Source organism: Camellia sinensis, chromosome 1 (genome assembly GCF_055761805.1).
Source record: "Camellia sinensis isolate YWXY chromosome 1, ASM5576180v1, whole genome shotgun sequence".
NCBI classification, from domain to species: domain Eukaryota; kingdom Viridiplantae; phylum Streptophyta; class Magnoliopsida; order Ericales; family Theaceae; genus Camellia; species Camellia sinensis.
In genome coordinates, this window is record NC_138961.1 from 24,845,327 (window position 1) to 25,130,048 (window position 284,722).

At 36.0% G+C, this 284,722-nt stretch overlaps 9 protein-coding genes, 1 long non-coding RNA gene and 1 pseudogene across 10 annotated transcripts; 6 read left to right on the top strand and 5 right to left on the bottom strand.

Annotated features, from left to right (window-relative positions):
* The first annotated feature begins 18,014 nt into the window (after positions 1-18,014).
* LOC145792781 (uncharacterized) lies at positions 18,015-138,306 on the top strand. The gene is made up of 2 exons (XR_014332677.1): positions 18,015-18,868; positions 137,851-138,306. It is a non-coding gene; the product is annotated as an uncharacterized LOC145792781 (long non-coding RNA).
* LOC145792779 (ubiquitin receptor RAD23b pseudogene) lies at positions 19,946-21,060 on the bottom strand (annotated as a pseudogene).
* LOC114322605 (zinc finger CCCH domain-containing protein 11-like) lies at positions 59,391-86,702 on the bottom strand. Its single transcript, XM_082869506.1, has 6 exons — positions 86,613-86,702; positions 83,658-83,846; positions 83,240-83,370; positions 83,077-83,161; positions 74,164-74,203; positions 59,391-59,703 (listed from the first exon to the last, which is right to left on the bottom strand). The coding sequence occupies exons 1-6, from the start codon at positions 86,700-86,702 to the stop codon at positions 59,525-59,527; spliced, it is 714 nt and encodes a 237-aa protein (XP_082725632.1). The 3' UTR covers positions 59,391-59,524.
* On the bottom strand, positions 135,136-145,495 carry LOC114322587 (zinc finger CCCH domain-containing protein 11). Its single transcript, XM_028269927.2, has 8 exons — positions 145,084-145,495; positions 144,907-144,991; positions 143,811-143,951; positions 143,623-143,711; positions 140,942-141,130; positions 140,524-140,654; positions 140,348-140,447; positions 135,136-135,682 (listed from the first exon to the last, which is right to left on the bottom strand). The coding sequence occupies exons 1-8, from the start codon at positions 145,252-145,254 to the stop codon at positions 135,488-135,490; spliced, it is 1,101 nt and encodes a 366-aa protein (XP_028125728.2). The 5' UTR covers positions 145,255-145,495; the 3' UTR covers positions 135,136-135,487.
* A 14,681-nt stretch (positions 145,496-160,176) lies between these two features.
* LOC114322588 (mitochondrial hydrolase YKR070W) lies at positions 160,177-177,260 on the top strand. The gene is made up of 12 exons (XM_028269928.2): positions 160,177-160,400; positions 160,527-160,630; positions 167,304-167,339; positions 167,996-168,069; positions 168,196-168,236; positions 168,769-168,840; positions 168,958-169,159; positions 170,399-170,494; positions 174,994-175,061; positions 175,482-175,686; positions 175,813-175,896; positions 177,019-177,260. Exons 1-12 carry the CDS (start codon positions 160,300-160,302, stop codon positions 177,076-177,078), a joined length of 1,143 nt encoding a protein of 380 aa, XP_028125729.2. The 5' UTR covers positions 160,177-160,299; the 3' UTR covers positions 177,079-177,260.
* LOC114323078 (nudix hydrolase 15, mitochondrial) lies at positions 163,708-164,522 on the bottom strand. Its single transcript, XM_028270548.2, has one exon. It carries the CDS (start codon positions 164,370-164,372, stop codon positions 163,788-163,790), a length of 585 nt encoding a protein of 194 aa, XP_028126349.2. The 5' UTR covers positions 164,373-164,522; the 3' UTR covers positions 163,708-163,787.
* Positions 177,261-184,897: 7,637 nt separating the features above from the next.
* Positions 184,898-194,920, top strand: LOC114322590 (leucine aminopeptidase). The gene is made up of 5 exons (XM_028269931.2): positions 184,898-185,536; positions 186,013-186,430; positions 192,711-192,944; positions 193,047-193,373; positions 194,407-194,920. Exons 1-5 carry the CDS (start codon positions 184,974-184,976, stop codon positions 194,701-194,703), a joined length of 1,839 nt encoding a protein of 612 aa, XP_028125732.2. The 5' UTR covers positions 184,898-184,973; the 3' UTR covers positions 194,704-194,920.
* Positions 194,921-213,244: 18,324 nt separating this feature from the next.
* LOC114322591 (uncharacterized) lies at positions 213,245-225,787 on the top strand. The gene is made up of 8 exons (XM_082874274.1): positions 213,245-213,517; positions 215,817-215,940; positions 222,855-222,977; positions 223,106-223,159; positions 223,725-223,771; positions 223,924-224,037; positions 225,065-225,119; positions 225,377-225,787. The coding sequence occupies exons 1-8, from the start codon at positions 213,425-213,427 to the stop codon at positions 225,391-225,393; spliced, it is 627 nt and encodes a 208-aa protein (XP_082730400.1). The 5' UTR covers positions 213,245-213,424; the 3' UTR covers positions 225,394-225,787.
* An 8,608-nt stretch (positions 225,788-234,395) lies between these two features.
* LOC114323259 (peptidase M1 family protein) lies at positions 234,396-243,168 on the top strand. Its single transcript, XM_028270809.2, has 4 exons — positions 234,396-235,696; positions 241,120-241,353; positions 241,436-241,762; positions 242,699-243,168. Exons 1-4 carry the CDS (start codon positions 234,716-234,718, stop codon positions 242,993-242,995), a joined length of 1,839 nt encoding a protein of 612 aa, XP_028126610.2. The 5' UTR covers positions 234,396-234,715; the 3' UTR covers positions 242,996-243,168.
* Positions 243,169-250,147: 6,979 nt separating this feature from the next.
* Positions 250,148-257,274, top strand: LOC114323260 (protein TONNEAU 1a). The gene is made up of 8 exons (XM_028270810.2): positions 250,148-250,404; positions 251,522-251,654; positions 252,716-252,804; positions 252,924-253,046; positions 256,187-256,320; positions 256,409-256,434; positions 256,518-256,674; positions 257,061-257,274. The coding sequence occupies exons 1-8, from the start codon at positions 250,318-250,320 to the stop codon at positions 257,110-257,112; spliced, it is 801 nt and encodes a 266-aa protein (XP_028126611.2). The 5' UTR covers positions 250,148-250,317; the 3' UTR covers positions 257,113-257,274.
* Positions 257,275-259,582: 2,308 nt separating this feature from the next.
* ELP6 (elongator protein 6) lies at positions 259,583-264,066 on the bottom strand. Its single transcript, XM_028270812.2, has 5 exons — positions 263,728-264,066; positions 261,892-261,964; positions 261,251-261,459; positions 260,989-261,135; positions 259,583-259,993 (listed from the first exon to the last, which is right to left on the bottom strand). Exons 1-5 carry the CDS (start codon positions 263,956-263,958, stop codon positions 259,871-259,873), a joined length of 783 nt encoding a protein of 260 aa, XP_028126613.1. The 5' UTR covers positions 263,959-264,066; the 3' UTR covers positions 259,583-259,870.
* Positions 264,067-284,722: the final 20,656 nt, after the last annotated feature.

A 284,722-nucleotide genomic window follows, 5' to 3' on the forward strand; every position in this document is an offset into this window, starting at 1 on the left:
CGTTGGGCAACTGCCCCAAGCAACTGGACAAAGGAAGTACCTACTGGTAACGACAGACTACTTCACCAAGTGGATAAAAGCTGAGCCCTTAGCCAAGATCCGAGATGTAGATGTAAAGAACTTCTTATGGAAGAACATCATCACCAGATTTGGGATTCTGAGAGCAATAGTTGCTGACAATGGAACACAATTTGACAGTAAACTAATCAAGAACTTCTGTGCAAAGTTCAACATCAAGAACTACTTTTCAACCCCAAGCTTTCCTCAAAGCAATGGTCAAGCAGAAGCATCCAACAAAATTATCCTAGATGGGATAAAGAAGAGGCTGCAGGCAACAAAAGGAAAGTGGGTGGATGAACTACCAAATGTGCTCTGGGTATATCGGACTACGCCGAGAAGATCAACAGGGAAATCCCTCTTTGCCATGACTTATGACACAGAAGCTGTCATTCCGCTTGAAGTCGGCATCCCTGGGATCAGAACCCAGAGAGTAGAGAGTGGGACTAATGACATACTCTAAACCCGAGATCTGAACCTACTAGAAGAAAGAAGAGAGAAAGCTGTAATTCAGCTCGCAGCCTACTAGCAGCAGCTTGCCAGAGCTTATAATAAAAGAGTTAACCCAAGAGAGTTCCAAGTCGGCGACCTAGTCTTGAGAAAAGTCGTCGGCAACAAGAAGGATCCCAGGGAGGGCAAGCTTGGCCCAAATTGGGAAGGACCCTACGGAATCACTTCGGTATTAGGCAACAGGGCATATCGGTTTGAAGATAGTGAGGGCAAAAAGTTGCCAAGACCCTGGAATACTTGTAATCTGAAGTTTTTCTATCATTAGAATGTCCTTGTTATTTGCCGACGTAATAAATAAAATTTTAGCCGAGTTCTTCTATATTTGTGACTGATGAAGATACATAACGTTGCTTCGGAATACATGCATAATGAGACCCCAAGTGGAACTTAGGTTCACATTAGGGGGCAGAGAGAAGAAATGATGTTTAACACTTATTAAAACTTGAGAAAAGTTTACAAGTTGAAATTAAACCGAAATAATGTTTAACACTTGTTGAAACTTAAAAAAAGTTTACAAGTTGAAGTTAAACCGAAATGATGTTTAACACTTGTTGAAACTTAAGAAAAGTTTACAAGTTGAAGTTAAACCAAGATGATGTTTAAACACTTGTTGAAACTTGAGAAAGTTTACAAGTTGAAGTTAAACCGAGAAGATGTTTAACACTTGTTGAAACTTAAGAAAAGTTTACAAGTTAAAGACTAAGGTTAAACACTTGGTGAAATTTTATGAAAAAAATTTACAAGGTGAAACCAAGGTTATGTCAAGAAAGGTACTTTTGTACTTGCCGAGGTAAATCATCAGTTTGTATAACCGAGGTGTGTCACCCTGAGAAGGTTGTACAAGGATTGGAGTGTATACTAAAGATATATTCTGAGTATGGAATCATACAAGAGTAATACAGAGAAGGCACACATATAAGCATTCAGAAAAGAGAGTTGTATTAAAAAGTTGACATATCGGCCAAAGCCTACAATTGTTCCAAAAAGAAAAGTACAAAGCACAAAAGAAAGAGAAAAACATGAAATCAAGAGTCTTCAGCAGCAAGTTGGGTTTGGACCTCGGAGGACTGCTGAGACGACATCTCGACAACCTTCTCGACCGCAAGTTCAGCATCAATTTCTTGAAGGGTTTCATCTATGCTCTTGTCGGCAGGAGGCACGTCCGATGACGCCTTCTCTGGAGTGGAATCCTTGGAGACTTCCTCATCCTCCTCATCTTGAGTCAAGTCCAGGACTTGCTCATTTTGAGTAGGTGACTTGGCCTCAGTAGCTTCCTTGGGCTTCCTCACCAAAACCTCTTCCTCTGACTCAGAGTCGTCGTCAGCGATTTGGCTTGGAGTTGGGGGGAATGGCAGAGGAAGGACATCGGCATTCCTGAGGAGGGAGTCCTCGGGGACATCAAGCCTTTTCAGCAAGGTCATCCAGCCAAGGGTGAAACCCTTGTTGCATGCCAACTTCACATGCTTTTCATAATCCGCCGTGACGTCGGCCACCCCTTCGTTGTAGCCCTTTTCATCGGCTGCATTGACTTCGGCCTCTTTGGTGGCCAGAGAGTCTTGCAGTTTATCTGGGCCTGGGCCATCTTTTCTTTGGCCTCTCTCTTTTGGGCCTCAAGAACCTACTTGATGGCCTCAACAGACTCTGTCTTTTCTTCGGCATCATTTTGTGCCTTGATGACAGCCTCGACCTGGTCTTCCAGTTTTTTCATTTTTGATTGAAAATTTTTATTGGCCTTTTGAAGACTGGAGACCTCCTTCTTCATCTCGGCCAGCCTCTCCCGATTCTCAAAAGATTGTACTGAGAACGAATGGGCATGTTGAATGGCCTGAAAGTAAACAGAACAGAAGTTATTAGAAAAAATTACAAAGTGTGGAATGAACAGAAAGAAAGAAAAAGTTGCCAAATAAAGACACTTACCTGAACGGAGCGTTGAAGCATCAGAGCGTAGTTTTTATACTCGCTTAACTCGGCATTTTGGTCGAGATCGCCAGGGAGAAGTAGAGCAGTAATGAGGGCTACGCCGACGTTGATGTCATCAGCGCTATCATTTGCCATAACTGGCTTATCTTCCAGAGTAATTTTAGAGGCCCAGGGGGCATCATGTTTTTTGGACCCCGAGGTGGTTGCAGAGGATGACCTCGGCCTCTTTGATTTCAGAGAATCAGATGGTTGGGCCTCGGCACGCCTCTTCTCCGCGGTAGGCTGGGACTTGTCACTCTCAGCCAGCTTGAAAATCGGCAAAGTGTCCTCAGTGTCAACCTGAGTCACCTTGGCCTTTGGTTGAGCCTTTTTAATTCTTTTTTGTTTTGGTGGAGGCTGGGATTGCATTGGCTGAGCGTCAACGGTTGATGGGATACTGGCCCAGAGATCTTTTGCAATAGCTTTTTGACGGCCCATCTCAGCAGAAAAAATGTTTCGTCGTCGGCGTTGTCGTTGGGATATCGGGGATCAGGTATGGAGCCGAGGTTGACGGCTGCTTAGCAGGATCAGAGGTTGATCCTTGGTCTGTTCGAGATGTGGATGCGACTTGTGGAGTTGTGGCAGAAGGTGGAGAAAGGCTTTTCTTCTTTTTTTTTGGGACGTCGGGAAGAGCCGACTTATACGTCGGAATGAAATTAAGAAGCAGAGGGGCCTTCTGCTTGTGGACAGGCAAATTTAGAAGTTTCTTCAAGTCTTTACTGGGAAAGAAAGACTGACGGAAGCCCTTTGGTGGCTGAGGGAGAGCTGCAAGAAAAAAAACATAGACATTAGAGCAGAATGTTGAAAACTTTATGCAAGAAAGCAAGAAAATTTGTGAAGGGTGGCCCTTACCAGCTTCTTTCCCGAAAACTGTTCGACTTAGGGGATAAAGATGGAGGTCATCGTTTGGCTGAAACTCCCAATTACCCGAAACGATTAAGTAATCATCCCCTGCTCCCTTATTGGAGTCAAGGAGGTCGGCAACAATTTTGTATTCCGTAGACCTCGGCTTGAGGTAATAGATGTGGCCTTTTTCTGATTTCAGACGACACATGGTATAACAGAATTGGAAGTCGGCAAGAGTAATCCTAGCATTCTCTTGTTTTGCTAAGGCTATGGTACCATTAATAACTCGGTACGAATTGATTGCAAGTTGCATTGGGTTCAACCTATAGAAGTAGAGGATTTCACAGAATAAAGGGTCAAGTGGAAACCTAAGTCCACACTCAATAAACGCTACTACTGGGAAAGGCATGAGGTTTACATCGGGCATGATAGAGTCGTCATCCCCAGCCAACCTCAGATGGACGTCGGCAGGAATGGAAAAATCTCGCCTGAAGTATTCTAATTTTGTCAGGGTCTAATTTTGTCGGGGTGTCTACCCTATGCTTCCACATACCCATGATATTGGCTTAACTCAAGGGGTTGAATTTCAGAAAGGTGTTTTAAAAGGGTTATTGGGACCTCGGCAAAAATCAAAATTGTGTGCTGGGTAAGAATTTGAGGAAATAGTTCTAGTTTTGCCTAAAAATCAAGGGTTCTACAAACAAATTCCAAACCTAAATAAATGGAGCAAGATTGGAGGTAGAAATCTGGAAAAGACACAGAAAACAGAAAAAAAAAGAACGTGTTTCAGCATCAAGAACAAGGGTGAACTACCAAGAACACTGTGACAGAGTGTGTGAAAGGGTACAAGGTCAAGAACAGTTGCAAAATTGCAGAAAAATTGTGAGCAGTGCAAGTATTCAAGACATGGGCAAAGGGCAAAATCGTGAAATAAACACATTCAGATGCATGATTCATAAATCAAACGTTTGAGTAAAACAACAATGACGACTAATGATAAAGTAAAATTTCTTGAAGCGTAACAAGAACTAAAAACCAGAAGGAACGATGACTTACCAAAGGAAAAAGCCGATGTTGAGTTCACCGAAGTCAGACAAACGGCGGTAGCGGAAAAAGAGCCTCGCCGGAAAAGGTGAAACAGCGATGGCGACAGAGCTTCAGAGCTTGAAACAATGGAAGATTAGAGAAGGCAAGAGAGAGAAAGAGTTTGAATAGAGACGATGTAAAGTGAAAAGACGAAAGGGGGAAAAGTTTTGTTAAAAACCTAAAACGGCGGCAACACAGAATTGATGAGCCTAGAAAAACAGATTTGTCAGACGGCGCACGCAGGCGTGAGATGACTTACAAGCGCATAACAAGTATGATCCAGTGAGGGGAAGGCACGTGGCTTAAACGGTTGAGTTGTTATGTATAACAGCTCATACGCGTGAAAAATCCCTTGGGATTCTTAATCTTTAAAAATACTAGAGCACTTGCTTTGATACCAATTGTTACCCAAAAAGTAACCCAAGAAAGGGATGAATTGAGTTTCTAAATGAATTGCTAAATTAAAAAAAAAAATTAACTCAAATAATAAATAAATAAGAGTATGGAGCAATAAAGATGAGTAATAATTTAAAATTTAATCCAAATGAGAAATAAATATGAAGCAACATATATGAGACTAATAAAAATAAATTAAACGAAGGAAAGGAAAGAGAGAGCAAAAACAGGATTTATAGTGGTTCGGTTCAAACCAAGCCTACGTCCACTCCTCAATATCCTCTTTGAGATTTCTTCACTATTCATCAAATAGAGATCACACTCATAGTTTTACAGGCAATGGCAGAGCCACATGTTGACCGAGGGGGTCACGTGTCCCCCTGGATTTTTTTTATTTTTTTATTTATTTTTACATATGTATATAAATAAAATTTTAAACAAAAATAATATTTAGAATAAAATGTCAAGGGCATTTTTAAATTTATGAAAACAATAGTGATTGTTTTATTGAAAACGAAGTGACTACAACAAATTATATTTTTATGTATAAAAATTTTGTGAAAAAATCTCAATATAAAGGTAATATCTATTATTATTAATATGTAAATATAATTAATCTCACTATATATATAAAAATTACTAGAGTATTAATTATATTTGCATATGGAGTTCACCCTTCATATGTTGCTTTACTATTGGTTGGTAATATCATATTATATCACTATTATATGAAGTTTTTACTCAAATTTTGTAAAAATTTGATTTATCTTACCATAATATAATTTATTTTACGACTTAAATATATGACTTTTTTACATTGTCCATGATATGTTAATTACACGTTGTAGACACCCCATTTTTGACGACCCTTACGACTTGGACGTCATCGCTTGCACACTTAATGATGAGTGCATATGCTTGTCAAGTGCTCGAAGTCCTCTGTAGAATGCCATAACTTTGAGCATTTCAAACCCTACACTCCTGTTGCCTTTGTTTTGGGCCCAAACTGTTAGATTGTCAAGCCTACAACCTCTGGTGGCCTGCCAGCCACTTGTTTGGGCTGTTGGCCATCACTCTTGGTTGCCGGCCACTAATGTGGCCTACCGGCCACCAATGTCTTTTGCAGATATTTTGTGACAGCTATGCCAGTTGTTTGCATAGATGCATGCATCTGCTCCCACGTGTATGGCTGGATGTTTATAAGAGAGATTCATGTTTTCTTAACCCTTGCTTACATATCCTTCATCTTTGCCTATACACTCTTAACCAAATCTGTCCATCTTTGAGATGAGATATCTTTGAGCATTGTTTGAGCTCTTTAGGGTATATTTGCCTTGTTTTATTACCTAGAATTGGTTCTACTCTTCAAAGGTATAAGGCTTTGTCTCTTTACTTGCTTTATCTACTCTTTTTCTTACTATTTTCCAACTATTTTAGGGCTGTAAAAAGTCTGTATTTTTGGGTTGAAAGTTAGGTTTTAAGGTCAATAAAGGTTGAGGGGTGGTTCACCCTTCTTTACACCTTGTTCTCAAGGCCTTTCCCACCTTTGCATTATTTTTTTTTTGAGCTTTTAAACACTGATTTTTAGAGTTATTTCAGTGGCTAAAATCATATTTTGAAGTCCAAATTTGGAGGGGTTAGCTTCCCCTCCTTGTGTTTTGCTTACTAGCCTAGCATGATCCATGTTTTAGCTTATTGTTTTAGCCATTTTTGTCTTAATTCCAGCATATTTTAGGACTATTTTTAGACTATTTTAGGACTGTTTCTAAGTGTTTTTTTCATTTAAACTTTGTTTTGTATGCTTATAGTGTAATTGTCCTCATGAGTTTTGTGTTTTAAGCCTTAGACACCATCTCATTTGAGTTAATTGTATTTATTTATGGCTTTCCATACTTGTGATCACTCTTAATCACCTCTGCAACCTCCTTCCTTTCTTAGCTTTTTGTTTTGCTTTGAAAGTAGTTTCAAACTACTAGTTTGTTTAAGCATGAGATTGAGATGTCATGCTTAATGGTTTAATCCTTTTTGGGGGTTCATTACCAACGGTATGATGTCTCTTTCATGCCTAAAACAACTCTTGGTTTGAGTCCTCTTTCCATTAGAGGACTTAAATTTACCCTTTGGACTCAATTAACTAAAGAATGGATGGTAATCTAAAATGAAGTAATAAAATTGAGGCTAAAAAAGGTGCAAGATAAGAACTTATTTTGGGTTCAATCGGACATTAATTGAACCCTTGAGTCTTGAGTCGTTTCATACTCATTAGTGATGAAAACGGTTCAAGATTCATTGTCAACTACTTCCCTTGATCCTTCATGATAGGGAGGTGGTTTCGAAAGTTTTGTTTTGTTGCATTCGTTGAACTTGTACACTTGATTCATAACCCATCATGCAATGAAATTGCGTCCATTGGTGATTTGTGAATCAAAATTACTACTCCTTTGAGCTATTCAAATGATAAAGAGGGGTAAATTGTGCAAACAAACCCTTGAGAATACACTGTCTCTGTTCTATTCACTCTCTGTTGCAGCAAGGAAATTCAGTCAGCAGTGGCCAGCAGGCCATCATCAGTGGACGACAGGCCCCCAGCCGGCCACCAGTGCAAAATCCAACAGTGTACTCCCCTAGCAGAATAGAGTTAGTCTGGAGGTGGAAATGAGTGCAAGAGTTTTACTGTGCAACAGAGGCATTCAATAGTAGAAACAATGACTTTTCGGATGGAAACTGTACATGTATGATCATTCCCCATTTCTCGAGGTGGGATAATTAGAATAGCTAGCTTAGCGCTTATTTCGTGTTGTATTCATCAGTTCGTTTTGATCTGTAATTGTAATTAATTAATTAGCTAGCTAGATTAGTTAATTAATTAGTTCATTCGGTTTGTAATAATTAGTTAAAGTAGTTTAGCTATTTATTTATTTGGGTTTGTAATAGTTGCTTAATTAGCTTAATTAGCTAGTTAGTTCATTCAGACTCTCCTTCGTAAGAGCGCAAATGTTGTAATAATGTGCATGTCTTCCAACCCCACGTCTTTCTCCTTTTTATTTTAACTGCTTATAATGGTTAGTTTAGGAACATCACATTTTGTTTAGCATATTTCATGTTTGCATCCACTTGTTTTGTATGCACCGAGTCTCGGTTCATCATTCTAACCTGCATTATTAGTTTAGTGCTTCTTTGAAAACGTACTTAGACCGCATGCTATCAAATTGCTTCATATGCCATGTTAAGTAGCCGAGCCTATTTAGATTGTATATTACATGTGTTGTATTAGTTATATCGCATAGTTAGGAATCATGCATTTTTCTAACTCATTTTTCTTTTGGCATGGTGTATTTGGTGAGCCTTTACTCGTTTTAGCATATCGCATGCATGTGATTGTTGCCATATCTAGCATGCTTGCCATGAGGCTAATTACTTAACTGATAAACTGTTTGAATGCCCGTGGATGAAGACTAATTGCTTGAATTGGAATAATTTGAATAATATTTTTATGCGATCACTTTTTCAAGTGATACATATTCGAAACAATTTTCAAAAATAAGCATAAAATCAAATGTTCCAACTTTGGCAAGTTAATCTATACTTGTGTGTGCATCACATAGTAAATTAGCCTAATAAACCGAAACAAGAGCATGTAGTGTAGATAAGATTCATATCATGATTAGTAGAGGCCGATCTTTAATCGGGCGAGTGGGGGTGCTCAATTCATGACCTTTCCCTCTCGTACCTAAGTTCCCGAGCCGAGACAATCTTGGTGATGACGGACACATGGCCTTTGGTACGAGTCATGGGTTTCCTAAAATTTTCCAAAAACATTTAGGTGGCAACTCTATATTTGGCAAAGCAGTCCATTTTTGGCAATTTGATTCAAAATCAATTTTCCAAAAGATTTGCCGGACTGGGACTCTTTGGTGTTTATCTATTTCACATTGTACTTGTGAAATCAGATTCAGAACCGCGGGAGTCCGACACTATAGGGCTTATTCGTCTTCCGAAAGGGGGCACGAAAAGTCGAGCTATACATGCAATACTTTCTTTTTGATTTTACTCAAAGTTAATTGTAAAATTTTATGTGAAATACTTTTGTAATAATTTATTCAAGTTTTTGTACTTAATATTAATTCAAAAATTATTATTATCTTCTTATTGTTGGTTATGAAAAAAAAGAAATTAAAGTTGTAATTAATAAATGCCCCTTCTGATTTAGTTTTCTCGCTCTGCCACTGTTTACAGGCAATTGATCAACCCTGATTACTCCAATCAACTAGTTGTAAATCTAGTGCTAGTCACACCTAACCCAAGTGATTTTATCTAAAAAAATCGCTCACAAAAATATGACCCTCTTTTACAAGGAAAATGAAGGGATTGAAAATTCTTTTACAATAACAGCTCAAATTCTCAATATACTTTCTCTCAAAAGAAATAATAACTCAATAAAAATGCACAGAACTCTTAAATATCACTCAAAATTTTCACCACTTCTATATCTTTTCTTTTTCTCCACGAAGCTTCTTTTATAGCTATAGAAAAAACCACCGTTGCAAAGGAATTCTAGGTAAGCTTATCTTTCCTTCTATTTTTCTTCCATTTGAATTCATTAGCCTTTTGGACTTGCCGCATTATTGCCAATGAACACTTCAATCAATCAAAGGAATGAAATGAATAGGAAAAGATATGGAAAGAATTTGAATGAATCTTTTTTTATTATTATTAAATTAAAATATTCAAAAGATGTGCAATAAATTTAATTAAATTTTAAATCCGTACGACATATGATAAAATTCATTTTCATATTTTGTGTCAAATGGTTGTAAAAATATGTATATTAAAAAATTACAATTTATCTCATAATATTTTAAATCTCATCAAAATCAAACCATAGGATTAACATTGTTACACTATGTTTTTTTTTTTTTTTAAGAATAAAACTTACATGGATATGGTTTCTCAGTTAATAAATGTTTGCTGTCGTTGCCATAAAATTAATAATTTATGCGAAAAAAAAAGTTTGCGGACTAATAGAATTTCCCTACTATGTAATCCCATAAAGAACAGTATCCATTACAAAAAAATTAACTTTTTGCGACGGTAAAATACCGTCGCTAATACTCCTAATGCCGTCGCTAATACTTTTTGCGATGGCAAAATGACTTTTTGCGACGGCAAGAGGGGGTCGCAAATGGAGGGGTTGCAAAAGACTTTTTGCGACGGCACAGTGCCGTCGCTAATGTTTTGTGACGACATTTTTGCCTTTTTGCGACGACACTGTGCAGTCGCTAATAACGTTTGAAATTTCTTGACTTTTTTGCGACGGCACGATTTTACCGTCGGTAAAAATGTTATTTGAGACGGCAAAAAATACCGTCGCTAATAGTCTTTTTTGCAACGGCAGAAACACTTTTTGCAACGGTGTGGTGCCGTCGCAAAAAGTATTAAAAATATGAAATTTTCCATTTTTGCGACAGTGTAATGCCGTCGCAAAAAGTATTAAAAAATAATAAAATTTATATTTTAAATAATAAAATTTCTATTTTTGGCGACAGTATAATGCTGTCGCAAAATGTAAAACCTGTAACAAAATTAATAAAAATATTAAAATTTTCTATTTTTTGCGACGGTGTAATGCCGTCGCAAAAAAGAAAAAATCCTACGATAAAAATATTAAAAATATTAAAAATTTTCCATAATAATATAAAAATAACAATTTCTTCACGATAATTACAAGTATGTCCCTGATTGAATTCTATAGGATATTAGATTGAATTCTTACTTTCATCCCTGATTGCAAGTATGTCCCTAAAAATTACAGTTCACCCATGCCATGACTAGGTAACCATCTTTTTTGCTTCTCATGTTTTAGAGGAATTTTCCACGAAAAAAGTGCTCTCTAAACCGGAGATGAAAGTAGTTTTCCATCAGACCCACAACAATGGAAACAATAAATGACACATTAGCAACACACATTACCCTCAGAAATTGAAGCTGTTCGATGACATGAAAATCTGTCAAAAGGAAATGAGTTCATTGATTAAGCGGGCAACTGACTTAACCAGAACGTTGTCCTTGCAGAAACTACCATCATCATCCCACATGAGATGGCAATATATCTCATAGCGAAATATTCAACAGTATAGAAGCACAGAAATGGGAGTCTAAAAGCAAGCAAAACAAATGCCTATATGCATAGAGAATAGAGTATTTTCACATATAGAGTCCTTCTGGCACCCCCTCTTTCTTCTTGAACATGACCTTATCTTTAGCCTTCTTGAAGTCTGAATACGTAACCTGAGGCACACATAGAACAATTTCTATTAGATGAAGTCTAAACAACATGCAATTGTATAAAGCATCCAATAATTTCTATAGATTTTGAATTCACAAGGACAAAGTTAAGGACCTCAAGACTGACGTGGACATATATATTTAATGGACAGGCAAACTCAGAGAAATAACTAACACAGTGGTTCATTTATTTACTCTTGTAATAATTAATTATCATTGAGGTTTTTGTTCTTGGTTAGTCTAATTATCATTAGTAGTATTTCACTTTGTTCTGCTCTTTCCCTAGTTGAAAAGGCAAAAAAAGGCAAAACTTAGACATCATGAGTTCACTAACATATACGAGGCCAATGTCACCTATGCATATTGTGTGCCTAAAAATTGAATACGAAGTCAAAAAAATCTATACTTTGTGAAATTTACTAACCAAATAGATTCCAGTCTAATATTGTTGATTTTAGCTGCGTTTGGTTCAAGGATTTGGGGATTAACATTTCACCTACATTTTCTCTTTCCTTTTCCAAATCCCTCCCCAAATCCATGAACCAAACACTGCCTTAAGGATTCCAAACAACCAGCAAAATAAATATTGGACTGGGGGATTTGCAACAGAATATGTCCACAAAACAGGCCATAATCTTTTTGATCAACAAAAACAAACAGGCCATAATCTGCCTCTTCATTTTTGTTTCTTCCTTTGTTTTGCTTCTCGATATTTTCCCTTCACAAACTCCCATCTTTTTTCTTTCTACAAAGTTGAAAATTAGATCTATAGGAGGGGACCCAATATAGTATAACTAAGGGTCTGAAAACACTAATCCTTACTTAAAGTTCATCTGTGTCTAATACTCTCATATCTCCACTTTACAAGCCAAAATTCAGAGCAACCAAAAAGCATCATGTTTTAAGAATTAGTTGTAACACAAAATTGCAACAAACACAAATGATACACATATAATTCAACAATGAAGTTGTCTCACCTTCATACAACGCTCTCTTAGAGCAAGTAAACCAGCTTCAGTACATATTGCCTTTATATCGGCTCCAGAAAACTCATCCTTGGTCATAACAAATTCTTCTAAGTTGACATCATCAGCCAACATCATCCTAGATTTGTGTATCTGCATTTCTGACATAAAAGGTTTGCTTGGCACATAAGTTATCATAAAGATAGGGTTAATGGAAATCTATATTAATAATTAATCTTATATTTGCATAATCATGTCATGCATTTACCTGGAAGATGCGCCTCCGAGTCTTAATATCAGGAAGTGGGAACCTAAGTTTTCCTTCTATGATGCGGTTTAGCCCCATTATCAGATAGAAGTCAGATGGCATGGAAGGTTCCAATAGTGGATTTAACCATATTATAGCATTTTGTAACTAGAACCAAGGCAAGTACTAAACTGTTGTTCATAATGTCGACAGAGACTTAGTGTACAGATATTTGTACTCCATTAAAAAAGTCGAAGTGGGGATAAAGACTAAACTAAAGGGTAATGCATATTTGTAATCCATTAAAAAAGACGAATTGGGATAAAGACTAAACTAAAGGGCAGTTAAAAAAAATTAAATAAAAATAAAATTACTACAAAAGTTATCCAAATTGCTTACAAAATAATGAGAAATGTTATGTGCCACAAATTTTTTGTTACTGTTTTGTATCACCGCCTACGTGAATAATCATGATTGGTCATTAAGAAAATAATGAAAACAAATACTATCTTGCCATGTGCATGGAGATATCAAAGGTGCAAAAAAATGGGTCACATATATCAGTTCTCAAAAACAATAATTTAGCTCATGCAAAAATGAAATAAGTATACATGAATCTAGAATAATTAAAGGGTTAATAGACACCATAAAAAAAAATACTAGAAACCAAATATAAGGAATGAAAATCAAAATGGAATTTAAACAAGGCCTACACTAATGAATTATGAACAAACATTTTGGAATGAACTCCAACACTAATGAATTACGAACATACATTGTGGAATGACCTATATATTCCTACAAGGAAAAATGCTAATGCTCCATTAGGCTGCCTAATTACAGCCGGCCAATTATTTCGTCTCAGAGAATCATGTGGTATTGTCCACGTGGCACTCCAGCCAATGAAGCAACAGAAAATTTTATGGATGGTATAATGCTTACCCATGTTTGTTGGGTAGTTGAAAGACAAATGATGACCCACCTAATATGTTTTGTGGTTCTTAATTTGTTGACAGCACACCACATAGGCTAATGGCACATGGTAGTCTGGACAACCTAATAATTTTCCTTCCACGACACAAGAAATAAATAAAACTTGGTATCTCGTAAAAAGTGGGCAGGCAAGTTTGTCTTCTTATCTTCTGTGATTTGTTGGCTTCAAATTAAAAAGAAAAAAAAAAAGGATAGAGGGGTAGGGGTAATCATGAAGAACTTCTGGTTACGGCTAAGATTATGAAATTTATCCAATATAGTGATCGTTTCCCAAAATATGACTGTATCGTGCTAAAGATCATTTTAAAGCTATACAGAAACAACCACTTCTCTGCATTTATTTCTCAAAGAAATCTAACAGTTGCCCACTTAGCTTACCGTCCATTTCTATCTTTCAGTCTCAACTTCATTGAAAATGCTTAAGATTAATATTTTGTTTGGGAAAGAAAAAAACAAAGTTTGTTCTCGCGTTTGATCAAACACGTGATGCCACAAACAAAGTTCATTCATATTTACATAAATCTTTGATACATGGATGACCAATTTGAACCAAAATGAACACAGAATGGTCTGATAATAATCCGATCAAATAATCTAATATAAAAAATTACGAGAACTTACAGCCACACAAGGAGCAAAAGTAAACTGAGCGCCACGAGCCCTAACTTCATGAGTAGTTGCAACTCCAATCCTCCTAACCAACTCTGCATCTCTGTCACACAAACTAACACTCTCTCAAGCAACAACAATAGTTACATATAATACCTAGTAGCTCCAAGGCCAATGTTGTGAGGAAATACAGTGGCACCGTAGACGTTGTTGTTGCCATGAACAGCGTCAGTACCGTAGAGAAGTGGAATCCCGAGGCGAGACTCAAGCGCAGCGTTCTGAAATCTGTTAATCATATCGATCCAATCGGACGACGTTGCTTTCTCGAACGGTCCACCACCGCCGGCGCTGAGAATACTCCCTGAGAAATCAATGAATCAAAGATCAAAGGGAAAAAATGCATAAAAACAGAGAGAGAGAGAGAGAGAGAGAAAGAGAGACCGATGGAGAGGTCTCGAATGGATTGAGAGGTTGGGTGTGAAGTTGCTTCACTGCACTGGTTGATCGATTTGAGTGATTTGGCCGATCTTCTCGGACAAGGTCATTCGAGAGAGTAAGTCTTTGATTCTGGATTCGATTGGGGAGTTAGGGTTTTTGTAAATGGGATTGTTGTTCATGTTCTTGGCTTTTCTACTACTACTGCTCATTTTGTTCAGCTTGAAGAACCAGGCGCGATGGATTGAGAGGTTGGGTGTGAAGTTGCTTCACTGCACTGGTTGAAGAGATTGGGAATTTTGGGTTTGGGGTGGGGGAAAACCCGGGCGGGAATGGGGGGGAAAGAGATTAGGGATTTTTGAGATTGGGGATTTTGGGTTTGGGGTGGGGGAACCGAGCGGGAATGGAAAAGGCAGGAGGGAGAATGAAATTTTTTTTGGATTTTTTTTTAAATTTTCATTATAAATAAATATTTAAATAATAAAATGACTTCTTTTTTTTTTTTTGTAATAGAGGATGTCATTGCTAAAAAAATAATTTTTTATTAAAATAATTTTTTTTATAGTTAATGAATTTTTATTTTTATTTTTTCATTTAGTAAGGTTGAAAATTTATTTGTTTCATATTTATTTTAATGAATAAAAAATTATTATTATTTTTTTATTTGGTAGAAGTAGGGATAATATTTTTCATTAAAATAAAGTTAATTTTTTGTGGTCAATGTGGCATTTGCAGTGGTAGTAGTGGTAATAATGGAATGGCATTTGCAGTAGTGGTGAATGTGGTAGAGAAGATGGGTGGTGAGAAAGAGATGAGTGAGAGACAGATAGAGAAGAGAGATAGAGAGAGAGAATAGTGATAAGTGAGAGAGAGACAAAGAGACAAAGAGATATAGAGAGAGACAGGGAGACAGAGAGAGAAACAGATAGAGAGATATATAGAAAAATAGAGAGAAACAAGAAATGAGTGAGAGATAGACAAAGAAAGAGAGAAAGAGAGCGAAAAGAGATGATCGAGAGAAAGACATAGAAAAAAAGAGAGACGAAGAGAGAAGAAAGATGAGCGAGAGAGACGAAGAGAGAAGAAAGATGAGCGAGAGAGACGGAGAGAGAGATAGAGAGAAGATAAATGAGCAAGAGAGAAGAGAGATAGAGAGAAGAGAGATGAGCGAGAGACAAAGAGAGAAAGAGAAAGAGAAAGAGACAAAGACAAAGACTGACAGACAGAGAAGAGTGATGAGTGAGAGAGAGAAGAGATGTAATATTTTGTGGTAGAGAAGAGGAACCGACAGTAGTGGTGAAGGTGGTGGTGGTGGTGGTGGTGATGGTGAAGGAGATTAGTGGTGAAGTTATGGTAGTAGTAGAGTAGATGGAGTAGCAGGGGTGAAAGAGAGGTAATTGTAGTAGTAGTAGTAATGGCAATAGTGGTAGTGGTGGTAGTGGAGTGGTGGCGATGGTAGTAGTAATGGTAGTCGTAGAGGTGAAATGGCGACTGTGGTAGTAGTGGTGGTAGTGAAATGGCATTTGCAGTAGTAGTGAAGGTGGTAGAGGAGATGAGTGGTGAGAGAGAGAGAGAGATGAGTGAGAGACACAGAGAGAGAGAAAAAAAAAGAGATGAGAGAAGAGATAGATGAATGAGAGACACAGAGAGAGAGAGACGAATAGACAGACAGAGAGAGAAGAGTGATGAATGAGAGAGAGAAAGAAAAGAGAGAGAAAAAGATGAAAAAATGGGTGAAAAGATATAGACAAAGAGAGAGACAGAGAAAGAGAAAAAAAAGAGCGAAAAGAGATAAACGAGAGAGAGACAGAAAAAGATGAGCGAGAAAGCGAGAGGGAAAAAAAGAAGAGACAGAGAAGAAAGACAGAGAGAGAAGATAGATGAAAGAGATAGAAAGAATAGAGATAGACGAGAGACACAGAGAAAAAGAGAGAGAGAGAGATAGACAGACGGACAGAGAAGAGTGATGAATGAGAAAGAGAAAGAGAAAGAGAAGAGAGACAGAGACATAGAGAGAAAGAGAGAGACGGACTGACAGAGAAGAGTGATGAGTGAGAGAGAGACAAAGACATATAGAGAAAGGGAGAGACAGACAGACAAAGAAGAGTGATGAGTAAGAGAGAGAAAGAGAAGATAGACAAAGACAGAGAGATAGGAAGCTGAAAAAATGGGTGAAAAGAGAAATGTTCAAAAGAGTAAGACGACGTCGTTTATAGTGGATCGATAAATCGAGAAGGAGCTCGATAAATAGAGAAGATGGGAGTAAGAGAGTGAGCAAGGCGAACATAGTGAGGGAGAAATAGACAAATAAACAAGTAGAGAGAGAGAGAGAATGGTGGTGAGTGAGAGAGAGACAGGGAGAGAGAGAGAGAGAGAGATAGAGAGAAAGATAGAAAAAGAGAGAGAAACAAGAGATGAGCGAGAGATAGACAAAAAGAGATGAGTGAGAGAGAGAGACACAGAAAAAGAGAGAGACAGAGAGAGAAGAGAAATGAGCGAGAGAGATAGAGAGAGATAGAAAGATAAGAGAGAGAGAGAGAGAAAAGAAATGAGAGAGATAGAGAGAAGAGAGATGAGCGAGAGAAAACAGATGAGAAAGATAGAGAGAAGAGAGATAGGCGAGAGACACAGAGAGAAAATGAGAGAGAGAAACAGACAGATAGAGAAAGAAGAGTGATGAGTAAAAGAGATAAAGAGAAGATAGAGAGATAGAGACAGAGAGACATGAAGATGAAAAAATGAATGAAAAGAGAAATGTTATATTAAAAGAGTAAGAAGACATTTTTTTTAAAAAAAATTTTGCGATAGAATTTTGTGACTGTATATATATGAAGCTGTCTCAAAACCACAATCACTATGCTAGGTTAGAGTTTTCCAAAAACTCTTTTGAGAAAATTATACTTTCTTGTTTTCCGTGTTATATTGTTTTTACTGAATTTTTTAAATATTTTAAGTATTTTTTTAAATTTTTAGACACACTTAACATAAATACATCTAAAAATTTTAAAAAATTGTAAAAAAAATCTTTTAAAAATTCACTAAATACCAAAAATACAATAATTCAATACATTTTTTTTGTATTTTTATGTATTTATTAATTTTTAAAAATATTTTTTCATAATTTATTTTTTTAGATACATCTAGGTAAGGTGTATCTAAAAAAAATATTTAAAATTTTAAAAGTATTCACTAAAAATTAAAAAAAAAAACACGAAAGTCACTTTTTGCGACGGCAGAAAATACCGTCTCAAAAAGCAGAGTATTTGCGACGGCACCATTTGCCGTCTCAAAAAAGCAGAGTATTTGCGACGGCAGAAAATACCGTCGCAAATGCTCTCATTTTTTGAGACGGCAAATTGTGCCGTCGCAAGTGCTCTGTTTTTTTGAGACGACAAATGGTGTCGTCGCAAATACTCTGCTTTTTTGAGACGGCATTTTCTGCCGTGGCAAAAAGTGACTTTTTGAGACGGCAAGTGTGCCGTCGCAAATAATTCCGTCTCATATACCCACTTTTCTTGTAGTGATCCCATGTGTAATCTCCTCCTTAATTATGGTAATTTGATATTTGTTGAAGGAAAAAATAAAATGAGTGTCTATTTGATCAAACTCAAAATTTTCTATGTAGAAATTTAATGTATAAAGAGAAATGATTGTATTATTGATTGTTGTATATTGATGTTGTAGTTGATATCTATTACAATGATTCATGATTCCTATATATAGAAGAGGGTGAGTGTGTAGTAGGTAAGGAGTAGGTGAAGTGGAGGTGGTAGTGGTGTAGTGGGTTAGTTTTAGTGGAGTAGGTGAGGTGGTAGTGGTGTAGTGGGTTAGGTTTAGTGGAGTAGGTTTAAGTGGGTGAAGTAGGTGGAGAGTAGGTGGATTTTAACAGCCCCCCGCAAACTCAAGGCGGATAGGAACTAACCAACTTGAGTTTGGAGAGAGTAACAAAACAAGAAAATACATAAAAATAAAAGAGGATAAGAGACACTGTATGGTCGTGTCAGACCATTGGTGAAGACACTGGATGGTGGTGTCATAACGTTGTAGAGGACACTGTATGGGGGTGTCATAACCATGTAGAGGACACTGTATGGTGGTGTCATAACGGTGTAGAGGACACTGGATGGCGGTGTCAGACCGATGTAGAAGACAGTTTATGGGGTCATGTCGGACCGTTGTAGCAGACAATGTTGTGACAGTTGTGGTGACAGTTTACGGAGTCTTGCTGGACCCTTGTAGAAACTAAGCGGAATTACTGTCGGGACAGTTTACAGAGTCTTGTCGGACCCATAAAGGAGCTAACCGGAATCAATGTCGGGACAGTTTACAGAGTCTTGTCGGACCCATAAAGGAGCTAACCGGAATCAATGTCGGGACAGTTTACAGAGTCTTGTCGGACCCATGAAGGAGCTAACCGGAATCAATGTCGGGACAGTTTACAGAGTCTTGTCGGACCCTTAAAGAGTCGCACCCTCAAAAGGTGTGCCCAATCCATAAAAAGGCGTGCCATCAAAAGGCGTGCCCAATTCATAAAAAGATGTGCCATCAAAAGACGCGCCCACTTCATCAAAAGACGTGCCCGACAGAAAGCGTCGAGCCATCAAAAGGGGCGCCTGACACGCGGCGATGCACGTGATTGACAGAGCGCGTGTCGGCCTCGTCGTCTCTGTCTTTATAAACCAAAGCGAAGTCTGAGGCTTGGAAGCATAACAAACCAGTTGAAACCTCTTCGTTCTCTGTAACATTCTGTAACCAACCCTTCTCTGAAACACTCAGCAACCATAACATGGCCTCTTCTTCCCGTCCAGCTACCCAGAACATGGCCTCCTCTTCCCGTGGTCTGCTTACGCTCTTTCCAGAACTGAACGAGTCCAGAAGAGAAATAACTGGTACGGTGGCCAGTGAACCCCAACCAAACACTTCTGGGTTTGCTCCTTTGAACTTTCCGATGCGGTCGGTGGAGCAAAAAATGGCGGTGCAAACTGATATTGAGGCCAATCAGTATACTCTGAAGTCATGTGTGGAAACCATGACGGCGGTCACAAACTTGTCGCACCGGCTGCAGAGCAGGACAAATGAAGTGCAACAGTTAAACTCCCAGCTGGCTCTGCTCCAACGCATGTATAAGGATGCGCGAGCAGAGATAAGTGTGCTAAAGGCAGAAAACAAGGAGCTGAAGCGGAAGGCCACCGTGATGTTCCGATTTGGAGGTCCACCATATGCTGCAGTGGAGGAGCAGGGAGGAGGAAACTTGCTTGGTGGTCTAGGAAGCACGGAGGCAACACCGTCAAGGGCCGTCCAGGACGGAGGCAAGAAGAAAAGACAGGCGGCAGAGTAGAGAAGAAAAATCCCGCCTGTGTGTGTGGGTGTTTGGGTTTTTTTTTTTTTTTTTTTTTTATGTAAAATGGTGATCGGGGTGAGGCCCGACATGAATAAAATAAGGGAAGGTTTGGTGTGCAATTCTGCCCTTTTTTTTTTTTTTTTTTTTTTGAAATAATAAGAATAATAATAATATATAAAATAAAGTGTTGTGCCACGTCTTGGGCAGATCAAATACTTTGGAAAAAAAGTTGAAAAGATGAGAGGAGAATGGGACAAGCCCATGTGAGTGTGAGTGAAAGTGGGGTTTAAAGAAAGTGAGGTAGTGGGTTGATTAAAAAAAAGGATTGTGGGTTTGAAAGTGGAAAGATGAGAGAGAGAGAATGTGAATGAAAACCCAAATTGACACTTTCAGGGATCAAAGAGAGCAGAGAGAGAGAATCAAAAGGAGATGAATTAGGTGCTCCAAAGATGGGTGCAGCTGCTGCTGCACGTGTTTCAGCCCCCTCAGAAGTTGCCTGATTCACAGGCAAATGAGCCACTGGCACTGCAACTTCCGCTGCTTCTGGAATACCTGAATACAAGTAATCCACAGCTCGCTCTGGATTGTTGTAAGCAGCTCGAAGTGCACGGGTAACTATTTCTTTGTCCCAGTTGCCACCACCTATATCCATTATTTGTTGAATGGTCTGCTCAAGGTTAGAACCAGCAACCAAAATGGAAGCAGCCTGACCATACGTATCAGAAGGAGCATTAGCTGTTGCCACATTGGAACCAGACGAGGTGATTTCTGGGGCCGGTGCTTGTACAGGAGCTTCAGGTGCAGAAGTAGGATTAGAAATTGGTTGAGTTGTAGATCCAGGCTGGGTGGATGAGGTCCCACTTGAGCCCAAAGTTTTACTCTTGCTAAGCATGACAACAAGAAAACCATCTTCAGAGACCTTGTTCTCTGCCAGAGTACTTTCATCTTTCAAAACCTTTCCATTGTGAATCAATAATTGCTGTCCACATGGATAATTGTCTTTTCCTTGCACATCTTCAATATTTTTCTTAACCGCCATGATGGTGTCAGTGGGTTGAACCCTAATTTTGAAGTGGCTGCCTTTGAGAGTCTTTACAGTAAGCTTCATCTTGGCGAGAAGAGTTGGCGTCAATTCGAGCTAGCAGTGGTTTGAGTTGCTGCAGTGGTTGGAGGTTTTGGTAGGTTTTAATTGGTTGAGGTCTGGCGGGCGGTTAAGGCAAAGTTGCCGCCCGCCAGAAGGCGAAGAGCACCAAGAGCTTAACCTTGCTCTGATACCATGTAGAAATTTAATGTATAAAGAGAAATGATTGTATTATTGATTGTTGTATATTGATGTTGTAGTTGATATCTATTACAATGATTCATGATTCCTATATATAGAAGAGGGTGAGTGTGTAGTAGGTAAGGAGTAGGTGAAGTGGAGGTGGTAGTGGTGTAGTGGGTTAGGTTTAGTGGAGTAGGTGAGGTGGTAGTGGTGTAGTGGGTTAGGTTTAGTGGAGTGGGTTTAAGTGGGTGAAGTAGGTGGAGAGTAGGTGGATTTTAACATTCTATAACCATTTTATAGTATTGAAATATTTAAGTAGAAAATTTTTACGATTGAAAACTTTAAGACAATTTTTTTTGATGAGAATGAGAATAAAAACTACTTTTTCTTGAACGGATTCAATATTTAAAGATAAGCCAAGTTTCACGGAATTGGGGTGGTGACTGATGGGTCTCATTTTCAGTCTCATTTTGATGATTTGAATCATTCACATTTTAAAATATATTGAGTAGAATTTATTTGTAAAAAATAAAATTGAACGGACATCAATAGTCCTTTTATCGAATTGCATTTTGTGGGAGTCAAGAAAAATATCAACTCATTTGGATCTAGCCCAAATGAGGAGGCCCATCAAACAAATATCAAGCCCCATCTATAAAAGGAAGGCTTCCCCATGAAAGATAGGGATGTCTCATATCTCTACACCACACAACACACTGACTCTCTTCTATTCTTCATATTCTCTATTTGATTCAAGTTGTTAACTTTATTATCGGAATGTCTCCGGCCGGCAACTCCAATTGGGTGACATCGACCATGCTCATCTTTGTAGATCTAAGGGATAAAACTCATTTCTTCGTTGGATCTTTACAATCCATGTTGTGAGAGAATTTTTTGGGTCTCACACATTTGTATCTAAAAAAATAATTGGCAAATATAATTTGAAATATAAAACTAAATATAAATGCAATTCGATAAAAATGCTATCAATGTCTGATCAACTTGATTTTTTAGGTATATTCTACTCGATGTATCCTAAAAGGTAAATAGTTTGGATCATTAAAATAGGCCTGAAATGAGACCCATCAATTGCACAATTGTTTTAAGGGAGGCACAACAACCATTCCTACTCCAAGTTTCTTTGACTTAAAATTAAGGTTTATTTACGGTAAGTTTTTATATTTAAGTGTAAAGAGATTATAAATTATTAAAGGCATTTAATTGTAAAATCACTAAAATGTGTTTCTTTGTAAGTACTTTAGTTTCTTTTAAACAAGGATTGAGATTTGCCTATATTTATCAGTTTCCCTTAATAGCTCCCATCCTTTTTTTTTTTTTTTTGGATGATTAATTCCTTAGTGCAATTGTTCAATGCATGAAGGTTTTATGTTATACTTGGACTAAATTTAATGTTGAAATTTGCAAAACTTGAATAGATCAAGTTGAGAGCCCAATGTAATAAAAGTGGAAGTGAGGCCCTTTTGAGTTTTTAAAAGAACCTCATCCAAGTCAAAATGTAGTTGAGCTAGCCCATGAAGCCCAATGGCTAGGCTCTCATGTGAGGTTGGGGGTTTATTTTAACTGACAACACACACATTTCCTCCTCCCTCTTATGTAGTAGACTTAATATGAATTCCTTTAATGTACCGCAAAAAAAAAAAAAAAAAAAAAAACCAATGTGTGGTCGATGCCCCTCAACTACACTCTACAAGGTTAAGTAAAGATTGGACAAGATGCTCAATATTCAAAATTTGTTGTATTATATTTAATACACTTTTAATACAATTAAAATTATCGTATTTTGAAATTTTCATCACATCGTACAATCAAAAACACATTAATTACAAAAAAATAAGAGTTTTAAATCACAGTGATGTTTCAAAGTTTGACTATGAACTTCAATTTTTTATACTTGGTTTTTTTCACTTTAGATTTTACCATTACTAGTTATCTTTATCTGTTTTATTGTACTATTCTTAATTAAGTAATTATTTATGTATCTTTTGAATAACATATATCAATAGAAATGGATGTGAGATTAGCTTGCCACTTCATCACATCTTTTTTACAAATCTTAAGAATTTTCATATCAATGTTTCTTCCAAACATTTTTCAAACTTGTTTGGATTGGAAAATTGAGTGTGAACTTTTGCATGAAAAAGAGTCCATTCCTGTATATGCATGAACCAAGAAATCACAAGGAAAGCTAGTGGGTTTGCTTTTCATATTGTGGTTGTTGACTTTAACCATCTAGAGTTCACCTCTTCTTCCAGAAACATATAAGTGTTCCATTACCAAGCTTGGTAAAGGATTGACTTACCAAAAGTCTTGACACTATTTCTAAATTATATGAGATTATTAGTTTCTTGGTATTATTTCTTCTATCTCAATTTTTTTTAAAAAAAAAAAAAAAAAAAGTTTGATTAGAAGGAGGTTTAGTATAATCTTATTCTATCTCAGGTTTGCTCAAAAATATTAGATATGGATCACGCAGTGTAATAACCATAGTTGGAGAATATTTTGATCTTCTAACCCTCTAATCCACTCCCTTTAATTTTTCATTTGATCCAATCTAAAAAAAGAAAAGAAAATACATTTGATATCTCATCCCTCTATGAAACTCAATAATCCCCCAATCATACATGGTGAAACTGTCAATTCAAAATTTCATTTTTATATTCAAATAAGGAGACTTAAAATTAATCAAAATACAGAGTCCATTCTCATAACTTAATCCCCAGGCAAAAACAACCTTGAGGCTTTATATTGCTCTTCTTTTCCTAGCAAAATTCTTACTTTTATAAAAGATAGTAATATTGATTCTTGACACTGTGGAGTGCCCTAATCAGTCATTGTTATGCCTTTGACTTATAGTTGCAAAGCGTTAGATGACCCTTATTGAAAATTCAATGTTAGCCTTAGAAGTCATTGTTATTTTGTGCTCTACTAATACAAGTCTAATAATAAATTTAAAAAAATAAATAACTAAGAGAAAAACAGCTGTACAAGAGGGTGTTTTGATACTTGATCACCAATCAACATTTGAAAATATTGGTTTCTTTTAAGTCATGTTCACACTATGTGTGAATCATTTTGACTTGGTTTTATTCTTATCTAACAGTATATATGTCATCTCCAAGTTGCCCTTTTATAGTCATTACAACAAAAAAAAACTTTCTCTCACCTTCATTTTTTAAAGAAGCAGAGTTAAATTTCCTTCAAACTCTGTTTCTCACTCTGCTTTTGATCAAGGGAAATTGAAGACACCAAGATGGCAGATAGAAAAATTGTTGAAGTGCCTCCAAGGAGAGGGAAGATCAAAGCCAAGATGTTTGGTGTCATGGCAAGGAAGGTGGCATCAGTTGTCGGGCTAGGAAGAAAGATAGGCGGTGGCAGTGGCAGTGGCGGTGGTGGAAGTGGAAGCTCAGCCTCAACAACCCCTCTAAGCTCCTATACGTCAGAGGGAAATTCAGAATCCTGACCCACATATTATACATATCACAATCTTCTATGTATGATTAGTTGATTTATATTCTCTCTCTTTTTTTTCTTCTTTTTTTTCATGTTATGTCCTTCAACCAAATGTTTTTCCTTGGTTGATTTGGGTAATTATGGTTAGTAGTTGTTGTTTTCTCTGTATAATATATAGATATAGATATATTTTTTCATTTCTTTTAATTTATGATGGTGGTGTTCCGGTGATGAATCTGTGTTTTTGAGTGGTTAATGTTGCCATCTTTCCTATTTTTGTTTTTATTTTTCATGTTGTTAGAAACAAAAATAATAAAAATTTTATAAACATTCATCTTCTTTTTATTTTTTTATTTTTTGGTGTGAAAACAGTTGTTAAAACATTTTCACGATTCTTTACAAAATGGATGGTTTTCAAAATAAATAAATAAATAAATTTACTGAAATAATTTTTTGAAACAATTCACCAAACAAAAATAAAAATAAAAATGATATCAACCTGCCTTAACCTCCCTTGGCTCACAAACCCGTGAGAAAACAATGCTCGAGTTTTTCTTCTTTTTTTCTTGTGATGCTATATCTTGGTCCTTTTTAATATGTTTTATTTATTTATTCATGTCTTGTTCATGAATAGAGTTTTAGTACTTTAGTAACCTCTTATCTTGTTCATGAATGGAGTTTCATTATTTTGGTAACCTTTTATCTTGTTCATGAATAGAGAGTAATTAGAATTTATGAATTTGGTAGTGAGTTAGTTTTGGAGTTACTCCATTTTCTCTAGTTTAATGATCATCTTTATTTTTGATGTAATTTGTAAGGTCCTAGTGCCCTATAAATAGTTTCTCTCATCTACTCTTTTCTACACCAACACACACCAACTATTTTCTATATAAAAGAGATTACTAGTAAAGAAGGGTGTTTTTCTTGGTGGAGCTTTGGGTTAACCAGCTTGCGCAGAGTTGGCCTGAACCATATGACAAGTGGTCGGGTTGTTGTATCCTGGAGGGGACAAGTCATAGTTTTGTGACTGCTGCATCGGTATTTGGGTTCTTCCTACCGCAGTGGGCTTGATCTCCTTAAAGAAAACGAGATATCCGTGCCTTAACTTGATCTATTTGTATCTCATTTTCTTTGCATCGTTTATCAATAAAGTATAATTTTTTCTGGTATTTTCACCAACACTATATATATAATCAAGTAAAACACATGGATGGTTTGATTTTTTTGAAACTATTTTTTGAATTTTTTAAAAATAAAAATAATAACTAGTTTGATAAAAATAAATATCAAAAAGATATTGCTGAATTTTAAAAAATTATTTATATCTTTCAAAAAAAAATAAAACTATACAAAATGATGAGTATTTTTAAATTTTTTATTTTTTTACCAAATTAATATTTAAATTTTTAGAAAAAAATTATAAAAATAAATTCTAAAATTCAAACCATACATGGTGTGTTCCCAAGAATTTGAGTCTTGTCTGTTGATTAATTCGACATTGATGAGTGCATGGACATAGCAAGTGATGTTCAGTTAGAATTCCATTTTACATGAGGGAATCAAGATTCTTATAATATCCCCTCCTAATTTTATATAATAATTATTATATACTGGTTTTTGTTTTGATTAATGCTTGGGAGCACTAAAAAAGGAGCACTAGAGGAGCACTAATGAGGTGGCTCTCTCTTTGATGTGATGGTTATCTCTTGTGTTTTTTCTTTTTTCTTTTATTTTTTACATTTTCCAACTCATTAGAGCTATTAGTGATGAAATTTTTTAGTGGTCTCTACCATTGCTGTTTTGTTTTAAGTACTAATGATGACAAAGATTCTAAGCCCTTTATTTGATTAGACATTGGTTATTTTGAGAAAGATAGAGAGGGAAGAGGATCTTACTTGGTTTGATTCACATCTAATTTTTCAAATAATATTTATAAGAAGATCGATAATTTTTTTTGAATTTTAACTAATTTTTTAATAATTTTATTTTTTGTTATTTATAATTTATTGTTTGGTTATTTATTTAATCCTTTAAAATTTTGTTATTTTTATTTTCTTCGATATGTTAAAGAAAAAACTTCATTTTACACGAGGGAATATATAATCTTTGAGAAGAGAATAACATGTGTTAGATGATGATATTATTCAACGATTTTATGTTTTGTTATTTATAATTTGTTGTTTGGTTTTTTATTTAACCCTTTAAAATTTTGTTATTTTTATTATCATCGATATGTTAAAGAAAAAACTTTATTTTACATGAGGGGATATATAACCTTTGAGAAGAGAATAACATGTGTTAGATTGTGATATTATTCTCTGAAATAATACTTTGTTTGGCTCTATTTTTTCAAAAATACTTTTTAAAAAATTTTATTTTCTTATTTTTTGTATTTTTTTTTTGTTTTTATTGAATTTTTTTAATATTTTAAGCATTTTTTTTTTTACTTTTTAGACATATTTAACATAAATATACCAAAAAAGTAAAAAATTTATGAAAAAAACTTTTTAAAATTTACTAAATATCAAAAATACGAGAATTTAGTACCTTTTTTTGTATTTTTATGTATTTATTAATTTTTTAAAATATTTTTTTACAAATTTTTTACTTTTTAGATACATCTAAATAAGGTGCATCTAAAAAAGTAAAAAAGAATGTTTAAAATTTTAAAAATATTCACTAAAAATAAAAAAATACGAAAATAAAAACACTCAAATCAAACAATTATTATAATTGTAATACTGTTGAATCCTTATTTCCATGTCTCACTTTCTCATGACACTATCTCACTACGATTTTTGGTAAATTAAAAAATCATTATATAAACACAAAAGTTAAAAATATTTTTTCTTTAATTAATTTATAATTAGTTTTTTTACTCAAATTATTTTTGTTTCATAAATTATAAATAAAAGTTACATTAAATATTCATACTCTAAACAAATATCTTAAATTTCCTTCAATGGAATTGTTATTAGCAATTTAATGTACGACAAACTATAGTGTAACGCTGTGTTTGGTTGACGGATTTGGAAAGAAAAATGGAAAAAGAATGTGAAATGTGAATAAAATATACCTATATTTCACTATTCGAGAAGGTTAGTCAACCTCAGTAAAAATTCTCAAAAACTATTTTGCAAATGGCCACTGCTGAACGAGCATGGAACCTACCCTTGAGATGCGCAACCTCGGATCCATGGCAATGGAAAATTGCCCATTGTCTGAAGGACACTGCATGGCAACGGAAAGTTGCCCCTTGTTTGAAATGACACTGCGGCGTTTTGAATGGCAACGGAAAGTTGTCCCTTGTTTGGATGGCACCGCAGCGCATTGTAGGCAGTCCTCAGAGTGACGAACACAACCAAATCCTCAGATATAGAGAAGACAAAGATGACCAGAACCATCGCATGGACACAATCGAATTGGAAGTGTTTATGGTTGGACTTCAGAATGAAGTTGCCTACGTATCCCAAAAATGGGAATCAAGCCTCACGTAGTTCGGGGTTAAGGTACACTCGGGTATTAACCTCTCCTTTTTAGGCTCTAACTTTTGCCAAGGCGCCCGTTGCGGGTTTTCGACCTTGCAAGCTTTGTTCTTCTTTCTTTCTCTTTTCAATTCTTTTCTTCTTTTTTTTTTTGATATTCTTTTCTTTTCTTTTCTTTTCTTTTTTTTTTTTTTTGCATTTTTTTCTTTCTTTTTTTTTTCTTTTCTTTTCTTTTTCTTCTTTTTTCTTTTTTGTTCTTTTTCTTTTTTTTCTTTCTCTAACTTTTGCCTGGGTCGCCCTTCCGGGTTTTCGGCCCAGCGAGCCTCTCAAGGGTAAAAGTGTAGCTTGGTCCATGCCAAATGGTTATAGGGTTTCGAAGCCATCCGTATCCAGGAGAGTGGCTGTTGATTTGCAAGAGGACTCATCTTCAGCTCTTCGAGCATGTCTGATATCTTTGCCCCTAGTTCGAGGGGTACTTTTGTTCTAGCTTTGCAAGCTTCTGCTGATCTTCTGATCTTTTTGATCTGACTTTCCTGGCCTCTTCTTCGAGGACTGCTTCAAATCCGGCCACACAGGCCTCACATCGTAGTTGACCGTTGAACCTTCTGAATTCAAGTTCAAGGTTTGGAAGCGAAGGGGTTGAGTCTCGAGGCTGAGAGCGATCCTAGGCTGCACAATCTCAAGAGCGATTCTACACAGGTCTTCGCAAGACCGCGCAAAACATTTTTTTGAAATCTTTTAAGAAAGCGACCAGTCGCTCGCGCTGAAGATAGTGTAGAACCAATCTGGATCAAGCCAGGATCCTTCTCAGTACTCACGCGAACAAGCATGATTTCATTCATTAAGGGCTTAGCACGCCTCTCTTTCTCTCAAATGATCAAAGTTTTGCAAATCCCAAGGAATTTCTTCCTCTTCGTTTTCACCGCAGTGCTCAAAAAAGTTTTGAAAAACTTAGGTCAATACAATGATTTCGAGGCACAGAAAAGACAGAGTTCTTTAGTCAAATACTGCCATCTCATTTAGAATTTCTGGCACAACTGGCACACGACAGAAGCGAACACGAGAGTGTGAAAATCACTGTTGTTTCATTCAAAAAAACTGTTGGCACAGCTGGCTCCCTGGCAGAAACAGACTCAAAACAAAACGAAAAGACAAACATAAAACAAAATGGTGACGCCCGAGGTAACACCCCCCGGAATCACCCAACTCCTATACAACAGGACTGACTCGATACAACAAGACAGACCCAAAACAAAAGAGACTGACTCAAAACAAAAAGACAGACTCAAAACAAAACAACAAAACTGACCCAATACCCAAGTCAGAAAGCACAAAAACTTAGGGGTGAGCATGGTCCGGATTGGATCGGATTGGGGGTAAAACCAGGACCAATCCGTTATTTATGGTTCCTGAAAAATTGAAACCAATCCAATCCGTTTAAATCATGGAACCAATCCGAACCAATCCATTTAAACACGGATTGGATCGGTTTAGAACCACGGATTCACATAATTAAATAACAAAAATATATATATATATAACACTTTAATTTCATAAAAACATAAACAAAGCGCTATATTAGTTCCACAATACTGTTCTAGAATTTAAACAACCATAAGAAAATTGATTTCACCATAAGTATTTAAGCCATTACAAATTAAAACTAAAAACTAACAAACAAAAGTAATAAAAGAAGATATTATGCAGGTTTAGGTTTGAGTTTAGGTTTTATATGGAATAAGAGAAGATACTATGGGGAGGATGTATAATAAAAATATAGACTATTTGTATACGGTCCGGATCGGTTCCAATCTGGAACCATGGGGTTCAATCCGGAACCAATCCGTGGACTACGGATTTTTAATTGTTCAATCCGGAACCGAACCACGGATTCAAAAAATCAATCCAAACCTATCGGATTGGACTGGACTGGATCGGATTACGGATTTCACGGATTCCTTGCTCAGCCCTACAAAAACTGGTATTTGTACATTGCTCAGAACAGTGCGTGCTATTCCCACGTCTGGAGTTAATCGAGCGCCGCCCGCAGGTGGTTCATCCCCCGATCACATGGTCATATTATCCCCTAAGTTCACCGATCCAGTGCCGATAGACTTTGCAGAGCTTGGCGCAGCAATGACCCCGTTGTCAATCAGATCTTGCACTTCGTGGTGAAGACGAGAGCAATTGTCAGTACCATGACCGGTTTGTTGATGGAAGGCACAGTATTGGGCAGCATCGTGCGTAGCCGGAAGAGGATTCGGGAGAGGCCAAGGCTCAAGGGATTTGAGATGGCCTTGTCTTATAAGGATTTGGAAAACTTTGGACAAAGGCATGTGGAGGGCATGGAAGACCCTTTGACCTCGGGGTTGGTACTTCAAAGTTTGTGGATTTTTACTGGACGCACCAGCAAAGGGCTTGGCAGGAGCTGGCCTGGTTTGTTGATCTCTTCTGAGTGCAAGATTATAGCTGAAAGGAACGTTTCTGATACAACGACCCTTCTCCCGGCTTGCCCTTTGATTCAAACTGCCCCAAACTTGAGTGGCAAAAATATCATCCACAGTTTTTGTAACCATTGCAAGCACTTGTTGTTTGTTTAGCCCTTCGGCTTTCAAAGCCTCAACAGCCAACAGAAGATGTTCATGGGGACCAATGCCTGTCCCTACCTTGTTCTTACCGTCTGCCTCTACTTTGCCAAGGGATTGGCATTCCTCAAATACAGCCCGTTCCAAGACCGGGGAGCCTTTTGACATGAACTCCCTGGTATGTGATGTGGTTGATGACGGAGCCGATGTCCCGGAGGCCAAATCTGTCACAGTTCTCTGAAGATCTTCGATCATTCTCTTCAGCTCAGAAGTAGTGGGTTCACGGGTTTGAGATGATTGGGGTCCAGGTGCATCCATCATGCATAAGTCCATGCTTTCTGGAATGAACACCTTAGGCTTAGATAGATGGGCTAGGGTGATGTATATGCTGGGGTCGAAGGTGGATGGTAGTGTATGGATGAGGTTGAGATGGGGAGGTGATGAATCAGTACTAACCTGAGGTCCTTTTGGTGGAGCTAGGGTCTCTTCGTCAATAAGATCCTGGATCTTATGACGGAGGCGGATGCAACGGTTTGTATCATGACCGTGTTGTTGATGATAGGCACAGTATTTAGCTAGGTCATATCTTGGTGGAAGAGGATTTGGAAGGGGTTGGGGTTCTAGGAGTTCTAGGTGCCCTTCTTCTTGCAGCTTTTTCAAAGCTTGGGAGAGACTCATGTAAAGAGGATGGAATTTTCGGGCTTGGGGCTGAGTTAAAGTGGTTGGTTCTTGGTCATTGAGGGAAGTGATGATAGTGTCTACTTCTGAGCATTTCGCAGCTATGCTACCATCAGTAGTAGCATTGGAACTGCGAGCAACATTTCTCTTCGAAGGCTCATTATCTTCTGCAAAGATCCCTTGTCTGATGGCATCCTCGATTTGAACCCCCATTTCATGAAGGGCTGGAAAGGTAAACAGAGGTAGAACGACCATCTTTTGCAGCAACTTGCCATGCAGATTCCGAACAATCATCCTGATCTGATCTTTGTCAGAAGGCCTTGTAGCCATCATTGAGGCCTTTGCTCTCCATCTTGTCACAAACTCTGAGAAACCCTCATTTGGCTCTTGGCGGGTGACTTCGAGATCACGAGTCGTGACCTCGATCTGTGTGTTGTAGGAGTATTGAGCAATAAAGGCCTCAGCCAACCCTTCCCAGTTCTGTTTCACAGAGTTCTCCAATTTTGCATACCAGATTGCGGCTATCCCAAACAAGGTTCAGCCGAATAGTGACAATTTTTGGGCTGTGGTCAAACCCATTGGCCTCAAGATATCAGAAAACAGTTGGAGGTGTACCATTGGGTCTTCAAAGCCATCAAATCGATCGATATGCGGCATTTTGAACCGCTATAGCAAGGTCACCACTAAATCGGTATAACCATCCTCTATATCAGGAATAGAGCGGGCCCCCTGAGACTTTTTGAACAATTTCTCAAGCTTGCTCACTTTCAATGCTGTGGGGTCCGTCTCGAACTCAAAGGGGGAGTCTGGTAGGTTGGTGGGTGTTTTAGACAATTGGGGTAGCACCGGGGCCGGAGCTGGCCCACCTGGAATGTCCGTATTATCCTGGACGTGGGTTGCCTCCCCGAGTATGGGAACTCTTGGTGGAGGAGGAGCCTGGTGTGAAGTAGATACTCCAGTTTGCTGCTCTAACCTGACAATTGTCTCTGCCTGTTGGGCTATGACCACAGCCTGTTGCTTGGTGAATTCCGCTTGACGGACAGCATCTTGCTGCATGGCTTTCATACTATCCTGGAGTTGGCGCACCATCTCTTCCAGACCCGACATATTGCTCTGATCTAACTGAGCAACTGGTATACCTGTGTCTGCAGTAGGCTCAGAAATCTCAACCTGGCTGTTCAAAGACCACTGAGCTGGTAGCTGCTGTACTGGTGGTCTGTGCCTGACCGACCTTTTCACCCTGCCTCTGGTAAAGGAACACCGATTGCCCTTGAACTGAATCTCTGACCCAACAAAGTCTATCAACACAAGTTCGGTGTACCCGGGGAATATTGGGGCCTTCTGAAGCTATGGTTCCAAGACTGCCTAGCAAAAGAGAAAATAGACAGCATCTCAGCTTGATTTCACCTGAACAGACATGAGCATAGTTGAATGAGTGTGCTCTCTATTGAATTCTGCCCAAAATTCTGCCGAAAAAATGCTACCCTCAGGTAAAACTGATTCTTCTAAATACTGATGCCCGCAGGCCTGATGCCCAAACTTACAAACTGATACATGCATTCGTATAGAGACGCACTCTAAAAGCACATAACAAATAAGTGAGAGCCAAAACACCCCTATGTTAGGGTAGGGTTTCCCTGTCCTATTTTGTCAGGAGCTAGGGTTTCACTACGCACGCAGCGGCTTCAAACAACCTATATTGGGTAAGTAACCTGTCCTAGTTTGGAATGGTCACTATGGATCTGAATATGCACTAGGTCGAATGGTCAAAAAGGGTGCCCCGGTAAAACCGGGGTTTGTGTTCCCATACTGGCAGAGCCCACAACCGGTCAGCCTTATGGTCATGCCTTGACAAGACAAGCCTCCGGCAAACCGTTCAGGAACAGTAGATGGCAAACACGGTGTCCTAGGCGCACTGATGCAAATGCAATGCAAAGAAACACACAACTGTAGTCAAAAACAGATATCATGAGTTCGAGTCAAGTCCTCTAAATCCCCAGCAGAGTCGCCAGAAACTGTAGACGTCCCCGAACGCCCCGGGAGGGTGAGTCCCGTTCTGTTCATTTGGGGTCACTACAGCTCAGGACTCTAAAATTGTCACGGTTCGTAATCTGAACCAAAGAGTCCAAATCCGACAAATCGTTTTGAGAAAACAGATTTTAAAAGAAGTGCCAAACATGGACTGCTTTGCCAGATACAGAGTCGCCACCTAAATATTTTATTTTGGGAAATTTAGGAAACCCTGACTTGTTGCTTAAGGCCACGTGTCCGTCATCACCAAAGTTGCCTCGGCTCGGGAACTTGGGTACGATTGGGGAAGGTCACTTTGTGAGCACCCCCGCTCGCCCGATCAAAGATCGGCCTCTACTAACCATGATATCAAGTTTTGAAAACATTGTGTGTTCTTATTCCGGTTATTAGCCTAGATTTACTATGTGACGCGCACAGCATACAAGTATAGACTGAATCGCCTGAATTGGAACAAAACATTTCCTGTTTGTTTTTGAAAGATGGTTTGCTACTCGCAAGTAGGCTTAAAATACAGATTTTGCACCCTCAGGTGGGCTTAAGAAAAGATGGTTTTGCCACTATCTAGTGGGCTTAAAACTCACAGTTGATGATTTGTTCCAATCCAAATAACCCAACCTTCACCCACAGGCATTCAGGCAGTTATATCACATAAGCATATAGCCTCATGGTAAGCATGCTATTCATGGTAGTCACTCACACACATGCAAGGATGCTAAAGCATAAAAACTTACCGAGTACTCCCAGCCAAAACAGAAACTTATTAGAAATCCATGCATGATCCTAATTATACAGAAATGCCTAATGCAACACATGCAAAAATGCAACTATAGCAGGCTCGGCTATTCTAAACATGGCATATGAGATGCAACAGCTAACAAGTACTCAACTTGGAATTGAAATACGAATGCAGTTAGTATGATACGCCGAGCCCGGTGCATGCAAGACAGATGAATGAATGCAAACATGCTATCATACTGTATGCTAATTGAGACATGCCCTAATCTAACCATCATAAGCGGGTAAATAAAAGGGAGAAAGACGTGGGGTTGGAAGACATGCATCACACACACGCACACTTATTACAGTTGTGCCCTCGCGCAGAGAGTCCGAAAGAATAATATACAGTCCCAAATGAATAAATAATACAATCCCAATAAATACAAAAATCCTAATTAATTTACAAATTAATCTAGGAAAGCTATAAACTGGCATGCAAGCCAGGAACTGCCTTGACTCCGATGAATGATGCATGCTCGGGTTGCCTTTGCACGGAAATCCACTGCGATGCCCCAATTAGCCTCTGTTTTGCAATGATTTCTTAGAAAGCGCGCCAAGCCCCGGAAGACTGCTGATTCTTGATTTGCTGCAACAGAGAGCAGGAAAATGGCATGGCAATGTATTTTCACAAATGTATGCATGCCTCGATCCTCGTGCCACCAATCACGCATCTCGATGCATGATGGCCGAGGAGTCGATTTGCATTACTCAATGTAGAATGAATGCACATGAAAACTCAACTAAAACCTAACTCCATCATGGATAATCCGGAGTGTCGGTGACTGGGAATTGAGACACGTTCCGTCACTCGGAGTACGAAACGTACCTCGTTTCCCGTGTCTAGGCTAATTCCTATCCCAAGCACAATGCAATATGCATGACATGCATGAATGCAACTAATATACAACCTAGCATACACAATGCTATGAAATGGCATACACGATGCACGAAATAACATGGCATACACAATGCGCTAACATACAACCTAGCATACGCAATGCTATAAAATGAAATGGCATACACAATGCACAATGGACTTACACCAACATGAGTAAACCACAGCCACACTCACATAAGAGGCCATAAGATGAAAATGAGACACTCGAAATACGTGCACCCATGCACGCAAACCGAGGACCGAACCTAAGGCACAAAATGCCACTCTAACAAAGCATGGCAAAGCATGGAATATGGCATACGAGCATGCAAATTTCAGAGCTAAAATATAACCCAAAACAGTCCCGAATCATGCCAATAAAACCCCCGATGCATGAAATGGTCCCGAAATGCAAGGTTAAGAACATGAAATGGCTTGTAGCTACATCAAGCATGCATTATTTGCTTATGACATGTGAAGACAGATTCAAGGCAGTCTCAAAATAAGCATGTTCACAGTTTTAACCAAGACCAAACAGCAAACACAAATAGGAAAAAATTAGCATGCAAAAATGGCCCTAAATGTGAGATAAAGAAGCAACTCACAGCTGCTGACCCCAAAAAGATTAGGGCCCTTCAACAATATTGAAGAGGGGCCCAAAATATGACCTTTTACAGTTTATGGAAAACCACAAAAACCAGCATAGGTATGGCCAAACTCTCATGCAAGAAATGGGCCAAAAGATGGCCAAAGAAACAAGTGGTGGTTGCTGGCCTTAAACACAAAGGGGCCCTTCAACAATGTTGAAGAGGAGCCAAAAATAATGCATTTTACAGTTGATGGACGGACCCAAAACAGTATGCATGCAAGTCTAAAATACTACACAAAATAAAGCCAAAAAGAGAGATATAACACAAAGTGTATAAAGGATGCCTCAAACTATGAAAGACCCTTAATGAAACATGAATATGGGGTCAAAATAAGACTATTTTAAGTTCTGAAAAGAGCCCAAAAACAGAAGCACAATAGGCTAACAAGTCATGCAAAAATGGAGCCAAAATAGAGATATAAAGGCAAGTGGAAGATAGAAGCCTCAAACATCATTGAGCCCTTCAACAACATTGAAGAAGGGCTCAAAATAATCCCCTTTACAGTTTATGACATGCCTCAAAACAGATTATACCTAGGCCAAAAATACTACACAAGATAATGGCATACAAGAAGGATAATGAAGCAAGTGCATCAAGGGGGCCTCAAACAGTGAGGGGCCCTTAAACAAAAGTGAAAAGGAGCTCAAAAAAATGCCACTTTTTGTTAGGGCCAGAGCTCAAAACAGCAAGCATGAATGGCTAAGAAATGATACAAGAAAAAGCTCAAAAGAGTGGGAATGGTACTCACCCTTGAAGACCAAACTTTGGTAGCTTCTTGGACCAAAATGCAGCACTCCTAAGCTCTGGAGAACACTCTCAAACTGCTGGAATGGAGGATGGAAGGGTAGGGCTATGGGTTGGTGAAGAAATGGTGTAGGGCTAAGGGTGTTTTAGCTTGGAAAATATAGAGAGGGAGAGAGATATAATGCAAGGGCCTTAGAGGGAAATTTTGTAACCCTCATATCAGAGCTGGAGCCTCTAATATATAGGCAAGAATGGGGGGAAAATGGGGGAAAAAATGGAGGGAAAACCAACCAAGTTTCCCTCCAAAATGCAGCCCCCCGGATACAGAATCTGGGGGGAAAACAGATGTATATCTGCACTGTAGATGATGCAAGGAACATGGCCGGCCAGTTATCTTAGTTGCAGGTGGCCGGCTGGCTACTTCTCATGGCCGGCCGGCCAAAAGGGTCAAGTGTGATTAATGGCCGGCCACCACAAATAGAGAGCCTCTGATGTGTGCACAACACAACCCTGTGGTTGAACACTGGAAAAAGTGAACCAGGAGAGAGAACAACCCATTTTTCAAAGGGGTTCAAAAGGGTCAACAGCAATTACTGGCCGTGTGTACATCACAAATATGTGGTTAAAAGTTCAAGAAAATGGTCCAAGGGTGGTCAACATTGGCTTTGAAGTGAGGAAAATCGGGCGACGGAGGGCGATGAAGGGATAAAGTTGGCTGACACAACAATTACTGGCCTCCCACCCTCCTACGGCCTTCTTACCAATAAAACAGAGGGTCCTGCCAAAAATGAACCAAAACCAATGCAAAACGAAGGTTCAGGGGCCGAAACACGCAGTTCGAGGCCCCGAAAACCGGCTGTTAGACACCGGGAGTGGTGTTCGACCACGAAGTCGGTCTCTCGGACCACAGTGTCCCTCAAAAGGGAGCAAATAAGAAGTATGCCAAAAACCGAAGCAAATGGAGGTGGTCAAGCGGTCCCGAACCGAGGCACACGGCCAACGGCTCCGAAAAACCGGAAACCGGACTCCAAACAGGCAAAATGGCCTATGACCAAAAAACGTAGCCTACGGCCACTGAGAGATGATCTACGAGACCTCTCCCTCCCTTCGTGAAGAGGAAACAGAGAAATCGAGCCTGGTTCGCAAACCGAGGCAAAGCACAAAAGAGTCCGGAAGTCCGGAGGCAAGGCTTGCAGCCGAGACTCTGAAACTTCTGGACGAGCACAATATGCAGTATCACTGAGCGCTCAACTGGTGACGTCTGAGTCTCAAGGTCGGTCAAAAATGGGGTGTCTACAGGTGCCTCCTTTGGTTTTTGTCAAAAATCTAGCAGAACTCCTGAGTTTATTGTCTTGTTACATGACTAGGTGACTAAGAATTTGAAAGATATTCAAGGACCTGCCTTAGCTATTGTTCTTGAACGACTGAAGCACTCTGGGGCTTTTCAAGGTATGTTGTAGTTAAGTTTGTTGAGGTTTTATTATTTTTATTCGGTAGTGCTGTTTCATAGTGACATAATTTTTCTTTGTTCCCAGAAACATTTGAAGTGGCTAAAACAATATCGATGGGGCCATCATTGAAAAGTGGATCAAAAGTTGGGAAAAGTGGATCAAAAGTTCACGAACCAGACGAGCACCCTCCCCAACATATTTCTTAACAAGTTCACGAAGCTAAATTGTACAAGACTACTTGGCAGTATGAGCATTTTTGGGAGGATTAAATATTTTTGGATGGATGTGTATGGATAACAAATATTAGTAGTTTTATTTGTTGATAGCTGCGCATAGATAACAAATAGTTATGTTTCAAATTGTTATGCTAGATGGATGTGACTTGTGAATGAAAACTTAGAATAGTTGTATTGTGTCGAATGTTAATGATTCAGTTAATTTGAATGATGCTTTAAAATTATAGGTTTATTATGGATTGAATGAATTATTAGGAATTACAGGTGTATTGTTTTCCTGCTTTGGCGACCAATTTATCAGTCGCGACATCCAAAATAATTTTTTTTCGCAAAAAATGACAATTGCCGACCAAGAGTTTTGGTCGCAAAAAATACATCTATTGCCGACCAAAACAACTCTTGGTCGTGGAAACTCACTTTTGCCGACCAAAAGTTTTGGTCGCGAAAAGTAACAAATGGCGACCAAATTTTTTGGTCGTGGAATGTCACAATTGGCGACTAAACATTTTGGTCGTTGAATGTAATAATTGGCGAAAAAACTTTTTGGTCGCGAAATGTGTCAATTAGCGACTAAGATATTTGGCCGGGAAACTATCACTTTTCGCGACCAAAGTATTTTAGCGACAAAATGAATTAGTTATGGTAATTAAATATTTAGCGATCAAAAATTTAGTCGGCAAATCCAACTTTTGCCGACCAACCAAAATTTTGGTCACGAATTACTTTTGCCGACCCTCAATTGGCGACCAAAGTAGCGACCAAAAAAATTGGTCGCGGATAACTTTTGCCGACCAAAAATAGACTTTTAGCGACCAATTTTTTTGTTGCCAAAAGTGTTAATTCTTGTAGTGAGACGATTGTAAAAATTTGATTAATAATTTGGGTGTGGCTTCTCTACAAGTAAAGAAAGTACATTTTGGTGTTGTTGGGTCTATGACGCCCATTAGGGATAATTTTTGATAATTTGATAATTTGAGTCATTCAATTTGAAGGTTCTAGTATATATGGATCATCTATGAAAAAATCAAGGAAAATTTATGGGCCGATTCTATTGACCAAACTTATTTACCTTAAGTCCCGTTCATTTTTTACCTATTAATATTCTCAAAGTGCTGGGGTAAAATAAGCATTTTAGGACTTATTAATACATTAAAAAATTGTATCACATAGGATTGACCGGTAATTTACCCTAAAATTGACTCGATTTGATAATATAACTATATAATTTCATAAGATATGTCTAAAAAATTGAACTTTCCATTTCAAAATCATATTCATCGTTTAATTTTTTAATGACAAATATGATAAAATTATGTAATTACAATTAATGAACCAAATTGATCATTTTTTTTCCACAAATAATATATAGATATGGACTTAAAAATGAACAATTGAAATCATCAAAATAAAAATTTTATAATATAAACCCCACAAGCTCAATAACTTCAGACTAAGTCAAGTTTTAATAATATATAATATATTACATAGGACAGCTGTAAAAGTGCTCAATTAAGATTTGATTAAGAGATTAACATATTCTATTCTATTAAGATAAATACATCATACAAGTGATTAATTTTATACCAAATAGAAACATGGCTTTGAGGAAGCTCTCACAAAGTCATACAAAGTAAGCTTTTGGGCTTAACTAGGGCAAGCAATTACTAGGAAGGCACATAGGACTGTCTCTTTGCTACTACCTGAGCTATAAGCTGAGATTGATACAATTTTACATTCCAAAAGGGAGCCTATCTAGCCAGCTTTAATCCAACCATTTTCAGACACTTTCAAACGCAACTTGGTCAAATTAGCTTGCCAAACTTCCTATGTACTACTCTTATCCACTTCTTGATTTCTAAGAGGAAAAAAAAAAAAAAAAGAAGTCTTGGAAAACATGCCTTTGTTTTCTGTAACTTATTCTAATCGAACTTAAAACTTAGAATTAGTTTGGCAAATATATTTTAGTATTTTTTTTTAAGATGAAGTTGTTCAAAATAAATAAATAACAATAATAATAATAATAACAATAATAATACTAATAATGTGTTTGAGAAATGTTCAAAAAATTATTTTTTGTTATCCAAGAAATTCAGATGGTGCTTAAAAAAAATTTGGTCTTTATAGTTAACTTTTTTTAATTTTAATTTATTTTTTACTTTTTAGACTGGTCAACCACCTCAATTTTACCAAAGAATGCAAAAAATAATATATTTTATTTGCATTCACCACGTGGAGCTGTGTGACAGTTGGCACTCTTGATCTCCTCCACCAACACCAAGATATATATATAGAGAGCCCACTTTGTCTATCCCAAGTCTCACCTCGTCCTACCTTTCTTCTTCTTCATCTTCCTTTGAACACACCATCCAAACACTTCCTTATTCAATTCAAAGAAATGGAACACAAAATTGCTAATAAGCCAATGAAGAAAGAGAAAGCAAGCCTTGTTCCACCAAAGAGAGGTCAGATCAAAGCTAAAATGTTTGAAGAATTGGTGGAGAAAGTGATGACCATCACTACAGGGTTTCATGAAGCTAAGAGTACTGATGATGATGAAAACAGTGGCCATGACAGATCTTCTTCTTTCTCCGCCTCGCCGGCCACCGGCCCCTGCACTACTTTTGTTGCAAAAATCCATCATGTTTTTTAAGCCATTTTTCGCAGTTGATTTAGGCTATAGTAAAGTTGTAGAATGTTTTTATTTATTTATTTTTTTTTCAGAAGTTGGATATGCAGATTTGCAAAATGGGTTTTTTTCTTGTTCTGGTTTTGGAATGATCCAAACCCAGCTTTAATGTATTGGATATGCAGACTTGCGAAATGGCCTTTCTCTTTTTCTGGGTTTTGAATGATTCAAATAAAGTCTTTTAGTGTTGGATATGCATATTTGTAAAATGACCTTTTCCTTTTTTCTTGGTTTGAATGATCCAAACGCAGCCTTAGTATATCTTTCTAATACTGAATTCGCATAGAGCTTTGTTTTGTGCTTAATGCATAATCAAATTTTCATGGCATTTATTGAGCTGAAACTGCATAAAAGACAAATCTATATGTATGAACATAACATACATTGAGAATTATCTGTGACAAGAAAAGAAAATGCAGAAAATTATCTTTCAAGTAAATTGTATCTGTTGTTTTCAAACTATACCATGTGTCATTTTAATTTCTATAATTTTAATTAATTCAATTTTGATTATGAATTTTTTATTTTATGTTAATTGGGTCTAATCAATAACATCTATCAAAATCCTAACAGAATTGATTTAACCAAATTGATGCAAATGAATTAAGGTTAAAATCGAGCTAATTAGAACTGTGGGGATATATTTTCTGAGTACCAACACATGGCAAGGTGACGCCGACGTGTCAGCCAAGGTGCCACGTGTCTTGGTCGTTGTGCCGAGGTCATTTCGGCTAGGCCGAGGTTGCCTCCGAAGATATCGGAATCCGAGATAAGCGGATAAGGGACAAGAGTCCTAGAATGAAGAGGGAACTCAACTTGGATATGGACAAGAGTCCTAGATTGGGAGAAGACTTCAGTTTGGGTAAAGATAAGACTCTTAGAGAGTTTATCCTAATCCCACTGAGAGTCCCAGGTTAGCAGTAATCCTAAGTCCATTAGGGCCAGGCTCCTATTGGGACTAGGATTGTATTGGCTATAAAAGAGAGGCACCCCCATGGGTCTAAGGTATGCTTTTGATACTCAAGCTTGTGAGTTTAATACTTGATTTATCTTTGAGAGATATACTGACTTGATCGTCGGAGTACCCCCGGGTGGTCGAAACCACCGCGAGATTCTTATATTTCTGTTGCAGGTCCGTCAGGTGCCATCTATTCAGCCAGTGCTCTCCAGCTGGTTACTAAGCGGGCAGTGTGGTCGGAAAATCACCCACACAATTTGGCGCCGTCTGTGGGAAAGAAAGAAGAATAGATGGCCAATGACGAACAGAATGACTAGATTAGAGACTACGCTCCTGCTGGGAGTGGAAGACCTATTGATCTCGACGTTGAAGGGGACAATAGCAACACAGACACTCGTGACCAGAGTCACGGAGTGAAAGAAGCCGGCCAGGAAGGTGACGCACCAAAGACAACAGATCGAAGCAACGAAGACGACCTCCAGGTATGAAAGGATAGATACCTGCGGAGGAACGAAGACCCTTCTAGAAGGGATGCAAAGACAGGGGGCATGAGCGCTCCCAAGAAGATAACATTCAAGTATAGAAGAGCTCAACCTGAGTGAGCAAATCCCGGATCCCAGATCCCAGAAGACATGATCTCGGCCTAGATGAGTAGGTCCGAGAAAAGAACAGCTCAACCTGAGTGAGTAGATCCAAGATTCCAGAAGATAAGATCTCAGGACTTGAGTCCGAGAAGAGAAGAGCACAATGAGCAGATCTCAAATCCCAGAAGATAAAAAGAAAACACACAAGATCAGACTAAAGTTGGCCAGAATTGAGAAGTATGCTAGGGCCGAGGAAGACATGCCAGGAACAAAGGCATCGAAACAAGAAAAGAGAAACGGCTCGCCGATGCGAGGCCGAAAATCAAACTCAGGTTGGAGCCAAGTAAGATCAATAGAGAAACCAAGGCCGACAACCTCGGATTGAATTCAACCTCGGCGACAAGGTCGAAGCTACATGATGAGAACCCAAGTGGATTTTAAGTTCACATTGGGGGCAAAGAGAAGAAGAATGCGGTTACCACTTGTTGAAATTTGTAGCAATTTACAAGTTGGTTAAACCAATATGATGCTTAGCCGAAGTTAAGCCGATATGATACTTAACTGAAGTTAAGCCGAGATAATGCTTAACCGAAGTTAAGCCTAGATGATGTTTAACCGAAGTTAAACCGAGACGATGCTTAACCGACGTTAAACCGAGATAATGCTTAACCGAAGTTAAGCCGAAGATGATGTTTAACCGAAGTTAAACCGAGATAATGCTTAACCGAAGTTAAGCCGAGACGATGCTTAACCGAAGTTAAGCCGAGATGATGCTTAATTGAAATTAAGCCGAGATGATTCCTTGTCTCCACTTGTTGAAATTTGTAGCAATTTACAAGTTGGAGTCAAGCTGATTCCTTGTCTTCACTTGTTGAAATTTGTAGCAATTTACAAGTTGGAGTCAAGCTGATTCCTTAATTCACTTGTTGAAATTTGTAGCAATTTACAAGTTGGAATTAAGCTGAGTCCTTATCTTCACTTGTTGAAATTTGTAGCAATTTACAAGTTGGAGTTAAGCTGATTCCTTATCTTCACTTGTTGAAATTTGTAGCAATTTACAAGTTGGAGTTAAGCCGAGATTACTGTTTCTCTTCACTTGTTGAAATTTGTAGCAATTTACAAGTCGAAGTGAAGCCGAGGTTATAGTCTGCACACTTGTAGCAATCTACAGGTTGGTTAAACCAGAGAAGATGCTTAACACTTGTTGAAATTTGTAGCAATTTACAAGATAATGTTAAGCCGACATGTGATCATCTGTTGAAATTTGCAGCAATTTACAGGTTGAGGTAAAAGCTAAGTATATTGTTTAAACACTTGTTGAAATTCGTAGCAATTTACAAATAGATTATTGTTTAACACTTGTTATGTTAATCCTTGTTGAAATTTGTAGCAATTTACAAGTAGGCTAGACCGAGATCACCGTTTAAACACTTGTTGAAACTTGAGAAAAAGTTTGCAAAGTTAACATTGAGTAGTATATGTTTCACACCTGTTAGAATTTATGAAAAGTTTGCAGGTCAGTATCTTGCCGAAGTAAAAGTTTTGTAGCTATTATACCCGAGGTATGTAACCCCGAGAAGATTGCACAAAGGAGGCAAAGTATGAAAGGCATGCACAATATTCTAAGTATAGAATCTTGCAAGAGCAGTTAGAAGAAGATCAAAACAGAATTCGTCGTGATTGACACACCTTCACCTTATAACATCATCTTGGGAAGGCGATGGTTGCATGCAATGGGGGCAGTTCCCTCAACGTTGCATCAACTATTGCGGTTCTCCACAGAACATGGGATTGAAAGAGTCAGAGGGGATCAACTGCAGGCGAAGAATTGCTCCATGGCAGCAATGAAAACTACCTGCAACATTCGGGAACCAGGGAAGGCAGAGATTGAAGACGAGGACATGGAGGTCCTAGATGATGTCGGCAAGGAGCCAGCCAAAAAGAGTGAAGAGGCACTGAAGAAAATCCTCGTCCGGGAGGGCGACGAAGAGCGCTTCATTCAGAGAAGGAAAGTTGAATTAGACATTCAAGAACAAAGAGGCACATCGGCTATATGCAGAGCTTACATTATCTAAAGAACAAAAAAGTACAAGAGTACAAGCGACAAAAAAAGGAAAAACTTCAAAAACTGAGATGATGCTTAACCGAAGTTAAGCCGAGATGATGTCTAACCGAAGTTAAACTGAGGTGATATTTAACTGAAGTTAAACTGAGATGATACTTGACCGAAGTTAAACCGAAATGATGTTTAACACTTGTGGAAATTCTGAGAGAATTTACAAGTTAAAGAGTGCACAAAGCTAAATGTCAGCAAAAGATTCGCCGGAGTCAAACGTCGTTTTGATTAGAACCACTAAGTGCACGCCAGAAGTGGTGACCAGAATTGTGAAAAGAATAAATGCTTCAAGAAACAGCGATGATAGTTTGCAAATGCCAAGAGAAAGAGGGTCTAAAGGGGGTGAATTAAATACCAGAAGTTTTAATACATCGGCGAAAGAAGAACACATCAGGTCCGTGACTACAGCACGAAGCCCACTTCCCTAATGTGATCCTAACGTTCACATTAGGGGGCAGGGAGAAGGTGCAGGGGGAAGGAATGATAATTAAGGAGTAAGGAATGTTAACACTTGTTGAAACTTTTGAGCAAAATTACAAAATGAGTTAACTGAAGATTATGAAGTCTACCATTTGTTGAAATTTGTAGCAATTTACAAATTTGGTATAGCCGAGATAAACACTGAAAGACGTTTCCGAGATATGATCAACCGAGATGACCAACTAGCTTGTTAAGAGCTGAGAAGGTTAGCAAGTACAAAAATGAAGACCTTAAAGAACTAGGGACTGAAAGCAAGAACGTCGGACTAATCTGCTTCGACGGACGACAATGGTTTAGCCTCGACAGACAGTTGGAGGAGCTTCTCTACCGCTACCTCGGCATCAATTTCAAGAAGGAAGCAAACTACTCGGCATCAGCGGTAGGTTGTGTCTCACCCCCAGAAGACAGTTGGAAAGAACTTCTCAGCAGCCTTCTCAGCCACGAGCTCAGCATCAACCTCTTGAAGAGTTTGATCAAAGCTCTTCTTGGCGATTGGCACCTCGGAGTTTGAAGGCAAAGATTGAAAGCAAGAATCTGGAAAAAGACACAGAAAACAGAAACAAGAATGTAATTCATAAACAAGAATGGTGATGAAGCTACCAAGAAATCAAGACAAAAAGATTGCACAAGTGTGTCAAGCCAAGAATAGTGGTGGAAATCAACAGATGTGTGAACAGTGTGTATTCAAAAAGATGATTTGGAAATAACAGGTAAAACAATAATGGTGATTAAACAATGAAGCAGAGCTTCTTGGAAAGCAACAAGAAATAAAACCAGGAGGAACAGTGGCTTACCAGAAAGAAGAAAGCCGAAATGAGAATTGCTGAAGTCTGACGACAATGACAGAATGACGTAAGCTTCACCGGAGGAGAGGAACAAAGACAGTTGCAGAAGCTTGAAAGCTTGGAACAAATGACGGATTTAAGCAAAAGAGCTAGAAAGAGAAGAAGCCAGAGGATTAAATGAGAAAAGAGAAATAGTCAAGAAGACAACAAAGTTCATGAATAAAGCCAAGTACACAGGCAATAAGTAAGTATGTGGAGAACAAGAAAGTAATGAACCAGACATCATGCTAGCAACAGAAATTGGATATGACAAAGAACAGTTCCAGGCATTTTAGCAATAAGAAATCAAAATAAACAGATTCAAAGTAAACAGATTCAGAAGAGTTATGAAAGATTGAGCTTAATAGCAAGTAAAGAGTTTATGAACCTACAAAGTAAAATGAACGCCGATATGAAAATCGCTGGAGTCAAATAGATGACTGGAAATCGGGAAATCACCAGAGAGTGTGAGTGGAACAGTTGCAAAACTCTTGGAATTTTCGAATTAATGGAACCAGAACCTCGGCTAGGAGGTGCGATTTCAAGCAGCTTGGAAAGCATGAAACTTGACTCTTGACACCAGTGGACTGTAAAGTCCAGGGAACTTTGAGGTCGGCGAGTTTGATCTCGGACAGAGAGGCACAGGTGAACGAACAGTGTAGGTTCCATCACCTCAGAATGCCGAGGTAATAGAACCTAGGGGGCAGTTGTGGGGATATATTTTCTGAGTACCAACACGTGGCAAGGTGACGCCGACGTGTCAGCCAAGGTGCCACGTGTCTTGGTCGTTGTGTCGAGGTCATTTCGGCTAGGCCGAGGTTGCCTCCGAAGATATCGGAATCCGAGATAAGCGAATAAGGGACAAGAGTCCTAGAATGAAGAAGGAACTCAACTTGGATATGGACAAGAGTCCTAGATTGGGAGAAGACTTCAGTTTGGGTAAAGATAAGACTCTTAGAGAGTTTATCCTAATCCCACTGAGAGTCCCAGGTTAGCAGTAATCCTAAGTCCATTAGGGTCAGGCTCCTATTGGGACTAGGATTGTATTGGCTATAAAAGAGAGGCACCCCCATGGGTCTAAGGTATGCTTTTGATACTCAAGCTTGTGAGTTTAATACTTGATTTATCTTTGAGAGATATACTGACTTGATCGTTGGAGTACCCCCGGGTGGTCGAAACCACCGCGGGATTCTTATATTTCTGTTGCAGGTCCGTCAGGTGCCATCTATTCTGCCAGTGCTCTCCAGCTGGTTACTAAGCGGGCAGTGTGGTCGGAAAATCACCCACACAAGAACTATAGAGATCAAAGTAACAAAACAAAGTTTAAGTACTTTTAATATAATTTACTCTTATATTTCCTTTGTTCTTCAGATCATAATTTTTTTATTTTTTATTTTTAAAAAAAAGCCTAGAATGCATGCCATGATATTTCCAGACCATCATCTGCATTTTCTCAACAATTTTGTTAGAGTTTTTAATTTATTAAAATGGTTAAATTGCCTATATTTAAGTGAATTTTCTAAAATCATCATCTCTAACCCTTTTTTTTGGGGGGGGGGTGGGGGTTCAAATACTTTTAGATGAAAGAGTAACCAAAAAAAAAAAAAATGAATCAGAAAAAAGAAAGAGTAACTTTTATTAATTAAATTTGTTCGGTTATGTTATTTTTGTCTCAACTATTTATGACACATACTCACTTAAAATAAAATATAATCCAAAACTCTACTTACTCAGGACCCATTTTATCAAAAAACAATAAAAATTTGTAAATATGAAATCATAATAGCCAGCCATAAACAATTGGGAAAAAAAAATGAAGTAGTTGTCGAGATCATGGAATAATGGCTCGAAACCCTTTGAATAATTCCTCTTCATGGGATGATCACTTGAATTTGGACATCACTGAAAAGCTTACTTTATTATTATTATTATTATTATAATAATTTGAATTACAAAATACTGTTTCAGTGAAATATACACACGTGCGGGCATAGGTAATTCAAAAATTTTGCATCATCATGTCCACTAGAATTTTTTTTTTCTTTTGGACGCTCATTGCGTTCACATTGCAAGAAAATATGAGCGTGAAGCCCTTTCGCTTTTCATTGTGACATGCATAGAACTTAACCATTATCCAAACAATAAAAGGGAAGCTATCTTACCAATCAAGAAAAGAAAAAGCTAGCTAGCTTTGTTGGAAAAATGAGATCAGATCAAACAACAATGCAACGCCATAGGTCCTTGTTTAAAAAAAAAAAACAAAACAAACAAACAACTTTTTTTTATTGAGGAATGATGAGATCTCAATAGAAAAGATAACCAAAGTTTAGTTGTCATGACTTTAATGATTTATAAAAAGAAAACATTGTTAGTGTCCTCATCGGTTGTTGGCTGGGCATTCTGACACTTAAGTCAATTCATTATCATCGAGAGAATATCAATAGATGCATAAAGAATATAGGCATCCCTTAGGCCTAGTTTGAAAATAGGTTTTTTAATAATTTTTTAATTTTTTAATTAAAATATGATGTTAAAAAAAATTAATATATTTAGGATAACTTTTTAATTTTTTATAAAAATGTATACAAAAAGTAAAAAGAAAATAGAATTTTTGACTTTTTGGTATAAGTTGTTGACTTTTTGATTTTTTTATTGATTTTTTGACTTTTAGGCTAAAAAGTAATATTGCCAAACGAATCCTTAACCTATGAAGGTGTAGCTTTAGTAAAAATTTTCTTGAGAACTAATAAGATCTAGATGCTTCTTTAAATACTCTTTTTAGTGCTCGTTTGGCTAAGATTTTGAGACTAAATAAGCACAAAAAAATAAAATAAGTTACATAAGTTAATAAGACAAAATATCACTTTTTATTTATAATCATTACACTTTCTCTCTCACAAAAGTTAAAAAAATTCCAAAACAAAAATCAAACAAGACTAAAAAAGTCTCAGACTAAAAAAATTAACTATGCTAACCAATATCAAATGACTCCTAATAAATTATTCTCCTTTAGTCATATTGTATCATTTCTTTCATGTCACGTGGTACAAAATAAATTTAATTAATAAAACAATACCATATATAGGCTGAGCTAAGCCCCACCTTTATTTCAACTAATTTGTGAATAATAAAAAAAAGAAACAGAAAAAGAAAACAACTTCTTGAGAAAAGGAATTGATGAAAATTTAGTTTTCAAAAATTATTTTAAAATTTTGTGTCACTTGAATCTAGACAGACATAATTCAATATCCAAAAATACAATCGTAGTGTTTGATAAAATTGAAGAACTTTGATTATCCAAAACTCATTTAAAAAGAAAACAAAAAATGCATGTGTAAAAAGAATTTGATTTTGACCAACTCCTTTGCTGCACTGGAAAGTGGACAAGTTAAGTGAAACTGATAATCTAATAAAAAGTACTTTTTATGATGAAATAAAATTGTTCTTTTATCCAATATAAGGAAACTACCGTTCAGCAGTTTTTTAAAAACTTTTAATATATGAAAAAGTTTATCATTTAACACTTTAATACTTATAAAGTTTATTATTAATTTGTAAATATATTTTTTTGAAATATACAATGATATGGAATTTTCCCTATTATAATTTGGAATCTGATTCCCTATTTGATTTTGGTCTTCACCAGCCCTAGAAGAGAAAACAAAACCATGAGAGACAAGATGTTGGCTATATACGACACATATCACAAAATCTTGTCTTTGACTCAATTTCTTACATCATGAATAACCCTTATCTCATGGGTATGTCATACATGCCAAGTGCATCTACATTACACACTATCGTATAATATAATTTTTTTTTTATTTTATAATGCATATAATCTAAATGAACTGATTAATAAGTTGTTTAAATTTTATTTAAAAATTTACCAAACTTTAAAATGTAATTAAATTTGACTTGTTTTTATAACGAATTTTTAATAAATTACACATGAGTTAAATTTGAATATCTTGGTTCATTGTACAACCCTAAATAGGGTAAAAAGTCTTGAGCAAAAATAGAAATGCAAGGTCCAATATTTTACATGACACAAATTTTAATTTATAGATCATGTGTGACATATGACATGAAATCATGGAGATATATATGTGTTTTTCAAAATATGCTAATTTTATTCCCAATATTGATATCCCATTCTTAACATATGTATTAAAAGAGACGTATTCTAAATTGGTTAATCTTTGAGCGACATATGTTAGGTTGGTCTTTTTTGGGTGGATAATGTTAGGTTGGTCTATTTGACATAAAATGAGAAGTTTCATATTGACCCAATTAAACATATTTTATTATTATTTAGGCCAAGTTCGACAAGTTAAAAAAAAAGTAAAAACTCAAAAAATTACTAAAAAAGTTAAAAAGTTATCACTATTCACTAAAAGTCAAAAATTACGGCTGCACAACTCTTAATCCTAATTTTCTCTTATATACTAATTTATACAATTTTTTTAATACACATTTTTTCATAAAAGTCAAAAAAATTAATCCAAACATCCATATTTTTTTTTCAATTTTTTAGTTCAAAAAAACAAAAAGTGCACTTATTTAGGACACTCCAAACAACCCCTTAATGTAACATTTTACATGGCATTATTAGATTATTTAATGAGTCTCATTTTATATATATTTATTGACACATTAAAAATTGTGTTATGCGAGAATTTACTCTGACATTAATTTTAACTAAAAATATACAAAAAAATTAAGGTAGTGTTTGGTTTAATTTTAAAATCATGATTTGATAATGGAATTGTATTATGAATTTGTGAGTTGTTGAATCATGATTTGAAAAGAAAAAATTTGTTTAGTTATGAGTTTTGAAAAGAGTTTTCAATTGAATTTTAAATTTTTGAAATAAGAAAAGTTGTTTAGTTATGAGTTTTGAAAAGAATTTTCAAAACTTAATTCAAAAACTTATAACTCAAAACTAAACACACAACTCAAAACTCTATTGAAAATTTTATTCAAAACTCATAATCAAACTCTTTTTAAAATTCAATTCAAAAAAATAATTAATGAAAAAATATTTTTTTTATTTAAAAATTTCAAAAAATTCAAAAAATATTTTTTTTATTTAAAAAATATATATATATATATATATATTATTTTTTGTTAAAAAAATATTCAAGTAGTGCTTTAAAATTACTTTTGATTGTATATTTGATTGGAATTTTTTTTAATGATTTTGTTTACAAAAGTTTTTTTATTTTTTTAAAAATTACTGTGACAAATTAATTTTTATTTAAAATTTTTACTTGTTAATTTTAAATAAAATGGCCAAATAATTTGTCATTTTGGTTTAAAGAAATAATTTCTATATTTAAAAAAAATATCAAAAATAAATATAATTTTTTTTTCAAATAACAGGTGGGAATTTCCAAAAACAAAAAAAATATATACTATTCCGGGCAACCTGTCGGACATCCGGAGAGATCAAAAAATTCAAAAACTCTCTGGTTACCAAAAATATTTTCAAATATGTTTTGAAATGTGATTTGAAATCATATTTCAAAAATTATAATCAAACAGAGAGTTGAAATATGAGGGTGAAATCATAATTCTAAAATGATAGAATCATGAGGGTGGAATCATATTTTATGGACTATTTATTAAAAAATTATTTTTAATGCCATAAATTCATAGTTAACAAAACCAGCTCAAAAGGAATGGATAAAAAAAAATGAGAAATGTTAGGATCAGATGCATTCACTGACTTGAAGTGTCAAATCCTATCCACTAACAAATTCTATCTTTCCTATTTTTAATGATACAATAATAAGTTCTTGTTTGGCATAGGTTAAACGGAGACTTTTTAGTTAAAATAATTATAAAAACGTAAAATAGACTTTTTAATTTAATAAGATAAGATCACCTTCAAATCATAATCATTTTATTTTTTTTCTCACAAAAGTCAAAAAAATCAAAAAGTCTATCCTAAACGAAATTTTTTAACCCTAAGCTAAAATAGCAAAAAAGTTAAAAAACCAACCCAAATCTCAGACAAAAACGTGACTCTAGATTTTGGTTTAAAACTTGGATGGTTTTAAATAATATTCTACGTTATTTTTTTTTAATATTTTTATATTTAATATAATTATATTATAAATGATATATATATTTAATAAATATAATCAATATAGAGAGGGGATAGTGAAAAAAAAAAAAAAAAAAACCAAGATAGAAAGATTGAAAAATTGCCATCCGTGGCACACAATATTGAAATGAGATTTGGTTTGGAGCATCCAGAAATAGTCAAAAAAAAAAAAAACATGTTTGTTTCATATTCCACAGCTTATCTTCTGGAAACTTAAAGACTATACAACCATGAAAGTGAAGGATACAAAAAGGTCATCTCTCCTATTTTACCACGTGGCATAACATGACTGGTCATAGGTTCTCAGCTCCCACCAACAAATGTCCTCTATCAACTTTTGTTTTTTTTACCATAACATGCACCATAGAAGGCCTCTATCAACTTCAACTTGGGTTAAGCCATACTATACTAGTCTTCTCACAATTTTTAATACTAGTCAATTAGGTCAAGCCATCCTAGTATTATTAGACAGCCTTGCAGTAGAGCATCTTGGATTGGACTCATTAATTTGTGTTTAGTGTCAACTTCTATTACTTGCTTTATAGCTATCTCATATATATATATATATATATATATATATATTTTCTTTCTCCAAATAATTGTGTTATTTGTTTGTTAATGTAGTTAGTCAACAAATCAACTTTTAACTGTGACGAGTGAATTAATCTGAAAGTATGGTCTCGTTTGGCAACAGGCCGGTTTAGTTAAAAAGTTAAAAAGTTAAAAAATTATTAAAAAAGTCAAAAAGTCAACAACCTATACCAAGAAGTTAAAAATTCTCTTTTCTCTCTATTTTTTACATATTTTTTTATAAAAAGTCAAAAAATATCCTAAACATACTATATATTTTTTTAGATCATATTTTAACCAAATAGTCAAAAAGTTATTAAATTAGCCTGTCCCCAGACGAGAGAAAATCATAAAGATAAATATATGAAGATGGTAGATACAATATATTTTGTCTTTTTTTTTTTTCCACTTGTATACTTCAAAGAGAAGACATCTCAAACCCAAAACTGAATTATCTATTTTAATTTTTTCCAACTTGTACGCTTTAAAAAGGAAGGGGCTCTTAAATGTTTCACTATACATTAATCACACTTAAAAAAGCTCCACCCTCACCAAACACACATTTTATTAAAATCGAAACTCACTTTCATCATATGTAGACTTTTAACACATTTTCAAGTTGAGAAAAGTTATCATAAAAATAATCATAAAAAATTTATAATTCTTAGATTACCTTTATTAGTGTGTAGTGCTTTATTCTAAGTGTAATCTAAGGGTTACAAAGCTTTCATGATTATTTTCATGAAATTTTTTTTATGATACCTAACATTGTTGTTTCAAGTAATACAATGAAAATATTCTTAGACGGCTAATAACAAAGTTGACAACGAAGTATTGAAATCGAATCATGCTTTCATATGGTTTGTAGGGTTAAGGCCCAATCCCCCTAGCGGGCTCTGCCATCGGGATTAGGTTAAAAAGAATCTTTCAACTAATACAAACTAACACTACGTACATTTTACCTTCCTCATACTCTATTTTAGTCGAAGATTCATGCATTGGATCATTTTTTTTTCCTTCAACGACTTAGAAATAGTAACATACCAAACACTACTCAACAAAAGCAAAAGCAGGAGAGATAAATGGGAGGATTTAAACCAGCCAACCTCGATCAAAAAAAATGGAACCATTAATAGTCTAAGGAACACAGAAGCAGTTGCAAATCTCAGTAGTAATAATTTTTCCTTTTAACAAAACATGAAAAATCTAGAAATCCCCTAGATGTTGATTTGTGATTATGTATCAATTTTAAGTAGAATATAACAATCCCAATCAAACAATCAAGACAAAGAGACACAGCGATTTAACGTGGAAAAAACCACAATTGGACACCTCCAACTGTGATCAAAAAACCACGGGCAACAGCCACAAGACAATCCACTAAGAAGAATTAAAGGAATTACACAGGTATACTCTCAATTACCTAGCGAATCCACACCGCCTAATTGAACCAACCTTTATGTGCCTCTTCCAACCCCATCTTCACCACGGAATTGTCTTTCTGATGAGCCACTCCGGATTCCACCAAAGCTTCAAGCTCGAATTCTTCAGACTCCACAACTGAAGAATAACTCTCTCTTTTGTGTATAACAAACAAACCTTTGATGTACTCTCTTTAGATCATGAGTTGAATACTCAATAAAAACATCAAAGAAAACTCCCAAAGTATCCCCAGATATAAACCCTAGAAACCAAAAAGAAGATCTGGAGCAGTTATCCTAAAATCTGACCCAACACGCGAATTTATAGAATCTGTCCCGCGATCTCCGCTCGAGCTCAACACAGCCCGCTCGAGCGGACTGACCAAAAACTGCGTGCGAACAAACTGAGATGCGCTCGAGCGTAGGATCATCCGCTCGAGCGTAAAATCACACATTCCAGTATTTTTACAGGCGACTGCAGAGATGCTGAGAGCTTCCAATCCCCGCTCGAGCGTCACTTTCCCCGCTCGAGCGGGAAGGCCAAGAATGGAAAAACTGGAAAAATATAACATGCTCGGACAGGCAACTTTGAATGCATTTTTGCATTTTTCTTCGGGGGCGCTGCCCCTCGACCCCGCCGTGGCGCTGCCCCGGACCCGCCAAGGGGCGCTGCCCCCTGGACCCCCGCGAGCTGACCGGGCAGCTCGATCCCCGTCATAATCAGCGAAGTGGCAATCTTGAAAGCTTTATCATCACAAACTTCTCTGAAATGCTTGATTCGGGTTGGATTCGCATCTAACAACTCATAGCCTCACTGAAATAAAAATGCGAATAAAATTACAACTCAAAGGAGTTTTGTCAAACGGGTTTGCCAAGAAATAAAACCTAACAATCTCCCCCTTTGGCAATGCCGTGACAAAACACACCTAACAAAGAAAATCCTAAACACCCCAACCCATTACAGCCAACTTCTTTTTCAAGATTAAGATCTGCAAAACAGTTATTAGTGCCACAATCTCCAAAACAACTATTAGTCCCACAAGAATATATGAAAAAACAATAAACATAGGACACGATTATCTTGAAACATGAGATGGAAAACATGAATAGATGAAAACTAAGACTCATGAACAACAACTCTCAAACAACAAAAGCAAGATCATAAACCACCCCAAACAATGATATGACGATGTAAATATCAGGGGCATGCAAGAAGGGCAAATAGGGCATAGCAATATGCAAAACAAATAGCCAATCTCCCTTACCAAAACATATCAAAATGAACCAAACTCCCCCTCACTAAAAGCAACCACAAACACTGAAAACAGTGAACAAGAAGAAAACGACAAAAAATAATATGGTGGAGCAAGCAAGGAATTTCAGATTAGTACCTTAAAACACATAAGATTATCCAAGAAGCACCATTACAAGAAAACACAATGTGCACAGTCTGTAGAAGATTCCTCATGCAAGAAAGTGATGCATTGTGTGAAAAGCATAGATCCCATAATAAAAAGTGTGTGTGTGACTCTTGGAGTTCGACAAACACTAGATTCAATCCTAGTAGTGATATAAAGGCTGGACCTCCGACAAGAGAATCTAAGCACAACAAAGGAAAGTCAAACCACTAGGAATCAAGGGGTATTTGGTGAGTAAAGGCGGAGGCTCCCCCTTAATCAAAGAATCTTTTCTTTTTTTTTTCTTTCTTTTGCACATTTTTTTCTTTCTTTTGGATATTTTGTCTTCTTCTCTTTCTTTTGCTTTTGCCTTTTCTTTTTCTTTTTCTTTTTCTATTGCACAATCATTGGTGGCTGACACGCTCAAGAGTATGGAAACCGAACCAGAGAAGCATGGATATAATAAGGATGGCCTGGTTGGTGACTCTGAGGTAGCCTTTTCCTCATGGCTAGACTACAAAGAATTAAGGGGAAAGCCATGGAGGTGCAAAAAAGATGGTAGGTGGTTAAGAGACTCAACATCACCCATGATATGCTAGTATAGGTCAATTCCTCTAGAAACGCAAAAGATCAATGACAGAAGTCCATAAAAAAATAATCACTAAGGCGAAAGACTCCAAAATTTGCTAATCCAAGAGTGTGTACAGAATGAGACATACTAATCAAATAACACACACTCCAAAATGAGTAATGACCACAGAAAGCACACACATATTAACATGTAATGGATTTTCTCATCAATTCCAATATGTACCAAGGACCACTCAAAAATTTCAAGCTTGCAAAACTATACTAAGAAAATCTTTTTGGAATTTTTCTTTTTTTTTTTTTTAAATTTTTTTTCTTAACCAAAGCAAGACAAAAAACACACAAGCACACATTAAAAGACCCGAAAAAAAACACACAAAAACCTATAAACTAAAACGACCAAACAAATTAACACAAGTCAACTTTTCTCACCCAAATCTTTTTGGTCTTAACAAAATCAGGTCTAGCGGTCTTGGTAAGTGTCGTGGTGTAGTGAACACCCGCATGAATCTTGGTATTCCGCCTAGACATGTAAATCGAATTTCTACCCTTTTGAGGCACTCTCCCATGCAACTTATAACAATAAGGGCGAATATGACCATGCATACCACAATGATGACAAACAAAAACAGGGTGTACCTTCTTTTCTTTTACCTTACCAACTCTAAGGAGTTTGAGAAGTCTTTCCTCTTGTTGAATCTTTTGTCCCCCCTTTCCTTGAGTTCTTGTATCATGAGATGTTGAAGCACTCTGTTTTTGCTCTTTCTTACCACCAAAGCCAATGCCACTCTTGTCACAACTCATTTGTTGAGACCCAATGATATCCTCCAAAGTCTTTGATCCTTTGTTCCAAAGACCAATGGTAGCCATAGCACACTTGAGCTCTTCCTCTTTCTTGACCATTAGTTCTTCCAAAGCAACTTGTGACATCTCGAGAGATTCAATCTTTTCTTCATACATGACATGGGTTTGCAGTAGCTCATTCCTCTCCGTCTCACAAGTCAACAGTTTTGCACAAAGAACTTGTTGATCATCAGCTGCCTTGATGGCATTAACCCTGGCCTCGGAAATCTCCTCCTTAAGTTTGACATTCTCACATTCACATGCTTTGAGTTTCTTTGTGAGTTTGTCATTCAATTTGAATAACTTAAGAGACTCCTTATACAACTTTTCATAGGCTTGCTCAAGCTCTTCATGATCGCTCTCCGAGGATTCATCATCAGTGATATTCTCAACTGACCTCTTTGGAGAATCTGTTTGTCCTTCAGCTTCGGAAGCCGCCATGAAAGCCAGAAATTGTTTATGACCCTCTTCGCCTTGACCTTCATTGTCACTTTCATCTTCATCAGATTCAGATTCATCATCCCAAGTGATGGCAAGGGCTTTCTTCTTCTTCAAACGAGTGGGGCATTCTTGAGCAAAATGGCCAAATCCTTGGCACTCATAGCATTGGAGTCTTTCAGAGTTTCCTCGTATCTTTCCTTTCTCCTTCTTGGCTATAGAATTAATTTTGAGTTTATCTTTGCCTTTAGATTTATGAGAATGAGTAGATTCCAAAAGATTGGGATTCTTTTTCAAAAAAGATTTTTTAAATTGTTTAACAAAAGCAGCCATAATCTTGGAATCTATATCACAATCCTCATCAGAATCCTCTCTAACTTTATGAGCACTACTAAAAGCAATATCTTTTTGTTTCTGTTTGAAATTCCTGTGTGCCTCATAAGTTTGGAGATTTCCAACCAACTGATCCAGCGTGAGGTTGTCAACATCTTGAGCCTCCTCAATAGCCGTAACTTTTGGTTGGAACCGATCGGGCAAGGATCTCAAAATTTTTCCCACAATTTTGGATTCTGGAATTTTTTCACCTAAATTGAAGCTGGAATTTACAATGTCACTCAACTTCGCATAAAATTCATCAAAGGTCTCACTATCTTTCATTGAAAGGTTTTCGAAACTAGATGTGAGCCTTTGAAGTTTTGAGCGTTTAACAGAAGGAGTGCCCTCATGAATAGTTTGTAAGATATCCCAAGCCTCTTTTGCGATTTCACAATTACAAATACGACTAAATTCTTCAGGTGTGACAGCGCAAAAGAGAGAATTGATAGCTTTACTATTCCAGCTACTATTTTGGTAATCAGTTGTGTCCCACTGATCAATTGGTTTGGGGATTGTAACTCCATCAACAGTAATTGTTGGTTCAATCCACCCATTCATGACGGATTGCCAAACTTTTTCATCAATAGATTTTAAAAAAGATCTCATCCGAGCTTTCCAAAAAGGATAATTGGATCCGTCAAGTAGGGGTGGTCGAACCATAGAATTTCCTTCACGAATTGTATCCATTATCACAAATCAAACAAGATCTCGTTCTAAAAGAAAATATTTTTTTAAAAAAAAGAACGACCCGCTCTGATACCAATTGAAAAATCTAGAAATCCCCTAGATGTTGATTTGTGATTATGTATCAATTTTAAGTAGAATATAACAATCCCAATCAAACAATCAAGACAAAGAGACACAGCGATTTAACGTGGAAAAAACCACAATTGGACACCTCCAACTGTGATCAAAAAACCACGGGCAACAGCCACAAGACAATCCACTAAGAAGAATTAAAGGAATTACACAGGTATACTCTCAATTACCTAGCGAATCCACACCGCCTAATTGAACCAACCTTTATGTGCCTCTTCCAACCCCATCTTCACCACGGAATTGTCTTTCTGATGAGCCACTCCGGATTCCACCAAAGCTTCAGGCTCGAATTCTTCAGACTCCACAACTGAAGAATAACTCTCTCTTTTGTGTATAACAAACAAACCTTTGATGTACTCTCTTTAGATCATGAGTTGAATACTCAATAAAAACATCAAAGAAAACTCCCAAAGTATCCCCAGATATAAACCCTAGAAACCAAAAAGAAGATCTGGAGCAGTTATCCTAAAATCTGACCCAACACGCGAATTTATAGAATCTGTCCCGCGATCTCCGCTCGAGCTCAACACAGCCCGCTCGAGCGGACTGACCAAAAACTGCGTGCGAACAAACTGAGATGCGCTCGAGCGTAGGATCATCCGCTCGAGCGTAAAATCACACATTCCAGTATTTTTACAGGCGACTGCAGAGATGCTGAGAGCTTCCAATCCCCGCTCGAGCGTCACTTTCCCCGCTCGAGCGGGAAGGCCAAGAATGGAAAAACTGGAAAAATATAACATGCTCGGACAGGCAACTTTGAATGCATTTTTGCATTTTTCTTCGGGGGCGCTGCCCCTCGACCCCGCCGTGGCGCTGCCCCGGACCCGCCAAGGGGCGCTGCCCCCTGGACCCCCGCGAGCTGACCGGGCAGCTCGATCCCCGTCATAATCAGCGAAGTGGCAATCTTGAAAGCTTTATCATCACAAACTTCTCTGAAATGCTTGATTCGGGTTGGATTCGCATCTAACAACTCATAGCCTCACTGAAATAAAAATGCGAATAAAATTACAACTCAAAGGAGTTTTGTCAAACGGGTTTGCCAAGAAATAAAACCTAACAAAACAGGTAAAACCTGAAACAAAAAATATAGACTCTGCCTCATACAAAAGCAATAAACCACATCTAATCTAAGCACTACAAAGTGCACACAAAATTAATGGATTATTTTGGCCAAACAGTGGTTCATTTACTAAACCCCCCTCTTCAACTGTACGCCGAGCTGGTCCCCGCACACTCGTGTGTGCGCACACAAAAAAGCGTATGCAATGAGGTTGCCAATAATGACAATTATACCCTCTCTCTCTCTCTCTCTCTCTCTCTCTCTCTCTCTCTCTCTCAAGATGAAGCCTTTATACCTGGCTCGCTGATTTGAATAGATGTTCTCGACAAACTTGCTTCAAGCTCATTTAACTCGTCCAAATCCAGCTCATCATCATCGTCTTCATCACCGTCAACATCGGGCATGGCTTCTTCAGAATCAACAACCACACTTGTTGAAGTGCTTGGACCTGCAGCTGGATTTTCCTGGACCTGAAATTGAACACAATCAAATTGAAACCGCCACAAAAGAGAGCCACTTGATTCCAAGTTAAATCACGCAAAACATTTTTTTATATATCTTTTTTCAGAATGAATGACGAATATGAGCTGAAATGCTGCAACAACAACAATAATACCAACCTTAAAAATTTTTAAAACACCATATAGGTGTTTTATGTAAATAACTTTCTTGAATAGTTTCATAAGCGATATTGGCACTGAATGAAGGTAGTTTTCTTTCTACTATGAAGTTTCATAAGCGATATTGCACACCCTCTCTCCTAAGTTTATACAGTCATACAGCATTCCAAAGCTACCAAAACTTGAGGACTATACGAACAACCTGCAAGAATAGTACATAGTAAAATTTCTTATGGCCAAGCTGTAAATCATAGGGTTGTTTTGGGAAGATGGTAAAAAGTGATTTTTTGACTTTTAATCAAGTTTTTGACTTTTTTAAACAAATGATTTGAGAAGTTGATAAAAAGTGACTTTTGACTTTTTTGATTAATGTTTGTTTATGATGTGAAATCATAATAAAATGACCAAACTACCCCAATTTATTTAAAATATTTACAACTTCACCTATGTAACACATTTTGACCCATGAGGGTAAAATTGTACTTTCACCGTTGGCTAAAAACCAACTTCCCAAATGAAAAAAAAGACAAAAAAGCCAACTTTTGGCTTTTGCTACAAACCAAAAAAAGTGGCTAAAAGCCAACTTCCCAAAATAGCCCATAGTATTATAACGCAGCGGGAAAAGCATTTAGATCATACCTTTAGGTGATAGAATCTCGCGGATAAATCACGTGCTTCCAGAATCTGAACAACGAACCCAGCAGTGGAGTGATACTACAAAATGAGTATTACCCACACAAGTCACAGTGCAAAATGGCTTGATCGTTGTTTAATGGGAGAGAGTCAGAGAGATAGAGTCTGGAAAAAAAAGGTTATGAGTTATGAGTAAGAACCACATAAGGTATCTGATATACGTATCTGATATATCAATATATTATCTAAAATATATAATCAGATATATAGCCACCAATATCTATCTATCCATCTATCCATGTATATTGATATGATAGATATAGATATCCTAAATGGTTATCCAAATAAATTTTGAATTAAAATTCAAACTTACATGGATAAGGTTCAAAAGGTTCAGGTTCAGGTTCAAAAAGTTCAAAGGGTCATGCCACATGGGCGCCCAATTTCTAACGCAAGCATTTGTTACTCGTTTTCATAACACTCTCTTCTCATGTTGCCTTTCATTCCCTTCGTGGTCTCCTCATGCACTCCCTTTCTATGTTGACTGGAACTAGCTGATTACCGAAGAAAATGCTACTTTTTTTACTACCACTACAATTTTAGAAGAGAGATGTGGAGAGGCAAGGTGTTGTGGAATATTGCTTCGTCACTTCGTCAGGCTAATTTAAGTGGGTGCAAGGAATATGAGTATCTTCAACATCTAAAAGTCGCTCCCTGATTTGTGATGAGCCCTAGTTCCTTGCTCTTATTTGAGCCTTTGTAATACCAAAATTTAGGAAGTTCCTTCCCTGATAACCTAAACACGACAGTCCATCTGAAACTTGTTTTCAGAAAAATGCAACTTTAAGAAAACGGTGTTTCTAGTCATTTAACCCTCCTGGAAAACAATAAACAGAAAACACATAACAGCATTCTGGGGTTTCCTAAATCTTTTTTTATTTTTGAGGGCGACTAAATGTCCCTACCTTTCTCCTTTGGACCCTCCATTTTTTATATTTTATTTTATTACAATTTTGTCCTAACATCAAATTTCAATTTTGTTCTCATCCTATCCTTCCAAGTCTAACCCTAACCCTAACCCTAATCCCACCATCACTTCCATTCCCACTGACAACCTTCGGCAACCAACCCACCTCTGTTATTTTCCTCTTTCGACGACCCTCTCGCCGCCATCTGTTGTTCACAGAACTATCAATGACGACGAAGGTTAGGGTTTTGGTGGCGATAGAAAAAGAGCGATATATTCATGAACTCTCTTTCGCGTTCTTCATCTTCATTCTCCAGAACTCACTCTCTTTTCTCTCTTTTGTGCGCGATTCTCTCTTTCCCCTTCGATTTCTCTCCCTACCTCATAGGTTGGTCGATTTCTCTTAGTTCGGTTACACAACGCCGAACATGTTGAATATGTTTAGTTCCCCATAACCGAACATATGCCTTTTGTTCAGCTACATAGTTCTGAACATCAAGCTTTTGTTCGAAACTGGTTTTCCAAATGGTGGCGAAAGCGGTCGCGAAGGCAAAAAGATGGGTTTTCAGAACTGGTTATTCATCATTCATCTTCAGCAACATCAATGTGATTCTCTACAATGGAGGAATCACCCTTCGAACTTGGGCCCATTATACTTCCAACGTTGTTACATTCCTTGAAACATAGTTCGCATCTGTCTGATACTTTAAGAAATAGACAATTGCTCTATTGTTACTATCGCTGTCTGAGCAGGTTGCTGGAAAGAGAGGGAGGGTCGTCAAAGTGGAAGAAGGACTGAAGGAGGAGGGAAGGATGAGTTGAAGGTGGAAGGTGTATGAGTGGGATTCAAAGGGTATATTTGAGATTATGGTAAGGATCTAAAAATAAAATAAAAAGGGAAGCAATTTTGGTGGTAAAGGGCTAAAGAAATGGGGTGTCCAAAGTAGAAAGGTAGGGGCATATGGCAACCCTCTTATTTTATTCAATCATCTAGAAACGGCCTTCGAGAACAAATGGAAGCAATCTTCAGCCCTAGGTTAAGTTTTCTGTTAAATATCTACTGTTTATCAAAAAGAACAATGTCTTTCCTAACAACCTAGACCCACAGTACCTTCATCCTTCCACTTTTCTCATGACCATTAATTATACAACATATAAATACAGTCCATATCAGTGGATAATCTCCGATCTTGCCTTAAAAAATGCCTCACTTCATTCATCTTATCAAGTTTATATCAACTGCAATCATTCTATGGCCAACTTTGGATTTCACAACCCAATATTTTTTACTAACGAATGGCCAGATTTAGTATTCTGAATTTGTAATGATATCTATAGACACATGTTACATAAGTATATAAAGCATAGCATGTAAATTATCCAGAAAAGAAAATATTCAATCTTCTTATCTTGTTTTCATAATCAAACATCAGATACGCATCTATATAAGATGTAATTGAATCAAACTTCCAGAGCTCTATCCCAATCTTATAGAATAAGTATCTGTTAGCTCCAGCCCACACTTCACAAGGTGAGGAGCCTACTATCCACATGGTAAGGATGGCACCATGTGCTAAAGGAAGATGGTGGGGACAGCACCACCAAGTCCACTCGTTGTTGTCCCTTAACCCACTTCTCCTCTCTTATGTATAAATTGAGATGAGTAAGGAGGGGTTGATTAATGCAGTGAGCACACTGAGAATACATAGAGACTGTGAGAGAGAAAACACATAGAGTGTAATCTGTAAGTGATAGTGCTATAGAGAGAGTAGAGAGATGTGAGTACTGTAATCTCCCTTCGGGATAATTCTATAGTGGATATCTCTCTCGTGGACGTAGGCAATTGTCGAACAACGTAAATCTCTTGTGTTATTGTGTGTGATTGATTTCTAGTGTCTCATAGTCCTAACAAGTGGTATCAGAGCCTCGTCGGTCACGTTTCGGAAAAACAAAGTGCGTTTTTTCGAAACTGCCAGAAATCAAGTTGCTCAAAATTCACTTTTGAGCATACCAAGAGCAAGGTATTGCTTAGAGGAGTCCAGAACTGCAAAAAAAAGGCCCAGAAGCATCTCTACGGACCCTTACACGCTTTCTGAACAAAGCGTGTGAAGCCCAATCTCCTACACGCGCTTCACGCGCTGTTTACCTTGTCGGCATATTATCCTAGACGCATTCATGCGTCTCACGGGCGCAGAAGGTGGAAGACGAGCTACATCAGCGCCACATCATTCCACATGGCTGACACATTCATGCCACGTCACTAACAGCGTGTCTACTACGTCTACTACCACGTCATCAGCCACGTCTACTGCCACGACAACAGCAGTCACGCCATCAGACACGTCAGCATACGAAGGATTGATCTAGTACGACGCGGCTAAGTGCAGCCTCAGATCTGAGGCGTCCAACTGTTTTAGCTTGATCTGAGCCATTCTGAGTCTATTTTTGACGATCCAATAGTGCTTTTTAACTATTTGGAGTATTCCAGACACATCCGTACAGTCAAATTTTTGAATCAAAATTTCTGTAAAAAGAAAGAAGACAATGGTGGAATCCACATCAATTTCCGGATCCATGATCAAATTGAATCCTTTCAATTATGCAATTTAGAAGTCGCAGATGGAAGACATTCTGTATTATAAGGACTTATTTGACCTTATTTTTATAAGGGGGGTTAGACCAGAGGCAGTGAAGGATGATGATTGGATAAAGATGAACCGGAAAACTGTCGGTTATATCAGACAATGGATACACCACAGTGTATTCCACCATGTTGCCGAGGAGATAGATGCTTATGTCCTTTGGACAATGTTAGAAGGAATGTACCAGTCAAAAACTGCCGGAAACAAAGCCTTGGTGATGAGAAGGCTTGTAAATCTAAAGTTGAAGAATGGAGTGTCTGTCACCGAGCACACCAGTGAATTCAAAAATTTGGTGAATCAGCTTGCAACCGTCAAGATACTCTTGGATGATGAAATGCAAGCCGTACTATACTGCTCAGTTCTTTACTGGATAGTTAGGAGACGTTGGTGGTCTCTTTCAGCAACTCTGCACCAGAAGGGAAGTTGACCATGAGCATGGTCATAGATGCCATGTACAATGAAGAGACAAGAAGGAAATACATGGGAGGTAATCAGTCCCATGCTCTTGTCACAGAAGATAGAGGCAGGGCAAGAGGTAAAGGAAGAGGCAGAGGAAGAAACAAGAGTAGAAGCAACTGGAACAGCAGGAGTAAATCCAGAGACAACAAAGGTCGAGGTAACTCCAGCTCCAATTGCTTTCACTGTGGCCAGGAGGGTCACATAAAGAGAAACTGCCCAAGTTGGAAAGAGAAATGCCAAAGCAGTAAGTCAAAAGGAGATAAGAATACAATAGCCACAACAACTGATGAAATACTTCTTGCAGTTGGTGAAGAGGAGGATTGCCTTTACGTGGCTGACCACAACTACATAGAATGGGTGATAGACATAGCTGCATCCTATCACACCACTTCCCACAGAGAACTCTTCAACTCGTATAATACTGGAGATTTTGGCACTGTTCGAATGGAGAATTCTAGGTATTTGAAGATTGTGGGTGTTGGCGATATTAGCATTCAGACTAATGTCGGGCACAAGCTGGTTCTCAAAGATGTGATGCATGTTCCAGATTTACGCCTCAATCTTATCTTCGGAAGCACCCTGGACCGACAGGCTATACAAGTCCATTCAGAAATGGCCGTTGGAAGCTGACAAGAGAAGCTTTGACAATCGCCAGAGGAGATATGTCTTCAACACTGTATAAGACTCAAACGAAGATCTGTCTAGAAAGTCTTAATGCAGCAGAAAACAAGGAGTCACCGGACTTATGAGTGAAAAGGGATTGCATCTGTTGGTGAAACAATCCAGGATACCCCTATCCAAAGGGAGTGCCTTGAAGCCGTGTGAACATTGTCTTTATCATTCAGTTCAACAAGCAAGAGGAAAACAGAAGTGTTCAGTATGGTATACTCTAATGTTTGTGGCCCAATCGAAGTGGAGTCACTTGGCGGCCGTAAGTATTTTCTGACTTTCATTGATGATGCATCAAGGAAGTTGTGGGTGTATTTCCTGAAAACAAAGGATGAGGTATTTCAGCACTTTCAGGAGTTCCATGCAATGGTGGAAAGAGAGACCAGGAAGAAGTTAAAGTGTCTTCGTACAGACAATGGAGGCGAGTACACTTCCAATGCTTTTGCAGCATATTGTGCCAGCAGAGGTATCCGGTACAAGACAACAGTTCCCGGCACCCCACAACACAATGGTGTGGCAGAGAGGATTGTAGACTGCCTGAAACTCTCTCCGTGTGCCCCCCTTTGGGAGAGGACGCGAATCGGGTTCTAACTACTACAGTTCGGACTCCTGTCACGGTTCTGAATCTAATCTCACAAAGGGCAATGTAAGACTGATAAATCACCAAAGAGTCCAAATCCGACAAATCGTTTTAGAAAATCGATTTTAATCAAAAAGTGCCAAACATGGACTGCTTTGCCAGATTTCAGAGTCACCACCTAAATATTTATTTTTGGAAAATTTAGGAAACCCTGACTCGTGCCTAAGGCCACGTGTCCGTCATCACCAAAGTTGCTTCAGCTCGGGAACTTGGGTACGAGGGGGGAAGGTCATGAAATGAGCACCCCCGCTCACCCGATCGAAGGATCGGCCTCTACTAAACATGATATGTTATTTTGAAAACACATATGTTCTTGTTTGATTATTAGCTAACTTACTACGTGATACGTACAACACACAAGTATAGACTAAATCGCTCAATTTGGAACAAAACATCTCATGTTTGTTTTTTCGAAAATGGTTTGGAAGTGCTACTCGCAAGTAGGCTAAAAAGCGGATTTGCCACCAAACAATGTGGGCTTAAAACATGATGATTTGCAACTTCAAGTGGGCTTAAAACTCATATTTTGATGAATTGTTCCAATTCAAGTAATGAAGCATTCATCCACAGGCATTCATGCAGTTAATCATTTAAGCACATAGCCTCATGGCAAGCATGCTAAACATGGCAATCACTTACACATGCAAGGATGCTAAAGCGTAAACACTTATAGTGTACTCCGAGCTAAAACAGAAGCTAGTTAGAAATCATGCATGATCCTAGCTATGTTAAGATGCCTAATGCAACACATGCAAAAATGCAATTAAAATAGGTTCGGCTATCTAGAATGGCATATGAATGCAATACTTGATAACATGCTTTGAAACACTTGTTCAAGAAAGTGTATTGAAATACAATGCAGTTTGAATGATGAGCCGAGCCCGATGTATGCAAGACAAATGAATAATGCACGCATTCAGGCATAAGGTATGCTAATCGAAATATGCCCTAATCTAACCACTGAAAGCGGAAAGACGTGGGGTTGGAAGACATTCACATACACACGCACATTTATTACAACATTTGCCCTATCGACGGAGGGTCCGAATGAAAGAGAGATAACTAGCTACGCTAATTAAGCTAACTATTACAAACCAACTAATTAACTAACTATTCTAGCTAATTAATTACAACACAATTGAATAACTAGCTAATTAGTTACAAACCGAATTAATTAATTAAACACTTAACTAATTAATTACAAAAATGACTAAGCTAACTAGCTAATTAGCTAAGCAATTTAAATGAACGGCCTCGGGAAGCGAGAGATGCATGCATGCTCGGTTGCTCCGCTTCCTCCTGAAAGTCCGTTACTTTGCCACCGGTTGCCTCTGTTTCCATTCGCCTTGATTCCTGAACACCGAACCAATCTCTAGGTTGTTTCTGCTCTAGAACCAGAACAACTTCTGACCACCTCTGAGCCTAAGAACTGTCAGCCACTTAAACTGGCCGGTAAGCCCCTTCCTCTGACCGGTTGGCCACTTGCTTCTGCATTCTACAATTTTGCTGCAAACAAGGAACAACAGAGGTAAAGCAAGGTCTTTGCAGGATATGTGTGTACAACCACCCTCTTTATCATTTCTCAAGCTCAAATGAGTGTGGTACTCGACTATCGGGCCACCAACTGAGCATCGCAATGCACGATGGCCAAGAAGCCAAGTTTGTACAAGTCAATAAATGCACGAATAGACTCGATGGACCTCTGCCCTATCATGCATGATCAAAGGCATCGGTGATCAAGAAATGAGGTAGGTTTCATCAATTTGAGTATGAAACGTCCCGCGTTTCTTGTGTTTGGATTAACATCTGATCCAAACACATGCAATGTAACAAACATGTTATCTTGGCATGTTTTACTTGATTCGTTTTATTTACACATTTTATCATTACCAATTAATCCTTTAATTGATTTGTCCAATGTGATTGTCCTCTAATGAAAAAGATAGCCTAAGCCACAAGCACCTTGAGCATGAAAGAAGCCTCATGCTTTTGGTTATTAGAAGCCCTCAAGAGAAAGCTAAAACCATTAAACATGAGAGCCTCAATTCCATGCTCAAGCCAACAAGGGGCTCAAGACCACATTCAAAACAAATGAAGGAGTGAACATTGGAGTGAAATGGCATACATTTCAGCACTGAAATGGCATGCTAAATGGCTTAAAATCATGCAAGCAAAGCATGCAAGGCATGTTAAGGGCCAAGAACATCAAAGCTAGTAAAGAGCATTACACTAGAACCATGCAACACAATGCTCAAAAGACTAAACAGACCCCAATGCAAATACAAATGCAAAAAAACACATAAGTGTAAACAAAACAACATATCATGATGTTCGAGTCAAGTTTTCTAAATCCCCAACAGAGTCGCCAGAAACTGTAGACCGCCCCGAACTCGCTTCGCGCGCCGCCCTTTCGGAGAGGGCGCAGATTTGTAGTTCTAGCTACTATAGTTCGGACTCCTATCACGGTTCTGAATCTAATCTCACAAAGTGCAATATAAGACTGATAAATCACCAAAGAGTCTGTCCAAATCCGACAAATCGTTTTAGAAAATTGATTTTAATCAAAAAGCGCCAAACATGGACTGCTTTGCCAGATTTCAGAGTCGTCACCTAAATGTTTTGTTTTGGAAAATTTAGGAAACCCTGACTCGTGCCTAAGTCCACGTGTCCGTCATCACCAAAGTTGCTTCAGCTCGGGAACTTGGGTACGAGAGGGGAAGGTCATGAAATGAGCACCCCCGCTCGCCCGATAAAATGATCGGCCTCTACTAACATGATATGTTGTTTTTGAAAACACATGTGTTCTTATTCTGATTTATTAGCTAACTTATTATGTGATGCGCACAGCATACAAGTATAGACTCAATCGCAAGAATTGGAAAAAAAACATCTCATGTTTGTTTTTTGAAAATGGTTTGAAAGTGCTACTCGCAAGTAGGCTAAGATGTGGATTTACCACCCTCAAGTGGGCTTAGAAAACAACATGACTTTGCCACTCCGCAAAGAGGGCTTAAAACGCACATTTTGATGAATTGTTCCAATTCAAGTAATGAAGCCTTCATCCACAGGCATTCATGCAGTTAAACACTTAAGCAAATAGCCTCATGACAAGCATGTTATCATGGCAGTCACTTACACACATGCAAGGATACTAAAGCGTAAACACTCACAATGTACTTCGAGCCAAAAAAGAAGCTACTTAGTAATCATGCATGAACCTAACTATACAAGATGCCTAATGCAACGCATGCAAAAATGCAACTAAAATAGGCTCGGCTATCTAAGATGGCATATGAATGCTACACTTGATACATGTATTCAAATAGGAATTGAAATACAATGCAGTTTGAATGATGCCCTGAGCCCGGTGCATGCAAGACAAATGAATGATGCACGCATGCAAAGCATAAGGTATGCTAATTGAAATATGTCATAATCTAACCATCGAAAGCTAATAAGTAAAAGGGAGAAAGACGTGGGGTTAGAAGACATTCACACACACACGCACACTTATTACAACATTTGCCCTCTCGACGGAGGGTCCGAATAAATAAGCTAACTAGCTACGCTAATTAAGCTAACTATTACAAACCAACTAATTAACTAACTATTCTAGCTAATTAATTATTACAAACCAAATTGAATAACTAGCTAATCTAAACTAATTAAATTATTACAAAGCACTAAGCTAAATTAATTACAACACAGGTAATTAACTACAAGCTAACAAAAGCAATAAATGGCCTCGCGGGCATCGGAGATATGCATGCTCGGTTGCGTCTTCTCGGAAATCCACCGCCTTGCCTCAAGACGCCTCTATTTGCACTCTTTTGATCCTTCGAAAATTACACCGATTTCCATATTGCTTCTTTCTGATCTCAAGAACACTTTGAGGGCTGAAATTCCTCATGTTACTGCAACAGAGCACAGAGAGAGGCAAGACAGTGTATTTGCAAGGAAATGTATGCACTTCCACACTCCTTATCATATCTCAAGCTCAAAGGAGTATGGCACTTGACTCTCGAGCCAACAACCAAACATTTTCAATGGATGGTGGCCAAAGGATCAAGCTTGCGCAAAACTCAATGAATGCACACATAAGACTCGAAAGACCTCCACCTTATCATGCACAATCAAGGGGGACGACAACCAAGAAATGAGGCACGTTTCATCACTTCAACTATGAAACGTCTCTCATTTCTTGCGTTTGGATTAACGTCCGATCCAAACACAATGCAATGCAAACAACATACAAACAACATACTTATCTATCAATGCTAGAGTGGCATGCCCAAGGCTCTATCATGTAAGCAATGCATGCATGGCATGTTTAGAAGCTAAGGCATCAAAGCTAGCAAAGAGCATAGCACTATAGGCATACAATACTAAGCCCAAATGACCAAACCAACCTCGGACAGAGGTTAAATATGCCAAAACAGTGGCTAAAATATACTAAGATCAAGGCATATAACACAAGGAAAATATGCACATTTGATGGCTCGCCAACAAGACATGAAGACACAACTCTCAAACACATTGAAGGAGTGAAAAATGTGAGAGTGTGGTAATGACATATGCTCTGAAATTACATACCAAGTGATGTCATATCATGCAAATAGCTCAAATAAAGCATGCCAAGAGACTTGAAATACAAAGCTAGTCAAGGGCTTTACACTATAACCATACTAAGCAATGCTCAAATGACCTTAAGCACTCAAATCAGACCTAAGGCAGGTCAAAATGGTAGCAAAAACATGCTAGACTTGCAACATTGATGGCAAAAAAGATAGGCTCCCGAATTAGCTCACAAACAAGGCAAAAGGGCACAACTCTTAAACACAATGAAAGAGTGATAAACATGAGAGTATGGCAGAAGTTTATGCTCTGAAATTACATATCAAATGAAGCCATATCATGCACACATCACAAATATAGCATGCTAAGAGTCCCAAAGTGCAAGGTTAGTGAATTCAAATACACTATAGCTATACAAAGCCAAGCATGCATGACCAAAACCACTCAAATTGGACCTAAAACATGCTAAAACATAGCAAAAAATGTGCTGGAGTAGAGCATACACATGCTAAATCAATAGGCTAAAACACCAAATACACTAGGCTAGTGAGCAAAATTGCACTACAAGTGCAAGGAGCATGCAAAAGGCAACCAAACCAACACAAATCAGAGTTATGACATGTCAAATAATGGCTAAAAATATGCTTAAACTAAGCTAATTCAAAGCACAAAGACATGCTACTTTGCAAGGCTACAGGTAGGATTACACTACAAGTATAAAAAGCATGCAAGAGGTGCCCAAGACAGCCAAAAACAGAGTTATGGCAGGTCTGAAAAGTCACAAAAATGAGCCTAAACAAAACCTCTAAGAAGTAGAAACACATGCTCCTTTGGAGAGCCATGAACACATGCAAACAAGAGAAGAGGAGGGGGGACCACCCCCACCCATTTGGGACCTCAAAACCACATTTCTACCACTGAAATTTCTCTGAGTTTCAGTGGTGAGAAGGCCAAAAAGAAATTGTCTCAAAGGCCTTAAAAGATGGCACAAAGCAAGGCAAAACAAGCCACCAAATGGAGTAAACCACCCCTAACTCAAACAAAGCCTTAAACAACCATTTTAAACACTTCAAAACAAAACTTTTTTCAGTTGAAAGCTAAGCCTAAAATAGCATGCAAAGGTTGCTAAATAAGCAATGAAAATAAAGCTTTAAAGAGGCTATTACTCACCCTTGAAGCCCAATCTTCAAAACCAGCCACTTCTGAGGCAAAATCAAGTCAAAGTCACTCAAATAAGGCTCCCAAGTATCTTAGCTCAATGATGGTAGTGTTTAATCAAGAGTTCCTTTGCAAATCCACCAAGAATTCCCACTTTCAAGCACAAAAATATATATATATATATAGAGAGAGAGTAGATTTTTGCTCTAAAAATATGAACCCCTAGAAAGGGGAGAGAGCTCCCCTTATATAGAATATGCAAGCCAAAGCTTGCTTGAATCCCTCCCTGTGTAGGGAGGATGCATTTTGTGCCCAACAGATGGCACCAAAAATATCTGCAAAAGCAGAAAAAATGGCCGTAGACCACTTAAAGTGGTCGACCGACCACCCCCACTAGTCGACCGACCATCCCAAGTGGTCGACAAGGGAAAAAACTGGCTGGCATGGGAGAGAAAGGGTCAATAAAGAGAGGAGAAGGTGGTGGCAGGCTGCAGACCACTTATGTTGGTCGACTGACCACCCACCCTAGCTGACTGACCACCAAAAGTGGTCTACAGGGGAGAAAACTGGCTGGCAGGGGAGAAAACTGGTCTATACCCTACTTCTCCCTCCAGGCAAAAGCACCAAGGCAATGGTCCAAAAACAAACCAAGAAGAAGAGAGTTAAGAGGTCCCAAGACAAAGCGCTCAGCCGAAAATCCCGAAAACTCGAAACAAGCACAAACATGCGCGATTATCGCGTGCGCAAACGATGACGTCTGAGTCTTAAGGTAGGTCAAAAATGGGGTGTCTACAGTTGTCCCTCTTTGACAGAACTCGGAAGTCATGAAATGACGGGAGTGAATGTCAAAGCCTAGAGACGACCCATTTTTGACAAGGTCGAAGACTTAGACAAACAGACAAGATAACAAAAGATGTGCCCGTAGGCAGGGGCAAAATGCAAATGAACATGAACAATGCAAGAGCATAACTTATGATTATGCAAAGAAAGCTGTAATGAAGCATCTAGATACAAATGTTATGCAAAGTAAATACAGCATTTGAAGCAAACCGATAAGGTATAGTAATCTCACACATGAGAAACACAAACACACTGCGCGCGAGACTCACAAGTCAAACCACATTTCAAGCAGAAAGGATGTAAGAAAACTATGCAATCTTCACTGCGCCTCACGCAGGAAAGGCCAAAAGCAACCATTGGGCACACCCAAGGTGTCAGACAAGATTCCGACACGTTGCACGCGAACGAAAAAGGAGTGGTATAAGCATCGGAACACGTTCCGAATGCTCCCAACCAAAGAGGGAGAAACATAGGGACACGTCCCAGTATTTCGTGGTGGTATAAGCATTGGAACACGTTCCAAATGCTCTTAACCAAAGAGGGAGAAACATAGGGACACGTCCCAGCGTTTCCAACCAAGAGAGTGGTATAAACACTAGAACACGTTCCAAATGCTCTTAACCAAAGAGGGGAAAACATAGGGACACGTTCCAGCATTTTTAACCAAAGCAGTGATATAAGCACTGGAACACGTTCCAAATGCTCTTAACCAAAGAGGGGGAAACATAGGGACACATCCTAACGTTTCCAACCAAAGTAGTGGTATAAGCATTGGAACACGTTCCAAATGCTCTTAACCAAAGATGGCCTAATGCGCTGCGCGCACGAGAAGAAAGAATAACAATGCCCAAGGCACACGAGATTAAATGCGATAGATACACAAAGTGAACATGTGTGATAGATACACAAAGATGAACATGTGCGATAGATACACAAAGATGAACATGTGCGATAGATACACAAAATGAACATGTGCGATAGATACACAAAGATGAACATATGCGATAGATACACAAAGATAAACATATGCGATAGATACACAAAGATGAAGGAAAGCGTTCTCTTACCGAGATATGAACGATCTTACCCGAAACTTCTCTGAATGAACCGTACATACAATATCGTGCCTGTATAAGAAAGAAACTTAACAAATACAGCAGGATAGGAATGTATGTTCCATGCAAGGTTGACAGCATGCACCATGCTAATGTGAGAAGTGCATATACAACGCAAAGATGACAAATGCATATTCCACGCAATATCGAGATACATATTCTATACAAGAATAATGAATGCATGTCCGATGCGGGAGTAACAAATGCATGTTCCATGCGAGATATTAAAATGCATATTCAATGCAAATGTAAGAAGTGCATATACAATGCAAGGCAACGTAGCATACATATTCTGTGCACAATAATCAATGCATATTCGATGCAATATGTTCAGTGAAGAAATACGCGTCTTAACAAGACCGATTCAAAGGCAGCCTATGATTTACCTCTCGGAGGAGTTGCAACAAATTAAAAGGATACACCTCGTACGTGCCGAGCATCACAAGCTGAAAACACATTCTGGAGCTTCCGTGCAGGCCGCTTGAGCTTAAGAAATGTACTTCCGTTGCATTTTCTTAAGGGATCTTGTGTTGTTGGGGATCTCCTGCTTCTGCATCTTGCGCTTCCAAACCACAGGTACTACTTTTCTTCCTGGCCATGTTCACAACTTTCCCTATTCTCCAACGGGGTGACAGACTAGGTTGGTTCAGTATCCAGAATTAAGGCACATATTTGCTACCTCAACCTATGGGGCTTCCATACAGATTTCAAGCCGAGGATACACCCCTGGGTATTTAAACCAGACTTTAGTCTCGGAAATCCCGAACCTTTGTGTTCTAGGCATCAGCCATTCGAACTCTAGTTTCCACCGTCTTAGTTGGTCTCCTAGGAACTCATTGCAAACACAACCAAGATGTCTCTAGCATAGAACAGTACTTGGGGAGGGCACTTTTGATCGCCATTATGGCTTGAAGTAGGCCTGAGCCTGAGCTTGAGGTAGAGGCACACTCATACTTCGGAGCATTAACCAAGCCTGAGGACCTACATGCGAAATGCAATCCCATAACTTTTTGAAGTTGAAACACACTCAAATGCCCCGCATTTTCCCTCTTTTCTTTTGCTTTGCAGTCTGGAACCTAAATAGCTTCAGATAGGTCCTTGTTTTACTGTTCTCACATGACCTGGGTTGAACCCAGCAGTTTTATAAAAGAACAAATCCTGTTTTGCACAAATGTGGAGAATGGCACAGCACTCTGAGCACAAAATGATTTATTTTTATAATTGAATTTGAGAAATGAATTCTTAACTGGGTATTGAGTCTACGACCGAACACAGTCAAAATGACTCAACAAAGGAAAAACAAAGGTAAAACAACCTAAACACATTTGTTGACACTCGAAACGACTCAAAACAAGAATCGAGACAAACAAAAACACGCACACACAACACTCAGATGTGCTCCAATGCGAGAGACCTCTCAGTTCACGGGGAGCCCACAGCTTCTCCAATTATTGTTTCTCATCCTTTCTTATTTATGATTCTCACATCACTCTGGCACTCAATCTCTAATTTTCTGAAAAAGCCCTTTTCTCACTTTTTCTCTTAACGCACATCTCTCTATTCTTCAATCTCTCTTATTTTTTAATCCCTTCCCTGGGTGGTTGATGGATAAACAGGAAGCCGCGGGCTCCTGCCCCTAGCATTCTGCCAGATTCTCTTTCTTTCACTCACAACTAGTGAGCTCTCCCACAGAGGGGTTACGCTACAACTGGATGTGCAACAGATTTGCAACTAACATCGATTGACGATGCCCTTGGCTTGGCTTGGCTTGAATGTGATCAGACCTGTCCAGATGAGGGAGTGGAATACCTTGCTCCATTCCAGTTCGTGCTTCGCACTTGGCTTGATACCTCCTTGTTTGTAGGATGAGAAAGCTTTCGGCCCTCTGCTGTTAGCTTCAGTTGTGCCCTTGTTTGGCAAGTAGAGCGCCCTTTCTAGCCAGTATGGTGCCCTTTTTGGCAAGTATGTTGACAATGGGAGAAAAGACAGAAGACCTGACTTAACTGTGCCCCTAATTCATCATTTTGACTATTTTTTATTTTTGGCTTTTTGTTAAAACAATTTTAACCAAAATGAGAGTTTGATTAACATGCTTGTTTAATTTTCTGATTTGAAATCATGCAAATCAGGTTGCGAGCACTGAAAATTTTCCTTTTTTGGGTCCAACAAATGGTCCAGTTTTGGAAAAAATGAAATAATTTTCGAGAAAATTAGTCAACCTCATTAAAAATCATCAAAACTATTTTTGCAAATGGCCACTGCTCGACCAACACAGAATTTACTCTTGAGATGCACAACCTCAGATCCAAAGCAATGGAAAATTGCCCCTTGTTTGAATGGCACCACAGCGCACTGTAATTAGTCGCCAAAGTGATGATTACAACCGAACTCTCGGATACGGAGAACACAAAGATGATCAGAACCATTACATGGACACAGTCAATTTGGAAATGTCTATGGCTGGACTTCATAATGAAGTTGCCTACGTATCCCACAAATGGGAATCAAGCCTTACGTAGTTCGGTCTTGAGTGTTGACTCTCTCCTTTTGCGCTCTAACTTTTGCCAAAGCCGCCCTTCTGGGTTTTCAACCTTGCTAGCTCTGTTTTTCTTTTCTTTTCATCTCATTTCTTTTCTTTTTCTTTTCATTTCTTCTTCTCATCTACTATTTTTTTCATTTTTGACATTTTCTTTTCATTTTTTTTATTTTCTCATTCTTGTTCTTTTTTCTTCTTTTTTTCTTTTTCATTTGCTCTAACTTTTGCTTGGGTCGCCCTTCCGGGTTTTCGGCCCAGCGAGCCTCTCAAGGGTAGAAAAGTGTAACTTTGTCCCTGTTGATCAGTTTTGAGATCTCGAAGCCATCTAAATCCAAGAGAGTGGCTGTTGTTCGTTGATGATGTAGGAGCCCATCCAACCAGGTCTGAATTTGCCCCTAGTGTTGTAGATAGGAGCTCGATTGTCCTCCAGCAAAATTTGTCTTCTTTCAACTGCTCGAATTTGTCTTCTTTCAGCTACTCGAATTTGGCTTTCTTGCCAGTCTTCATTAGCTTGAGAAATGACTCATCTTTGACTCTTCGAGCACATCTGACATTTTTGCCCCTAGTTCAAGAGTTTCTTCTGATCTAGCTTTGCAAGCTTCCTTTGATGACATCTGATCTTCTTGATCTAGCCTGCTTGCCCCTAGTTCAAGGGATGCTTCAAATCTGGCCTGGCAGGCCTCCTTTGATGTCACACGACCTTATTGCCCCTAGTTCATGGGCTGCTTCAAATCTGGCCATACAAGCCTCTCATTGGTTGACCGTTGAACATCCTGAATTCAAGTTCAAGGTTTGAAAACAAAGGGGTCAAGTCTAGAGGCTGAGAGCGATCATATGCTGCACAATCTCAAGATCAATTCCATACATGTCTTCGCAAGACTACACAAAACATTTTTTGAAATTTTTTAAGAAAGGGACTAGTCGCTCATGCTGAAGACAATGTAGAACCAATCTGGATCAAGCCAGGATCCTTCTCAATACTCACATTAACAAATATGATCTCATTCATTAAAGGCTTAGCATGCCTCTCTTCCTCTCAATTGATCAAATTTTTACAAATCCCAAGGAATTCCTTTCTCTTTGTTTTCACCACAGTGTTCAAAAAGTTTTGAAAAACTTAGGTCAATGCAATGATTTCAAGGCACAGAAAAGTAGGCGAAAAGCACTGTCGCTTCATTCAAACTTGCTGACACAACTGGCTCAAGGCAGAAACAAACACAAAAGCGTAAAAATCACTGCTGTTTCATTTAGATCTTCTGGCTCAACTGGTTCAAAGATGCAAAAGAAAGAGTGTAAAAGACAAACACAAAACAAGCAAGTGATGCCCGAGGTAACACCCCCGAAATCACCCGACTCCAACACAAGAGGACTAACTCGATACAACAAGACAGACTCAACTGACTCAGCACAAAAAGATTGACTCAATACAACACAACAAGACTGACCCAACACCCAAGTAAGAAAGTAAAATGAACAGCATTTGTACATTGCTCAAAACAGTGCGTGCGATCTACCACATCTGGAGTAAACTGAGCGCCATCAACAGGTGGCTCATCCCCCTATCACATAGTCACATTATCCCCCAAGTTCACTGATCCAGTGCCGATAGACTTTGCAGGACCTGGTGCGACGATAACCTCGTTATCAATCAGATCTTGTATTTCATGGCGAAGGCAAAAGCAACTATCAGTGCCATGACCGGTTTGTTGATAGAAGGCACAGTACTTAGCCAGATCATGCTTAGTTGGAAGGGGATCCAGGAGAGGCCGAGGCTCAAGGGGTTTAAGATGGCCTTGCCCTATAAGGATTTGGAGAGTTTTGGACAAAGCCATGTAAAGGGGATTAAAGAACCTCTGGCCTTGGGGTTGATGGTTTGAGGTTTACGCAGTTGTGTTGGATGTACCAGCAAAAGGTTGATAGGTGCTGATTGGGTTTGATGATCTCTGACAGATATAGGATTGAAGTTGAGAGAGGTGTTTCTGGTACGACATCCATTTTCGTTGTTTGCCCATTGATTCAGGATGCACTCATCGTGTGTAGCAAGAGTGTCATCCACAGTTTTTGCAACAACTGCAAGCACTTGCTATTTGTTCAGTCCTTTGGCTTTCAAAGCCTCAATAGCCCACATAAGGTATTCATGGGGACCAATGCCTGCCCCGGCCTTTCTCTTGCCATTTGCCTCCAATTTGCCAAAAGATTGGATCGCTATATCAGAGCGGAGCCCAGTTGTTGTCGACATGCCACCATCCAGACTTGGGATGACTTTAGGTTGGCCCTTTTCAATTGCCGCTTGCCCCAAGATCAAGAAGCCTTTTGGATTGAAACTTCTGGCTTATGATGTGGTCGATGATGGAGCCAAAATCCCAGAGACTAAATCTGCCACAGTTTTTTGCAAATCTTCAATCATGTTCACTAGCTCAGAAGTAGTGGGTTCATGGGTTTGAGATAATTGAGGTTCAGGTGCACCCATCATGCATAAGTCCATGCTGACTGGAATGAACATCTCAGGCTTGGGTAAATAGGCTGGGGTGATGTATATACTGGGGTCAAATGGGTTGGCCGTTGTTTGGATGAAGTTTACCTACTTAGGTGGAGGGTTTTGATTGACATTTGGTTTTTCTGAAGGTGCTATTACCTTGTTGTCAATGAGATCTTGAATCTCATGACGTAGTCTGAAGCAAAAGTCGGTATCATGACCATGCTGCTGATGGAAAGCACAATATTTGGCCGAGTCATGTGTTGGAGGGAGAAGATCGGGTAGAGGCCACTGTTCTAACGGTTTCAGATGTCCTTTCCTGAGCAGGACCCCTAGAGCTTTAGACAAAGGCATATAAAGTGGGGTGAAAACCCTCTTGCTTCAAGGTAGATAGTTCAAAGTTTGGGGGTTTGGATTGGACGTACCAACAAAGGGGGTGGCTATTTTCGGAGTGGTGGTGACCATTCCAACTTCAGAAGATCTTGCAGCTGCATCACCACTGGTGGTCGCATTCGAACTGCGGGTAAACGCCCTCCTGGGCTGCTCCTTCTCCTAGTCAATAAGGCCCTGCTTCATGGCATCCTCAATCTGTACCCCAATCTCGTGCAAGTCGACAAAGGTGGGGAGGGGTAAGACTATCATTTTTTACATCAGCCTGGGTTGGAGGTTGAGCACAACCATCCTTATCTGATCTTTCTCGACCAGCCTGGTGGTCATCATAGAAGCTTTGGCCCTCCAACAGGTTACAAAATCAGAGAAGCCCTCTTTCGGCTCTTGCCTGGTTGTCTCGAGATCACGAGTTATGACCTCGATTTACGTGTTGTGTGAATACTGGGCAACGAAGGCCTCAGCCATCTCCTCCCAACTCCTCTTGACAGAATCTTCCAACTTTGTATACCAGATAGCCGCGACACCCGACAGAATCTTCCAACTTTGTATACCAGAATCTTCCAACAACCTACATTCGGGTAAGCAACCTGTCCTAGTTTGGAATGGTCACTATAGTTTCCGATATACAACTAGGTCGAATGGTCAAATAGGGCGTCTGGCCGACCGGCCACTTCCACTAGCCTACCGGCCACTTCAAGTGGCCTACAACAGGGAAAAGTAGCCTACAGCTGCCAAAAGTGGCCGACAGGCCCTCCCCTCCCTCCAAGCAAGGGGTAACAAGGTATAGTCCAAAAACAAACCAAAAAGAAGAGAGCTGAAAAGCCCCAAGACAAGGCACTCAGTCGAAAACTGCTGAAACTAGCCTACTGACCGCTGCAAGTGACCTACAAGAGGGAAAAGTAGCCTACAGCTACAAAAAGTGGCCTACAGGCCTCTCTCTCCCTCCAGGAAAAGGCACTCAGCCAAGAACTTCGGGCACTCGAAACAAGCACAAACATGCGCAATCATCATGTGCACAAACGATGACGTCTAAGTCTTAAGGTCGATCAAAAATGAGGTGTCTACAAGGATAAACCGCACTATTATTGAAAAAGTTAGATGCATGCTCAGAATGGCAAAGTTGCCAAAGTCATTCTACGCTGAAGCCGCCCGTACAGCTTGTTATCTCATCAACAGGTCGCCTGCAGTCCCATTGAATTTTGCTATACCTGAGGAAGTCTGGTCCAGAAGAAAGGTATCATATTCTCACTTGAGAGTCTTCAAGTGTAAGGCGTTTGCACATATCTCCAAGAAAAACAGACAGAAGCTTGATGACAAGTCCACACGATGCATATTTATTGGCTATGCAGATGCAACATTTGGGTACAAGTTGTGGGACCCAATGAACAAAAAGATGTTCAGGAGCAGAGATGTTGTGTTCCAGGAAGACTAAACAATAACAGATTTTGAGAAGCCTGCAAAGTCTAGAGATGTCATCACTCCAGACTTGTTCCCATCTCCCGAGCCATCACAAAATGCTAAATGTGATGATGCGCAACAAGAAGTGCCAAAGTTAAGAGATCCTATGCTAGAAATTAAGGATCAGAGAGAAAGAGATGAAAACACGGATGAAGAGGGTGTTGAACAGAGGGAGCAACCCCCTCAACCAGAGGTAACTTGGCCTCAGTTGCAGAGATCTGGAAGAACTGTCGTGCCATCAACCAAATATCCCGCTTCTCAGTATATTCTAATTACTGAAGAGGGGGAGCCCGGGAGTTTTTCGAAAGCAAAGAGTCATATAGAGAAAGATTGCTGAATGTAAGCCACATGAAGGAGGAAATGAGTTCTTTGCAGAAGAACCACACTTGTGAGTTTGTTTCATTTCCAAAGGGCAGGAAGGCATTGAAAAATAAATGGGTGTACAAATTGAAGAAAGATGTCAATGGTAAAATATTGCTGCATAAAGGTCGCTTGGTGGTCAAAGGTTTTGAGCAGAAGAAAGGAATTGATTTTGATGAGATCTTCTCCCCAGTTGTGAAAATAATTTCCATTCGAGTAGCTTTGGGATTAACAGCTCGCTTGAATCTAGAGGTAGAACAGATGGATGTCAAAATTGCTTTCTCCATGGTGATTTGGTGGAAGAGATCTACATGGAGCAACTAGAAGGATTTGAAGTTAAAGGGAAACAGAACCTAGTCTACAAACTGAAGAAGAGTCTCTATGGCCTGAAGCAAGCACCAAGACAATAGTACACAAAGTTTGATTCATTCATGATGGATCACGAGTACACAAGAACAGTAGCAGACCAGTATGTATATTTCCGAAGGTTTTCGGATGGAAACTTCATCATCCTACTGTTATATGTCGATGATGTGCTGATCATCGGACATGATATTATTATGATCAACAAGTTGAAAAAGGACTTGTCGCAATACTTTGACATGAAGAATTTAGGCCTAACATAGCTGATTTTGGGCATGAAGATTGTTCGTGACAGGAAAGCCAAGAAGATATGGCTGTCACAGGAGAAATATGTTAAACGGGTGATTGAAAGGTTTAACATGAAATATGCCAAGCCAGTCAGCACACCACTGGCCAACCATTTCAAGGTGACAAAGCATTCATGTCCCACAACCAGTTCTAAAAGGATAGAAATGGAGGCAATCCCTTATTCTTCCAGAGTAAGAAGTTTGATGTATGCAATGATGTGTACCCGGCCAGATATAGCTCACGCAATTGGCGTTATAAGCAGATTCCTCGCCAATCCAGGAAAGAAGCATTGGGAGGTTGTCAAATGGATTCTTCGATACTTGAAGGAAACTTCAAAGATGTGTCTATGTTTTGGAAGAGTTGAACCAATCTTGGAGGGTTTTACAGATGCCGATATGGCGGGTGATCTTGATAGTAGAAAGTCTATATTAGGATTTTTGTTCACCTTTGTAGGGGGAGTTGTTTCATGGCAGTCCAAACTACAAAAGTGTATTGTTTTATCTACAACAGAGGCAGAGTACATTGCTGCCGCAGATGCTGGAAAGGAAATGTTGTGGTTAAAGCGGTTTCTCCAAGAATTGGGTCTACAGTAGGAAGAGTACAAGGTATATTGTGATAGTTAGAGTGCAATTGATCTAAGCAAGAATTCCATGTACCATTCCCATACAAAGCACATTGATGTCCGGTATCATTGGATACGACAAGTAATGGAAAAACAACTGATGAAGCTAGTGAAAATTCACATGGATAAGAATCCTTCTGACATGATGACCAAAGTTGTCACTAGAGACAAACTGGAAGTTTGCAAGAATCTGACCAGGATGGACTTCAAATGAAAAGTTAGTTATCTATATAGGCGTGGAGGAGGAGAATTGTTAGCTCCAGCCCACACTTCATAAGGTGAGGAGCCTACTATCCACATGGTGAGGGTGGCACCATGTGCTAGAGGAAGATGATAGATGTGCTAAAAGAAGATGGTGGATAGCTAAAGAAAGATGGTGGGGACAGCACCACCAAGCCCACTCGTTGTTGTCCCTTAACCCACTCCTCCTCTCTTATGTACAAATTGAGATGAGTAAGGAGGGGTTGATTAATGCAGTAAGCACACTGAGAATACATAGAGAGTGTGAGAGAGAAAACACAGAGGGTGTAATCTGTGAGTGAGAATGCTATAGAGAGAGTTGAGACGTGTGAGTACTGTAATCTCCCTCCGAGATAATTCTATAGTGGATATCTCTCTCATGGACGTAGGCAATTGTCAAACCACGTAAATCACTTGTGTTATTGTGTGTGATTGATTTCTGGTGTCTCATAGTCCTAACAGTATCCCCAACAACACTAAAGACAATATGATATTTAGTTTTCCTCATATAAGGTGCCGATACTTCATTTGCATAAACTTATTATTTCTAAAGCAAGCGAAATTTTCTCCTGGAAATATAATTCACACACATCAGCAGTAAATTTCTTTTTTTCACAATAATAATAAAAGGAGTTGTAATAAAATTGTGAAAACATTCCAAACTAGCAGTCCAGTAAATTGAGGGATGATCATTAACTCCCTGCAATTTTCAGAGATACATAAATATATTTTGCAACCAAAAAAAAAAAAAGAATGACTACCTTATGTTCACTAACATCAGGTTTTTCTATTTGGTATTTTTCATAAGCCTCGGCATCATCCACAAACAAGCTAGAATCTGAAAGAAACAACTCACGACCACTGAAGAAAATAGAAATTGTGTCAATGGCAATCCAATAAAACATATCAAATTTAATTAGACATAAAGGACTAGAATACCTAATGCGGTCATTCTTAGCCCTCTCTGCTCGCTGGGCAGCCAAGCCAGCTTTTCTTTCATCCATATGTTTCTTCTTCCATTGTAGGAACAACTCTAGAGTCATTGGAGTTGAAGTTGTTACTTTCGCACGCTAAAATAATTAAGACACCCAAATTACAAGCACTATTCAGAGTATGACAAAATAAACATGAACCAAACTTGTTTTGTTTTGTGTTCATAATTCTTGAAAACAAAAACACAAAAGCCTGAAACAAAACACGAAGCAAATGGGCCCTAAATATTTGGGCTTGACCTTTATGAGAACTAAATATAATGAAGGGAAACAAAAAAACATATATTGAAAAAATGTGATGAATTTCCAATTGCACTACAAAAGATTGGTTAATAATCAATGAAAAGAGCAAACATGTTGATCACTTGACTTTCAATCTCTTCTTCAATAGGCATCTTGTTAGCCTTTTCCTCCAAAAGTGCCTTCATCTGAGACTTCAACACATACCCTGGAGGAAGAGCATATTTGCAGTGACACTCTTTGCCGCCATTTGGGCAAACCCAAAACCAACCATATTTTTTCTTCTCCGCTGCATCAAGAAAGTGCCTGCAAACCTGCCCATTGATCCATTAAGAGTCAATTGATACAAATAACATGTTCTACAAAAAAAAACATATATATTAAAGTAAGGACTTACTTGACACTAATGTACCTAAAACCTCATGTAAACTAAATACAATACATACATAAATATGTGTGTATCATCCCTAAAAAAACTTAATTAGACAGGAATTTTAAATTAATTTCTATAAAAATGAATTTTGGGGCACTGAAGTTAGCGGTAAACTACATTATAGGATGGCTTCAATAAAAGAGTGTCCTTAGTCCTCACACAGACACCAAATCTAAAAATGACACTTAAAATATGCCATTTTGAGGATTTAACTTATTTTATTGTCCCGAAGATAAACCTGTCCAAATTTAGAAATTTACACTCAGATTTAGGCCGACGAACTTTATCACATATTTAAAATGTTCAATCCCACTCCTATGTCACTGGACTCTCAAAACTCTTCCCTACATTTTCCACTGATCAGAATGATGATCCAAAGTTTGAAAATGAGCACAATAAAGAACTACGGTATAAAAAACTAAATATAATGATAGTAGTGTTGAGGTGCTTATTTACCCAATTAGTTTAAGGAATTATACCTAATTCAATTGTTAAGCGAAGGAATATTTAAGCATATTTTTATGAACTGTATTTGTGGCATCCTTAACATCTGTTTACTATTACTGTTATAGAGATCTCTATCAATTCCAATCCCTGGAACTTCGAAACTTTGGTTTACCGTATTGATGGCACACCTACACTACAAGAAATGACACCTTTGCCGACCAAAAAATTGGTCGCTAAAAGCCCATTTTTAGTCGATAAAAGTTATCTGCGACCAATTTTTTTGGTCACTACTTTAGTCGCCAATTGAGGGTCGACAAAAGTAATTCGCGACCAAAATTTTTGTTGGTCGGGAAAAGTTGGATTTGTCGACTAATTTTTTGGTCGCTAAATATATCATTACTGCAACTAATCCATTTTGTCGGTAAAACACTTTGGTCGCGAAAAGTGATATTTTCCCGACCAAATATCTTAGTCGCCAATTGTCATATTCCACGACCAAACAGATTAGTCGCCAAAAGTCTAGGAATCGCCGACTAACAATTTAGTCGCCAAAAGGTAAGGAATTGCCGACCAATGATTTTAGTCGCAAAAGTGTAGAGTTTGCCGACCAATTTTTTAGTAGCCAAATCTCTTCTTCTTTTTTTTTTTTTTAGAACAACCAATTTTTGTTTATAAACATTCAATCCAATATCTATCAATTTGAAGTATCACTTAAACTTACTCCAAGAGCTTTAATAATTTCTCAATTTAAATGCAATATTAAAAGATGCATAATATAGAGCTATTCAAGGCCAATTATTTTGCCCTCAAGTTGCTTTCCCCCGTATCTGAATATCTTGAAAACAAAATGCAGATCATCTAATCAAAAAGAAGAGTTTTATGTTATTAGTTTATCTCAATTCTCATCTACCAAAACAGTAATGATAAAACCATACCACAAAGTTACACACCAAATCATATCAATAGAATCAGTGAGCCCATACACATATCATTTCCAGTGCCACTTTTCCTAGGGCTCATTTACATTTCCTGCAATTTATTTGTGCACCAATTACTTTCACTTAGAAAAATAAGAAACAAAAATACCAAGAAAAATAAAAACTATCAGCCACCAAGAGACACACAACCAATCAAGCAAAGATCAAAATTGACAATTACAGCATAAAAAGGTTTCTGGTATAAATAAAATAAGCAAGTTTAACTTAAGCTAGCACAAAAACCCCAATTACCCAAGTCAGTTCCTAGGGGAAATGAACTATAAGTTCACAACATCTACAATAACCTTAAAACGACACAATCACCTTCTCAGATGTGAGGAAAAACATGGTACCTCCATATGCAGATTTGCAATTTGAGTTGCCCCGCAGCACTGACAAAATCACTTGGAACCAGAAGAAACTTCTTCAGAAGAGGATGTTTGGCCCGCTCATGTATGCACTCTGTCAAAGATTGATATCTCACAGAACTGTCCTCATTTGTTACTATGAGATCATAAGAAAACCCTCCATTAATATGTAAATTATTTTTTCTAAATTTACACTGAACACTGATTTCCCCTTTTATATAAATAGAGGGTACATTTTGTAAGCAACCAAATAGAGAAATTAGAAAATATAAAGAACAAGAAGGAAGACAATATATATATATACATTTTACTGACTTCGCTTTCCAAAATTCTCTTCACGCTCGCTACACATCCTCCACACATCATACCCTGAGATGAGAGAGACACAGAGAGATTAGATATTGAAGAATTCATTACAAATTTACAACAACCAAACACATTAAGAATTACATTTCATTTCATTTCAAAAGCAAAGAAGAAGAAGAGAACGAGAGAGAGAGAGCGATTATTTCGACATTAATAATTATCGCATCAGGCGACAAAGCTCCACCATCGGCTCTACCGTCGGCAACTGCGAAAGGGAGCGAAGCAACGCAGTGTAAGCGAGAGCGAACAGAACACAAAGTCGTGAGCGAATTTGGGGAATGAGAGATCGAATTCAATGTTTTTGATCTCTGAGACTCGCTGTTGAAAGGTCGTGTGAGTTAAGGAGACACGGATTGGCAATGAATCGGATGGTGTAGACGACAAATGAAGAGTGTTGTTGTTGTTGTTGCAGATAAAGTTGACTCCATTGGAACAGAGCTTCAATTAAAATTCAATTCACAACATCAACTCCATTGGAACAGAGCTCACAGTGCTTCGCCTCTGCTCAGCAGCAACAACCAACGCAAAGGCGATGACATCGAAGACGAAGACCGCAATCATTAAGATCTTTGATGCCATTGCAATGGAGTTCCTCTTCTTCACACACGCCACAGATCTAGATCTGTACCTTTGCTTACTCTCTCTCTGCTATGCATTTTCTTTCTCTAGATATAGATTTAGAGAGAGAGATAGATTGGAGTGTTGGTGAAGCAAAGAAGCCTGAGATATATATCTACTGAAGCTTGTAGATCTCAAACTGATCTGCAATGGAGCTCGAGATGGACAGAGCGAAGACCTATGATGGAGCTTGCGAGAGAGAAGCTTGCGAGAGATAGACTGGAGTTTTTACACCTACGATGGAGCTTACGAGATAGACAGGGCTTTTTTTAAATTTTTTTTTGTTTTCCTCGTGCAAAACAACGTCGTTTTACAATCGGCGACCAAATTTTTTTGTCACAAAAAATTTCAATTCCCGCCTCCACGTTTCAAATTTTCCTCCCAAACTTTTGGTGACCAAAAGACTAGATCAATCGCAGAAAAGGTACCTTCGCCGACAAACTTTTTTAGTCGTCAAATCTCAATCAACGATGACTAGAATATTAGTCGCTAAAAGTACTAATTTGACGACTAATTTTTTTTTGGTTTTTGAAAATAAGTTTTTGGCGACCAAATTTTTGGTCGCCAAAGAAAAAAAAAATTGTATTTTCGATTCGGCGACTAAATTGTTTTAGTAGCCAAAACTCAATATACAGCAACTAAAATATTTTTGGTCTGGGAAAAAAGTTTTTGGGAACTAAAATTTTGGTCGTCAATTCCACAACCAACTTATTTTTGATCTTCCGCGACCAACTTATTTTTTGGTCACTAAAATATGACCTTCCGCGACCAAATTTGTAGTTGGTCGCCAAAAGCATACCACTTTCTGCGACCAACTCATTTTTTGGTCGCCAAAATATGACCTTCTGTGACCAACTCATATTTGGTCGCCAAAAATAATGATCATTCGCAACTAATTAATATTTGGTCTCCAAAAGGTAACTTTTAGCTACCAATTTTTATATTGGTCGCAGAAAGTGGTCGCTAAAAGTGCAGATTCTTGTAGTGCCATCAATTCTGACTGTTCGGTCTTCATGACAGTATGTACTATTCTGCTATTGGATGTACCACGTATGACTGCTATGTTTTCTTTATGAAATATAGATCAACTATGTCATGATTCTGACTTTCCATGTACTGCTATAATTGATCGATTTGGATTATAGTAAGGATATCATTCATAACCTCTTTACGTTGTTATTATTCACTGGGCTATCACTCATGTTTTCATATATGTATGTAAGTGATCAGGCGTGTCACCAGGCCTGGAGCTTCTGCCTGGATTCTGTCTTATCATCCAACCTATGTGCCTCCCGTGGAGGTTCCAAATATGTCAAGTGCCAAGGCTATGTGATTAAAGTTAAGTTTTTGGTTATTCTGTATATTGGGCTAAGTCTGTTTTGTCTCCTCTATATATGTGATGACGCAGGACTGATGTGATAATAAATGTATATAAAAAGTTTAAATATTTTTTGTCTCATGTAAGTCTGCACAGCTCAATGGACGATGTATGTTTGTATTTTGCTTCCGCTAGCTCCTAATATTATGTATCCGTTTAAGAGGCCTTCGGTTACGATTACTAGACAGTCATGATGCTAAACCTATAGGGGCAGGTTTGGATCGTGACAATTTGTTTCTTGTGAGGTTTGTATCCGATACCCACTTTGTTGAAAACACATCTTTGATTTCTAAGTAATTGATTTAAATTTCCTTTTCCCTGTGTGAATTCAAAAATTATTTTATTTAAATCTTTTATATTTTCTTTTAAAAAATTATTTTCAATTTTCAAATCATTTAAAGAATTTTTTAAAGAATCATTTTTCTTTTTCAAACTTTCATTTTCATTAACAAACAAAGCATTTGATTTTTTAATAACATAACTTTTTGAAATTATCTTTTGAAAATCTTCATGAAATTTAGCAATTCTTCATAGGAAAGTGAGTTTTCAATTACTTCATCATCTTCAATCCCCATAAAATAAAGATTTGTCACTTTCGAATCGTTTGATTCGCTATCTGAGCTACTGTAGTCATTTTCTCCCCATGCTGCCATAACTCTTCTTTTGCTCTTCTTCTTTTCCTTCATCTTCTTTAGGTTTGGATTGTCATATTTAATGTAACCTGGTTTCTTACACTCATAACAGATTATTTAATCTTTCTTTTCTTCATATTTATTGAGTATTTTGTGTGAAATCTTTTTAAAAATTGTTTATCTCTTTTCAATAAAATTTTAAATTTTTTAGTGACCATGGCAATGTCATCATCCTCATCACTTGAGTTGTTGTCATGTTCATCTTTTTCTTGAGTTGATATTTTGAATGCAATTCCTTTCTTCTTCTTGTCACTGTCATCATCGCCGATCTTCATGCAAAGTCATTAATGACCCAAGAAGTTCATCTAAACCGAGTGTGTTGAAATCTTTGGCTTCTTGGATTGCCGTCATTTTCGGTTCCCAATTCTTTGGTAAGCACCTGAGAATTTTTCTTACCATTTCACTATTAGTATATACTTTACCAAGATTTTTCAAAGAATTTGTAATATTAGTAAATTTGGTAAACATTTCAGAAATAGATTCACCAAATTTCATTTTGAATAATTCATAATTACGATCAATCATACTAATACGTAACTCTTTAACTTGATTTGTGCCTTCATGCGTGACTTTTAATTTATCCCAAATGTCTTTAGCAGTGTCACATGTAGAAATTTTATTAAATTCATTAGGATCAAGTGCATAATATAATATATGTTTAGCTTTAGCATTTGCTTGAATACTCTTAATATCATTTTAATCTCATTTATGTTCTGTTTTAGGGATTTTTTTTGTATCTACAATTTTGAAATGAATATTTGGACTATTTTTAATAATTTTCCGTACCGTATAGTCTGTGCCTTGAATATATATCATCATTATATTTTTTCAATAACTATCATTAATTCCAGAAAAATATGGAAGCTTAGAAGGTGAGTGACCGTCAATAATTTGTGCTTCTATAATAGTTGTCGTTGATCAACTCTTAAGACTATTAAGTCAGAAAATACTAGAGCACTTGCTCTGATACCAATTGTTACGCAGAAAGCAACCCATGAGGGAGATGAATTGAGTTTCTAAATGAATTGCTAAATTAAAAAAAAAAAATTAACCCAAATAATAAACAAATGACAATATGGAGCAATAAAGATGAGTAATAAATTAAAATTTAATCCAAATGAGAAATAAATATAAAGCAATATAAATGAGACTAATAAAAATAAATTATGCGAAGGAAATGAAAGAGAGAGCAAATACATAATTTATAGTGGTTCGGTTCAAACCAAGTCTGCGTCCACTCCGCAATATCCTTTTTGAGATTTCTTCACTATTCATCAAATAGAGATCACACTCCTAGCTTTACAGGCAATTGATCAATCTTGATTACTCCAACCAACTAGTTGTGAATCCGGTGCTAGTCACACCTAACCAAAGTGATTTTATCTAAAAAAAATCAATCACAAAAATATAACTCTCTTTTACAGGGAAAATGAAGGGATTGAAAATCATTTTACAATAAAAGCTCAAATTCTCAATACACTTTCTCTCAAAAGAAATAATAACTCAATAAAAAAGCACAAAACTCTTGAATATCACTCAAAATTTTCACCACTTCCATATCTGTTCTTTTTCTCCACAACACTTCTTTTATAGCCATAGAAAAAACTACCATTACAAAGGAATTCTAGGTAGGCTCCTCTTTCCTTCTATTTTTCTTCTATTTGAATTTATTAGCCTTTTGAACTTGCATCATTCTTGCTAATGAACACTTCAAATCAATCAAATGAAGGAAGTGAACAGGAAAAGATATGGAAAGAATTTGAATTATTATTTTTATTATTTTTATATTAAATTAAAATATTCAAAGGGTGCACAATAAATTTAATTAAATTTTAAATTGGTACAACGTATGATAAAATTCATTTTCATATTTTGTGTCAAATGATTGTAAAAATATGTATATTAAAAAATTACAATTTATCTTATAATATTTTAGATCTCATCAAAATCAAACCATAGGATTAACATTGATACCCTTTTTTTTTTTTTTAAGAATAAAACTTACTTGGATATAATTTCTCAGTTAACTATTTTAGTACCATTTCGTTTTCAGTTTATATTTACAAAATTTTAAAATACTGTCATAAAAACTTGTTTGATAATTTTTTTGATTTATAAATGGTTGCCTCAGTTTATAAATTTGAAGAAAAAACATAAACTCAAAAAATGAGTTTACGTTAGTTTTTAAACAGAAATTTAAAAATTTGACTAATAAATTTTTTTTCAACTAATTGTTTTTTCAAATAATTTTTTTTAAATTATTTGTTTTCAAATATTTTTTTTCAATTTATTTTTCTTTTCAAATAATTTTTTTTTTCATTTATTGTTTTTCCAATTAATTTTTTTTTTCAATTATAACGTGTATGATCCTATTGTCATAAATAATAAAAAAATAAATATAAATATTTTAGGTCTGAACGAATATATTTTTTAGTTTATGTTTTAAAAAAATTTCAAACATTTTGTTCAAATCAAATTTTTCTAAAAATAAACCAAAATCAGTTTATAAAATTTTTGTAAACATAAACAAAAAACGTAAACGTTACCTAAATGTTGGGATATTTATCAATAAATCATATATCACAAACAAGCACTCCAATTAGTCCCAAGTTTTTTTTCTTGATCTATTAAATCCTATTAGTAGAGAGTTTCTTTCCGTGTAATCTTATGTTTTATTTTAATAGTATTTTGGTGGATAACTATATATTTTTATTAATGTGACAGATATAATGTAATACTCCAATATGACAGGTATTAATGTGACACTCCAACGATGTGACACTCCAAAAAAAATTAAAAACTCCTTAGTGTACTTTTTCCAAATGTGACAATGTGACGGATATGACGTGACACTCCAAAACTTCTACTTCAAAAAAACCAAAAACGCCTTAGTGTATTTTTTTCAAATGTGACAACGTGACATGCATGAGGTGACTTAAAAAAGAATCTAAAAACTCCATAGTGTATTTTTTTTTAAATGTGACAACATGACGGGTATGAGGTGACTAAAAAAAAAACTAAAAACTCTTTAGTGTACTTTTTTCATATGTGACAATGTGGCAGATATGTCACAAAAACTCCTTAGTGTACTTTGCTCAAATGTGACAACGTGGCAGGTATGATATAACACTCTAAAAAAAATAAAAGCTCCTTAGTGTACATTTTCTAAATATAACAACGTGGCGAGTATGATGTGACACTCTAAAAAAAAATTAGTGTACTTTTTCCAAATATGACATGGGACACTCCAACTTGGCGGGTATGATGTGACATTCTAAAAACAATTTAAAAATTTAATGTATTTTTTCTAAATGTGACACTCCAACATAGCGGGTATGATGTAATACTAAAAAATTTCTTAGTATATTTTTTCCAAATGTAACACTCTAATATGGCGAGTAAATGAATCATTACACATTCAAAAAAACTAAATTGATCACACAAAGAAATATAAAATTATATTAATTACAAGTTCAAAATATGAAATTTATTGGTCAATCTTCCATAAATGTTTACTGTCGTTGCCGTAAAATTAATAATTTATGCGGAAAAAAAAGTTTGCGGACTAATAGAATTTCGGAAAATGTTTAAGGGCCACAATTTTTGTGGCCACAATGGCTCAAAACTGTCAAAACGACGTCGTTTTGGCATGTTTTGTACCCAAAACGACGTCGTTTTGACAATTTTGAGCCATTGTGACCACAAAAATTGTGACCCTCTAGCATTGTTGTAGAATTTCCCTACTATGTAATCCCATACAGAACAGTTTGAAAATTCCATATGTAATCTCCTCCTTAATTATGGTAATTTGATGTTTGTCGAAGAAAAAAATAAAATGAGTGTCTATTTGATCAAACTCAAAATTTTCTATAACCATTTTATAGTATTGAAATATTTAAGTAGTAAATTTTTAAGGGGCTCTGTTGGGATCCCTAGTGACCCCCAATGCCACACGGGGGTTTACCATTGGCTGAAAATTAAAAAATAATAATAATAATTTTTTGGGCCAATGAGAAGAGACTCCCAACACCTCCACTAGGAGTCTCATGCATTTTCCATTTTTAAGATTGAAAACTTTAAGACAATTTTTTTTTGATGAGAATGAAAATAAAAACCACTTTCACGTGGACAGATTCAACATTTAAAGATAAGCCAAGTTTCTCGAAATCGGGGTGGTGGCTGATGGGTCTTATTTTTAGTCTCATTTTAATAATTTAAATTGTTCATATTTTAAAATATGTTGAGTAAAATTTACCTATAAAAAATTAAGTTGAACGGACATCAATAGCCCTTTTATCGAATTGTATTTGTATTTAAAAAAAATAAATGGCACATATAATTTGAAATATAAAACTATATATAAATGCAATTTGATAAAAATGCTATCAATGTCTGATCAAATTGATTTTTTAAGTGTTTCTATCCAATGTATCCTAAAAGGTGAACAGTTTGGATCATCGAAATGGATCCTTAAATAAGGCCCATCAGTTGCACAATTGTTGTACGGGATGCACAACAACCACTCCTGCTCCAAGTTTCTTTGACTTAAAATTAAGGTTTATTTACAATAAGTTTTTATATTTAAGTGAAAAGAGATTATAAATTATTAAAGGCATTTAATTATAAAATCACTAACGTGTTTCTTTGTAAGTGCTTAGTTTCTTTTAAACAAGGATTCAGATTTGCCTATATTTATCAGTTTTCCTTAATAGCTCCCATGTTTTTTTTTTTTTTTTTTTTTTTTGGGGGGGGGGGGGGGGGGGGGGGTTGGATGATTAATTCCTTAGTGCAATTGTTCAATGCATGAAGGTTTTATGTTATAATTGGACTAAATTTAATGTTGAAATTTGCAAAACTTGGAATAATCAAGTTGTGATCCCAATGTAATAAAAGTGGAAGTGAGGCCCTTCTTATGTTTTTAAAAGAACCTCATCCAAGTCAAAATGTAGTTGAGCTAGCCCATGAGCCCAATGGCTAGGGCTCTCATGTCAGGTTGGGGGTTTATTTTAACTCACAACACACATTTCCTCCTCCCTGTTATGTAGTAGACTTTATATGAAATCCTTTAATGTACCCAAAAAAAAAAAAAAAAATTTAAATAAACCAATGTGTGGTCGATGCCCCTCAACTAAACTCTACAAGGTAAGTAAAGATTGGACAAGATGCTCAATATTCAAAATTTGTTGTATTATTTAATACACTCTTAACACAATTAAAATTGTCATGTCCTGAAATTTTCATCACATCGTACAATCAAAAATACATTAATTACAAAAAAAAATAAGAATTTTAAGTCACGTGATATTTCAAAGTTTGACTATGAACTTCAATTAAGTTATTATACTTCATTTTTTTCACTTTAAATTTTACCATCACTATTTATGTCTATGTGTTTTATTACACTATTCTTAATTAAGTAATTATTTATGTATCTTTTGAATAACATATATCAATAGAAATGGATGTGAGATTAGCTTTTACAAATCTTAAGAGTTTTCATATCAATGTTTCTTCCAAACATTTTTCAAACTTGTTTGGATTGGAAAATTGAGTTTGAACTTTTGCATGAAAAGGAGTCCATTCTTGTACATGCATGAACCAAGAAATCACGAGGAAAGCTAGTGGGTTTGACTTTTTGTATATTGTGGTTGTTGACTTTAATTACCTCTTCTTCCAGAAACATGTATAATTGATATAGTGTTCCATTAACAAGCTTGGTAAAGGGTTGACTTACCAAAAGTCTTGACACTATTTCTAAACTAGATTGTATGAGATTAGTTTCTTGGAATTATTTCTTCTATCTCAATTTATAAAAAAAATTAAAAATTGATTAGAAGGAGGTTTAGTATAATCTTATTCTATCTCATGTTTGCTCAAAAATATTAGATATGGATTACGTAGCGTAATAACCATAGTTGGAGAATATTTTGATCTTTTAACCCTCTAATCCACTCCCTTTAATTTTTCATTTGATCCAATCTAAAAAAAAAAAATATTTCATTTGATATCTCATCCCTCTATGAAACTCAATAATCCCCCATATCATGCATGGTGAAACTGTCAATTCAAAATTTCATTTTTATATTCAAATAACGAGACTAAAAATAAATCAAAATACGTAGTCCAGTCTCATAACTTAATCCCTGTGCGTACCAAATACCGCACTAGATGAGTGTGGATCGGAGCTCCGCATTTGATTGAACTATCCAGGGATTGAGGCCCTGCAGCAAGGAGCAAGGTAAGAGCTGCCCGGCCAGGGTTGGCCGGATAACCCCCTTGGTGTGGGAATGAGTAATCGAAGAAGAAGTAAAGTGTTCCCTAAGTGCAGAGAGCTGAGTTTCAGTAAGTAGGGTTTTGCTTAGATTAGTTACCTTCAATGTAAAGTCAGTGTAATTTATATAGAACTCCTTACTTGTTGCCCAATATGGTTTCATGGAACTCTGGTGCGGCCAAGTTTCCTTTTAGCATTGCCCAAAGTGGGGACCATCTGGTAGTTGTCAAGGGGTGCATATACTCATTGTAGTCATGCTGATAACAAATCACATTTCTCTGGTTTAACTGTTTCCGTGATTCTAGGTGTAAGGGACTAGCTGAGGTGGTAACTTGCACATGCATATACTCACAGCTTCCACGTTTCTCTGAGAGATTCCCTCAGTTCGGTACCATTGTGCCTCGGTTCGGCCCTTTGTGAGACTATTGTAGAGATGGGCCGGTTCATTCGAATATCTTTGTATGGACTCTGCCCACTTTAGTTCTGATGATGGGTTCAACCCATCAGTTCGGCCCATCGATTAAGTCCTGCGGCTCGGCCCTGCCCCGTGTTATAGCTGGACTGGCCTTTCCGCTGCGAGTAAGGTCCAAGTGCTTGAGAACTTGAGGAGATTGTTGGCAATGGAGTTGGGCTTAGTTAGCTTGCCCACATGTTCATCTGACTCACTTGAATTTAAATTTAGAAGATTAAACTGACCCAAAATTTGAATCCGACCCATTCCATATTTAGCCCCTTCAATCGCCAAACAGAAACAACCTTGAGGCTTTATATTGCTCTTCTTTTCCTAGCAAAATTCTTACTTTTGTAAAGGATTGTAGTATTTATTCTTGACACTGTGAAGTGTCCTAATCAGTCATTAATGCTTTTGACTTATAGTTGCAAAGCGTTAGATAGTTAGCCTTTGAAGTCACTGTTATTTTGTGCTCTACTAATACTAGTCTAATAATAAATTTAAAATAAATAAGAGAAAAACAGCTGTACAAGATGGTGTTTTGATACTTGATCACCAATCAACATTTGAAAATATTGGTTTCTTTTAAGTCATGTTCACACTTTGTGTGAATCATTTTGACTTGGTTTTATTCTTCTCTAACAGTATATATGTCATCTCCAAGTTGCACTTTCATAGTCATTACAACAAACCAAAAAAAACTTTCTTTCACCTTCATTTTCTAAAGAAGCAGAGTTAAATTTCCTTCCAACTCTGTTTCTCACTCTGTTTTTGCTTAACTTTTGCTACACAACCAAGGGAAATTGAAGATACCAAGATGGCAGATAGAAAAATTGTTGAAGTGCCTCCAAGGAGAGGGAAGATCAAAGCCAAGATGTTTGGTGTCATGGCAAGGAAGGTGGCATCGGTTGTCGGACTAGGAAGAAAAAGAGGCGGTGGCGGTGGCGGTGGCGGTGGCGGTGGTGGTGGTGGAAGTGGAAGTGGAAGCTCAGCCTCAACAACCCCTCCTCTAAGCTCCTATACTTCAGAGGGAAATTCAGAATCCTGACCCACATATTATACGTATCACAATCTTCTTTGTATGATTAGTTGATTTATATTCTTTTTTTCTTTTTTCTTTTTTTGTCTGTTTTTTTTTTCATGTTTTGTCCTTCAACCAAATGTTTTTTCTTGGTTGATTTGGGTAATTATGGTTAGTAGTTGTTGTTTTCTCTATATAATATATAAATATAGATATATTTCATTCATATTTTTCTATTTCTTTTAATTTCTGATGGCGGTGTTCTAGTGATGAATCTATGTGTTGGGTGGTTAATGGTGCCATCTTTCCTATTTTTGTTTTTGTTTTTCATGTTGTTAGAAATAAAAATAATGAAAATTTTATAAACATTCATCGTTGTTCTTTTTTCTTTTCTTTTTTTTCTTTTTTTTTTTTTTTTTTTTTTTTTGTGGTATGTGTGTGTGAAAACAGTTGTTAAAACATTTTCACGATTCTTTACAAAATGGATGGTTTTCAAAACAAAAAAAAAAAATTACTAAAATAATTTTTTGAAACAATTCACCAATCAAGTGTGTTATGCATTCCAAAAAGTAGAAAATAAAAACAAAAATGATATCAATCTGCCGGCTCACAAACCCATGAGAAAACAATGCTCGAGTTTTTTCTTCTTCTTTTCTGGTGATGCTATATATATAATCAAGTAAAATATATGGATGGTTTGATTTTTTTGAAACTATTTTTTGAATTTTTAAAAAATAAAACTAATAACTAATTTGATAAAAATAAATATTGAAAAGATATTGCTGAATTTTAAAAAATTATTTATATCATTCAAAAAAAAAACTGTACAAAAATGATAAGTATTTTTAAATTTTTTATTTTTTTCACCAAATTAATATTTAAATTTTTAGAAAAAAATTGTAAAAACAAATTCTAAAATTCAAACCAAACATGGTATGTTCCCAAGAATTTGAGTCTTGTCTGTTGATTAATTCGACATTGATGAGTGTATGGACATAGATGCAAGTGATGTTTAGGCCAAGTTTGGGAAGACTAAAAAAGTGTATTTTTTGTCTTTTTGGACTAAAAAATTGAGGTTGAAAATATGTATGTTTGGGTTAACTTTTTGACTTTTTATTAAAAAATGTGTAATAAAAAATTGTAAAAATTGATTTGTAGGGAAAAATTTGAATTGGGAGTTGTGCAGCCGTAATTATTGACTTTTGATGAATATTGTTAACTTTTTGACTTTTTAATTTTTTTAAAAGTACCCAAACTTGGCCTGAGTAAGAATTCCATTTTACATGAGGGAATCAAGATTCTTATAATATCCCCTTTTAATTTTGTATAATAATTATTACATACTGCTTTTTGTTTTAAGTACTAATGAAGATAAAGATTCCGTGCCCTTTTATTTGATTAGACATTGATTATTTTGGAGTGATAGAGAAGGGGAGGAAATCTTACTTGATTTGATATAGATCTAGTTTTTCAAATTACATTTATAAGAAGATCGATAATTTTTTTTTAGTCATAACGGATTTTTAACAATTTTATTTTTTGTTATTTATAATTTGTTGTTTGGTTATTTATTTAACCCTTTAAAAAAATATATTTTTATTTTCATCGATATGTTAAAGAAAAAACTTCATTCTACATGCGGGGATGTATAACCTTTGAGAAGAGAATAACATGTGTTAGATTATGATATTATTCAACAATTTTATTTTTTTGTTATTTATAATTTGTTGTTTGGTTATTTATTTAACCTTTTAAAATTTTGTTATTTTTATTTTCATCGATATGTTAAAGAAAAAACTTCATTTTACATGAGGGAATATATAACCTTTGAGAAGAGAATAGCATGTGTTAGATTATGATATTATTCTCTGAAACAATTAGTTTTGAAACAATTATTATAATTGTAATACTGTTGAATCCTTATTTCCATGTCTCACTATCTCACGACACTGTCCCACTACGATTTTTGGTAAATTAAAAAATCATTATATAAACACAAAAGTTAAAAATATTTTTTCTTTAATTAATTTATAATTAGTTTTTGGGGTATTTTTTTTAAGGTCCCTGATATTATGATTTTATAGTAGAAAGGACATCAAATATTTTCATGATGTCTAAGGTCCCTCAACATCAATCCAGAGAAAATTGGTCCAGAGAAAATTGATCCAGAGAAAATTCAAGTCAGAGAAAATTGGTCCAGAGAAATTCTCTGGACTCTGAACTTTCCTAAACTTCCCACTGTAAATTTCTCTGCCCTTTTTTTTTTTTAAACATAAGAATTCCCCTACCTCAACTCACTTCCTTGCTTCTCAAAGGTGAAGAAGAAAGGCAACAATACAATATTATATACATACTTTCTATTATCAGAAGAATTCCCATTGAAGATGGAACTTCATTTACTGTGAACAGCCGAATCCAGACCAGGTATCTCACACCCTAGATTCCCAACATCGAAGACTTCAGGTGGAAGAGCTGAAAAACCTTCCTCCATTAAAGATGGAACTTCATTAGGAGAAGAAACTGGTAGAGATACCAATCCTTGCTCAAGCTGGTCCATGCATATGTATATATTTTTCAAATCCGACACTGCAGAGAGAGAGAGAATTGATCAGAAGCTTGCTGCCATGCTTGCGCGTGGTGTTGAGGTTGGTGTTGAACTGAATTTTCTCTAGGTTGAAACCAGAGAAATTCTCTGGATCAACCCAGAGAAATTCCTGGGAGGACTCTTTTCTTGAATCACTGACCAACAACATAACTAGACCAGTACCATGGAAATCCTTTAAAACTAATCCTTTAGAAATTGAGAGCAAAGCCCTTATTGCAGTGAAGGAAAATTCTAGAACTCAAATCCAGAGAAAATCTCCCCCAAACCCAGAGAAATTCACTCAAACTCAGAGAAAATCTCACTCTAACCCAGAGAAAATTGCCAAATCCAGAGAAAATTGCCAAATCCAGAGAAATTCAACACTGTCAGCACACAATTAATCTGGTTTGTAGGAAATATTATATTCAACACTGTTAGCACATTTATCTGGATTCAGAGAAATTTTGAACTTGAAAGTAATAAAAAAAGGTGCAAGTAATAAAAAAAAAAAAGGTGCTAAATTCAACTTGAAAGCATTATACTGACAAATGTTAGCAAGTTCCAGAAACATTGTGCCTTTGGACTTTCCTACATACTTTACCTGGGAACAATCAGATTTGGTTAATTTTATCCTTTCATTGATGTTAGCCGAAGACCAAATTGCAACCAATTCACCATGACTTCACAATGTGAAAATCCAGACTTACATATTGACAGTACAAGCTTCCTTAGAGTACAAACTTGATTAAACAAATGTATGATCCTGTTAAGTCACCCACTTCTCTCAAAACAAACATATGTTTTAAAGAATTCATTGGACAAAATCTGTTTTCAAGTGGAGTTTGTGTCAGTTTCCTCTGCTGCTATTAGAGTTCGCATCTTCTCTCTTCTTCACAACAAAATTCAAACACACCATCATCAGAAACAAAGACCGCCAAGCTCGAATGCCTCGCCGGAGTCTCAGCGAATGTTTCTAGGGTTCCGGTGTACCTCCTGTTGGCAGCAGCGGCAGAGTTGATAATCAACTCCTTTGCTCAAAGCAAGCAATTGCATGGCTTCGAAAGAGCGAGAATTGCGAACGAAGCATGTGGCTCGTAAGCCCTAGACGAAAGACAACAATGCAGGTGGGTGGGTTTATAGATCCATGAAATCAGGTTGAGAGATCTAGAAAGTACAGAGAAAAAACAAAAAAAAAAAAGGAAGAGAAAGAGATTGGAAGGTTCTGCTAGAGAGAGAAGAATCAGGCAATGAGGTTTTGAGGAAGAGGATCAAACCCAGTCAAATTTCTCTGATATATGTTTAGGGACCTTAGACATCAAAAAATAATTTTGTGGATCTCTTCCATTACGAAAAGTGGGAGAGGGACCTTAGACCAATTTTCCCTTAGTTTTTTTACTCAAATTATTTTTGTCTCATAAATTATAAATAAAAGCTACATTAGATATTCATACTCTAAACAAATATCTTAAATTTCCTTCAATTGAATTGTTATTAGCAATTAATGTATGACAAACTATAGTGTAACGCTGTATTTGGTTAAGGAATTTAGAAAATGATTTGGAAAGAAAAATAAAAAAAGAAGGTGAAACGTGAATAAAATATACTTACATTTCACCTGATTTCACACACCTTTTCTCTTTCCCTTTCCAAATCCCCCAACCAAACACAGTAAAGGGTGAAGAACTTAACCACAAGATGGTTGGCCTAGTGGGTGACGACCGGGACTTGGAGGTTTGCTTCCTCCCAAGTCTCAAGTTCAAATCTCCTAACCATCAAACGCATACCTTGAGGTCACGAACCGCAGGGCGTAAGCCCTGTTTCGAAAAGCTTATTCGGACTGTAGGGACTTAGTCTGGTGCGTGTAAACTGACCCAAAATACCCAACATAAAAATAGAAAATAAAAACACAAGACGTAAGTTCTATTTTAAAAGACTTGTTTCCAGAATACCTTACATAAAATTAAATACATAAAAAGGTAAAGAACCATGGACACCATGACCTAAAACACAACTTTCTCCTAATACTCAACTTTCTCCTTTATCATTCAAGAAAATCCATATAGTTGAAAATCCCATTTTGTATACCTCGTTTGTTAGCAATTGTAGTAAACAAACATGAGGGTAGAAGTGGATTTTTACCAAACTCCCCCCTTGAATTCTTTTCCCAACTCCAATGACGTAAATCTTCTATTTGCGTGCCCTTCAATTTTTTTCACTTTCTAGATAGGTCTCGAAGACAATTTTAGGTCAATTTTAAAAAAAGATTTAAAAAACTTCAAAAAATTATAACTTAATCTTAAAGTACTGTTTCACAACAATTACGAAAGTGACGTGTCTTTAAGTGTTAGGCCAAAAACACTAATATGAAAGTGATGAGGCTCATCGTATAAATCAATTACATTTAGATGCTAACCTTTCATTAAACTCACATTTTTGTTGGTCAATAATTTCAAAAGATGATTGTAAAAGTTTGATTAATAATTTGAGTGTGGCTTCTCTACAAGTAAAAAAAAGTACATTACGGCATTGTTGGATTTATGGGGCCATTAAGGATAATTTTTGATAATTTGATAATTTGATTCTTTCAATTTTAAGGTTCTAATATATATGGATCATCTATGAAAAAATCAAGAGAAATTTATGGTCCGATTCTATTGACCAATACATTATGGTATTGTTGGGTTTATGGGGCCATTAAGGATAATTTTTGATAATTTGATAATTTGATTCTTTCAATTTTAAGGTTCTAATATATATGGATCATCTATGAAAAAATCAAGAGAAATTTATGGGCCGATTCTATTGACCAAACTTACTTATCTATAAGTCCTGTTCATTATACATAGCTCTAATTTGAGAGTTTTAAATGGAGCTCTAATGAGGTGGAAGAGAGAGAGACTAGAGAGAGATAGAGAGAAAAGTGTGGGCCCCACCTTCACATGACTGCTCTTCATATCATTAGAGTTGTATTAGAACTCTCAAATATTATTGTACTAGTGGTAACCCGTGCTATGCACGGGACTTTATAAATTAAAAAAAAAAATCATTATAATTATCTTGAAGTAATTTAATATTTTATATTGCGGTGTACATGAAATTTATAAATTAACTTTTATGTTTATAACTTTTTAAATTATTAGTTTAAAAAAATTAAAATATATATATATATATATATATATTTAGTGCAATTTTGATAATTTGTATTTGAAAAAAGTTAAACATGATTAAATGAGATTAACTGAGTTATGACACATCTTTTCGTGTTATGAAAATATACAAATTTAAAAGTTATAATAAAACAAATATATAATTTTATTATTAAATATGAAGTGAAGTGATATTTAACAATAATTAATATGATGTTTCTATTATTAATCTAATAATTTAAATTACATTTCTTTTTATTTCAATTTCATAACTAAAAATACAATACGAATATAATACACACACGGATTTCTAGTCTTTATGAATAGGAAGGTTTCAAAATATTTTCAATTTCTTTTAATTTTTTTTTTTTATCTAATTTGATTTTAAATTTGAATAAGAATTTTGATTTGATATGAATTACTTTAACTTTTTCATTAAATTTTTATCAATTTTTAAAAGTACTTTCATTCTTATCTGTATTTTTTTTTTCTTTTCACCAATTTTGATGGAAGAAATAATAATTTTCAATGTTTCATTTTTTTAAATTATATTAAGGGTTGAAGATTCTCTTAATTGAAATTATAGTGAAATAATATGTTGAAATAGTTAAAATTTGAGTATATAATTGGTTGAAGTGTATAATTTAATTAATTCTCTTCTTATGTTTGTATAAAAATTGACACTTATAACTACATCATTATTAGTTGGATTATGAAAAAAAAAATTGGGATGTCAAACATTTTCTATTTGTAAATATCCTACATATTAAAAAATGGAAAAAGAAAAAGAAAAAGAAAAAAATATGTGTTGCTTTTTTTATATGTGTTTATCAGTTTTGTTTTATGGATATAAACAATTGATATTTCAATTTTAAAAAAAAAGTAAAAAAAAAACGATGATTGAATTTTTTAGAGATAAAATAAATCATCTAACTCTTCTATATACTATTAAGATAGACTATTTTAATCTAAAAAATTAAAAATTAAAAAATATATATATATATATATATATATATTGGATTTTTTAGAGATAAAAGAAACCATCTAACTCTTCTATATACTATTAATATGGGCTATTTTAATCACATAAAAAAATAGAAATTATATTTAGAGATTATCCCTATATATTATGCTATTATATACAACTTTAGTAGTAACAAATTAACTATAATATATATGAAAAGTTATATTAAACTTTCACTTTCAATTAATTGAATTATAATTAATAAACTAACAAATAGCAGTAATGGTCTAATGGGATAGAAAGATAATAACAATAAAAAACACAATGATATTTAAAAGTTTTAAATTTACCTAGTTATACAAAAATTTAATGTTATAGTAAAATCTTGAATTCTCAATAAGTTTTCACATTTTTTATAAAATAAAATGACAAAAAAATAAAAAATTTGATACCCATTTTTTTTACTTCAATTTTATGGTCTTAATTGAAGAAAACAAAATCCGATCAAAATTCTCGGCATGGAACAGACACAGATACTTCGATTGCAACTATAATCACCAATAATTATTCTCTACATGCAAACCTGTAAACAAACGCACAAATCTCACTAAAATCGAAACCAAAAGTAAACCAACAGTAGAGAAAGAGAATCACACAAGGAAAAAATAAATTTAAAAAATAAATAAATTTATAGGGTTGAAGAATGTTACTTCCAACAACTTAAACCTCACCTAACTCAATCCGTTAGCTCCTCTGCCAGTGCCCGCGAAGTTTAGGAGTTGTGATAACTAATCAGATTATTCTTTAAATAAGGTTTGAAAATTAATTAATTTTGTCTCATTAAGTGATTTAAAATTTTGATATGTATACATCATAAAAATAGATAATTATATTACTAAATCATAATTCAAATTTAGATATTATTATATTTTTTTCAGATCTATATCTAAATTCTTATCTTTTTTATTTTTGTGTGGTTTCCATTGAGTTTTTTTTTTTTTTTTCAATTTATTTAAGATGAGTTGTGGTTATCTATTTTTTTTAAATTTAATTTATCTATGGTTTTCTATTTGTTTTTAATTATTATTATTTAGGTAAGTTATGATGTGAGTTAGATTTGTGATAGACATGCGAGTTTTATTGATTTAAAATATAATAATTGGAGATATTTTTAAATTAAATTTGTTTAGATAAACTTTAAAGATTTTTAAAATTTAAAATTGGATGTTGAGATGCAAAAGAAAGATTTAACTGAATAAATAAAAATCAAATTTATTAATTTTATCTGTTTATATATCTGATTTTTAGTTTTTTTTTTTTTGGTTATGTTATAATATAATATATAAGATATAGATAAATATTTACAACTTTCATGAAAAATATTATCTAATTTTTTTGGGAAAAAAGAAGGATGGCTTTTTTCGGGAAATTGGTGAGAGAGATTAGGATAGAGAGATTATGAAATATTTTTGTTATTAAATAAATAAATCAGTCAATAGTTTTTTTCATCTATTTTATAAATTAAAACACAATAATTTTAGAAAATTAATTAATTTATCCCATTAAGTGATTTAAAATTTTGATAGATATACATCAAAAAAGTAGATAATTATATTACTAAATCATAATTCAAATTTAGATGTTATATCTTTTTGAGATCCATAGCTAAATTCTTATCTTTTTTATTTTTGTATGTGACCATAATGTATGGGAGTAATTGAAAAGGGTGCTGCAAAAAATATGAGAAAAGTCAAAAAAGTTTGTGGATTGGGAGAAGTCAATAAATGTTAAGTTTTTTTTTTAAAATCAAAAAATTAGAAAATTACGATTAGGATATTAGAGCTCCCACAAGACTTGTGGGTTAGAAACCCTTTTTTCCTTATATAATATATAGATTCCCAAAAGTGGTGGTGGTAAAATAAGCATTTTAGGACTTACTGATACATTAAAAAAGTGTATCACATAGGACTGACCGGTAGTATACCCTAAAATTGACTCGATTTGATAATATAACAATATAATTTCATAAGATTTGTCTAAGAAATATTGAACTTTCCATTTCAAAATCATATTCATCGTTTTATTTTTTAATGACAAATATAATGAAATTATATAATTACAATTAATGAACCAAATTGATTTCTTTTCCACAAATAATATATAAATAGGGAATTAAAAATGAACAATTGAAATCATTAAAATACGAATTTTATAATATAAACCCCACAAGCTCAATAACTCCAGACTAGGTCAAGTTTAGCTAACTTAAAAAAGTGCACTTATTTCATCTTTTTATCTTTTTTGAGTCACATCAATCAATATCTCCTCTCTATTTTTTCTACACATAATACAAAAAAAAGTCAAAAAGTACACTTATTTAGTCTTCCCAAACTTGGCCTAAGTCAAGTTCTAACAATATGTAATATATTACATAGGACCGCTGTAAAAGTGCTTAATTAAGATTTGATTAAGAGATTAATATATTCTATTCTATTAAGATAAATACAACCTACAAGTGACTGATTTTATACCAAATAGAAACATAGCTTTCAGGAAGCTCTTACAAAGTCATAAGCTTTTGGGCTTAACTAGGGCAAGCAATTACCAGGCAGGCACATAGGACTGTCTCTTTGCTACTACCTGAGCTATAAGCCGAGATTGATACAATTTTACATTCCAAAAGGGGGTCTATCTAGCCAGCTCGAATCCAACCATTTCCAGATCAAATTAGTTTGCCAAACTTCCTATATACTACTCTTATCCACTTTCTGTAACTTATTCTAAGAGAGAAAAAAATAGAAAAAAATTTCTAAGAGAGAAAAAAATAGTTTTGGAAAGCATGCCTTTGTTTTCTGTAACTTTTCTAATCGAACTTAAAACTTAGAATTAGTTTGGCAAATATATTTTAGTAACTTTTTTTAAGATAAAGTTGTTTAAAATAAATAAATAAATAAAATAATAATAATAATACTAATACTAATAATGTTTTTTGAGAAATGTTCAAAAAGTTATTTTTTGTTATCGAAGAAATTCAGGTGGGGCTCAAAAAAAAATTTGGTCTTTATAACTTTTTTAATTTTAATTTTTTTTTTTTACTTTTTAGACTCTTTTACACCAGAAGAGGCTAAAAAGTGGGGAAAAAAAATTTGCAAAATACAAAAAATTCAAAAAAATAGTGGCTTGTGTTGAAAAAAATATTTTTTTCCCTTACTAAAACAACCTAAAGCAAATAATATTTTTTTATTCTGTATTTATCTTAAATGGCTAAAAAAGTGACTTTTTTTTAAGCAATACCAAACAGGACAAAAAGTTGATAATCTATAAGAATTTGAAATCTTCATTCCCCTAATTCCATGATAATTAGTTTTTTTTTTTAATTTTTAAGACTATACAAAATAAATGGTCTAACGCAAAATCTCAAAATGAAAATAGACATAAACATCCTATTTAAACTGCCAAAAAAAAAAAAGTCATAATCTAAAACAATTGTGCAATGAGTTTCTAGATTGATGAAGCCAAGGTCACCACAAATTTACCAAATAAAAAAAAAGTATATATTATAAAATTTCCCAAAAACCATAACAAATGATTTAATACGGAATTTCAAAATTAAAAAAAAATCATAAAAATCCCCCAAAAAAACAATCATAATCCAAAACAACTGTGCAATGGGGTTCCTTACTTCTAGATTAATGTTATAGCCAAGGTCACCACCTGAATAATACCAAAGAATGCAAAAAATAATATATTTTATTTGCATCGACACCACACGGAACTTGGTGACAGTTGGCACTATTGATCTCCTCCACCAAGATTTTATATATATAGAGACCCTACTTTGTCTCTCCCAAGTCTCACCTCATCCTACCTTTCTTCTTCATCATCTTCCTTTGAACACACCATCCAAATACTTCCTTATTCAATTCAAAGAAATGGAACACAAAATTGCTAATAAGCCAATGAAGAAAGAGAAAGCAAGCCTTGTTCCACCAAAGAGAGGTCAGATCAAAGCTAAAATGTATGAAGAATTGGTGGAGAAAGTGATGAACATCACTACAGGATTTCATGATGATGAAGACAGTGGCCATGACAGATCTTCTTCTTTCTCCGCCTTGGCGGCGACTGGCCCCTATACTACTTTTGTTGCAAAAACCCATCATGTTTTTTAAGCCATTTTTGCCAGTTGATTCAGGCTATAGTAAAGTCGTAGAATGTTTTTATTTTTTTATATTTTTTTCAGAAGTTGGATATGCAGATTTGCAAAATGGGTTTTTTTCTTGTTCTGGTTTTGGAATGATCCAAACCCAACTTTAATGTATTGGATATGCAGATTTACGAAATGGCCTTTTTCTTTTTCTGGGTTTCGAATGATTCAAATAAAGTCTTTTAAGTGTTGGATATGCATATTTGTAAAATGACCTTTTTCTTTCTTCTTGGTTTGAATGATCCAAACGCAGCCTTAGTATATCTTTCTAATTCTGAATTCTCATAGAGCTTTGTTTTGTGCTTAATGCATAATCAAATTTTCATGGCATTTATTCAAACCAAACGCAGCCTTAGTATATCTTTCTAATACTGAATTCTCATAGAGCTTTGTTTTGTGCTTAATGCATAATCAAATTTTCATGGCATTTATTGAGCCGAAACTGCATAAAAGACAAATCTATATTGTTAGGTTTTTATTTTTGATAATCTCGTTTGACAAAATGTAATTTTGTTTAACTTTTATTTCAGTGAGACTGTGAGTTTTTAGATGTGAATCCAACCCGAATTGTGCCTTGTAAAGATGTTTCAGAAGTTAATTCTTTCATATTTGCCACTTCGCTGACTAAGTCGGAGATCGCGACCTTTTAAAAGTTTCACTCGCTTACAAAAATACTGGGAGTTGTTTTTTTCTGCTCGAGCAGAGATCACAGATATGTTTTCTATAAATATGTGTTTTAGTTCGATTTTAGAGTATTGCTTCCAGATCTTCTTCTTGGGTATTAAGATTTTCATCTAAGGCTTCTTTGCTTATTTCCTTTGATATCTGTGAGAGTTTAATCATGAATTGAGTGGATTATATCAAACGGTTCAATACAAAAAAGAGAGTTGTTCTTTGGTGTGAAGACCGTGGTGGAAGAAGCATATAGGGGTCGGTTCAATTCGAGCGTGGATTCGCTAGGTAATTTAGAGTACACTTATGTAATTCCTTTTGTCTTCTTAGTAGATTGTTTTATGGCTTTGGCCCGTGATTTTTTTATCACAATTGGAGGCGCTCCAGTTGTGATTTTTTCACGTAAAATCGTTATATCGATTTATCTTGGATTGTTTGATTTGTTTACTGATTAAAATTGATACATAAGCACAATTCAATATCTGGGGGATTTTTAGATTTTTCAATTGATATCAGAGCAGGTCGCTCTATTTTTTTTAAAAAAAAAAACTATTAGAGCGAGATCTTGTTTGATTTGTGATAATAGATTCAATTCGTGAGGGAAATTCTATGGTTCGACTAGCCCTACTTGACGGATCCAATTATTCTTTTTAAAAAACTCGGATGAGATCATTTTTAAAATCTATTGATGAAAAAGTTTGGCAATCTGTCATGTATGGGTGGACCAAACCGACGATTACTGTTGATGGTGTAACCTTCCTCAAACCAATTGATAAGTGGGACACAATTGATTACCAAAATAGTAGCTAGAATAGTGTACGGGGAGCAAATATTCTGGCGAGCCCGTACTCCTTTCTTCCAAGCTCCCTGTCTGTCCGATCGACCTGCGAACACAACAGCGGTGAGCTACCCGGCAGTGTGTAGCCGAAAAACCCCTCCGACGGCCAAGTTAGCACACACTCAGGGATAGAGAGAGAGAGGAGAGTTGAATGTCTAAGTGTATCTCACCAAATGATCATCTTTCAAAGCATGGGGGGCGCAGACAACCTTATATACCTTCTGCGCCCCAAATCTACTCCCATTAGTCTCTCGACACGTGGTGCTGCTATCCCATCTGTCAACACAAATTCACCAATCATCACATAACCAAACTGTCAAGATATCTTGGCAGAGCCCGGCAGACCAGCGGAATCACCTCGGCCTCACCCGGTCGTGCTGCGCTGCATACCCGAATGCTCACTAGCCGAGCTCCATACCGACCGAGATCAGCTACATTCCGGCAGAGCCGAGCTCGAAATAGGTCACGCGGGTAAAACAAAGGCCTTCCTGCCGAGCTAAAGGTGCGAACCTTCCTACCGAGCTAAAGGCGCGAGCCTTCCTGCCGAGCAACGCAAGTAGCACGGTCTCCACCTGTGCAAGTTCAAGTAGCTCGGTCTTGGGCTTTAGCCGAGCAGCCCCACCTCCAAGCAAGCCCAAAGCTATCCTGGCCCAAACGCGCTCGGCCTTCAATTTGCCTGACCCTTACCATGGCCCATTTCCAGCTCATAAAATCTCTCTCTCAATTGCCCCTTAATTCCGTCCGCAAAAGCGTGACCGGGATTACATGATCCAACCGGGGTAGACCCTTCCTCGGTCTGTTGTTTGCAAGACGTCAACCGCACTAATTCCAGTGCTCAGTTCCTCGATTTGCTCGGCCGACGTCTCATCTCGCCTTCCTGTCTCTTCAACTCTGACGCCGCCATTAATTGGGACACGTATCGCTCGTTTATTGGCCTCGAGCAGCCAACCATCACGTCCCTTCACATTCAAAATTTTTGGCGGTCTCTCATTTCTATTTATACGTCACTTCCCCTTCGCTTTTCGTTCTTACTAACTCTCCTTCATTCTTGTCGATCCAGAGCTCCAGTTCCCTCAGCAACTCCCACTCTTGCCCTCCTTCTGCGTTCGTGCCTAAAGGATCTGCATTCGCCTCTACTGGTAAGCTCTTCCACTGCAAGAAATTCAGCTTTTAGCGGCGTTTAAAAACACCGCTATAGGTATCAAAAACGCCATTAATTCTTTTTGTGACGCTTAGAACCAAGCGTCGAAGATGCGGCCGTTGCTATAACATTGAGGCGCTTTAAAAACATTGTTAAATGGTTATAGACGGCGTTTTAAAAAACGCCGCTAAATGTTTGTAATTTTTAGCGACGTTTCAAAAACGTCATCATAGCTTTTTTTGGATTTTAAAAATCGACAATGCTACGTAGCTCAAATTTTGTGGCTCAAAAGTGGCTCAAATGGCCAAAACGACGTCGTTTTGAGTACAGAACAATCGTTTTGGCCATTTGAGCCACTTTTGAGCCACAAAATTTGAGTTACGAGACATTTTCCATTTAAAAATATAGTTGTTGACTGTATAGTGGCATTTTCAAAAACGCCATTATATCTTTATTTTTTTAATTATTTTTTTGAAATTGTGCTAATTCTATGTGGTTGAACCAAAAAAATACCTGTAATAAAATTAAAAAATAGCACTAACATGAAACGATAACACTTCCATTCCCATTCAAATGAACATTTGTCAAAAGATAAACCGATTAATATAAAAAGTTGTCTAGTAGCAAATACAACATTAATTCACTTTCCCATTAAATTTAATATACAATTACCATTAACTATAAAATAACATATTCACAAATCATGTTTTAACATTCGCCAAAAAATAACAGGAAAAACATCAATTTGATTTAATTTAATGTCATGTCCTTGTTACTAAATTCACTGAATCTAGCTAATATGGCATAGAATTTGTAATCTTCACTAGTCTGGATGCCTACATCAAAACATGGAAGCCAAATTAGGTGAAGCGCATAAATCAATAATAGTAGAAGTGTTACAGCTATAAAACATAAGATCTACATTACAACTCACCGTCTATTGAAGAAGGTTTTGTACCTAGAAGAACAATTTAAATAAATCAGTCATTTCTAAGGCTTTGAAATTGCAGAAAAAGTCAGAAAAAAAATATTTTAACATGATTCTATCAGATAGTAATAAGTTTATAATAATTGTGACTTCACAAATCAGAATCTGTAATCTTCACTGGTCTTAGATACCAAGTGACTAGTAAACAAAACAAACTTAAGCTTTACTCATTAGCTGTTGGTAGCAACAATGAGAAACCTCTTTGTAATAGTCTAAAATCTGAAAGGATCTAAAAACCAAAAAGAAACTAGTATTCCTCAATTATCAAACACATTTGCTAGTAGAAAAACATGTGGGAACATGGACACGTGTTTTCCAATTCATGGTCCAAACCATATGATTTGATAGAGCTTGTAAATAATCAATTTGAATCCTAATGTTTGAATTCAGAAAATTCATTACTCAGAGACCATCAAGATGTGTTGATGAACCAAAGACATCAATACATCTTTTGTACCGAGTTACCTTTATTCAGGCTTTAGAACAAACAATTAGAGGGCTATAATTTTCAATCTAGAAAGGAAGGTTTTTCAATTGACGACCAACAATACCTGGGAAATGGCATATTATTGGGAAATTGTTGCCCCATGAATGCCCCTGAAACCATAGAATTGGACATGACAAAAATATAGAAGAAAATATCAAGTGATTGGAAACAAAAACAGAAGCTGATGGTGTGATTTTACCAGGAGATGGAGACATTCCCGAAGAAGGTATCTGTGAAGGTGGTATAGATCCATAAGATGAAGCCTGAGGCTGCATCAAATGGGAGGAGTAGGTATCTGCAGTTTGCAATAAGGCTGTAGGAGCTGACAAATTTGGCAATGCTCCTTGCACAGGCAACATAGAAGGCAACTACATCACAGGAAAACACAATTTTTTGAGATTAAAAAATGATAATAATAAATAAATAAATTTGGCAATTTATTGTCTAGCTCAGCATATCTCTCATGCTTTTCTAAAGGTTTGTGCATGTCTAGTTTTCATCATCCACCTAATTGTGCTTGTTCAACTTATTGAGGAGTTTAGAAAGCAACTGGAACAAATATACAACCTGTTCTGGATAAAATCAACTGGAATAAAAATACAACCTGTTCTGGATAAATTAAGACATGCACACTATAGGCTTTTAATATAAGTTAGTATTCTACAAACACTGAAATTATCAATAGAAATATTTCAGCTCAGCCACATGCTTGCAACTGTGCACCTAATTACTATGTAAGCCTGAAACTATGCGCTCTCATTTTTTGCTCCAAAGTTTTTGTATTTATTTTTCTTTTCTTTTTTTTTATTGTTACTTTTTTGGATATGGGAACAAAATTACAACAGAAACAGTCTGAATATGCATACCATTGGACCTTGAGCTTGATTGTTGTCATCATTGAGATCAAATGGATTCCTTGATTTTGCTGAATTGGGAAAAGCTGGCACGGACTAAATGAAAAATATAAGTTAGAAACTATTATAAGATAGTTGGAGTTGCCAACTTGGAACTGGAGCTGGAAACGATGAATGGCTTGCAGTGAAAACGTCCTGCAGAATTTAATTCACATTATTTACAAATTTTAGCCAAAACACAAAAATCCACAAAATTGCAGAATGTTTAGGAAAAATCACAATTACCGATCATAAGCAGAAAGGTTTGATTTATAGTAGAAGAGAGGAATACAAAAGAGCGGGGAAAAAAAGACGCTCTATTTTAAATGGGTCACACACCTCATTTCCCCCAGCTTGAAGAGCATTAACTTCTTCTGTATTAAATTTAGCCATTGAGACAGATTTTACTCGGTGGGAGAATTCCCGACTATAATTAATCAAGAGAATAATCAATCAAGCCACGAAAAATATACTAAACTAAAATCCGACAGTGTAACATGAAATTAAATATAGCCCAATTTATCAGGACTTCCATTGATATCATGCAAAATTTCAGCATGCATCACACACGGCTTAATATGACTGAGAAAAGTGTAGGAAATGAGTAAATGTAAGGGCACAGATTAACACTTACTGCACTCCACTACAGTTGGTGCAAACAAAGGTCCAGAAAGTAGTGCACACATATTGTGGCCCCTGATTGAAGAACACATCTCAGCCATAGTATTGAACCAAACAAAAGACTTTCAGAATTATGAACAGCCTTTGATGTGGAACTATAATTTCATTTGTTGAACCACAGAGGAACCAAAAAAAATTCCATAAATAAATAAACTAGGATAGCTCCACAAATACTTTCCCTGACAAAGAAAATGGACAGCCAGCGATGCTACAGAAAAATCATTTAAGTGTTGTGTGCAATGTTAGCAAAACTTATAGAATTAGAGCTGTAGCTGTTCATATGCAAATGGCACAGAAAGGTGAGGTGACAATTCAAGTATAGAAACAGAGAATGAGGTCTAGCATTGACTTGTACCATGCATCTCTCTTCAAGGAGAAGATGGAAACAGAGAGCCACTTGTTTAGACTGATATTATATAGAAGTTAAAAGGAGCGAAGCAACATGTTGAAAGAAAGACTACCAGAATATTCAACCGCGACTAGGATGATGATGACTACTAGTATTACTACAAAATTTGGAAAAATGTGGACCATAACTAAACCAAAACGGAGATGACAAATGGTTGTTTTGTCTTTTCGTGTGAACTGATCAACCGTTGGAGGCCACAAACAAAATCGAAACGAACATAAATTTCACTATCACCATATGCAGCTCACGTATACTTAGAAATCTACCCAACAATTTACACAACCCATGATTGCAACTCGATGGGTAGTCCTCTTGTTTTTTTGCTTGAAATTTTTTGCCAAGTAAATCCTGAGTTTTAACTCAATGTGCCCAAATTTAAAAACAAAAATTAAATTTTAGTTGTCCTAAACTAATGGCTTGGTGTGTATATATATATATCAGAAAGAAAGGATAAAAACACAAACACAACAATAAAAAATTATGAGCTGTGTACCAAAAAATTATAATTTTTATGTTTATCATATATAATTGATATATATTAGCAAAAAAAATCAGGTCACACAAATTGAGAAAAACAAAATTTAAAATTATTAGTCTCCCAAAAAGTTTTCAGATTTCTTCCTCAAAAAAATAAATAAATAAATAAATAAAATCTCAAATTGGACTCTTATTAGGCCCGCCCAAGTTGCGTCCTTGCTATCTGTCCAGACTCACAAAATCAGGAAATTATCAGGAACATGACCACCATATTTTAGGTTTTCCTAATAATGTCAAGCAAAAAAACAAAAGAAAAAAGGAGGCAATATCAAGCCACCTAGACTAATCTTCTAAACACCTCACATGATTTAGAAGGTGCCTCACCCTCTATTACAGTGTTGCCCTGGCAGAATAATATAGTTCTGTCAAAGAACAAGGCCCAAGGAGCCAATAGCACAATGACATACCCATTTGCAACATAGAAAAAGAGACACCTCGAGTCTGAGTAATTCCGGAGGGTCTTATTGCCCGGTGGTTAATTCAGTGCAACAAACAGAACATAATGTAGATGGATGTGCCCAAACTGGAAGGAGACACCATCGCTGGCCAGTGCCTCAAGTCTGGAGGAGTTCCAGGTCTTATACGAGGTAGTGGGTAAGGCATGTAATTCAGTGCAACAAACATAACATAATGTAAAAGACAGATGCACTACTTCAGCAAACCTGTAACTGATGCTTGAAGGTTGAAGCACGTTCCCATTGAAACTAGGCTTATGGCCCAAGAAGTTGGGTACCAACCAAGTATGTCCAGAGAAACACTGATATGGGCTTTTCCCAAGGTTCTGAAAAGCGGTTGCGGTCGCCGTAACGGTGGCGGTGGCGCGGTTGCGGTTGCGGGGTGTAAAGGCTGTAGTGTAACGGTTGCGGTAACCAGAACCGTGAATTTTTTTATTTTTCGCACAATTTGAAAAAAGCTTACCGATACGCATATTTTTTTTCCATGATTATATTTATTGGGTTAAAAATAAATATTAATCAATTATTATAAATTTTTAAGTATGATCCAATATATTTCATATTTTTAAATCACTATAAATTGAGTTTTTTACATTTTATTTTAATAATTAATGACTTTATATTATACAAAAAATCAATCACTAACTATTATATATAAGATAAACAATAACAAAAGTAAGAAAATAAATAAGTGCCTAAATATATATATATATATACATATTTTAACCAAGCCAAATAGATAATGACCACACTTATTATTATTATTATTATTATTATTTTCAAACAATATATAGATAGACACACACAAATAAAATGGTTGAGTAATAGCAGTTGAATAGAATAGCATAGGCAAGGTTCTGAAAAGCGGTTGCGGTCGCCGTAACGGTGGCGGTGGCGCGGTTGCGGTTGCGGGGTGTAAAGGCTGTAGTGTAACGGTTGCGGTAACCAGAACCGTGAATTTTTTTATTTTTCGCACAATTTGAAAAAAGCTTACCGATACGCATATTTTTTTTCCATGATTATATTTATTGGGTTAAAAATAAATATTAATCAATTATTATAAATTTTTAAGTATGATCCAATATATTTCATATTTTTAAATCACTATAAATTGAGTTTTTTACATTTTATTTTAATAATTAATGACTTTATATTATACAAAAAATCAATCACTAACTATTATATATAAGATAAACAATAACAAAAGTAAGAAAATAAATAAGTGCCTAAATATATATATATATATACATATTTTAACCAAGCCAAATAGATAATGACCACACTTATTATTATTATTATTATTATTATTATTTTCAAACAATATATAGATAGACACACACAAATAAAATGGTTGAGTAATAGCAGTTGAATAGAATAGCATAGGTCTTACAGCTTCAACAAATCAATAACATGTTCTTCATCTTCCCTCTTCTCTCTCTATCTCTTACTCCTCCATTTTCTCTCTTTATCTTTCCTCTTCTCTCTATCCCTCTTCTCCTATTTTCAGCTTTTTTTTGTATGTTTTTTCGAAAGAAATAGTTTGGAACCGTTACGTAACGGTGCGTAACATGCCGTTACGGCTGTTACAGCACCGTTACGACCGCTACAGCAACCGCTACGGCCAACACACCTGTGAATCTCAATCACACTGCAAAAGCGGCCGTAACGGGTGGCGGTAACCGGCAAAACCGTTACGTAACGGCGTTACGTAACGGTTGCGGCCGCTTTTTAAAACCTTGAGCATAGGTCTTACAGCTTCAACAAATCAATAACATGTTCTTCATCTTCCCTCTTCTCTCTCTATCTCTTACTCCTCCATTTTCTCTCTTTATCTTTCCTCTTCTCTCTATCCCTCTTCTCCTATTTTCAGCTTTTTTTTGTATGTTTTTTCGAAAGAAATAGTTTGGAACCGTTACGTAACGGTGCGTAACATGCCGTTACGGCTGTTACAGCACCGTTACGACCGCTACAGCAACCGCTACGGCCAACACACCTGTGAATCTCAATCACACTGCAAAAGCGGCCGTAACGGGTGGCGGTAACGGGCAAAACCGTTACGTAACGGCGTTACGTAACGGTTGCGGCCGCTTTTTAAAACCTTGGCTTTTCCACATCTTTCACTCACCGAACCTAGATCTGGTTAAGCATAACCACAAGTAGACTCATCAACAAGATATTGTGAGAGGGTACATGATTAGGCTCTTGACCCCTCGAATCCCAAAAAGACAGTGATATGGGAGCTACTTGAAGCCTGATCAGAGTAATACTGGAAATCACCAATTGGCACTAGGTTTGACCCAAAATTCTGGCAGTACATCTTCCATGGCATGGTTTATGACGACCAAAGATTATTAAAAGCTTACACAACTCATCATTCAGCTTGACAACATGTAAACACAAAGCAGATGTGAAACAGTCCTATAAGCAGCATAAGCAGAATCATAAATAATAATTGACCCATTAGCGGTTGTGCTCCTACCAAATAACCCATAGAAGTGAAAAGAAGACACCGTTCCAAATAACCCATAGAACCTAAAATGTTGTATTTACCTGCATGTAAGATACATTTCTGAAGGTAGGTATAGATGGAAATATGTAGAAGTCCATTCACCAGCATCTTTGCTTATCTTAAATCTGCCAACTGGCTTTCCCGCTTGCAAAGCACCTTTCGTAGCAGCATCCATGAGACCTAGACCAGCCCCTGTCCATGAAGTACAGCTCAAGAGAATCCAACGTGAACAACTGTACTAGAGCTTCCCAATTTACATGCTGATGATGCTAGTTTGAAATTTATGAAGGTGAGGTGGGTGCTTTCAGATTTTCTCTGATCTACCCATATCAGTATTGAGAGAACATGTAAACAAAGAAAAAGAAAGAAAAAAAGAGAAGTTCTTTATCATATTGAAAGTCGGGCACTCAAGAAAGTACAAGTTCATAAAGTGATGCAAGCATTACAGCCTGTCACACGAACCATTCAGATCAGTATGGCAACCATTGGAATCAGAGCAAAAAGCCTTGAAACATAAAGCACAATCATCACATGATGCTATAAAACCATTTGGGAGCAAGAGCACCTGCCCTGTTTCCACATTTACATCCCTCAATGAGATGAGGAACATATATTGGCTTCATTGCTTGTTTTGAATGCAATCAACAACATAGCTCAAAACAAAAACAAAAATTTGTATATAGGAACAAAAAGTCTAGGATTCAGAAGCAGAAATGGATACCAATTTTACCTTTCCAGATCCCACCAATTTTCAGAACAGATCCATCTTGAGGGAAGAAAAGCATCAGCAGGAACTTTGCGCGGCTTAAAACAGTCATCAGCAGGAACTTTGCGCGGCTTAAAACAGTCTTCACATTGAGCCCATTGGATCTTTTCACTGACACAGTTTCAAACAGCATTGGTATTTACTTGGCCCAAAAAGATGTAGACACAATAACAAGTCCATTTAAAAGTTGTAACAAGACCTTGAGATATGGTATAGTATTAAGAAATATAAATGAAATTCAGTTTCAAGACAAAAGAATGAAAGAACTAACGTTACATTCCTAAAATGGAGACCAAATATGGATGAAATGAAACCGGCAGATACTTGCAGGATGCAACATTTAATGAAACTCGGGATACCATCGCTCAATATTCAATGCAATTGAAATAGTTTAACTCCCTAAAATTCATACAAAAATTAGAAAACAAAAGAAAAATATAGAATCCAGCACCAGCATTATGCAAATAATTTTATGCTAGAATAATCTTTCAAATAGTTTATACAATCCGAATAATACAATATTAATTTGATTGTTCATTAAAAGGGGAAATATTATCTTGGGGTGAGGTCAATTCTATGCAAAGAAACACTTCCTCGCACAGATAAAAACTCCACAACTAGCGAAAGAAAATAAAATCAAACTGGAAGAATTTGAATACAAGTCTGAGCATTTAAGTGATTTACCCCTTATGATCTGCTGCAAAAATCGTAGGCCTCCCAATAATCGGTGCATCCTACTAGAGTGAATTAAGTCAGAGAACCTGTTGCCTTTGAAAATAAAGCACTATGGTAGTTGATCATCATTTAACAAAAGCATGTGTTTTCGAATGAAAATCTCATATCTAAAAGGATATTGTTTCGAATGAAAATTTTTAATGAGGAAAGACTATATATTTTCGAATGAGAAATTTCAAATCATAAACATATTTTTTGAATGAGAAATCTCAGATCTGAAACATATGTTTTTGAATAAGAAATTTCAAATCTCAAACATATTTTTGAATGAGAAATCTTAGATCTCAAACATATATTTTTGAATGAGAAAACTCAGATCTGAAATCTTAAACATTTGTAAACCCTAGGAGAAGAATCGACGGAACGAAGAGCTTGAGAGAGAGAGAGAGAATACGAAACTGAGATTGTAGACGGTGTCCTCACCTTAGTCAACGATGCAGATGGTGGTGGCGGTGGAGCTTCGAAATCGAGAGAGAGAGAGAGAACTTCGAAGTCGAAATCACTGTGAGATTGGATCTGAGATGAAACCGAGCTGAAGAAGGTTGAATCGTAATCTCTGAGACTGAAGGGTTTAGAGAGAGAGCGAGCGATCGAGTGAGTGAGTGAGTGAGAGATTTGAGGGATTGGCTTCTCTAAGACTCTGAATGTTTCCCAGATTCAAAATGAGGGCGCAGAGAGAGAGAGAAGGGTTCTGATTCTCACAGAGCTAAACAGAGGGGGAGGAATATTATTGTAACACGTGAAGGCGTTTAAAAAACGACTTCTATTCCTTAAACGGTACCGTTTTAATCAAAATAAAATGTGACGTTTATAAAACGTCGTTAAGGGTTAAAAACAGTGGTGTTTAAAAAAACGTCGCTAAATAAACGCCGCTAAATTCTATATTTCCTGTAGTGTTTGAATCTTTTTGTGACTGTTTCATTTGATATTTCTTGTTTTAGGGCACTAAAACCATAGATTTTAGGGTATAGCTCCCCAAAACCCTCCCCTGTCCTTTGTTCTCCTTGCTGTTCTTCAGCTTCACTGATGAACACCTGAAGATCTGGGGCGGACCGGGCACCAAGTCTTCTTTTGATCCCAAAAAACATTAAGACCGAGCAAATTACAAGTTTGCCAAAACCTTAGTAGAAACCGAGGTAGGCAGAGGACTTGGCCGCTCTACCGGGCTGACATCTGGTCTGCTTGAGCGACCGAGCTTCTTGGTTTGCCTTCGTGACCGAGGTGGTCTGGCACTCTTCCTGACCGAGCTAAAGTTAAGCTCATTTTGCGCGACCGCGCTTCCACTTACAATTACCATCCTTTTTTTCCTGCAGAGTCCAAGGGGACCACTGACCAATACAGAGGCTCTCAAAGACCGAGCAGCCATCAAACACCAGTCTGTGCGAAACCACCTCAGCCGAGCTAAACCAGTCGGCTACATATGGGGCGCTACCGCTTCCTTGTCGACACCCCGGTCGCTCTAGCCGCGTTCCGGGAAGAATACGGTATCCCGGACGACGTTCATTTAAAGCTCGGCGTTGAGGACACAACCCCATGGGGCAGATTAGACCAGTGTCCCTTCACCGTGCTGTCCATTATAGAAGGGGGCCTTCGCATCCCGATTAACCCGCTAATCTACGAATTCTTGCGGCGCACCGGACTAGCTCTAACCCAGGTCTCAACCAACACTTATAGAATAATCAACGGGATCCACGAACTGAACAACCGGCTAGGAACCAACCTAGGACTAGCCGAGATACTGCACTAGTATACCCTCAGGCATACAGGCGATGGCCTTGCCTACTATTTGAAAATCAGACCGGGCAAGGAGAAGATAGTGACCGGCACCCCAGACAAGGACTTATACGACAATGACTTTTTCTGGGTGTCTGGTAACTATGAAACAGCCGACGTACCGGGCTGGTTTATCAGCAAGAATTTCGACGAGATATGTAAGCCGTGCTAACTGCTTAGTCAATTTGCAATATTTCACTATTCTGTACTTAACATTTTTTCTTCTTTCCTTTGCAGCAATCGAAGCCTTGCAAGCCCACTATCATTATCCCAATGAAGTAGCCATCAGAACCATTCTCCGCTACCGCAACCGGGATTGCCACGAGCTCCTTGGTTACAAACCGACATACAGATATTCAGCTCCACGCCGGAGTAAAGTCACAGACTTTCTTCGCGCTCCATCTCCACCTCCCGATCCCATATTACCGGATGTGCCATTCATCCGGTTGACCGAGGCAGAAGAGATGGCCAAAAGAAACCACATTAAGAACCTCATCACTGCCACCTCCATCGAGATACCGAGCATCCCAACCCACTCTCCTACTGTCAGGCAATCCAGCGGGACTGTGGTTGCACTAGCGTCTCCCGCCGCCGGGCAAGCCAGCAAAGACAACCGCCAGGCTGGCAAATGGCCACGTGCAGACCCTTCCGCCGAGCTAGTTGCGGAGCTCAACACCGAGCAACCGGCCGTGATAGCTGACCCAACTCCGCCATGGAGGCCCCAACTCAAGCACCGGGGTAAAGAGATCCCAGCGACAGCTTCTGTCAAAGGTGACAAGGAGCATCTGCTCGCCTTTGACCTCACCAACGACTTGCTGCTACCAAACGACGTGGTCGGCAGCGACCATGTGCCGGACACCCGGCTAGTGAAAACCTCGGTCAAGTCTATAACCAAGGTAAGAACTTTGCACATTTTGCCAAAAAAATTTCCAAGTGTTTGCTCGGTTTTTTTTCTAATCGAACCTTCTTCTTGCAGGCTATCCAGAAACAACACTTGGTCATGGAGCGCATTCACCGACTCCGGCAGAAGGCCACCAACTCTGCCAACCAGGTGGAACACCTTCAAGCCGAGCTCGGCCGGTCCAAAGCATCACTGCAGATGGCGAATTCTGAAAATTCAAAGTTGCTTGGCTAGCTTGGTGTTGCCGAGCAAGAGAGGGATGCGCTCAAGACCGAGCTGGAGGGGTTGAAGCAATCGAGAAAGGAGGAGCTAGGGGATGCAAACAATGTCGGCTTCAAGGAGGCCGAGGAGAACTACACTAAGCAGGTCCATGCCACCCAAGACATCTTCTTCAAGGCGGGCTGGAAGATTGCCTTCCTACCGATACCGACGTGTTTGCCTCTCCTCCAGCTGTCTTCCTACCGACCTATCTCGTGCGCTATGCCAACGACGTCTTCAGCGCCTTGCTAGCTGAAGCCGAGGAAGAAGAAGCTGAAGACGCTGAGGAGAATGCGGAGGGTGACAACCGCCTAAATCAGGCCGGCCAGGAAAAGACCGGCGCCCAGGAGACCACAACCACGATTGACCTGGAGGTCACGACCGGGGATGAATTCACAGACCTGTCCCCCCTAGCTTAGTTTTCTTTGTCTTCTTTCTTTTTGTTTGAACATGTAACCGGGTTATTTGTCCCTCCTCTTGTAATTATTTTGCACATCAATGAAAAAGTTCAATTTTCATCAAGTGTTTGCACGGTCTTCAAGCTAAATAACTTCAGGCGGACAAAATACTTCAGCAAAACAAACCATCTTGTTTAACTTATTTAACCGGAAAAGACATCTTGGTTTGAATTATAAAGTTAAGAACATCATCAACTCAATCAACCGGAGTAAAGCATCTCGGTTGAAGTTTCACAAAAGTTGAATAAATCATCAACTTAGTCAACCGAAGTAAAACATCTCGGTTGAAGTTCAAAGAAGTTGAGTAAATCATCAACTTAGTCAACCGGAATAAAACATCTCGGTTGAAAACCTCAAAGTTGAGCAAATCATCAACTTAGTCAACCGGAATAAAACATCTCGATTGACATTCACAAGTTTGAGTAAATTATCAACTCAGTCAACCGGAATAAAACATCTCGGTTGACATTCACAAGTTTGAGTAAATATCAACTCAGTCAACTGGAATAAAACATCTCGGTTGAAATCTCAAAGTTGAGTAAATCATCAACTCAATTAACCGGAGTAAAACATCTCGGTTGGAATCTCAAAGTTGAGTAAATCCTCAACTCAATTAACCGACGTAAAACATCTCGGTTGGAATCTCAAAGTTGAGTAAATCCTCAACTCAATTAACCGGAGTAAAACATCTCGGCTAAAATCTCAAAATTGAGTAAATCATCAACTCAATTAACCGGAGTAAAACATCTCAGTTGGAATCTCAAAGTAAAAAACAACAATCTGAATGTTAAAGCAAAGATGAGACACTTCTATTATATTGACAAAAAGAATATTACATTCTGAAGTGTGAGGCAAAAAATTCCTTTGCACAAAAAGAACACAAAAGCTAAAAATAATACAGTTTGAGGTTGGCCGCATTCCATGGCCAGGGTATTCCTCTTCCTTCCAAGTGGTATGCCCCCTTGCCTGCCAGACTGGTTATCTTGTAGAGTCCTTCCCAGTTTGCCCCTAGTTTGCCTTCACCTAGCACCAGGGTGTTGCCCATGACCTTCCTCAAAACCCAATCACCGACTTTGAACGGTCTGGGGTGCACCGTTTTGTTGTATTTTCTTGAAAGCTCTTGTTGGTAGGTGGCCACATGGATGAGAGCCTTTTCTCGACGTTCTTCCACTAGGTCCAATTCCAGGGCAATGGCTTCGGCATTCAGCTCGGGCTCAAAACTTTCACTGCGGGGGGTGGGTATACCGACTTCCAAAGGGATGACCGCCTCCATGCCATATGCCAAGGCAAAAAGAGTTTCCCGGTTGATCGCCGCGGGGTCGTTCAGTATGCCCAAAGAACGCTTGGGAGTTCCTCGGCCCATTTTCCCTTGGTTTTCTTAAGCTTTTTCTTCAACCCATCAAGAATGGTCTTGTTTGATGCTTTGGCTTGACCATTAGACTGCGGGTAAGCCGGGGTAGAGTTGTAGAATTCAATCTTCAAGTCTTCACAAAATCCTCTGAATAGGCGGCCGTCGAATTGGGTGCCGTTATCAGAGATCAGAATTTTAGGGACGCCAAACCGCGTTACCACATTCTGCCAAACAAACCGTTTGACGTCTTTCTCCTTGATTGTTTCCAAAGGCTCAGCTTCAACCCATTTGGTAAAGTAGTCTGTAACCGCGATGAAGAACTTCTGGTTGCCTGGTGCCGTTGGGAGTGGCCCCACTATATCTAGCCCCCACATCACAAAGGGCTAAGAGCTGGTGAGGGGAAGAAGTTCCCTGGCTGGCTGGTGGATTTAGTGGACAAACTTCTGGCACTTCTCACATTTGCGAACATACTTCTGCGCGTCTGCTTGCATGCACGGCTACTAATATCCTTGCAAGATAGCCCGGTAGGCTAGAGATCTGCCCCCTATGTGACTGCCGCATATGCCTTCGTGAGTTTCGTACAAGAAAGCTTCCACGCTGCTTGGTTGTACACACTTGAGATAGAGACCGGTGAAAGACTTCTTGTATAAAGCGCTAGATGGAGAGAGCCAAAATCGCTCTGACTTCACCCGGACTTTATGTGCTTCCTTTTTGTCGGAGGAAATGGTCCGATCTTTGAGGAAGAGGATAATTAAGTCCATCCAAGAAGGACCTAGCACGGTGCAGAGTACTTCTGTCTGCTCAGCTTCCTCAATGCTAGGCCTTGGAAGGAATTTAATCAGGAGAGGGCTGGGAGATGTGCTATCGACCATGGAAGCGAGGCCGGCTAATTTATCTGCTCGGTCGTTTTCTTCACGGCCAATTTGTTGGACCCGTATTACCTGGAATCGCTTGATGTGGTCTCTTACCAGAGTTTGGTACTTCGTCATTCTATCGTCTTTAGCTTCGTAAACCCCAGAAACTTGATTAACCATAAGTTGGGAATCACTATAAACCATTAGCTCGGATGCGTGCATCTGAAGCGTGCTCTTGAGCCCCGCCAAAAGCGCCTCGTACTCAGCCTCATTGTTTGATGCAGGGAATCCAAGGGTGATAGAGTGTTCGATGGTCAGTCCGTCTAGCGAAATCAGAACTATGCCCAGCCTGGCACCGTGGCGGTTAGAAGAGTTTAGTCGTATGTGCAATTGTGAAGTCGCAAAAGAGGCTTGAGATATCTTACAAATTATTCATAAGGGCACTCATTCGGTTAAACGCTCAAAACTTCAAAGGCTCGCGTCTAGTTTCGAAAACCTTTCAATGAAAGATAGTGAGACCTTTGATGAATTTTATGCGAAGTTGAGTGACATTGTAAATTTCAGCTTCAATTTAGGTGAAAAAATACCAGAATGCAAGATTGTAGGAAAAATTTTGAGGTCCTTAGCCGATCGGTTCCAACCAAAAGTTACGGCTATTGAGGAGACTCAAGATGTTGACAACCTTAAGCTAGATCATTTGGTTGGAAATCTCTAAACTTATGAGGCACATAGGAATTTCAAAAAGAAACCAAAAAAAAATGATATTGCCTTTAGTAGTGCTCATAAAGTTGGAAATGATTCTGATGAGGATTGTGAGATAGATTCCAAGATTACGGATGCTTTTGTTAAACAATTTAAAAAATCTTTTCTGAAAAAGAATCCTAATCTTTTGGAATCAACTCATAAACCCAAAGGCAAAGATAAATTCAAAATTAATTCTATAACCAAGAAAGAAAAAGGAAAGATACAAGGGAACTCTGAAAGAGTCCAATGCTATGAATGCCAAGGATTTGGCCACTTTGCTCAAGAATGCCCTACTCATTTGAGGAAAAAGAAAGTCTTCGCTATCACATGGGATGATGAATCAGAGTCTGATAAAGATGAAAATGACAACGAGGCACAAGGTAAAGAGGGGTATGAATAATTATTTGCTTTCATAGGGGCTTCTGAAACTGAAGGACAAATAGAGTATCCGAAGAGGCTGGTTGAGAATGCCACTGATGATGAATCCTCGAGGAATGAAGATGAAAAGCTTCAGAAAGCTTATGAAAAGTTGTATAAGGAATCTCTTAACTTATCTAAATTGAATGACAAACTCACTATCAAACTCAAAGCCTATGAAAGTGAGAATGTCAAATTAAATAAGGAGATTTTCGAGGCTAGGAATGATGCCATTAAGATTTCTAGTGATCGAGAAGCTCTTTGTGTAAAACTCTTGTCTTGTGAGACAAAGAAGAATGAGCTACAACAAATCTATGCAGCGTATAAAGAAAAGATTGAAACTCTCGAGATGTCTCAAGTTGCCTTGGAAGAACTAATGATCAAGAAAGAGAAAGAGCTCAAGTGTGCTATGGCTACAATTGGTCTTTGGAACAAAGGATCAAAGACTTTGGATAATATCATTGGGTCTCAACAAATGGGTTATGACAAGAGTGGCATTGGCTTTAGTGATAACAAAAAGCAAAAACCGAGTGCATCCACATCTCATGATACAAGAACTCAAATGCAGGGGGAGCACAACATTCAACGAAAAGAAAGACTTCTCAATCTTTCTAGAGTTGGTAAGGTCACAGAAAAGAAGGTGCACCCTGTTTTTTGTGTGTCATCATTGTGATATGTATGGTCATATTCGTCCTTATTGTTATGAGTTGCATGAGAGAGTGTCTCATAGAGATGGAAGAAATTCCAACATCTCGTGGGGTAAGAGACACTTCATTGGTCGTAATAAGGTTAAGGGTCATGATAGACCTTACTATTTTGATTTGCTTAATACCAAACATGAAGCAAGTTGGCATTTGTCTAAACCTTGGAGTAAGAGGTTGGAAACCAAGTCGAAACGGGTTCCCATTGAAAGGAAAGGGAACCATAACGTCAAGACATCACCCAAGAAATGCAACTCTGACAACTTTATTCATACTAAAGCGGTTTGGGTGAGAAAACTTGACTTGTGTTAAGTTGTTTATTCGTTTTTTTTGTTTTTAGTTTCTGTGTGTTTTCTCTTTTTGGGTCATTTAACGTGTGGTATCATTTAGTGTGTGTTTGTTTATTTTATGTCTTGCTTTATTTTAGAAAGAAAAAAAAAATTCAAAAAGATTTTCTTAGTATGGTTTTGCAAGCTTGCAATTTTTGAGAAGTTCTTGGTGCATATTGGAATTGATGAGAATATCCATTACATGTTTATAAGTGTGTGTTTTCTCTGGTCATTACTCATTTCGGAGTGTGTGTTCTTTGATTAGTATGTTTTATTCTGTACACACTCTTGGATTAGCAAATATCAGAGGCTTCTACCTTAGTAATCATTTTTCTCTATGGACTTCTAGCATTGAATCTTTTGCTTTTCTAGAGGAATTAACCTATACTAGCATATCATGGGTGATGTTGAGTCTCTTAACCATCTTCCATCTTTTTGCATCTCCACGGCTTTCCCCTCGGTTCTTTGCAATTAAGGCATGAGGAAAAAGCTACCTCAGAGTCACCAACCAGGCTATCCTTATTGTATTCATGCTTCTCTGGTTCGATTTCCATACTCTTGAGCGTGTCAACCGCCAATGAGTGTGCAAAAGAAAGGAAAAAAAAAAAAGATTCATTGATTGAAGAGGATCCTCCGCTTTTACTCACCAAATACCCCTTGATTCCTAGTGGTTTGACTTTTCTTAGTTGTGCTTAGATTCTCTTGCCGGAGATCCAGCTATCAAATCATTACTAGGATTTGAATCTTGTGTTTGTCGAACTCCAAGAGTCACACACACACTTTTATCATGAGATCTATGCTTTTCACATAATGCATCACTTTCTTTTATGAGGAATCTTTTAGAGGCTATGCACATTGTGTTTGCAAGTAATTGTGTTTTTTGGATAATCTTGTGTGTTTCAAGGTACAAATCTGAAATTCCTTGCTTGCTACACCATATTATTTTTGTCGTTTTCTTCTTATTCATTGTTTTCCATGCTTGTGGTTTTTTTTAGTAAGAGGGAGTTCAAGTTATCCTTATATTGATTGGTTTGGTAAGGAAGATTGGCATTAGTTGGTTTGTATGTTTCTATCCACTGCTTGTTTATTTCTTACTTCTCGCAGGTTATTAATTTTTCCATCATCTTGTCCCTGCATGTGTGGTTTATGCTCTTGCTTTCGTTGATTGAGCTTCCTTTGACAATTCATGACAAAAAAGGGAAGAAGTTTGAGTCAAAATCAAAATGGTTTTTGAGCGTGTTTGCATGTTTCTTAGGATTGTCATCTATTCATGCTACATGTTTTTAAAATCTTCAATTTACATCTATTCATATTTCCATCTCATGCTTCAAGATAATCCCATCCCATGCTTCAAGATAATCTTGTCATATATCTGTTGCTTTTTCATATACTCTTGTGGCACTAATAGTTGTTTTGAAAATTATGGCACTAATAACTATTTTACAGATCATTACCTTGAGAAAAAAGTTTGCGTTTGTTAGCTTTAATGGGTTGGGGTGATTAGAATTTTATTTGTTAAGTGTGTTTTATCATGCCATTGCCAAAGGGGGAGATTGTTAGGTTTTTATTCTTGGCAATCTCGTTTAACAAAACTCCTTTCAGTTGAATTTTGTTCAACTTTTATTTCAATGAGACTATGAGTTTTTAGATGCGAATCCAACCCGAATTTTACCTTGCAGAGATGTTTCAAAAGTTAATTCTTTCATGTTTGCCACTTCGCTGGTTATGTCAGAGATCGCGACTTTTCAGAAGTTTCACTCGCTTGCAAAAGTACTGGGAGTTGTTTTTTTCCGCTCGAGCGGCCATTCTTGCACTCGAGCAGAGATCGTAGATCTGTTTTCTATAAATATGTGTTTTAGTCCGATGTTAGGGTATTACTTCCAGATCTTCTTATTGGGTATTAGGGTTTTCATCTAGGGCTTCTTTACTTGTTTCCTTTAATATCTGTGAGAGTTTAATCATGAATTGAGTGGATTGTATCAAAGGGTTTGTTTGTTTTATTTATTCAATACAAAAGAGAGAGTTGTTCTTTAGTGGATTCCGTGAAATTTGGGCCTGAAACTTTGGTGGATTTTGGAATGGCTCATCGTCGTGGATTCGACATCGACGTTGTGAATTCAACGTTGGACAAGACAATTCCGAGATGAAGACCATGGTGGAAGAGGCATATAGGGGTCAGTTCAATTCGGGCGTGGATTCAATAGGTAATTGAGAGTACACTTGTGTAATTCCTTTTGTCTTCTTAGTGGATTGTTTTGCGGCTTTGGCCCGTGATTTTTTTATCACAATTGGAGTCGCTCCAGTTGTGATTTTTTCACGTAAAATCAATGTGTCGATTTGTCTTTGATTGGGATTGTTATTTACTGGTTAAAATTGATACATAATCACAAATCAATATCTAGGAAATTTCTAGATTTTTCATATATGTATGAACATAATATACACTGAGAATTATCTGTGACAAGAAAAGAAAATACAAAAAATTATTTTTCAAGTAAATTATATCTGTTGTTTTCAAACTATAACATGTGTCATTTTAATTTTTATAATTTTAATTAACTCAATTTTGATTATGAATTTTTTACTTTATGTTAATTGAGTCTAATCAATAACATCTATCAAAAACCCAACAGAGCTGATTGAACCAAATTGATACAAATGAATTAAGGTCAACGTCGAGCTAATTAAAACTATGGAGACCAAAGTAACAAAACAAAATATAAGTACTTTTAATATAATTTACTCTTATTTTTCCTTTGTTCTTCTGGTCATAATTTTTTTTTTTTTTTTTCCTAGAATGCATGCCATGATATTTCCAGACCATCATCTGCACTTTCTCAACAATTTTGTTGGAGTTTCTAATTTATTAAAATGGTTAAATTACCTATATTTAAGCGAATTTTCTAAAATCATCATCTCTAACCTTGGGGGTGGGGGGGGGGGGGGTTATATACTTTTAGATGAAATCTGTTGCATTATTTTTATCTCAACTATTTATGACGCATACTCACTTAAAATAAAATATAATCCAAAACTCTACTTACTCAGGACCTATTTTGTCAAAAAACAATAAAAATTTGTAAATATGAAATCATAATAGCCAGCCATAAACAATTGGGAAAAAAAAATGAAGTAGTTGTCAAGATCATGGAATAATGGCTCGAAACCCTTTGAATAATTCCTCTTCATGGGATGATCACTTGAATTTGGACATCACTGAAAAGCTTGCTTTATTATTATTATAATAATAATAATTTGAATTACAAGATACTGTTTCAGTGAAATATACACACGTGCGGGCATCGGTAATTCAAAAAATTTGCATCATGATGTCCACTAGAATTTTTTTTTTCTTTTGGACTTCTCATTGTGTTCACATTGCAAGAAAATATGAGCGTGAAGCCCTGTCGCTTTTCAATGTGACATGCATAGAACTCAACCATTATCCAAACTATGAAAGGGAAGCTATCTTGCCAATCAAGAAAAGAAAAGGCTAGCTAGCTTTGTTGGAAAAACGAGATCAGATCAAACAACAATGCAATGCCATAGGTCCTTGTTTACACCCAAAAAAAAAAAAAAAAAAAAACACACAACTTATTTTATTGAGGAATGATGAGAGCTCAATAGAAAAGATAACCAAAGTTTAGTTGTCATGACTTTAGTGATTTAACAAAAGAAAACATTGTTAGTGTCCTCATCGGTGTTTGGCTGCGCACTCTGACACTTAAGTCAATTCATTATCATCGAGAGAATATCAATAGATGCATAAAGAATAGAAAAATGTTTGGGGGCCCTAATTCTGTGGCTCAAATGTGGCTCAAATGGCCAAAACGACGTCGTTTTGGCCATTTTGATGTTGTTTTGTACTCAAAACGACGTCGTTTTGACCATTTGAGCCACATTTGAGCCACAGAATTTGGGCCCTCTACCATTGCTCTAAAGAATATAAGCATCTCTTAGGCTTTATTTGAAAACAGACTTTTTAGTAATTTTTTGATTTTTTAATTAAAATATAATATTAAAAAAAATTAATATGTTTAGAATAATTTTTTAATTTTTTACCAAAATATGTGTAAAAAATAGAGAGAAAATAAAATTTTTGACTTTTTAATATGAGTTATTGGTTTTTTAATTTTTTTAATAATTTTTTGACTTTAAACTAAAAAGTAATATTACCAAACGAATCCTTAACCTATGAAGGTGTAGGTTTAGTAAAAATTTTCTTGAGAACTAATAAGATCTAGATGCTTCTTTAAATACCCTTTTTAGTGCTCATTTGGCTAAGATTTTGAGACTAAAAAAGCACAAAAATATAAAATAAGCTACATAAGTCAATAAAATAAAATATCACTTTTTACTAATAATTATTACACTTTTTCTCTCACAAAAGTCAAAAAAATCCCAAAAATAAAAACTAAACAAGACTAAAAAAATCTTAAATTAAAAAAATTAATTATATTAACCAATATCAAAGGTCTCCTAATCAATTATTCTCTTTTAGTCATATTGTATCATTTCTTTTCATGTCACGTGGTACAAAATAAATTTAATTAATAAAACAATACCATATAGGCTGAGCTAAGCCCCACCTTTACTTCAGCTAATTTATGAATAATAAAAATAAAATAAAATAAAAAGAAAACAACTTCTTGAGAAAAGGAATTGATATGACAATTAGTTTTCAAAAATTATTTTTAATTGTTAAATTATTTTAAAATTTTGTGTCACTTGAACCTAGACAATATCCAAAAATTCAATCATAGTGTTTGGCAAAATTGAAGAACTTTGATTATTCAAAACTCATATAAAAAGAAAACAAAAAATACATGTCTAAAAAGAATTTGATTTTGACCAACTCCTTTGCTACACTGGAAAGTGGACAAGTTAAGTGAAACTGAATAATCTAATAAAAACTACTTTTTGTGATGAAATAAAATTGTTCTTTTATCCAATATAAAGAAACTACTGTTCAGCAGTTTTTTAAAAAATTAATTACTATATGAAAAAGTTTATCACTTAACACTTTAATACTTATAAAGTTTATTATTAATTTGTAAATATATTTTTTTTTGAAATATACAATGATATGGAATTTTCCCTATTATAATTTGGAAGCTGATTCCCTATTTGATTTTGGTCTTCACCAGCCCTAGAAGAGAAAACAAAACCATAGGAGACAAGATGTACACTGGCTATATAGGACCCATATCACAAAATCTTATCTTTGACTCAATTTCTTACATCATGAATAACCCTTATCTCATGGGTATGTCATACATGACAAGTGCATCTACATTACACACAATCGTGTAACTTAATTTTTTTATTTTTTTTTTTTTATAATGCATATAATCTAGTTGAACTAATTAGTAAGTTGTTCAAATTTTACTTAAAAATTTACCAAATTTTAAAATGTGTTCAAATTGGACTTATTTTTATAACAATTTTTTAATAAATTATACACGAGTTAAGTTTGAATATCTTGGTTCGTTGTACAATCTTAAATAGAATAGAAAATCTTGAGCAGAAATATAAATGCAAGGTCCAATATTTTACATGACACAAATTTTAATTTATAGATCATGTGTGACATATGACATGAAATCATGGAGATATATATATATATATATATATAATATGTGTATTTCAAAATATGCTAATTTTATTCCCAATATTGATATCCCATTCTTAACATGTTTGTTAAAAGAGTCGTATTCTAACTTGATTAATCTTTGTGTGACATATGTTAGGTTAATCTATTTGACATAAAATGAGAAGTTTTAGATTGATCCAATTAAGCATATTTTATTATTATTTAATGTAACATTTTACATGGCATTATTAGATTATTTAATGAGTCTCATTTTATATATATTTATTGACACATTAAAAATTGTATTATGCGAGAATTTACTCCGACGTTAATTATAACTAAAAATATACAAAAAATTAAGGTAGTGTTTGGTTTAATTTTAAAATCATGATTTGATAATGGAATTGTATTTTGAATTTGTGAGTTGTTGAATCATGATTTGAAAAGAGAAAATTTGTTTGGTTATGAGTTTTGAAAAGAGTTTTGAATTGAATTTTAAATTTTTGAAATAAGAAAAGTTGTTTAGTTATGAGTTTTGAAAAGAATTTTCAAAACTTAATTAATTCAAAAACTTGTAACTCACAACCAAACACACAACTCAAAACTCTATTAAAAATTTTATTCAAAACTCATAATCAAACTCTTTTCAAAATTCAATTCAAAAAAATAATTATTGAAAAAAATAATTTTTTTATTTAAAAATTTCAAAAAATTCCGAAAATATTTTTTATTTAAAATATTAAAATATATATATTATTTTTTGTTAAAAAAATATTCAACTAGTGCTTTAAAATTACTTTTGATTATATATTTGATTGGAATTTTTTCTAATGATTTTGTTTACAAATGTTTTTTTATTTTTAAAAAATTACTGTGACAAATTAATTATTATTTAAAAATTTTATTTGTTAATTTTAAATGAAATGGCCAAATAATTTATCATTTTGATCTAAAAAAATAATTTTTATATTTAAAAAAATCAAAAATAAATATAAATTTTTTTTTTTCAAATAACAGGTGGCAATTGCCCAAAAAAAACTATTCCGAACAACCGGCCGAACGTCCGGATAGACCAAAAAATTCAAAAACTCTTTGATTACCAAAAATATTTTCAAATGTGATTTGGAATCATATTTTGAAAATTATAATCAAACAAAGAGTTGAAATATGAGGGTGGAATCATAATTCCAAAATGATGAAATCATGAGGGTGGAATCATATTTTATGGACTATTTATTAAAAAATTATTTTTAATACCATAAATTCGTAGTTAACAAAATCAGCTTAAGAGGAATGGATAAAAAAAACAACAGTGCTACAGACCACTAAATTCTTATCATTAACATCATCACTAATGATGTGGAAAGTAACAAAAATAAAACAAAACTAAGACACAAAATACATGTAGAGCAACCGCTAATTAATGGTCCGCATCATTTTTCTAAAAAAAATGAGAAATGTTAGGATCAGATGCATGCACTGACTTGAAGTGTCCAATCCTATCCACTAACAAATTCTATCTTTTCCTATTTTTAATAACAGCCGTGCTTCAGGGCCCGAAAACAGGGGGCTCGAATGCCCCGTATTTCCATTTAAGGTAAAAAAAAAAAAAAAAAAGGAAAAAGAAAGTAAAAAAAAAAAACAGTTTCTAAAAATGGAAATTAGGGGTATTAGGGGCAACTTTTTTAGGGCCACCAATCATTTTCCTTTTAATAATACAATAATAACCCCTTACCTGCCATAAGTTAAACGAGGACTTTTTAGCTAAAATAGTTATAAAAATATAAAATAAATTTTTTAATTTAATAAGATAAAATGTCACATTTAAATTATAATTATTTTATTTTTTCTTTTATAAAAGTCAAAAAAATCAAAAAAACCTATCACAAACAAAATTTTTTAACCCTAAGTTAAAATAACCAAAAAATCAACTCACATCCCAAAAAAAAAAAAGGTGACTCTAGATTTTGGTTAAAAACTTTGATGGTTTTAAATAATATTCTACCTTATTTATTTTTTTTAATATTTTTATATTTAATATAATTATAAATTATATATATATTTAATAAATAAAATCAATATAGAGAGGGGATGGTGAAAAAAAAAACAAGATAGAAAGATTGAAAAATTGCCATCCCTGGCCCACAATATTGAAATGAGATTTGGTTGTTTGTTTCATATTCCACAGCTTATCTTCTGGAAACTTAAAGACTATACAACCATGAAAGTGAAGGATACAAAAAGGTCATCTCTCCTATTTTACCACGTGGCATAAAATGGCTGGTCATAGCTTCTCAGGTCCCACCAACATATGTCCTCTATCAACTTTTTTGTTACCAGAGCATATACAATAGAAGGCCTCTATCAACTTGGGTTAAGCTTCTATTACTTGCTTAATTGCTAACTTATGTTTTTTTTTTTTTTTTTTTCTTTCTCTAAATAATTGTGTTATTTGTTTGTTAAAGTAGTTAGTCAACAAATCAATTTTTAACTGTGACGAGTGAATTAACCTGAAAGTAAGCATTAAAGAGAGAATCATAAAGATGAATATTTGAAGATGGTAGATCCAATATATTTTTTGTCTATATATATATATATATATTTTCCCACTTGTAAACTCCAAAGAGAAGACATCTCAAACCCAAAAATGATTGGTCTATTTTAATTTTTTTCCCATTTGTATGCTTTAAAGAGAAATGGGCTCTTTTTCCCATTTGTATGCTTTAAAGAGAAATGGGCTCTTACATGTTTCGCTATACATTTAGCACACTTAAAAAAGCTCCACCCTCACCAAACACACATCTTATTAAAGTCGAAACTCACTTCACAAATAAAATCGAAACTCACTTTCGTCATGTATAGACAATTAACACATTTTCAAGTAATACAACGAAAATATTCTTAGACGGTTAATAACAAAGTTGACAGAAGTATTGAAATCGAATCACGCTTTCATCTGGTTTGTAGGGTTAACGCCCAATCCCTAGCAGCCTCTGCCATCAGGATTAGGTTAAAAAGAATCTTTCAACTAATACAAACTAACACTACGTACATCTTACCTTCCTCATACTCTATTTTAGTTGAAGCTTCATGCATTGGATCATTTATTTATTTTTTCCTTCAACGACTTAGAAATAGTAACATACCAAACACTACTCAACAAAAGCAAAGGCAAGAGAGATACATGGAAGGATTTAAACCAGCCAACCTCGATCAAAAAAGATGGAACCATTAATAGTCTAAGGAACAGAGAAGTAGTTGCAAATCTCAGTAGTAATTATTTTTGCTTTAACAAAACAGGTAAAACCTGAAACAAAAACATATAGACTCTGCCTCATACAAAAGCAATAAACCACATCTACACAACATTAATGGATTATTTTGGCCAAACAGAGCTTCATTTACTAAAACCCCCCCCCCCCCCTTTTCAACTGTATGCCAAGTTGGTCCCCGCACACACGTGTGTGCGCACACAAAAAAGCGTATGCAATGAGGTTGCCAATAATGACAATTATACCCTCTCTCTCTCTCTCTCTCTCTCTCTCTCAAGATGAAGCCTTTATACCTGGCTCGCTGATTTGAATAGATGTTCTCGACAAACTTGCTTCAAGCTCATTTAACTCGTCCAAATCCAGCTCATCATCATCGTCTTCGTCATCGTCAACATCGGGCATGGCTTCTTCAGAATCAACAGCCACACTTGTTGAAGTGCTTGGACCTGCAGCTAGATTTTCCTGGACCTGAAATTGAACACAATCAAATTGAAACCGCCACAAAAGAGAGCTACTTGATTCCAAGTTAATTCACGCAAAACATTTTTTATAAATCTTTTTTCAGAATGAATGACGAATATGAACTGAAATGCTGCAACAACAACAATAATACCAACCTTAAAAACACCATAAAGGCGTTTTATGTAAATAACTTTCTTGAATAGTTTCATAAGTGATATTGGCACTGAATGAAGGAAGTTTTCTTTCTACTATGAAGTTTCAGAAGCGATATTGCACACCCTCTCTCCTAAGTTTATACAGTTATACAGCATTCCAAAGCTACCAAAACTTGAGGACTATACGAATAACAACCTGCAAGAATAGTACATAGTAAAATTTCTTATGGCCAAGCATTTGTTACTCGTCTTTATGACACTCTCTTCTCATGTTGCCTTTCATTCCCTTCGTGGTCTCCTCATGCACTCCCTTCCTATGTTGACTGGAACTAGCTGATTACCGAAGAAAATGCTACTTTTTTTTACTACCACTACAATTTTAAAAGAGAGATGTGGAGAGGCAAGGTGTTGTCGAATATTGCTTCGTCAGGCTAATTTATGGGAGCGCAAGGAATATGAATATCTTCAACATCTAAAAGTCACTCCCTGATTTGTGATGAGCCCAAGTTCCTTGCTCTTATTTGAGCCTTTATAATTCCAAAATTTAGGAAGTTGCTTCCCTGATAACCTAAAGACCACAGCCCCATCTGAAACTTGTTTTCAGAAAAATGTAACTTTAAGAAAACGGTGTTTCTGGTCATTTAACCCTCCTGGAAAACAATAAACAGAAAACACATAACAGCATTCTGGGGTTTCCTAAATCTTTTTTTATTTTATTCAATCATCTGGAAACAGCCTTCGAGGACAAATGGAAGCAATCTTCAGCCCTATGTTAAGTTTTCTGTTAAATATCTACTGTTTGTCAAAAAGAAGAATATGTCTTTCCAGACAACCTGGACCCACAGTACCTTCAGCCTTCCACTTTTCTCATGACCATTAATACAACATATACATACAGCCCATATCAGTGGACAATCTCCGATCTTGCCTTAAAAAGTGCCTCCATTATCTTATCAAGTTTATATCAACTGCAATCATTATATGGCCAACTTTGGATTTCACAACCCAACATTTTTTACTAACGAATGGCAGATTTAGTATTCTGAATTTGTAATGATATCTATAGACACATATTACATAAGTATACAAGGCATAGCATGTACATTACCCAGAAAAGAAATTATTCAATCTTCTTATCTTGTTTTCATAATCAGACATCAGATACGCATCTATTATGTAATTGAATCAAACTTCCAGAGCTCTGTCCTAATCTTATAGAATAAGTATCCCCAACAACACTAAAGACAATATGATGTCTAGTTTTCCTCATATGAGGTGTTGATGCTTCATTTGCATAAACTTATTATTTCTAAAGCAAGCGAAATTTTCTCCTGGAAATATAATTCACACACATCAGCAGTAAATTTGTAAGAATTTATGTATTATTGATTGTTGTGTTGTTGTATCTGTCTATTACAAATGGTTCCTTATATAGATGTAGGTGTAGTGGAGTAGGCGGTGGTAGGTGAGGAGTAGGTGAGTGTAGTAGGTGAGTGTGTGGTAGGTGATGGTAAGTGTGTGGTAGGTGATGGTAAATTTTAACAGCTCCCCGCAAACTCAAGGAGGATAGAAACTAATCAACTTGAGTTTGGAGAGAGTAACAAAACAAGAAAATACATAAAAATAAAAGAGGATAGGAGACACTGTATGGTCGTGTCAGACCGTTGGTGAAGACACTGAAAAGTGGTGTCATAACGGTGTAGAGGACACTGTATGGGGGTGTCAGACCGATGTAGAAGACAGTTTATGGGGTCATGTCGGACCGTTGTAGCAGACAATGTTGTGACAGTTTACGGAGTCTTGCTGGACCCTTGTAGAAACTAACCGGAATCAATGTCGGGACAGTTTACAGAGTCTTGTCGGGCCCTTGAAGGAGCTAACCGGAATCAATGTCGGGACAGTTTACAGAGTCTTGTCGGACCCTTAAAAAATACACTGTATGAGGGTGTATATAGGCTGCCCAAATATATATATATATGGATATATATAGGGAGCCCTCAAAAGTCGCGCCCTCAAAAGGTGTGCCTAATTTTTCAAAAAGGCGTGCCATCAAAAGGCGTGCCCAATCCATAAAAAAACGTGCCATCAAAAGTTGCGCCCTCAAAAGACGCGCCCACTTCATCAAAAGTCGTGCCCGACAGAAAGCGTCGAGCCATCAAAAGGTGAGCCGGAGACGCGGCGAGGCACGTGAGCGACAGAGCGGCGTGTCGGCCGCGTCGTCAGTGTCAATATAAACCAATGCGGAGGCGGAGGAAACCAAACCAGACTGAAACCTCTGAACTTGTCATTCTGAAACAATCTGTAAATACTCTGTATCCAACCCTTCTCGGAAACACTCAGCAACCCAAAAAACATGGCCTCTTCTTCCCGTTCAGCTACCCAGAACATGGCCTCATCTTCCCGTGGTCTGCTCACTCTCTTTCCCGACCTCAACGAGTCAACAAGAGAGATAACTGGTGCGGTGGCCAGTGAACCTCAACCAAGCGCCTCTAGTTTTGCTCCGTTGAACTTTCCGATGCGGTCTGTGGAGCAAAAAATGGCGGTGCAAACTGATATTGAGGCCAATCAGTATATTTTGAAGTCATACGTGGAAACCATGACTGCGGTCACAAATTTGTCGCACCGGCTGCAGAGCAGGACAAATGAGGTGCAACAGTTAAACTCCCAGCTGGCTCTGCTCCAACGCATGTATAAGGATGCGCGAGCAGAGATAAGTGTGCTAAAGGCAGAAAACAAGGAGCTGAAGCGGAAGGCCACCGTGATGTTCCGATTTGGAGGGCCGCCATATGCTGCAGTGGAGGAGCAGGGAGTAGTGATCATGCCCAGTGGAGTGGGAAACACGGAGGCAACACCGGTAAGGGCCGCCCAAGACGGAGGCAAGAAGAAAAGACTGGCGGCAGAGTAGAGAAGAAAAATCCCGCCTGTGGATGAAGTTGTTGGTTTTTTTTTTTTTTTTTTTTTTTTTTTTGTTTTGGTGTGTGATCGAGGTTGTTCCCTGAGATGAATAAAATATGATTGGTTGGTGTTTGGTATTTTTTTTTTTTTGTGGTTTTTTTTTTATTTTTATTTATTTTTTTATTTTTTTTTTATCTTTCTTTTTTTTTTGTTTTTATCTTTCTTTTTTGTTTTATCAATGTTTCATTATAATAAAATAAAATAAAATAAAATAAAAGTAGGAATAGAAAAAATATATTATAAGAAAATATATATATAGATATATATATTAAAATAAAAGAAAAGTGTGAAATAGCGTGGATAGAACCAGCACATGGTTTTGGTTTTAGGATTCATTATTTTAAGATATATATAGATATTAAAATAAAAGAAAAGATGGGTGGTCAATAATAAAATAAAAGAAAGGAAAAGAGGGGGACAAAAGTTGATGGATAGTTGGATGAAGAGAAAGTTGTCTTCTTCCTTTTTTTTTTTTTTTTTTGTTTGCCATCTTTTCTGTCTCACGAGGAACATCAGCTTTTGCAGAAAATGAAGAAGCTAATGACCCAGCAGGTCTTGTTATGAACTTCGAAAAAGATTCAAGTCCTCAAGCTGAAGACATCATCAAAGAACAAGGTAAGCTTCTCTACAAGCGCCACAAGAGCACGGCTGTCTCTTGGCTCAGAAACATCTTCCATGACTGTGCTGTTCAGTCATGTGATGCTTTACTACTGCTGGACTCAACAAGAAGGAGCTTATCTGAGAAGGAGACTGACAGGAGCTTTGGACTAAGGAACTTGAGGTACCTTGATACCATCAAAGAAGCTGTGGATAGAGAGAGCGAAGATGGTGATGTTGTGGGTGTTTACTGTGGCTTCGAGGGTTGGTAAGAGGAGGAGGGCGACCGACAATACTAGGGAATACAGCCCTTGGAGCAGCATCTCCGGCAAATCCAGCCTTAACCATTCCAGTTCCATTATTACAGATGAGTTCGACTTCGCCGCCGTTGTTGGTGGAGAGAGATAGACCCATCAAGAAGAGGACTGGCATCGCCACCAACACTACCACCTTTAACAGTGATGGCATGGCCGAAAGTTATATGGGTTGTTGGAAGAGGAGGACTACTAACGTGGGCTACAAAGCAAGACACAGAGAGAGATGAAGCTGGGTGGGTATGTAGAGGACCGGCGGGCGGCCAAGGCGAGGCTGCCGCCCGCCGGTGAAGCAGAATTACTAACTTCTTAACCTCGCTCTGATACCATGTAAGAATTTATGTATTATTGATTGTTGTGTTGTTGTATCTGTCTATTACAAATGGTTCCTTATATAGATGTAGGTGTAGTGGAGTGGTGGTAGGTGAGTGTAGGTGAGTGTGTGGTAGGTGATGGTAAGTGTGTGGTAGGTGATGGTAAATTTTAACAAAATTTCTTTTTTTCACAATAATAATAAAGGGAGTTGTAATAATATTGTGAAAACATTCCAAACTAGCAGTCCAGTAGATTGAGGGATTATCATTAACTCCCTGCAATTTTCAGAGATACAAAAATATATGTGCAACCAAAAAAAAAAAAAGAATGACTACCTTCTGTTCACTAACATCAGGTTCTTCTCTTTGGTATTTTTCATAAGCCTCAGCATCATCCACAAACAAGCTAGAATCTGAAAGAAACAACTCCCGACCACTGAAGAAAATAGAAATTGTGTCAATGACAGCCCAATAAAACATATCAAATTTAATTAGACAGAGGACCAGAATACCTCATGCGGTCATTCTTAGCCCTCTCTGCTCGCTGGGCAGCCAAGCCAGCTTCTCTTTCATCCATATGTTTCTTCTTCCATTGTAGGAACAACTCTGGAGTCATTGGAGTTGAAGTTGCTACTTTTGCACGCTGAAATAATTAAGACACGCAAATTACAAGCACTATTCAGAGTATGACAAAATAAACCTGAACCAAACCTGTTTTGTTTTGTGTTCAAAATTCTTGAAAACAAAAAACACAAAAATCTGAAACAAAACACGAAGCAAATGGGCCCTAAATGTTTGGGCTTGACCATTATGAGAACTGAAAATAATGAAGGGAAAACAAAAAATATATATGGAAAGAATGGGATGAATTTCCAATTGCACTACTGAAGAATGGTTAAGAATCAATGAAAGAGTAAACACGTTCATCACCTGACTTTCAATCTCTTCTTCAATAGGCATCTTGTTAGCCTCTTCCTCCAAAAGTGCCTTCATCTGAGATTTCAACACATATCCTGGAGGAAGAGCATGTCTGTAGTGACACTCTTTGCCACCATTTGGGCAAACCCAAAACCAACCATATTGTTTCTTCTCCACTGCATCAAGAAAGTGCTTGCAAACCTGCTCATTGGTCCATAAAGAGTCAATTGATACAAATAACATGTTCTACAAAAAAAATACATTAAATTAAGGACTTACATGACACTAATGTATCCAAAACCTCGTGTAAACTAAATACAATACATACATAAATATGTGTGTATCATCCCTAAAAATACTTAATTAGACAGGAATTTTAAATTAATTTCTAAAAAAATGAATTTTGGGGCACTGAAGTTAGCGGTAAACTACATTATAGGATGGCTGCAATAAAAAAGTGTCCTTAGTTCTCATACAGACACCAAATCTAAAAATGACACTTAAAATATGCCATTTTAGGGATTTAACTTAGTTTATTGTTCCAAAGATAAACCCATCCAAATTTAGAAATTTACAGTCAGATTTAGGCCAACGGACTTAATCATGTATTTAAAATGTTCAGCCCCACGCCTATGTCACTGGACTCTCAAAACTCTTCCCTACATTTTCCACTCATCAGAATGATGATCCAAAGTTTGAAAATGAGCACAATAAAGAACTGCAGTATAAAAATCTGAATATAATGATAGTAGTGTTGAGGTGCTTATTTACCCAACAAGTGTTGAGGTGCCAATACCATTGATAGTGCTAAGAAAGAAGAAAATAACAAAGGTAATTTGAATCCAGTTAACAAGATGGAGCTTAAGGAAAGTAACAAAGGACAGCTAGTGAAAGCAAAAATGTCTTCGCTGAATTTTCATACTTAAATCCCAAATATTTTCCCAAAGATCTTCCTTCATCTTATGATACAGACCATGCTAATGATCTGGTTTCAGATTTTGGTCCTGCCTAATTTACTAGCCCACTCATTACGTTATTAATCAAAGGCTTCATCCAGCCACCAAATTGGAATAGCTATCTTCTGGATTCCACTTCCAAATTTGAAGGATCCAGCAAGAACCAAGAATAAAATACTAATGCTGGATACAGAAGTTTTTCTGCTGATGTTTCATTCTACCACAATTGTTGAATTTGATAACCTGAGAAGTGTTTCTCTGATAATAGTGTTGATTTAGGAAATATAAAAGCCTTTCTTCTGGCTGATACAAGAGGTTAACAACCTGATTTCCAAGTTCTGGATGTGCATTTGTTCAACAAATATTGAGTGCATTTTCCAAATGTCTTTCTACATGATAGTGTAATGGAGCTGCAAGTAGAAGATCTAGAGAAAGTGTTTGTGGTACTCTCAAAACATCCTGCAGGCTATAACTTGTGCAAGCAGTTACAGTTTGTGTCACTCTTCATCCTATGATCCTATCTACGGCTGGTACCTCTCCATCCTTTCCTTGCAAGACATGACCTTGAATACTGCTAAATGCACAGTGATTATGTTGACTTGCAATCCTGAGCAAGGCTTCTCAGTTTACTGCCCATCGCTGCAATGAATAGCACTTGAACAACAGCACATTATTCTTTCTAGCATTGAACGACTCTTTTCTTTAAATAAACAATTCAAGACAATCCTTCAAGAACTAAGAGGGCCTGAGAATCTGGTAGATTTCTAAAGTAATGCAAGTTTCTTTTAGATCAAAACTAGCATTATGGAATGGAAGACTAGCTAGAGAAAATATTTAGGTCAAGCAGTCATATTCCTAGGGATGATAAAAATCGGTGAGCTGCAAGGAGAAGGTTTACGAAAATTTTTTAGTAAAACTATTAGAGCTATTGACAATCAATTCTTATGGACAAACTATTATGCTTCTATACAAGTCCATGGTAAGATGAGTAAACAAGTTCATTAATGATATTTCTCTGCAAAATTTTATTATAGTTCCGATTTTCGATGGTGAGACTCCAGTTTTTCTAGGTGAGACTAGTAGAAGACCTCGAAGAGACTACAAATCCTACCTGATTTATTGTTTGATTTCCAGCACTACTGTGCAAAACTCACACCCACAAAGCAACCTTGTTTCACCTTATTTGAGATCCTAAACCACAAACCTTTTATCCAAAGCCCTAACACAGTTTAACGTGGCATTTTAGCCCTATAGGATATAACCCTCAATTTTTTCTCAACTGCCCAGAAAATCCGACAAGCATTCTTTTTAATTTCAAACTTCAATAGCAAACGTTTGTCATTGGAACTTATATTCCATCCCTGAACTCTTTTTTAAACTTTCCAACCATTAGCTTATAATTTGAAGCCCTAGCGATATTTGAATGTAGGGGAGCCTATATTGGTCTCATTCTGCATCAACTACTTTATGTGATTTTATTAATTATAAATTGTCTAACATTTATTCTTACAAGATATATGTGTTTTCCATATATATACTTACTGTTTAACCTACTTTTATAGATGTTAAAATCTTACAATACAAGATACAAATGCAATACAAAATTTGTAAAAAGAAGTGGTACATGATTTGCATCCCAATTTGACAGCTATGCTCTGTGCACCAGATTGGTCATGACACAAATTTAAAAACTTAACAAAGCACAACATAAAGAGACAGAAGGATAAAAAGGCATACTATCTCGGTTGGTCTATTCTGGTTATACTCATTCTTCTTTGACTCCACAACCTTTTCCAATGTCTCTTGATCCCAATCCTCCATTGTTTCTTAGGGGATGACAAAAAACAAGACACCAAAGTAAAATGAGAAAATGATTTTTTTTTTTTTTAAACAAAAAAACACCAATCAACACATCACTAAGTTACCTTCATCACGCTTGTCACTATAAATGTCAATCTTCTCACCCTTCCTCTGCACATTCAAATCATGCGAGAACTTGCATTTAAAACCCTTTGCACACTGCCCCGCCTTGAAAAATTCGCATAGAATAGACTTGGGATCAACACCTAACCAAAATCCCAATTTATATTATACCAAAACCAACCAATGTATAGGAAAAAAGCTACACCAACTATGATGAAAGACATTAATCAAAACTCGAGAGCACATGCTTTGTACTGGCATGAAAACAACAAAATTTGTAGCACATATAACCAATGTTAAAACAAAAGGAAAAAAAAAAAAAAAAACTTAAATTAGGAAACCATAGCTGATGAAAGCCTTCGTTTTCAATCCAATGGCCTCCAAACTACATATATAACCAAACTAAGCCTTGTATCCTAATCAGGTGGAGTTAGCTGCATTAGCTACATGAATCATTTTTGCTCAATTAATTTAAATAAATTCATATCAAATTTTTACACTCAATTGAATTAAATAAATTAATATCATTTTTACAATCACATCTCATATTAATTTAGGTCTTCCTCTTCCCTAACATTTTCATTTATGGTGATGATATTTACATTTATATATATATATATATTTTACAAAATAAAATATGGTATTTGGACCTAGTTTTGCTGGTACTTATATATATACGTGTGTGCTCATCTATTCTATCTATTCTTCTATTCTATTATATAAAACACACAACTCATTTGGTATGAACTTTGTTGATTCCCACAAACCACAACATTATAATTTTTTTCAAATTTTTACTTTTTTTTAACAGTTACTGTAAGGACTAATATCTAACTGTTGTCCCCCACCCAATACAAACTCTCACTCTCTCTCTTCACGCTCACCCACACATGATCCATATTGACAGTTTCAATTGCACAATTAGTGTGCTCAGTCTTCTAGTGTGTACATTATTGTTCAAACACATACCTTGAGTCTTGTTTTTCACTATATTCAGAATTAAAAACCATAAATATATATACATATATATTCTAAATAACAGATTGACTACTTGGAGAAAATAGAAATTTCAAATGAGCTTAAAATATGAACACATACCTGGTGGTACTTTGGGCTGAACAACAGCAATCTTGAACAAGTCATTCAATTCCTTCTCTCTAGCCTTCTCTTCTTCCTTCTTCTTCTGTTCACACAACCATATTTTCACAAGTGAATCAAATTGCAAAAATCATCAAACCAGCAAACATTCAGTGGTGAGGAATCAAAAAAAATTACCTTGGCGGCGATTTTGGATGCGTCGGTCTTGTTTTGTACGGATGATTGAAGATTCTGCACATATTTCTGGACATTTTTGCTCTTGTTCTTGTTCTTGAGACCGAAGGTCTTGTCCTCTACAACTTTCTGCTTCTTCGCCATGTCGGCTTTGGATTGTTGCTTCGGAGGCATGTTTTGTTTTGTTTCAAATCAAAGATTGCAGTATCAGAATTTCGTTATTAGATATATATTAGGGTTATTGAATCGACGAAGGTCGTGTTGTTCAGTGATGGTTGAGTCTAGGGTTCGATGTTGCTAGGGTTTTCAGGGTGCATTTGATTGGGCGGGTCGCCCCTCTTTCTCTCTCTCTTGCCTTTTTTTTTTTTATGAAAAAAATAATCCGATTTCTTCGGGCTTTTCCCAAAATAAACCAAAATAAGTTATTTTTCAAATTAAGCCTAATTTTGATGAATTTTCTAAAATAAGCTAAAATGTGATTACAAATTATGCTTTCACCGTTTTTACCCTTAAACCATACGTATGTAAGTCATTTATCAAAAAAAATTTAAGTTATTTATGGTTTGATTTTTAGAATTTTTTTAAAAAAAATTAAAAATTAATTTCGTTAAGAAACAAAAAATAAAAAATAATTATCATTTTAACTTTTGGACAAGTTATATACATACGTATGGTTGTTTCAATTTAATTTGTAAAAAATTATTTCTAACCACACGAAAGATAAAAATTATATAAAAATGATTTATATTTACAAAAATTATAAAAATTATATAGTTGATTATTATTTGCTATTATAAATTATTATTATATATATTTAATTATTATTATATATAAAAATTATATTGTTTTAATTATATAGTTGATGTGTATAAGTGTTGTAGGTGTGTGTGGGTGTGTGTCAGAGTGTGGGTTGGTTTGTATTGAAAACGTATTTTGAAAACACGTTTTTACATTTTAATAGTGAAAGTGTGATTCGCAACCATGTTTTCTGAAGAAAAAAAAAAATTACTTAAAACCACGCTTTTACGATTTTACAAATTTTTCGCTGGAGGGCCACAAAAACGGTGAAAGCGTGGTTTGTAACCACGTTTTAGCTTATTTTAGGAAATCCGTCAAAACTATACCTAGTTTGGAAAATAACTTGGTATTTTGGCTTATTTTGGGAAAAGCCCCGATTTCTCCCTCTTGCTAAGAAATTAAGAAGACAGATAGGCTTTCCGGGGGTAAATAAGTCAACATAACTACATAATTTTTTTAACAAATTACAAAAATGACCTTGTGGTGTTTTAAGAAGTTGGTAAAAAATTGACTTTTTAACCTTTTTGTGACTTTTTTAACAAAAAAAATGAGTTATTTTGGGGAAAAAAAACTGACTTTTTTTGCCAAAAAAACTAAAAAATCAAAAAATTGGCTTTTTTGATATGTTCCCAAAAGACCCCTTAATAGAGGCTTCTTTTCAGAAGATGAGTTGAGTTGAGTTGAGTTGGGTTGGGTTGGGTTTGAAATTATTTTAGTCATAAAAAAATAAAATAAGTTTTTTAATTTAATAAAATAAAATATCACATATAACCCATAATCATTACATTTTTTCTCTTACAAAAAGTCAAAAAATTAAAAAAAAATTCTAAACGAGACTTTTTAATCCCAGACTAAAATAACAAAAAAACTAAAAAGTCAACTAACTTCTCAAATGAACCCTCCTCAGTATAAAATCCTAAATGGAGATCTATACATTTGGTAGTGTAAGGTGTTATCCCAGTTAGGCAACCCAAGAGGGGGGGTGAATTGGGTTATTAAAAATTTCACAATATTAAATATAACACAATATTCAGAATTTGAATAAATAAAAACAAACAGAATAATTATCAATATAAAAGTAGAAGAGATAGAGAGAGAAAATCAAACACTGCGATTTATAGTGGTTCGGCACGCCAGGTCTACGTCCACTCCCCAAGGAACCTCCTTGAGAATTTCTTTACTATCAATTGAATAAATACACCACCAAGCTTGTGGATTTGGCACAGGGCTTACTCTTATCTATTGAGCCTCACTCAACAATAAATGCCTTACCCTTACAAAATCTCTCACAAAAAATAAGGAATAAGAATAAGTGGTAATTGAACCCACTTTTACAATAATTCTCTCACAAAGAGTAGATATGAAAGTGTAAGAACAAAAGCTAGACTTAGATCTGAAAGTGAAAGAGAAGAATACAATTTGGAGCTCACAGAAAATTTTCTCTTCAAGTTCTTGGTTTTTCTCCACATCCAACACTTCTATTTATACACAAAAATATGCCCGTTGGACACTCCTTGCTGACGTCATGGCTTACATAAGCACGCTCCTGACGTCATGGCTTACATAAGCACGCTCCTGATGTCATCGCTTACATAAGCAGGCTCTTGATGTCATTGCTTACATAAGCACACTCCTTAAATTTAAATAGTCAGCAAATGATAAGAATTAAAAAGATAAAAATAAGATTGATTTTTTCTTCTTGTTTTTTTCAAACATGGAGCCACCGTTTTTGTAGACAATTTAATACAAAGTTCACAACTTTCAAACAAACAAATAATTTTCTCCATCTAGTTTATAATATATATATATATATATACATATATACATAACTCCATCTTGTTCTTCTTGTTTAATTATAATATGATATAATTAATGTAGTGTAAAAAAAATTTAAGAGCGCACGTGATGTATTCTGCATATAATGTTATATAAGTTCTGATCAAAATTTTGCATACAGAAAAATCTCTATAAATAATATTTATGATGGATCTGAAAATATATGTCCTCTTTAAAATATTGTATATGTTGTAAAGATTTTAAACTAAATATATTTTACCACTCCATATTAATTTTGTCAAAATAAGACAACCCATAAATATCAAATTTGTCAAAATAATACAACCAATCAATCATTTTTGTCAAAATAATATAATTAATCGATTTGTCAAAAGATGAATAGTAATTAACCCTATTTTTCAAAAAGTGAATAGTAAAGTTTTTGAAAATATTTAAAATAATCATTTTTGTCAAAATAATATAATTAATCGATTTGTCAAAAGATGAATAGTAATTAACCCTATTTTTCAAAAAGTGAATAGTAAAGTTTTTGAAAATATTTAAAATAATATTTAACATATATATTTTAAAAAGATAATATTATTTTATTTAAATAATATTTAACAAATATATATATTTTAAAAAGATAATAATTTGTGTCAAATAATATGTATATTAACTAATATATTTTAGACATCATCAAAATTAAATAATATGATTAACATAAGGGAAAACAAAAAGAACAAATCATAGTAGGAAAAAAGATAAATTACAGCATCTCCAATGTAATATGCATTTTACCTATGTAAATATTATTATAAAATATACATTTTATTTTGTCAATTAACTATTTCATATTTATACTCCAACCATACTCTTTATTTTAATTATTCATCCAAATACTATTAACTTTATGGAATGCTGTATCAACAATAAAGATTGAGAAAAATTATCATAATGATTAAATACATTTTGCTTAACCTTAAAAGCTAGCTACATGTAGTTAAGACTAGCTATATGTAGTTAGTAAATGTGAGTTGAGCTTAAATGCATAATCATATGCCTAGTGCATTGGAATTTAAAAAAGTTAGTCATACTAGACATTTTAACTAACAGACATTATATGTCTAGTGGATTGAGCTCTTTTAGAGTTCTAAAACATTTTCCTTACAAAAAAAACACCTACCAATTCTGTGAAAATATAAAATAAAATAAAAAAGTTTAATTTTCAAAATTTATAAAATTAATAGAATAAAAAATGAAATTTGATCATAATCCTCCTAGAATCAATGAGTGAGGCTAATATAGAGGGTGATTATAATAATACACATTTAATTTCTTTTCACACCTATTACATGTATTAAAAAATTAATAATTTAGGCATACATATTAATACATAAGTGTACAAAACAAATCCAAATTTTTTTTGTATAAATCATATTTTTTGAAGTTATAATTTTTGTAAGAAATTAAAGATATAAATAATTAAAAATCACATCTGTCATGATATAATGAGTTGTTTGGCAAAACCTATATAAGTACACTTATTTGGATTATATATACTATTTATCTATTTTTATGTACATCTTTTCACAAAAAATCAAAAAATATATTTATTTAGTTAGATTATCACAAATACCCTTGATAAGCTTATTTTCAATACTAAGGTCATCTCCAACACTGTACCAAATCCATCACCAAATTTAAATTTGGTGAAAAATATATATATATATTTTTTTTTTACTCCAATGGTTTCATCAAACATATATCAAATTGAGAATATAACAAATGTTTCACCAAACTGAGGATGTCTGGCACCTTTCAGCATTTTACTGTGCATAGCCGTTGAGTTATGGACCCACCAGACAACTAGCCAGACGTCCGGCTAGATGTCCACCTAGTCATCCTCTTAGTTGAAAAATTCATTGAATTTCCAAATTTATTTGAATTCAAATCAAGAAACTCAAGCTCAAACAAATTCCCAAAAGCAGGTGCGATTGATTCATGGAAGTTATTATATGAAAGGTCAAGCCATTTCAATGCTTTGAGCTCATAAATGATAGTGACATTACCTTCTAGACCTCGACGCGAAAGATTGAGCTTTTTGACCATGGAATTGCTGGAGTTACATCCAATGCCAGACCAAGAATAATAGTCTGAGTTGTTTAGAACCCAATAAGTTAGTCCAAGCTCTTTGGCTATTGTTTGTGTTAGAAATTGGGCGCCCATGTGGCATGACCCTTTGAACCTTTTGAACATTATCCATGTAAGTTTGAATTTGAATTCAAAACTTACTTGGATAACCACTCAGAATATCCATATCTATCATATCAACTGATATGGATAGATGATATAGATATCTTATATATCTGATATAACTGATATGGATAGATTTATTATTATCCAACATATCTGATATAATATGGGATATGAGTGATTAAGAGAAAAACAACGTATGTCGTATGTTTTTTCCCATATTCTGACTCTCTCCCAAAATACAACGATCAAGAGCCATTTTGCACTATGACTTGTGTAGGTGATATTCATTCTGTAATATCACTCCACTGCTGAGTTGATTGATCAGATTCAGGAAGCATGTGATTTACCCACGAGATCCTTTCAATTCAGACTCTGCAGATAAAGGTATGACCATAATTTTTCATCCGCTGCGTTTTACCTTTGATTTACATTGGCATCAGAGCATGAATGGGTATTTTCGTGTTTTCTCTAATCATGTGTATAATTTTTATATATATATATATATATATATATATATGTACACATTATATACATGAATGTTTATAAAGGAGGAAAATTTCAACTCCCATTAGATTGAGAGTGTGGTACACCTCATTTTTTTATGTTCATTAATGTCTTTTTTAATACCATAATTGGTTTTATTTTGAAAAATGGAGTCTGGCAGTACAAAAATTGGACCAAAAAACACCCTGGAAGGCGGCGCATGGTACGCACGCGCCAACTAACGCCGTGAGCTGCTGCCACGCGCCTCCACGCGCCATCACGTTCGCATCAACGGCGCTGTCCACACGCGCGCCCTCCGCGCCACACACGGGCGCCGCGTGCTGAGCCGCACGTCAAGCCGCGTTCCGAGCCTTGCACCGAGCCGCGCAGTTTTTCCTCCGCCGGCTTGGCTACTGATGCATAAGGCTCTGTTTGTTCTATTTTAAATTCTGAATCGCGTTAAATGGTCATAATTAATTCATTGTAGCTTTGTTTTAATTGTGGTTGGTACCGTTAGACTCATAATTAAATTTTTTATCTTCTGTAAAATTTTGAAAATTTTATGAAAATAAAAAATGTTTTTCCTGAAATAATAATTCATTATTTCTGGTTTAAAATGCATCTGGTGTTGCATGATTAAATTTCTGGAGCTGATTTTTTTATTGTAGACTACTGTTGTAGTTTACTATTTACTGGTATAGTTATATCTTTTTACCAAATTCTGGAATATTTATTTCTAATTTTATGTGTGTTTATTAGTTATTTAAAATTTCAGAAAATACCAGAAAATTCTAGAAGTGATATAGTTTCTATTATGGTATAATTTGAATATTAAATAAAGCATATTGTTATTTTTTCCCTAGAGTTTCTAATATGTTGTAATTAGAATAGCATGATTAATTGTTATTTGTTTAAATTCCATTATTAATTGTGACATAGCATGAGTTGGTTGTGAATCTACATTATGGTGCTATTATATGGAATTAGAATTTTTTATCATGCTTTTAGACATGCCATAGTCAGTGGGAGGTTATTCGGTTGAGAGAAATCGTTGTAGATTAACTCCCGAAAACCAATATTTTACGCATAAATTAAATTAAATTTTGGATAATTGTCACCTGTAGCGCAAGAGATGATTACGAGCATAGCGGATTTTTGATCTTGCGACTTGTGTAATATTGTCACTATTTAATTTAGATTTTTGTGGCAAAATTATATTATGCTAATCAAATTAATCCCAATGCAAATTTCTCTCTAAATTGACTTAGCTTATGGAAGTTAATTGGTTGACCTAGACTTAGTAAAGATGTTCAAATGTGAACAATGCAATCCTATTCTTTAGATGAGCAAAAGTCTTGGAGACTTTAGGTTAGACCTTAATTGAGCCAAAGTAAGAAAACATGACTCAAAGTCGTCGTAGTTTTGTTGCCTTGTTTGGCATAATAAAAACTAATGTGTGCGCTATGGTTAGCGGCACGCTACGTAGTTTTGGTTGGCGAGTTTTGGAGTTATGAAATTATTAAGCCCTCAATAGATCTGTATATGATCTTGACTATTGAGCTGCGCGGATTGACTTTGTAATTTGACTTGTAATGATGTTGCATCATTGGATGAAGTAACATTCAAGAGTCACGTCATCCAACAAATGCGAGCTTTAATAAATTAGTCATTAAGTGTAAGACGAGTAGCTAGTATGAGCAGTGTTTTGCTCTCTACCCAATTATTGGGAATGGATGGAGCAAAATTTCACGCACTATAATAGTGTGCGTTAAAATATCACGTGAAGTTAAAAGATTAGTGCTTAGAAGCTGCAAAATCTATTAACACTATGTAAAAAGATTAGCACTTAGAAACAGCAAAATCTATAAACACTAAGTGAAGAGATTAGCGCCAAGTGGCTGCAAAATCTATTAGCATTGCCAACTTGTCTTAGTCTGGACACATACTATTTCCACACTTGAGTGTAAGACATGAGGAGGTGTTTCTTTGTATAATTCCGTAGCTAGGCTAACGTTTTGAATAACATTTACCATTAAGCGCAAACGTTGCAGCATAGTAATTAAAAGGTCAAGGCTGACAAGGTTGTTATAACTCTAAGAATTTGACACATCGCTTGTGAGAGCATTGTGTTGAATTATACTCTTTAGCCTAATTCGCGCTTAAGTTACTTCAGGAGCTGTCATAGTTGATAGTTTATTCTCTCCTTCTTATGGATAGTAGAATTAATTGCAAGTAACTATGAAGCGAGAAATAGATATGGCAAGAGGAGTATCGTCATCATTCAACTAGATGCAGTAAAGTGTATGGAGAATAAAATTGACTTGAAGGTGCAGGGGATTAGCACTTACTAGTTAAATTTGCGACTTAGGCGCACTTGATATCTCCATGACATCCTTTTATGATCTAGTGAATATGAATTAGTCGTGAGTCATTACCTAGTTGGGCCTAAACCTTTAAAACTTATCTTTGAGAACTCACACATTAAGATGATTGGAATTAGTTTATGACATTGGTCATGAACCAGTGGCTTATTATACTTAATCACATTAATGAGATGATGACACGATGGTTTGAGTAGGCCTTCTCGGGCCCACTCGCTTATGACATCCTGCTCTCATGTGAATGTGTAACTTTGTTCGCAATGGGTGCGCACAAGTAAGTAGGAAAGCCGTAGAAGGTCGTTTGTTTTGGCGCATTTAGTCCACTATGATATTTGTGACTAGATATGTGTAAGGGTATAATAGCTAAGCCTCAATCTCGACACATTTATAGATTACGATACGCATCTGAGTCAAGACTATTTGATCTCCCATAAGTCAAAAGTTTTGAGATGATTTTTGACATTACACATATGAAGTTGAGATCAATTAGATAACATCTTTCGTGCTTTTAGTTTTGACCAAGGTGGCGAGTATATATTTGAGCTATTTTAGAAAAAACTCTGTGAAGAGAAATGGATACTTAGAAAATTGATTATTTCTAATACTCAATAACACAATGGTGTAGTAGAGATAAGGAATTAAGTGTTGTTAATGTTAGGTGGATAATGGCGCAAAATCTTTCCCAATTGGGAATTGCACTTTAGTTTGTTGCCTGTATCCCTAACTAAATGCCCTCCATATCAAATTTTTACACTCCATTTATGTAATGGGTTAGTGGAGAGCCATCTATGGCGATCTGTAACCATTAAGCAGCTTATCTTTATTTTTACTTCTCATAAGGTTGCGAAGTTAAGACCTAGAGTTCTATGGCACGTTATTGTATGTTGTCTTGTAAACACATGAGGTCACGAGGCGCATTATTGTATGCTGTCATGTAAACCCTCCGGGTCATGTGCATATAGGTAAACAGCTTTGTGGGAGTGTAACTAAGTCACATATAGTTTTCTTAGCAAAGGTAACGTAAATAGAGTTTTTGGAATTCTATAAGATAGAGAATTCTAAGCATAGCGCTTTATGCAGCCTAGTTGAGAATGAAAAGAAATTTCCAATATCCTAGGGACAGTGGGAGCGATGTGCCTACTAATAGATTAATCCATTAGAGAAGAATACTCTACATTCTTAGTTGCATGGTAGCGAATGTGCAAATCTTCCACGTCATCACTGGGTGATTGAGAGGGAAACATTCATGATTGCTCCGCAAGATGATAAAGAGCCTAGGATAATGCCAAAGGCTCTAGTCCCCTGTTTTTAGAAAGTGGATTAATGTTGCGCAGTTTAAGACAAAGTCTTTGAGGATTTACCATTTCTATAATTTGGTTGACTTTCCATTATGACGCAAAATTGTTATAAAGTTATGTGTAATTTGGATAGTCATTGTTGAGGCATAAGGCTCGCTAGATACCGAAAAGTCGCACCATTGAGGAAAGTATAGACCATGAGAAGACTTCCTCCTGGGGAGTGAGGTTATTTTGACTTAGGCTATGATTGACATAAGTTCGGAACATTGATTTATGGACATTGTGACCCAACTTTCTCGTTAAAGAATTAGATAAGTAGATCCGTAGGGATTTACCTTCTGCTTTTATGGTGAAAAGTTAGGAGCGCAAAAAGGTTTATAGTTTCAATAAATCTTTTATAGCCTAAAATAGTTATCCAAATAGTGGTTCTTAGATTTCGCCAAGCCATGATAGGCCAATGATGATCGATGAAGGCCACTGAGGCATAATTAATGGTCTAAAAGAAGTTTTTCTTTACTTAGTCATTATGAGCAAGGAATTTATAAGGTTGTCGCCACCTAGGGTGGGCAGTCCTCTATTTTAGATATGATGGACATGGGTGATGTAATTTATATGCTCGGATGTACGATCCTTAGGGATTGTTTTGGGAAAATTCTCGGTTTGTCTTCGATGACTTACATAAGGAATATCCTAGAATGATTCTGGATGCAAAATTGCAAACTCATTGACTTACCTATCGGTAAAAGCCATAGCCTTAGCTAGTGTATCCTCGGATTGTCTTTGGGAGAAACAGATGACCTATATTCCTTGATCTTTTCTTTGTTGTGGGACCTAAAGTACGCTTTGTGGGCATATTCGGCATGATAAGTGTTATCTTTGGTAAATGGTCAACTGACTTGTTTAGACATTGACCTTATTCATTAGATTGTGGATAGAATGTTTTACTAGTAGTATATTAATTTGCTCCTTGTAAGATTCAATGCGCTAGTTGGGCGCATTAAGAATAAACGCAAATTGGTCACCAAAATATCTTTAGAGAGGTAATTGCGCAAGAGGTAGTGATCTTAAATCACTTAATGTAAGGCGCACATGGTGGATTCCGTTGTATATACTTATCGCAAGAGGTGCTGATAAGGCTTATGTTTGAAATCTAAAATTGTGATCTTGAATCACTTCATGTGAGGCACACATGGTGGATTCCGTTGTATATACTTATTGCAAGAGGTGCTGATAAGGTTTATGTTTGGAATCTAGAATTACGCAAGCTGTGGTCAATTTTTTTTAAAAATCGATCACTTATTTTGAGGTGATGGGATGTTGACACTATTATGGTTTGTGTCATAGTGATTAGTAGATGATGATGTTAGCAGACAAGATGGGTTCACTCACACGAGCAACCGCCCTTGGCGCTTGGGAGCGAGCAAGGATGAGACTAGTGGTTTATTTTTATTTGGAGCCAAGAGAGGCTTAAATAATCCACTATGTATGTCGCTTTGGTTACAACCAAGATGAGGTCGTATTAAGGACCAAACATGGATGTTAGTACCCACTTTCCATGTTGTGCCTGTTATGATTAGCCAGATGCGAGATCTCATTTAGCGCCTGGAAAACGAGCAAATAGAGAATTAGGGTTAGGCGTTAGAAAGCGACTAGACTAATATCTGAATGGTGTATCGAGGATGATGTCACTCTTTTGGAAGAGTTACTCCACCGTAACATGTATTCATACTATATGTGTTTGGCGACTGAGTAATGAGATGAGAGAATGGATCCCTATTTCCTCACCGTGTGAGTCTTACATGTCATTATTGATATGACTTTTATTTATGTACCCTTTTGTGACTTTCGACCATGCCATAAGGTAAGGGATTGATGTTCTGCTACTTTGGTATGTTGCCTGCAGTCATGTATGATTCGGCCTTAAGGGACCCCACTGGGAAAGCGGTCAATCCTAAACTAAATGGCATGAGGGCAATGGGAAGATCATCTAGTATTACGCCACTGTTGTATATTCACTGCCGGCAACTCACATCGCTCTGTATGAGAAGCGAATTGAGTGTGAATATATTGCAAGAATTGAGAGGGTCAAACATGCTTTTTTTGAGGGATTAGAGATGTTTTTTGGACCGGTGTAATTTGATGGGTCTAGGGTATATGAGACAATATTTCTGTTCTTTTTGGGTTGATGTCTCTATGCTGGCTCATTTTGAGTTTCTAGTATAGAGCTCCCACATGCAGGTGTTCTCAGCAGTCGCACGGTGCAGTGGCTAGTATGAAATTGTTCATTTTTTGGAGAGATTGAGATAGAGATGTGGCAGTGTCATGCCAACTCATGTCTGAGTGGGAGATGTTAGAAATTGGGCGCCCATGTGACATGACCCTTTGAACCTTTTGAACCTTATCCATGTAAGTTTGAATTTGAATTCAAAACTTACTTGGATGACCACTCAGGATATCCATATCTATCATATCAACTGATATGGATAGATGATATAGATATCTTATATATCTGATATAACTGATATGGATAGATTTATTATTATCCAACATATCTGATATAATATGGGATATGGGTGATTAAGAGAAAAACAACGTATGTCGTATGTTTTTTCCCATATTCTGACTCTCTCCCAAAATACAACGATCAAGAGCCATTTTGCGCCATTTTGCACTGTGACTTGTGTGGGTGATATTCATTCTGTAATATCACTCTACTGCTGGGTTGATTGATCAGATTCAGGAAGCACGTGATTTACCCACGAAATCCTTTCAATTCAGACTCTGCAGATAAAGGTATGACCATAATTTTTCATCCGCTGCGTTTTACCTTTGATTTACAGTTTGCAATGTGGTTTGATTATGGTGTAGCTACCTTGATAGAAACTTAGATAGCAAGATAGAAAACCAGCATAGATATTCCATTATAAGGATGTGAAAACCCCCAAATAGAGATCAATAAGACAATAAGACACTCATAAAATGCAACATCAGTTTCTCTTAGGCATTTTCTCGAAAATAAACAGCTTCTGGTTTCAAAAACCTTCTTGTCTCTCAAGAGATTACTGAATCAATATTCAAAGATTTTGGTAAAAATACAATCGAGAACTCACACAAAAAAGACCTGAGCTTCAAACCTCCTTCCAAAAAAAAAAAAAAAAAAAATCACTTTTTAAAATGACCCATTTTAGAATTCTTGATTTCCAGGAGAGAGGTGTTGTACAATCAAGGCTTTATAATTGGAAACTCAAATAACCCAAAAGGGAAAAAGAAGCTTTTAGAGGCAAATAGGAGTTAAAACAAAGAAAATAACTGGAAAGAGAAAATATATAATAAGAAAAATGTAGTATGAAGAAAATAACAATCTTTACATGAGAACGAGAGAGAACATGGCTGTTGCAGAAGCAAAAACAGGAATAACTTCTGCAAAAATGAAATGGGAGTTGATGAAAGAAGAACAGTACAATGTTTAGTATTGCTGGTTTTTGGGACCAGGTGTTTTTCTGTGTCCCAGAAAGAGTGAGATTGTTGAGGTTTGGAAGAGAGTTGGGGAGTGAAAGAGAAATCCCCAACTCATCACTTTCTTTATGTTCGGCCTTGATGTGAGATAGGCTTTGATCTAGTGTGAAGCAAGTGAACCAGCGCCGATCATCGCAAGGACTTGGGAGTCTTGCGACCACGGAGTTTTTGGATTACACTTGCCGGTCGATCGGAGTTTTGCTAACAACAAAAAATATATCGTTGGAGAACTGGATATTAGATAGAGGAATTCCTCAAATTTTTACTCTGATTTAGTGAAATATTTGATACACTATTGAAAATGCTCTAACAAAGGCGATAAAGATGTTCTCCAAGACTAGCAAGTTATCAAGTTTATCAACAGTGAGTTTGTCGCTCAGTATTACACAATGTCCAATTAGTGGGCTTATTTGGCAGCTTTCAAGTTAAAAATTTAAAAGTTAATAGATTTATTATTTGAGTCATGCTACAGACCCCACTGGGGGTCGACCCCCAGTGACGTGGCGGGCTTCCATTGGCCAATTTTCTAATTTTTTTTTTCCTTCCAATCCTACAGTGCCACATGGCACTGGGGGTCGGTGGGGGTGGGGTTTACTGGGGGTCTCACGCATTTTTGTTATTATTTGGGGTTTGTCACTTTGGCCCTGCCTGACCTTTTAATTTTGACATATTTGATTTTGAATTCTAAATAAAGATAATTGAAGATATCATTACTCCATTTTAAGGGTAAAATCATCAATCGGATAAAATATAAACTAGTTTGACAAAAATAAATGTCCAAAATTATTTTTAAATGTTTAAAAAATATTTTTGAATTTTTAAAAATCATTTATACCAACCAAAGATAAAATTATATAAAAATAATAAATATTTTACATTTTTTTTTGGTATTTTTTTATCAGATTAATTTTTAGTATATGTTTGTATGATGATTATATAATAAGTGGTTGTCTTTGTTGATATTTTTGGATATTATGACCCAAACCCGCCCTTACAAGTTTAGTATTGCAACTGACCAGTAATCTTAAAATTATTGAAGCCCTCTGAACAGATTCACAGAATAAGAGACTTACAGAAGTAATTATACAAATATATAATATACATAGAACTGTGCAGACAGAAAATTTAAAACTTAATTTATATAAATATGACGTCATTCCATGTACAGATATAACAAAAAAGAGACTAGCCCCATAAATAAAGAGATAGAAGATTATCCAAATAAACAAAAGTACACAAAACATAGGACTCATTTCAAAAACTTGACCACGTGCATTTCCAGCAACTTCAATGTAAGGCACGGTGGTTGGCTTGGTTATGTTAATCCCAATTAAGCTTGATTATGATTATGCCTAGTTAATTCTAATAAATTTATTTTAATTATTTGATTCTAAATTAAATTTCAATTAAATTTATTATAAATTTTTTAAAATTTCAAATTACATGTTAATCTAATCAATTTCATGATCGGGTGCCGTTAAGACCTTCTATTTACATTTTGAAACAGAAAGTCAAACAGATATCCTACCATGAACATACATAGACACAATTAACACATAGCACATGCAATTAATTTTGAATTTTATCTTAATTACTGATTAAGCATTTTTAAGTAAGGTTCATTAGCTAACCACAGATCGGGGTTATTACATTGGATGATTACCATGTAATAGATTATTAAGCTTGTAGTCAATATTTTTAATATATGAAATGTTTTTAATTTTAGATTTTTTTGATTTAATGAATTGATTTAATAATGACATCAAAATTATTGTCATGTTTGACTTTTGAAAAAAATAAAAACTAATTTAACGAAAATAAATGTTAAATAAATTATTTCTATCATTTCAAAAGATAAAATTATGTAAAAATGGTGTGCTTTTTAAAAAAAATTCACTAATTTTTAGTTTCTTAGAATTTTTTTTTCTAAAAGTAAATTGTGAAAATCAAATCAAACCAAACCAAGCAGAATTTCATAACTAAAAAAAGTTATATACATACATATATATTCAGATACACACACACATATATATATATATATATATATACATGTATGTGTAACATTATTCATTAAAAAAAAGTTATTACATTTTAAACTATATACAAGTTAACCAACACAAAATAAGTTGTATGACAACTTGACTCTTGAAATGATCGTTTATAAATAAAACACTTTTAATTGTTCGTATTTGAAATAAGATTTAAAATTCAAAGGTAAATATATCATAATTAAAAAATTAAGAACTAAAATAATACAAGTCCTAAATTACATGAACTATTAGAGCTCGTTTGGAAAATGGGTTGGCTTTTTGATTTTTTTGACTATTTTAACTTGGGGCTAAAAAGCCTGATTTAGGAAGGACATTTGGTTTTTTGGTTTTTTTAATTTTTTTTTGTAAAAAAAAAAATATAATATTTATGAATTAGATGTAATATTTTATCTCATTAGACTAAAAAATTTATTTTATTTTATTTTATATAATTATTTTAACTTAAAAAAAACCTCAAAATTAACTTCCCATACGGAGGCTTTAGTATAACTCGTTAAATAAACCTAATTTATCGAAAATATACAAACCGTAATTAGAACGCATCCAAACAACTTAAAAAATAAATAAATTGAACATATTTCGGAGCTCAATATAACAATCGATTCGGCAGTGGGCAATTGAAACATAACTGAAAAACGGCCGCAGAGAGAGAGAGAGATGAGGTTTCGGACGGTGTTTAGGGGTTCACCGCCATTGTTGTTGTTTCAATCTCAATCTTCTTGGCGATTCTTCTCTCAGCTTCGTTCAAGACCCGAGTGGTTCGTCCATACATTTTTTATTTTTTTATTTTTATAGGTTGTTCATATACACACAACACCACGTATGTACACATCTAAACACTGACTCACACAGATATTTGTTTATTCGTGGACTGGTGTTCACAGGTCTTCTTTTGGCATCGCTTTTGATATCGATGGGGTTATTCTTCGTGGTCGTGTTCCCATTGGAGGCTCTCCTCAATCTTTGAGAAGATTGTATGGAGATTCAGGTACAATCTCCTTGTAATTTTGGCTTATTTAAATATTTACATTACGGCTTCGTTTGTTTCGACGTCAAATATATTATCTTATAAATTGATTTTGTAAGAATTTATGTATTATTGATTGATTTGTATTGATTGATGTATTACAACTCCTATATATAGAAGAGAAGATGGTAGTAGGTGTAGGTGGTAGTGGAGGTGGTAGGTGGAGTGGGTGGTAGTGGAGGTGGTAGGTGGAGTGAGTGGTAGTGGTAATTTACATTTACACAATTTACATTAACAGCCCCCCTCAAACTCAAGGAGGATAGGCACTAGCCAACTTGAGTTTGGAGAGAGTCACAAAACAGAAAAATAAACTGATAAATAAAATAAAGCAGGATAGGAGACACGGTATGGTCGTGTTAGACCGATGTAGCAGACAGTTTATGGGGTCATGTCGGACCGTTGTAGCAGACAGTTTACGGGGTCATGTCGGACCGTTGTAGCAGACACTGTGTGGTCGTGTCAGACCGATGTAGAAGACAGTTTACGGGGTCATGTCGGACCGTTGTAGAAGACAGTTTACGGGGTCATGTTGGACCGTTGTAGCAGGACAGTTTATGAGGTCATGCCGGACCGGTGTAGAAGACAGTTTACGGGGTCATGTCGGACCGTTGTAGCAGACACTGTGTGGTCGTGTCAGACCGTTGTAGAAGACAGTTTATGGGGTCATGTCGGACCGTTGTAGCAGGACAGTTTACGGGGTCATGTCGGACCGTTGTAGAAGACAGTTTACGGGGTCATGTCGGACCGATGTAGCAGGACAGTTTACGGGGTCATGTCGGACCGTTGTAGAAGACAGTTTACGGGGTCATGTCGGACCGATGTAGCAGGACAGTTTACGGGGTCATGTCGGACCGTTGTAGCAGACAGTTTACGGGGTCATGTCGGACCGTTGTAGCAGAGGTTGTGGTGATGCACAGTGCGCCATGAGCGACTTATACATGATACTGTGTATAACCCCCCCTCAAACTCAAATAGGTGTGAAGATAGAAACCTATTTGAGGTTGAAACAAAGGGATTGATAAAGCTGACCAGTGTAGAAGACACTGTATGAGTGTGTAGATAGGCTGCCCAAAAAATATACATGTAGATATATATCGAGCCCTCAAAAGTCGTGCCCTCAAAAGGCGTGCCCACTTTATCAAAAGATGTGCCATGAAAAGGCGTGCCAGTTTGTCGGGCGTCAAGAGGCGCGCGATGTGCGTGGCTGCCTCGGCTATTTAACCAAGGCGGAGCCCGAGGCCAAGGCAGAGGCAAAAAACCTGCGAAATCCTCCGAAAAATTCTGCCGTTTCTGAGAGAGAGACTCTGTAACACTCTGTTGCCCAGAAAATGGCTTCGTCGTCCCGTGGTCTGCTTACTCTCTTTCCCGACCTCAACGAGTCAACAAGAGAGATAACGGGTGCGGTGGCCCCTGAACCTCAACCAGGCGCCCCAGGGTTTGCTCCGTTGAACTTTCCGATGCGGTCTGTGGAGCAAAGAATGACAGTGCAGTCGGATGTGGAAGCCAATCAGTATACATTGAAGTCATGTGTGGAAACCATGACTGCGGTGACAAAATTGTCGAACCGGCTGCAGAGTAGGGCAAATGAGGTGCAACAGTTAAACTCCCAGCTGGCGCTGCTCCAACGCATGTATAAGGATGCGCGAGCAGAGATAAGCGTGCTAAGGGCAGAAAACAAGGAGCTGAAGCGGAAGGCCACCGTGATGTTCCGATTTGGAGGGCCGCCATATGCTGCAGTGGAGGAGCAGGGAGTAGTGATCATGCCCAGTGGAGTGGGAAACACGGAGGCAACACCGGCAAGGGCCGGCCAGGACGGAGGCAAGAAGAAAAGACCGGCGGCAGAGTAGAGAAGAAAAATCCAACCTGTGAATGTGGTTGTTTGTTTGTAATTTTTTTTTTTTTTTTTTTTTTTTGTGTGTGTGTGTAAGTGTGATCGGGGTGAATCCCTGAGATGAATAAAATATGATTTGTCGTGCAAATTTGTAAATGGTTATGGGTTGTTTTTTTTTTTTTTTTTTTTTTTTTTTTTTTTTTTAATGAAAAAAAAAGATTAAATAAAATAAAAGAAAGTGATAATGGACGATGCCAGCCATTAGAGTAATAAAATATGAAATAGTCAGGGATTTGGGTGTAGGGTGGTCCATGGAGTTGGTAAAACCAGCACATGGTTTGTGGGGTTGGTTGTTCAAAAAGATGGGTTTAACAAAAAAAAGAAAGGGAGGTGGTGGAAATAAAAAATAACATAAAGGAGGAATTGGAAAACCAGCACATGGTTTGTTGGGTTGGTTGTTCAAAAAATATTGGTTTAAAAAAAAAAGAGAGGGAGGTGGTGGAAATAAAAAATAACATAAAGGAGGAAGTCTGAGAGAGAGGTGCCGAGAGAGTGAGAGAGCTCTGTTAGAGAGAGAGAGCTGGGTTTGGTCTTTTGTTAATGTGTATCTCTGTGTGATGGGTGTGTCTCGTGAGAGACCCAGCTAGAGAGAGGTGAGAGAGAGCTGTGTGGGTATGTGCTTGGGTGTCTGTGTGTGTATCTTGTGTGTTTGCTGTGTGTGCGTGTGTGCATGGTGGGAGAGAGTGGCTACTGGGTCTCCATGTGTGTTGTTCTGCCGTGTGTCCATGCATGTGTATGTTGGCAGCCGTGTGTTGTGTGTGGAAGGAGAGAACCAGCCCCGTGTGTTGTGTGCTATGTGGTGTAGTGTTGTTGAAGAATCTGCCATTGAAGAAGAAATTAGGGAATTTTGGGTTTGTCTGGCGGGCGGCCAAGGCGAGATTGCCGCCCGCCGGTGGAACGAAAATTACTAGGTTCTTAACCTTGCTCTGATACCATGTAAGAATTTATGTATTATTGATTGATTTGTATTGATTGATGTATTACAACTCCTATATATAGAAGAGAAGATGGTAGTAGGTGTAGGTGGTAGTGGAGGTGGTAGGTGGAGTGGGTGGTAGTGGAGGTGGTAGGTGGAGTGAGTGGTAGTGGTAATTTACATTTACACAATTTACATTAACAATAATACATCATTTTTTTTACATGGTATCAGAGCAGGTTTAAAACCTAATATTTTTCGCTTCACCGGCGGGCGGCAACCTCGCCTTGGCCGCCCGCCGGACCTCAACCTCACCCTTGATCTGAGCACACCACACAACTCAGAGCTTTGCAAACCTCATCCTTCTCCAGCCGTGGTTCAAGGACAGTCACAACATTCACAAGAGAAGGGTCCAACCCTATCTCCTCATTTGCTTCCCTAGTTGCTGTTTCCGCATCATCTGCATCTCCCTCCTCTGCTTTCCCACCTGGCAATGAAACTTCACCTGAGTGAGAAGAGAGCTTGGAAGCGCGCTTAGTGAGAATGACACGAAGATCATCATCATCCCCTTCAAAGAGACAAATCAGAACAGAGGCTCTCTTGGGTCTGGATCTTTCGGGTTTTCCGGTAATTGGGGTTGCAGATTCGACAAAACCCACCTGAGAAACCACCTTCCCTGCACTCTCTTCGATTCTCTGCTCTTCGACATCGGTTGTTTCATCGATCGTCGGGGGAGGGGGTTTGTAAAGTCGGAGCTGTCGAACTAAGGTTGTGAGCTTTATCGATCCCCCGAAACAATTGTTTGAATTCATGATGAGTTTGGAAAGAGAATTTGGAGAAGATGGTCTCGTCGTCGATGCCATTGATAGTGATACCCTTCTTGCTATGGAGAGCATTGAGTCTTTGCATAGCAAATGTGCTTGGTACCCGTAATAATATCATTCAAAGGGACAGAAGGCACAACTGCACCAATGTTTTACATCGCCTGGTTACACACCAAACCCATCTCTCTCTTCTCTCTCTGCAACATACACAAACAGCCTGCAACTCTCTAGCTGGGTATCTCTCTCTACATCACCCACGTGTCTCTCTCTCTCTCTCTTTGAGGGGGCCACCCAGTCAAACGGCTTCCTCCTTTATTTTATTCATCACCATATGCTCCACTCACCACCCTTTTTTACTTTTCTTCTTTTATTTCTTTATTTTTTCTTTACATCACTTGACACCCCACTCTCGTTGTCAGACCATGCCACCAACTTAACAAAGAAATCATTCAGAGCAATCCCAGCCTTGGCATCAAAGATGCTCGACCTGCTGTAGCCCACAAAGTCAGTGGATACCACTAAAATATCTTATCCTCGCCTTCATTGATTCCACTGATTTCCCCACTTCATTTTATTTATTATTATTATTATTATTATTATTATTATTATTATTATTATTATTTTCTTTAACAAAAAAAAAAAAAAAAAAAAAAAAAACATTCATTCCAGTTTAATTTTTCTGCTCCGTCTTGTCCCTTCACGACATTCGGATTTGCACAATACACTCATTTTATTCATATCGGGATCAACCCCGATCCACATTTTACACAAAAAAAAAAAAAAAAAAAAAACAACAAAAAATATACAAAAAAAAAAAAAAAAAAAAAAAAATCACAACAACAACAGCTTTGTTTTCTTTTCTGCAGACGGCCACCCTCCGACCTACTCTGCCGCCGGTCTCTTCTTTTTGCCTCCGTCCTGGACGGCCCTTAACGGTGTTGCCTCCGTGTTTCCCACTCCACTGGGCACGATCACTACTCCCTGCTCCTCCACTGCAGCATATGGCGGCCCTCCAAATCGGAACATCACGGTGGCCTTCCGCTTCAGCTCCTTGTTTTCTGCCCTTAGCACGCTTATCTCTGCTCACGCATCCTTATACATGCGTTGGAGCAGAGCCAGCTGGGAGTTTAACTGCTGCACCTCATTTGCCCTACTCTGCAGCCGGTTCGACAAGTTTGTAACCGCAGTCATGGTTTCCACACATGACTTTAATGTATACTGATTGGCTTCCACATCCGACTGCACTGCCATTCTTTGCTCCACAGACCGCATCGGAAAGTTCAGCGGAGTAAACTCCGGGGCACTCGGTTGAGGTTCCAGTGCCACCGCTCCAGTTCTCTCTCTTGTTGACTCGTTGAGGTCGGGAAAGAGGGTGAGCAATCCACGGGAAGACGAGGCCATTTTCTGGGCAACAAAGTGTTACAGACTATCTCTCTCAGCACAAGGAACTCTCTTTCTCAGCAACACGAAGGATTTTTCAGAGGTTTCTCTCAGTTTTTCTCAGCCTCAGCCTCTGCCTTCGTCTTGGTTATATAGCCAAGGCAGCCACGCGTATCATGCGCCGCTCGGCGCCAGACGACAAACGGGCACGCCAACCAAGGCACTCACATGCCTCGCCATCATGTCCGGCACACCTTTTGATGAATTGGGCACGCCTTTTGATGGCACGCCTTTTTGAGAAAATTGGGCACACCTTTTGAGGGTGCGACTTTTTAAGGGTCCGACAAGACTCTATAAACTGTCCCGACATAGATTCCGGTTAGTTTCTACATGGGTCCGACAAGACTCTGTAAACTGTCCCGACATTGATTCCGGTTAGCTCCTTTAAGGGTCCGACAAGACTCTGTAAACTGTCCCGACATTGATTCCGGTTAGCTCCTTCATGGGTCCGACAAGACTCTGTAAACTGTCCCGACATTAATTTTGGTTAGTTCCTTTATGGGTCCGACAAGACTCTATAAATTGTCCTGACATTGATTTCGGTTAGTTTCTACAAGGGTCCAGCAAGACCCCGTAAACTGTCCTGCTACAACGGTCCGACATGACCCCATAAACTGTCTTCTACAACGGTCTGACACGACCATACAGTGTCTCCTATCCTCTTTTATTTTTATGTATTTTCTTGTTTTGTTCCTCTCTCCAAACTCAAGTTGGTTAGTTTCTATCATCCTTGAGTTTGCGGGGGGCTGTTAAAATTTACCTACACCTACCACCACCTACTACCACACCTATTACACCTACCACCAATTTACCCTCACATACTCCTCACCTACTACCCAAATCCTCTTCTATATAATAGGAATCCTTGTAATATCAATGATACAACAATCAACATCATTCAATAATACATCATTTTTTTTACAGATTTTATACCAAAAAAAAAAAAAAATGTTTTTGTTTTTATTTTTCAGCGTTTGGTTGATGCTTGAAACAAAAATATTTTATTGTCTAAAACAGAAATTTTGAATCAATAAAGTGAACTTTTTAGTGAGTTAAGATATTTGTTTGAAAATGTTATAAATGTATTAATGCGTGAGAGTCAACTTCGTAAAAATTGACTTACAGAATTTTTAGAGGTAAGTATTTTTTGAAAAATGATGAAAAATATTTTTCTTAAAAAATGTTTTACTTGTTTTTTGTTCAACCAAACAACGGAAAATGAGTAAAGTGTTTTTGACAAAAACATTTTACGCCAAAACAAACGGAGCCTACATTCTAAAATTCCGATGTGAAGCTTAATATTTGACAATATGTATTTTGATAAATTATTATTTTGTCTACCAGAGACTAAATTATTGTAGTTATTGAATGGCTTCAAATGATATTCTGTGAATTCAGTTTTATTGGTGGCATTTGGTTCATGGAACTCATGGATTTGTGGCAGCCTTGGCGGCTTTTACATGGAACTCATACTGTCATACTCTTGACTGTCCATTAGTAATGATTCAACATATTTTACTCTTATTGCTACTCATTCAAATCGGTTTTTCACTTTATTTGCAGGCACTCTGAAGATCCCCTTTTTGTTTTTGACAAATGGTGAGTAGTTTGTCCCATATCATTTGTGATTCATCATTTATTTGAAAAAAACACCGAGTACAAATGACAAGCTGCATGAATATGAAAGATTTTGTATCGTTACGGTTTAAAACATAGATTGGTTGGGATATTGTAGTTTGTACCTTTGGGGAACAATTGCAAACCTGCCTCTGGTAATACCTATCTACTAACAATCTTAATGGATCCCTCTATCCAGTTTCATGCAAACTTGGAACGAGGGTTCAGACAGATTTGCTTGTTTTCCATTTGGAGATCCAAACACGTGTTCTATTTTGCATGGTTTCCCTAACGAGGATCTACTTCTTAAAAAGTTGTATTGTTTTTTGTTTTTTTTGTTATTTTATTTTATTTTTTTTGCAGAAACAGCGCTGCACTTTAACTATACAAGGATCTAATTTATGCAAACATAGATATTGTATTAACTCAGTGCTTTGCCAATAAGTTTTGGAAGTAATGGATCTGTCAATTTCATGGTCCATTGATGACTTCAAAACTTGATTGTGTGTAATCAGGGTGTTGCATTCTATAATATAATCATAGCAATACTATATTTTTATTTATTATTGATGTTTTTTGAAGCACAATACATGCAGTAATGCACAGAAGTAAATGACATTATAATTTTGTTTTCATAGGGGGTGGCATCCCAGAATCTAGACGTGCCTCCGAGTTGAGTAATCTTTTAGGAGTAAAAATTTTACCTTCTCAGGTAGTGTTTTGAAATTTTGTTTGTCAAAAATATATATAGATGGCCTCTTTTAGTATATAATTTATGTAATTGCTGCATGACTCATGGTGCCTTTGGCATGGGGTGTATTATATCTTTCTGGAGCAGGTGGTACAAGGTCACTCACCTTTCAAGGGTTTGTTAAAGAGGTATGTTTATGTTGGTTTTGCATAAGTCTGTTCTGAGCATGTATCTTTGATCTTTCAGTATCTTATTTCCAGCAAACTTGGTTTTGTTGTGTTGGTTTTCTTAATGGGTAACATTCATCTAGTACAATTGTAAAAATCCCAAATAACAGCCCAAGAATCATGAGATTCCAGTTAAGGACTTTTCTTATAAAGAAACAGCAGTAAAACACTTGATAACTACTAAGGTTTATCTTATACCCTATTCTGCTTGGGTCCTGAGCTCAATGGCACATAAAACTGGACAAAAATGATTCACATTTGAAAGGATGCCAGTTTCTGTGTTTGCTACAGTCGCAAATTTACTTTTCATAAACTGGGTACATCCTTGTAGAACTTAGATTGCAGAATAAGATTCTAATTGATGCCAAATCCAATTCTTAAAGTGAATTTTGCAGAAGTGAGTTAACAATTTGTTTCTACCTCTGATGGAAGTATTTGTTTGAGGTTTTAAGGATTTTATTTTTCTGGTCAATGTTTTATACAACTTTTTTAGGTTTGAAAATGAACTCATTGTTGCCACTGGGAAAGGGGAACCTGCTCTGGTGATGTCTGAGTATGGTTTCAAGTAAGTTGGTCTAAATCTTGGAATAAGCATTTCAACAAATTTCATTATACAGATCTGTTTCTAGGATTCACTTATTTTGTGCAATTTTCTTATTAGCCAAATTGGTTTTATCTGCAGAAAAGTTCTCTCATTAGACGAGTATGCAGCTTACTTTGATAACATCGATCCTGTATCTCAGTATAAGAACTGGACAACTGAACAGGCATTTAATCGTTGTAACATCTCCATGGATTTGGTCCCAAGATACAATGTCTTTTCAGATAGAGTTAAAGCGGCCTTTGTTATTAGTGATCCTGTTGATTGGGGCAGGGACATTCAGGTATTTTTTCCAATTTTATATTGTATTTATGCACTAGGGTCCGGTTAAATGCATTTTGTAACCTAATGTAGTAGCTTCTGTGATTGTAGTGGTAGCCTTAAATTCACAAGAAATTAGTCAATATGTCATGGTTTACTTGCCAATATGTTTTGTGATTTGTTGTGCAATACAGCAATTTAGTTCAGTCCAACAATTGTTTTAGTTTTAGCAGGTGAGATAGAATGGAGGCTCAGAGCTTTCTAAATACAAGCATAGCGCACTTCAGAACTTGAAACTCTTTGAAAAGGGGCATTATTAAAGGAAGAGCCCTGTACCTGGATAGCCTTTCTACATTTTTTGAGGTTGTAATAATTTCCAGAGAAATGAAGGGAAATATCAAGAGTGAGTGTCATTTATCAAAATACCTTGAGAGTGAGAGCGTCTACATATACAAATATTGTATAGAAGTATATATTCCTATACATCAAAAAAAAAAAAAAAAAACAACCACTTTCAGTTTTTTATGCATCAATCCTTGTATAAGAAACTACATCTAATGTAATATAAAGATTAAGAAGATGCAATATGTTTAAAAAAATAAAAAGAACATAAAGATATTTAATGTCGATGTTGCTTGTATTATGTATAGCGGTAAGCAAGTTTTGTTAGCATCTCTGAGTGCTGATTTAAACCTCTTTCCCAATCATTTTTTATTTCTTATGGGCTGAATTGCACTGGAAGCTGTAAGAGGTGGGCTGCTGTATGTCATAATACACTATAAAAGAGTACACATGGCAGCTTACTACTAATAAAACTAAGAAAATTTTCAGAACAAAGTTGTTCTTATTTTGCTATCCTACTTGGAAAACGGAAAATTATATATATATATATATATATATATATATATTTTTGAAGACAGGTTTCAAGAACGACGGACGAAACAAAATTTCATACTTGTTTTATTTCTTTTTGGGCTTTTGTATTTTTTTTGTTTCATTGCCTCTCTCACCCCCCCCCCCCCCCCCCCTCTTCTTTCTTTATTTAGTAATTCTATTCGTCATCTTCATACTTACTCTCTCTCTGGTTTTCCTTGTAAGCTTTCCCTTGAAATATTTGGAGTATTTTGCTGCAAATTATACCTATTATTATTTTTCCATTGCCTTGAATGTTGTCGTTCTAATTGGGCTGTTCTTTATCACCATATACCAAAGGATTCATTGATTTTCTTGAAATGTTCTGTACTGACCATTGATGGTTTAGGTTCTCTGTGATATCTTAAGATCTGGAGGACTTCCTGCAGAGAATAATGGGCATCAACCAGCCTTGTACTTCGCAGCTGATGACCTTGAATACCAGGTTGGTGATTAAGCTAATTTTAGACAATGAACTATAATTTAGTTTGCATATAGAGGTGGAATAATCCTTTGGATTCCAACCTTGACATCAGAACCGTAAAATGGAGATTTGTGCGCTGGTTGTTTAAGTTAATCTCAACCAGCCAAAAATGACTGAGTGTTATTTTTCAGGAAATTTGTTGTATTATCAACTGAATATCCTCTGACCAATTTACACTTAAAGGGGAATTTACTTATTGGGTTTTACTTATTGGGAATGGCTTCTCTGCAGTCCAAGGATAAGCCGGAATGTCCAGTTGCTGTAAGATGATTTTGCCACGTCATTTATTTACTCTTTTAACGGTCAGGATCGCCTCGCAAGTGGAAATTTATAAACTAAAAACATTGTCGTTTTATGTTCCGAAGTAAACTAACAGACATATTAATGCCTAAAGTCGTTCACTAATGCCTCCAACAACCACTTCGTCTTCTCTCTCTATCAAACCCAATCCTTTCTCTCTCTAAACTTTATCTCCCAATCTTTCCCCTCTCTCTTCAATTTATGTTCAGTTATCTTCTTCTTGCAACTATTGGGTGGTGCAAGTGTTACATAGGTAAAGACAAAACCTCCAAATGAGAATCCTTAGCACAAGAACTGAAGCATGCACCAATGGATCAAGGTTGGAGGTCTGCATTAGCCATGGGACAGAAAGAAGATGGCAGAGTTGGGTCTTTGCAACATTTTCTTAAATCAACCACCGCCGCCACTGATTTTTGAGAGATACACTCGAATCCATCACAGTTGCAGAGAGTTCAGGACCAGCAATAATATAAGAATCACTGTGCTCACCCATATAGATCCATTAAAAACAAATCAAGAAATTAAATTTGAATTAGGTAATTAATTTATAAATTCCACTCCCTAATTTTGGTTCTCTTTTGAATATTTTTCCACAAAACCAGTTTATTTCTAACACTTAGCTATCTTCATTGATCATAAGAAGATTAGGCCTCAAACATGTTACAATTCAAGTATTATTGATTGATTGATTGTTACAAGATTGATTAATTACAATTCCTATACAATCTATATATAGAAGAAAATGTGGTAGTAGGTGTAGTGGAGGTGATAGTGGGTTAGGTGAAGTGGAGTGTGTGGTGAAGTGGAGGTAGGTGAAGTGGAGTGTGTAGTGGAGTAGGTGAAGGTAAAGATGGGAAATTCTAACAGCCCCCCGCAAACTCAAGGAGGAGAGAAACTAACCAACTTGAGTTTGGAGAGAGTAACAAAACAAGAAAAATACATAAAAATAAAAAAGGATAGGAGACACTGTATGGTCGTGTCAGACCGTTGGTGAAGACACTGAATGGTGGTGTCATAACGTTGTAGAGGACACTGTATGGGGGTGTCATAACGTTGTAGAGGACACTGTATGGGGGTGTCATAACGTTTGTAGAGGACACGGTATGGTGGTGTCATAATGGTGTAGAGGACACTGGATGGCGGTGTCAGACCGCTGTAGAAGACAGTTTATGGGGTCATGTCGGACCGTTGTAGAAGACAGTTTATGGGGTCATGTCGGACCGTTGTAGCAGACACTGTTGTGACAGTTTACGGAGTCTTGCTGGACCCTTGTAGAAACTAACCGAAATCAATGTCGGGACAGTTTACAGAGTCTTGTCGGACCCATGAAGGAGCTAACCGGAATCAATGTCGGGACAGTTTACAGAGTCTTGTCGGACCCTTGTAGAAACTAACCGGAATCTATGTCGGGACAGTTTACAGAGTCTTGTCGGACCCTTGTAGAAACTAACCGGAATCTATGTCGGGACAGTTTACAGAGTCTTGTCGGACCCTTAAAAAGTCGCACACTCAAAAGGTGTGCCCAATTTTGTCAAAAGGCGTGCCATAAAAAGGCGTGCCCAATTCATCAAAAGGCGTGCCGGACATGATGGCGAGGCACGTGGGCGCCTTGGTTTGCGTGCCCGTTTTGTCGTCTAGTGGCAAGAGGCGCGCGATGCGCGGATCGACCCTGGCTATTTAACCAAGGTTGAGGCAGAGGCTGTGCAAACCAGTTTGAAACCTCTGAATTTTGGCAGTCTGAAACACTCTGTAAACCCTGCACTGAAACACTTAGCAACCCAAAACATGGCCTCTTCTTCCCGTCCAGCTACCCAGAACCTGCTCACGCTCTTTCCAGAACTGAACGAGCCCACAAGAGAAATAACTGGTGCGGTGGCCAGTGAACCTCAACCAAACACCTTTGGTTTTGCTCCATTGAACTTTCCGATGCGGTCGGTGGAGCAAAAAATGGCGGTGCAAACTGATATTGAGGCCAATCAGTATACTCTGAAGGCATGTGTGGAAAGCATGACGGCGGTCACAAATTTGTCGAACCGGCTGCAGAGTAGGATAAATGAGGTGCAGCATTTAAACTCCCAGCTGGCTCTGCTCCAACGCATGTATAAGGATGCGCGAGCAGAGATAAGTGTGCTTAAGGCAGAAAATAAGGAACTGAAGCGGAAGGCCACCGTGATGTTCCGATTTGGAGGGCCGCCATACGCTGCAGTGGAGGAGTATGGGGGAGTGATCATGCCCAGTGGAGTGGGAAACACGGAGGCAACACCGGCAAGGACCGCCCAGGACGGAGGTAAGAAGAAAAGACCGGCGGCAGAGTAGAGAAGAAAAATCCCACTGTGGGTGTGGTTGTTGTGTTTGTGGTTTTTTTTTTTTTTTTTTTTTTTTTTTTTTTTTTTATGTAAAATGGTGAATGGGGTGAGCCCCGATATGAATAAAAGAAGTTTGGTGTGCAAATTTGTAAAGTTTTTTTTATTTTTTTTTTTATTTTTTATTTTTTATTTTTTTTGAACATTAGATAAAAAAAATAAAATAATGGTTTGAAAAAAAACAGTGATGGTGTGTGAATCTGTGAGTTGATATTGCGTATTGGGGTGGTGGAAACAAGAATATTGTTGAGAAAAAAAGGTTGTGGTGGAAAAGTGAGGCCACTCATATTATTAAAATATAGAATATATTAAGAAATTAAAAAAGTGGTATCATTTGGCGGAATAAATATATATATGAAAGTGGCTGTCATGAAGAAAGTGGCTGTTATTAAAAAAGTGGTATTATATATGAAAGTGGCTGTCATTAAAAAAGGGGGCTGTCTGTCATGAAGAAAGAGAGAGAGAGAGATAGTGGGTTTAGAATATATTAAGAAGTTGGGTCACATGGGTTGCCTTTTCGATCACTTTTGTTAATGTGGAATTAAATAAGCTTGAAGTGGCATCACTGGTGCTAATGGAGTTTGTTGACCAAATACCGGAACTGCAGGCATGATGGATGCCTGTACTGGGTCCTCAGCCATGCTATCCTCCATGCTCATCTGATCACCATTACCTGAGGCAGCCGTGAAGACAGGAACAGCACTACCAAACATGGGCTGTGCTTGGGAAGAGGCAGTGGCAGTAGAAGCAGCTGAAGTGAACATGAAAATGGAATTCAATGAGCCACTAGTAGGAGTGGATGATCCAAACACCATAGGGGCACTGTTGGTAGCAGCAACAGAAACCGAGGATGCTCCAAAGGAGAACCCAGTTGACGGAGACGCAGAACTAAATGTTGAGTTAAATGAAGGTATGTGTAGAAAATAAACGGAATAGATGGAGGTCCGGCGGACGGCTAAGGTGAGGTTGCCGCCCGCCGGTGAAGCGAAAAATAGTAGGTTTTAAACCTGCTCTGATACCATGTTACAATTCAAGTATTATTGATTGATTGATTGTTACAAGATTGATTAATTACAATTCCTATACAATCTATATATAGAAGAAAATGTGGTAGTAGGTGTAGTGGAGGTGATAGTGGGTTAGGTGAAGTGGAGTGTGTGGTGAAGTGGAGGTAGGTGAAGTGGAGTGTGTAGTGGAGTAGGTGAAGGTAAAGATGGGAAATTCTAACACATTTTGATATCAGTTTATCTATTCAAGAGGTTTCAGAAAGTTGTTGTTGAAAAGGAACTTCACCGGTGCGAAATTTTTTTCCCAAATCAACCAAGTATTTTGTCCTGAGTCTCTGTATAATAATTTCCCGGTTTTTCTTTCAGAAAGAAAACCAAAAAGCCCTAATGTTTGTGGAATTACCAACTCCGTTAATTTAGTTTGAACTAAAGGACAACGTTTGAAGATCATGTATGCATGGAATAATCTGAACAATTAAAAGACTAATTTGATGATGTGTCACAATCTGATCACAAGGACTGGACAGTCCAGTTCATCTTTAAACTGGAGAGAAGCCGTTCCCTTATTTAATTGTGCCCACCAATTATTGGAACATGGTTGTAGCAGTTTGAACGCTTAGGTTTTAGTCTATCTGTTTTGTTTTTGTTTTTTGCTTTCTGAGAAGCTTAGCACCTTCATTTCTGATGTTATATGATTTGCTCTAATGGCTTCTACTTTGAATTCTAGAAATATAGGATATGACTGTATCCATTGTCGAGAATTTACTGATCAGATGCCAACTTAGGACAGGCTGCATTTCCTGCTAAACGTCTTGGCATGGGTGCATTCAGAATTGCACTAGAAAGCATCTTCAATAGGTAAGGTTGGTCTCTTGTTGTCAATTAATTGGTTGTGCTTCCACTTTCCATTAAATGGGTACCCATCACTCTAAAATGCGGTTTTGGGTTCATATCTTTTTCTGCTTAACTGATGTTGTCAATGCATTAATGAGCTTTGGTTTATTCTTTCCTCAATAGTTAATATGTGCCATAAAGCATATACCATCTTTCTGAATTTGTTCAGTATGCAATATGGGTCATAAAACTTATGCCATATCTTTCAATGGATATTTATTCAAAGGCAATAAAATCGTAGGGATTATATTTGTAGGTTGTTAGTATTCTCACCCAGGTTGCATTTAACATGTGTGGCACAAACAAGCATTTGTTGATTCAATATGCTTTTCCATATATAATGTTGCCAATTCATGTAAATTCCTTGTTGGTAACAACATGCAGAATTCACCATAGTGCTTTGGAGTATACATCTTTCGGGAAACCAAATCCATTTGTATTCAAGAATGCTGAAACCATTTTGAGACAAATCCAGGCATCTTGTCATGATGATAATGCCATTGGAATTGAAGACATGGTATCTCTTGATTTTAAAACCCTGTATATGATTGGTGACAATCCTGTAGTTGACATCAAAGGTGCACAACAGGTCTGTCTGTGCCCTCCTTATGGTTTCCAATCACACCAATATTTGCATATATATATGGGTGGTTTTAAATAAATCAACCATATTCAGTTTAAAGAGGATTAAGAAATTTTCCTTTGGCACTTCCAGGCAGGACATCCGTGGTTTTCAATTTTGACAAGGACAGGTGTTTTCAGGGAAAAAGAAAATCATGCAGAGTTTCCAGCTGATCTGGTAAGTCTTAAAGATGATATCTCTTACATGTCAATGTAGTTTTATGTCCATGTCACATGGACTCGAGTATGAGTAGCAGGTGTGAACCTGAGTCCAAGTGTCAAAACCGTCATACACCTAAATCTTAATATATATATATATATCCAAAAGTTGGATGTGGGTATGGGGTGCATCATGGACACATATATTGCATGTTGTATAATATTCTTAGATAAAATATTGTAAATTATGTAGAAATGTACTAGAAATTAAATATGACTTAAGAAAAATGTAGAATTTCTATCTCTCATTCATGTGAGAGGCTAGAGTGTCTTCACTAGTAAATATGAGTTTCCCTTTCATCCAACATCATAAATTGGGTATGGGAGTTGGACACATATCTCACACCCTTACTCTTGTCATGTGGACATGTGTACTTTGAAGGAAATAGAAGAGTCCACAAAACACAGTCTAAAATGGAAAGTGTTTTAATGTTTTTTTCGCAGAGGAAGGTCTTAAAAGGCAAACAAATTCTTTACAATTTATGGTCTCTAATATTTCAATATGAAACTTAAGAATCAAGATAACCCATCCTAGAATGGTTATGTTTGAACCGTACCTTCATATAATCATATTGAACCATACCTTCATATAATCATAAAGTTTAATTCAGGTTATTTATAAAAATATATATATATATATAATTAAGTTTAATTCAGGTTGTAGTCATGATAATCCTTGTCACTTCGTTTCTTCTTCCAATAATTTAAAATGAAATCTAACTTTTGGAGATTTTGCTGACAGAAAATATCGTAATTGAATTTAGCAACTATGCTCTTAAGAAACATTTAGATTTTTGCATTTTATATCTGAAATCTGTTTTGTACTTGACAATAACAGATGTTTTGACTAAATATTCATTTTTTTGACAAGCGATCCTCAGTCCTATTATCTAATGAGCATCCTTGTTACTAAAGCTGCAATTAGTTCTTCTTCAACTCCATTTCTTTGCTTCAACTTTTACTGATAATGTGAAGTACCATGAGAACTTTTTATTCTTCTCACCCCATCTTGAAAACTAAGTCCAAGTTCAAGGGAGAATTTTAGGCACAAATGCCAACCATACATCTCTATTTTCCGCAGGTTGTTGATACTGTTGAAGAGGCAGTGGAATATATTATGAGTAGGGAGGGTAATGCATAATACTCACATCATTTTCCGCGTATATTCTCTTATCATGTTCACTTCGTATCATAACATTTTTATTCATACTTGCATTGTTTGAAATATACATGTAAAGGACATTGAACCCAAAGAAAAGGCTAATTTATTCGTTGAATGAACCCTTTTGTGGAATTTAATGAAATCATTTCCTCTTTGTTTTTCTTTTCCGTGTTCGTTTTCCTTTTACTGAGGAATGGTCTATTAACCGTGACTTCTTTTGGTGTCTTTGCATGTATTTATTTTCTTACATGGGTGAAAAACAAAGGGCACACTTTGTAATGAGTTTGAGTCAATCCATGCTCTCTTTGGCAAGAGACTGAACACTGTTGAACATTATTGATGATGTTGAAGTATGATTGTATGTTTTTGTGCACTTGAAATGGGGATGGCTTGTATTTGGCTCCAGAGAAATGAAAGGCTTCATTAGAGGTGAGTTTTCTGCTTGAAAGCAAAGAAGCTTTCTTCAACCAGTGATTTTCTGCACAATTTGGAGAAAGGGAAGCTTTGATTGGAGAAATGCAAGCTAGTAAGATAATGAAATTTATCTTCACACAACACAATTGGACATAAAGGGTCATCATTCAAAACTCGTGCATGGTCTGGCCAGTGCGAATGAGGCTTGGACTGGGCCTGGGCATGGAGTTTGAAACTCGGCCTGCCTGCCAGCCTATTGGCCCATAAGAGGTGACTCGTTGAGTTGACCTGTGAGCTGGTTTGGGTCAAGTCTTGTTGGATTGGATTTGAGTCAAGGGTCTTGCCCTGCCCGCAAAAAGATTGTTGGGCTTAGTTGCAGGCGGGCTAAGGTGCTATTTTCGTGGCCAAATTCGATGCGGATTGTATGTACATACTCGGTAGAAAATTTTGGTTGGCCTATGGACACTAGTTTGTACATATGGTCGCTCCATGGCACCTACTAAGGGCTCGTTTGAGAAGCGACCGGTTTAGTCAAAAAGTTATTAAAAAAATAAAAAAATCAACAATTTATACCAAAAAGTCAAAGATTTTATTTTCTCTTTATTTTTTTGCACATCTTTTCGTAAAAAGTCAAAAAGTCACCCCAAACATACTAGTTTTTTTTACATCATATTTTAACCAAAAAATTAAAAATTACTAAAAAAGTATGTTCCTAAACGAGGCCTAAGTAGAAAATGATGAGAGTGAAGGGTGTGCTTTTCTTCCTCAAACAAAGAAAGGGCTTCCCCTTCAAAAAATAAAAATAAAAATAAAAAATGAAGGGTGCCATAATTAGCAATATCCATATATTCAGACATAATTAGCGAAGTAACAATTATTATTTTTTTTTAAATAAAATGTTTTCCTTTTCTCTTTCTTTATAATTTTTTTTTATACAAATTGATAATCTAAACATAGATGAAAGGTTTTGTAAACTATTAGCCATTGAGATCATTCAAAGTTGGGTGCAAGGATGGTGGATTTAAAATGCTGGTAGTGCAGTGGGAGGATAAATTTAGCCTATCACAATAAAAAATTATCATATGAATTCTAGGATTTATAAAAAATTATCACAAACAAGGATAGCAGAAACCCCCCCCCCCCCCCTTTTCTCTCTCTCTCTCTCTCTCTCTCTCACCACCATGGAAGCCTTCACCTTCCCTTCCTCAAAACCACCACTCTCCTCCTCCTCTTCCTTCCAAACCCTAACCCTAAAAACCTACTTCATTACCCCGTGGAAACCCCCCCCCCTCCCCCTTCCCCACCCACCACCACCACCACCACCACCACCACCACCAAACCCACTTTCCACTTCTACACCCTCCATCAATATGTATTAATCTAACAACCAACATCTGACTATTATAAAAATAAAAAAATTATTATATCACAACCACTACCACTCCTTTTGATTCTAGGTAAAATTGATGACACAAATTCTAAGAAAAAAATATTTCAAGCAATACAAGTGCAATTAGCCAAATATAATTTTGTCATTTACTTTACATTTCAAATAATGGGCATAAGCATTCCCCAACTTTTTACCTAATCAAAACCACTCCCACCATCACTTGCTTTTTAAGGAGTTAGATTTTTAAAACTTTTTTAGTTTACTTATTTTGTCTTTATTTTATTTTATTTTATTTTATTTTTTAAATAGCTCAGTTTTTTTACTTTTTAAATTTGTGTCCACTATGCGGTGCTTGAGATGTAAGTTTGGAGCTAAAATAGCCAATAAAAATAAAAAGATTAAAATAATTAATAAGATAAAATGTTATATTCAAATTATATTCATTTTATTTTTTCTCTCACAATCATAAAATCAATTACAAAAAAAAGTCAATTATCATCTAAAACACAACTTTTTTTTAACCAGGTTAAGATAGTTAAAAAATCAAAAAATTAACTAAAAAAGCAAAGCTCCCAAACGAGATGGATCCTAATTGTATAAATATATTAGAAAAAATAAATCAAAAACAAAAAAAAAGGGGTTAATTTTTGTAAATGTTGACTTATTTTTATTTTTAATGAATGTTTTTTAAAATTGATTCAAATTTTTTAAGATTTTAGAATTATAGAGCTAAAAAAGTAACTGAGAGTTTAAAAAAAAATCAAAAAAATACAAAAATAAGTTGAATTTTATTTTTATTTTTATAAGTTTTTGCCATTAGTTAAAAAATTTGCTATAGTTTTTTTAAGTCATTTCGATAAGGAAAAATATTGAGATCCACAATTTAAGTCCTATAATTTTATTCATAATGACATAACATGTTATGTGCTAATTTTTTATTTGTCGAATATTTAATTATGTAAAGTCTAACTTTCTTGAGACATAGCAATTGGTCCATTGATAAATGTGACAATGTCTCTTGCAATAGTGAGAAGATTAGAGATTTAAAATTGAGTTGATGAAGCGAATGCGACTTTTTTATTGTTATGTAACTTATTAATCAATAACATCCTATCGTTTGTCAAGAAAGAAGAAAAAATAAAAAGTAATACTCCTTTATCATGTCATTATTTATGAAATATGAATCTCTAGTCTTTCCGTTTTGGGTAATACCCATTTGCTACCAAAATGTCAAATTTAACCATTCTAAAAAGTAATTAAAAATGGTTCACCAAAAAAATCTAAAGTTTGGTTAGTCAGTCCATTTTGCTAAAAATTTTAGGTCGTTTTTTTCATTTGGAATGGTGATTTTTTTAATTAAAATAATCAAAATAATTAAAATACTCAATAAAATCATTATTTTTTATTTTTTTACACGTCTTTTTATAAAAATTAAAAAATCAACTAAAACAATTACTTCTCAAATAAACACACTTTTAAAAAGAGTCATTAAAAAAGGTTTTAAAAAACAAACTAATTTATTTAAGCAATAATTTATTTATAATCTTAATTTAAGCCAAATATCAGTTTATGAATCAAAAGTAAGGTTGAATAGCGGATATATCGATCTGTTCAAACTGATCGAACCAAATCGATCCGTCACATTTTGGACGGATGCGTGATGGTGAGCGAACGGTTGTAGATTGATTTTTTCTAATCCGCCTAGTTTTGGACAGATGGCAGATTTGAAATTTTTTTTGCCGCAACTGACCCGCCAAACCGCAAGCACCCCTAGTAATTTGTAAGATTTTGTATTTTCAATTTATTTAGATATTCTATTTATGTTTTCAATTGAAAAAAAGTTTAAATATTCTGTTGAAAAAGAGTTTTCAACTTGAATATATTTTTTGAATTGAAAAAAATAAATGTATTATTTATCTATATTTTTTAATTTTTAAATCTAACTCTAAAAATAATAAATAAAAAAGAGATATATGCTGGTTAGTTTTTACTTTCAAAAACAAATATAAATGTAATGATACAGAGGCATACAATCTTTACTACTACTCTGTTTATGGTTTTGGTGGTTTAAATTATTTTTATATTTTAAGAACCACAGATTGTAATATTTTATGTAGGTGAAATATGCTGCTATTATGTTAGAAATGGTTATAAATTCTGGGTAAAAACTAGAATTTTTTCTTAAGTTCGGTCTATTTTTTAGGTGGGCCCCGAGTATCGATTTACTCGGGTCAAAGTGGTAACGCGTTCTATGCCGTGTTGTGATTCACGTGGTATATTTGATTGCTTAAAACCATTACCGAGTGAATGGGAAATTGAAGCCAAAGTGTGCTCCATGGAAATGGAGTTTTGGTGAAAATTACTTAAGGTGGTAAATTGGCTTGTCCCACATTGATTTGGTGGGAAGTTTTGAAAGGGTTTATAAGGCGTAGGGTGAGATACTTGGGGTGTGCCCCAAGGGGTACCCAAGTGTTTTAGAAGGAGAGGTTATGGGCAAAATAGGCTAGACCCATTGGACCCAAAAATCACCACACGCGCGCGGCCGCCACCGTCCGTCCGGTCGGGCGCGCTGGTGTGTGGTTGGGTTTCTAATCTTTTTGGGCCAAAAACATTTGAATTTAATTTTATTTTTTATTAAAATAAAATCCAGAATTCAAATTAAACTGTTTTGGATTTATTGTTCATCCAAACAGGGCCCTTCCCGTTTTCAAACAGAATTAAACTGTTTTGGATTTATTGCTCATCCAAACAGAGCCCTTCCCGTTTCTATCTGTTTGAATAAACAGATTCAAATCTGTTTAAATTTGAATCTAACAGGTTTCATACCTGTTCAATTCAAAACTAAAAGCCACCTTTACATCTATAAATAGACTAGCCTCCCATTTGGATTTAATTCCAATTTTCGTACTTCATCCTCTGTAAATTATATTATTCATCTTGCTGCATTTTATTTCCGAAAGAAAGAGTGTAAACACTTAGTGTGTTCGTAAGGCAAACAATTGGTAGTGCTGCTATTGTTTGTGGTAAGATTATTTCATCCTGGGAGATAGACGTCCAAATTCTGAAAGTACCGTGGAGAGGACGAATCTGTCTTAAGGACACAGTGTTAAACATTGGACTTGATCAGAAAAGTTATTCAAATAAATTAACCAAGTAAGTTGTTTAATTTTATTTTGTTTTTTATTATGTTTATTTAATCAGATTTTATTTTTGTTTTTGTAACAAAATAAAATCCGTGGTTTTATTTATTTATTTATTATTTCGAGTTTAATTTTTGTAATCAAACAAATTCTCTCATTTTTCTTTATTTCTTTAAATTCTTATTGTTGCTGTGTACACAATAGAATTAAATCTTTTAAATACAGTAAAGATTGTTCAACAGATTATAATATGTAGATGAGGCATACAGTGATTGTAATATTCTAAAATTTCAAACTTTCTTTATTTGAATGAGACATGCAGTGATTGTAATATTTTTTTAAGTCATTGACTGTAATACTTTTTTTTTTTTTTTAAGAAGTGCACAAGTTGAATTATGTTGAAGATTTATAAAATTTTAAACTGCCAAACCGATTCGCATCCATCTGTCAATCCGTCAATGCACATCTGCTGAATTGACAGACGGATATGGATTGATTTTCTCCAATCTACTAATTTGGCAAATGAATAATGAATTGAAGATTCTTTGACGACAACCGACCCACGCCCACTCCTACGCAAAAGGCTTTGGTCACTAGTTTGGCATCACCCTTGCAGGCGGAAGCGAGAGCATGCTTGGACGCAATTCGGTAGGCGAAGGAAAAAGGAATGCAGTTTGTTTCCATTAAAATTGATTGCTAAGTTTTGATTCGTATGCTTCAGTGGTCGATTGGAATATAATGGCTACTATTAATGATATTAGGTTTCTGTATTTTTCTTTTTTTAGTATAATTAAGATATAAAGTTCCGTTTGATATAATTATTAAAACAGATTATTGATTATAATTTAAAATATTATAAATTATGACTTTAATCAAAAGCTGTTAATTTGTTTAGTGCAACTGTTGGATTTTTGATTTAATCAGTAGAGTCGTATTTGGTTGAATAAGTTGTAAAATAGTTTTTGCTGTGTAATGTCCTTTTTGCTCTTATAAGATATAAAAATTATTATTTTTTCATTTTCTTCAGTTTTAATTTTAAAAAAAAATTATTTCATTGGTAGAAGTTCACATAATCAGTATCAATTAATATAAAAATTGATACATTTCATTACAACAATTGTTATTTCATTTAATAGAAGTTATTTCAATTTTTTTTTAAAAAAATTTACAATACCAAAGAATTTTATATTATAAAATTATTTTAATAGAAGTTATTTAATTGAAATAAATTTTTATCAATATTCATTAAAATAAAATTGTGCAATTTTTTCTTTATTTAAATTGTGCAATTTATATCAATAATTGTGAAATAAAAATTGTGATTTTTTTTCATTACAATACAAATTAATAATATAAAAATTGCTATTTTTTTTTAATTTATTAATTCATTACAATAATACCAAATCCTAGCCACCGCGGGGCTCTCTCTACAAAATCGAAGAGAATACAGAGAGAGCTAGAGTTGATCGCAGAGAGAGAGAGGTTCACAATGCCGGAAAGAGGGAGAGAGAGAGCGCTCTAATTCACAACGTTGGAAATCGCCGATTATCATGCCAGAAATCGCCTCTCTCTCTCTCTCTCTCTCTCAGAGTGAACCGCCTTTTGTGGTTTTATATAATGGCAATTTGATAATACTTCAAATTGATGAAGGACATTTAAGTAATTTTGGCCCTCAATGCTGGCCCTCCACTTAATCTGAGATTCAAAAGCACCCCTGGGGATAATTCTCAAATTCTGATTATTTACCTTCAAAAAAAGCTGTTAGAAGTTGAAGTTGGTATGATTAAACTGAAATAAACAGCTAGTTTTAACTTTTTTTAAATTAAAAGCTATAAGTTGAATGAAAAATGGCTAAACCAAACACCCCTAAAGAGATGATATAAAGAGATATAATCCAAGCAGCTCATGACTACTAAGGCCTCGTTTGGGAACAGGCTAATTTAGTAACTTTTTGGCTATTTGGCTAGAAAAGTAGGTAAAAAAAACTTATATGTTTGGGATGACTTTTTGGCTAATTACAAAAAGATGTGCAGTTGAGAGAAAAGAGAATCTTTGACTTTTTGGTATGAGTTGTTGGCTTTTTGGCTAAAAGGGTAACTTTTTAACTTTTTGGCTAAAAAGGTAAGTCCCCAAACGGGGCCTAAGTATAAACTGTTTCAATGGTTGTTTAGTTCTCCAAAAAAAATGAAAAATAAATAAAAAATTAAGCCAATAAAATATCTTAAAAGTTGAGTGCCAAAAAGAATATCTCAAATAAATTATTATTTTTTCATTTAAATATTTATTTTATAGAAAATATTAGGAATACCAAAAAAAAAAAATGTTCAAAAAATTCACCAAATCACTCCAATTTGTGGGACCAGTAAATGTTTGTTAGATTTTTTAAGAAATAATTACATTCCAGTAGAACATATTTTTTTTCATTTTAACAAAAACATGAAGGATTACATTCTCATAACATTTCGCCTCTGTTTGGAAAGAGGTTTTTTGGGCTTTTTTTGGTTAAAATAGCCACAAATAGGCTATCACATCCAACTCATAATCATTACACTCTTCTGTCACAAAAAAGGTCAAAATATCTAAAAAACCAAAAAACCCTAAAACCCTTCCCAAACCAAACTTTTTAGCCCAGATTAAAATAGTCAAAAAAGTCAAAAAATCAAAAAATCAACCCACTTCCCAAACCAAACCTTCATTTGTATCCCACCACAAAACGACTTATACTTTACATATTTTTGTAATTTTTTTACTAAATCCTACCAGGCTGTAATTCACTCATTTTTTAATAAAGAAAAATAACAGCACTCTTCCCTCCAAATTTAAAACTAAAAAAACAGTATAAAACCACTCCCAATGCTTTCCCTCGTCTTCAGAATCGCCGTCTCCGATTCGAAAACCAATCTCTCTTTCTCACTCCCACTTGTCCTTCAATGGCGCCTATCGATCCACACTCGTTCACAGAGTCATCACACCCACTGGCCACTCACATCTCCCTCTCTCTCTTCTTCGACTTCTCATCTTCCACCATCCATTCCTCCGCTCTCCTCTCTCTCCCCACCCCCCACTCCGGCCCTATCTCTCTCGACACCCGCTCTCTCTCCATCACCTCCGTCTTCGACCCCCTCACCAAAACCCCTCTCCCCTTCTCTCTCTCCTCTCCTTCCGACCCCATCAAAGGCCAATCCCTCACAATTTCTCTCTCTAACCACTCCAAATTCTCCATCATCTTCACCACCTCTCCCTCCAGCTCCGCCCTCCAATGGCTCTCTCCGCCGCAGACCTCCACCAAGTCCTTCCCCTTTGTTTACTCTCATTGCCAACCCATTCACGCTCGATCTGTGTTCCCATGCCAGGACACCCCTGCCGCCAGGATCTGTTATTCTGCTCTGCTCAATATTCCGATCCACCTCTCGGCCGTCATGGCAGCCAAGCATGTCGGGCGCCGGAGGCCGGTGCCTGGAGACCCTGCAATATTGATTGACGATTCGTTGTGGTGCGTGTTAGTAAGAGTGTTTTGGTCCTTGTATTTTGTTGCTTTAATTTTTATCATAGTGAAAAATGACAATATTCGTGGACGTAGCTTTAATTTTGGAATAAATCTTCACTTTAAACTATTGGAGTTGAGTCAAGGAATTGATTGTTTAAGTTTGATTTAAAAATTTAACGAGTTTCAAAATATATTTAAGTTTGACTTACCGACATGATCTCAAATGAGTTTTTAATGAGTCGAGCACGTGTGACTTGATTTTTTATAGGGCATATAATCTTTTGAGTAGAGTAGGAGATTATTCGAATTTAATTTGAAAATTTAACGTGCTTGAATTCGTGTTCAAATTTAGATTATTTACCTATAAGTCTAGCGAGTTTTTAACAAGTCAAACTTGAGCAACTTGGTCACAGCTCCACTTGAAAATTTTGGCTTTTTTGATTTATTGTATTTGTATTTCTTGTCTCACTGATTTTGATTAGGTGTTCGGAAGGGAGAGTGGTGGAGGAGTTTGTGATGGAGCAACCGGTGCCGCCATACTTATTTGCCTTTGCAGTTGGGGAAATTGGGCATAGAGAGGTGGGGCCGAGGACTAGGGTTTACGCGGAGGCGGTGCCAGAGTTATTGGACGGTGCAGCGAAGGAGTTTGCGGGGACGGAGGAGATGATTAAGGTTGGAGAGAAGTTGTTTGGGAAGTATGAATGGGAGAGGTTTGATTTGTTGGTGTTGCCGCCGAGCTTTCCATATGGTGGGATGGAGAATCCGAGGGTGGCGTTCTTGACTCCGGCAGTGGTTAAGGGGGATGGAAGTGGCGGACAAGTGGTGGCACACGAGCTTGCTCACGGATGGACTGGGAATTTGATCACTAACAAGACCAATGAACATGTTTGGTTGAATGAGGTATCAAAATCTATTTGCTGTTATATTTCTCTGTTTTTCCTCTCCATAATCTGTTGAGGACTGTTTTATTGGACATTTTGTTAGGAAGAGAGAGTTTCTCACTGTTCTTGAGTCTGAAGGATCTAGAGCCCACACAGTCATGATCTAAACTGTTAAGATTTTTATATCATTTTTAATTACATAATTTAATCATATTTGTCTTCAGAAGAAATAGATAATTTGTTTTCAAAAATAACATTTGTGGTGTATTTTTTTTAAATAAGGTATATGATTGAAAGGATCATACGAATACAATTATAGGATAAATTTGAAATTTTTGTGAATAATTTACCCATTGAAACCTAAAAGATCAATAAATCAAATCATCAAAAATAAGGCCCGTGATGGACCCACAGACTCAGACTATCCTGTCTAGTCCACAACTTGAACTCTATTGGAGTAATTTGTTTCTTTTCTCATATTGTTTTGATTACTTCTAAAAACTAATCACAGAAGAAAATTGTAAATTTCTTTCCAAATTTCAAAACTTTATATTCTTAGAATATATGTTGAGATAGGGCCGCGTAGAGAAGAAGGATTCATGTAGTTGATCCCATTTGATGGGACTTAAGGTTTGGTTTGGTTATATGTCGAGATTTTCATGCTTCATAAGGATATGTTGTATGGGGTTCTTGGTTTGCTTGTCATACCTATTATAGATCTTGATTGTGTCCCCTTTGGCGCTTTTCATTAAAGTCTGCTTTTCATTAAAGTGAAAAAAATATAGGCAAAATTTCAAGATATTTGTAAGAAATAAGTGAGTGATATTAAGAGAGTAAGAGAAATTCTTGTTTTCTATGTCTGAAGGAGTAAGAGGGGACTCCATTTATAGGAGTTGTGTGATACAACATTATGATGAAAGTGGAGCATAAAATAAACTAAGTGGAGCATAAAATAAACTAAAGTAGCCGAAAGCAAGCAGCCGAAAGTGAGGCTGCTCTGGCATCCTATAACTATGTATATTTAATATATGCATTACATTGGTATAATATATACATGTTAATTATGATATAATACATTTAATATTAACAGCCCCCCTCAAACTCAAGGAGGACAAACATCAACCAACTGGAGTTTGGAGACAAGGTCAACGAAGCGGCCAGGAGAATGAGCTTTGGTGAAGATATCAGCAGGTTGATCTACAGAAGAAATCGGATGGAGATGGACTGTACCACGAGCGACGTGTTGACGAATAAAATGGCAGTCAATCTCAATGTGCTTGGTGCGATCATGAAAAACATCATTGTGAGCAATTTGAAGAGCACTGTGATTGTCACAAAAGAGATCAGTAGCACTAGAGAGGGTAACACCCATGTCAGCGAGGAGCCAACGATGCCAGAGAAGTTCTTGAGTAGCATCAGCAAGAGCACGGTATTCGGCCTCGGTACTGGAACGAGCAGTAAGAGATTGTTTCTTGCTGCGCCAAGAAATAAGAGAATCACCCAGAAAAAAGCAGAACCCAGTAGTAGAGCGCCGGTCAGTAGGATCGCCAGCCCAATCAGCATCTGAGAAAGCACGAAGCTGAAGAGATGAGCGGGCGGAATAATGAAGACCATGAAACAGGGTGCCTTTGAGATACCGAAGGATACGAAGCAAGGCAGCATAATGAGGGGTACGAGGAGCCGACATAAACTGGCTGACAATATGAACGACATAGGCAATATCAGGACGAGTAACCGTGAGATAGACAAGACTGCCAACCAGCTGACGATAGAGTGTAGCATCAGAGAGAAGAGTGCCATCAAGAGGTGTAAGACGACTCTGAGGTTCCAGGGGAGTAGAGGCAGTCTTGCAATCCGTAAGACCAGCACGTGTAAGAAGATCAGAGGTATACTTAGCCTGAGAGAGAAAAGAACCCGTAGAATCATGGAAGATTTCAAGACCCAAGAAATAGCTGAGAGGACCAAGATCTTTCATTTCGAAATGATGGCTAAGAAACTGTTTAAGGCGAAGAATACCATCGATATCATCGCCGGTGATAATCATGTCATCTACATAAAGTAAAAGCAGGGTGGTCCCTTGAGCTATTTTTCGGATAAAAAGAGCAGTATCATAAGAGCTGGAGGTGAAACCACATTTCTGAATAGTGGAGCTGAACTTGGCAAACCAAGCACGGGAAGCTTGTTTGAGACCATATAAAGCACGCCGAAGTTTGCAGACTTGATGCGGGAGATAAGCAGACCCAGGGGGAGGTTGCATGTAGACCTCCTCGAGAAGAACACCATTAAGAAAAGCATTTTTCACGTCCAGTTGATAAAGATCCCATTGGCGAGCGGTAGCAACAGCAATCAAGCTGCGAACAGAGGTAAGACGAGCAACAGGAGCAAAGGTCTCCTCATAATCAATACCATATTCTTGATTGAAGCCTTTTGCAACAAGGCGGGCTTTGTAACGCTCAATAGATCCATCAGAACAAGTCTTGATTTTGTATACCCATTTGCAGCCAATGGCAGTCTTGCCAGGAGGAAGATCAACAATGTCCCAAGTATGAGTTTTGTCTAAAGCCTGCAATTCATCAGTCATGGCTTGCTGCCAAAGAGGATTAGAGTGAGCCTCACGATAGGAGGTCGGTTCATAAGTAGAAAAAGCAGTAGAACCAACAATAAAGTCACGAAGACGAGTAGAAGGTTGGATTACCCGATGTGGTCGAGCAGAGGGAGGAGGAGCCAGAGGAAGAGACTCAGCAGGAGAGGAGGATCCCGATAGAGCAAGAGCAGGACCATCAGAGGGAGCAGGTGCAGGGGACAAACCGGTAGGCAAGGCGATCTCGAGAGAGGTTGGCAGGGGCGGGGGAGCAAACGGATCAGAAAACTCGAGAGAGGGTGGCAAGGGTGGTGGAGAAAGGTCATCAGAAAAAGGATCTGTGGAAGGGTCAGTAAAAAAAAGAGAGGGTGAGGGAACGGACAAACGGAAGGGAGAGAGAGAGGAAAACATTTTGTGTTCCCAAAAGACCACATGACGAGAGATACGAAGTCGTTGGGAGAGAGGATCCCAACAACGATACCCCTTATGTTCAATACCATACCCCAAGAAGCAACAAAGGCGGGAACGAGGTTCAAGTTTGGTACGTTCATGAGGTTGGAGAAGAACAAAACAGGCAGAGCCAAAGACTTTAAGGTTGGTGTAGGGAGGACGGGTGCCATGCAGACGCTCATAAGGAGTGTGATTCTGAATGACAGGAGTAGGGATACAATTGATAGTGTAAGCAGCAGTGAGAGCTGCCTCTCCCCAAAAATGTTCCGGACAAGAGGAAGACAAAAGAAGAGCGCGAGTAGTGTCGAGAATATGTCGATGTTTCCGTTCAGCACGTCCGTTTTGTTGAGACGTGCCGGGACAGGATCGATGAGGTTGAGTACCATGACTCTGAAGAAAAGAAAGAAAGTCAAAATCTTTATATTCCATGGCATTGTCGGAACGAAAAAGTTTAATAGTTTTAGAAAATTGTGTTTTAACCATTGCAGAAAAATTGTAATAAAGCTGTTTGAGCTCAGATCGATTTTTCATAAGAAACAACCATGTAAAACGAGAAAAATCATCTACAAAAACAACAAAATAGCGGGCGCCACCCATAGTGGGAGTAGGAGAGGGTCCCCAAATATCAGAATGGATGAGATCAAATGGTGCAAGAGAAACAGAGTCACTTTTATTAAACGACAAGGCAGGTTGTTTGGCAAATTGACAGGACACACAATCTAAAGCATCAGAACTTACAGGACCTAAATGACCACGAGAAATTAAAGATTTTAAACGACTAACAGAAAGATGGCCTAAACGACAGTGCCAAAGTTGAAAATGAGATAAAGGAGGAGCAGTGGTGGCAGTGGTAGGAGCTGTGATCTGAGAGGAATCCGGAACATGAAGATGGATAAGTTCGTAGAGACGTCCTTGCTTACGGCCGATCCCAAGAGTTTGCCCTATCCGAGGGTCCTGCACCAAACAACCAGAAGGGGAAAAGGTAATAGTTAGGCCATGCTCGCATAATTGACTAATGGATATAAGATTTAAGGTGAGAGCAGGCATAAGATAGACATGAGATAAAGATAAGTGAGAGGTGGAAACAGAACCAACATGACTTACAGATAGAAGAGACCCATCAGCAGTATGGATAGAAGGAACAGGAGAAGTAGAAGAGAGAGGAGTAAAAATAGTAGGGTCAAAGGTCATGTGATTACAACAAGCGGAGTCAAAGTATCAAGAAGTGTTACCTGCGGTGACAGACAAAGCAGGAGATAGAGGAGTACCGAAATTCTGCAAATTGTGAAACATGGCTTCGACATCTGTGTGAGAGAAGACTGGAGTGGAAGGATCTATAGGGACAGAGGCAGGTACATCCTCGGAGGCAGCAGCAGCAGTGCGTGGAGCAGGCATTGGTTTAGACGGAGGCCCAGAACGGTGAGAGTTGTTGCGGGAAAAATGCCCGGGGGAGGGACCATTGCGAGAGGCACGGGCAGGGTTGCGGAAGCAATCATGCTGGAGATGACCAGGACCAGTCTTGTTGCAAAACCGACAAAGACGAACTGGACAATTAACCAGAAGATGAGTCGATGGAAGACTGCGGTTGTGACAGTAGTTGCAGATAGGTGTCTTCTGTGGGGAAGATGGTGAAGGAGAACTTCGAATCTGGGGAGTAGCAAGAACAGAGTCCACAGGGTGGAGAGTACCAATCCGGGTTGCCTCTGACAGTAGTGAACAAGGCAGCATCCTTAGTACAATCCCAGGGAGGTTTAGAGAGAGCGAGCTGATCCCAAACATAATACATTTGGGAGAGGAAATCATTAATGGTTTGAGATGTGTCTTGGCGCATACGGTGAAGTTGACTCAGAAGCTGATATTGGTGAGCAAGGCCAGTAGTCTAGTAGCGTTCTTGTAAAAAATCCCAGATGGCTTTGGCTGGAGAGGAAGCAGAGTCAAGTTGGAACCGACCAAACTGAAGGCTGATAGAAGTAATAGAAGTATTACGGAGCCAAGTGATGATTTGATAGTTTTTGCTATCCCAATCCTCCAGACGGTCAACATATTTTGCAACGGAGTCCGTGGTGGCAGCGGATTCTGTGGTGGCTGGGATGGGTTTGCACACATCCCCAGTGATGATGCGCCAAAGTTTCTTTCCTTTGAGGAACCCAGACATAGCTTGTGCCCATAAGACATAGTTAGTTCCGTCAAGAACAACGGAAATAGGGTGGTTGGAGGAGTCCAAGCGATCCATGAGGAAAAAGCAGTACTATCGAAGCCGAATCTGAAAAATCTGAGGTTACCAGTGAATTCAGAGGGTCGAAATTAGTGGGAAATGAGTGAACGAACCAAAAAAAAGATGACCAGAAGGCACTAAATTGGCTGGTCAAAGTTGGTCAACAATTCTGGTCAAAGATGACGTCACAATCTGGTCAAGATGACGTCACTGCTGTGTCACAGGCGCGGCGCACGTTAGCACAGACAGGCGCGGCGCACGATAGCAGAGGAAGCAAGCGGCGCACGGAAGCAGCCAGGGCTGACGTCAGCTGACGTCAAAAACACGCGGCTCACGTTAGCAGATGAGGCTGCGGCGCACGATAGCACAGGGCAAGTGTGGGGCGCGTAGAGCGCGTCTGAGAGGCGAGGAGGCGCGTGGATGAAAGTTCTGGCGGCGCGTGGAGCGTCGGATGATGATAAATCTGGTGGCGTTGGATTCGTCGTGAGGAGACGAAGGTTCTGGTATGGTCCAATCTGTAATTCAGATAAGGACGAAATATGCAACAATCTGCTAAAAAATGCGATGCAGAAGAGACTAGGCAATACACCTGTGCTCTGATACCATGTAAGAAATAAGTGAGTGATATTAAGAGAGTAAGAGAAATTCTTGTTTTCTATGTCTGAAGGAGTAAGAGGGGACTCCATTTATAGGAGTTGTGTGATACAACATTATGATGAAAGTGGAGCATAAAATAAACTAAGTGGAGCATAAAATAAACTAAAGTAACCGAAAGCAAGCAGCCGAAAGTGAGGCTGCTCTGGCATCCTATAACTATGTATATTTAATATATGCATTACATTAGTATAATATATACATGTTAATTATGATATAATACATTTAATATTAACAATATTCATGTAATCTCTATATTATGCATTACCAAATAATGATTTTTGGTATTTTAGATTTTATGGTTAATGAAGTCATGATAAGCAAATGTTTGCTATGCTGTAGTTGGAGACATGTTTACTTTGGCAAATGAGTTTTTAAGCAGATCATTATACATTCCAGGGTTTTACAACATATGCAGAACGGAGAATTGTCGAGGCCATTCAAGGAGTAGACAAGGCTGCACTGAATATTGGAATCGGTTGGAGAAGTTTAGTTGAGGAAATGGAGAGATTCAAGGACAATATGGAGTTCACAAAGCTCAAAACAAATCAGGACGGAGTAGACCCAGACCATGTTTATTCACCAATTCCATACGAGAAAGGTTTCCAGTTTCTATGGTGCATTGAGCGACAGGTATGTCAGTTTGATCACAGTTCAAACCTTGGAGGTTTTTTCAATGGAGAATAATGTCCTGATTGCTTTTATCAATAATTTTCTCTGTTTTTTGATACTCAGATTGGAAGGCCTGCATTTGACAAATTCCTGAAGAAATACATTGCCACATTCAAGTTCCAATCCATTGACACCGACATGTTTCTGAATTTCCTGAAAGAGCATGTCCATGGAATAGAGATCAAGATTGATTTGAAATTATGGACCGAGGGCACTGGTATCCCTCCCGATGCCAAAGAGCCCGTTTCCAACATCTATACAAAGATTGTGTCACTGGCAAATGAGTTCAAGCTTGGAAGGATGCCAAGGGAGGATGAAGTTGCTGATTGGCAAGAACAGGAGTGGGAGCTCTACTTGGAGAACATACCCAAATCTGTTGAGGCTTCCCAGGTAGAGATATATTTATTTATTCAGCAATGATAGAGGGCCCGAATTTTCCAGGCTCGAATGGCTCGAATTGATCAAAATGACGTCGTTTTGGACACAAAACAACACAAAACAACGTCGTTTTGGTCAATTCAAGCCATTTGAGCCGCGAATATTGTGGCCACCAAACATTTTTCTTATTTATTTTGTTGAAATATGTTATTGTTATTGCTTTGACAGAAAATTGTTACATACTCCCCTAGTACTATATGGCTTGATACTCACACTAAGTACGTCATTTTTTGTCTCTTAACTACTTAATAAAGGTAAATTAATATATTTCACCCATAAAAATTTTCATTACGTGACTGGTTTGGAATACCAACGTAGGCAATACCACATGGTCAGGGTCGGCCCTGGCCTAAGGCCGGTAAGGCCCCAAAATTTTGGCCCAAAAATAGGGCCCCCAAATTTAGTAAAATATTATAGGCTCAATATTTTTTTGCTTATATTTATTAAAATGAAAAAATATATATATAAAAAAAAATGTTTGAGCCCAAGAAAAACAATACATATAATATATGGGCCTTATTTTTTTTTTTTAACCTTCTTTATCTATTAGATCTTAGTAGAATAAATAATTTTGTCCAAATTTTTTTACCTAGGTCTTTATCAGTTTTAATTGAATAATTTTTTTCTAATTTTTTTGCCCTAATTTTGTTTCATTAAATTGTTTTGTTTATAATTTTAATGATTATATGTGCAAGTAAATTTTTTTGTGACTACAAATAAATAAAAAAGTTATAACTTATCGTTTATTCATGATATTTTTTTTTCCAATGTAAGAGGACCTCATTTTCAAAGTTCGCCTTAGGCCCCCTAAACCTCAGGGCTGGCCCTACACATGGTGCTTCGAAACTATTGAATAAATTACCCTTATTTTGACAACCTTTGTGAAATTTTCTGTTTCTTCTCTGTTGTTTTTTACTTGAATAGAAGTCTTAAATCTATTTTGAAATATGGTAAAGTTGGTGACATGTTTGTTTTTGCTATGAAGGTCTCAGCATTGGATGCACAGTACAAGCTAGCTGAGTCAACAAACTATGATGTCAAAGTGGCCTTTCTCAAACTGGCCATTTTGTGTGGGTGCAGGGACTACTACACTGAAACTGAGAAAACTTTGAAGGCAAATGGGAGGATTTTGTACCCTCGTCCCCTCTATGCTGCACTTGCTCGACACAGCGGAAATGGAGAAGAGAAGCTCTTTGCTCTAAGGGTGTTCTCAGAGGCTCGCCACGGTTATCATCCGATAGCTCAAAGGGTCGTTGAGTCCATCCTCTCTAAACATGTGTAAAATGAAAAAAAAGTACTCATAGTCCCAGAATATGTGTGCATGTTATGCTCCTAAATAATAAGGCCATGTAAAATAGGATAGAAAGAGTCTGCCTTATCTCTTATTCAACCTATTGAGGTGTGTTGTGTTGGTTGCTATTATTAGTTTATAAATATCATGTCAATATGTTAAGTTAGTATTTTAAAATTAATGAATAATTAAGTTGTAAAATATTAAAGAACTATTATAGTTGTGTGGGTGATTTTCTGACCACACTACCCGCCTAGTAATCAGCTGGAGAGCACCGGCAGAATAGATGGCTTCAGCTCACCTGTAACAGAAAGAAAAGGCTCTGGCGGTGGCTCTTCCACCCGGGGCCACTCCGACGATCAAGTCAGTATATCTTTCAAAGATAATCAAATGCTAAACTTACTATTCAAAGCATAAAGCTGCGTACCTTAGACCCACGGAGGTGCCTCTTTTTTATAGTCAACATAAACCTAGTCCCACTAGAAGCCTAACTTCTATGGACTCCTATTTAGTACTTACTTTGGACTCTTTAGGAGATAAAGATAAATTCTCTAAGAGTTTTATCCTTATCTTGGCTAAGTCTTCTCTTTACTCTAGGACTCTTATCCTTTATCTTTTATCCATTTATCTCGGATTCCAATATCTTCGGAGACAATCTCGGCGAAGCCGAGATAACCTCGGTGTCACAACCTGGACACGTGGCACCTCGGCTGACACGTCGGCGTCACCTTGCCACGTGTTGGTATTCAGAAAATACATCCCCACAACTGCTCCCTAGGTTCTATTACCTCGGCATTCTGAGGTGATGGAACCTATATCTGTGTTTTCTTCCAGTAAATCGGCTTAAAGTTTGATAGCCGAGATCATTCATTCTGGCCGATATGCTTTCCCTAAAAAATCAAGATTTTTAAGGAACTTCTCACGCGCATGAGTTGTCATGCACTTCAACCCAACCGTTTTATACATACTTTCCCCACTTATTGGTTCGTACATGTGACGCGCTTGTTTGCCACCTCTTTTCTCACGTGCGCCGTCTGACGCCCTCGTTCTTCTAGGCGTATTGATTACTTTTGCCGCCATTTCTGTTTAATCAAAAACTTTTTTCCCTTTTTCTGTCTCTTCACTTTTTCATTCGAATCCCTTGCTCTCTCTCTCTAGCTTTCGAAATCCTCCATTGCTCAAGCTTCCAAAGCTCTGCAACCTCCTCCGTTCACCCCTACCGGCGAGATTTCCACTGGTTTTCTGCTTCTGAAATCGTCGTAGGACATCGGCTAATCCCTTTCCGGCTTTCCCTTTTTCTGGTAAGCTATTGTTCCTTTCGTTTTTAGTTCCTTGATGTTTCTTCTTCTTTTGCTGTTGCCATTACTGTACTGTTTCAAGCTCTTTTAATTTATAAACCGTACATCCGAATGTATTCATCCATGATTTTGCTTTTGCCCATATTTTGAACACACGCACTGTTTTACCACATCTTTACACTTTTGCCACTGTTCTTGGCCATATACTCTTGTATTCTTCATGTTCTTGATAGCCCATCTCAATTCTTGTTTCTGAAATTTCGTTTTTATTTTTTGTTTTTTGCATCTTTTCTAGATTCTTGCTTTCACTCCGTGTTTCCATAGATTTAGGTCTTGGGATTTGTTTGTAGAACCCATAACTTAGGAAAAAACTGAAACCTGTACCTTCCTTACTGTTTGCCGAGGTCCCAATAACCTTCTAAAAACATTTTTTGAGACCCACCTTCTAAGATTAAGCCGATATCATGGGTATGTGGAAACATAGGGTAAACACCCCCTCCAAACTAGAATACTTTAGATAGGAGTTTGAAATCCTAGCCGATGTCAATCAGAGGTTGGCTAGGGATGATGACTCCATCATGCCTACCGAAAACTCCATGCCCTTCCCTGTAGTCGCCTTTATAGAGTGTGGACTTCGGCTTCCATTAAACATTCTCTTTCGTGAGGTTCTCCATTACTATAAGTTGAACCCCATACAATTGGCAATCAATTCCTATCGAATGATCTTTGGTATTATAGCCCTAGCTAAACGGGAAAACGCTAGGATCACCCTTGCTGACATCCAATATTGCTATACCATGTGTGGCCTTAACTTGAAAGAAAAAGGCTACATTTATTACCTTAAGCCAAGGTCCACAGAATTCAAAATTATAACCGACCTCCCAAACTCCAACAAAGGGGCTGGAGATGATTATTTCATTATCTCGGGGAATTGGGAGTTTGCCCCAAATGAAGACCTTCACCTCTTCCCTCTCCCACGATCAGTCTTTATAAAGGGTAATGGTAAGAGCCCTGCATTCATACTTGCTTTACTTTTAAAGTCTTCTATATTTTATTTGTTTCTTGATGTCTACTTTGCCTTTACTTTTGCAGTTCTGCCTCAGCCGCCAAAAAATTTTCGCCAATCCTTTGTTCCCAGCAAGGATTTAAAGAAATTACTAGACCTGCCAGTTCAGAAGCGAAAGGCCCCCCTGCTTCTCAACTTCATCCCGACATACAAATCAGCTCTCCCCGACGTCCCCAGAAAAAAGAAGAAGAAGAGTTTATCTCCACCTTCTGCCACCACTCCACAGACTGCATCCACATCTCGGACAGATCAGGGGTCAACATTTGATCCAACATATCAGCCATCTTCTTCAGCTCCATACTTGGTTTCAATTGCAGAACGAAAACGTCGGCGACGACTTGTCTTAACTCCCGAGATGGGTTGCTCCAAGCCTGTCGCAAAAGATCTTCTGGCCAGCATTCCATCATCTGTTGATGAGCAGCCAACCCAAACCCTTCCTCCATCGAAGCCAAAGAGAATAAAAAAGGCCTAACCAAAGGCTAAAGTTACTCAGACTGAGCCTGAGGATGCTTTGCTTATATCAAAGTTAGCTGAGAGCGACAAACCTCAACCCTCTGCTGGGAAGAGGCGCTCTGAAACTTAGCCATCAGAATCCCCAAAATCCAAAAAGCCGAGGTCTTCTTCCGAGACGACTTCGGGGTCCAAACAGAGCGGTGCCCCTTGGACTCCAAAAATTACTCTGGAGGACAAGCCAGTCCTGTCCTCTGACAATGCTGATGATATCAATGTCGGCGTAGCACTCAGTACAGCTCTGCTTCTGCCAGGGGACTTGGAACGAAATGTTGGTTTTAGCGAGTATGAGAATTACGCCCTGATGCTGCAGCACTCCGTTCAGGTAGATGTCTTTTATTTGGTAATCGTCCTCTTTCTTACTTTTAATATTTTCTAACACTTTTGTTTTCTTTCAGGCCATCCAGTATGCTCACTCATTTTCAATGCAGTCTTTCAAAAATCGGGAAAGGCTTGTTGAGATGAAGAGGGAGTTCTCTTTCCTCCAAAAGACCAACAAAGGTCTTCAATTGAAGATGAAAAAACTAGAGGACCAGGCCGAGGCTGCAATAAAAGCCCAGACTAATGCCGAAGAGAAGGCCGAGGCCGCTGAAGCCATCAGGAAAGTGGCTGAGTCTCAAAAGAGAGAGGCCGAGGAAAAGATGGCCCAAGCTGAGAAAGAGCTTCAGGAAGCCCTGGCCACCAAAGAAGCTGAAATCAAAGAAGCCAATGAAAAGGCATATTCACAGGGTATGGCCGACGTCACTGAGGCCTATGAAAAACAAGTGAAGGAGGCATGCAACAAGGGTTTCACCCTTGGTTGGATGTCCCTTTTTAAAAAGCTTAATATTCCTGATGACTCTCCTTTGCGCAAGGTTGACGCCATTCCCTTGCCATTTCCTCCAGCCCCAACTCCAAGTGAATACGTCGGCGAATCTGATGCTGAGGATGAGGCCGAGGAGGAAGAGGACGAGGCTTTGATTAGAAAATCCAAAGACCCTGATGAGACCAAGTCCCCTCCTCAGAATGAGCAAGTCCTAGACTTGACTCAGGACGATGAAGGTGATTTGGTTCCCATAAAAGCTGTTCCTGAGATTGTACCAGCCGACGTCCCTTCTGAGGTCAAGACAGTTGAAGAAACTCTTCAGGAAATTGACGCCGAGATAGCGACAGAGAAGGAGGCCGAGGTGGTATCCGATCTTCATTCTCAACAATCTGGCAGAGAGGAGTCTTAGTTTTAAGTCTTCTTTTTATTTGTATTTTCTTATTTCTTTATTTTAGGGAAGGATGTATGTTCTTTGTATGGCCGATGTGCCCCCCTTTTTTCTTTGAATGTTAATACAAGGTTTCTCCTTTATTGAATGCTTGTACTTCTGTCTTGTCTTCTTTGTCTTCATATGATTCTATACTTAGAATATTCTACATATATGTACTCATTCTTCTTTGTATAATTTTCTCGGGGTAACATACCTCGGTTATGCCAATCTGATGATATACCTTGGTAATTTTCTTGTTTTTGGTTTATCTTCAACTTGTAAATTGCTACAAATTTCAACAAGTGAAGATAGTCAATTATTTCGGCTTAACTTCAACTTGTAAATTGTTACAAATTTCAACAAGCGTTAAGCATTATCTTGGTTTAACTTTAACTTGTAAATTGCTACAAATTTTAACAAGTGAAGATAAACAATTATCTCGGCTTAACTTCAACTTGTAAATTGCTACAAATTTCAACAAGTGAAGATAAACAATTATCTCGGCTTAATTTCAACTTGTAAATTGCTACAAATTTCAACAAGTGAAGATAAACAATTATCTCGGCTTAACTTCAACTTGTAAATTGCTACAAATTTCAACAAGCGTTAAGCATTATTTCGGTTTAACTTCTACTTGTAAATTGCTACAAATTTCAACAAGTGAAGATAAACAATTATTTCGGCTTAACTTCAACTTGTAAATTGCTACAAATTTCAACAAGCGTTAAGCATTATTTCGGTTTAACTTCTACTTGTAAATTGCTACAAATTTCAACAAGTGAAGATAAACAATTATCTCGGCTTAACTTCAACTTATAAATTGCTACAAATTTCAACAAGCGTTAAGCATTATTGTCTTCTCTCTGCCCCCAATGTGAACCTGAGTTCTATTTGGATTCTCATTATTCAGAAACAATCATTATGCATCTTTTATCAATTCACAAGTCTTTGGAGAATTCTGCTAAGATTTTATTGATGATCTTTGGCAAAAAATAACAAGGAACATCTAATGAAAGAAAAATTTCAAATTACAAGTGTTCCAAGGTCTTGTCAATGCTTTGCCTTCATTATCTTCAAGCCGGTTGTCACGACACCGTAACCGGCCAGTAATCCGAGATTACCGAAGGCCTGCAGAACAGTAGAATAATAAAACAGAGTACAGGGCCTGGCGGAAGCCAATACAGTAAATAAATAATGTCCATTGAGCTGTGACAGTCTGCATGTCAAAAAGATTTTTCATGCATTCATACATACAACAGTACAGTCTATACAATAATTTACAGTCACACAGTACAGGGACCTAATCCCTTGATAACAGTACAGTAAACATTCAGTCTATACAGAACAGTAGACGGTACAGAAGGGGGAATTGTAAAACACCCCGAAGCCTTAACACGATAGGCTCAGAACCTCGCAGTGAGGCACAAAGGCTGGCTTGACAAAACTGGAGTCTAACCCGCGCTCCTAGCTCCGATCTGGTGGCTGAGCACATACATATATATATATATAAACAGTGAGCTAAAGCCCAGTGAATAACATGATGCGTAAAGGGTTTAAGAATGAATGTCCTTACAGTAATGAAAACAGTCCATTAAATCAGTATTTCAGTCAGTACAGTCATATGTGGTACATCCATTAGCATAACAGTACAGTAAACAGTAGGTCTTAAAAGACCGAACAGTAAATGATGGCCATCAATCAGTAAACAGTAGTGGTTCCACGAGGGAACCGACAGAGATCTCTGTAACAGTAACAGTCAGTAACAGTAGTTGCTAAGGATGCCACAATACAGTTCAGAATAGAGGGCATACATTCATTCAATTAACAGTAACAGTTCAGAAAGCAGTGCAGTTCAATTGTTCAGAAGATAATCATTTTGAACATATCTTTACACAGTTGTTACTCACAGAGTTTGGGTTACAGTATGCTAGAGCGTGCCTCCCCAGTCGCCAACCCTACACAGTTAACAGATTGAACACACACTAAGCTACACAGTTGGGAGATAACATAATTTAACCCCTAATGCCTCGGTGTGTTCTACATCTATCCTCAACAGGATGTCTTAAACTAGGCCTAAGAATGCCTAGAATGGAATAAGGATGCAAAGATGTGATCAGAAGACTGTTTCAAGATTTTCAGAAAATAGGGTCCCGCTCGAGCGCAGGTTTCCCCGCTCGAGCGATCATGTGACAAAGGTACACGCTCGAGCGTCAACTTTCCCGCTCGAGCGTATTGTAAAAGTACTGGATGGGTGAAATCCCCGCTCGACGCCTGCTCGAGCTTGAGACATGACTCCGCTCGAGCGCCCAATCCTCCGCTCGAGCGGAATGTAAAACAGTGCAGAGATACTGGATGCTCGGATTCCACGCTCGAGCGGCACTTCTCCCGCTCGAGCGGAAGTGCAGAATCTGGGAATTCCAGATTGCACCTCCAAGCTCAAACTCGCATTCAAATGCATCAAAACCGATCCTCTTGGGCCCATTTTCTGGAAAACAGTTATAAACACATAGAATAACATGTTTCAAAGCTCAATTTTAAGAAATCAAAGCCCAAGGGTGTTTAATTCAAACTCAATTTAAACCATTTTTCAAGCACAAGATGAACATGCAAACATGCATGAATTCAAACCATTTTGAAGCTCCAATTTGATGCTCTAAGGAGCCAATTGATCCAAAAACAAGTTGAAAACATGGACCATTACAAAATTCTGGACATGCATGCACCATTTTGCCATGAACTCAACTCCAAATTCAACCAAGAACACATGCAAACATGAATTATGCTCTATATCCACATGTATGAACTAAAACATGACTTAGCTCTACAATTTAACATGGACCATGCAAGAATTAGTTCAAACACAAGAATGAGAAGGTGAAATTCATACCTAAGTTCCTTGAATGCAAGTCTAGGGGTTCAATTTAGCAATCCACACTTCAATTAGCAAGCAATACACCAAGCAATTCAAGCCAATTCAACAAAATGAACTCAATTCTCTCCTCTAGTCTCTCTCTAGTCGGCAAGGCAAGGAAGAAGGCTGAGGTAAACGTTTTTGGCTCAAGTGTAATGAACTCAAAAGTGTATAGGTAGTGGCCCACTCAAGGGCAAGGTTGTAATTAAGGCCAACTCTGTATTTTATCAATATTTAATCTAATTTAATCATACCTAATCAGTTTTCAAATAATTATACCATAAAATCACATTAATTATGACGATCATAGGACACCAGTCGGTTTCTAATTCGGCCGTCGATAAGGCCTTCAATTAGCGGTTTAAACACAAAGACATGAACAGATAATTAATCAATCAAACAGATAGAATATGTAACACAATAGATATACTTGGCTAATTCAGTTTCAATTTCAGTCAATCGATTCAGTACTTTGAATCAGTTCAATCATCAGTTATAATCAGTCCAGTTTAACGGTAATCGGCGGTTATTCGGTAAACAGTAACGAGGGTTGTTACACCGGTATACTTCATTGCCCAATACCGAAGTAATTCTGTAGGGCCCTTCCCAGTTTGGGCCAAGCTTGCCCTCTCGTGGATCCTTCTTGTTGCCAACAACTTTTCTTAGGACTAGGTCACCGACCTGAAAATCCCTTGGATTAACCTTCTTATTGTAAGTTCTAGCAAGTTGCTGCTGATATGTTGCGAGCTGAATTGCAGCTTTCTCCCTTCTTTCTTCTAAGAGATCCAAATCTCGAGCTAGAAGTATATCATTTGTACCATTCTACTCATTCGGTTCTAATCCCTGGGATACCGATCTCTAGTGGGATGACTGCTTCTGTGCCATAAGCCATGGCAAAGGAGGTTTCCCCTGTTGATCTTCTCGGCGTAGTCTGATATGTCCAGAGTACATTGGGCAATTCGTCTACCCACCTTCCTTTTGCTGCCTACAGCCTCTTTTTTATCCCATCCAAAAGTACTTTGTTGGATGTTTCTGCTTGCCCATTGCTTTGGGGAAAACTTGGTGTTGAAAAGTAATTTTTTATCTTGAATTTCGCACAGAAGTTCTTGATGAGTTTGCTGTCGAACTGCGTTCCGTTGTCGGCAACTATTGCCCTTGGGATGACAGATCTGGTGATGATGTTTCTCCATATGAAATTCTTGACGTCCACATCTCGGATTTTGGCAAGAGGTTCTGCTTCTATCCACTTTGTGAAGTAATCTGTTACTACCAACAAATACTTCATTTGCCCAGTTGCTTGGGGCAACTGTCCAATGAGATCCATGTCCCATTGGGCAAATGGCCATGGACTGGATACAGGGTTTAGGTCGGCAGCTGGCTGGTGTATTAAAGGTGCGAACCTTTGGCATTGTTCACACTTCTTCACGTAGACTTCTGCATCTTTTTGCACGTAGGGCCACCAATACCCCTAGGTAATGGCCATGTGAGCTAGTGATCTGCCCCCAGCATGGCTTCCACAAATTCCTTCATGAATTTCGTATAGAAAGTCTTCAACCTGCGAAGGGTGTACGCACCTTAAAAGAGGTCCTATGAAGGATCTTCTATAGAAATGTCTGTCCGCTGTCAGACTGAATCTTGCGAACTTCAATCTGATCTTGTATGCTTCCTTGTGGTTTTCTGGCAGCTTTCTATCTTTCAGGAATGTAACAATTGTATCCATCCAGCTTGAACCCAAGTCCACACACATTGCTTCTTGCTCTGTGATCGGCTGTTCTATGCTTGGGCTTGACAAATAATAAATCATTATTGTTCTTGTTTTTCCAGTTTGCATTGAGCTTGCCAAGTTGGCCAACGTGTCGTCGTGGTTGTTATCATCTCGGCTGACTTGAAGAAGTCGGTAGTTGCGAAACAAGGCTGCCAATCTGTTGACCTCTTTTGCGTATGCCGACATCCTCTCATCTCGGGTTGCAAACTCTCCTGTTGTTTGATTTACTATAAGTTGTGAATCACAAAAAATTATTACCTCATCTGCTTCTGCTGTTACTGCTAGCTTCAGTCCTGCAATCAGTGCTTCGTATTCTGCCTCATTGTTTGAGGCCTTGAATCCCAATCGAATAGACTGTTCCAATATCTCCCCGTCAGGAGATATTAACACTACTCCTGCCCCTACTCCTTACCGGTTTGAACTCCCATCGACAAACAGGCGAAAGGAGTCGCCGATGTAAATGCTGCAGGGTCTTAGTTTTTCTTTACCTTGTTCTTTTGTCTTTGGCTGGGGTTCTCCTTGTTTGCTTGGACATCGTTCATCTTGGCTCAACGGAGCTTGATGTTCGATGGATTCCGGCGTAAATTCGGCCACGAAATCGGCCAAAACTTGGCCCTTAATTGCTGTTCTCGGCCTGAACTCCAGGTCGTACTAGCCCAAGGCCACTGCCCATTTTGCTATTCTTCCAGTTAAGCCTCCTTGTTGTAACAAGGACTTCAATGGGTGTTCTGTTAGCACTATAATCTTGGGCGCTTGAAAGTAATGGTTCAGCTTCTTTGAAGCCATTACTAAAGCTAGCGCTAATTTCTCCAAGGGTAGATACCTTGTTTCTGCATCGGCTAAGGTTCTGCTTACATAGTAAATAGCCTTTTGCTCCCTTTTTTCTTCACAAATTAACACCGCACTTATTGCATGCTCTGAAACGGCTAAGTACAAAAACAGTTCTTCTCCAGGTTCAGGTGTTGAGAGGACTGGAGCCGTCGTCAGATATTTCTTTAGGTCGGCCAAGGCGGCCTCACATTCCTCTGTCCATAGGAAGTCTGTGGCCTTCTTTACCAGGTTGAAGAAAGGTTTACATTTGTCTGAGCTTCGACTTATGAACCTGTTTAGGGCTGTGGCCCTTCCAGTAAGTATCTGAACCTGTTTGCCGACGTCGGGCTTTTTAGCTCAAGGATGGCCTTGATTTGATCTGGGCTGGCCTCAATGCCCTTTCTTGTTACCAAGTACCCCAAAAATTTACCTGATCCAACTCTAAATGCGCACTTCGATGCGTTGAGTCGAAGCCGGTATGCTTTGAGAATCTCAAAGACCTCTTTTAGGTCGACAAGATGATCCCTTGGTTCCTTGGTCTTCACGACCATGTCGTCAATGTAGACTTCCACTGTTTGGCCAATCAGATTTTTGAACATCTTGGTTACCAACCTTTGGTAAGTCGCTCCTGCGTTTTTCAACCCAAAAGGCATTACCTTGTAACAGTACAGTTCTTTCGGGGTGATAAACGCTGTCTTCTCTTCGTCTGGGGGGGTACATGGCTATCTGGTGGTATCCTCTGTAAGCGTCCAGGAAACTCATCCTTCCATGTCCAGATGTGGCGTCTACCAACTGGTCAATCTTGGGTAGAGGAAAGCAGTCTTTGGGATAAGCTTTATTCAGGCTTGTAAAATCTACGCAGACCCGTCATTTACCGTTCTTCTTTTTTACCACTACTGTGTTAGATAGCCATGTCGGGTAATGAACTTCTCGGATGGCCCTGGCCTCCAGAAGTCTGTCCACTTCTTCTTCTACTGCTTTGATGTGCATCAATGTCGGTCTTCTGGCTCGCTGAATCACATGTTTTGCCGACCTGTCGACATTCAGTCTGTGGCAAGTGACCTTGGGGTCAATGCCAGACATTTCGTAAGGTGTCCAGGCGAACACCTCAATGTTGGCTCTTAGAAAAGTCTTCAACTCTTTTTCTTCCTCTTCGGCTAAGCCCGAGCCGAAAAGAAAGAAGCGTTCTTCATCCCCATCCTGAACGAGGATTTTCTTCAGCGCCTCTTTGCTCTTCTCGGCTGGTTCTTTGCCGACATCTTCCAAGACTTTCACGTCCTTATTTTCAATTTCTGCCTTTTCTGGTTCTCGAATGTTGCAGGTGGATTTCATTGCTGCCATGGAGCAATTCTTTGCCTGCAGTTGATCTCCTCTGACTTCTTCAATCCCATGCTCTGTTGGGAACCGCAGTAGTTGATGTAATGTTGAGGGAACTGCCCCCATTGCATGCAACCATGGTCTTCCCAAGATGATGTTGTATAGCAAAGGTGTGTAAATCACCATGAATTCTGTCCTGATCTTCTTAGTGCCAGCTTGTACTTCCAAGTTTGCTGCGCCCAGTGGCCACGTTGGCGTTCCATTAAAGCCGACCATCGGGCCATTTGATTGCTCCAAATCATCAGGATGAAGGCCCAGCTCTTTGTAACATCTAACGTACATGATGTCGCAAGAGCTGCCTTGATCAATCAGGATGTGTTTTACTTGGCACTCCCCAACCTGGAGGGATACTACCAAGGCATCATTATGGGGATGCTGGACCATCTCTAGGTCGGCTTCAGTAAATGCTATCGTCGGTCCGTGGCACTCTTCAGGCCGAGGTCGTTTATGTCCAACCTGGTTCACGTGCTGCAGGTGTTTTACCTTCTGGGTTTCCCCTCGTATGTCGTTTTCGTTCACTTTTGAGTGAATTACGTTAACCACCTGTGGTCCTCCTGCGGGTGGTTGCTGTGCTGGGGGAGGCAGAGCTGCTGGTGCTTGAGGCAATCTTGCCTGTTCTTCTCTAGTCCTGGCCTCATCAACAAGGTCCCTTAGATGTCCTTGCCTTACCAAGTCTTCTAAGTGTGCTTTTAGGGCTCTGCAGCCCTAAATTGGGTGCCCTTCTTCATTGTGGTAAGCACAACGCCTACCGACGTTTCTTCCCATGAATTCCCCTGGTGTTCTTGTCGGTCCTCTAAAATAGGGTTGGTTTCGTATTTGATCCAAGACTTTGTGGATCAGGACTCGGAATATAGTCGTTACTGCCTGTTTTGCTTTCAAGTCCGTTTCTTGCTTGGTCGGTCCGTTGTTACCTTGGCTTCGTTTCGGCGAGCCGTTTCCTTTCTCCTGCTTTATTTCTTTATTTCCCGATGTATCCTCCTCGGCTCTGGCGTACTTCTCGATTCTTGCCATGAGTTCTTCCATGCTTTTTGGCAATGTCTTTGCCAAAGATTTCCGTAGTGGGCAGTCATCTTTCAGGCTGTTCTTGAAGGACACGACCGCTACCTCTTGGTTGCAATCCGGTATTCGATTGAACACCTCGTAGTACCTTTTTGCGTAGGCCCTAAGGCCTTCATCCTTGGCGATCTTTAAAGCCATCAGTGCGTCGACCCTCAAGGGTTGAAGTTTATTTGTCACAAACCTGGCCACAAACATCTCGGCCAGGCCTTCCCAAGTCTTTACACTTCCCTTCGGTAGTTTATGAAACCAATCTGATGCAATTTCCCCGAAGGATGAGGGGAATACTTTGCAGAGCAACGGCTCGTTCCCACTATACAACGCCATTGAATTCAGGTATAGTGCAACGTGAAAGTTGGGATCTGACTTACCATCATATATTTGGAACCTCGGCATACCGAATCTTTTTGGTGCTTCAAATTTGTCCAGTTCCACCGAGAATGGTGTCTTCGGCTTAACCGGGAATGTTACCTCGGCTTCAGCATTCTATTGTTTCCTCTTGAGGTAATCTCTTAAGTCTTCTTTACTCCTCCCTGGAGCTCGGCTATCTTTGGACTTCAATCTTTTTGGCACATTACTTTCAGCCTCGTGGTGGGCTCGTTTTGATCTCTCTCCATGTGTTGTGTCAAAGCAGAGCGCCTACCCTTGAACATGCCGATGTTCTTTGGGCTCTGGGTCCTTCGTCTGATACGTCCTTCGGGACTCCTCTCGTCTTGGCTCCTCTTGTCCGACTTCCCTGGAAGGTCGGTGAGAGTGCCTTCCACTCCTGGTGTGCTGAGGGACTTCGGGGATTGCTCTTCTCCCCCTCTTCTGTGTATTAGTTGCGGGCATCGGCGTATCCTGCAGCGGGTATGGTGGCTGCATTACATTGTTTTGCATCATGAAGTTGACGACCGACTGTAGGTCTGCCAACTTGTTCGCCAATTCTTTTACTTCCTCATCCCTCCGTAGGCACCTATCCCTCCATACCTGAAGGTTGTCTTCGTGATAGTACTTGCCTTGGTCTGTCCTCTTCGAAGTATCGCCCTCCTAGCCGACGTCTTTTTCACCGTGGCCTTGGTTATGAGTTTCTGCATTGCGGTTGTCTCCTTCAACGTCAAGGTCAATTGGTCTGCCACTCCCAGCAGGAGTGTCGCCCCCAATGTTTTCCTTCTGTCCGTTACTGGTCAACTATTCTTCTAAGATTCCCACAGACGGCGCCAAATTGTGTGGGTGATTTTCTGACCACACTGCCCGCCTAATAATTAGTTGGAGAGCACCAGCAGAATAGATGGCTTCAGCTCACCTGTAACAGAAAGAAAAGGCTCCGGCGGTGGCTCTTCCACCCGGGGCACTCCGACGATCAAGTCAGTATATCTTTCAAAGATAATCAAGTGCTAAACTTACTATTCAAAGCATAAAACTGCGTACCTTAAACCCACGGGGGTGCCTCTTTTTTATAGACAACATAAACCTAGTCCCACTAGAAGCCTAACTTCTATGGACTCCTGTTTAGTACTTACTTTTGACTCTTTAGGAGACAAAGATAAATTCCCTGAGAGCTTTATCCATATCTTGGCTAAGTCTTCTCTTTACTCTAGGACTCTTGCCCCTTATCTTTTATCAATTTATCTCGGATTCCGATATCTTCGGAGATAACCTCGGCAAAGCCGAGATAACCTCGGCGTCACAACCTGGACACATGGCACCTCGACTGACACGTCGGCGTCACCTTACCACGTGTTGGTATTCAGAAAATACATCCCCACAATAGTAACTCACTAGTGTAATTATAACTTTTGCAAATATTTATAATGCATATTTTTATGCAATAGTTAGCATGTTGGTCACGCATTTTAAATGTTAAAAGTAATATATATATATATATATAACAGGAATATAAATATAAAGTATTGTTGAAGAAATTAATTGAAAAAAGTGGTTTTTAAAACAGGAAACTCATTTTTTAAATTAATTTTTTTAAAATAATTGAGATAGAGTTGGGCATCAATTGGGTCAAGTTGGGGGGAAATTATTCAATGTTTTCGGAATATTACGTGCCCATACTCCTTAACTAATTATTATTTAATATGTCTCCTTATGTTTTCAATCACCTAACATAATACTCCACATATTCACCTTATCCACTAATCACAATGTTATGAAATTCCACGTATTTATACTCTAAGGGTGTGTTTGATTGGACGGACTGGATAAGGAGAGATTAGAATTCATCGGACTTGAGTCCTGGGACTGTGAATCTCTCGGACTATTTGGTTGGATTGGATATGTATTTGTTTTTTCATGGGATTAGATGTCTGAAAATGACTATTTTTAGTGAATCCAACATTTGGTTGGACGGACTAGATAGCATAAATGAACAAAAGACTATTTTACCCTTTTCCAATTGTTTACTAAGTAATAACAATATTAAACACATCTTTAATATTTTAATTATTTTACTTTTTACACAATCAAATAAATTTATTTTTTTTAAATTAAATAAATAAAATATCAATAAAAAGATATATTATTTTTTTAATTAAAATTTTAAATAAATTTGTTTTTAAAAATAATAATAATTAAACAATGAAATTAAATAAAACATCTATTAAATTTAAATAATGAAATAAAATAAAATAAAATATAAACAAAATTTTAAAATAAAACATCAATAAAATGTCTATAAAAAATTATTTTAAAAAAATTAAATAAATAAAACATCAATAAAAAGTTAAATGAAATTATTTTATTTTTAAATTGAGACATTTAAATTTTATACATAATTAAATAGGAGATGGTCAAAATGGTCATTTTACTACCTAATCCCAACAGTGAATAGTCTCCAAAAAATTGTCCCATACCCCCCCTAGGATACGATAGTCCCTCATATGGGGGACATGGAGTCCGGCCGGACTCCATGTCCGGCGGACTAAAAAAAAAACAAATGGCGGATTGGATGCTTTCTCCGGATTACAATCCGCACAGTAAATAGTCCCCCCTCTTATGTGTGTTTGATTGGGGGGAAAAGATGGGAGACTATTTACTGTGTGAATTGTAATCCGGAGGAAGCATTCAATCCGCCGTTTGTTTTTTTTTTAGTCCGTCGGACATGGAGTCCGGCCAGACTTCTTATCTCCCATATGGCGGACTATTGTATCCTAGGGGGGGTATGGGACAATTTTTGGGAGACTATTCACTGTTGGGATTAGGTGGTAAAATGACCATTTTGACCATCTATTCTTTAATTATGTATTATATTTAATAAAATTTAATAAAACTTAAATGTCTCAATTTAAAAATAAAATAATTTTATTTAAATTTTTATTGATGTTTTGTTTATTTAATTTTTTTTAAAATAATTTTTTATTGATATTTTATTGATGTTTTATTTTAAAATTTCTTTTATATTTTATTTAATTGCATTATTTAAATTTAATAGATGTTTTATTTAATTTCATTGTTTAATTATTATTATTTTAAAAAAAATTATTTAAAATTTTAATTAAAAAAAAACATATATTTTTATTGATATTTTATTTATTTAATTTTAAAAAATAAATTTATTTGATTGTGTAAAAAATAAAATAAAATAAAATAAATTGTTATTTAATCTAGCTAAAAATAATTAAAATATTAAAGATGTGTTTAATATTGTTATTACTTAGTAAACAATTGAAAAAAAGGTAAAATAGTCATTTATTCATTTATCCTATCCAGTCCGTCCAACCAAACGTTGGATTCACTAAAAATAGTCATTTCCAGACATCTAATCCCATGAAAAAACAAACACAAAATACATATCCAATCCAACCAAATAGTCCGGGGGATTCACAGTCCTAGGACTCAAGTCCGATGGATTCTAATCTCCCCTTATGCAGTCCGTCCAATCAAAGAATCCATCGGACTTGAATCCTGGGATTATGAATTCCTCGGACTATTTGGTTGAATTGGATATGTATCCTGTGTTTGTTTTTTCATGGGATTAGATGTCTGGAAATGACTATTTTTAGTGAATCCAACATTTGGTTGGATGGACTGGATAGGATAAATGAATAAAGGACTATTTTACCAATTTTCAACTGTTTACTAAGTAATAGCAATATTAAACACATCTTTAATATTTTAATTATTTTTAGCTAGATTAAATAAAATTTTATTTTATTTTATTTTTTACACAATCAAATAAATTTATTTTTTAAAATTAAATAAATAAAATATCAATAAAAATATATGTTATTTTTTTAATTAAAATTTTAAATAAATTTATTTTTAAAAATAATAATAATTAAATAATGAAATTAAATAAAACATCTATTAAAATTTAAATAATGAAATTAAATAAATTATAAACAAAATTTTAAAATAAAACATCAATAAAATATCTATAAAAAATTATTTTAAAATATTAAATAAATAAAACATCAATAAAAAGTTAAAAAAAATATTTTATTTTTAAATTGAGACATTTAAATTTTATTGAATTTTACTAAATGTAATACATAATTAAATAGTAGAGGGTCAAAATGGTCATTTTATCACTTAATCTCAACAGTGGATAGTCCTCCGAAAATTATCTCATACCCCCACCAGGATACAATAGTCCCTCATATGAGGGATAAGGAGTCCGGCAGACTAAAAAAAAACAAACGCTGGATAAAGAGCCTCTTTCGGATTACAATCACAATAATGAATAATCCCCCCCCTCTTATCCCCTAATCAAACACACCAAGATTACTGAATAATTACCCGAAATTTGGCTGGTTAAGGTAAGAAAAAATAAAAAAATCTTGCACTTAAGTTTAACTTTTAACTTGGCCGGACATCAAGTCTAAAAACTTGATCTAAAATCCAACTCTAAAATGATGTCAAAATCTAAAGTTCATCCAACAAATATTTTAATAAAAAGTAGGATAAATTATAAATATACTCTCCGAGTTTTGTTTAAAATACAAATTATCTCTTGTGATTTGAAAAATTACATTATACCATTTCAAATTTTTAACCGAATAACAAATGATATATTTTATTAATAAATTATTAAATTTTTATGATGTCAAAATTATATTTTAATTAAAAATTCTTATAATTTTATTATTATATAGGAGAGTAGTTAAAACTTTCATTCTTTTAATTCCGTTATATTAAAATTCTAACAATGTTTTTTTCTTCTCAAATATATATTTTTATTAAACAAATAAAATAATATAAGATAAATTATATAGAATAATATATACACTACACCATTAATCTCTTTGGTTTTTGTGAATTTCACCTTGATCCTTAGAGTTACAATTATTAATTTAAGGCTTATTTTGGGGAGATAGAAATAAACAATTCTAATTATATATTGATATGATGTTTTTATCAGCCGCTGTTAGCATTTTAAACAAAAAAAAAAAAAAAAAAAAATGTCACGTGTGACCTCAACTAGAAAATAAGTAAATTATATCTATACTCTTTATAATTTATTCAAAATTTCATTTATTTCCTTTATTCCCATGTGTCATCTTTATGTCAAAATTTAACCCGTCCAACAATCCTTTGGCGGCCTTCTCCGTGACACTTCAACATCCAATTATTGTGGCCATCTCCAACCAATCACTCCATTCTTTTACTCTCTATTACTGATTATCGCTTCTTGCAATTTACCAAATATATTTATTTATTTTTATTTTTAAAAATAATTTTATACACCAAATAAATTTAATTTTCTTCTAATAAAAAATTTATTTCTGATTTTTTTTAAATTAAATAAATAATCTTACCAAACCAAAGTGATACTTCAACCTATTTCAATGAGTCATGCTACACAATCAATAGTGGGTTGGGATCGTATGTCTGTTCGAAGGTGTTGTCTCCGCTCTTCGTCTCAATCCCCGTGTGCCTATAATTTAAGGTCATATTTGATTGGGTGGATTAGAGCATGAGATTAGGATTATTAATTCGTGGGTCCAATTATTCTATGCTTGTTTTAACATTTTGGTGGGCCTAATTATTCTATGCTTGTTTTAACATTTTGGTTTAGGATTATTAATCCAATGGATAATTAATCCAACAAATTTGTAGGATTATTAGTAATGAGATAAGGGTGAGATTATTAATCCAATGGATATTAATCCAATTGGATAGTGAATACCACATTAATTTAATAGAATTATTAATACTTCACTATTAATCTTGTGAATCAAACATGACCTAAAAGAATAAAAGGAAAAATTATAACCAAAAAAAATAAATAAAATCAAAGTGTGATGCTTGTAATGAAATAAATTTTAAATTTTAACTTCATTAATTAAAATTCTAATTTTTTTTATTTGTTTTTAATATAAATAATTTACTTATTTTCATTAAATAAAATTAAAAGAAAAATTAGTATTTTAATTATTAAACTCAATAAAAAAATAATCTTTTAAACATTTTATATATATTTAAATTTAATGATTAAAATATTATTTTTATGTAGATTTTATTTAATAAAAATAGATGAATAATTTACGTTAAAAACAAATAGTAAAAAAATTTAAATCAAAATTGACAAAACTAAACTCTCACTTATTTTGTTAAGAATTTTTTTTTTTTTTTTTCCAAAACCAAAAACCCTTCTCAACCCATCAAACCAAACCCCCCAGACATTGGTCTCTTGGTAAAACACCACCGCCGGTGGTGCCCGTGTTTTTTGTGTGTGTAGAGGTCAGTTTGCAGATGGCTTTTAGAGGACGTGGCCGTGGAGGATACGGCCGTGGCGGTGGCGGCAGCTTTGGATATGCTAAGCAAGAGCCATTCCTTCTCTTTCCGGTAATTTAAGGCTCCCTCTCATTGTTGTCATCTCCAACCTCACTAATTTTGATTACAAATTCAAGTAAAAACTTTATTATTTTATATGAATCACTCCTATGAACCTTAAGCATGAATTTGAGTAAAAAAGCTAAAGCAATTGGCAGAGTTGTAAATTTGGAATCTACAAAATGATCTAGAAAAGGTAAAACTCAATTTCATATATGTTTGAATCATGGGGTGGAGAGGTTTTTGAGTTTCTTTTTTTTACCCAAATTTAAATTTGATATAAGTTTAGTCAAGAATTGGAGATGCCCTCAGCTTGTTTATCACCCACATGGAATTATGATTATGATTCTACAGTACAAAATTTGAGTGAAAGCTTTTTTTATACGAACCACTCCAATAGACAAAAATAAATTTCATTTAAAGTTTCACTTATGGAAGAGTGATAAATTTGAGAGTCACAAAATAGTTTTGAAAATTTTAAGTAAACATTTGAGTTTCTCTTGATTTGGGTAAAAATTCAAATAAAACTCAATTTGGTATAAGTTTGGGTCAGAGAGTGGATCGTGTTTTGAGTGATTTTTACCCAAAATTTAAAATTTGATATAAGTTTGAGTCAAGGGCATTTGCAACCCTTACTCAAATCTTGACTCAACTTAAACTTGAGTAAAAAGTTACTAAAATAAAATCCCTTCCACTTCTTTACCCAAACCTATACCAAATTGAGTTTTACTCAAATTTGGACTCAAATCAAGGGGGACTCATTTCCTTTACTCAAATTTCTATCCAATCAAAAATGGACACAGGTGATTTTACCAAAATTTTCAAATTAACCTTTACTCCAACCCCTAGCATCCACTCAAAACTTAACACTTGGCAATTTTACTCAAATTTGAGTTTATTCGGTGGAGTGCTTCATATTAGTTGAAGTTTTTTACTCAAACTTCTACTCAATTTGAGTAAAAGTACAAGTATAGGTTGGAGATGGCCTTTACTCAAATTTTAAAAGCTTTATTTGATACGAAGCACTACAAGTGGACAAACTCATATTTAAGCTAAATTTGAGCAAAAACTTCACTAATGGCAGAGTGGTAAATTTGAAAGCCACAAAATAAAATAGTCTTAAAAAATTTGAGTAAAAATTTTAGTCTCCCTTTATTTGAGTAAAAAAATGGGTAAAACTCAATTTGATATGAGTTTGAGTAAAGGAGTGGAGAGGGTTTTGGGAGGTTTTTTAACTCAAATTTAAATTTGATATGGGCAAAGGTAAAGGCTGGAGATGCCCTTATGTGTATTATCAGAATTAAAAAGAATTTGGAAACTCAATGTGAACTTGACCATTTTGTTTTTTTTTACTTTTTAAAACCTAACTATTTTGTTTTCTTTTGTTTTTTTTGAAACCTAGCTTTAACAATACCACCTTGAATTTTTGAAACCTAACTATTTTATGTGTATTATCAGAATTAAAAAGAATTTGGAAACTCAATGTGAACTTGACCATTTTGTTTTCTTTTACTTTTATAATATTCGTTTTTATTGCTTCAATCTACAGTTTTCTCTGGCCTTGCTCTTTTCCTTAAAAAATATTGCAAAAAATCTGACCATAAATCTGTTAATGATACCCCTGCCACTTGTGAAATTTGTCTAAACTAGAATGTTGGTGCTCAATGGAAACATCTGATAATTGCATTTGATTTTAGTATTTTTCAACATGCTTTTATATAGGCTGTCTCATTAGGGTTTTGATGTAGCTGACTGTTATAGAATTACAAGTCTTGTTGGTTGCTAGAGATAATCTCCAGGTTTGTACCAGCGGAGGATTGTTGTTAAACTTTTACTATATTTATCTTCTTCTTTTTTTGTTTTGTTTTATTTTTTTTAATAAAATGTTTTGCACTGAGCAAAAAAAGAAGCCCAAAAACTTGACTGCCGTACTGCAATTAAATTCTTAATGCATGATAGAAATAGGTGAATCGATGAAAAAGTGGGGTTCTCTCTTTCACTGAGTTGGAAAAGAGTGGGGAAATTTCTTTAAAATGGAACAGGGGGCAGGGTTCATGTCCTTCCGTTTGGCCTCCAAACCACAACAGCATTGTTGGTGTCAGACAAGGTTGATTGAGTGGCTTTACAGGATAAGTTTTGGTTAACCAACCAAAGTGGTCATTATATGCTTTGGAGGATGGTCATTATTCTTGCTGATAGATGTTGGCATATTATGTATTTGTTTGTCTTTTTATTGTTCTATTAACACAATGTGGCCTGTCTTTAGCCTGCTATTGTTGTTATGCAAATTAATTTTTCTGAGTAATTGCAGGAAATTGAAAACTTGCCTGATGCCAAAAGCGTGACTGAAGAAATGGCCTTAGTGCTTCGGAGTTCAAGATTGCAAAAATTTTGGAATTCCTCTGTTTATTATCTCAAGGATGAAGGCCAAAAGGGTAAGCTTTCAATAGTTTGAAGTTTTTTACACATCAGACTATAAAAAGTAAACTACCCATAATTTAATCGCCATTGGATGGGTGTCTGGGAGGGGTAGATTGGGTATAGACCTAACCTTTGGCATTATTTGCACAAAGTGGTTGCCCTCAACTTCGAACCCACAACCTCAATGTGGGCCATACTTTTGATAGTTAAAAGATGATGTGATGGATTATTTTAGAATATTTGTTTGTTGATAACTGATAAATGACATCATTTGCAAATAATGGGCCCTTGGCCATAGAGCATTTGTAAAAATTAGAAAATTTTGAGACCTTGGCTTGCACCTATAATGGTATTTTTTATAACACGAGAAAAAGAAGAACAAAATCACATGTGAGGAAATAGTGCTAATATTGGGGAAGGATTTAGCTTTCTTCTTATTCTTTTTTATATTTTATTATATATATATATGGTAAGTGCAAAAGAAAATTATATGTTCTCAATAGTAACACTTGCGTTTATCGTGTTTCATGGTTTTGTAAGAATATGCCTATATTCAGCGTTCTCCTTTTTCCTTTTAGGATTAGGACTTAGTGTTCTACATTTATTAGATGTTTTATATCTATTGGAATTCTATATCAGTGATGTATTAGTTTAGGATTAGGAATTAGTGTTCTATATGTATTCTTTGTTCAATTAATTCAATCTAATATACAGTTTCATTTAGAAAACTTACATGGTATCAGAGCTAGGTTCGAAACCCTGGTTGCTTCGCTTGTCACCATCATGGTTCGCTGGTCAAAGGGTCATCGATCTTGACCCCTCATTTGTTCTTTTGGTTCGTGATCAGCACTAAGTGGTGACATTCTGGTTTGTCTGGGTCATCACCATCAGCCCTCTCTGGTTTCGATTGGTTTGTCACCATCGGAGTCGTGACTTTTCTCTCTCCAGACTCGCGAAGGTTCAAAACCCTAGCCCTCTCTGGTTTGTCTTGTTTGTCTTGCGAAGACCTCTCTCTTTCTCGCGATCTCTGTCTAATTCGCAGCTATCTACTTCGGCTTTAGATTCTCAGCTTCAGTCTCAGTCTCAGTCTCAGTCCCTCTCTCTCTCTCTCTCTGCTTCAACTTGGGTATTTCTATTTAAACCCTATTTCAGGATTATTGCACTAAAGCCCCATACTTGTCTTTTTATTACAAACTTTGTTTTATTACAATGTCAGATATTAAAATCTAAGCCATCAAATGTAAACTCACTGGTGGCAATTATGCCTGTTAGGCCAGTGCTATGAAGAATTTTCTTCTTGGTTTAAAAAAAAATAGGGTTATGTTTTTTGTTCTGTTCCTTGTCCATCGGACTCGAAGGCAGAAGGGTATCTGTCTTCCTGTGACACTTGGGATTGTGATAATACTCAAGTTCTGACCTGGTTTCATAATTCTGTGGATGACCGTATTTGAATGATGTTTTCCAAGTACAGCACTGCCAAGGAGGTGTGGGATTATTTACTAGGTGTTTATCAGCAGTCTAACTTTGCCAAGCGGTATGAGTTGGAAACAGCTATTCAGAGTGTTCGTCAGCGGGATCAAACTATTCAGGACTCCTATATTGAGATGACCGGTCTCTGGGATCAGTTGGCTCTTATGGAACCACCTAGTCTAAGATATTGGACGCTTATATTGAGTTTCGGGAGTAAGGTCGTTTAGTGTAGTTCTTCACGGCTTTCTCCCCTCAGTATGAGGCTATCAATGGTGGCATCCTTCATTAGTCTCCTTTTTTTTCTGTGGATTCTATTGTTCGTGAGCTCCTCTCCGCGGAAACCCGCCTTAAGACGCCCAATCAGACTCTGTCTCCATCTGTCTTCTTAGCTCCTACTCAACCTCCTCTGTTGTCGGCTCCATCACCTCATCAGCTTCAGGGTCATGCGAAGCCCAAGAAGGGGCCACTAGCCTCTGATGAGTGTGCTTTTTGCCATCAGAAGGGCCATTGGAAGTACAACTATCCCAAGAAGGGACGTCAATCTGCTCAGTCTTCTCAGCCACCTCAGACATAATTTCGACCTCCTGCTGCTTATATTGCATCTACTCTTGCTTCTGATCCTAACTTGGCTTCCTTGCTTGCCCAGATGGCTCAACTTCAACATCTCCTATCTACCTCCCAGCCATCCTCATCTGCCTCTGCTCTCACATCTCTTCATTCAGGTTTGTTTAAGTCCGCTTCAGGTATCTCCTCTTCTATCTAGCTTTTTGATTCTGGTACCTCTCATAATATGACTCCTCACATTTCCTTACTTCAAAACTATATTCCCCCACCCATTCCTATTACTATTAATGCTGCTAATGGGCCTGGTATGTTTGTTCTGTCTATTAGGTCTATCTTACCCTCTGCCATGTCTGCTATTACTATTCCTTCTGTTCTTTATGTCCGTCAATTATCTGTCAATTTATTATCTATCAGTCAACTTAATGCTATTTTTGATGTTATCTTTTCCTCTTCTATCTGTTGTGTGCAGGATCGGGTGTCCAAGAAGCAGATTGGGATCGGCCATAGAGTTGGAGATCTCTATATGGTCGAAAGCTTGCATTTCCCCTTATCCACCTCTCCAGCTGCACTTTCCTCGTTTCAGTTAGATTCTCAGTCAAGTCAGTTTTATTTATGGCATTCTTGCTTCGGTCATTTGTCTGTTGACCGCTTATGGTCTTTAGCTCAATCAGGGTTGTTGGGTAAAGTTTCTCTTAGTTAAATTGATGAATGTCGAGGGTGTAAACTTGCTAAAATGTCAGCTTTACTATTTAATAAAAGTACATCTATTTCTATTTCTCCTTTTTCTCTTGTGCATTCTAATGTCTAAGGACACTCTCCTGTTCTTACTAAAGGGGATTCTGCATACTATATGTCTTTTATTGATGATTGCACCCGTTATATGTGGGTTTATCTTATGACCTATAAGTCTGACTTCTACTAGATATACCGTACTTTCTAGTCTATGATCACTAAACAAGTTGGGTCTATTATTAAATTGTTGCTGTCTGACTTTGGTGGGGAATACTTTAAAATTGAATTCGTGGATATTTGGCCAAATTGGGTACCATTCACCAAGCTTCTCATACTAATACACCTGCCCAAAATGGTCGAGCTGAGCGTAAACATCGTCATCTCCTTGAAACAGCTAGGTCTCTTCTTCTCTCTGCCTCCGTTCCGGCTTCGTTTTGGGGTGAGGCAGTTCTTATTTCTACTTTTCTTCTCAACCGTATGCCTACCCCTCTTCTTTCTGGTCGGTCTCCTTATACGCTCTGTTTTCTCAACTTCCTAATTACTCCCTCTGTGTGTTTGGGTCTGCTTGTTTTGTCCTTTTACCCCGTAAAGATAGGACCAAACTAGTGCCCGGTCTGTCCTATGTGTCTTTTTGGGTTAGTCTCGCTCAGAAAGGTTATCGCTGTTATGATCCTGTTTCCCGTCGCCTTTATATCTCTCGCCATTTTGCCTTTCTCGAAGGTCTATCTTACTTTTAGCTTCCTCCTCTCACCGCCCCAGTTTCCAAAGAGGATTTGGTTCATATTGATCTATTTTCTTCTAAGGTCCCATCTGATGAGTACATCTCTACAGTTCCTCCTAAGCTTGTTCCATCTTCTCCTCCTGCTTCACCTCTGGCTGCTTCTCCTTTGGCTTCTTCTCCTCCTCCGTTGTTAGTTTATTCTTGTTGCAAGGCTCCTCCTCCACCAATTGTCTCTGCCCCTGCTGTTGATCCTCTTACTTTTGATGACTCTGATCCTGCTGCACACCGATATCCTCCTCAAGCACGTCATTCTCCAAACAGGTTGGGTTGGTCTAATACTTGTTTTTCTACTTCCTATTGTACCTTTTTGTCTACTATTCACTCTTTTGTAAAAATCTCAGTCTTACAAGGAGGCCTGTTAGGATCCTCATTGGGTTCATGCTATAGAGGATGAGTTGTTTGCTCTACAGAAAACTAGTACTTGAGAGTTGGTTCCTTTGCCTGCTAGTAAGAATCTAGTTAGTTGCAAATGGGTTTACAAAGTCAAGACTCATTCTGATGGTTCTCTTGAGCGCTACAAAGTTCGTCTGGTTGCCAAGGGTTTCTCTGAAGAGTATGGTATTGATTATGAGGAGACGTTTGCTCCTGTTGCCAAGATGACTATTGTCTGTACTTTGATCTCTGTCGCTACTATTCGTTCTTGGCCTTTTTATCAGATAGATATTAAGAATGTTTTTCTTAATGGCAATCTTACTGAGGAGGTTTACATGCGTCCTCCCCCTAGTATTCACCATTCCTCTGGCTAGGTTTGTCGTCTTCGGCGTGCTCTGTATGGTCTGAAGCAGTCTCCTCGTGCTTGGTATGATGGCTTTCAGACGGTTGTTACCGAGCTTGAGTTTCGTCCTTCTAATTCCGACTCTACTTTATTTCTGAGATATACCTCGGCTGATTTTGTTGCTCTCTTACTATATGTGGATGATATGATCATCACTGACTCTGACTCTTCTGCTATCTCTGAGGTCAGGCAGCATTTCTTCCGCACCTTCGAAATGAAGGATCTGGGACCATTGTGGTATTTTCTTGGTATTGAGGTGGCTTCTTCACCCAAGGTTTACTTTTTGTCCCAGGCTAAGTATGCCAACGAAGTTATCCATCGTGCTGGACTTATTGACACTAAGCTTTTTGATACCCCCATTGAGCTTAATGTGAAGCTCAACATTACTAATGGTGTTCCTTTGGACGATCCTACGTTATATCGCGAGCTTGTGAGTTGCTTAGTCTATCTGACAGTTACTCGCCCTAGTCTTGCCTATGCTGTCCATGTGGTTAGTCAGTTTGTTTCTGCCCCTCGCTCTACACATTGGGCTGCTTTGCTTCGGATCCTTCGCTATCTTCAAAGTACTATATTTCAAGGCTTACTATTCTCTTCTACTTCTTTCTTAGATTTGGTGGCCTATGCTGATGCTGATGCTGATTGGGCTGGTGATGTTAATGATCATAAATCTATTTCTGGTTTCTATATGTTTCTTAGCGATTCCCTGATTTCTTGGAAAAGCAAGAAACAAACTGTTGTTGCCCGTTCTACTGCCGAAACTGAGTATCGTGCTATGGCTCATGCTACTGCCGAAATTATTTGGCTTCGTGGTCTCTTATCTGACTTGGGCGTCCCTCAATCTTCTCCGACCTCTCTCTATTGTGACAATCAAAGTGCTATTCAAATTGCTCATAACAATGTCTTCCATGAACGGACAAAACACATTGAGATTGATTGACATTTTGTCCGTTAGCATCTGCAGTCTGGTTTTATCTCGCTTCCTTTTGTCTCTTCGACTCTGCAACTTGTTGACTTCTTCACCAAGACTCACCACTGCTCGGTTTTGGTTTTTCCTTGACAAACTCTTAGTATTTTCTGCTAAAATAGCTTGAGTTTGAGCGGGGGTGTGAGAATATTCCTATATTCAGTGTTCTCCTTTTTCCTTTTAGGATTAGGACTTAGTGTTCTATATCTATTAGATGTTCTATATCTATTGGAATTCTATATCAGTGATGTATTAGTTTAGGATTAGGAATTAGTGTTCTATATAAGTGATGTATTGTTTGTTCAATTAATTCAATTTAATATACAGTTTCATTCAGAAAATTTACAGGTTTGACATTGCATAACGTTCCATGCTGCAAGCAGTTTCTTCACTTCATTTACAGGAAAGATGCATAAGTTTAAAAACTTAAAAGGATGTGTAAACCATCTGTTTTTTTTAATATTTGTGTGGGAGGTATTGACTAACTGCCTACCAACTTCTTCCTCTTACCTAGAAGAAACCATTGCCTGGACAGGTAGTAAGTTAATATTCACATTTCTACCTTTTATGTGGTTGGCAGTTGTTATTCTTGTGTCTAAAATTTTCACAACGCTGACCATGTACAAATTTCCTTCTGTACTTTTTTTGCATTGAAATCACTTGCGATTGATTATTTCTTCTTAAGCAGTTTTTCTTGTCTTCTTTTCTCCCCTCAATTTTCTAAATACATTAATGTTTTTTTCCTTAATAGGGGTCTATGTCTATTGATATCATTTGGTATATGCATGATTTCAATCAATGTACAAACTCAATTTGACTTGGTCCTAGTTGACCAAATTGATTTGCCTCAAGGAGAAAACATGTAATTGAACAAAAACTCAATTTGTTTTGAACTTTTTTTGTATGACCTGAGTCTCATAGAGCCCCAATGTATTGTTGGGTCTACGAGGCTACTAATCTGACGGTTGAGGATTTTTTGAATTGTATTGAGAATTTTGGGTACTGAGGGATATGGCTTTTTAGACTTTGCTTAGGTATACTTGTGGATGGGTGGCATCTCCTTTGATTCCTTTCAATATGTCTTTACTTATTAAAAAACAAAGCCCAATTAGTATACATTAATGTATGTTTGGGAGAGGAAAGATTGAGTACACACCTAACTTTTGGCATAGTGCACAAAGTGGTTGTCCCGTGACCTGAACCCATAAATCTTTAAGGCTAAAAATCATCTATACAGAATTTTGACTTTCTAAATCAAGATTCCTCTCTGAGTTTGAGTTGATTTGACACAGTAATATATTAAGTAGATTTTGGATTTCAAGCTTTCAGACATTGCTTAGTGAAGTTTAATTTCATATCATATGTACATTGTCTAAAGTTTCACTGTATTTTTTGAAAATGATTTGAGAATGTTTCTGTTAAATCATGTAGCCAATTATTGTTGCCGTTGCTTGATTAAAATGTCAATGCCTCTCTTTTGCATTTCATTTGTTTAAGAATACTTGTGTTGAGTTTCCTGCTTGCGATACTGTCTTCATCAGCTCTACCTTGCTGCTAAGATGATTTTAAGACGTATTAGTTGTGTAATTCTGTTTGATTTCAGTATTTAGATCTTATTTGCATCCTAAATGTGTGGTCACAGGTGATGAAATCACAGACATAGAAAGATTCTCTGACAGGGGCAAGCGAAGAACTGAACAAAAGCATAAACTTACAGACTTCATAAAGTGTAGTGTTGAATATGTTCCCGCAGAACTAGCTCAAGGTTTGCAGTAAGCCCCTATGAATTGTAGTAGTGGTAAATTGGTAACAACATATATTCCATTTAATTTCTGTTGCTGTTCCATCTCTTACACTTTTGGACAATGTTGTGGTGATGCACTGAAAATTTAGATTCAAAGTCAGAGCTAAATGGCCCACGGAAAGTGCGATGGAATCAAGAATCAGGTTCCATAAGAACACAATGCCTTCTATTTATTTCTCTGCTTACATCTGTTTTGAGCTTTTTATCTTTCTGATTAGACAAGCACTAAGTAAAGGAACATGTTCAGGATTTGTAGGCTTAGATTAGTACCTTGGATTATAGGAATATTTACGGGAAGACAATGGCATTAGTATAGCATGCCTACAAGAAACTAAGTGGGTAGGTGAGAGCAAATAAAAATAGAAAATACTAGATATAAAATTTACTACACGTGAAAAGACACGTAGAAATGTGTTATGAAACTTGCCTATTGTTACAAGACTAGATGACTTTTCGTTTGACATAATTTCCAATGGCATCTTAATGATATTTTGTGCTATCATAAATTTTTAATTGAAGCTTTTGAATGCATGAAACTCTCCAAACTTATAGTATGGCTTGGATTTTCTTTCCTCCATACGGTGAAGTTTGCTGATTCTATTTTTTGGATCTAAGGAGCTGGTAATCTCTTTATTCTGGCAAATCATGTCATACAACATGATGTCACTGATTATTTTTATTAAACTGATTAAGATGCTTGTGTGACAGACCTGCTGAAATTAGATATCTTTGAGAAGCGTGAACAAAAGCATCAGGTATATGATATCTAGTTCAATTACCCTTATGCTCTTTTTGAAGATCATTTTGGTAGCAAATTGTATTAAATTTGTTTTACTTTCTCTGGTTGGTTCTTGATTTTGGCTCATTTCGAAAGATTGCTATTTCTGCATTTATTCAAAATGACTAGGGCCAAGATGCAAAAGATGGAAAGGAAAAGAAAGATGATGAAAATGAGGAAGAAGATGATGAAAGACTTGAAGAGGAGGACGAAGAATTCAGCGATGATGGTGATTACAATCAGGTTCTTAAAGAGACCTTTGACTCTTAAATACATATACTTGATTTTAACTCTAGTTTTAGTCAAGTTGTGCCCTGTTGAAACCTTCTTGTTTCTGTGAAAGAAAAACTTGTTCCCCATCCCAAAACACACACACACACACATACACGTGCACGCATTGTTGGTTTGGGTCGGGTCAGTGGAGGCTGATGGTTTTGGTTGACCCACCATTTCACGGGTCGACCAGTCCATTGAGGCTTAAGTCTTTTGGAAGTTCGTCAGGTGACCGGTTTGGTCAGCTCGTTAGCATGAATTCTGGAGCAGAATTTAGAAAGGGTATTACGGAAATTTGGTGTTGTAAACCCTAGCTCATATATTCTTGTCTTGACAGCGGCCGTATCATTGTGAGGTTATTGTATTCTGCTTCTCTATAAATATAGTGGAACTGTGTTTTTTCTTGCTGTTGTTTGAGGCAATAAGAAATGACACAATTACTTTAAGCTGAATTGAAGATATACTTCAAATAAAATTAATTGGAGGAAATGGATCCATGTAGCTTTACCCAAAGTAATTGGGACAAGCTTATTGAGTTAAGATTTTTTTTTTACCATAATTTGTTGGCCCATTTTTTATTCGTAAGGCTATTTTTGGATGTCATGAGAGAGAGTAGCTATGAGAATTCTATTACTAGGAATCACATCGCTAGTCTCGGTATAAAATTCCTTTGTTAATGCGTCAAGTGTTTGGATTGGTCAAGAATTCTCTATATGGGAAAATGGTAAAATTTTAAACACTAGGGTCCTATCTTTTTATTTATGTATTATTTTTTATGTACTGTTGAATGCTCTAGGGATGTGAGATTCCCATTAGGGTTTTGGGAATGAGATTCTCACTTTGTGCGATAATCTCATTTCACCTTGGAAAGATAACTCAGAATCACTCTAGTCTGGTTACCTATTGTTTCTTTTTAATTATCCTAATTTTGATATCTGCAACTTTTTCAGTATATTTCTAGTGAGAATCACTTTTTGGTTTTTGGACAATCTTACAGAATATTGATTTTGATGATGATGAAGATGACTTCAACATGGATGATGGCAATGATGGTATGTACCTTTATCATCACCACAACTTTCGACTTGCAATTGATCTATGGCTTCTCTCTCCAACAATGCCAGATACACCACATAGAACACCACGTTTCTCACACACGTGATACGCGGTGCTTTATGTGGTTTGAAAAAAGAATTACCAACTTTTTTTCCCGATAATTTGACATATTGCGGATTATTAAGTTACTTTCCTATCTTCCCATTGACGAATGCTAATATATATATATATATATATATTTGGGATGCTGCAGACGAAGGCATATACTAGAATGATGCTTATGACAATATTTTTTCGGTCTGTCCTATGTGAGCTTGCCGGGAAGTTTTGCAGAAATAGAAGCATTCTTGCCTTTGCTCATTTGGCTGAAATTATTTTGTGGAGTTAGTTTGTTAGAAATTGAGTTGGCAAGTTCAGTCGTCGAATCTATCATGGTTGGTTAGACTCTACCAAGATTTTTTTATTTTATTTTTATTTTAATGGTGGCTGAATTTTTCTCTCACTGTATAGCAACCACAGTTGTATTTGACGTATATCATAGGGAAGATTTTGAATGGGATGGATATGCACTGCCTTGACCTCCCAAATTAGTAATATTTTTATTTCTTGTTTTGTGTTTTTATTTTGAAAATTTTAAAAAATAAATTGGTGGAGTTGCTTTGTATTTTGATAACTTATGCCTTTTCTTAAGCAATTCTAGAAACTAAAAAATTATAAAAAAAAAAAATTTGTGAAAATTATACACAAAAACATATTTTGTTAAAAGTGTGGTTCACGGCGTATTAATTTTAAATTTACATTATATATATTGTTAAATAATGTGACTTGTGAAACATGAAACAAAAATGAAAAAAAGATTGACAATCTTTTAAAAAATTTATACAAAATTTTGTATAACACTACTTATCAATCTATACTATATATATAACCAAATGTAGTTGTATTGGCAAAAGTCTCCAAATATTCATTATTAAATTCTCATAATTTTAAAACTTTCTCTTTCTTACGTGGCAATCCTCTTTGATTGTTTTTCATGTTTTGTATTTTCCTCCATTTTTTATTTGTTTGATTAATTAAAATGAAAATTAATTTTATGGTTTATGGATAAAAATTTGAATTTCAAAATTCCTCCATATAGATAAACATATAAAAATTAATAAATAATTTATGAAAATTAATTTCATGGTCTACAGATAAACATAAAAATTAAATAACTAATTTAAAAAAGTTAATTTCACAACTTATAGATAATTTAAAATTTCTTCCCAAAAATGAATTTATAAAAATTGATAAATAACTTATAAAAATTAATTTTATGACCTACAGATAAAGGTTAAAAAATTGATTTAAAAAAAATGAAATTACTCCTTTTCTTTGCCCTTCACTTTGTAGTAGTTGTATTGGAAAAAATCTCCAAATATTCATTATTAAATTCTCATAATTTTAAAACTCTCTCTTTTGTACATGGCAACCCTTTTTGATTGTCTTTCATATTTTCTATTTTCCTCCATTTTCTATTTGTTTGATTAATTAAAATGAAAATTAATTTTATGGTTTATGGATAAAGATTTGAATTTCAAAATTCCTCCATATAGATAAACATATAAAAATTGATAAATAATTTATGAAAATTAATTTCATGGTCTACAGATAAAGAAAAAAATTAAATAACTAATTTAAAAAATTAATTTCACAACCTATAGATAATTTAAAATTTCAATCAAATGTAGTTGTATTGGCAAAAGTCTCTAAATATTCATTATTAAATTCACATAATTTTAAAACTCTCTATTTCCTACGTGACAACCCTCTTTAATTGTCTTTCATATTTTTTATTTTCCTCCATTTTCTATTTGTTTGATTAATTAAAATAAAAATTAATTTCATGGTTTATGGATAAAGATTTGAATTTCAAAGTTCCTCCATATAGATAAACATATAAAAATTAATAAATAATTTATAAAAATTAATTTCATGGTCTACAGATAAAGATAAAAATTAAATAACTAATTTAAAAAAATTAATTTCACAACTTATAGATAATTTAAAATTTCTTCCCAAAAATGAACTTATAAAAATTGATAAATAACTTATAAAAATTAATTTCATGACCTACAGATAAAGGTTAAAAAATTGATTTAAAAAAATGAAATTACTCTCTTTTTTTTTTGGCCCTTCATTTTGTAATAGTTGTATTGGAAAAAGTCTCTAAATATTCATTATTAAATTCTCATAATTTTAAAACTCTCTCTTTCCTACGTAGCAACCCTCTTTAATTGTCTTTCATATTTTCTATTTTCTTCTATTTTCTATTTGTTTGATTAATTAAAATGAAAATTAATTTCATGGTTTATGGATAAAGATTTGAATTTCAAAATTTCTCCATATAGATAAACATATAAAAATTGATAAATAATTTATGAAAATTAATTTCATGTTCTATAGATAAAGATAAAAATTAAATACCTAATTTAAAAAAATTAATTTCACAACTTATAGATAATTTAAAATTTCTTCCCGTAAATAAACTTATAAAAGTTGATAAATAAATTATAAAAACTAATTTCATGACCTACAGATAAAGGTTAAAAAATTGATTTAAAAAAATAAAAGATAAACATATAAAATTTCATAAATAATTTATGAAAAATTATTTCATGACCTAGAGATAAAGAAAAAAATTAAAACAATTATTTAAAAAAAATTAATTTCATGACTTATAGATAAATAAACATATAAATAATTCATAAATAATTCATAAAAATTAATTTCGTGGCCTATAGATAAAGATAATTAAATTCACATAATTTTAAAACTCTCTATTTCCTACGTGACAACCCTCTTTAATTGTCTTTCATGTTTTTTATTTTCCTCCATTTTCTATTTGTTTGATTAATTAAAATAAAAATTAATTTCATGGTTTATGGATAAAGATTTGAATTTCAAAGTTCCTCCATATAGATAAACATATAAAAATTAATAAATAATTTATAAAAATTAATTTCATGGTCTACAGATAAAGATAAAAATTAAATAACTAATTTAAAAAAATTAATTTCACAACTTATAGATAATTTAAAATTTCTTCCCAAAAATGAACTTATAAAAATTGATAAATAACTTATAAAAATTAATTTCATGACCTACAGATAAAGGTTAAAAAATTGATTTAAAAAAATGAAATTACTCTTTTTTTTTTTTTTGGCCCTTCATTTTGTAATAGTTGTATTGGAAAAAGTCTCTAAATATTCATTATTAAATTCTCATAATTTTAAAACTCTCTCTTTCCTATGTAGCAACCCTCTTTAATTGTCTTTCATATTTTCTATTTTCTTCTATTTTCTATTTGTTTGATTAATTAAAATGAAAATTAATTTCATGGTTTATGAATAAAGATTTGAATTTCAAAATTTCTCCATATAGATAAACATATAAAAATTGATAAATAATTTATGAAAATTAATTTCATGTTCTATAGATAAAGATAAAAATTAAATACCTAATTTAAAAAAATTAATTTCACAACTTATAGATAATTTAAAATTTCTTCCCGTAAATAAACTTATAAAAGTTGATAAATAAATTATAAAAACTAATTTCATGACCTGCAGATAAAGGTTAAAAAATTGATTTAAAAAAATAAAAGATAAACATATAAAATTTCATAAATAATTTATGAAAAATTATTTCATGACCTAGAGATAAAGAAAAAAATTAAAACAATTATTTAAAAAAATTAATTTCATGACTTATAGATAAATAAACATATAAATAATTCATAAATAATTCATAAAAATTAATTTCGTGGCCTATAGATAAAGATAAAGATTAAATAATTGATTTACAAAAAATTAAAATAATAAAATTTAAATAAAGATATGATTTGTTAATCTTTATCTATGAAAAACATATCTATCTAAATCTTTGTTTTGATTTACTTATATTTTTCTCTCCTTCTGTCACATATTATTCTTTTTTATTTTGAATCTATACTAAATATAGTGAAGTATGAGAATTTTTCAAAATCTTAATACTAAATTCTTATGGATTCTCTCTCCTATGTGTCACTTCTCAAGTCTCCCCTCCCACTTTTTCTAATTTTTAATCATTTGTCAATTATCTAAATCGCAAAAGCCAAAAGGATTATATATATTTAAATAAAATGATAAATATTTTGATATGAACAACAAAGAGGTAGAGATAAAAATATAAAAAGTAAAATAAATTAAAAAGATAACTATTCAAATTTCAACCACACAATAATATAAAGAGTTAAATAAAAAAAAATAGAGATGAAGAAATATACAAAAAATAAAAATATAACTATTTAGATTTGAACTGCAAAATGAAAATTCAAATAAAAAATAACAAAATATTTAAATAAAAATATTAAGATTGGGATATAAATATCCCAAAAAAGAAGATAATTTTTTTAACGATCAATATTTATCTTTTGTTAGTTTGTTATAGAATTTTCATATATTTCAACTTAATCTTTTTAAAGTTTATCTTCAAGTTGAACTTAATATTTATCTTTTAAAACCATCAATTAATTATCCATCCAAATTTTAAATATGATAGAATTCCATATATATATATATATATATATATTGTTTAAGCATAATCTTTTCAATATAAAAATAAATTCCTGCAAAAGAAACCATGAACAGAAGATTGGGAGGAAAACAACCAACATTGAGCCATTTCTGATCCCTTTCGGTGCCTAAAAATCTTAAATATTTGCTTTACATTTGAATTGTGTACTTGCATGAGTTTTTGCATTTGTGAGAAATTGAGTTTATGTAAATGGATATTATTATTTTATTTTTAAATTTTTTTCTTACAATCTGTATTTTCCTTATTTCTTTCTTTTTGTTAATAATGTATCATTTAATTGAGATTTTTTTTAATATATTTATAAAAGCGCTACTGTTATCAATTTATAACTCTCTCACTTATTGATTATTTGTGTTTAATTTTTTTTGGTGCTGATGTTAGATTGAAAATGAAGAACACATCAAAATTTATTGGATATGGGTTTATACTTTAAATGTATTCATCAGTTGATTTTTTATTATTGATTATCCTGTTAAAATAACTTATGATTAAATTTATTTTTAGGAACTCATTTCCTTTGAGAACCAAACCACAAATTTTTTCTTTTTTTATTTTATTTTATTTTTATTTTTATTTAGATTCAGAGTTTGAGCAAATGGAAAATATCTCATATTTAAAATGTTAATTTTTTTTTGAATAATTTAAATATTTATATTCTTTATGTTTGTCAATTCAAGTTTAACGCATTTCCAAACTTTTTTTTTTAATCATTCCAAACCATTTGTGTTTAATGAATCAATATAACCAAAAAAACAAATAGCATGCAAAAAAATTTTAACCACTAACTGAATATAATGGGAATTAAAATTAATTTTATTTTAATTTATTATATTATATCTACTATTGATTAAACAAAATTAGTGTTACTTTTATTTAATATATTAGTTATTGTGATTAATTATAATATGCCTTTGTTACTCTATTTTTGATTGTTTGAAATAATTCTTAGATAAATTAGCTATTATATATGTTATGATTTACTGAATGGATGCTAGTTTTTTAAAATTTGTAATAATGTGATATATTTAATATTTTTAATGATGTGATATAAGATTTATACACAAACTAAATAAAAATATTAAGAAATGCAATCAAATAACAAATTTTTTTTAGTGATTATTGACTTTCTAAAATCCCGTGCATCGCACGGGTGACCACTAGTGTTTTAAAAATTAGATTGGTGAGTAAATTGGAAAATGAATTGGGTGAACGGGTCGTTGGTTCAACCGTTGGGTTGAACTGGAATCGAACCGTGACGTCATAAATATATTAAAATTATATTTAAATAAAAATATAAGTAATGAAATTATAAATTTTAAAAAAAATTGAAAATATTAAATTATCTTAAATATTTCTCCTAATATTTTTTTTTCCTGAAAAATATAATAATATATTTTAAAATATTATTAATTTTAACTTTGGAATAGGAAATCAAATATTTAATATTCCCTCCATATGATTTTAATTCAAATAATTTGATTGAAAGAAGAGCAAAATTTTTGAAGGGATGTCAAAATTTTAAGTCTCCCTCCAATAAAGTTGATTGAATCCTATATGGATTTCTTAAATTTTTATGAAACAATTTTTTTTTTATTTATAAATAGGTAAAGTCTTTTACAATAATTTCAAGCTTTTAGTAGGATTCCTTACAAGAGGGGGCCTTTGAAAAATGGAGACATTTAAAAGAGAGTTTTTAATTAAAATTTTCTTACATATAAAATAAGAAAGAAAGAAAAGAAAGAATAAAAAAATAGTTAAAAATTATCAAAAAAAAGTTTAAAATTTTTAATTTTATCAATCTGGCCGGTTCACCTGACCATCCCCGGATCAATCAGTTCCACGGTCCAACTGCCAATTTTTTCAATTCTCTCTAAATATCCCCGGATCAATCAGTTCCGCGGTCCAACTGCTAATTTTTTCAATTCTCTTTAAATAGGCTAGTTTTTAGATTAGAACAGTTTTGATGATATATCCGGATCGAAATCCCAACTGGTTGATAGTTCAACCAGTCAAATCGGCCAGGCTGGACCGGTCCGGTTTGATTTTTAAAACCTTGCTGGCTATCGTAATTAAATGATATTTTAATTTTTTTAAACTGATTAAAGTTCTTTTTTTTTTTTATTGCATGATGTTAGTCAAATTATTTTATATAAAGTATCTGCATGGCACGCTAAAGCTGTGTTCTGATTTCAAGTGCCCGACAAATATGTGCTATTTATCATCAATTTTTATTGTCATTTAAATTTTTATTTTTATTTTTATTTTTAAAATTTTTATGTAAAAATGTAATAGGTTGTTATATTTTTGCTACCATTATGTCACTACTTAATTAGATGTTTATAAGATAAAAAAAGAACAAATATCATAAATAATGAGATATAATTAAAGAATTCATGAGTCATAACTAAAATAATATCATAACTAAATAATAAAATTGATCATAATTAAATAAAGGCAGTGGCTTTGGTCCAGTCCAAGATCGGACTGGACCGTGCTGCTGGGCCCATGGGGGCCTCCACGGGTCCCGTTTTGATAATCCGAACCGTTCAATGTGTAGAACTTGTCGAGTACTATATACCTGTAAAAAATCACGTTGATCGGATATCGAGAGCTATGTGAACAAAACAGTTTTTTATCAACCGTTAATTGTTTAACCGTCCATTTTTTTTAATACAAAACTGATTTGATCACATAGTTATTGATATCCGATCAACGTGATTTTTTACAAGCAAGTAGTACTCGACGATTTCTACACATTGACGGTTTGGATTATCAAAACGGGCCCCAAAAATGGGCCCCAAGGGCCGAACTGGATGGGTCCAGTCTTGATCTCAACTTGAGACAAGCTGGACCCTTAAATAAAAAATGACATAATTACAGATACATATGATACATTCTTTTTAAAAGAAGGTATATTAGAATTTCGCTAAGTTCGTAGTTTAAGTTATTTGACTTTTTAATCTCATCTTAATTTTACCTTTTCAATAGATTTTATAAGATTATGACTTATTCATCTCCCTCTTAAAAAAAAACAAAACAAAACACTTTAAATGATTAACTAGTTGGCAAATATATTTTTAAACTTTTATTTTCAACTCACACATATAATATAATTATGAAAGATATTTGAGATAAAAAGGTTCCTATTATCACCTATCTAATTTCGTTGAACCCCTAATTTTCTCTTTTTTATTTTATTTTATTACAATTATATCATGAAGTAAAATTATATTAAAAGACAATTTTTAATGAAACACTCACCCACTAAATAAAAATAAATCTGCAATATTGTACACTTACCTCCACACCTAAATGTATTCCTCACCCCACTTAAACCTAACGTGTTGCTCTTCATTACCATCCTTAAATCCAACGTTCCTCTTTATCACCCCCCTAAACCCTAAATATATTCCTTTTCATCACAATCTAAAACCTTGAACCATAAATTAGTGGCTAAACTAGAATGGATGTCTATTATTTTGTTTATTATATTGAATTGGAATGGAAAAAAATGAATTGAGGGTTAAGTTGCACAGTACTGAAAAAATTGTTTATATTTGGCAACATAGTATTAAACAAATGTTGTTCGGCAACATAATGGTGAAAAAATTGTTTATATTTGGCAATATAGTGCTGAACAAATAACTTTTGCTCGGCAATACAGTGCTAACAAAATTGTTTATATTCGACAACACAATGCTGAACCAACCTTTGGGCAATTGATCGACCGGACGATCGATCGAATGATCGAGTGGTTGACCGATGGTGTGATTTTAGCTTAGTTTACAACAATGATGCAATGGTGCAATGATTTTGATAAAATGGATACCGTCGTTCACTAATTTTGAATAAATCAAAAAGAGAGATCATCATCGTCGTTGTTCTTTAACATGATAGGGATCGTCGTTGTTCTTCTTTAACAGGAGATGAAAGAATAGAGACTGTCTTCAACCATAACGGAGAATGTATGTAAAATTAGGTAGATGTACACTTGAGTGTGATGATATTATAAATATGGATAAATTTGATATTAAGTGAGGTGTTAAAAGAAATCTTATTAAAATTTAAAATTTATAGTAAAAGTTCAAAGAAGTTGGGATCCAAAGAATTAAGATAGATACTAATAGTAACTCTCTAGAGATAAATCATAAATTTTGATATTATAAACAATTTTTCCTATACATCCGAACTTACCCATTACATATAATTAATGGGTGATTGCATTTATTTAGTGGTTAATTTAATGTGACTCTGTATAAATTTTATACTAGCTAAATTTTTTTTCTTCCCACAATCAACCACTTTAGCTCTCTTTTTTCTTTAAGAATGTAAATTTTTTTTATAATATTTATTAAAAGTGACTAAAGTGGTGTTTGACAAGTTGGTTTGTGATTAAAATAGTCACAAAAGACAAAATAGATTATTTTAATCACAACAAATAAAACATCACATCTAACCCATAATCATTACACTATTCTCTAAAAAAAAAAAAACTAAAAAGTCTTTTTCAAACCAAACTTTTTAACCCAGATTAAAATAAAAAAAAACTAAAAAGTCAAAAAGCCAACCTACTTTCCAAACAGAGGCTAAAATATCAAATAAAATATATTTCAATTTTTTAGTTTTATTTTTTTAAAAAAAACAATAAAAATCCCGAGTTCAACCAATTATATAACAACTCTCCCTCCAAATTTAAAACGCCAGTCAACTCCTCCCCACAGATCTTCATAATCCTCCACTCGTCTTCGATTTCATTTCATTACAATTACAAACCGAGCAAGCAAGCAAAGCATCTATTCTCATTTTCTCTCTCTCTCTCTCTCTCTCTCTCTCTCTCTCTCTCTCTATATATATATATATATATTACACCTGCTGCTATCCTACGCAGTACGCACTCTCCTCTGCAACTCCTTCTCCTTCTCCTTCTCCTCTGCAACTCCCCTAAAACCCTAACCCTAACTCTCTCCCCTCTCCAATGGCGCCCATCGACCCACACTCATTCACCGACTCATCACACCCACTGGCCACCCACATCTCCCTCTCTCTCTTCTTCGACTTCTCATCTTCCACCATCCATTCCTCCGCTCTCCTCTCTCTCCCCACCCCCCACTCCGGCCCCATCTCTCTCGACACCCGCTCTCTCTCCATCACCTCCGTCTTCGACCCCCTCACCAAAACCCCTCTCCCCTTCTCTCTCTCCTCTCCCTCAGACCCCATCAAAGGCCAATCCCTCACAATTTCTCTCTCTAACCACTCCAAATTCGCCATCATCTTCACCACCTCTCCCTCCAGCTCCGCCCTCCAATGGCTCTCTCCGCCGCAGACCTTCAATAAATCGCTTCCCTTCGTGTACACTCAATGCCAATCGATTCACGCTCGATCTGTGTTCCCTTGTCAAGACACCCCAGCCGCGAGGATCTGCTATTCGGCTCGGCTGAACCTCCCGCGCCAGCTCTTTTCCGTGATGTCGGCGCGCCATGTTGAGCGAAGGGCGCCGGGGGCCGGAGAGGCGGCGATGGCGTGTGATGATTCGATGTGGTGTGCGGAAGGGAGGATGGTGGAGGAGTTTGTGATGGAGCAGCCGATTCCGCCGTATCTGTTTGCTTTTGCGGTGGGGGAGATAGGGTTCCGGGAGGTGGGCCCGAGGACTAGGGTTTATGCGGAGGCGGTGCCGGCGGTGTTAGATGCTGCGGCGAGGGAGTTTTCGGGGACGGAGGATATGATTAGGGTTGGGGAGGGGTTGTTTGGGCCGTATGAGTGGGAGAGATTCGATTTGCTGGTGTTGCCGCCGAGCTTTCCTTATGGTGGGATGGAGAATCCGAGGATGGTGTTCTTGACTCCGACGGTGATTAAGGGGGATGCTAGTGGAGCTCAAGTGGTGGCTCATGAGCTTGCTCATAGCTGGACTGGGAATTTGATTACTAACAAGACCAATGATCACTTTTGGTTGAATGAGGTAAGAAAATTTCCATTGAATATGTCTCCTTTTTTACGTTTATTGGGCATTTCATATGAAAAGATGTGATGAGAATTGAATTGGATTGTGCTTTTATTTTGAATTGGATTGTTCTTTTGTTTGGTAGTCCTGATAAATTGAATGTTTATTGCCTTATCATTCATAGTGTTAAATTGTATGTCTGGCAAGGATAATGTTTTGTTTAGCACCCATTGAATACATATGTTCTGCAGGGGTATGGGTTTTGCTTGGTACATGTGGTGTTCGTACATATTGCTTTACTTCTAAAAACAACATTCACTTATCAAAAAATAAAAGAGGAAAAACATTTAACGAAGGAAACCATCACAGTTGACACAGCCATCACTTAAGAAAAAATGGAAGCACCTAACAATTGGGAGTGCTTCACAGAAATTTCGACTATAGACATGGAGATTATGATGTTGTCAAATTTCATTGTGAAGGCCTTGCTTTGAACTATAGCTTCTTGCCTTTAGCATAGTTGTCAAATTAGAATTTATGGCGTTGTACCGAATCGCGAATAAAATCTGTACGAACATGGAAAATCCACGTACTTGATGATGAAGAAATCCAATGAAGAAAATGATCAAATTCGACATCAATCACCATATATGAGATAAAGCTCTCTTAGCCGTTGAACGGTCGGGGGTCCTCTGACACCTAAGGTAGTCCTCCATTGTTACCAAAATATTTAATGGACAAATTCAAAAAAGAAATAGCATACCTCAATTCATGGGGGTGTCCTTTATGTATAATATGCAGTGACTTGCCTAACAAGTAGTTTGAGTGTTCCAGAAGTTCTATCCCAAACAATCTCAAATTGTTTAGCACTTCTATATCGATAAGATTTCATCTCTTGATGAATTTTACATAATATAAAATACTAGTGTAGTTTTTGATGAGAATTTAACAACTGCCATACACGTGATAATTCATATATGCCACATGGTAGTGGTGGGACCCACAATTCCTGTGGTTATTTTTATTCCCTCTTGATTGCCCCTAAGCTTTCATCCTCTTTAAGGCTTGGGAAAGCATGGAAGCTTTCAATTTGTTGTTATGATAAAAATAGCCATCTAATATTGCCTGGCTATGCACGGTATATGGGTGCTAGGGTTTATTCCAATAATGCCTAATTTTGTTAGGATTTATTCCAAGAATGCCTAACTTTTTTAAGACTTATTCCAAAATTACCTATCATTGCCAAGACTTATTCGAAAGAATGCCTACCATTCTTAGGACTTAGTTCAATAATGCCTAGACTCACTAGGTCTTATTCCATGATCCTAACTTTTTGTCAAGGGGCAAAGCAATTTATTTTGCCAATGGGCAAAGCAAGTCATCTTGCTTCGACGCAGAGCAAATCGTCTTGCCTAGGGACAAAGCAAGTCATCTAGCAAGTCATCTTGCCTAGGGGCAAGACAAATCATCTTGCCCGGGGCAGAGCAAGTCATCTTGCCAAAGGGCAGAGCAAGTCATCATGCCCAGAGGCAGAACGAGTCATCTAGTCGAGGGTAGAGCAAGTTCTCTTGCCCAGCAAAGAGATAAAAATTATTTAACTAGGGGGTAGCAACATCACTTGCCCCCTGGACCATGCTCCAATTGTACGGGAACGATCTCTGCAGTTGGACAAATCACCAACATTTCACTGAGCAAAATCAGCTCAGCAAAGAGATTAAAATTATTTAACCAGAGGGTAACAACATCACTTGCCCCCTAGACCCTGCTCCTGGCTGCCCGATCAAGCTTGTCTTTAAATTGAACAAGCATCAATTTTGCCACCAAGCAAATTCCGCTTGGCTAAGAGACTTAAAGTTTAACCAAGAGGTAGTGCAATTCATCTTGCCCCCGTGATCCATGAAGCGTGGACAACTCTATCTTAGTCCAGTTGCATATTTGATCAAAATAATTGTCTCCATCTAAGTTTGGTGGCATATCTGATCAAAATAACGGTCTCCATCCACGTTCGGTATAAAAATTCATGCTCCTCAGATTATAAAAATCCGATATAATAATTGATCTTCCATATCTTCGTGGTCGGAATAATAGTGCATAAAATCTATGCTTCGCAAATAAAAATCCGATATAATAGTTGATAATAATATCTCCAAGTTCAATGTATAAAATCCATACTTCATAGATAACAAAAGTCCAGCACAATACATAATAAAATATCTTCATGTGCGGAGTAACAATGCATAAAATCCATGCTCCGCAGATAATAAAAATCCGATGTAATAACTGATAATAATACCTCCATGTGATAATAAAAATCCAAGATAATAACTAATAATAATACCTCCATGTCCAAAATAATAATGCCTCAACTATGATGCTCTAAAATTACAAATTCATGCTGTGGGTTTTATCCAACCCAATAATAATTTCCATACAGGTCTGGTGTTCAAAAATGTGTGCCAACATGTAGCACTACAATGGTACATTTCTTGAGCAGGGTCACTTGATATTGAGTTGGGTCTTGATGTATAAGGGATATGGAGGCCAAAAATCGCAATGGGATGCCACATGGTGTTGCGTAAATCCATCACTAGTCAACACGAGTGAGTGACCAAGCAGCGTGAGTGAGCGGAGGACCGAGCTGCATGATAGGCTTACTATTTGCCCCAAGCTTTGCTACATCATTATGAAGAAAGTCAAAGACCCAATTGGGGGTCCTAGAACAGTGCCACTTTTAAGCATTTTCCTTGCAAAGCTTTAACCCATGGTATGCCATGAAAAGGAAAGATTCCCGAATAGAGAGCTGAAGTATTCTTATAACCCTACTCACTTAAGATAATGCACCAAACAGAGCTTCCAATATTAAATTTATGAAAGTTTTTGTAGTGCTAGATTCAAATAGGCATGATAATAGGTTGGCCTACGGTAAGCCTATAATGCTTAGGAAGTTTCTCATGATGGCACTATTAAGCGATGAATAAATAATTTACAATAAAAAATCTTATGCCTTGCAAGCAATTGATGAATTTATATTGTCGTGATCCATAGAGAATATTTTTCCAACAATCAAATATAGTTTTCCAATAGAGAGTTTATCTCGCTAATGTGTTTGTGCCATCGTCTTCTTCATTGAGATTAGTCGTTCCCACAAACGGCACCAATTATACGGACATAGAAAAATCATGTACTTGATGATGAAGAAATCCAACAAAGCAGATGATCAGATCCGCCACACAATCGCCATCTACAAGATAAAGCTCCCCGAGTTGTTGACCGACCGGGGGTCCTTCGACAGCAAGTTAATCCTCCAATATTATCAAAATATTTAATGAACAAATTCATAGAGAGAAATAGCGTACCTCAACTCATAGGGGTGTCGTCTATTTATAATATCCAGAGACTTACCTAGCAAGTAATTTGAGTGTTTCAGAAGTCCTATCCAAACAATCTCAAGTTGTTTAGGACTTTTATATCGATAAGATTTCATCTTTTGATGAGTTTTACATAATATAAAACACTAATGTAGTGTTTGATGAGAATTTAACAACTTTCATACTCGTAACAATTCATATATGCCATGTGGCAGTGTCGGGACTCACATAATTCTTGTGGTTATTTTTATTCTCTTTCATAATCGAATCGTGAATTGTAAAGATTCGGTCACTTTCTTTAAATTACTTAGGGGGGGAAAAAAACATTTACACACTTACATGTTGAATGTATCATGTGAATATGAAATATTTAGACTTAAAATCAATAAAAATATTGTTTTGAATGGTGATCATGTGGTCTAATAGGTGAGAAGTTAACACAGGTTCCATATAATATCACTATCGTACTTTTTTTTTTCTTCCTTTTTTTAGATATTTCTTATTAGCTATTCTTAATGAAGAAAGTAAATAAAGACAAACTATTAAATTCCAAGTAATAATAACTTAACAATGGTGTTGATATTTGGACAATAAACATACACAAAGAATTAATTGAAGCCTAAAACACTTTAAAAGGTATGTAAGCTTATTGTTCAAAAAATTAAAAAAAATTGTGGAGCCATTAGATTTAACTGACCTAGCCCATGTAATATTGAACTATATTTAAATCAATAAAATAGTAATAGATAATTCACGGTGCAAAGTACTTTAACCTTAAATATCTTTAGAAGATATATTATGATTTTTGTTAACGAGAAAAAAAATGAGATAAAAAGGGTTTAAAACATGTTGAGTTTGATTTAATATGATTGGATCATATTAAATATTCTCTAATTATCAAAATAATAGCAAATCATGTATATATATTAGTTATTTTTGTACTAAACGCTATTAAAAATATTATATCATTTTCACTAAAATGAGGGGAAAAAATAAAAAATATTGCAGACAGATAGTTTAAAAAATTTCATGAATTGTAAAAGTGAATCAAGATTCAAATCGTAAATCAATTGTGAATTATATTATTCACAATTGATTCACTTCCAAAATATTTTTCAGTATTTTTACAATACACTGGAGCCATTTCAACTTTCATGAATATTTATTTTTTGCCTTAAATAAACAAACACATATTTTTGTAGATTACGGTAGTTTTTGGTAGAGTTTTAGAATTATGATTTGAGAATAGAGTTATATTTTGAGTTTATGAGTTTTGGAATTATAATTTGAAAAGAGAAAATTTGTTTGGTTATGAGTTTTGAATTTTTGATGTGACATATGAAATGAGAGAAGTTGTTTGGTTATGAGTTTTGAAAAGAGTTTTTAAAACTTAATTGAAAAACTTATAACTCATGACCAAACACACAACTCAAAACTTCATTGAAAATTCTATTCAAAACTTATAACCAAACTCTTTTTAAAATTCAATTCAAAAAAATAATTTGTCATTTTGGTCTAGAAAAATAATTTCTATATTTAAAAAATATCAAAAACAAATATATATTTATTTTTCCAAATAACAGGTGGTGACTGGCATAAAAAAAAATTATTGTTCCTGTCAACCGGCCAGACATCCGGGAGGATGTCCGGGCGGATAACCGGGTAGACTAAAAATTCAAAAATTGTCTGCTTTACCAAACACATTTTCAAAATGCATTTTGAAATTGATTTGGAATCATGATTTGAAAACTCAAACCAAACATAGCATTAGAATGTAAGGGTGTCATTAATTTTAGAAAACTCTACCAAACATGGCCTACATTTCTTTCTGCCTAGCATCACTATGCTCTTACTTGATTATGTGTTTTCATGTAAAAAGTGTTTTAACTTGTCATGTATGGCATGGCTTAAATGGAAATGAACTAGAGTGAGTTCTAGGGAATAGCTAACTAAAATGAAGAAAATATGGGCAAAAAATACTCTGGTATGCAGATATGATTTGCTTACAGTTGCCATGTCGTAGTTAGAGACATTTGTCTTATTGTTCTTTGGGGTATTTGTTGTTGATTCCAGGGTTTTACGACTTATGCGGAGCGGAGAATTGTTGAGGCTGTGCAAGGGGAAGATAGAGCTGCATTGAATATTGGAATTGGTTGGAGGGGTTTGGTAGAGGAAATGGAGAGATTCAAGGACAATATGGAGTTCACAAAGCTCAAGACAAATCAGGAAGGAGTGGATCCTGATGATGTGTATTCTCAAGTTCCATATGAGAAAGGCTTCCAGTTTTTATGGCGGATTGAACGACAGGTATGTTGGTTTTATTACAGTTTGAACTCAAAGAGGTTTTTCGGTGGAGAAAGACCTGATTTGTTTTTTCGTTTATGGTCAGATTGGAAGGCCTGCATTTGATGATTTCCTGAAGAAATATATTGCCACCTTCAAGTTCCAATCCATTGACACTGATATGTTTCTCAATTTTCTTGAAGCCAATGTCCCTGGAATAGAGAATGAGATTGATTTGAAATTATGGACTGAGGGTACTGGTATCCCTCCAGATGCCATGGAGCCAGTTTCCAACATTTATACAAAGATTGTATCACTGGCAAATGAGTTCAAGCAAGGTAGGATGCCAAGGGAGGATGAAGTTGCTGATTGGCATGGACAGGAATGGGAGCTTTACTTGGAGAACTTGCCCAAGTCCGTTGAGGCTTCACAGGTAGTGTCATTGAGATCCAGAGCTAGTTATTGCTTCTCTTGACATTGTCAAATTGTTTTTTTCCTCAGCTCTACGCTTACTTAACTAAATGTTAATCTATTTTTGACACATGAATTGTTGGGTTTTCTTATTTTCTCATGTTGTATCTCGTTTGGTAGTATGTTTCATACATTTTATGCATGCAAGTTATTCTTGTGTACTAAGAAGCTTAAATACTTCTAAGAAAGGTGATGTGTCCGTATTGGGCACACATCCAAACATATCTTATTTTTAAAAAATATTAGATCTGGACATGCTTCGGACACTTGGAGGACATACTTGTCCGTTGTTTAGATACACATGAACACATTACAAATCTGAACAAAATAGCTTGAGATAATTATCGTTGTGTATGTGTGGCTGAGGGTAGAGCGAGATAGTTATTGTTGTAATTAATACCTTCTTGGCTATTTCATCCCTGAAGCTGCTATTAATTCTGGATTATTTGAACTTTGAAACCCCCCACATTCAAACGAGTTATCCAAAAAGAACTGGATAATTTGGATTGTTGTGTGTGTAATGTGTGGCTGGGGGCAGTGCGGGATAATTATTTTTGTAATTAATACCTTGTTGGCTAGGGCCTTATTTCATCCCCTAAGGTACTATTAATTCTGGATTATTTGAACTTTGAAACCCCCCACATTTGAACTATTTTATCCAAAAATAGTTGGATAATTCGGATTGTGGTTATTTAATGCCGTAGCATTTGACCATATATTTTTTTTCTTTCTAGAATAGGTTTTTTATCCTCCACTTTCCGTAATCAAAGACAGTGTAAGCATTTAAGCATTGGGTGTTTGGTTTGGATTTCTGTTTCCTAGTTCAGATATATAACATGATGCCAAAGAAGATGTTTGCTAAATTGATATGCTATTACATATGTGATCGGTTTTGCAGCTCACAGCCTTGGATGCACACTATAGGCTAGCAGAATCAAAAGATTACGAGGTCAAGGTGGGATTTCTCCAACTGGCGATTTCATCCAAGTGCAGAGATTACTACAGTGAGGTGGAGAGAACTCTAAAGGAAGTTGGGAGGATGAAGTATCTTCGTCCACTATATTCTGCACTCGTGCAAGGCGTTGGAAAGGAAGAAGAGAAGGTCTTTGCAAAAAGGGTGTTCTCTGAGGCTCGAGACTGTTACCACCCCATAGCTCAAGGCGTTGTCGAGTCAATCTTCTCCAAGCATCTGTAAAATGTCATAAAATAAACTGAACTGATTGACTCCTGAATTGTTGATGAATCCATGACCATGCAGAATGTACCTGAACGATGCTGAACTACTGGCTTTTGATGAATATCCTGCTGGGTGCTGTGTTAACATCGGTTCATTTTAATTTCTGGTAATGGAAATCTTTTTGCTAAAAATTGATATTTTTCTAATGTTTTATGTTCACTAATTGAAAAAATGCTTCCTCGTTCTTTGCAATCTTGTTAATTTCACTAAATGGTAATTGTACTGGTCCTCTTCGTAAATTATGTGCTTTTTCATTTGATTTTTGTTGTGGTTTGTGTTTTTGAAAATAAAACCAATGAAAAGTTTGGAAACAATTGTTTTCATATTATTAATAATATTTGTGGGAAAACGAATTTTGAAAAGTTTAGAAACTATATTATTTTTTTTTATGTTTTTTTTTTAAATAAAAAAAACTTTGCGAAGGTGAAAGATTAGGGAATGGATAATTTTTATTCCAAATGTGGTATCGGTTTTCACATTTGATGTATGATATTTTTTAAAGAGTAATGCTAGATATCTCAAAAATTTTATTAAATTTTTTGTCAAATATCTTATATGGGTGGGTGTGGGATTCACACAATGTGGGTTTCAAGTAAAACATTTGGTAGAACTTTTGGTATAATTTTTGAGACTACACTTGACCAATTTTCAATTAGTTCATTTATTTATATTAGGGTAAATTACAAACACACCCCTTGAGCTTTACTTAAATTATAAATTACTCTCTATGGTTCTAGAAATTGCATTATGCCCCTTAAGATTTATAATTTCATAATAAATATGTCATTTTATTAATAAATTATCAAGTTAATTAATAATTTTTAGTAATATTAAAATTTTATTTCAATTAATAATTCAAATAATTTTATTATTGTATAGGCAAACAGTTTGAATTTCACTTTTTCAATTAATTCTGTTCAATAAAAAATTCTGACGATGAGGTATTTGTAATTTTTCAAACCGCAAGGGATAATTTATATTTTAAGCAAACTTCAGAGGGTGTATTTATAATTTACCCTTCATATTATTTGTAGTTTTATTCAGCATTACCACATTATTGCTATTGAATTATTACTATTATTGCTATTTACAATTCAATAGCAATAATAGAGGAAGATGGAAGTGTTAGAGGATCAGATAGGCCTAAATTAACGTTGGCTAGCTTTGTAAATAGAGATATAGATATACTTAATTTGTCTAACGAAATGGCATTTGATAGAGTTGCGTGGAGAAGAATGATTCATGTAGCCAATCCCATTTGACAGGACTTAAAACTTGGTTTGGTTTGGTTTGATTGCTATGTACAATTCAAAGAAATTGGTAAAATATAGCATTAAATTAAAGAAAGTGGAAAATCACTTTATTTTCAAATGAAAGAGTGATTTATTTTATCTTTACCTCCATGAAAATTCTGGCAAATCTATTTGTTGTTGTCGGGAATAAGATTGTTTTGGAGTAAGGTGGCCAAGCTGCTCTTCAAATTTAACATAATTGCAGACATAAATTTTGTATTGCAATAGTTAAAAAGTTGTTTCAAATCGATATTTATTTATGTATGATATTATTATCATAAAATTTAATAAATAAATTTAAATAATTAATTTCTTAATAAAATAAAAAAAATGTTTGGTCCATTGAAATAGGGATAGTTAGATTTCGTTCAAATGACGTGGCTAGACGATTGTTTGGATGACCGGTGTCATCCTTGTTAATCGACAGGCACAAATTCAGACAATTCGGATGAACTTAAATTCAATGAATGTAGTATTATTGCTAATAAAATATTTGGGTTGTGGCTAGTGACGGAGGCATGAAATTAAATCAGGAGGGACACTTAGGTGCCGTTTGGTAACACTTATGTTTTCAGTTTTCTGTTTATATTTACAAAAATTTTAAAAACTGAAATAAAAACTTATTTGGTAAAATTTTTGATTTATAAATCAGTGGTCTCAGTTTATAAATTTGGCTAAAAAATGAAAACACAAAAAATGTGTTTCCGTTTTGAGTTTTGAGTTTTTTTTTTTTTTTTACCACCCAACACTAGCCACCACCCGCCACCATTTTCCACCACCGTCTTCCGCCACCACCCCCACCCCCCCACCGCCTGCCACCACCACCCACCACCCGCCACCACCACCCACCAGTCACCACCCACCTGCCACCCACTCGCCACCACCATCTACTCCTCGCCACCACCACCCACCACCCGCCACTACCATCCACCGCCCGCCACTACCACCTGCCACCTACTTGCCACCACCACTCACCAGCCACCTGCCACCACCAGCCACCCACCACCACCAGCCACCCGCCACCATCACTCATCACCCACCACCACCACCATTACCCACCAGCCACCCACCTGCCACCGCCACCCACCTGCCACCACCACCCACTCGCTACTACCTACCACCAACCCACCCACCCACTACCACCATCACCCGCCACTTACCTGCCATCCTCCACCTACCTGCCACCACCACCCACCACCCATCACCACCACCACCACCACCACCTACTCGCTACCACCCACCACCCGCCACCGTCACCCATCCACCCACCCACTCACCATCACCACTGACTCGCCACCACCCACCACCACTCGCCATCCGCCACCCACCTGCCATCACCACCACCACCCACCACCGTTACCCACCCACCCACCACCACTACCCGCCACCACCAGCCACTTGCTACCACCCGCCATGCGCCACCCACCTGCCATCACCACCCACTCGCTACCACCCACCACCGTCACCCACCCACCTACCCACCCACCACCACCACCCATCGTCACCACTTTCCACCGCCATCTTTCGCCGCCACTTGCCACTACTTGTCATTTCTCACTTTTTTTATATTTTTTAATTTTTTTAAACATTTTGTTAATTACCAAACGCGTTTGCAGTTTATGTTTTTCTAAAAATAAACAAAAAATAAACAAAAACCAGTTTATAAAATTTTTGTAAATATAAACTGAAAACGTAAACGTTACCAAACACATTAATTGTAGTTTTTATTTTTTTTATTTTTTCGTAACTAACAATAAGAAGATAATAATAATTTTTGAATTAATATTAAGCACAAAAAATTAAATAAATTGTTACAAAAGTATTTCACATAAAATTTTACAATTAGTTTCGAGTAAAATCGAAAAGAAAGTATTGAGTGTAATTAATGTATCATGGACAATGTAAAAAATTCATATTATTAAGTCGTAAAATAAATTATATAATGGTAAGATAAATCAAATTTTTACAAAATTTGAGTAAAAATTTCATATAATAGTGATATCACGTCATTATTGACATATGATATCATCAATCAATAGTAAAAACAACATATGAAGGGTGAACTCCACATGCAAATATAACTAGCATTCTAGTAATTTTTACATATATATATATATATATATAGTGAGATTAATAATATTTGTATATCAATAATAATAGATATTACTTTTATATTAAGATTTTTTCACAAAATTTTCATACATAAAAATATAATTTGTTGCAGTTACTTCATTTTCAATAAAACAATCACTATTGTTTTCATAAATTTAAAAATACCCTTAATATTTTATTCTAAATATTATTTTTGTTTAAAATTTTATTTATATACATATGTTAAAAAAAAAATGAAAAATCCAGGGGACATGTGACCCCCGACCCCCCCAGTCCCCATGTGACTTTGTCACCGGTTGTGGCTAAACAGACTAAAATTCAGATAAGTCGAACGAATTCAAATTCAATAAATGTAGTATTATTGCTAATAAAATATAGGAGTTGTGGCTAAGCAGACTAGTTCCCCTGATTGTATCAAGGGGTATTTTTTTTAAGGTCCCTGATATTATGATTTTATAGTATAAAGGACATCAAATATTTTCATGATGTCTAAGGTCCCTCAACATCAACCCAGAGAAATTTAAGTCCCAGAGAAAATTGGTCCAAAGAAAATTCAAGTTACAGAGAAAATTGGTCCAGAGAAATTCTTCCCAGAATTTCTCTGGACCAACCCAGAAAAAATTTAGTTCAAAAACCAGAGAATTTCTCTGGTTTTAACCCAGAGAAAATTCAGTTAAAAAACCAGAGAATTTCTCTGGTTTCAACTTCAAATGAAACAAAATACTTAATTGATCCCAATTATTTAACTGAAACAAAATACTCATAACCTACCAGTTTTCAATATACAACAAATGGCATATTCATTCGATATATAAGATCATTCAATGCAATTTATAGGTCAACAAAGAAAAATAATAATAAAAAAGAAATGACTGGCAGATTCATATCAAATCTCATAATCATTAGTTATTACTTCCATAATTACAAAGTAGCAAGTTTCTTAAAGGCCTATATTAGATATTGTTCCCTAAATTCTGAAGCCACATTTTTATGTTGACAGCCCCAAGTTTTTACCTTTGTAACAAGCAAAGGACTTCAGGTCCATCCAAAGCTCCATAGAATATTAATCACTGCAAAATTCATTATTAGTAGCACTTTGTCTAATCATATTTGAAAAAACTCCTTGGTTCCTTCCAAAGATAGGACACTTGAGAAAGTTGAAAGTTCAATACACAACTCAGTCAACACTTAAATGATCACTTCCCTTCTTTTTGGGCCAAAAAAATGATTTTTTTATAATGTCTAAGGTCACTCAACCTTGATCCAGAGAAATTTCAGTCCAGAAAAAATTGGTCCAGAGAAATTCTGAATTTCTCAGAATTTCTCTGGTCCAATTATTCTCAAAATTTCTCTGGCCCAATTCTTCATAGAATTTCTCAGCATTTCTCTAATGCATTGGCTGAATCCAGAGAAATTTTGAATTTCTCTAGTCCAATTCTTCTCAGAATTTGTCTGGCCCAATCCTTCATAGAATTTCTCTAATGCATTAACTGACTGTCCTGACCATATGCAATCATATGCTTTTGTGGACATTAGGTAGTACTTTGTTCTCTTTACTATATCACTTAGAAAATTTCCAGATCTGCTGCTACTTTTAGCATACAAAATGCCCATGATTTTGTTTGGTATTTATTAGTAGTCTTTCTCTCTTGCAGTTTTTTTTCCCTTGTCTTAAGTTTATGTCCCAATCCTTTGCACATTGTCAATTTCTCTGACTTTGTATAATATATAAGGCAACAATACAATCTTTAAAACCAGAGAAATTCTCTCTAAACCAGACAGATTAGAGAAATTCTCTCTATTTGCAGCAGAGTTGTATTTTTATGAACAAACCTTGGTTATTGTACATTGATCTAGGAAATTTCTCTGACTTCACAAATTTCTCTAGCTCTATTCACAAAGAATTTCTTTGACTTTGTGTAATATGTAAGCCAACAATACAGTCTTTATTAACAAACCCACAAATTTCTTTGGTATAAAACCAGAGAAATTCTCTCCAAACCAGACAGATCAGAAAAATTCTCTGGATTGAAACCAGAGAAATTCTCTGGATTGGGTGTTGAGGATTGATCTCAAACATCCTTCTTCCTCTTATGACTAACAAATTTATTGAGAATTACAGATGCACAAGGTTCAAACTGGTTCTTATATGCATATCTCAGTGACCATACATATCTGTTTGGTCAATCCAAACCAGAAATTTTCTCTGGATCACCCCAGAGAAATTTCAGTTCAAACCATAGAATTTCTCTGGACCAATCCTAAGTAAAAAGAAATGAATTGGCATTCATCACAAGAAAATTTTTCCTTTGCTAAAAAATCTTATGCAGTACCCACTTTGAAAAACACACTTCATTATCTATGCCCAAATGTCAAAGTATCGTGGATTTGTATATGCCTGATGAGTTCCATAGCGCTGAATATCTTACGCTACGTTGGAGAAGATGATTGCGCATGCACACACAATTAGTGAGAAAAGAATCTATGTACTAACATGTTTGGAAGGATAGAAAATGGAGAGACAAATTGAAAGTGTTACTAAGAACCAAAAAGAAAGTATAGGACCCATTTATCTCGGGTTCTTTTTGTGGTTACTTCTGCAGCGAAGTGAAAGTAACTTACCAGAAAGGTTGCTTGGTTGGCGAGCTCAAGGTTGCCAGAGAAGATGCGGGTCGACATCGACATGGCGTTGTTGATCAAATACACCATCACCGCCGGTCCGGCGAGTCAAAAAAGGATCTTCAATTCAATCCAATTGTCCAGCCTCATCCTCTTGAAGAATGGTAGTTGGATATCTGAAAGTACTTTTTTGAGCTTCGACCTCGATTCATAGGCGGCAGTGGCAGTGGTGGATGGTGGTTCTGGTGGTTCCGAAAATGTCACTACTTTGATTGACTTCTTCCAAGCACGCAGACTCAACATTCCTGACTTGGTTATCCTTTCTGGCTATGAGAGTGTAGGTATAATATAAGGGTACGGGGGTGAGGGACCTTAGACTACTAACGAACATATTGTGGACCTAATCCATTACTAAAAGTTGGATAGGGACCTTAGACCGATTTTCATCAATCTGTTATTGAGTGCTGATCAAAAAAAAAATCTGTTATTGAGTGAATTTAAGAAAAAATAAAACAGACCCAAATATGAAACAAATGATCATTTTTGTAGATCTTACATGTGGAAACTCTTGTCTTAAATTTGTATTCATCAACCAACTATATATATTTGTATAAATTTTTACAAATATACATAGATTATCTTATAAAATTATATAAGTTTTCATAAATATACGAGAGTTATGATTTTTTAAAATTTTATAAATTAACTTATATATGTAAAAATTTATATAATTTTTAAAATAACTTACCATATATTTATAAAAATTTACACAAATACATATAATATGCTATCGTACACTTCAAAATAGCCCATACAATTATACCATGCATTATAAAAATTAGGGCAAATTACATATACTTTCCTCGAGATTTAGCTAAATTACAGATATTCCTGAGGTTTCGAAAATTACAGATACCCTTGGGATTTATATTTTCATAACAAATTGTTCCCTGAGATTTATATTTTCATAATAATTTGCTCCCTAATTTGTTATGCAAATAGTATCTTCAGGGGTATCTGTAATTTCTCAAACCTCAAAGGTATCTGTAATTTTGCTAAATCTCGAGGGGTTATATGTAATTTGCCCTAAAAATTAAATAAATTAAAGTTATTTTTATTTATTTATATAATATTCTCTCTGTGTCTCTCTCTCTCAGTTTGCACACATCGAAAGGAAGGTATCCGACACCATCATCATCCTCAGGCTAGAGAGAGAGATTGAGCGCATTGTGAGCTGCGAAACCTAACTAGAAGAACATGGACGACTACACTCGAGAGATGATGGACCTTAAAACCCTCGTCACTCGAACCCTAGAAAAGAAGGGCGTCCTCGCCAAGATCCGAGTTTGTTTCCCTCTTCGATCTTCTTCATTTGTCTACCAATTCCAATTTCCTGAATTTATATAATGTATGTTGATGTGTATGATAAATTGTGAGAATTTCTGTTTGGTTGAATTTTAGAACTTGTTTTTTGAAATTTGAAAAAAAATAAAAAAATTAGAGACTAGTTTGACAAAACTATACTCATATTTTCGAATTTATAAAAAATATTTTCACCCCAAAAAAGAGATCATTTTGAAAATGATGAGTGCTTTTCATTTTTATTTTGATTTTTCATCAAATTAGTATTTGAAATCTGTTAAAAAAATCAGATTCTAAAAACTCAACCAAACAGAATTTGGGATGTGATTTTCTAACATATTTTCCCAAACAGTTACTGGAGAGAATAGTTTGAACAATTGTAAAAATATGTTTCTTAGTTAGATTACACAGCTTAATTTTTGTGTCAACACCAACTGCGATGTTACTATAGATGATGCTGTAATTGGAAAATCATTTTATGGGTTTGATTTGTTGTTGATTTGACTTCTATTTATCCAAAAAAAAAAAAAAAAAAATTTCTTGTAATTTTAAATTTTATTAAGTTTTGAGCTTGTTATTGTTAAGAGAAGGTGAAAGAGTCATTAAGCACAGTTACATGTTAGGTTTGCTACTAGTTATTTTTATTTTTATTTTTTAATTCTTAAATCCTGTCAAGATAAACAAGGGTTTTGTACATTTTGTCTTTCACGTGTTATAATGTGATGAGTAATGAATTAAGATGACTGCAGTTAAGAAAAATGAGAAATGAAAATTTTTTTGGATGTTAAGAGCATACACTTACTGACATTGCAATATTGCTTGGAGTTTGAATGCAACATTGCTGTAGAGTGGGAGCATACTTCTCTATCTATTGCAAATCAAGTCACTTGGATTCTCAAAACAATATGAAGGGAAATATGTTGTGAGAAAATTGCATACTTGCATTGACTTGTGTGTGCGTTTTAGTGGAATGTCAACCTGAGCAAATGCTAAACATGGCCTCCTTAACTTATTCATACTGCTAATTTCTTGATATAAGAATTTAAAATCGATCCTCCTGATAATAATTTTATTCACATGCATTTTGTATTCTTGCTAGGCTGAACTCAGAGCAAGTGTATTTGAGGCAATCGAAGAAGAAGATAAGGCAGTAGAAAATGAAGACGGTTTGCCTCCTGCACTATTGGGTAGCTGCAATGACCGTGCAAAACAACTTCATGCTTCTCCTAAAGGTTCCTCTTCTATTTTCCCCCCTTCTTGTTCTCATGACTTTGGAACTGTTGGATGCTACTGCTTTATATGGGTAATTCTATTTAACAGTATTAGAATTTAGAGTCACAACAGCAAATTATAAGTGATATGATGTTATAAAGTTTCTTTTTGGTATAGTATTAGTTTAAGGGAAATATCACTTTTCAAAATTTTCTTTATTGTGATTGACAGTTAGCTCCAACATGCTACTTAAACTTCAAGTTTATAATATGGTAGTATTACTTTCTTTTTAATTATTAACAAAAAAAGCTTAAAGGAATAGTTAAATCTTAAGCTTAATATGCCATGAACCAATTTGATAATGGCATTTTTGATAGACTAAAACGTTCACAAATTTTGAAATAATTGATTGACCCACAAATTTTGTTGAAGGTGGAGTTAATTGTTAAATGCATGTTGTGCAGTGAAGAACATAGCAATTGATTTGGAGTGGTAAGTGATTATTTGCAGACAGAGCTGGCGTAATCTTTGGATAACTTTCCAAATTATGCATCTTGTGTTTAAGATCCAGATAATAATTCTTTTCACATGTTACATTGCAAGGTTTTGACCCCACTTTAACAGAATTTTTTTTGTCTGGTTGCATTTTTACCTGTTGTAGATTTGAATCAGTTAAAATATATGAACCTTCAGAAAGATTGAGTAAGGGGACTCAAGTTAACTCCATATTTAAATTTTATCATTCTGTTGTACATAGAACCGGAGGATGTATGAGCTTGTCTTGCTGCCCTACCATCCTTAAATAAAAAAGGCTTTTGACTACTGCAGAACCCTACAAAGTACAAACACTCAGCTGCATACTAATTTCCTTCCAAACCAATATAACTGATTCATGAGTGACATTTTGATTAAAGGAAAACTCTTTTCAGAAATTTACCTATTGGCATACTTTTGCACGCGTTTTTTAAAGACGTTAAAAATTTGACATGCATTGTTTATCCTTAGTTTTTATTCCATCTTACCTTTCTAATCTATATCTGTCGTACATTTCTTGTCTTGCACTTTTATGCACTAAATGCAGGAAAGCTGCTAACTGCACTGATATGTGAATATTTGGACTGGGCACAACTTGGCCACACACAAAAAGTTTATCTGCCGGAGTGTAATTTGGTAATCATGTACTGTCCAATAATGTTGCCAATTTTATTACAATAATTCTTATATGTGTTTTAGTCACCTCCTAATTTTTTCTTGTAATGGATTTGTATTAATTTTAACTTCAATTGCAGCAAAAGGATTCCTGGAAAGCTGAGTTAAAAGAATTTAGTAGTAACAATGTATATGATCTTAACAAGAATGGAGATAGTGCCCCTTTGCTTTTGGATGTTCTTGAAGGATTCTTGAAGTATGAGGTTTGGTATTAACTCATTTTATTATTATTATTATTATAACCCTCATTCTCGATGTTAGATTTTCTATGATAAAGTCATAAGTTAATGTGGTTTTGGCAGAGTTATCTTCTAATTTGATCAGGCTCATCTGGTGAAATTGTTTGCTCTTCTAGGCATATAAGCTTTTGAGCTTCACTACTTCCCAATTTGTATTTTTACTTTTATTGAAGTTACATTCGACACATTCACTTTTAATCACTTACTTTATACCCTTTGATTCCAAAGCTTCACTCCAAACTTCTAATTTTAACATTCATACATTCTTTATTTCATTGATTAAGACAGTATTATCAGGACTATAAGATTTCTTGAGATGCTGAATATTCACTCTTTATGGTATGAATAATTAAAATAATTAGTGATAGAATGTAAACATAACTACTTGATGGTAGTAAGAAATAGTGGTGCAGGAGTAGTGATTGTACTACTGTGTGTAGTGTTTCTAAGCTCGTTGACAGCTCGACAAGGAGTAGGGGGAGGTGGCTGGTGCATGGGAAGAAAAATATTTGGTGGGACGATGTTCAGCAGGAGATATACTTCTACAGGCACAAAGGACTGAAAAGCTGTGTAACAACTGAAAAGCTGTGTAACACAATGCAGCAGACTAGGAAGTTTATCTGCCAGTGTAATTTAGCTGCGGGAAATAGTTACATGTTTGGTTGTGGTTGGAGTCTGAAGGTAATGAATGGTTAGGCTTGTACCCAACTACCCTTTTAAGCACTGTGCACTGGTCCGGACTGACTTTGGGTAATGGGTGTTTTTACATGTTTCGTTAAAAGAATGGAGAGAAATATTTGGCCTACCCATCAATGAGGTAGAGGCCATATATATATATATATATATATTATATTCCTAATACAATTTAGGAAATAATATACACAAGGAGAGATTCCACAATCAAAATAATTCTTATTCTAATTTCCATATTCAAAACATAATATTTTGCTTCCTATATTCAACACTCCTCAAGCTGGCGTAAATATATTCAACAAACGCAGCTTGTCAATAGAAGACTAGAGCACAGTTGGTCCCACAGATTTTGTGAACATATCTGTCAACTGCTGAGAAGAAGAGACAAAGGATGAACACACAATGTCAGCCCAAACTTTTTCTTGAATGAAATGTATGTCAACCTCGATATACTTGGTACGCTCATGAAGCACAGAATCAGAGGATGACATAATGGCTGATTTGTTATCATAAAATAAAGAGGAAAGAACAATCTCTTCAAAACCCAACTCTGCTAGAATAGAGCGAACCCAAAGAATCTCACATGTCTCATGTGCCATAGCTCGATACTCAGTCTCTGCAGAAGATCCAAAAACAACTGTCTGCTTCTTACTTTTCCATGAGATAAGAAGATCACTATAGAAAGTATAGAAGTTAGAAGTAGAACGCCGATTAGTCTTAAATCCTTCATAGTTGGCATCAATGAAACAGGAGAGCTCAGACTGGAGACCAGTTGGAAAGAACAATCCCAAGTTAGCAGAAGTCTTCAAATACCTCAAAATATGATGAACCGCGTCAAGGTGCTCTTTACGAGGTGCATGCATGAACTGACTCACAACACTAACTACAAATGTTAAGTCAGGTCTAGTGTTGGTTAAATAAATGGTGTCCAACAAGATGTTGATACATGCCTAGATCATCTAGTTACTCATTAGACTTTGATATGAGCTTGACATTAGGATCCATAGGAGTAGAAGTAGGTTTACACCCTAACATACCAGTATCCTTAAGCAAGTCAAGTGTGTACTTTCTTTAAGATAAGGAGATCCCCTCCCTTGAGCAAGCCGCCTCAATTCCCAGAAAATATTTGAGACATCCCAGATCCTTGATATAAAAAGTTTGGCTCAAGTCCCTTCTTTAGTTGACCAATGCCGATAGAGTCATCACCTGTAAGAATAATATCATCCACATAAACTAACAAGACTATACACTGACCTGCAAAATTCCGACAAATGAAACAAGTGTGATCAGAGTGGCACTGAACAAAGTCCATAAATATAATAACAGAACTGAAGCGACCAAACCATACTCTTGGAGACTGTTTTAGACCATACAAGGATTTGCGTAACCGACACACTTTCCCTAAATACTCCCCTTTAGCTCGAAAATCGGGTGGAGAAGCAATGTAAATCGTCTCAAGAAGATTACCATGGAGAAACATATTCTTGACATCAAGCTGATGAAGATGTCAATAATGAGATACTGCAAGGGAGATAAGGAGATGCACAGAAGTAAAGCTTGGCGACAGAAGCAAAAGTGGCACCAAAATCTTTGCTAGGAATTTGTGTGAAACCTTTGGCCACCAGGCGGGATTTGTAACGGTTAGCTGAGTCGTCAGCGAGATACTTTATGGTGAACACCCATTTGCAACCAACCGTGCTTTTCCTAGGAGGTAAAGGGATAAGATCCCAAGTGTGATTCTATTTTCAGTCTGCCCTCTTAGTCTGCTCTGATACCAAAAAGAATGGAGAGAATTATTTGGCTTACCCATCAATGAGATAAAAGTCATGTATATATGATATATTCATGATACAATTTAAGAAACAATATACACAAGGAGTGATTCTTACAATCAAAATAATTCATATTCTAATTCTTATTCTAATTTTCATTTTCAAACATAATATTTTGCTTTCTATATTCAACATCGTTTGGTGGATTTTTTAATGTTTGTATATACATAAAAACACAAACGCTTTGAATAAAATAGATAATTGAAGATTTTGTATTTTTTTATATTTTAGGAGTTAATTAGAATTTCATTTGTTAGTATTTGTTTACTTATAGGATTTTATTAGTTTAGTTAACCTATATATATGTGATGTAGGACGCCTTAGAAAGAAAGAGAAGATAGAAGAAGAAGAAGAAGAAGAAGAAGAAGAAGAAGGGGGCCACAACCCTAACACAAATGGCCACAGACTAATATCTCAAATTCTCATTATTCAAAATTGACTATTACAATGCAAAACCTAATATTTATAGACTAGAAACCTTATTTGGTTCTATGATGTTTTGTTTTCACGTTATATATAGCTTTGTAATGACAAGCTTGGATCAATATTCTTCTTTGATAAGTAGTTCTGGTTTTGCAGAATTTATCCCAAGCAAGGGGTACAGGTAGGAGACTAATCACACCAGAAGTTGAGTCTTTGTCCAATTTAGAATCACGGAACATTAGAAGACCTTCATCATCATCTGTTGTTGGGGGTTTACCTCCACTTGGAAGGTGCTTGACTTCATTTTTATTTCTTTTTTGTCTCTCATTTTCCTTTTTCTTCCATTCATTGACATGCTTAAATTTGTCCTTGTGGTAGGCCGGTTCCGCTTTCTCAGGCATCTGGTAAGTTGTCAAGCTTTTCAGCAATTTATATACAATTTCTTCTGACTTCCAAATACTTTTAACTGATGTTTTTGTGCATTCAGATCGGAGAGGAGGATCCTCCGTTTCTGGCTACAGGAAAGATGAATACAATTGGAGATATGACAGTGATGAACTTCCAGATGATGTAATTCGTGCTTCAGCCGCTTTGGAAAACCTTCAGTTAGACAGAAAAGCTCGGAATCTAACCAGTTCTTGGAGGTTTGTTTTGCAACCCCTAAATTGAATTCTTTAGTTTCCATCCAATTGCCCAACTTCAGTTAATGCTTTCAAAAAGTGAGTATTCTGATAGTGATTGGACACCACATCAAGACATTATTTAGGGAGCCAAAGTCCCTCACTTCCTGGTGTACTTGCTTACCCAAAGCTCTAGATTTGTGGTTTGGTACATGAACAATGGGGTGGTTGGTGTTTTTTTTTTTTAAATAAAAAAATTCTTTTTTTAATGAGTTGGATCTGACTAGTTTTATCATCCTATATGTGGTCAATGTAGCGCCCTAATTCCTTTTTGTTTGACCAGTGGCGTCTCTTTGACGTACTGTTGGCATTTTGTTGAAACTTTATCTCAACTTTACCTTGGTTGGCAGGCATTCTGGGGATGGAATCACTGAGGATGATGGCAGGGTAGACCATATGTAGCTGACTGACATTTTTAAATTACTGCACTGTGTACTTTGCTGTGTATTTTATTCGTCATTCATTCATCCGATGAGTTACTTCTGTCATTCGGATTGGGGTGGTGATGTTATGTAGGATTGTTATTAGTATTGGGAAATTTGTGATTTGGTGAGTCTTATTTCATTGAGGTTGGTGTGAATTAATCTACAATTCAAGTGCACTCTTGTTGATTGGGATAATACCATAGGTAGAGTCCTGTCCACCGGGTAGCGAGTTTAGTGTTGTAATGTGTGTTTAATATATATATATATATATATAATGTTGTATGTGTGTTAGGGTCTATTATTATTACTATTCACAAACTAAAGTACTAGAGTTCCTTCTATTGATTGAATTTTTATTTTTTATTTTATTAAAAAATCAAAGGTAAAGTCTTGTGACTTGGAGGTTTGTCACTTGAGAGGGGATGATGACTTAGGTTATTGAATTTAAAAAAAGAAAAAGAAAAAGGGCGCTTGTAATCTGTTTGTTTATTCCCAAACCAAACCTGTTTTCGCAATCCAACTCTCTCTAGAGTTTTCAGATCACAATGATTTCTCTCTCCTCCTCTACCATCTTTGCTTCTAGAGTAACCTCTCCATCGCCATTACTGCATGATCTTGAATCTCAAATCTAAGATCTCTCTCCGATCTCAACCCACTGAGCTTAGTTGTTTGTTTGCCTCCAAGGCGGCATTGATGGCAATGATGGCAACGTCACGAAGCTCTGTGCCTACGTGTGAGAAATTCCTCAAGTGAAGCTGAATCTCTGCCAATCTGATCACCAATCTCGACAGTGATTCAGACAATGATGATGATAACAAGGATTCAAACCCATTGCTGCCTTCGGCATCGATGGTGACGGAGCGGTGAAGGCAATTTAAGGTGGTGATTGATGAGGAAGATGATGATGAGGAGGCAGATCTGGAGTTGAAAAGTTTAATAGGAGAGGGAAATGGCAGTGGTGGTGATGAGGTTGGGGTTAGGAAGAGGACATTGGCAAGAAAGCTTGCGGATGATTTTGATCAGGTAGTGACGGAGAATGGGTAGGGGAAGCGTAAAGGAAGTCCGGTGAAGAATTTAAGTGATGGATCGGAGATGGTGGTGTCGCAGACTCGAAGTTGGAGGACTGAGGAGAGTGATGGTGGTGATGCTATGGTAAAGGTGGTTGAGGACGTGAAGAAAACGAATTCCAAGGGGAAGAAGCTGAAGCGTGTTGGAGAGAAAGAGAAAGCTAAAAGTGTTGTAGAGAGTGGTTCTCCTACTCCTATTGGTAAAACCAGACCAAAAACCCCTTCATCACTTCTTATTTGTTAATTTAATTTAATTTTTTTGCCTTCGCTTTGGTTGATCTGGATCTGGGAGTGTTGGTCTCGGTTTCTCTCTCTCTCTTTATCAATCTTACCGGTGAGAGTTTTGACGACAGAGCGAAGCTGTAGATCTCAGATCTGAGTTCTTTTTTTTTTTCCCTTTGTTTTTGTTGTTATTGTTATTGTTGTTGTTGTTGTTGATAATGATGAAGAAACAAATTGCAATAAAAATGAGGAGAATAGATGATAGTCACAAAATAAAATAGATAAATATATATATATATATATATGCTCTATACAGATACGAAAATATTAGTAATTTCAACAGATAGATAATTTTAATAGATATTTTCAACAAATAACTTTTTTTGAATTGATACAGATAGATTTTATTTGGACAGATATTTGAATAAATAAGGAAAATTTGAATTGAAAAGATCAAAAAATTAAAGGAAAAAAAAGTCAACAAAAAACTTAAAGAGGTAAAATTAGAAACAAATATTTTTCAAAACAAATAAAATGATTTTCCACCAAAGTATTTTTTTAAAATGTGAACCTCTTACTAATAAAAAATATCTACGAGACTTAATACTTTATATCTTCCTTAAGTTGAACTTTTACACAATTATGTCAAGAAAAAGGAATTGACTTTTTTGCCTTATTTGCTTTCCCTTATTTATTTATTTTCTTATATCAGTTTCTGTCGTGTGGAAGTTTGCCTTTTCAGTTGTCGGTTTTATTTACATGTAAGTTTCTTTCAAGTTTAAATTTGAGTTTCAGAAAATATTTATATATTATTTATAAAAAAATATTTAAGTAATAATCACAATATTTTTACTTTATCCTATTTATTTTTTTTAAAAAAATGGATAAGTATATTTTTAAAAATAAATTATTAATTTATTTAGACATAAATACAATAAAACAAAAATGTTATAATTATTAAATTGACTTAATTTTTTTGATATTTTTTATATTATATACTACATTTTTTTATTTTATTTTTGAGAATCTAATAAATCCACCCATTTTGTGAGATACAGTTCTCAAGAATTTTAAGTGGAGTGAGTGTGAAAAGGGATTTTGTGAGTGTATTTTAGAATCACCCAAAAAAAACACAGATAAGCCATGCAAACCAAAAGATTATAAATAAAGATAAGCCAGAGAGGCATTGAAATTCCCCAACCCATTTGAAAGACCACAATGTTCAGAGTACACGAAAAGGTGATTTGTGTCGAACCAACATCTAAAAGCAGCCACAAATTTGACCCAAGACCATTTTGCTCTTAAAATTAATACATTCCTTTTTTCCTTCTCATTTCAGCATAGGAAGCTTCTGATAATCAACTACAGTTTACATTCATAACATTTTGAACACTCTAAAACAATAAGGGGAGGAGCAGATTTGCCAGAATATCTGGTTGCATCTCTTCATGTCCGACTCCCCGGATAGAAGTATTCGACACAATTTTCCTTGATCCTGAAGTGAAAATTACACATCTTCGTCTGTAGGGTTCGTGGCCCATCACAAATCCCCTTGTTCATTACTGTCAACTGATTATTATCACAACGAGAGGAAAAAATTAAAAATAAAATAAAAATCATCATGAGACAACCACTTGAAGAAAAAGTAACACTAATTTTAAGAATGTATACTATCCGAGCACAAAACATGAGACAAATTTCATTAGTTGAAATGCTCTTCTGGAATGTCTTCTCTGGTAATATTAATCAACGAAAAGCATATTTGACAGGTAACTAAGAACCACTAACTATACCCCAAAAAAGAAAGAACCACTAAACTATATTGAGTTCTTGAAACTTCTCACAATTAACCAGAAAGGGGTTTATGTGGTTCTCTAAAGTTAAAAAAACAAAGTGAGACAAAAATTCTGGAAAATGTAATTTCATACAGCATTTATCACAACATACGTGTGCTTCAACAAGAAAACTGAATCCAAATAATTTGACACCCAAACATCACCTTAGACATTACAAGAAAAAAACAAAAACAAAAAAAGGAATCACCTTAGAAGCTATGCTAACATGTACTTAAAAGTAAATGAGACTTGGGTGCCTTACGGGAAATGATCTAGATGTAAAAAAAATTAACAAAATGACAACATAAGCAGGCCGACATACAAAACAAATGGGGTCAGTTTATAACTCATGATCTGCATTATGCTCCATTGTTCCATACAATAAATAAAATGGAGAGTACGATTCCAAAGCCGGCACAAATATAGATGTTATTTCACATTTACAACCACTAAAGGTGTATAAATATTCATCAAAAGTTTTGTCAACACCGTGTTAATCCTGAAATTTTACAATTCATTGTGCTGTTGAGTCCATATTGTGTCAAGCCATGTCCTTCTCAGTGCAATATAGCCAAGTGATTAGATGTTTACAAGTTAAAAATATAAATATTACTTTTGCCCATTTCAACATTATTGCTGTTTCTTTTACTCTATGAAGTAGTAAAATAAGATTAGTTGCATACACCACAAAAACAATGCAATTCAGAAATCACTACAATACAATGATACCTGTCCGTGCACATCAGCTGCCAAACCAGTGGCCAAAGGTTCTGCCCTTATGATAACTTCTGCAAGGTACTCCATTTGTAAAATAAGGGTCGGTCTCTCCATGCTTGAATATATATCTTTGTGATTAAGAAAAACTAGTGAACAACCCTATAAGAAGAAATAAGTAAAATTTCAAGTAGTGCAACAAATGAAACAACTGGATGTGCAAAAAGGAAGACGGCAAATAAAAAAAAGGAAAAGTTAATAGGTAACACTGTCTTACAAATTCAGTTGTTAAGGTTTGGCAGTAATGCAGAAAGTCTAAGACATGATTTGAAGAGCCATTAGCAGCAACCTCCATAAGAGAGATATCATCAATCATAATAGTGATGCTCCTGGTTCCTCCAGTTAAGACACTAACCTCCACAGCTTTCTGGATTTTTCCATACAAATCAAGAAGTCCACCTTTGCAAGTTTTTTCACCATCTCCATCTGACAGTGAATCAAGAAAAGTTGGATTTTGGATATTAAATTGATCGCTCAAATAGTTTCTTCGCATATTTTCATCATATGGTCAATTGGAATTTTTCCTTTTAAGAAACTACTTTATCTTCAACAAGTTCAAGAAAATAAACTATGTGAAATTGGATGCCTCTATTTGTCCCAACAATCCATAGCTGAAAACACAATGCAGAATTTGCAAATTGTCTAACAGAAAAACACAAAGGTAGACACTGTGGTGTTGGAGCCTGAAACACTGTTTGAAATACACATCCTGATCTAAGATAGGCACCTTGTAATGCCCACTGATTCTCCACTTGAGTTAATTTTCCAAATAGTCAAGTAATTAAGTCTATCAGAGTCCGGACAGATAAAAAAAAGTGGGATAAGGTTTAGAAGGAACCATTTTTACCTGAGGCTCACCTGGACATTCCAATGTAAGCATATCAAGGAAAAGGAATCTTTTGTTATCCCTTTGTACAACTAAGTTGCAACCCTGTCACGTCAACAACTTCAGATATTAGAATCACAGAAATATTTTTTTGCATATATTAACTGAAATGTATCATTAATTTCACAAAACTTACTATGAAAATTTGAAGACCACAACATTAATCAAAGATGAAGCGACTGTAGGACATTAATGTATATTAATTGCTGTGGAGGCCACTCAAGGTTATCAAAATAATCCACAACATATTTCAAACATTTAATGTTTTTGAGATCTTAATTGAAACATTTATTATTTAATAGGAATGCGGGCAATTTTTTCTTGGTGTCTCACACTCAAGCACACACAACTTAATGCATTATAATTGAACAACTTTGATATAAAATGAAAATAAGTTTCATATCAACTGAAGCTACAGATACACCAGAAGCTTTACTCAACTAGTCAGCTACACTAGAGATTAGCAATTACAAAAGCGGAAAGATCAGTACCAAAGTGAAAAATGCTAAAAAGATTAAGGCCTAGTTTGGGAAGACTAAATAAGTGCACTTTTTGACTTTTTATGAAATGTGAGTTGGGTTTGGGTTGGGTTTGAAGTGATGTGTTAGAGAGGTGATGTGACTTAAATAAGATGATGTGACTTAAATAGGATAGTGACTTTTTGACTTTTTGTCTTTTTTCAATCATGCCAAACTTGGCCTAAATATCTACATATTGCCAAGTTTTTAGGTTTCACTCTGATAGTGCTAGTCGAAGTGTAGATGAACCATTTTACCATATAGCAGACGGAGAGCAGCATTATCCTATTCAACTATAAGATTATAAGAATCCCACAAGATATGCCAATACGATTAAAAGCCCAAGTCAGCTTAATCCTGGATGTAACTGTTTGAAACAAGTGCAGGGGCAGAGTTATCCATATAAACTATAAACACATACAAAAAATATTTGCAATCAGTGAAGCATCTGTCCATAAATTGCCTTTATTGCGCAACATATAGTTGAGTGCCTAATGGAATTTCGGCATCACTAATCTCACAGAAGTAAGATCATTGATCATTTTGCTTGCATACATATGATCCACTGACCACCAAAGTACCATTAAAATAACAAAATATATTATCTAAAATCAATTGTCCTCTCCATTTTTCTAATGGCATATCTCTTACTTTCCAGTCTCTAAATCCAACAGTTCACCAACATCAGTGTGAGATAATCATACAAATCCTAACCCAAATATTCCCTAGCTCATCCTTGCCTCCAAATGTCTCCAGATAAGGCCTTATTGAAAAAAAAAAAATTCCCAACCACCAACTTCAACATCATCGACTCCACTAAGAACCCCACATGGCTAAACATAGTGATCATATGCATGTAGCCATAAACCACTCCAACTCGGAAAGTATCATTTTTTTTTTCCCGGAAAGTTTCCAACACCAAAGAAAGTATATCCTATTTCTCAACCAAACAGTTAATATCACTCAACACTACTACTCACATTTACAATAATTTAAACCAAGATTAAAAAAACACAAACAATAATATATATATATATATATATAGATTTATTTGGTTGCAGAAAATGAAACAAATAAAAAAAAATCCGGTAACTCTCGTTATAAAAATTTATATTTCCCCAATTTTTGGAAAAACATAAATTACCCATAATTTTTTTTGAATTAACGCATTTACAAAATCCGAATTCTTCAATAAATTAACTCAATTTTCGCGAACCCAACAAAACATCCACACAAACACAACATTTGTTCAAGAAATCAAAACGGTAAATTGGGAGTTAAAGAGAGCACCATTTTTCGGAGGATTCGGTCGTAATGAGAGAAAGGTTGGGCGAAGGCAACGAAGACGACGAGGGCGGAGGAATGAGGAGAGAGAGAGCGCTTGATGAGGTGGTGAAGGACGAAATAGGCGCTGGTCTCAACGCAGTCCTCTATGAGGAGGAGGAGTCGAGTCTCGGAAGGGTTGGAATCGCCATTGTCGAGACCTAGGGCTTCGTCCAGCAGGTTCAGTGATCGGTCCATAGAGAGCCTGCTACGGTTAGGGTTTAGGGTTTTGGGGGAGACGACATTTGTAACGGTTCAGGTTCATTAGCATTTCTCTAATAACCCAACTGCAGGTGCCACGCACCCGATTTATAAATTTTGTAAAATCTTTTTAAATTTTTAAATCTTTTAGGAATTACTATTTACATGGACATCCACGCTGAGGGTTGTTCGAGATGTTCTAAATAAGTATATTTTTTAAATTTTTATAAAAAGATGTGTAAAAAATAAGAGAAAAAATATTGATTGATGTGACTCAAAAAAGATAAAAAGATAAAAAGTATGGACTTATTTAGTCTTCCCAAACAAAATAGCCTAGAAAAAAATACATAAATAAAGACATTTTGGTAGTAGCAGTCTTTTTTTTTAAAATTAATACTGTAATAAAAAAATTTACTCAAAAATAAAAGAAAGCATGTTTCCAAAAAACATGTCTTCTATTTTTATTTTATTTTTTTGCTTTTAATTTTTTTTACACTTAACGTTTCACCTTCTATATATATATATACTAGTGTATGCCCGTGTCTAAAGGTATAGTGTAAATAATATTGTGGTCAAAATATAATTATAATTTATACGTATCATATTAAAATTTGTGAAGTCTATAGTATTTTTTGATTCTTCTTAAAGAATTTTCAACAATTTTGCATATACGATGCGCTCTATAGAACTCAATTAAAATAACAACTCCCCCTAACCTTAATGCAAATTAAGGAATAAATATATAAAATTTATAATGTTTAGTAATATTGCAAATCAAAAGAGTAAAATGTAAAGTAAAAAAAATAAAAATTTATGACTCGTGCCTAAAGGACTCTCAACAATTTTTTTGGTATCTCACACTCTACGAACCTCAATTAAAATAAATCAATTCAGAATGACAACAATTTCACTGCACTATAGAACTCAATTATTACAAATCAATTCAAAATGACATACTTCACGCATAAGAGGAATGGTGAATGAACATTTTGGTACAAAAAAATAATTATTATAGCTTATTAAAAAACAAAAACTAATCATATAGTCAAGAATGAAAGACCAATCATTAATACACATAGAAAAAAGCAACACAACCACAACATTTCTAATGCTGATCAGTCACATGCAACAAAATCACTCCAACACTTGAGTTCGACTTAAAAAAATCAGCTAAAAGAAATCATAACAGGAAAACTAATTTATTAGTGTCTTCCCCAATTTACTAGGAAAACTATCCAGAGAAATTGAACATAAATTTTTTTTAATATAACTCTTCTTGATAAAAGAACCAGTGTCTTCCCCAATTTACTTGCAATTATCAAACTAAATACCAGCAATTATTACATTCACACTTGAACAATTTTTTCGTGATCAAAATACATGATTTCTCATAGAAGGCTAAAAACAAAACCATTTTAAAAAAATTACCATTAAAAAAATGTAACACTTGAGAAAATCCAAACAATCCAAACTGACTATTGCCGACAAAAGCTAAAAGGCAAGACAAACTATTGTATTAAAACTAAAAAGATAGGACACTTAATCAAGGTTCCTCACCTTCATAAATATGAAAGTGCAATGTAGATAACCGGTTTATTTCCTTCAAAAAAAATTTGCCTTCAGTTGTAATAGAGTATCATAGAACTAAATGCATCCATCACTACAATCTGTGAGTTAGTATTATAAAAGATTGGTTCAATTCCTTTGCCTTCCTTGATCTGAAGAACGTTTACAGTTTGTCCACATAAAGCCACATAAGAAAAGTTAATTGAAATAAGCATGTTAAATAAATAAATAGGCATTGAAGTAAAAGTTAATTGAACAAAATTATTGACAACATCATGCATGATTTCATTAGACAGTAATGAGACTACTTGAATCTTTAAAATCTAAGATCTTACACAATCATTAATAGTACATTATCCCCTGTTTCTCACTTAATCTCATTAAAAGAAAAAAGCTTAGAAATTATGAACACATTTAAACTAATAAACAAAATCCATGAGATCCATGGCCATCAAAGTCACCATCTTGTGGTGCCCTTGGGTCAATATTTACTTATCTAGCTTTTCATTGGAAGAAAAATCCGGAATATGCAAAACAAAAAAAAAAATCCTGCTTGTAGAAACAAATTTAAATTCTTTATTTTTGATGAACATAACAAATCTAGTAGTCCATGGCAAAACTGATATTACACCTATTACTAAATTCCGAAGTATGCATCAATGTCGGAATTAAGAAAAGATCACAATGTTTCATTCAATTATTCAAACATGGGGAGCTTTCGACATAATTAGAAGCACAACAATAGAAACATAGCCTACCGGTAACATCAAATAAAATTTTAACAACAATTCTAATATTATGAAGCATCAAGTGCTTTGTAGTCTTGAAACATACTAATATTTTAATTGTTAAATAAATAAAAATGCTTCAAGAACCATACCAATTGATAAGAATTTTATTCAAGAACTATCCTGGGACTAAAAAAAACTGTGATGTCAACACTTTAAATTCTTTGTTTTTGATGAACATAACAAATCTAGTAGTCCGTGACAAAACTAATATTACACCTGTTAGCCCCAAGGTCATTCATCCTTAAAATTCCATTGATTTTGAATATGAACAAATATTTTGAACTTACCTTGTTACTTAAAGTTTTCAAAATAAAAATTGTGTTTCATAGCTATAGAAGCTATATGATTCTAAAATATTATTTTTAATTGTTTTTGGGCCCTCAAAACATAAGCATCAAAACTTGTTGCAAAACTCTATCCATATTTAGAATAGGCCCAAGGGTCGACACCAAAGAAAAGCTCAAAATGCCTAAGTGTTCTAGCTGCAAGAGTCGATACCAAGACAGCAAGAGTCGACACCAAAATTTAGAATGCTATCTAGCAGCAAGGGTCGACACCAAAAACAACAAGGGTCGACACTAAAATTCAGAAGGCTATTTAGTAACAAGGGTTGACACCAAAAACAGCAAGGGTTGACCCCAAATTTCAGAATGCAATCCAGCAACAAGGGTCGACACCAAGAATGATGAGGGTCGACACCTAGATCACTTGGAACTCAACTCAGAGGAGAAAAGAAAGTAAAGGGTCGACACCCAAGTTGCAGGGGTCGACACTTGCGAAATCTGGGTTTAAAAAATTCTAGCTATCAAAATAGATCTAGACTGCTACAAAACATTTCTCAGCCACTTTTTCAGATCAGGTTACAAAATATGTCATCTTTTTTGACCTCTGAACAGATCTTTTGAAACCATATCATCTCCAAAAAGTTGACCTATGAAGAAGAGCATTAAATAAAAAACATGTGTATTTAATGATCTTTCTCTTCCCAAGATCTGTCTACAGTCTGCAACTCACCATCTCTAATCAAACAACAGCTGGAATATATCATGCTCGATCTTCTTCAATGGCTAGGAATTTCAAAACCTCTCTTTCTCCAACGGTGAAGCCATTAATGCTATAAAGATGAAGCTCTTCCTGTTCATTCAATGCACTCCTTGAACATAACAAGCCTAGTGCATTCAAGAGCAATCAAGAGCTTTTATTATACTCTATTTGTACTTCCACTTTCATATTTGAGTGAGACTTAAATTACTCGAGAGCTTACACTCTCATATCCATCTCTTGTGAGAGAATATTTGTAAAAGAAGATAGTTGTACCTCTTATTCTTGCTCCTTATTTTCTGAGTGACACATCTGCAAGGTGAGACATTTAGTTTAGAAGTCCTCAACAGATTGAAGTAAGTCCTTGTAAAATCTACAAGGTACGTGAAGCTTGGCGGTGCATCTATTCATAGTGAAGAAATTCTCAAAAAGGTGTCTTGAAGAGTGGATGTAGGCCAGTGAGCCGAACCACTATAAATCCTTGTGTCAAGCTCTTATTTTCTTTTCTTTAATTTTCTATGCATCCATTTATTATCATCTTTTTTGATCACTTAGTCTTTACTAATTTATTTTTGGACCAAAATTTTAAATTACCCAATTCACCCCCCTCTTGGGTTGCCTACCTAAATAACAATTGGTGTCAGAGCCTCGTTTTTACTATTGTGACTTAACCGTCTTAGAGTGATCTATGACAACCCTTAGCTCCTCTCTTCTTGAAAGTCAAACCTCAAGCAGACTACCTTTCTTCAATGGCACAAATTTCAACTATTGAAAAACCCGCATGATTATGCATATTCAATCTATCGACTATAAGGTTTGGAAAATCATATGTGATGGTCCTAAAGTCCCCACTAAAACCATAGATGGTATGTTAGTCCCCAAACTTGAAAGTGAGTGGACTAGTGCTGATTACAAAGATATTCAATCCAATGCCAAAGCTGTTAACATGTTATATTGTGCACTTGATGCTACTGAGTTTAATAGCATATGTACTTGCACAATTGCAAAACAAATTTGGGATAAACTTGTTGTAACTCATGAGGGAACTACTCAAGTCAAAGAGTCTAAAGTGAGCTTGCCTGTTCACAATTACGAGCTCTTTAAGATGAAACCCAATGAGAATATATCCCAAATGTTCACTCGATTTACAGACATTATAAATAGCCTTAAATCTCTTGGGAAGAATTATACTAATGCAGAGATTATCAAAAAAGTTCTCCGATCATTGCCAAAAAGTTGGAAGAACAAAGATATTGCAGTGATAAAAGCAAGACACTTGTCAACATTGAGTCTTGATGAGCTAATGAGATCTCTCCTAATCCATGAAATCATCATGCAAGAAGGAAAAGAAAAAGAAGACAAAAATAAGAAGAAAGGGATAGCATTCAACTCTACCTCAAAGTTTCAAGAGGAAGAAGAAAATGCTTCAGAGGAAAAGGAAGATGAGGAAATGGCTTTCATTACCAAAAGATTCAAAAGGTTTGTAAATAAGAAACAAGGTGTAAGAAAGTTCTTCAGAAAAGACTTCAACAAAGATCTTCAAAAAGGAGAAAGTCACAAAAAATCTAAAGTTACTTGCTATGAATGTAACAGGCCAGGACACTACAAATCGGAATGTCCAGAGCTCAAAAAACAATTCAAGAATGATAAGAAGAAGGCCATGATCGCAGCTTGGGGAGAAGACAGGGATGACAGCGACTTGGAGATGGATCTTTGCAAAAATGAAGTCGCAAATCTATGCTTGATGGCACTTGAAGATGAGGTAAATGATGACTCTTTCACTTTTGATGAATTACAAACTGCTTTTGATGAATTGCATGCTGAATTTAAAAAATTAAATATGAAAAGCAATTGTCAAAAGAAAATGATCTCAAGTCTATCTCAAGAAAAGGAATCCTTGACTTCTAAGATTAATACTTCGGAAAATAAAGTCTTGACATTGGAAAAGGAGAAACAATTTTCAAAGGAAAAAGAATTCTTCGCTTTAGAAGAAAAAGTAGATGATTTGCAAAAGGAAAATGAAATTTTGAAAAAGGAGAAAATTGTCTTAAATGAAAACATAGAAGGTTTAAAAAATGTTCTTTCAAAATTTACTCAAGGTAGAGATATCTTAGATAAAATTCTCAAAAGTCAAAATCAAACATTTGGAAGAATGGGAATTGGCTATAAACCTTTTTCGAAAGCAAAAAATTCCAAAAAGTCCTTTGTTTATGCATCATCCAACCATTCTCATCTCACATGCCATTATTGTGGAAGAAAATGTCACATCTCTCATTCTTGTCCTACTAAGAAAAATTCATTTGATAGAATGAAAAAGAAGTGGGTTCACAAAAACACTTCAAATCCTAACTCTCATGGACTCAAGAAAGAATGGGTACCAAAAGCTCAACACAAATCTGATTTTTGCAGGTGTGCTTTAGGTCAAAATCTAGTAACAATCGGTGGTACCTTGATAGTGCGTGCTCAAGGCACATGACCGGAGATAGAGCAATGTTCTTAACCCTTAAATCCAAAGATGGAGGGCACGTGACATTCAGAGACAATAGTAAGGTAAAAATCATCGGCGAAGGTAGTATTGGTAAAATTTCTTCACCCATCATTGAAAATGTATTGCTTGTTGAAGGATTGAAACATAACTTGTTTAGTATTAGTCAAATGTGTGATAAAGGCAATCATGTGACTTTTGAAAAATCCCACTGCACCATTAAGAATTCTGCTAAAAGCAAAGTTCTTTTTGTTGGTTATAGGCATGAAAATGTATATATATTTGATTTGCGTAGTTTATCTCCTAATCATGATGTTAAGTGGTTATCTGCTATGAATGAATCCGGTTGGCTATGGCATAGGAGGCTAGGACATGCTCATATAAATTTGCCTTCAAAACTCTCAAAACTTGATTTAGTTGTAGGTTTACCAAAAATTGATTTTGAAAAAGATAGACTTTGTGATGCTTGTCAACAAGGAATAAAAACAAGAGTTTTTTTCAAATCTAAAAATATTATTTCCACTTCTAGACCTCTTCAATTGTTGCATATTGACTTGTTCGGACCTTCTAGAACTTTAGGTCTTGGTGGTAAATCTTATTGTCTTGTTTGTGTGGATGATTTTACTCAATTCAGTTGGGTGATTTTCTTGGCACATAAAAGTGACACCTTTTCTGCATTTACTGCTCTTTGTAAATGTATTCAAAACATGATTAGTCTTACTATTTGTAGCATTAGAAGTGATCATGGTAGAGAATTTAATAATGATGAGTTTATTTTATTTTGTAATGAGCATGGTATTGATCATAATTTTTTTGCTTCCCAAACTCCTCAACAAAATGGTGTGGTAGAAAGAAAAAATAGAGTTCTTGAGGAAATGGCTCAGACTATGCTTTGTGAAAATAATTTGCCAAGATATTTTTGGGCTGAAGTCGTAAATACAGCTTGTTATGTTGTTAATCGTGACATGATTAGACCCATCCTTAAGAAAACGCCATATGAATTATGGAAGAGTAGAAAACCCAACATTGGTCATTTTCGTGCATTTAGATGTAAATGTTTTGTACTTAATAATAATAAAGAAAATCTTGGGAAGTTTGATACAAAATCTGATGAAGTCATGTTTCTTGGATATGCAAATTCCAGTAAAGCTTATCGTGTCTTTAATAAAAGAACCTTACTTGTTAAGGAATTTATACACGTTGCTTTTGATAAATCTAACTCCTTTACTTCCAAGAATACCGCTAGTGATGATGTTGTAGATTCTAATCCAAGTATTGAAGGCATTTACTTATCATAAAATGATGAACCTCTTGCTTCGGAACCCAATATTGAAGTCTCTATAGATGATCTTCAAAAAGAGTATACTCATCTAACAAAGAAAAATGATCTACCCAAAGAATGGAAGTACGCTCATGGACATCCCAAAGACCTCATTATAGGAGATGCCACACAAGGTGTAAGAACTCATTCTTCTATTCATAATGTTTGCGGAAATTTAGCTTTTGTTTCTCAAATTGAGCCAAAAACCTTTTCTGAGGCTGAACACAATGAAAACTAGATTTTTGCTATGCAAGAAGAGTTAAATCAGTTTGCTATGGTGGCAGCGGTGGCAGGTGGCTAGTGGTGGCGGGTGGTGGATGGTGGTGGCAGGTGGCTGGTGAGTGGTGGTGGCAGGTGGTGGTGGTGGGCGGTGGATGGTAGTGGCGGGTGGCGAGTGGTAGCGGGTAGATGACAGGTGGGTGGTGGGTGGTGGTGGTGGTGGTGGCGAGTGGGTGGCAGGTGGGTGGTGGCTGGTGGTGGTAGGTGGGTGGTGAGTGGTGGTGGCAGGTGGTGGTGGGGGGTGGGTGGTGGTGGTGGTGGCGGAAGACGGTGGTGGAAAATGGTGACGGGTGGTGGCTAGTGTTGGGTGGTAAAAAAAAAAAAAACTCAAAACGGAAACACATTTTTTTGGCCAAATTTATAAACTGAGACCACTGATTTATAAATAAAAAATTTACCAAACAAGTTTTATTTATGTTTTTAAAATTTTTGTAAATATAAATAGAAAACTGAAAACGTAAAGTGTTACCAAACGGCACCTTATTGTTTAAATTTATGTTGATGATATTATATTCAAAGCTACTAATGAATCTTTGTGCGAGGAATTTACTAAGGATATGCAGAGCAAATTTGAAATGAGTATGATGGGAGAATTAACGTACTTTCTCATATTGCAAATAAAACAACCCCAAGATGGCATGCATCTATCTCAAGCCAAAAATATCAAAGATCTCCTCAAAAGATTTGAAATGGATTGGTCCAAACCTGCAGTAACTCCTATGAGCACTTCGATTAAAATCGACAAAGATGAGCAAGCTAAACCGGTAAATGAAAAGAAATATCGAGGTATGATTGGTTTCTTACTCTATCTAACGGCTAGTAGACTCGATATCATGTTTAGTGTTTGTATGTGTGCTCGTTTTCAATCATCTCCAAAAGAATCACATGTCACCACAGTAAAACGCATTTTTAGATATCTCGTTGGCACTCCACTTTTGGGGCGTTGGTGCCCTAAAACAAATATTTTTGATCTTTATGGTTATTCGGATGCCGACTTTGTGGGATGTAGACTTGACCGTACAAGCACTAATGGCACTTATCATTTTCTTGGAAATTCACTCACATCTTGGTTTTGTAAAAAACAAAATTCTGTAGCTTTACATACAGCTGAAGTGGAATATATTGCCGCCGGTAGTTGTTGTGCTCAAATGATTTGAATGAAACAACAACTTCTTGATTTTGGACTTCACTTTGATCACATACCTATTAAATGTGATAACACTAGTGCCATTAATTTTTCAAAAAATCCCATACAACACTCATACACTAAACACATTGAAATAAGGCATCACTTTCTACGAGATCATGTACTTAAATATGACATTGAACTCGAATTTGTGCCTATAAGTCAACAATTAGCTGATATTTTTACAAAGCCTCTTAGTGAGGAACATTTCTACTTTATACGGACTGAGCTTGGTATGTTAAATATTCCCATGTGATATTAAACCATGTGTTGTTATGCTTATTTGAGAAATTTGATAAAAAAAAAAACACTAGTTTTTGCCTTCCAGGACCCTAAGGGTCAACCCCCTACTCTATAGGGTCGACACCTTGTGAACTAAGCTTGTGCTTTTTTGTTGCTTAGGGTCAACACCTCTCTTCTAAGGTGTCAACACCTGATGAATCTGTGAACACTTCTTTTTAGTGTCGACCCCCTTCCCTTAAGGGTCGACACCTACCTTTTGAGTAAAATGTTTGTCGCGCGGTCTGCTCATATTCTAAAGGTCGACCCCTCTCTTCGTAAGGGTGGACACCCTCTCAAGGGTACTTATACCCCGCGACCCTTCCTTTCTCTCTTACGACACCTTCTAAAATCTAGCCCTAGCTCCATTTTTCTGTTCAAGCGACTCTCTCCGATGATCCACATTCCGATCATCTTCCATCTCTCTCTCTTGATCTCAGTCCTTCTTTTCCATGGAATCTCAAGTCCCTCCTCTTATTGCAACATGAAAGCGACCTCGAACCTCCTCCACTTCCACCACAATCGCTGCTTCTCCTCCTATTCTTCGATTTAAGAACGTGAAATGTCGATCTGTCTTTAACAAGGACTTTAATCTTCGAAAGGTAATTTCTGGTCGTACGATAGATCTTGTTTTTTTTTTAAAACATTCTATTCCCGTGAAAACATGGTTCGACAATCAAAAGTGGTCATCCTATCTTATGATGAGAATACTTCTCCCCATATCCTAGACTGCTTTGTGAAGGGTGTCCCTTTCACCCTAACATCCTCTGTCATTAACTCTATTTTGAAAACTTCCAATGATGGCGAAGAGGTCACACCAACAGTCACTCTTAATGTACCCCACTACACTCATCTCACTGGTCTTTGTCTCATTACAAATAACCCTGATTTAACTCACCTTGTCCCTATATCTAAGAAGGACCTTTCCCTCGAAATGAGACTATTGCGTCACATCATCACACACAACATCATTCCCCCGCTCTGGCCGCTTCGATGCTGTCACATATGGCCACACTTTTCTTATTTGGGCTCTCTCAACTAGGTTTCTTACTGACTTCAGGTTTTTAGTAATTCACTGTATCAAACATGCCCACAAACAAAACCATCAAACTATTCCCTACGGAATGATTTTCACTAAAATCTTCAAACATTTCAAAATTGATTTGAAGGGGGAAGAAGAAGTTCCTAGAGACCCCTCGTGTTATGGGACTGAAACTCTTCGCAACATGGGATATTCACTTGTTAACCGCATTTGGACCAAGACCAAGAAAACCTTGTCTTCTCCTAGTCTTTCCACCCCTGGGTCTTCTCTTCACAGTCCTCCACCTCCCTTCTCCACCCCTGGTCCCTCTTCTCTACCATCTTCTTTTAACCTCTCTTATCTCTCTCAAAAAATAGAGCATCTTGATTTTATGGTTCAGGGTCCCCTAATGGATGGGATTGCTTCAATTAATTCTAGGCTTAACAACCTCAACCTAGATTCCCAATCCATCCCTGTCTCTAACATTCCCTCATCTTCTCATACTGTTCCTACTTCATCATCGTCACATTGTCCCTACTTCCTTATCCTCTACCTTGGAAGAAACGATCGATGAATTAAGCGCATTAGTTCTTCAACTTGTTTCTCAGCAATCAGAAATGCAAAAAGACATTGACCAAATGAAGTTGCAACAAGCCCAAGTCATTGTAGCTGCTAAAGAAAGTGTCGAAAATATGGTGATCGCCGTCTACGAGATCAAGAACTCCAACGAAGAATTTTGTTAAATCTTTCAATAGCGCTGGGACGATGATTTGGGGGAACAAATTAGGAAATTTATGCTATGGTTTGCCTAAGGCTGGCGTGAAGCTGCTCCTCACTGGCCGCGTTCTCCTCCACCTTTCCGCTAGCTGATGCCCCTTTTTGTTGATGACAAAGGGAAAGAAAGCTGTAGTTGACTATTTTGGCTGCTCTCTAATTATCATTGGATAGTTGTTTAGTTGGATAAGTTGTTTAAGCAAGTTGTAGTACTTGTTTTAATTAGTTGTATGTGGATGCTTAGGATATGGATGCTTAGATGTGGTTGCTTAGAAACAATTAGTTTTTAGTCACACAATCATTTGAGAAACACTTGTTTGGATATTTTGGAAACATAAATATATTATAACATAGAATCATTTTTGTCATTGCTTGCAATTAATTATAAATGCTTGTGATATGTTGCACTTAAAACATTATGGAATCTGTTTCTAAATGCTTGTGATTTCATTCAATAAAAATAAATTGAAGAAATTGATTTTACTAATGATAGTTTCAGTGTATAATGACAGGGGGAACTTAATCCATATCAAGATTGTTTTACTATATTGTTATTTCTCATCATCTTTGATATGGCAATGAAGCCCTTTTTATAAGGAGAGTTTTTGATCTCATTTTTCAAATCCCTTTTTATACAAAAAATTCCTTAAGTAACTCCTCTTTATGATTTCACCTATACTTTGAAAACTTTAAATATTTGTCATCATCAAAAAGAGAGAGATTGTCAGCCCCAAGGTTATTCATCCTTAAAATTCCATTGATTTTGATTATGAACAAATATTTTGAACTTACCTTGTTACTTAAAGTTTTCAAAATAAAAATTGTGTTTCATAGCTATAGAAGCTATATGATTCTAAAATATTATTTTTAATTGTTTTTAGACCCTCAAAACATGAGCATCAAAACTTCTTGAAAAACTCTATCCATAATTAGAATAGGTCCAAGGGTCAACACCAAAGAAAAACTCAAAATGCCTAAGTGTTCTAGCTGCAAGGGTCTACACCAAAATTCAGAATGCTATCTAGCAGCAAGGGTCGACACCAAAAATAGCAAGGGTCGACACCAAAATTCAGAATGCTATCTAGCAGCAAGGGTTGACACAAAAAATAGCAAGGGTCGACACCAAATTTCAGAATGCAATCCAGTAACAAGGGTCGACACCAAGAATGATGAGGGTCGACACCTAGATCACCTGGGACTCAACTCAGAGGAGAAAAGAAAGTAAAGGGTCGACACCCAAGTTGCAGGGGTCGACACCTGCGAAATCTGGGTTTAAAAAATTCTAGCTGTCAAAATAGATCTAGACTGCTACAGAATATTTCTCAGCCACTTTTTCAGATTAGGTTACAAAATATGTCATCTTTTTTGACCTCTGAACAAATCTTTTGAAACCATATAATCTCCAAAAAGTTGACTTATGAAGAAGAGCATTAAATAAAAAACATGTGTATTTAATGATCTTTCTCTTCCCAAGATCTGTCTACAGTCTGCAACTCACCATCTCTAATCAAACAACAGCTGGAATATATCATGCTCGATCTTCTTCAATGGCTAGGAATTTCAAAACCTCTCTTTCTCCAATGGTGAAGCCATTAATGCTATAAAGATGAAGCTCTTCCTGTTCATTCAATGCACTCCTTGAACACAACAAGCCTAGTGCATTCAAGAGCAATCAAGAGCTTTTATTATACTCTATTTGTACTTCCACTTTCATATTTGAGTGAGACTTAAATTACTCGAGAGCTTATACTCTCATATCCATCTCTTGTGAGAGAATATTTGTAAAAGAAGACAGTTGTACCTCTTATTCTTGCTCCTTATTTTCTGAGTGACACATCTGCAAGGTGAGACATTTAGTTTAGAGGTCCTCAACAGATTGAAGTAAGTCCTTGTAAAATCCACAAGGTAGGTGAAGCTTGGCGGTGCATCTATTCATAGTGAAGAAATTCTTAAGAAGGTGTCTTGAGGAGTAGACGTAGGCCGGTGAGCTGAACCACTATAAATCCTTATGTCAAGCTCTTATTTCTTTTTCTTTTATTTTTTGTGCATTCATTTATTATCATCTTTTTGATCACTTAGTCTTTGCTAATTTATTCTTGGACCAAATTTTTAAATTACCCAATTCAGCTCCCTCTTGGGTTGCCTACCTAAATAACAACGCCTATTACTACATTGCTAAGTATGTATCAGTGTCGGAATTAAGAAAAGACCACAATGTTGCATTCAATTATTCGAAAATTGGAGTTTTCAGCATCATTTTTTTTCTTCATAAATAAGCAGACTTTATTAAAAAGCATGAAGATGATGCAAGGAACACAAAAATTCAGCCCCCAAAGGGATAACAAAGCTAAGAAATCAAATTATTCACAAAATCTACAAAAGCCAAAACATCTGGATCAACCAAAATATTGACTTATTGGCTTATTTGGATCACATCACCTCTCTACTTTCTGTATATTTTTTCGTAATAAGCCAAAAAACTAGCTTATGAGCCATATATAAACTTGACAAAACACAACCTATAGTTAACACCAAATAAAAGTTTAACAACAATACTAATATTTCAATTGTTAAAGAATCATACCAGTTGATAAGAAATTTATTCAAGAACCACCCTGGGACTAAAAAAACTGCGATGTCAACACTTTGAAGTTTGTTGAACCTCTTTTAAAATAAAATAAAATAAAATAAATACTTTTGTGTCAAAATAAAAAATTCAGCATCTCACCAAAAAAGAAAAAAGAAAAAAGAAAGAAAAATAAGCATTTCTATGAAAAAAAAAATCACCAAAAAGAAGAATATATCAAAATAATCTAGCGAATGACCTATGCCTAAAGGTACTCCCCAACCAAAATGAAGTGTAAATTATCAACATCTGATATTCCTTAAACTCATTGTTAGCCTCACACTCCATTTTTAATCCTCAAACCGTCCTCAAAGATTCAATTTTCCCAAGAAAATCAAATTAAGGATATTAATGTAACAAAGTTCACTCTAAATGGTTAACAACAAAGTCCAAAACAAATAATAAAAGAAATAAATAAACAAAAGAAAAGCAAGCAGACAAATACAAATCTGAATAAAGGAGCTCTCATATGATCTAAATAACAATGCTTGGAATACAGATGTTTAAAAACAAATCCAAAATAGAATTGTAAACAAACACCAAATCAAAATCAAATTACAAAACAAAGGCACCTAAAGATCTCATCACAGCTCGAGTTGAAGACAGAAATGTTTTTAGAGATCCATTAGTTAGCATAGTGGGAAAAAGAAAAAAACCAAAAAAGGAAAAGCTCATTATCTAATGAAAGAGGCACAAAAATAGTGAAAGCAAAAATTAGAAAACCTAGACAACAAAAATTAGACTTTGATGAGGCGGTGGCTAGTAGGAAGAGGCAAAGTTGATGAGGGATTAAGAGATATCTAGAATCTGAGGTGGGTGAAGTGTTAAAAAATAGACCATTGGATTAAATTAATCTAGACCATCCAAATCAGTGTTGGAAATGGGCTGTGGATAAAAGGGAGAAGCAATCCTAGCCTTTGGATCAAATACTACCATTTCTTGTTATATAGAATTTTCTCTAAAACTAAATATTTGTTTTTTTTTTCAAATTTATTCCCCCATTGCATTGCCACCAACTTCTTTGTCTTTCCCTCCCCTACCGCACACCCTCTTTGCCTCACCAACAACTTACCAAATCCATAAAGATAGAAATTCAATAAAACCAAAGTAAGCCAGCTAATGTGCTAAACAAATTTAAAAACGCATCAACTAATAAAAAATCAAAAACATCAAAATCAACAACCAACAGAAAAAATAATATGAAAAGTAGATGTCAATGAATACCTTCAATTATTTGGATGATCTCGTAAAAGCATAATTAGAATTACTTTAATTATTTCCTGCAGAATAGCGCAAAAGATTATCTAGAGGGGATTCCATTCTAGAAAACCATGTACAACAGCTTTTGAATGTGAAAATGTGCAAGAAATATTGTGAAGTAGGCTTGGGAATTATTGACCGAAACAACAAAAAGTGTAGTTAGGAAATAAGCAACAGTATAGGAGTTACTAAAATGATTGTGAATCACTTCGGCCATATGAGTCCTCTTCTTGTTATAAAAAATATGCTTACAAAAAATATGAGTCCTCTTCATGAGTATTCAAATGATAAAAAATAATGCGTAGGAAAAAAAATAATGAATCACATAAAAAATATGCTTACAAATAGTGATTATATTAGAAACCTAAAAAATTGTTGACCTTTAGCAAGAAGAAATCAAATTTCAGAAATAGATTTAGAAAAAATCCAAAAAATCATGAATCATATAAAAAATATTTTTATAAATAGTGATTATTAGAAACACCAAAAATTGTTAATCTTTAAGCAAGAAGAAATCAAATTTCAGAAATTGATTTAGAAAAAAATCCATACCAAATTTTCATACATTTGACATAGCTTCACCATTCTACGACCGAAGAACTAAGGGACATTACAAATTCTCCTGTAATACAAATTAAATAAAAAATACAAACAGTTTTCATGAACCACGTAAAAAATATTCAAAATTATACAAACAATGATACTACAAAGAACAAAAATTGTGCCTGAGAGAAAAGGGAGAGTGAGTTAGGGATTGGGAAGAGGGAGTTCGAGCTTTAGGGGGGAGATCGAGCAAGGCTAGAGTAGATCGGAAAAGTTGGGAAGAGGGTGGTTAGAACTTCATTTTAAAGCCAACTCACCAATAGAATTGGACTGTCTGATATGCTTCAACAATAGGATTTCAGTTTGATGTGGTTGCTGATTTTGCATATGAGATGAAAAAAAAAAAAAAAATGAAGAAAGTAGAAGAATTATCCCTCTACTAAAAAACCAAATTTCCTCTCAAATAACATACAAACAGAAAGAAATTACATAGTACATTTAAGTCAACAAAAAAACACACACACATAGAGTCAGCTCTATGAAGGCTTTAATGGTCTTCAATCAAAATCAAAGAATCATGGGATTGTTGATAAAATGTTACTATTTGTCAATAAAAAACAAAGTGTTAAATGAATCAATGTAGAATTAAATTGAAAAAAAAAAAAATTAATGTTAGCCTACCAAATTTTTAGTAATCAAATTCCAACCACAATGTTTGGATGCAAAAGATTCTTAAGAAGTTTCACTTTTTTTTATCAAGCTCTCTAATGTGAGCCTATTAAGCAAATTGAAAGCAATGCTTCAGATACCAATTGAAAGAATTAATCACAAACAATTGAAAAAACTAACCCAATTTTTTTTTTTTAAAAAAAAAAAACATAAAAAATTGCCCAATCTTCTTAAATACAGATGAATGATTTACCATTGCGATTCACTTAGAATAATAATTGAAAATTATTTACACAAATGTAGAGAGAGATTAGGGGTTTGTGATATGGAATACCCACCGCATTTGTTGTCGGGACTCAGGATTTCGATTTGTTCTCAGTCCGCCATGCTTCCTTTAATAGCTTCAGTCAGCGAAATAAACCACTTGTCACCCATCAATCGCCTGCCAGAATGAGGCTGTGACAGTTGCGCAAGAAGGGGTTGAGGTTTGTGAGGAAGAGAGTGAGGGGTATGTGTGTGTGTGTGTGTGTGTGTGTGTGTGTGTGTGAGAGAGAGAGAGAGAGAGAGAGAGAGAGAGAGAGAGAGAGAGGGAGGGATAGTCTTTAAGAATTACATTTGAAATCTAAAAAACAGAGGGTGAGAGAAATGTGATCTCAGCCTTTGATTTGTATGCCACATAGACAAATGTCCCATCAACTCCCTAGCAATAATGAATGTATAACAGATTGAAAGAAACTGACCAAACTACTGTTAGTCACAGTGATGCATCTAAAAGTAATAAATAATAGACACATAATACAACAAAAAATAAAAACTAATTGAGAAAGTAGATATAGAGACATACCTTGACACATATAGAGGGGATATAGAGGCATAGAGAGAGAAAACAATTAAGATGGTTGCTTTCCTTACAATGGTTACTCTTTTTATTAGGCAATGACATTATTGAAGGAGAGAAAAAGAACAAACAAAATAAAATAAGGAATAATCTCTTTTCCTTTCCATTTATATTATGATCAAAGAAAATGACACAAATACACAAAATAGGAGCAAAAGTGACACAAAAACCAAATATTTTTAAGTTTGAATTAACTGATATACCTTACAAAGCCCTATCGAGGCTCAAATGGCCTTCACAGGTCATCATCATCAACACAGATGTTCATACTTTGCGGCTGGAATATCTTCAAAGTCACAAAATGACAACTGAAAAAATGAAACAAAATCTCCAATGCAAGAATTAAAACCTAGAATTAGGAAGAGAAACATGTGCATCTGAGAAAGGGAAGAAGAATCTGGAAACATAATTGAAGGTCTGTGACACTCCTGATTCCATAATTAAAATAAATACAACAGAAAACATAATAACCAAGTTAGTTATCAACACTACATCATGACTGGAAAAAATAATTATTATAAACTCAAGTATATATCAATAGCAAAACCCCAACCTGCAAGTTAGTTTAACAATAGATCTAAAACAATATACATACACAATGTTGATAATAAATGTTAAAAAAAAAAAAAATTAGAAACAACAATAGCTCTACAACAATCTCCAAAATCCCAACCTGCAAGTTAGTTTAACAATATACATACACAGTGCTGATAATAAATGTTTAAAAAAAAATTAAAAACATAGCTCCACAACAATCTCCAAAATCCCAACCTGCAAGTTAGTTTAACAATAGATTTAAAACAATATACATACACAATGCTGATAATAAATGTTAAAAAAAAAAAAATAGAAACACACGGTTAAACACATTATGTGGAAACACAACTCATAACCACAACACAAAATTTCAATTAAATGGAACTCAATAAATCATATATTCTAACAAAGATCGTTACCTCCATTTGGGCAAAATCGAACCCTTGAAATGGGAAAAATCGAACCCTTTGATTTCAGATTGAATGGGTAATTTCATATTACAATGGGAAAAATCGAACCCTTGGATGGGGTTGCAATGGGAAAAATCGAGAATGAATAGGGGGTTGGGGTTGGGTATCCGCATAGGATGGTCTCCGATGGGGAGAGATGAGTAGAAGAGAGAGAGAACCAAAGAGTGTTTGACTCTGAGAGAAAGAGAGGATGGAATGTGGAAGAGAACCTCTGGTAGACTGGTAGAGAGAGAATGGCATCAAAGCCTTGAAATGTTTGAGATTTGAAACCTGAAAAAGTAGACCCTGAGAGAGAAAGAAAAATAAAAGAGAAGTTTGATCTCAGCCCTTGAAATGTATGCCAAGAAATGTAATCTGAGCCATTAATTTGTATGCCACTTAGGACAAATGTCCCATCAACACCCTTGTTTTGTTATATATATATATTTTTTACTTTTGAATAATGCTAAAAATCTACACATTTATATTTACAAATTCACCCACAATGATGTGGCATGAGAGTTGGGTCCATCATCATTAAGTGTATAACAAATTAAAAGTTAACATATTGTTAGCCATATATTTTGTATCAACCAATCACAGTCTGACACGTGGTCCATCAAGCGTAACTTGAAGAATTAATGAAAGTCTTTAGTCATTAGTGGACATGTGGCAAATTATATCAATAACAATGGATCTGCAAAGTACTGAAATAATCAAAAGGAGCAAGGTAATGTGACTAAACGGTTCTTAAAAATTTAAATTCAAATTCAAGAGGGTAGACCAACTACAAGAAATGGCTTAGTGGAGGCAAAATGCTTGAAATCATGTCACATGATCATGGAGGTTGCTTCAACAGTTATCAACTACTTCGACGATTACTATCAAAGCATATAAATAGAGGGGAAAGCTGATAGTGAAAAAGGATCAGAACTAGATCCAGAAACCAGTTTATTTTACGTTTAATTTTCCTAGTTATTTACTTTCCAGTTCTTTACTTTCCAGTCCTTTACTTTCCCACACTGCATTTCAGTTTCCTAGGAGTAGTTCTAAGTTAGTCTGTTCATGTTGTAATCCCCTTTGAAGCTGTGGAAGTGAGAAGGTGCATTTGTAAACATTGGTTTACTTGATGAAATTTATTTTTTGATATTGTTCTCTCCCTCATTTTACTGAATTTTCTCCAAACAAAAGCCACCAGTAAAAGTCTTCTTCATTGAGACTAAAACAACTTCAATTGTTTGATTAATTGGTTGGAATTTATCATTTCTGTAAGGACTTATTAATCCTTGCTGGCACGTTAAAATTACATTTTTAACCTTTGAAAGCCAAAAAAATCAACACATATACTATTATACTTTTTGAGAGTTTTAAACATTTTCCTTTACTTTTATAATCAACTTTTATATAATTTTATGACGAAATTAACCACATAAGATCATTAAAACCCACAAATACTCAAAACCAAACCCAAATCCACATCTTAACCCAAATCGAAAAATATCCATCCACTTCTTTTTATTTTATTTTATTTTTGTCTCACTCTCCTTTCTTAATCGTAGGATAAAGAGGATCTTAGAGAAAGAAGATAAGTTGGTAGAGGCCACAGAGGGAAAAGAAGGCAGAAATGGACTATAGTTAGTGGAGGAGGTTGCTAGGTAAGAAAGGGCAGAGAAACTATGGCAGATGGATGTCGTGGTTACAAGAAGATAGAGAAGGGAAATAGTAGTGGAAGGAAGTCGTGAATGGAATAGAAAGTGGTGGAATGAGAATGAGTTGCAAATTTACAGAAAAAATGAAAGAAATAGGATTTGGATTTGGGATTTTGAGTAATATAATGTTGTTTTTTTTTTGTTTTTTTATATTATGCTAGCATTTTTAATTAAAAATTGAATGAAAGTTAGTTTTGAAAGTAAATTAAAAGAATTATGCCAATGTGAAAAAAAAAAAATTAAAAACTAAAATGAAAGAATCGTAAAATTTAAAGGGGACAAAGTATGAAGGACATGATTCTCGGTGCCTGTGTTATTAGGGCTTGTCGAGCCCATTATGTATTGCTTTGTGCATGTGATGGTCTCAACAGTTTTTAGTTAGATTAAGGATTTGCTCCTTCGAGTGATCTCCAACCACAATTGGATTGGGATCCTGTTTCGTGTTCTTAGGGCTCGACAAGCCCATTATGTATTTCTTTGCGCATGTGATGGTCTCAATAATTTTTAGTTAGATTAAGGATTTGCTCCTTCGAGTGATCCCCAACCACAATTGGATTGGGATCCTGTTTCGTGAGATAAGTACAAATAAACAGCTCTGCTCTGTGATCCATTTGAATATTACATGCATATTCCTCCCATTCAGGAAAAGCTCTTCTCACCTTCTTAACTAAGGAATACCTATGTGCCGAAAAGTTAAGTATGCCAGAATGAAACTTTTCATGAAAAATTATTCGGTGCTCTTGAGGCGTCATGTGTTCGTACTCTTCACCAATCACCATACACCATACACCCTATTATTTTTCAATCACCCAATACAAAATCGTGGACCCCACATTATCCACCAATCAGAACATGCCTGGAGCACCATGTGGTCGTGCCTTAGGGCCACCAAAAAACTTTTCACTTTTCATTTTGTAGGTTTTTAGTTTAAATTTAAAAAAAAAAAAAAATCAAATTGATCAAATATTAATAGTTATAACAACAACAGAAAAAAAAGGTTTGTACAAGGGATTTTGGGCAAAAATTCTTAATTTTATAATATTTCGTATTTAAAAATAATAAATTATTTATTTTTAAAAGGGTTAATTACAAAAAAAATTCCAGGATTCGTGTGTTTTTTAATTGAAACTCTAGAATTTCATCCATGCTTCAATGTGAACCCTCCGTTCATCTCCGTCTCACGTCATCTTCTTCCTTCTTTTAGATTCAAATCCACATGTTTAAACCCTTATATCTCCCTCGTCATAACTTTGTTTCGCCTCATTTTTGCGTCATTGAATTTATCTCATGGCCTAGTTTTCATTTCACCCCTTATACGCCTTGTTCC

What these genes read in the sequence shown, in the direction of transcription:
- LOC114322605 (XM_082869506.1), bottom strand. Translation starts at nt 86,702, where the DNA reads ATGGCATCAAAGATCTTAATGATTGCGGTCTTCGTCTTCGATGTCATC. An exon ending in AAGAAGAGATTGAAAGTCAA is followed by an intron (nt 83,371 to 83,657) that starts GTGATCAACATG and finishes TAATTATTTTAG; the next exon opens with CGTGCGAAAGTAACAACTTC. An exon ending in GCTAAGAATGACCGCATTAG is followed by an intron (nt 83,162 to 83,239) that starts GTATTCTAGTCC and finishes TATTTTCTTCAG; the next exon opens with TGGTCGTGAGTTGTTTCTTT.
- LOC114322587 (XM_028269927.2), bottom strand. Translation starts at nt 145,254, where the DNA reads ATGCCTCCGAAGCAACAATCCAAAGCCGACATGGCGAAGAAGCAGAAA. An exon ending in CATCCAAAATCGCCGCCAAG is followed by an intron (nt 144,992 to 145,083) that starts GTAATTTTTTTT and finishes TTGTGTGAACAG; the next exon opens with AAGAAGAAGGAAGAAGAGAA. An exon ending in CTGATGTTAGTGAACAGAAG is followed by an intron (nt 135,683 to 140,347) that starts GTAGTCATTCTT and finishes GTTCAATTTCAG; the next exon opens with GTCCAGGAAAATCTAGCTGC.
- LOC114322588 (XM_028269928.2), top strand. Translation starts at nt 160,300, where the DNA reads ATGAGGTTTCGGACGGTGTTTAGGGGTTCACCGCCATTGTTGTTGTTT. An exon ending in AAGATTGTATGGAGATTCAG is followed by an intron (nt 160,631 to 167,303) that starts GTACAATCTCCT and finishes CTTTATTTGCAG; the next exon opens with GCACTCTGAAGATCCCCTTT. An exon ending in CTAGAAAGCATCTTCAATAG is followed by an intron (nt 175,062 to 175,481) that starts GTAAGGTTGGTC and finishes AACAACATGCAG; the next exon opens with AATTCACCATAGTGCTTTGG.
- LOC114323078 (XM_028270548.2), bottom strand. Translation starts at nt 164,372, where the DNA reads ATGCTCTCCATAGCAAGAAGGGTATCACTATCAATGGCATCGACGACG.
- LOC114322590 (XM_028269931.2), top strand. Translation starts at nt 184,974, where the DNA reads ATGGCGCCTATCGATCCACACTCGTTCACAGAGTCATCACACCCACTG. An exon ending in TTGATTGACGATTCGTTGTG is followed by an intron (nt 185,537 to 186,012) that starts GTGCGTGTTAGT and finishes GATTTTGATTAG; the next exon opens with GTGTTCGGAAGGGAGAGTGG. An exon ending in AATCTGTTGAGGCTTCCCAG is followed by an intron (nt 193,374 to 194,406) that starts GTAGAGATATAT and finishes TTTGCTATGAAG; the next exon opens with GTCTCAGCATTGGATGCACA.
- LOC114322591 (XM_082874274.1), top strand. Translation starts at nt 213,425, where the DNA reads ATGGCTTTTAGAGGACGTGGCCGTGGAGGATACGGCCGTGGCGGTGGC. An exon ending in AGCGTGAACAAAAGCATCAG is followed by an intron (nt 223,772 to 223,923) that starts GTATATGATATC and finishes CAAAATGACTAG; the next exon opens with GGCCAAGATGCAAAAGATGG. An exon ending in ATGATGGTGATTACAATCAG is followed by an intron (nt 224,038 to 225,064) that starts GTTCTTAAAGAG and finishes ACAATCTTACAG; the next exon opens with AATATTGATTTTGATGATGA.
- LOC114323259 (XM_028270809.2), top strand. Translation starts at nt 234,716, where the DNA reads ATGGCGCCCATCGACCCACACTCATTCACCGACTCATCACACCCACTG. An exon ending in ATCACTTTTGGTTGAATGAG is followed by an intron (nt 235,697 to 241,119) that starts GTAAGAAAATTT and finishes TGTTGATTCCAG; the next exon opens with GGTTTTACGACTTATGCGGA. An exon ending in TATGGCGGATTGAACGACAG is followed by an intron (nt 241,354 to 241,435) that starts GTATGTTGGTTT and finishes GTTTATGGTCAG; the next exon opens with ATTGGAAGGCCTGCATTTGA.
- LOC114323260 (XM_028270810.2), top strand. Translation starts at nt 250,318, where the DNA reads ATGGACGACTACACTCGAGAGATGATGGACCTTAAAACCCTCGTCACT. An exon ending in ATCTGCCGGAGTGTAATTTG is followed by an intron (nt 252,805 to 252,923) that starts GTAATCATGTAC and finishes CTTCAATTGCAG; the next exon opens with CAAAAGGATTCCTGGAAAGC. An exon ending in GGTTTACCTCCACTTGGAAG is followed by an intron (nt 256,321 to 256,408) that starts GTGCTTGACTTC and finishes TCCTTGTGGTAG; the next exon opens with GCCGGTTCCGCTTTCTCAGG.
- ELP6 (XM_028270812.2), bottom strand. Translation starts at nt 263,958, where the DNA reads ATGGACCGATCACTGAACCTGCTGGACGAAGCCCTAGGTCTCGACAAT. An exon ending in ACCGAATCCTCCGAAAAATG is followed by an intron (nt 261,965 to 263,727) that starts GTGCTCTCTTTA and finishes TTGACGTGACAG; the next exon opens with GGTTGCAACTTAGTTGTACA. An exon ending in CAGCTGATGTGCACGGACAG is followed by an intron (nt 259,994 to 260,988) that starts GTATCATTGTAT and finishes GATAATAATCAG; the next exon opens with TTGACAGTAATGAACAAGGG.